The sequence below is a fragment of the Drosophila obscura genome, unplaced genomic scaffold, assembly GCF_018151105.1.
Source record: "Drosophila obscura isolate BZ-5 IFL unplaced genomic scaffold, ASM1815110v1 contig_186, whole genome shotgun sequence".
In the NCBI taxonomy this organism is placed as follows: Eukaryota; Metazoa; Arthropoda; class Insecta; order Diptera; family Drosophilidae; genus Drosophila; species Drosophila obscura.
In genome coordinates, this window is record NW_024542774.1 from 191,145 (window position 1) to 395,573 (window position 204,429).

General features: G+C 45.5%; 15 protein-coding genes and 1 long non-coding RNA gene across 35 annotated transcripts; 8 read left to right on the forward strand and 8 right to left on the reverse strand.

The window, feature by feature from the left end:
* Window positions 1-63,896: 63,896 nt before the first annotated feature.
* LOC111077537 lies at window positions 63,897-66,599 on the reverse strand. The gene is made up of 4 exons (XM_022371848.2): window positions 64,790-66,599; window positions 64,631-64,727; window positions 64,209-64,565; window positions 63,897-64,146 (listed from the first exon to the last, which is right to left on the reverse strand). Exons 1-4 carry the CDS (start codon window positions 66,494-66,496, stop codon window positions 64,109-64,111), a joined length of 2,199 nt encoding a protein of 732 aa, XP_022227540.2. The 5' UTR covers window positions 66,497-66,599; the 3' UTR covers window positions 63,897-64,108.
* A 15,659-nt stretch (window positions 66,600-82,258) lies between these two features.
* On the reverse strand, window positions 82,259-134,309 carry LOC111077533 (potassium voltage-gated channel subfamily H member 8). Of its 4 annotated transcripts, XM_041592864.1 has the most exons (17): window positions 134,283-134,309; window positions 133,238-133,368; window positions 110,785-110,913; window positions 107,250-107,360; window positions 106,955-107,074; window positions 105,079-105,216; window positions 101,324-101,583; window positions 100,750-100,978; window positions 100,283-100,446; window positions 95,555-95,756; window positions 94,561-94,752; window positions 94,376-94,494; window positions 93,623-93,703; window positions 90,083-90,178; window positions 88,666-88,819; window positions 87,773-87,897; window positions 82,259-86,071 (listed from the first exon to the last, which is right to left on the reverse strand). In XM_041592864.1, the coding sequence occupies exons 3-17, from the start codon at window positions 110,858-110,860 to the stop codon at window positions 84,206-84,208; spliced, it is 3,933 nt and encodes a 1,310-aa protein (XP_041448798.1). In that variant the 5' UTR covers window positions 110,861-110,913; window positions 133,238-133,368; window positions 134,283-134,309; the 3' UTR covers window positions 82,259-84,205. The 4 variants fall into 4 exon arrangements, with proteins under 4 accessions (XP_041448798.1, XP_022227537.2, XP_041448799.1 ...); XM_022371845.2 differs by lacking the exons at window positions 133,238-133,368; window positions 134,283-134,309 and adding an exon at window positions 111,007-111,217 and having other exon boundaries at window positions 94,561-94,740; XM_041592865.1 differs by lacking the exons at window positions 93,623-93,703; window positions 94,376-94,494; window positions 94,561-94,752; ... (8 more) ...; window positions 133,238-133,368; window positions 134,283-134,309 and having other exon boundaries at window positions 89,876-90,124.
* Window positions 87,218-116,015, forward strand: LOC111077534. 2 transcript variants are annotated; one of them, XR_005967708.1, is made up of 3 exons: window positions 87,218-87,579; window positions 87,734-87,901; window positions 89,402-89,625. XR_005967708.1 is itself a non-coding variant. In XM_041592866.1 (3 exons), exons 2-3 carry the CDS (start codon window positions 115,247-115,249, stop codon window positions 115,912-115,914), a joined length of 612 nt encoding a protein of 203 aa, XP_041448800.1. In that variant the 5' UTR covers window positions 87,218-87,579; window positions 115,137-115,246; the 3' UTR covers window positions 115,915-116,015. The 2 variants fall into 2 exon arrangements, 1 of the variants encoding a protein (XP_041448800.1); XM_041592866.1 differs by lacking the exons at window positions 87,734-87,901; window positions 89,402-89,625 and adding exons at window positions 115,137-115,339; window positions 115,396-116,015.
* Window positions 113,974-114,495, reverse strand: LOC111077535. The gene has a single exon (XM_022371847.1). It carries the CDS (start codon window positions 114,493-114,495, stop codon window positions 113,995-113,997), a length of 501 nt encoding a protein of 166 aa, XP_022227539.1. The 3' UTR covers window positions 113,974-113,994.
* Window positions 119,855-122,428, forward strand: LOC111077532 (phenoloxidase 2). Its single transcript, XM_022371843.2, has 5 exons — window positions 119,855-120,275; window positions 120,338-120,968; window positions 121,029-121,662; window positions 121,724-121,976; window positions 122,041-122,428. Exons 1-5 carry the CDS (start codon window positions 119,920-119,922, stop codon window positions 122,237-122,239), a joined length of 2,073 nt encoding a protein of 690 aa, XP_022227535.2. The 5' UTR covers window positions 119,855-119,919; the 3' UTR covers window positions 122,240-122,428.
* Window positions 134,310-136,071: 1,762 nt separating the features above from the next.
* LOC111077546 (sphingosine-1-phosphate lyase) lies at window positions 136,072-139,473 on the forward strand. Its single transcript, XM_022371871.2, has 6 exons — window positions 136,072-136,207; window positions 136,495-136,658; window positions 137,587-138,248; window positions 138,316-138,764; window positions 138,821-138,967; window positions 139,032-139,473. The coding sequence occupies exons 2-6, from the start codon at window positions 136,505-136,507 to the stop codon at window positions 139,255-139,257; spliced, it is 1,638 nt and encodes a 545-aa protein (XP_022227563.1). The 5' UTR covers window positions 136,072-136,207; window positions 136,495-136,504; the 3' UTR covers window positions 139,258-139,473.
* Window positions 139,474-139,633: 160 nt separating this feature from the next.
* Window positions 139,634-162,277, forward strand: LOC111077543 (formin-J). 5 transcript variants are annotated; one of them, XM_022371868.2, is made up of 8 exons: window positions 152,211-152,984; window positions 155,121-155,512; window positions 155,587-155,954; window positions 156,099-156,230; window positions 156,451-156,884; window positions 157,327-158,176; window positions 159,943-160,692; window positions 160,770-161,645. In XM_022371868.2, exons 1-8 carry the CDS (start codon window positions 152,309-152,311, stop codon window positions 161,377-161,379), a joined length of 4,212 nt encoding a protein of 1,403 aa, XP_022227560.2. In that variant the 5' UTR covers window positions 152,211-152,308; the 3' UTR covers window positions 161,380-161,645. The 5 variants fall into 5 exon arrangements, with proteins under 5 accessions (XP_022227561.2, XP_022227558.2, XP_022227556.2 ...); XM_022371869.2 differs by lacking the exons at window positions 152,211-152,984; window positions 156,451-156,884; window positions 157,327-158,176 and adding exons at window positions 139,634-140,757; window positions 145,932-146,718 and having other exon boundaries at window positions 158,344-160,692; XM_022371866.2 differs by lacking the exons at window positions 156,451-156,884; window positions 157,327-158,176 and adding an exon at window positions 162,188-162,277 and having other exon boundaries at window positions 152,191-152,984; window positions 158,344-160,692; window positions 160,770-161,278.
* LOC111077545 (putative helicase mov-10-B.1) lies at window positions 162,143-165,185 on the reverse strand. The gene is made up of 5 exons (XM_022371870.2): window positions 165,070-165,185; window positions 164,880-165,007; window positions 163,975-164,819; window positions 162,575-163,912; window positions 162,143-162,506 (listed from the first exon to the last, which is right to left on the reverse strand). Exons 1-5 carry the CDS (start codon window positions 165,082-165,084, stop codon window positions 162,451-162,453), a joined length of 2,382 nt encoding a protein of 793 aa, XP_022227562.2. The 5' UTR covers window positions 165,085-165,185; the 3' UTR covers window positions 162,143-162,450.
* Window positions 165,186-165,338: 153 nt separating this feature from the next.
* On the forward strand, window positions 165,339-168,096 carry LOC111077550 (general transcription factor 3C polypeptide 3). Its single transcript, XM_041593307.1, has 2 exons — window positions 165,339-167,140; window positions 167,208-168,096. The coding sequence occupies exons 1-2, from the start codon at window positions 165,380-165,382 to the stop codon at window positions 168,060-168,062; spliced, it is 2,616 nt and encodes an 871-aa protein (XP_041449241.1). The 5' UTR covers window positions 165,339-165,379; the 3' UTR covers window positions 168,063-168,096.
* On the reverse strand, window positions 168,089-174,458 carry LOC111077551 (spondin-1). Its single transcript, XM_022371877.2, has 5 exons — window positions 174,170-174,458; window positions 170,096-170,490; window positions 169,559-170,020; window positions 169,267-169,492; window positions 168,089-169,201 (listed from the first exon to the last, which is right to left on the reverse strand). Exons 1-5 carry the CDS (start codon window positions 174,357-174,359, stop codon window positions 168,102-168,104), a joined length of 2,373 nt encoding a protein of 790 aa, XP_022227569.2. The 5' UTR covers window positions 174,360-174,458; the 3' UTR covers window positions 168,089-168,101.
* Window positions 170,667-174,616, forward strand: LOC111077547 (protein teflon). Its single transcript, XM_022371872.2, has 4 exons — window positions 170,667-171,199; window positions 171,265-172,895; window positions 172,953-173,069; window positions 173,136-174,616. Exons 1-4 carry the CDS (start codon window positions 170,740-170,742, stop codon window positions 173,670-173,672), a joined length of 2,745 nt encoding a protein of 914 aa, XP_022227564.2. The 5' UTR covers window positions 170,667-170,739; the 3' UTR covers window positions 173,673-174,616.
* A 13-nt stretch (window positions 174,617-174,629) lies between these two features.
* LOC111080504 (uncharacterized protein KIAA0930 homolog) lies at window positions 174,630-179,374 on the reverse strand. Of its 2 annotated transcripts, XM_022376148.2 has the most exons (7): window positions 179,055-179,374; window positions 178,552-178,718; window positions 178,064-178,486; window positions 177,554-178,001; window positions 175,364-176,740; window positions 175,100-175,249; window positions 174,630-175,032 (listed from the first exon to the last, which is right to left on the reverse strand). In XM_022376148.2, the coding sequence occupies exons 1-7, from the start codon at window positions 179,170-179,172 to the stop codon at window positions 174,992-174,994; spliced, it is 2,724 nt and encodes a 907-aa protein (XP_022231840.2). In that variant the 5' UTR covers window positions 179,173-179,374; the 3' UTR covers window positions 174,630-174,991. The 2 variants fall into 2 exon arrangements, with proteins under 2 accessions (XP_022231840.2, XP_041449240.1); XM_041593306.1 differs by lacking the exon at window positions 175,364-176,740 and having other exon boundaries at window positions 174,631-175,032; window positions 179,055-179,373.
* Window positions 179,375-180,702: 1,328 nt separating this feature from the next.
* Window positions 180,703-197,002, reverse strand: LOC111077540 (dystrobrevin beta). Of its 11 annotated transcripts, XR_005967713.1 has the most exons (10): window positions 196,531-197,002; window positions 185,731-186,080; window positions 185,573-185,658; window positions 184,684-185,504; window positions 184,003-184,615; window positions 183,586-183,711; window positions 183,130-183,195; window positions 182,373-182,796; window positions 181,954-181,997; window positions 181,597-181,643 (listed from the first exon to the last, which is right to left on the reverse strand). XR_005967713.1 is itself a non-coding variant. In XM_022371855.2 (9 exons), the coding sequence occupies exons 1-9, from the start codon at window positions 186,287-186,289 to the stop codon at window positions 181,630-181,632; spliced, it is 2,400 nt and encodes a 799-aa protein (XP_022227547.2). In that variant the 5' UTR covers window positions 186,290-186,298; the 3' UTR covers window positions 180,703-181,629. The 11 variants fall into 11 exon arrangements, 9 of the variants coding, with proteins under 9 accessions (XP_022227547.2, XP_022227549.2, XP_022227552.2 ...); XM_022371855.2 differs by lacking the exons at window positions 181,954-181,997; window positions 196,531-197,002 and adding an exon at window positions 186,281-186,298 and having other exon boundaries at window positions 180,703-181,643; window positions 182,482-182,796; XM_022371853.2 differs by lacking the exons at window positions 181,954-181,997; window positions 196,531-197,002 and having other exon boundaries at window positions 181,584-181,643.
* LOC111080502 lies at window positions 192,931-193,573 on the forward strand. Its single transcript, XR_002608512.2, has 2 exons — window positions 192,931-193,169; window positions 193,229-193,573. It is a non-coding gene; the product is annotated as an uncharacterized LOC111080502 (long non-coding RNA).
* A 1,596-nt stretch (window positions 197,003-198,598) lies between the features above and the next one.
* LOC111080500 (transmembrane protein 18) lies at window positions 198,599-199,456 on the reverse strand. The gene is made up of 4 exons (XM_022376138.2): window positions 199,290-199,456; window positions 199,091-199,208; window positions 198,858-199,006; window positions 198,599-198,799 (listed from the first exon to the last, which is right to left on the reverse strand). The coding sequence occupies exons 1-4, from the start codon at window positions 199,347-199,349 to the stop codon at window positions 198,650-198,652; spliced, it is 477 nt and encodes a 158-aa protein (XP_022231830.2). The 5' UTR covers window positions 199,350-199,456; the 3' UTR covers window positions 198,599-198,649.
* A 68-nt stretch (window positions 199,457-199,524) lies between these two features.
* On the forward strand, window positions 199,525-204,083 carry LOC111080499 (ubiquitin carboxyl-terminal hydrolase 35). Its single transcript, XM_022376137.2, has 4 exons — window positions 199,525-201,233; window positions 201,299-201,633; window positions 201,693-202,503; window positions 202,569-204,083. Exons 1-4 carry the CDS (start codon window positions 200,394-200,396, stop codon window positions 203,106-203,108), a joined length of 2,526 nt encoding a protein of 841 aa, XP_022231829.2. The 5' UTR covers window positions 199,525-200,393; the 3' UTR covers window positions 203,109-204,083.
* The last annotated feature ends 346 nt before the right edge of the window (window positions 204,084-204,429 follow it).

Genomic DNA, 204,429 nt, shown 5'->3' on the forward strand with positions numbered 1-204,429 from the left:
TCTCCCTGGTGTGTCTGTCGATTCCCAATGGGGACTCAGAAATGGCGTCTGGTGCGAGTCGCAATTCCTCTGCTCTGAAGCCGGCCTTGCGTATCTTGGCATGCTCCGCGGTGGTGCGAAAGTGGTCGGGATGGTCCGCTCTTGGATGCTCTCGAACTCTGTGGCCAACAGTGTGAGCTGTGCTACGTGTGATATGCTGGCAGTTCGTTGTCGTAGATCCTGTTCAGTTCCTTGGCTACGTCGTAACCGGCGTGGTGCATGAGTAGACGTATCTCGATGAGGTAATCTTTGAACAATTCCCCTACCGCTTGCTTGCGGGCGGCAAGAAGAACGTCAAGAATTCTTGGCGGAAATATGCCCATGAGCTGCCTTGCAGTTGGCTGGTGCGGTACCAGCGACTGGCCCGATCGGTGAGAAGTTCTGTCATGGCCCGAGGTAGCTGATTTGTGTCCCCATATGAGAGCGCACGTTCTTCGAGTAGTTCCAGAAATGCAAGTGGGTCGTCCTGTCCGTCGAACCTGATTCCCCATTTCCGAATCTGTTCCACGATGTGGGCGGTGTGGCTGTGGTGTCGTCCATCTATAGAAGTGTCCATGACATAGCACTTTTGTTCGACACTCGTAGGTTCGGCACTGCGGTACTACTTGTTCGCGACCGGATTTTGCATGGGCGCGGGTTTTTGCGCTTGACGTGTATTGTTTCTCGCTAGCCTAGTCTCTTTCGGTGGCCGTAGGTCTTTACTCCACAAAGCTCCGTATTAAGGTGTTCTCAAAGTTTCCTTAAAGTCGCCTTAAAGTTACCAAAAGTCCCTGTATGGGAACTAAATGCTCCGAAAGAGCAGTAGGCAAGGTGGGAAGAATGATGACGCGGTAGCTTTTGTGGTTTTTGGCTGCAGTCTGGAATTGGGTTTAGAAATGAGGTTTTGCTAACTCTGCATCGCAGAAGGGGATAGCTGAATGGTAGGTCGATGATTCGAGGCCGAGTTGTGAAATATCACCAAGAAGTGGGTGACCGAGAATTTCGTGCTGTCTTCGCTGATTGCGAGATAATACAACAGGTGATTTGTTTTAAATTGGTGTGTGGACAAGAAGGGGTAGAGTTGTTGATCGAGAGTTCTTAATTTTAGTAATTGTTTGCGTTGCTTAAGACTATTTATACCCGTACTCAAAAAGACTATTGCCGTTCCAGACTGCGGCCGTATTATCGCTGTAGAGACATTTTAGTATGTTCAAAATTTTTGTTGATACTCCGGCCAAGCTAAGTCGTAAAAATAAGCTATGTCGGTCGATGGTGTCGAAAGCCGCTTTAAAGTCTATGAAGCAGGTGTACATCTTCTGGTTTCGCCTCTTGTACTCTTACTATAGCCGCCAGCACGAAAATGCTGTCCACTGTGCTGTAACCTCTTCTAAACCCAGCTTGGTATTCGCTGAGCACACCATTCTTTTCTACCCAGTCGTTCGACGTTCGTTCTCTTTCGTAGTGACCAGACTTGTTTTTGTTTTGCGCTCCGCATTTGCCTTTTGTTTAACTTAAACAGCCGGTGTTTTTTATCTATAATTTAACTCTCTAACTAATTTACATTAAAATCATACTTTTACCGCGGGTGCATGCCTGATAATTGTGTAAAAACACAACTTATTTAATAAATTTTGTGCGTCGGTTAGTCGTGTGTTTGTGTTGTTGCTTTTCGTAAATACGCCCTCTCATTACATTTAGCCGCTCTTTGTCGTAGTTATTGCCGTCTATCACTCTCTCTATCACCTAACTCTCAATAACTCTTCTTTCGCTCTCGCTCTTTGTAACTTTTTGTGCAGTAACGCTCTCACTTATAAGCTGTTGCTGCAACCACTCTCCTCTCTCATCTTTTACCGATTTCGCTTTAAGCATTGCTCTAAGAATTTGCTCTGCACAGTGGTCTGATTGCTATTTGTTTTGAACTTTTTTTTCCCAAAGTAAAAAAAAATAAAAGACATAAATATGGAATTTTCTGTCGTCTGTGCCAAAAAAAACCTGCAAGAAGCAGATCACCCATGACCAGCTCAATATCCCCTGCTGGCTTTGCGAAAGCGTAGTGCACGCAAAATGTGTAGGGATCTCGGGCCGTGTAGGAGACGCCATTTCCCAAAACAACGGCCCAAATTATAGTTGTGAGGAATGCCGTGCTGTGGAAAACGACATGCGTTCGTTCATGAGGCAGACGCGGAGTGGCTTCAAAGAGCTGATCGTAGGCTTTAAACAGCAATATGATCGGCTCTTGGCCATGAAAACTCAGTTCAGCAGTTTACAGCTGCCGGCATCTGAAAAACTTACTCCGACCACTCCCTTAGTGCAGCGGTTGATTACGTTTGCTACTCCAAGGGCAACGATCGCTGCTGGTGATGCAGATTCGGGAGCCGAATGCGTCACTTCGGAGAGTATGCAGTTCGAAATGTCTGTAGAGTCCGTGTCCAGCGAGTCCGCACCCAACCCCTTAACTATCCCCTCAGTTTCGCTCCCACCAGCTAATAGATGTCCAGGACCACCGGATACTGCCAACACAGGTACTAGGCCTGTGGTGCCAAAACCACTGGTAGGAGTCCCACCAAAGCGACAAGTTTTTGTCTCGCGGCTAGCCCCTGACCTCACATCCAATGATGTGACCGCTTTTATAAAAAGCAAAATAAAAGCCGTTGGCTTAAAGGTGGAAAAATTTAATATTTCTTACGTCAGGGAGATATCTTCCTTCAAGATAAGCGTCTCCCCAACTCAATTTGAAACCATTTGTTCCGCCAAGTTTTGGCCAGAGCATTTGGTGGTTAAAGAGTTTAAGGCTAAGAAAAAGAATAGGCCCCCCATTACTCTTCCTAGCATTCAGACCAGTGCTCCATCTCCATCCTCATCTTCCACCCATCCAAAAAACTAACTTCCTCTCTTGTAGTTACCTACCAGAATGCTAGAGGCTTGCGTAGTAAGCTCAGCACTCTTTTCCTTGAGAGTCTCGCATTCTCATCCCACGTTATTGTGTTTACCGAGACCTGGTTAAAGCCGGACATCCTTAGTTCCGAAGTTTTGGCAGGTCGGTACACAATTTTTAGAAATGACCGTTTGTCTCGACGTGGATGTGGGGTCCTCACAGCTCACTGCTTCATGATCTTCGACTAGCTAAGCCGGTGTTTTCACCAGATCCCGACGGAGTTCCCGGCTGTGTACTTAGATACTGTGCCGACGCTCTGTGTGGATCCTTGCTTAAACTTTTCACCCTATCCATTAACTCTTCATGCTTCCCCCCCATCTGGAAGGAATCTTTTATTATTCCGCTCCATAAGAAAGGTAGCAAGTGTGATGCAAATAATTATAGAGGTATATCTAAGTTATCCGCTATTCCTAAAATGTTTGAAAAAATTTTAACTCCGCATTTGCAACATCTCTGCAAATCACTTATATCTCCGTCCCAGCACGGATTTATAAGGCGACGATCAACAACCAAAAATTGATTAGAGTTTACCTCTTTTATCATTAAAGGCTTTCAAGGTAACTTGCAGACGGATGTCATTTACACTGATTTTAGTAAGGCATTCGATTCTGTAAGCCTTTTAGCACAAAAACTTGACCTTTTAGGGTTTCCGCCTCATCTTTTGAGATGGATTTCTAGCTACCTTCGTTCTCGGTCTCAAAGAGTCCTCTTCAAAAACTCCTTCTCTTCACCTGTTAAGTACCACAGGGCAGCCATCTAGGCCCCCTACTATTCACACTCTTTATTAATGATCTGCCTTCAGTATTAACAAACTTTCGAGTACTCATGTATGCGGACGATGTTAAACTTTGTGTCCAGTATAAGGACATTTCATTTCACTCTCGCTTGCAATCACATCTTAATAACTTTCAGTCATGGTGTTGTGCAAATATGTTACACCTAAATGCCTCGAAATGCAAAGTAATGACATTTCATCGCTTCAGCCACCTTTTGGCTCCCTATAGCCTCTGCGGTGGTTCTCTTGAGAGAATTACCTTGGTTGATGATCTTGGTGTTAAATTAGACCCAAAGTTGAAGTTTTCTGAACACATTTCTACCATGGTAGATAAGGCCATGGGTGTGCTTGGGTTTATAAAGAGGTGGTCAAAGGAATTTGACGACCCCTATATAACGAAGACTCTCTACATCTCGCTGGTTCGTCCGATTTTAGAATACGGCTCTTGTGTATGGTGCCCCCAGTACAAAGTACACCAGGACCGTATAGAATCATTCCAGAAAAACTTTTTACTTTTTGCTCTGCGTAGCCTTAACTGGGATGCAGGTGTGAGACTGCCATCTTACGACTGCCTCGTAGATTGCTTTTAATAAACCTTCCAACCTTAGTTAGTCGTAGAAAAATTCTTGGTGTGATTTTTATGCACAACCTGATCAAGGGTGACGTAGATAGCCCTGACTTGTTGAGCCGCATAAACTTTACGATTCCTATTAGATATACTAGAAACTTCGTTCCTTTGTTCCTTCCGCTTTGTAGATCGAATTATTCCTTGCACGAACCATTTAGGGTCCTTTGCTCGGACTTCAATTCCCCTGTCGTTACACCATAGAATAATAGTCAATAAGTAGAAAGCAATGAAGTTATGTATGAAATGTAATGTAGTTCGTAAGGTTACGGCATGAAGTCCCGCCACTGTAAATCCAAGCAACATGTAACTACACGCCCGCAGCATAGCCGACAAGCGATGCGTGGGAATAAAGCACTCGTAAATTGAACGTCGTTTCGCACGGTTTATTTTTTGATCGCCCTTTATCGCCGCCCACAGCTCTGGTCTGTACTGCTAATTCCCGCGTCTCAAGCCTAAGTAAAGGCATCAAACAAACAAACAAAAATAGTTTCGAATTTTCTACATGGCGCCCGAGCAGGGACCTTGGGATTAGTTTCGTTTATAAATTAATCGTTGTTCGACCAGAACGCTGTTCGCGAGTTAAAGCCGCGAAAAAACCGCCGAGCCAACAATCGACAATCCAGAAGGAAGATCACGGAATCCACGGAAGACCACATTGGAGACCGCCATCCACACCTACAACCGAAGCAGAACATGGACATTGAGTTGCCAACGCCCAGGGAAGTGGATTCATCCGACGACCAGGTAACAATGCCAAAGCAATAGCGGCTAAAATAATAGCGTTTAATACCTATTGGCTTGGCATTGAACAGTATTGTACATACATTCACCTACCGTTTAACTATTCGTGATAGCTGGGTAGTTCAGGAAGAGTATTAGAAGGCGCCAACGACATAGTTTACCGCTCATTTCGCATTTGGTAGCATTATTTCGCATTTCGTTTCGTTCGCTGAGAAAACATTGACCCTTGCAGCGGTAAACTAATTTTCGCGCTCTTTAATGTACAGCATACGGTTCTCTTAAGTTTACGTTCGTGCAGTACCCTCGTCGTAACTTTGCTCCCGCAGCTTCGTGGTTATCCAACTCTCTAACTGGTGTCGCCCAGCTTGTCGTATGCGCCAGAGAGCTGATCATCCGCTCTTATATTGCGCCACTCAATTAAACATGTTAGCCACTTAGTTTTCGGGTCGAACGCTGTTCTAATTTGGGAGTCGAGTGCGTTGCGCGCATTAGAATTGCGTTTGCTTATTGGTTCGAACTTGGTTCGAGCTCAGTGTGTCGAGCCAAACTTGGTGTTGGTTGCGTACGCTTAGCTTAGCGTTGCGCGCATTGGAACTTCAGACGTCCGTTTCGTAGGGGATCGAACGTGGGTCGAGTTTGGTTCGCCGTGACAGAGCTCGGTTGCGTTTGCTCACACAATCCCATCCCTACACAACACCTACCCACATCCCAGCCCCAGCCACACTCACCTCACACCGGGCCGGACTAAGGTGTCACTCGACCCGTGCCAAGAGTCAGCCTGGCTGGGGGCCCGGTATAAAAACTAGCCCAGTCGTGAACGGAGAGCTCAGGGACTTGGCAGCCCCCTGTTCTAAATTATGCCTTACCCGGTAACGCAGAGCTCTGCCGGGGTGGACCGTTCCCCTTCTCTGCAGCTCGTGGGAACTATATGGATAAAAACGAAAACATAAACAACAACAAAAACAAAAACGAGAGAGGCACTCCCCAAATGCCTGCAGGGAGAAATCCCAAGCGGGAGAAGGCAGCGGCCCAAAGGCCTGGCCCGATCCGCTCAGACGCAGGAAAGACCTGCACGGTGAAGGACGCGGGTATGAATCCGGGTGGGTCCCATCCCAAACCTGGGATGGGTGGAAAGACAACACCCAAAACTGATACCATGGTAGGGCAGCTAGCAAGCAATATTGCGGCTGCTCAACCTTCTGGTGAAGCGGCGGGTGATGGCTTGCCATCAACCAGCGTCCAAACCAAAAGATTTAGTTATGCCGAAAAGAGGAGTGCTGGGCACATACTCCGTCGGCAGAACGCAAGCCAAGAAGTCAGTCCAACAGCAGACTGGCTGAAGAAAGTGGAATGGGCCTCGGTGGTGTTGCCCAACTTCAGCATGGAGCCACAGAAGGTGGCCGCCCAACCGAAGAGGCAGCGCTCTCAAGAGACGCCCGGACCTGTCGCGAAGCGATCCAGGGTTGCACCAAATGTATCCTTCGCGCAGATTGCCAAGGAGAGGACGCTGATAGGCGTTCTCGACAAAGGCAGCGCGGAGGGGAAAATACCCAGAAGCCAGTGGAAGTGGGTGGAAGCGGCACTGGCCGACCGCTGCTTCGAGCTTCTTGAAAAGGATCCCGGGCCACCCCCAGTCTGCAAAGGCATGGGATGGTTCCAGGGGAGCATCAAGGTAGTAGCCTGCGAGGATGAGCGCTCCGTAAAGCTATACAAAGCTGCGGTGGCGCAAATCGGTGAGGTCTACGCCGGGGCAAAGCTCGTCACTGTGGACTGGAGCGAGGTGCCCAGTAGGCCAAGGGCCCGTATATGGGTACCGGCCACTTTCAAGGAGCCCGAGCGGATCCTCACGATGTTGCAGAGATGCAACCCCACACTGCCAACCTCAGACTGGAGGGTGGTCAAAGTGGAGGCATCAAAGGGCCCCACAAATCAGGCAGTGGTAGTCCTAAATAAGGGATCGCTAGCCCCGATCGAGGCAGCCAGAGGAGAGCTTAACTTCGGGTTCAGCTCGGTGACCATGAAGGTCTACAAGTCGGACGCAGCGACCGAGGCGCGTTCTGTCAACAACCCAGTTGAGCAGGACGTTGCCTTGGAGATCGAGGCACCCGAAGTAGACCCGGAGCCGGAGCCGGCCCTGGAGAGCTACTCCTCGGAGACGGAGCTGATGCTCGATTTTGAGGCGTTGTGTCGGGACGAGATACTCGACGACTCTGACGCCGACATAACAGTGGTGGAGAACGTTTCTAATGAAGTCTCTGAGGCTTCTGCAGATAAATCTCCACCACTGAAAAGCAGCATCCGCTGCCCTGATACTCCGCTTGGTCGCAAGCGGAGGGGACATAGTCTAATCCAAGAGCCCTGGGTGGTAGGAGGCAGGGTCTGTGGATTAGCGACGAAGGACTACAAGCTGATTGTAGCCCAAACTGAAGGTAAAATTAGAACCTGCATATTAGCAAGGAAGCACCTAAATATCTTTCTGCTCCACAATTTTAGCAATGGCGACAATACGGCAGCTAGCCTAGAGCTACAAGGGACACGCCTAAACCTGGTGTCGTCCTACATGGCTCACGAGGAAAGCGATCCTCCCAGTGACCTCGTTCGCAAGATTGCCAGAGACAGCGAGAGGTCGGATACAAGCCTACTAATAGGCTGCGATGCCAACGCTCATCACACCCAATGGGGGAGCTCGGATACAAATGCAAGGGGTGAGTCACTTTTCAGCTTCATCCTGAACTCCAACCTAATTATCGGTAATCGGGGTAATGACCCCACTTTTATCATAAAAAACCGTCAAGAGGTTATTGACCTCACTCTACTGTCTCACAAACTGTCAGACATAATGAAAAGTTGGAGAGTCCTAGAGGACCACTCCTTCTCCGACCACAGGTACATCGAGACAATCCTATCGCTCGAAAGCACCATACCCACTAGCTATACTAACCCAAGGAAAGCCAACTGGGATATGTATAGTGCAAAAATGGAGGAATTTCTCCCCCCCTAGCCCCAAAATGCCTGACACTCAAGACGATCTCAATCGTCTTGTGGACAATTTCACGGAAGCTTGCAACAAGGCCTTCATGGCAGCTTGCTCCCCAACCAAACCAAGAGGGAAAAAGAAACCCCCCTGGTGGTCTAAACATATAGATACCCTCCGGGAAAGACTGCAGGACTCTCTTTAACAGAGCCAAAAGCAGCAGCGAGGAAGCGCACTGGGAAAATTACAAAAGTAAGCTAACCCTATACAAAAAAGAAACAAGGAGAGCAAAAAGGGCCTCTTGGCACAAATTTTGCTCCGAAATTGAGGACACGTCAGAAGCCTCAAGGCTACGCAAGATCCTGTCAAAAACATCCCCCTCGGTGGGATACCTCAAGAGAACGGATGGTACGTGGACTAACTCTAGTGAGGACTCCCTACACATTCTACTCGATACTCATTTTCCTGGGTGTACGACCATCGAGCCGGCAGACACCCCAAGTGAAGGCCCGGAAACCTCGATGGGGCACATCCTCACAAAACGGAATATTAGCTGGGCAGTAAACAGCTTCAAATCCTACAAATCGCCTGGCCCGGACCAAGTCATTCCGGCTCAGTTGCAAAAAGCCGGGGATATGGCCATCAACTGGCTGCAAAGTATCTTCAGGAAGATACTGACAGTGGGAAAAATCCCCCGAGCTTGGTTAAAGGCTAAAATAGTCTTTATCCCCAAAGCAGGGAAACCCTCACACACAACCCCAAAAGACTTCAGACCAATAAGTCTATCGTCCTTTCTTCTCAAAACCTTTGAGAGACTAGTAGGGCTGCAGCTGAGGACAACTATAAATCCTCAGTGGCTGTCAGGCGCTCAACATGCCTACCGAAAAGGAAAATCCACGGAAACGGCACTCCATGAAGTAATCTCGGCTGTAGAGAAATCTCTACAAGTCAACGAATACTCCTTAATCGCTTTCCTAGACATTGAGGGAGCTTTTAACAACGTCATACCGGGAGCCATCACAGAGGCCCTGACTGACCTGGGAGTGGATCGTCACTTGATGATGCTCATAGATCAATTGCTCACATGCAGGACAGTGACATCATCAATGGGATCGTCCACTCAGTCTAGGTATGTCAACAGAGGCACCCCGCAAGGTGGTGTCCTGTCTCCCCTTCTATGGAACATAGCAGTCAATAAGATACTGTGTGACCTGGAAGGGGGGGGGCTGCAAGGTGGTAGCATACGCGGACGACGTTGCCATTATTTTCTCGGGAAAATTCCCTCAAACACTCTGCGATCTAATGACCGCAAAGCTCGCGCGACTCTCAGAATGGACAAAGTCGCGTGGACTGGAAATCAATCCCTCTAAAACGGAACTTGTATTGTTTACAACCAAATACAAAATCCCGTCCCTCAACCCCCCAATACTAAACGGATGTAGGCTCTCATTCAGCGACAGTGCCAGTTACTTAGGGTTGGTAATTGACAAAAAACTTAGCTGGAACCTGAGCATCAAAGACAGAGTGAAGAAGGCTACGATAGCACTCTACACTTGCAAGAAAGCCATTGGGCTAAGATGGGGCATGAACCCAAGAATAGTCCAATGGATTTACCTGGCAATAGTCAGACCAATACTACTCTACGGAGTCGCAGTGTGGTGGCCAGCCCTATCGAAGGGGAGCATCACTAAACAACTGGGCAAGGTGCAGCGCACTGCAGCCCTATGCATCAGTGGAGCTCTCACCACAACACCAACGGATGCGCTAAATGCTATCCTATGCTTGCAGAGCCTTGACCTTGCAGGTAAGGAGCAGGCAGAAATGGCAGCAATCCGTCTTAGAGACTCTGACCAATGGGTGTCACATCACACCGGTCATGCGTCCATCCTAAATGGAAACAAAATCGTCCCTACAAAAACGGACTACTGCGTTCCGAGGGAGTATACAGATACCCCCTTCGAGACAATCATCCCTCACAGAAACATCTGGCTTGAGGGACCACCTGGTCCAAAGGGAGCCATTCGAATCTTTACTGATGGCTCAAAGCTGGACAACAAGGTCGGAGGAGGAATCTACTCCGAACAGCTGAACATAAGACAGTCCTTCAGGCTCCCGGATCACTGCAGTGTCTTCCAAGCAGAAGTCATAGCGATCAAGGAGGCTTTGAGCTGTCTTCAGGAAATAGCCCCTGCGGCAACTCATATAAACATCTATAGTGATAGCCAAGCTGCGATCAAATCGCTGAATGCGATAACATCAAGCTCGGCCACCGTGGCAAACTGTCGCAAATCTCTTCATGAGATGGCTTATCAGTTCGTCATCAGCCTAATATGGGTCCCGGGTCATCAGGACATTGAAGGCAACTGCATAGCGGACGAGCTGGCCAGAGCTGGCACAACAATCCCCCTTCTCCATGATAAGGAGGATATTCGTATGCCAATGGCCACCTGCAAGCTCAAAATAAAAGAACACTTTAAGCGATTAATAAATGACAGATGGCAAACCGTGTCACTATGTCGCATAACTCGGCAAACATGGCCTAATATCAATAAGAAGCGCACCGATGAGCTTTGCAAACTCAGTAGGAGTAGGTGCAGCTCAGTCATACGCTCTCTCACGGGACACTGGCTAATAGGCACACATGCAAGCAGGCTGGGCGCCCCATATAACGACTTCTGTCGAAGCTGTAGAGATGAGGACGAGGAGGAGACTGTGGAACACCTGTTCTGCTCCTGTCCGGCTCTCAGTAGAAGGAGAACTGCAATACTTGGGCGCTCCTTTTCTAACTGACATTTCGGACATGTCTACAATCAGTCCCAGACGGATCGCAGGCTTCATAAGGGCATCAGGATGGGATAATGGATAACATAGGGTCTCACGAGGGAGAAGGGAACGTAATATGCGGTATCACAACGGGCCGAAACCGGCCTAGGTGTGTCGGGTCTCTGACAATCCCGACAGCCGCTTCAACCTAACCTAACCTAACTGTTGCAGTCGTTGTCGCATCGAACCTAATACGTTTATACGTGGGTACTTGAATACTTTTGCGGTACTGTCAAACATTGTTCTCATTGAACGCAGTGCATTTCCTCAGGTTATCGTCGCCTTCGCTTAGCAAGATTGAAGTTTAGAAGTTAGGAACAGCCAACGTTGGTAATTTAATCAACATGTCTAAAGATCATGATGAAGAGAAGGCAACTGGGAGCGGAATGTGTGGAAGCACGAAGCTCACAAAATTGTATGTGAGGTTGGAGAAGATAAGCGAAGATATAAATCGAATGAGGATAGCATTTGAGGAGGGTTCAATTTCGCTGGATCCATTACAAATCCAATGTCGTTTGGAAATATTGAACTCCTATATTGAAAAAGCAATGGCCCTGCAGTCCGAGATCGATGTACTAGACCCAGATAATTCAGATATGGAGGCGTTGGAAGAAACGTGTGTGATCACAAAGGCTCTGTACATGTCGGCAGCGACCAACAGATCCCCTCAACCATACATGAATCTAGCACCCACACACCACCACTCCAATTTGCCAAAATTGAAGTTGCCGAAGTTCAGCGGCAAGCATGCGGATTACAAACAGTTTATTAGTCTGTTTGAAAGTTTGGTAGATTCCGACCCGTCGTTGTCCAATATAGAGAAGTTCAACCATCTCATATCGTGCTTGTCCGATGAAGCCTTGGGAACCGTTAAGGCGTTCCAAATGTCAGATGCCAACTATCCAAAGGCGTTAGAAAGTTTGAAGAGGGTGTACGACAACAAGTGCTTAATATTCTTTGAGACACTTGCCCAGTTGTTTGACATTCCTGCCGTAACCAAGCCGTCAGCGTCTGCATTGCGATCAACTATAGATACAGTGTCAGCCATTCTGGAGTCGCTTTTATCGTTAGGAGACGAGCGAGAGGTTGCTATCGCCATGATAATACATCTGGTGTTATCCAAGGTGGACCCATACACAAAAACAAGTATGAGGAGCAGCTGAACTACGATGAGCTCCCTTGCTGGTCGGATTGTTGAAAAAAATGTTGAACCGCCGGTACCAACACCTTTCAGCAGAGGAGTCATCCAAAGCGAGAGGCAAACCAAAGTTTGACATGCCGTCGACCAGCAAGAAAACCAGCAGATCGTCATTTTCTTGCGCGGGGGCCGAAAGGTCGATCGACCCCAAGTGTGTATATAGCGGCGCCAACCATTCGATCGGAAACTGCCAGGGATTTGGGGCAATACCCGTCTTGGAGCGTTTCGAGTTCGCAAAAGGCAAGCAATTATGCATTAATTGCCTCCAATCTGGACATAGGGTATCTCAGTGCACATCCTCTAAGTGCAGAGTTTGTTCACAGAGGCATCACACCCTCTTGCATAGATACGCAGCTCAGAGCGCAGATTCAGAAAGTCAGGCAATCGGAGTACAAGCATCGTCCCATCCTGCGCAGGTGAAGCAGGCATCCAGTGAGCCCGAGCATGTCATCCTTGCCACAGCAGTGGTAAGAGTTCGGGACAGATTTGGCCAAGTTCACTTAGCAAGAGTGTTGTTGGATTCGGGTTCACAGGTCAATTTCATGACAGAAAATCTAGCGCAATCGCTAAGGTTGGCAAGGGTCAACCGTTGCCTGACAGTGACATCTGTAGGCAAGTCAAGCTCGGTGTCGAGGAGTGAAGTCTCGACGACAATATACTCCAGGTTAAATAACCATAGTTTCGTATACAGATACCCCCTTCGAGACAATCATCCCTCACAGAAACATCTGGCTTGAGGGACCACCTGGTCCAAAGGGAGCCATTCGAATCTTTACTGATGGCTCAAAGCTGGACAACAAGGTCGGAGGAGGAATCTACTCCGAACAGCTGAACATAAGACAGTCCTTCAGGCTCCCGGATCACTGCAGTGTCTTCCAAGCAGAAGTCATAGCGATCAAGGAGGCTTTGAGCTGTCTTCAGGAAATAGCCCCTGCGGCAACTCATATAAACATCTATAGTGATAGCCAAGCTGCGATCAAATCGCTGAATGCGATAACATCAAGCTCGGCCACCGTGGCAAACTGTCGCAAATCTCTTCATGAGATGGCTTATCAGTTCGTCATCAGCCTAATATGGGTCCCGGGTCATCAGGACATTGAAGGCAACTGCATAGCGGACGAGCTGGCCAGAGCTGGCACAACAATCCCCCTTCTCCATGATAAGGAGGATATTCGTATGCCAATGGCCACCTGCAAGCTCGAAATAAAAGAACACTTTAAGCGATTAATAAATGACAGATGGCAAACCGTGTCACTATGTCGCATAACTCGGCAAACATGGCCTAATATCAATAAGAAGCGCACCGATGAGCTTTGCAAACTCAGTAGGAGTAGGTGCAGCTCAGTCATACGCTCTCTCACGGGACACTGGCTAATAGGCACACATGCAAGCAGGCTGGGCGCCCCATATAACGACTTCTGTCGAAGCTGTAGAGATGAGGACGAGGAGGAGACTGTGGAACACCTGTTCTGCTCCTGTCCGGCTCTCAGTAGAAGGAGACTGCAATACTTGGGCGCTCCTTTTCTAACTGACATTTCGGACATGTCTACAATCAGTCCCAGACGGATCGCAGGCTTCATAAGGGCATCAGGATGGGATAATGGATAACATAGGGTCTCACGAGGGAGAAGGGAACGTAATATGCGGTATCACAACGGGCCGAAACCGGCCTAGGTGTGTCGGGTCTCTGACAATCCCGACAGCCGCTTCAACCTAACCTAACCTAACTGTTGCAGTCGTTGTCGCATCGAACCTAATACGTTTATACGTGGGTACTTGAATACTTTTGCAGTACTGTCAAACATTGTTCTCATTGAACGCAGTGCATTTCCTCAGGTTATCGTCGCCTTCGCTTAGCAAGATTGAAGTTTAGAAGTTAGGAACAGCCAACGTTGGTAATTTAATCAACATGTCTAAAGATCATGATGAAGAGAAGGCAACTGGGAGCGGAATGTGTGGAAGCACGAAGCTCACAAAATTGTATGTGAGGTTGGAGAAGATAAGCGAAGATATAAATCGAATGAGGATAGCATTTGAGGAGGGTTCAATTTCGCTGGATCCATTACAAATCCAATGTCGTTTGGAAATATTGAACTCCTATATTGAAAAAGCAATGGCCCTGCAGTCTGTAATGACCAGACTCTCGTTTGCCTGATACAGAACGATTGGAATTCTATTTCCCTCCGTAGAGACCTTAGGCAAATGTATTGCTGGTTCGCGTGATCTTCGTTTCTCAAAAAAGATCACCCCCAATTGCACTTCTCATGTAAAAGGGTCCCTCTGACTCGACACAACGCGGTTTGTTTATCCCCGGATACCTGGTGACTTGGCAACACAATTGACAAAACGGAGTTGCACCCGATCAGCGGAGCGAATGTAGGCGGCTTGATTGCTGGGTGGAGTGGTCGGGGGGACTCTCTGGCATCAGCTAGCGTATCAGCCTGGGGGGGTTCTTGACACCTCCACTCAACACACCTACAGCACATATTATCAAGAGTCCCGTAAAGCCCATCTGACTTTACAAGCAGCACGACAATAAATAAAAGGGGCGAAGGAAGAATTACACAGTGACTCGGACCATACCGCTTGCAATTACCTAGGTGTTATGGTAACGCTCTTGCCTCTATACCCACCCTACCTATGATCTTCCGCTGGCAACGATTATAGAAAGATCCCAAAGCGGTTACAACACTTTAATTACCCTCTTATACCCATCTAGGAAAACCGATCACACGTTTCACTCCATTCTTAATTGTTCTTTACTTCAATATAATTATTTCCAAGCTTTTCCATTGAACGTTAATACTAAGTGCTATTTATATGCACGACATTGTAAACTACATTACAGTTACTGATAGAAGAGCAAAAAGCAAAACAAAACGAATTTCTTAGCTCTTGCGCATATATGTATGTAGGTATGTACTAACTAATTGGTCTCGCGCCGAATATGCGAAGAGAGAGGGAATTGCTTAAATGATAGTCGCATGACTGATAAGCATTATGATAGAATATGCTTAATCTCGATGTCTTTCATGTTTTCGTTTCTTTTCTCTTTTTCACGCTTTACTTTTCTTTCTAATCTTTTGGTGGCACTACATATAAATAAACATGGTAAATATAGGGCATATGTAACTTACATTCAATGCTGAATTGCATATTATTAACTCCCAGTTCATGTCCGCCGAAGGCCTTCGTCGTTGCGAGGAGGAGGTTTGGTATTTCTTCCGTTTTTGCACTAATTCAAATAAAATATGGGTTATTTATATGAGGCACCAATCAATTTCAGAAATGTTTAACCAACTTGCGCGTTTGAAACCTTTTCCATTTAATTTTTTCCCTTCTCTCGCTTCCTTCTGTTTTTATGTTTTTACGTTACGTTAATTCGGTCTGTTTAAACAGACAAACCAAAAGAGAAAACAAAAGTCAACTAAATCTGCTGCCCTTGTCCAACCGACTTTGGAATACCCTACTTTTTCTCATCTACGAAAACAACAGAACTCTCTAAGTTTGCCCAATATTCCAATCGCGTAGGTGGGGCTCTTTCAACTTCTGGGGATAGTGGAGACCTCGCCGTTTTTGCCTTAGACTTCTGCCGCACCCTCTGCCGGCTGTTAGTATGGTTTTGCAAATCCTCCGTCCTTCCAGTAGTATGGTTGCCTCGATCTTTGGCTTGGTGCAGGAAAGCTCGGAGTGAGACCTGTTGCCCAGCGTTATTGCCAATGCTACGAAAATATGTTTGGCCGCTGTCGCCTCGGTTTATTGACCTGTCGTTTTGCCGGTGTATTTGTTTCCTCTCTGCTATTCCTTTGCACGCCAAGATCGGAGACACTCGCGTCGAAGATTATGGTTCGCTTTTCTCTGGGCCTAATACAACCTCGAGAAAGCGATTGCCTATGTTAGGAAAATTTGCACATGGGTTTAAGCTGCCTAGTTTTTGCACTAAATGGACACTCACCATCAAAATATGTATGGGCACTGATTTTAATTTAATGCACTTGGGTTCTTTTGCCGTTTAATCGGAAAAATGACTACTGATGGTTCGAAATTATTTGGATTATACGTTCTTTGAACAAAACGTTGCGGAAACAATTCCTGGAGGCTGCACGATTGTACGTTTGCACCTTTGAGTGGTTTGAACAGAAAAGAATGAGGGTCAGCCTTCTGCAGCGATATCAGAGCGGGAGAGAGAGAGAGACGTAAAAAAAATTTTTTGACATTCCTCTTTCTCTTCTAGTCTTACGTTGCTTTGCGTACTTGCAAGCTCTACTCTTCACGACATTTCCCACAACTCCCAACATTCTTATGTAAATTCATAACTACATTTTACATTCTACATCCCTGCAAAACTGTTCACTACACCATCAGGCGAATTCTAGAGCCTTGATCTATGGGATTAGCCTGAAAAAGGACAGTTACTGCCGGATGTCTTTCGCATGGTAAGTTCCTTGTAGGTTTCCCTGTAGGTCTTCTAAAATATAGTGACTGCTGCCAACTTTTTCTCTCACTCTAGATTTTAGCCATTGCCGATTTAGTTTTGCATTAATATTTCGTGGAAAATTGCTTTGGCTGAAATTTCTTCGAAATACTTCCTGCCCTACCCGAAAATTTACGATTCTTGCTCTCAAGTTATACTGCTGCGCATTCTTTTCATACGCTTCCGATATGTTTTGTTTGATTGACTTCCGTAGTAGCTTTAATTGATCGTCTCTACCTAACACATTCTCTGATTCCCCTAGAAGATTCAATTTCCTCAGTAAATCAAACTGTGTACCGTGTGTCGTCATATCAAACCCATACAGAGCATGATAGGGTGAACAACCTATTGCTTGATGATGAGCGTTGCGTAGGGCACAACTTATAGGGTGGATAAACTCATCCCATTCTCGGTGATCTTCTCGTAGGTATGCACGAATAGCCGCTATCAACGATCGATTAACTCGTTCAGAAGCATTGGATTGCGGTGAGTATAAGGCGGTGTATGTATGTTTGACTCCTAAGGAAGTCAACCATGAATTAAATTCTCCTGCTTTAAACTGAGATCCGTTATCGCTTACCAAAACTTCTGGAACGCCATACATGCAAAATATATGGTTCTCCAAATATTCTTTAATCACCCCAGATGTGAACTTTTTCAACGGACAGAGCCAATGAAATTTAGACAAGTGATCTAGGACAATCAACAATCCAATGTGACCACGTTTACTTCTAGGATAGGGACCCAGTATATCTACGTATAGTCTTTGAAAAGGACGTTCTGATCTGGCTTGCTTACCCATTGGAGGTTTTAGCGTGACATTGGGCGCTTTTGTAGTTTTACAAACGTCGCATTGCCTAATATATTCTCGAACTTGAGCTACCATTCCTGGCCAATAGAAATTTCTCCGAATTAACTCAAGCGTTTTACCCATACCGCCGTGAGCAGTAACAATGGAATCATGAAATCTTTTAATAACATCTTGAGTCAATCCCACTGGAAGCCATAGTTTCCAGATATGCTGGTTACTAGATTCCACACCATCGTCATGTTCCGTCCTGATATATACAAATTTATCCATGACCTTTACGTCAGGATAACTTTCTTGGTTTCCTTCAACTTTTAGACGTAGCTTCTCATAATCTTTGTCCTTGAAGCACGACGAATTTAAATCGACCTCGGGACCGAGTTGTTCAAGGGAAGCTATATCGGCATAAATGCGCGATAATGCGTCTGGCACGACATTGTCTTGACCTCGTCTATGACTCACGCTGAATTTATAGCCTTGCAATCGCATAGCCCATCGAGCTAATCTTCCTTTCAGATTCGGCTGTCGCATTAGCCATACTAAGCTGGCGTGGTCAGTAACTACTTCAAACTCCTGCAACTCTAAGTAGCATCGGAATCGTTCGATTGCCTCAAGAGCAGCAAGACACTCACGTTCTGTAACGCTATAGTTGCGTTGCGCACTATTGAGTTTTTTGGACATAAATGCCACAGGATTCTCTACTCCCTCGTCTGATAACTGCACGAGTACCGCTCCAATGCCATAGTCACTAGCATCACAGTGGACAAAAAATTTCTTTTGAAAATCTGGATTAATTAAAATTGGCGCTGTGGTCAATAACTGTTTTAGCTTATCAAACGCGCTTTGCGCAGCTGCCGTCCATTCAAATTTTTTCTTCGTAGAAAAAAGTTCTGTAATGGGGAAAGTTACGTCAGAGAAGTTTTTTATGAATCTCCTGTACCAACCTACTAATCCTAAAAACCCTCTGGCTTGCTTTCTTGTCTTTGGAGCGGGCCAGTTCCGAATAGACGAAATTTTCCGGGGATCGGTTGCGATACCACCATGTCCTATTACAAATCCAAGATATGGGACTTCGGTAACACAAAACTTGGTCTTAGCTATATTTAGCGTCAAATTTGCTTTCCTAAACCGATCAGCTAGTTGGATTAACACGGATAAATGAGAATCAAAATCTTCTGACACAACACACAAATCATCGAGGTAACCAAACACGCAATATTTCAGCTCTGGAGGAATCAATTCATCCATCAGGCGACACATAGTCTGAGGAGCGTTACAAAGTCCAAACGGCATTACAGTAAACTGATAGAGGGGTCGTCCTGGTATTGTAAAAGCTGTAATGGCCTTAGACTCTTCCGAAAGTGCTATCTGCCAATAGGCATCCTTGAGATCAATTTTGGTGATTATGTTTGATTTCGGTAATCTTGCAAAAATTCCCTCAATACTGGCCAATGGATAGGCATCCTTTTTAGTTACTTCATTTATTTTCCTGGCATCTAGGCATAAACGTACCTTACCCGGTTTTATCACTAATCGCATCGGTGAGCTCCAAGCACTGGTTGACGTCTCTATTACTCCTAAATCCAACATTCTATCAATTTCTTTAAACATAAGCTTTTCCACGGCTGGCGAAACTGGATAAAAACGTTGTTTCACAGCCCTTGCGATTCCAATATCTATCTCATGTTTGATCCAAGGCGTCCTTCCTAATCCTTGACGTGCAAAATTCGGAAACAAATCCATCACTACTTCTAACCGTTTCTTCTGTTCTCCCGTCAACGGATACTTTTTCTCATCTGGTTCTTCACTGATTTCTCTGTCCGGGGTACCGTCGAGACTGTTTATTAATCCTGGTGCTAAATGAAATACCTTCCAAAAATCTATGCCAAGGATAACTCGCTTGTCTAACGAAGGAATAATGAAAAAGAGAATTTGATGGTTTTCTCCATTGTACTCCACCTTCATTCGCACGGAACCTATGACCTCATGACTTTTGCCATCTGCTGTCTTAACTCCGGAAGATACTTTTTTGAATTTCTTATGTTCAGTCCAATTCTGATTAGCTAAACTTGCTCCTAAACAACTAATATTTGCTCCGGTGTCTAGTAACCCCATTTCGGAGAATTGTTCAAACTTAATTGAGGCATAAAATCTACCATCTACCTGATCATTCACCACGGAAGCTACTAGCAGTTTTCTCGTATTACGTATATTTTTCCAAAAATTCCGCATTCGTAAAGTCGATCTTTTCGCCTTGCACTGTAACGACGCTACTGTATTATTAAAAATAGTATCTCGTACTCTTAGATAGTTTTCATACCGCTCGTGGTACGGTCGAAATGGACTTAAAACCGGTGTGGTCTTATTAATTTTGAGATTTTCGTAAATCTGGGTATTTTCCGACTTATTGTTCTGTAACAATTGTCGCTCTGGCTGCGTTGCCAGAGAACTTGTCTGGGTAACATTTACTTTGGGGCCACCCGACTGTTGTCGGCGGGTGGTCCCTTTCGGAAGTTTTCCGACCTTTTCAAGCAGACCGAACATTGTGGTTTATAGACGTTTTTAGCTCCACAACCATAGCAAAAAATGCTTCGGGGCTGCAAGCACAAGTCCCACCCATGACCTTCTTGATCGCAATTCCAACAGGTGAACTTCTTTGACGAAAAATTAATGGCATGGACTTCGTCTTCCGTTGCGTCATCTCCCGTTTCCGATGCAGCTTCCTCTACGCCTGCTATCGTTCGCTTATATGGTTTCTGAACGTGGTTTCCTCGAAAACCCTGCTCTTTCGAAAGATTCTCTCTCATGTGCACTAATTGCCTCAGATGCGCTACCGATGATACAGTTACATACAATAGTGCCTGTCGCAAATCTGGCACTAAATTTCTCTTAACTTGCTGTATTAATCTATACTCATCCAGAGGAATAGTCAGTCGAGACACAAGAGTCACTAAGTCGTCGTAAAAGGCATCAAAAGTTTCGCCTTCCTTTTGTTTTCTCGCCCGCACTTCTTCCATAATTATGTCATCATCCTTGTGATCATGATATTGACTCTTGAGTGCTTCACAAAACTCTTCCCATTCTACACTACCTACATCTTTCCGATAGCGCCAATACCAATCTCTGACTTTACCACATAATACAATGTGCAAATTCTTACATAAACAATTGAAGTCATTGCTCAAGCTATCTGCGGTCAGTGCTCGGAGTCGGTATAGAAATTCTTGAACTGTGGGACCTTTTTCTGACCCATCAAACTTCACATTCCAGCTTTGGACAATTCGAGCCGATTTCTCGGGTAGCAGACCTCCTCCTGTATTCGATTGGGATCGTGTAGAAGACTGGACTCTACCTAATGGAGATTGTGAACTTCCTATTGAACTTTGATTCCTCTCATCCGCTAATTGTCCGTTTCCGGATACATTGGGTTGCACCTGTAAGGTAGCGAACTTCCTATCTATTAAATTTTCCATCATACCTAGTATCTGCTCATAATCCAAATTGCTCTGGGTCGGAGTTCTATTGGAACTCATAGAAGAGTTTACCAAGCCTGGTCTTGCCTGTGTCTGCTTCCTTGCACCCCGACCTTTTCGTGAAGAATTTACATTACTTGTTCTAGCTGGGCTATGAGTAACTGTGGTATTCAAGACTGGAGCATTGCTGGCGGTTGGTAGCCCTACCACTTCTTTTCCCTTTGTATGTTGACTACGAGTATAATGAGCTTTCGGAGTAGCCCCCTTGGTAGCTACAACACCTGCTGGTTGTGGACGTTGACCTCCAATATCACCAGTCATCGTAATGAAATCTCTCGGATGGCACAATTGTTTACATACGGGACATTCCTTATTCGTTTCTATGAGTACGCGCAGACATTTCTCATGAAATTGATGATTACACTGGGTTTTCGTTAGGTTTTCGTTAGCGAGCATCTCAAAGAAACAAATTCTGCATTGTTCTGGAGCATTAACTCCTGCGTTTTCGCGCAAATCTTCTTTGCTACGTGCGACAAACATTTTCTTAAATCAGTACTTAAAGTTGCGTTATTAGCAATTTTTTTAAAATTTTTGTATTTTTTTAATTTTAGATGGTTTCCTTCGGGTTCATAGGGGTAACCTAGTGAGGGGTCTGAGCTCCACTTGTACTATAAAAAGAAAAAAGGGATCAATGGCTTCAACTACTTCGCTGATGAAAGGGCTTAGCGTATTTACCGTGGCTAGGTATTGTACTAAGCGACAACTTCAGTCACACAGCGCCAATTAAACCAATTGAACATAAAAAGAAATTGAAAGGGAGTCTATTTATCCTTGCCTAACAGTCGCCGGTCATGTAGGATTCCAAATGTAGGATTCTTCCTAAGGAATAATTCCACCATAGGCCTCGTCATCAGCAATGTGGACATTGGACTCTTAACTACACAAAAATTTTATTTTGAATTAAGCTGCCAAGAAAAATTGACGGGTTGGTATTTGATAGACTTTTTTACTCCACAACAACATCACAGCGGTCGATATCGTGGCTAAACGCCTCGATTCGAAATTCCTTCCATGCTGTTGTTATTTTGTATCAATCGCTCTCGTACCGTAAGAAAGACTCTTCAAGTTAAACTTAACCAACGTCGTAGTCCCCGGTAGTGATTTCGGACTTCTACCAAAAGTCACTAATTCCAAAGGATAGCGAAAGATTCAGCTATTACTTTGAAGATTAGAGCAAGAATAGAATTTCTAAGAAAGAAATATAGTTATAGAATTGATAGTAGGACCTTGTTAAAGAAATGAAACTGATCTGTTCTCACAAAATCAGCCCCACGTTGGGCGCCAAAATATGTAATGACCAGACTCTCGTTTGCCTGATACAGAACGATTGGAATTCTATTTCCCTCCGTAGAGACCTTAGGCAAATGTATTGCTGGTTCGCGTGATCTTCGTTTCTCAAAAAAGATCACCCCCAATTGCACTTCTCATGTAAAAGGGTCCCTCTGACTCGACACAACGCGGTTTGTTTATCCCCGGATACCTGGTGACTTGGCAACACAATTGACAAAACGGAGTTGCACCCGATCAGCGGAGCGAATGTAGGCGGCTTGATTGCTGGGTGGAGTGGTCGGGGGGGACTCTCTGGCATCAGCTAGCGTATCAGCCTGGGGGGGTTCTTGACACCTCCACTCAACACACCTACAGCACATATTATCAAGAGTCCCGTAAAGCCCATCTGACTTTACAAGCAGCACGACAATAAATAAAAGGGGCGAAGAAAGAATTACACAGTGACTCGGACCATACCGCTTGCAATTACCTAGGTGTTATGGTAACGCTCTTGCCTCTATACCCACCCTACCTATGATCTTCCGCTGGCAACGATTATAGAAAGATCCCAAAGCGGTTACAACACTTTAATTACCCTCTTATACCCATCTAGGAAAACCGATCACACGTTTCACTCCATTCTTAATTGTTCTTTACTTCAACATAATTATTTCCAAGCTTTTCCATTGAACGTTAATACTAAGTGCTATTTATATGCACGACATTGTAAACTACATTACAGTTACTGATAGAAGAGCAAAAAGCAAAACAAAACGAATTTCTTAGCTCTTGCGCATATATGTATGTAGGTATGTACTAACTAATTGGTCTCGCGCCGAATATGCGAAGAGAAAGGGAATTGCTTAAATGATAGTCGCATGACTGATAAGCATTATGATAGAATATGCTTAATCTCGATGTCTTTCATGTTTTCGTTTCTTTTCTCTTTTTCACGCTTTACTTTTCTTTCTAATCTTTTGGTGGCACTACATATAAATAAACATGGTAAATATAGGGCATATGTAACTTACATTCAATGCTGAATTGCATATTATTAACTCCCAGTTCATGTCCGCCGAAGGCCTTCGTCGTTGCGAGGAGGAGGTTTGGTATTTCTTCCGTTTTTGCACTAATTCAAATAAAATATGGGTTATTTATATGAGGCACCAATCAATTTCAGAAATGTTTAACCAACTTGCGCGTTTGAAACCTTTTCCATTTAATTTTTTTCCCTTCTCTCGCTTCCTTCTGTTTTTATGTTTTTACGTTACGTTAATTCGGTCTGTTTAAACAGACAAACCAAAAGAGAAAACAAAAGTCAACTAAATCTGCTGCCCTTGTCCAACCGACTTTGGAATACCCTACTTTTCTCATCTACGAAAACAACAGAACTCTCTAAGTTTGCCCAATATTCCAATCGCGTAGGTGGGGCTCATTCAACTTCTGGGGATAGTGGAGACCTCGCCGTTTTCGCCTTAGACTTCTGCCGCACCCTCTGCCGGCTGTTAGTATGGTTTTGCAAATCCTCCGTCCTTCCAGTAATATGGTTGCCTCGATCTTTGGCTTGGTGCAGGAAAGCTCGGAGTGAGACCTGTTGCCCAGCGTTATTGCCAATCCTACGAAAATCTGTTTGGCCGCTGTCGCCTCGGTTTATTGACCTGTCGTTTTGCCGGTGTATTTGTTTCCTCTCTGCTATTCCTTTGCACGCCAAGATCGGAGACACTCGCGTCGAAGATTATGGTTCGCTTTTCTCTGGGCCTAATACAACCTCGAGAAAGCGATTGCCTATGTTAGGAAAATTTGCACATGGGTTTAAGCTGCCTAGTTTTTGCACTAAATGGACACTCACCATCAAAATATGTATGGGCACTGATTTTAATTTAATGCACTTGGGTTCTTTTGCCGTTTAATCGGAAAAATGACTACTGATGGTTCGAAATTATTCGGATTATACGTTCTTTGAACAAAACGTTGCGGAAACAATTCCTGGAGGCTGCACGATTGTACGTTTGCACCTTTGAGTGGTTTGAACAGAAAAGAATGAGGGTCAGCCTTCTGCAGCGATATCAGAGCGGGAGAGAGAGAGACGTAAATTTTTTTTTTGACATTCCTCTTTCTCTTCTAGTCTTACGTTGCTTTGCGTACTTGCAAGCTCTACTCTTCACGACATTTCCCACAACTCCCAACATTCTTATGTAAATTCATAACTACATTTTACATTCTACATCCCTGCAAAACTGTTCACTACAAGTCCGAGATCGATGTACTAGACCCAGATAATTCAGATATGGAGGCGTTGGAAGAAACGTGTGTGATCACAAAGGCTCTGTACATGTCGGCAGCGACCAACAGATCCCCTCAACCATACATGAATCCAGCACCCACACACCACCACTCCAATTTGCCAAAATTGAAGTTGCCGAAGTTCAGCGGCAAGCATGCGGATTACAAACAGTTTATTAGTCTGTTTGAAAGTTTGGTAGATTCCGACCCGTCGTTGTCCAATATAGAGAAGTTCAACCATCTCATATCGTGCTTGTCCGATGAAGCCTTGGGAACCGTTAAGGCGTTCCAAATGTCAGATGCCAACTATCCAAAGGCGTTAGAAAGTTTGAAGAGGGTGTACGACAACAAGTGCTTAATATTCTTTGAGACACTTGCCCAGTTGCTTGACATTCCTGCCGTAACCAAGCCGTCAGCGTCTGCATTGCGATCAACTATAGATACAGTGTCAGCCATTCTGGAGTCGCTTTTATCGTTAGGAGACGAGCGAGAGGTTGCTAACGCCATGATAATACATCTGGTGTTATCCAAGGTGGACCCATACACAAAAACAAGTATGAGGAGCAGCTGAACTACGATGAGCTCCCTTGCTGGTCGGATTGTTGAAAAAAATGTTGAACCGCCGGTACCAACACCTTTCAGCAGAGGAGTCATCAAAAGCGAGAGGCAAACCAAAGTTTGACATGCCGTCGACCAGCAAGAAAACCAGCAGCTCGTCATTTTCTTGCGCGGGGGCCGAAAGGTCGATCGACCCCAAGTGTGTATATTGCGGCGCCAACCATTCGATCGGAAACTGCCAGGGATTTGGGGCAATACCCGTCTTGGAGCGTTTCGAGTTCGCAAAAGGCAAGCAATTATGCATTAATTGCCTCCAATCTGGACATAGGGTATCTCAGTGCACATCCTCTAAGTGCAGAGTTTGTTCACAGAGGCATCACACCCTCTTGCATAGATACGCAGCTCAGAGCGCAGATTCAGAAAGTCAGGCAATCGGAGTACAAGCATCGTCCCATCCTGCGCAGGTGAAGCAGGCATCCAGTGAGCCCGAGCATGTCATCCTTGCCACAGCAGTGGTAAGAGTTCGGGACAGATTTGGCCAAGTTCACTTAGCAAGAGTGTTGTTGGATTCGGGTTCACAGGTCAATTTCATGACAGAAATTCTAGCGCAATCGCTAAGGTTGGCAAGGGTCAACCGTTGCCTGACAGTGACATCTGTAGGCAAGTCAAGCTCGGTGTCGAGGAGTGAAGTCTCGACGACAATATACTCCAGGTTAAATAACCATAGTTTCGTAGCAGATTTCTGGGTTCTTAGCAGCATTACCAATCAGCAGCCTGACAGAAGTCTGCCCATTAAGCAGTGGAAAATTCCTGCGAATGTGGAGTTGGCAGATCCAGCATTCCATCGACCTCAAAGGGTAGATATGCTGATTGGAGCAGACTCGTTCTTCGATCTGTTGTGCACAGGCCAAATAAAACTGGGTGAAGGGGCACCATTGTTGCAAAAGACCCTTTTAGGTTGGGTAGCTTCAGGTCGGTGTAGCAAGCTTCTGACTGGAGAAGCCGCTTGCTGCGTCGCAACCTACTCACCGGAAGAAGACTCTCTGTCTCAAATGGTCGAAAGACTGTGGGAGATAGATGCAACGCCAGAAGAAAAAAATGCTCAAACAAATTCGGCAGAGCAGCTGGCATGCGAAGAGTTTTTCAAAGCCAATGTCTGCAATTTACCGACCGGAAGGTTTCAAATACCGTTGCCTTTTAAGACAGACCCAGTATCGTTGGGGTCGTCCTTCGAGGTCGCAAAACGTCGTTTCTTATCGTTAGAGCGACGAACGTTAAGAGAGAGTGAGCTGAGAGATATGTATCTCAGTTTCATGAAAGAATATATCGAGCTCGGCCATATGTCTCCGACAGACAACGCGATTCCGCCAGGACCACATTATTTTATACCACACCAGTGCGTCCTGAGGCCTGATAGCAGTTCCACCAAGCTTCGAGTCGTTTTTTACGCGTCGAGCAAGACCACAACTGGGTGGTCATTAAACGATTTACTTATGGTGGGACCTACTATTCAGAGGGAATTATTTTTATCACTCGTTCGATTTCGGGTGAATCGGTATGCTTTAACGGCAGACGTTTCGAAAATGTATAGGCAAGTGGATGTGGCCGTAAAAGACCGGAATTTCCAACTCATCGTGTGGCGAGAACATCCCACCGATCAATTGCAAATTTTTCGGTTGAACACAGTTACCTATGGTACTTCCGCAGCACCTTTCCTTGCCATTCGTTGTTTGCACGAGCTCGGTGTACGCCACAGAGACACCCACAAGAAGGGTTCTGAGGTGATCTGCAGTGATTTTTATGTAGACGACATGCTGACAGGAGCCGATGACGTAGACACGCTGAAGTCGATTTGCGATCAGGTGTCTGAGATTCTTGGCTCCGGAGGGTTTCAGCTTTCGAAATGGTTTTCGAACCATCCAGAACTAATGGATGGAAACAATGAGGAGAAATCCCTATCATTCAATGATGCCGATTCGACCAAAACATTGGGGATGAGGTGGAGTCCAAGAACAGATACGTTCCGGTATCACTTGGAAGAAAGCTTCACAAACTTGAATCCGACTAAGCGCACCATTCTGTCAATTAGTGCTCGACTGTTTGATCCGCTTGGGCTACTTAGTCCAATCAGCATAACAGCGAAAATTTTCCTCCAGAAGCTGTGGCAGCTTCAGCTGGATTCGGATGAAGTCATCCCAATGTCACTGCATACAAGCTGGGAGAGGCTAAAGCTAAACTTGTGTGGTCTTGACAAAATAGCCGTGCCTCGGTACGTTATGGCTAGTGGGTGCTCGTCGATTCAAGTGCATGGCTTCGCGGACGCGTCTAGTCAAGCGTATGGGTGCTGCATTTATGTGCGAGCGCTTTTCGAAGGTCAAACGTACGTTCGATTGATCGCTGGGAAAGCAAGAGTAGCTCCCCTAAAAACAAAGACCATCCCGAGGTTCGAATTGTGCGCCGCAGCGTTATTGGCGCAATTTTGGGCCTAGGTAAAGCAAGTTTTGGAAAAGTGTCGAATCGAGAGCGTATATTTCTGGACGGATTCAGAAATAACGCTACATTGGATTAAAACCCAACCGTCGTCACTTGCAGTATTTGTCTCAAATAGAGTAGCCATGATTCAGGAGCTATGTCAGGGCATTACGTGGCGTCATGTCCCATCGCTGTCGAATCCAGCGGACTTGGCGTCTCGCGAATGCGAAGTGCCTGAGCTCCTGGAGTCCATATGGCTAGAAGGTCCGAAATTTTTATGTGAGCCTGAGCATTGCTGGCCAGAGAACCCGCATTTTAACATTCCAGATGATGTGAAGAACTCCGAGGCGAAACGGTCCGCCCAGGTTCTAATTGGCGTTGCGAACTCGTTTTCAAATGAAATATTTTCTCGTTTTTCGTCGTACCCCAAATTAGTTCGAGTTTTTGCGTATGTATACCGATTTGCTAATATCGGCAAGAACAAGGAACGTTACAGGAGCTAACTGCAAAGGAGTTGCAGCAATCGTCTCTAAAATTGATGGAGCTGGTTCAGCGAAGCGTCTTCTCTGAAGAGTTTAAGAAGCTGAAGAAAGGGCATACGCTGCAACCGAGCCTGCAGATGATGGCCCCTTTTATCCAAAAAAGATCAGAGGAGGGGCGATCGTTTACACTTATCAGGGTCGGAGGAAGGCTGTTGCATGCTCCAGTGCCAATAGAGGCTAAGTTTCCGGTTCTACTTCCCGCCAAGAGTCAATTCGTCGAACTTTATTTAAGGAACCTGCATTTTAGAATTGTCACGCCAATGCAAAGACATTAGTAAGTTTGCTGAGACAAGAGATTTGGCTAGTAAATGCACGTCGAGAATGCACTCGCATAGTGAGGAGATGCATCCACTGTTTTCGATACAAACCTAAATTGATGGGTCAGATTATGGGGAATCTTCCAGCAGACAGGTTTAGGGAAGGTCGTCCGTTCCTGGTTTGCGGGGTAGACTTTTGTGGTCCCATCAACGTCTCGCTTCGGATTCGAGGTCGTCAGCCGCTCAAAATGTACATCGCGGTATTTGTGTGTTTCGCTTCGAAGGCCGTCCATTTAGAGCTTGTCCCAGACCTGTCGACTAATTGTTTTCTTTTATCTCAAAAAAGCTTCATCGCAAGACGTGGCGTTCCGCTGAGGATGCATTCCGACAACGGGACAAATTTCGTCGGAGCCCGGAACGAGCTGCAGAGGCTTCAGGAAGCGTTCGAGGAGCAGCAGTCCAGCCTGAGGACGTTCGCGGCGGAGCAAGGGATGGAGTGGAAGTTCATCCCCCCGCGAGCACCGCAGTTCGGCGGTTTATGGGAGGCGGCCGTCAAGTCGGCAAAGCTCCTGATCGTGCGGCAGGTCGCGGACGCCGCGCTAACCGAGAGCGAGGTGAGGACCGTGTTGGCCGAGGCCGAGGCCATCATGAACTCAAGGCCGCTCACTCCAGCCAGTACGGATCCAAACGACAGAGAGGGTGCTTATGCCAGGCCACTTTCTGATCGGCCAGCCCCTTCGTTCGAGCCCCAAGGGTGCGAGCCAAACGGGGCGGGCAGCGGTTCCCCTTTTTACAAGGGGGGGAACTACTCTCCGAAGCTCAAACGACGGTTCTGGCAGGCTTGGTCAAAGGGACACTGTCCGCGACAAATGGCAACCCCAGAGGCCAACAGACCCAGTATCGTTGGGGTCGTCCTTTCGAGGTCGCAAAACGTCGTTTCTTATCGATAGAGCGACGAACGTTAAGAGAGATATGTATCTCAGTTTCATGAAAGAATATATCGAGCTCGGCCATATGTCTCCGACAGACAACGCGATTCCGCCAGGACCACATTATTTTATACCACACCAGTGCGTCCTGAGGCCTGATAGCAGTTCCACCAAGCTTCGAGTCGTTTTTTACGCGTCGAGCAAGACCACAACTGGGTGGTCATTAAACGATTTACTTATGGTGGGACCTACTATTCAGAGGGAATTATTTTTATCACTCGTTCGATTTCGGGTGAATCGGTATGCTTTAACGGCAGACGTTTCGAAAATGTATAGGCAAGTGGATGTGGCCGTAAAAGACCGGAATTTCCAACTCATCGTGTGGCGAGAACATCCCACCGATCAATTGCAAATTTTTCGGTTGAACACAGTTACCTATGGTACTTCCGCAGCACCTTTCCTTGCCATTCGTTGTTTGCACGAGCTCGGTGTACGCCACAGAGACACCCACAAGAAGGGTTCTGAGGTGATCTGCAGTGATTTTTATGTAGACGACATGCTGACAGGAGCCGATGACGTAGACACGCTGAAGTCGATTTGCGATCAGGTGTCTGAGATTCTTGGCTCCGGAGGGTTTCAGCTTTCGAAATGGTTTTCGAACCATCCAGAACTAATGGATGGAAACAATGAGGAGAAATCCCTATCATTCAATGATGCCGATTCGACCAAAACATTGGGGATGAGGTGGAGTCCAAGAACAGATACGTTCCGGTATCACTTGGAAGAAAGCTTCACAAACTTGAATCCGACTAAGCGCACCATTCTGTCAATTAGTGCTCGACTGTTTGATCCGCTTGGGCTACTTAGTCCAATCAGCATAACAGCGAAAATTTTCCTCCAGAAGCTGTGGCAGCTTCAGCTGGATTCGGATGAAGTCATCCCAATGTCACTGCATACAAGCTGGGAGAGGCTAAAGCTAAACTTGTGTGGTCTTGACAAAATAGCCGTGCCTCGGTACGTTATGGCTAGTGGGTGCTCGTCGATTCAAGTGCATGGCTTCGCGGACGCGTCTAGTCAAGCGTATGGGTGCTGCATTTATGTGCGAGCGCTTTTCGAAGGTCAAACGTACGTTCGATTGATCGCTGGGAAAGCAAGAGTAGCTCCCCTAAAAACAAAGACCATCCCGAGGTTCGAATTGTGCGCCGCAGCGTTATTGGCGCAATTTTGGGCCTAGGTAAAGCAAGTTTTGGAAAAGTGTCGAATCGAGAGCGTATATTTCTGGACGGATTCAGAAATAACGCTACATTGGATTAAAACCCAACCGTCGTCACTTGCAGTATTTGTCTCAAATAGAGTAGCCATGATTCAGGAGCTATGTCAGGGCATTACGTGGCGTCATGTCCCATCGCTGTCGAATCCAGCGGACTTGGCGTCTCGCGAATGCGAAGTGCCTGAGCTCCTGGAGTCCATATGGCTAGAAGGTCCGAAATTTTTATGTGAGCCTGAGCATTGCTGGCCAGAGAACCCGCATTTTAACATCCCAGATGATGTGAAGAACTCCGAGGCGAAACGGTCCGCCCAGGTTCTAATTGGCGTTGCGAACTCGTTTTCAAATGAAATATTTTCTCGTTTTTCGTCGTACCCCAAATTAGTTCGAGTTTTTGCGTATGTATACCGATTTGCTAATATCGGCAAGAACAAGGAACGTTACAGGGAGCTAACTGCAAAGGAGTTGCAGCAATCGTCTCTAAAATTGATGGAGCTGGTTCAGCGAAGCGTCTTCTCTGAAGAGTTTAAGAAGCTGAAGAAAGGGCATACGCTGCAACCGAGCCTGCAGATGATGGCCCCTTTTATCCAAAAAAGATCAGAGGAGGGGCGATCGTTTACACTTTTCAGGGTCGGAGGAAGGCTGTTGCATGCTCCAGTGCCAATAGAGGCTAAGTTTCCGGTTCTACTTCCCGCCAAGAGTCAATTCGTCGAACTTTATTTAAGGAACCTGCATTTTAGAATTGTCACGCCAATGCAAAGACATTAGTAAGGTTGCTGAGACAAGAGATTTGGCTAGTAAATGCACGTCGAGAATGCACTCGCATAGTGAGGAGATGCATCCACTGTTTTCGATACAAACCTAAATTGATGGGTCAGATTATGGGGAATCTTCCAGCAGACAGGTTTAGGGAAGGTCGTCCGTTCCTGGTTTGCGGGGTAGACTTTTGTGGTCCCATCAACGTCTCGCTTCGGATTCGAGGTCGTCAGCCGCTCAAAATGTACATCGCGGTATTTGTGTGTTTCGCTTCGAAGGCCGTCCATTTAGAGCTTGTCCCAGACCTGTCGACTAATTGTTTTCTTTTATCTCAAAAAAGCTTCATCGCAAGACGTGGCGTTCCGCTGAGGATGCATTCCGACAACGGGACAAATTTCGTCGGAGCCCGGAACGAGCTGCAGAGGCTTCAGGAAGCGTTCGAGGAGCAGCAGTCCAGCCTGAGGACGTTCGCGGCGGAGCAAGGGATGGAGTGGAAGTTCATCCCCCCGCGAGCACCGCAGTTCGGCGGTTTATGGGAGGCGGCCGTCAAGTCGGCAAAGCTCCTGATCGTGCGGCAGGTCGCGGACGCCGCGCTAACCGAGAGCGAGGTGAGGACCGTGTTGGCCGAGGCCGAGGCCATCATGAACTCAAGGCCGCTCACTCCAGCCAGTACGGATCCAAACGACAGAGAGGTGCTTACGCCAGGCCACTTTCTGATCGGCCAGCCCCTTCGTTCGCTGCCGCAAGGGTGCGAGCCAGACGGACGGAGCAGCGGTACCACCTTTACCAAGAGGTGGCAACTACTCTCCGAGCTCAAACGACGGTTCTGGCAGGCTTGGTCAAAGGACTACGTCCACAACCTGCAGGGACGCAGCAAATGGCAAACCCCAGAGGCCAACATCGAGGTCGGCGCCATGGTGGTGGTCCACAACGACCATACGCCGCCGCAGCAGTGGATCACCGGCAGGGTCACCAGCGTCGTCGTGGGAGCAGACGGCAAGGTCAGGGTGGCAGAGGTGCGAACAGGAGGGGGCGTGATTAGACGCCCAATCCATAAGCTGGCACTTTTGCCGATACTGTAACGAATCGCATTCCAACTCATTATTCTCAGGCGCGGTGTTGGGCATGGGAGAGAGAGGAGCACGCTCTATATTCCGGCTCAGGCTCGTCGGCTAGGGGGGTGGTGATCTTGCTCCCCTTCCACGATTGGCCTTTCTTCACTATAATATCCTAAATAAGTTGCGTGCTAGGGACAAGCGAAAACCGGGATAGAGAATTCCACTTACTTCCGACCAACAAACAACACTAAAGGGAATGGAACTACTCCGCTGCACCTGCTGGTTCTCCTACTACGACCTCAGGTGTTGATGAGGCGTAACATGCCCACCCTACCGATGGCCATTCTGCCCCCTGGCTCACATCAGAATGGCCCCTTCTTTAGGGCAACTCTTCTAGGGCATGGGATTAGCCGATATCAAATACAAATTTACTTCTAGCACATTATAAAATTTATTTACGAACTAATGATTATTGATTCCCAACGACATATCAGAAAAAAAAAGAATATAAATACAGGTAAATATAAATAAACGTAAATAAAACAATGAACATAAAAGTGCAAATAAATATAAATGATTAAATATAAATAAAAAAGATCAATACAAAAAAAATTGCGCTCCGCTTGAGCTTTATCCCTATTGCCAGCAAACAAAAAGAGACCCACAAAGCAGACGAGGAAAAAGCACTCAACTCCGAGTGAAACGTCCGTCTCTATTGCTGTTCTTTTTCTTCGCGCCGATCGATGCTAAACCTTCGACTCAATTAACGGACCTATGCATTGTTTGCCGCTTTTAATCGGACCTGAGTAATAATGAAACAAATTTCCACTCATACCTTTTATGCAGCTCGTTGCTCCATCGACGAAAGCGCTTTCCTCGACGAACACCTAGAATGCTGTGGGTGGAGAAAAATTGCAAAGTATTGGGCCGGGAAACATATTAGCATGGATCGGTGGTGAAGACGAGGGCCAGCACTAACGGAATTGCACAAAACTCACTAACCCTAACTTAACTCAATTATTAAACTATATATATTTTTTTTCTCCCTTTCAGCACTTCACTTAATCCTACTGTCTTCTCATTTCTCCGCTCCTGCCTTCCTCCTCTTCCTTCTTTAGGGTGAAAAGAAGACTAGAAAAAACTGTTCCTTCTTCCGCTTTCTTAAACTTTTGTCCAGAAACGATTTAAACTTGGCTCCCGCGGTTATATTCTGGCCTCTTCTTCTACCGATGGTGGGAGGTGTTGGGGACGTTAAGGGAACGGGAATCATACACTACAGCCACGTATTTATGCACTCCTCGATGCACCCGCCGGTATATATGCCGACGCCTGGCTGTTCGACACTAAATCCAGCTCGACTTGATATCTCTGCGCTCGCCTCTCCGCTCTGCCGAGCGCGTTTTGGTTGCAGCCAATAACAACCAATAAATGCGCTTTTAATTCTGTTTTCTGCTGCTGCTGCTTGCTTGCCGGCTTCGACTGGTTGCATCCGCAACTCAACACAGTTTTTAGTGGAGTTTTTTTTTGTTAAGCGCCAAGACTAAGGAAAAAAAAGATTTCTTGACTGCTTTTCTCCCCGTTGCTTTCCCCTGTCTTCTCGGTAACTTACCCCAAACGGACTCAGCGCTATCTGGGTTTTCCGGTGGTCGACACAACCTTCACCCTCTTCAAACTCGGCACAATCACAGTAACAAATAGAAACTTAATAATCAGTACCGGGGAGCAAATTTTCACAAATTTATTGCGGCCACTACACAACCGGCTCGATCGACTTTATAGAGGGAATTGACGAGATGGACGCTAGCGTTCTGGCGCCAAGTCCTCTAACAGGTCCACGGCATAAGAGAGAGTTGACATTTGAACCTGTTAGCGCATTTACTTTCCGCCTTGACCCTATATTCGCTAACCCACTTGAGCACTAGATGGCGCCACCACAACCCACCTATTTTTCCCTACTACAAGCGCTACAATATTGCCTCGCAGTCGACTGGCAGGCAGCGCTCCCATGAGCTGTGTTGCACAGACCGGTCGACGACGAAATCATGGTATGCAGCCACGGATCACTTTGCGGGCAAGTTTCCTGCAATTGATTATCCAATATCTCTGCCGCAAAAAGGCGCATAATGATTGTGCCCCGGCATGTAAATTCCTTCGATGTGTGAATTCAACGAGCGCATTCACCGCCATATGGTTACTAGGCATTAAGATGGGATGCCTTGTGTCAAATGGCAATTCGGCTTTGGTCAACCTTGCCCCGACTCGAATAATACTTATTCCTTCCTCGTCTCTTAAGAAAGGACTTAAACTTTGAATTCTTGCTGATTTTATCACCTTTTCCTCTTTTAGCTTAGTGAATTCTTCGTGCAAACTCAACTGTTGCACATTGTAAACAGCAGTTCGATTTCAACAATATTCTACGCCAGCGAAAAATGTAGCTAAAGACTCGCTGCAATTTGAGGAAATCATTTGCAAATTTGCATCTCCCCACAAGATCGACCTTTTCACTGCTCTCTACCTTTCTAATTGTCAGCGAAAACTTACATTTCTTCTCCTCAGGCATGGCTTCTATTTCTTCACTCCAATTGAACTTAGCCAGATCATCTGCTGAATCTATTAAAAAGTCCGGACCGTTCCACCACATCGTTGACTTGCTTAATTCTGTCACCAATAATCCCCCTAGATACAATATCTGCAGGGCTCGACTTTGTGTCGACCTTGAACCAATCCTGTACCCGTGTAAGCTCTTGTATTTGAGCCACTCTGTTGGCAACGAAGGTGGTCCAATGACTGGCATGTGACGATAGCAAATTCAACACAATTGTGGAATCCGTGAAATAACCCTTTCTACCTGTAAATGCAGACAGAAGCAAACCTTTGCCATTAGCTTGGCAACTAACAGTGCTTCTTGTAACTATAGCCGTGGCAATGATGTTACCCTAACAGGGGCGACCTTGGACTTGGCCGTTACTAGTCGCACCGAACTTCCTCCACTTTTATCCCTTACACGAGCATAAATGACGCCGCCGTAAGCTCTGTTGGATGCGTCAGAAAACACAAAATGCTCTAACTTGCATAGGTCTGCCGTAATTGGATCGTGGGATTGAACATTTATCAAATAGTTTCAGTTCTTCCATATATCGACGTCCAATAATGCAGTCACTTGCCCTTTCAAAGTTGTCAATTCTTCCATATCATCCATGTGGGTTGTGTTTTGCAAATCCCTAGACAAAACGAGCGTGAGCGAATTCGCTCCCAAGCGAATTCCCAAAGCACAACAGCAAGCACGACCGATGGCGAATTAAGACATCTGCACAAAGCAGATCGAGAAGAGAGAGGCCGAGGGAGTTTCGATCCAGCTGCCGACGTGAGAGGGTTGTGGAAAGAGACCAGACGACGAACGACGCTTAAATTCTATTTCTTGTACCAAATACTATACTTTATCATTTATTAAACTTAATATTAAACCAAAACCCCCACATTTTGGAGGCTCGTCCCGGATTTGAGCGGAAAATTTTTAAGGAACGCGTGGTGGAATTAAGCAAAAATTTATAAGTTACGGTACGACGACGGCGGTACAAGTTACGGAGCTTGAGAACAAAAACGACGTGGAAATTTAAAAAAGCGGAGAAAATAAAATAGACAATTTTTTTTTTTATTTCTTCAAAATGACGTGCTTAAACGATTTAATTCCAAAAAGCCTTCGACGGGCAACGAAGTCAAGCATTGGTGCATTGCACAAATTCGTGTATGAACAAGAAGGAGACCGAAAAAACCGAAGTCGGTTGCGCGATTTTAGTGGTTTCGAATACGACGAAGACGACGCCAGATTTGCAGCAAAGCGCGTATATATACAAGCAAAGCTAACGGACCGTGATCTTGTTTCAATATGTGTTACATTGAACATAAATCACAATGCGGAAAATATGGCACTCCATATCTTTAGGAATCTGATGGAAGGAGAGCTGCTGCAAAACAACAACGACGATGAGGACAACGATGATGAAGACGACACTGATAAAGAGGACGACGAGGAGGGAATAGACGAAAACGAAGATCAAGAGAACGATGCAGAAGCTGTGCTTGAGAGACGCGGGAGTGAGCGAGAAAGCTATAACAACATGCACACAAGAGAGATCCCAACAACAAGTCGACAAAGGAATAGAGAACGAAGCAACGAGCAAAGGCAGAACTACGATGAGCAGGCCGCACCCCGTTTTGCCATAAGTTTTCGCGATATAGAAGAGTCTATCCGAGTGTTCGATGGCTCTGATGATATGGCTGTCGAAGAATGGATACAAGATTTCGAGGAACAGGCAGAGTTTATGCGTTGGACAGATTTGCAAAAACTTATTTTCGCAAAGAAGTCGCTAAACGGCATTGCCCGACTATTTGTTTTGAGTGAAAAACATTTGAACTCATGGACAACGTTGAAGAACGCGCTTTTGAACGAATTCAAGTCGAAAATCAGTAGCAAACAAATACACATGCAGCTCAACGAGAGTAAACGACGACCCAAAGAGAGTGTTTTGGAATATTTTTATCGCATGAGAGATATTGCTTCGAGAGGCAATGTGGAAGACGACGCACTTATGCAATACGTGATTGACGGTGTTGACGAGATGGCATTAAATAAAACAATTTTATATGGTGCAAAAATGATGAGTGACTTTAAAAACAAATTAAATGATTATGAGAAAATTACCGAGAAAATGAAAAAGAGTGATAAAATTGGAAGAGATAAAAAGTTGCAGTTTGGACAAAATAATACACAGGTTGGCAAAAAAGACGTAGTTTGTTTTAACTGTGGAGAGAAGGGACATTTGTCTAACAGTTGCGCCAACAAAGAAAAAGGAAGAAAGTGCTTCAAATGTAATCAGTTTGGGCACATATCTAAAAATTGCAAGGAAAATAGTGAGAAACAAAACTGAATTAACGTCTAAAGAAGTTTCGATTAAAAATGCAAAGTGTATGGCATTATTTGACACTGGCAGCAAATTTAACATTATACGTGAAGATTTATACGACGAACTGCGTATGCCAAAATTAAAAGACTGCAGAGTGTGTTTGGTCGGTTTCGGAAGTGAGAGCAAAGCTGACAATATCAAGCCGATTGGTCAGGTGAACCATAGCATACATATTGACAATGAAGAATATATGTTAAACTTTTATGTTGTTGCTGCAAGGTTCATGGACATAAAACTGATAATAGGGGAAGAGCTTTGTTTGCACGCAGAAATATCGTTTAATCGCAATGGAGTGAAAGTGTGTAAAATGCCAAATGAAAATAAAGAAGATCCTTATGATGAATCGTGCATAATGAGAATCGACGTAGCGGTAGACAATTCTCAGCTGAACATAAGCAACGCGGTAAACGAGTTTACACAAAGCAAAGTACGCGAAATTATATCGACGTATAAACCGGAAAAATCAAAAACAACGAATATTGAAATGAAAATAATTCTAAAAGACGAAACGCCAATATTTTCGCGGCCACGACGATTTGCGATAAATGAAACACGCATCATAGAAGACCAGATCGACGAGTGGCTGCAGAAAAAGGTAATTGAAGAGTCAGAGTCAGAGTTCACGAGTCCGGTTGTATTGGTGAAGAAGAGCGACGGCACGCCACGTCTATGCATTGACTTTAGACGTATCAATAAAGTCATCGTAAAAGATCATTTCCCGTTGCCGTTAATAGATGACCAGCTAGATCGTTTGCAAGACGCTGTAATATTCAGTACAATTGACTTGAAGAATGGGTTCTTCCATGTTCCTGTAGCCGAAGAGAGTAGGAAGTACACCTCATTTGTGACGCAAAGCGGCCAGTACCAGTTCCGCAAGGTGCCGTTTGGTATGTCGAATTCGCCCGGAGTATTCCAAAGGCACATTGGTGCAATTTTTCGACAGCTGACTAGAAAAGGAATAGCACTTCCATATGTTGACGACGTAATCATTCCAGCCAAAGACGAGCAAGAAGCATTGACAAATCTGAAAGAAGTTCTCAAAACGTGTGAAGAGTATGGGCTTGAGCTGAATTTTAAAAAGTGTCATTTCTTGCAAACACGAATCCAGTTTCTTGGCCATATCATCGAAAATAAAAAGCTTTATCCGACCCCGTTGAAGATTGAAGCCGTTTCTAAGTTCAAGACGCCGCAGACACTGAAACAGCTTCAGAGTTTTTTGGGTCTTACAGGCTATTTTAGAAAGTTTATCTACAATTACGCGGTTATAGCGAGACCGTTGACTGACCTTACAAAAAACAATGCAAAGTTTGTAATTGGCCCAGACGAAGAGAACGCTATTGGCGTATTGAAGAAATATTTGACATCAAACCCAGTACTAGCCATGTACAATCAGAAGTACGAGACAGAACTCCATACGGATGCATCCATAGACGGTTTTGGAGCCGTGTTGATGCAAAAATCACCAGACGACGACCAATTGCATCCAGTATACTACATGAGCAAGAAAACGACGGATGCGCAGCGCAAATACACTAGCTATGAGTTGGAAATACTTGCGGTCATTGAGGCATTGACGAAATTTCGGGTGTATCTTTTGGGCATACCATTCAAGATTATAACGGACTGCAACGCGTTCACCAAAACACTAGAAAAACAGAATCTTTGTACAAGGGTGGCCAGGTGGATAATGCTTTTGCAGGAGTACAACTATAAAGTTGAGCATCGTGCAGGATCCCGTATGCGTCACGTGGACGCACTCTCACGATATCCCGTTATGCACATAAGTGACGGAAGCATTTTAGCTGGCATAGAACAGGCGCAAAAACAAGACGAACATTTGAAGACGATCATGAAGCTCATCAGCGATGACAATCAACAATACGACGACTACTTTATAAAGTCCGGAATTCTTTACAAATTAGTCAAAGATGCTGAATTGATGGTGGTTCCAAGGGATATGCAGAAAACTATCATCGGCAAGGCTCACGATAGAGGCCACTTTGCTATCAAGAAGACGAAGGAGTTAATCTGCAAGGAGTACTACATACCAAATTTAGACGACAAAATCAAGAAGTACATCGACTGCTGTATACCTTGCATATTAATCAACCGCAAGCAAGGTAAACAAGAAGGTCTTTTGCACCCCCTGCAAAAAGATGACGTGCCGCTGCAGACGTACCACATTGACTTTTTGGGTCCACTAGAGTCAACCAGCAAGAGCTATAAACATATACTAGCTGTTATCGACGCTTTCACGAAGTTTTGCTGGTTATACCCTACAAAGTCAACTACATCTAACGAGGTCATATTAAAGCTACGCAGCCAAAGCGTGACGTTTGGCAACCCTGCTTGTATCATTTCAGATAGAGGCTCAGCATTTACCGCCCAAGACTTCCTGCAGTACTGCGAAGACGAAAACATCAAACTGGTGAAGACGACTACAGGACTTCCACGGGTAAACGGACAGGTGGAAAGGCTCAACGCAGTGATCATCTCCGTGCTTGCCAAGCTCAGTATAGACGACCCTTCGAAATGGTTTAAGCACGTAGATCGAGTCCAGCGAGCAATAAACTCAACATACACCAGAAGCATCGATACCACACCTTTCGAACTTTTGATGGGTGTCAAGATGCGTACCAAAGATGACCAGCAGCTTCAGAGTTTGATCCAGAAAGAGTCCATCATTGCATTTGAAGACGACCGCAATGAGCTACGGGCAAAAGCAAAGACTCAAATTCTGAATCTGCAAGACGAGAACAAGAAGACATATAACCTGCGACGTAAAGCAGCCAGGCAGTATGACATTGGCGACCTAGTTGCCATAAATAGGACTCAGTTTGGTAGCGGACTCAAACGAAAACCGAAGTTTTTGGGTCCGTACCAGATCATTAAGGTGAAACATAACAATGCTTACGACGTCAAAAAAGTTGGCAATTCCGATGGGCCTAAGCACTCTTCTTCGTGTGCGGAGTATCTGAAGCCATGGTCCACGAGCAACGACGAAGAAAGCGACGATGCATTCGAGGCGAGTGCATAGTCAGGACGGCCGGATGTGGGTTGTGTTTGCAAATCCCTAGACAAAACGAGCGTGAGCGAATTCGCTCCCAAGCGAATTCCCAAAGCACAACAGCAAGCACGACCGATGGCGAATTAAGACATCTGCACAAAGCAGATCGAGAAGAGAGAGGCCGAGGGAGTTTCGATCCAGCTGCCGACGTGAGAGGGTTGTGGAAAGAGACCAGACGACGAACGACGCTTAAATTCTATTTCTTGTACCAAATACTATACTTTATCATTTATTAAACTTAATATTGTGCACCTAAAATATTAGGCCGAGTGTGTGTCAGTACTTATACATGTAGAACACAATTTCCCTCACCTGCACGCTACATAGCTTTACAACCCCTTTCTGGGTTTCCCCCTTCGGCCCCCCCCCCCCGCGCCAGCTGAAAGTAGTCGCCACATTATGTAAAATTCAGATATGTCCCGCTGCTTACTTACCGCTTTTGTGTGGGGGGCCGTGATTGTTTTACATACTGCAACATGGCCGTCTTGCCTCGCTGCCTCGCTACCACTCTCCTTTTCCCTTCGGTGAGAATGGGCCTCTAATAAGGTAACGTGCTGCTCGCATTAAATATGCTAATTTTTACAGTGAATACATTGCCAGCCGGAACTGGAGACGAGCAGGCGAAAGTGTCACCTCACCTGCCCGCGTGCTGTGTCAGTTATAGTTGTGCCCTGCCTCTTCACGACCATCCGCTCATCATCCCCGTCATCATCATCATCATCATCAGGCGTATTATTTACCACACCAGACCAAGCAGCCGTACGCATATTAAATACGAGTTGATGCTGCTGCCATGTTGCACAGTACAGCGCCCTGCCCCACGATGACATTTAGCGCCACAACAACACCAACAAAAGCCACAACAAATGGCACAGTGTGGGCTGCGCAGGGGGGATGCGAAATTAAGAGAAATTACGCTGCAAATTCCACGGGAAAAATTATGAAAAATATTTATGTTTTGTGACAAGATTTCTGCTTACGCTCATTTGTTTGGCCTTGTCGTCAGTTGCCCGATATCTTTCCTCAAAGGCATCCCAGCTTTGTAATGGCGTTCGCTAAAGAATGCTGAAGGAATTATTTCAACTCTAAAGTATGGGAAGTCTGAGTTTTAATTCGTGAATAAACAGTTACAACTTGACAGGTTCCAATGTCGTTCTGTTTTGATGCAAAATACGTTTTAAATTGGCTGGTACTACATCGTGCATATTGATGAAACTGCACACAATTCTCTGGCAATCAGATCAATTTTTCATTGTGCATTTTCCTACCATGAAAGTACACAATAATTTGAGTAGAATCAGATCTTCGAAGTCCCTTTCTTTTTGGAATTGCACCCAATTATCTAGAACTAAAACTACTTGGCATACACTTGCAGGGTATTTCAAATCTTTTCTCAAAACTTTCCTCGTTGCCATCAACGGGCCTTGGAATTGTTGTCGTCGCTCGTTCCATACCATTGTTGTTGCTCATTTCGTACCGTCATTCCATCGCTGTCCCCACTGCTCCTCCTGCTCCACCCACTGCTGATGTTGTTTTGTTGATTTTGTTTTTGGCGTGCTTGTTTTTATGCAAGAAATATTCAAATTGTGAAAAGGTCGCTCCACCTGGCGTGGAACCACCCTGGCAGAAGCACCCTTCTCGCCCTTCTCCTGGCTGGCTGGCATCATTGTCAGTGAATTAAAAACGTCATAGGGGCTTATTTAAATAAATTATAAGCCCACGAGAGGGCTTGCAGTCGGGTTGAGTGGCCTGGCTGCTTGGGGCTTTTCAATAAAGGTAAATAATTTATCACATAAGTGAGGCTTATTAGCCAAACTCGCTCTTAAGACATTAGGCCATCGTGGGGGAAGCTGCAGCCAGTGCTACCGTACTGGAATGGCCTTGGAATTCCTAAAGGAAATTAAGAGAGCGTTTCTCAGCGTTTCCCTGCCACCCAATGGAACCACATGGATAGCAGTCTAAGTTGTGAAAAACAAACAAAAGTGAAGGGCAGCTGAGGCGCCTCAAGGAGCGCCTCCTCCAATGGAGCTTGGAGAAGATGGGAATAAGAAATGAACTCGGCTCCAATTCAATTGAGGTTGTGGGCTGTGGGCGGTGGGTGGTGGGGCATGCTCCAAGGAGTTAACACTTAAAGTGCCAATAATCGGAGCCGAAAATGCAAACGAAATGCAGAACGTGCCCCGTGCTGCACGGCAGGTGCAGAGCAGTGACTGTTACCCCCCGACCCTGCCGCCTGTTGAGTCACTCATTGTATGCGGACCAATGCAAGGATGCTTCCCGCCTCCATGGGCGAGTGGGAAAGGACCAGAAAAGGCGAAAGAGCGAAGTAAATATATGCAATGCAGCTGGTGCCAAACAAAGGGGAAAGTGAAAGTAACGCTTCATTGTTATCCACCGCTGGGTCTCCGTATCTTCCAGATCCTCCTGCTGCCAGCAGTTTGGCTTAAAGATAAACTTCTCGGCATGCAAAAGGCGTGGGGGGGGGGGGGAAAGACATAATAAGAGACCAAAAGAGATGGATACAGAAAGTGGGATAGAGACAGAAACAGGAAACAGGAAGGCGGAGCTGCTGCTGCTGTTGCTGCTTTTTGAAGAGCAAATCTCACAACAATTTGGGTCAAACAAGCAAATTGCATTCTCTTTAGTGGCTCTCTTTATTGTTGTTCGTGCTGTTCGTGCTGTTCGTGCTGTTCTTGTTGGTATTCTCTTTGTTGTTAATGTTGTTGCTCTCTTTGGTGCTGTTCTTGTTGTTGTTGTTGCTGCTGCTGGTTGCTGCAATTGCTTTGCCTCCTTTGGGGTTAAGCGCCATTGAGATTTGCATTTGACGAAAGCCAAGAGGGGGCAGCGGAACAGCCACAAATATTTGCTCAAGTTTTTTGTCCCGCAGCAGCGGGAAGAATTAGAGGTGAGATAGACTGGGAAGAAGCATTTGCGGACAGTGGGATGCAGGATGCGGGAATGGATGGGACTATTACTAAGCCTCCGTTTAACTACCGCTTAAGATATACGAGTATGTATGTATGTATGCATATCTGATTTTCTCATCTCGGTCGCGAACAGGAAGGGCGCTGTCAAGGCAACTCGCTTTGGCATCGGCATCGGCATCTGGAAACTTATGCAAATTTTCATGCAATCGAGACGGCACTGCATCTGTGCCATGCCATGCCATGTCCCTGTGGGGGGTGGGTGTTGCATGAGTGTGTAATGTGGTGGTAATGGAGTCGCCAAAGAACCCTAAAACGGTGGTAGAAAACGATGCAAGGCAGCTGATCATATGCAAAGTGCTTTTAAATCTGAAGGAGCAGCACTAAATGCGAATGTATTTAAATATCGATCTTTAGGTAAAGTATGTACATAAGAGCAGAAAGGTTAAGAAGGTCACAAAGAAGGTGAGATATCATTTACAATGACATCGAGTGTGTATTCCCCATAGATAAATTCGTTTATGTGGGTATTAAATGTTAATGGACGCCCAAAAGCCCATGGCCAAAAGATTTCTTATTTATGCGAAACTTGAAAGAAATGCAAAAAGAATCAAAGAAGACAAATATGTGGAGCTTATTTGCTCACCGCCAAAGCACTCGAGATACACACATATACACATATACAGATGTGTGGTAAGATGAGAGACAACCGCTGCGCCGCAAAAAATACAGTAATCATTTGAAATTGCTTGCCACACACTTTTCTGCAGACGCAATGCTGCTCCTTGCACACAAAATCAAACTACTTACAACACCTTGTCAAAGCGCTGCTCAGTCGGGCATTTAATCTTTTCAAAATATACGATGCCGTGTAACTGGATACCCACACACACACACACACTCATCCTAACATTCACTCTGCCACACAGACAGTTTAACGAAAATTTAATCAACGCACTTGGCGACAAGCAGCACAGCACAAACAAAGGACAGAACAATGAAAAGCCACCAACCCAACTACTCGCATGTGGCTCAGCTCCGAAATACACGAACACTGGCAGATACTCTCGGATCGGAACCATTTAAAAATGCTTAGCAAAGCCCCTAATCGAGTGGGACTAATAAATACCTCCGACTCATATTTTTAATTGCTAGTGGCAAAATATTGGGAGATTCGGTCTCGCGGGAACGTACTTCACGAATAACGCAAATCGCTGCTACAGTTTGCATGGTATATTCACATATATCCCTTTTCTTCTCTGCCAGTACAGGGTATCAAAAGCAACACTCATACACACATCCTGGGACGAGTAAATGTCATTTGATATTTTTCAGCATTAAGGTTGTTTTCTCTCTCGGCTTCAGCTCGTTTTTCACATAACATAAAAGAGTCCTGCGTTTGCCCTGTTTGAGGGAAAATTGTAACGACACCACCCACACTCCGTTTGCCACCACACCAATCAGCCCACCCTCTGAGATGGCGAAACAAGCAACACAACAATCATTTTCTGGTTAGCTCTGTGTGCAGGCTATTCTTTTCGGGGCCAACACCTGGTTTTCCGTTGACGCGGTAAGCACTGTACTCTTGGTACTTCCATCGACCGCAGAATCAGCAATGACATCAAACGTATGGACAGAGAAATGGGAAATGACATGGTGCTGGGTGGGGGGCGAACCTCTAGAGATGCGAACCTCTAGAGATGCGAATTTTATGTGCCTCAGCAATCGGGAATTGAATTGGAGTCGAATGCGTGTCTTTTGCTGGGGCAGACCTACATTGACTGCCGGGGGGAAAACAATCTATTGGAAATTCAGACAAATCTGCCAAAGAGCTTAATGATGTCAATGACATGCTCTAAACCTGAAGACGTGGCTCACTCTCCCGCGTTCGGCATGCACACCATGTGAGTCACGTACATAATTAGCGGCGCGAGGCACGTGGAGAGATTAGAAACTACCTGTGGCAACAGAACTACTACTTGCCGCAGCAGCCATGAGCAGCAACCGCCAGCATCCTGTTGCATCCGAGCCTTCCTGTGGCATGCCTCCGCTTTGGCCGATACTCAAAATGGCATAAAGTTCGTCGTTCGATTTGAACAAGCTGACACTGCAAGGGGTTGTCCAGAATGCGGTTCCCTCTACAGAGGATGATTGGCCCTGCCATGGCATGGCATGCATCATGGGGCACGCTACTGTACATGGCACCCGTGGCTGTGGCTGTCACAGACACGAATAGGGGCTCTTCCTCGCTGTCTCTCTCTTTCTCCCCCTCTGTCATGGGCATTTGGAGTCGCGTTCAACATGCTAATTACTTAAGACGAGCCTCGTCTGGTGCCGGAATGGGGGAATCCCCGCAGAATGCAAAGCGGCGCAATGCAGCAGCGCAGACAAAATGGCTATGGGGATAAGCCTGGCGGGGGACTCGGTTGCACAGCATGACTTGGCAAAGGCTGGGAACGACTTGGAAGGGGCTGGGTGAGCGGAAGGGGCACACAATAACGTTGACTTGAGACTCGCAGATTATCCTATGTAGGCACTTAACATGAAGCAGGAGGGGAACGCAGGAAAAGTCCCCCAGTCAGAGTCCCAGCGCCAGTCAAGTGAGAGGGCATTAGGGCAGCCAGGGCAGACAACAAAACGACTGCCGCATGTGCCGCATGTGGCAGCCTAAGTTGTTGGCATAATACCGCCAAGAGCAACGCTGATTCGTCTGAGTCTCTTCCATTCTTCAATTCTGCCTCTCTCTCTCTCTGGGTCTCACTCTGCCCCATGTGGTGGCGGAAGCAGGATAAATAAACAAGTGTGCAGGCGAAAATATTAAGCAGCGGGTGGGGGAGCTGCAGCCTGCCACAACTGCTGTGCCAAAACGGACAGGACGAAACTCATTTCGTGTGTCAAAAGATGCCTCGACATTTATGCACTGAATGCACGCGCCGATCCCCAGATGCTGTTGCATGCCTTTGTGAGTGCTTCAGATGATTGCAAAACAGGAGCCAAGGGCATGGGGCAGACCCCAGAGAGAGAGAGAGAGAAGCGGAAGTTCTTATTGTTGTTCGTTCTGCCAATTTTCCAAGTCTAAGCCAGGGAAAACCACTCATAATTCACAGCTCGCATGACGCAATGTCAACATTTTCCTTCCGCTCTCTCTCTCTCTCTCTCTCACACACATTTTGGAAAAAAAAGCCTGGCAGCAGGGCAGCAACAAGGTGAAACCGAAATACTCTTTTGTTAGATGAAATTGGATGTGTGTTCCGCCTCAGGATAGAAGGGGGAGTGGAAGTGGAAGCGGGAGCGATGGCAGTTGCATTGTCAGTGCCAGGGGCTGTGGCTGGTTACCCTTCCCAAAGGAGGAGCTCAGAAACAGCTGAAAAATTGACTAGGATAGTGCTATAAGCCCCAATACCGCTGCGTGGGTTAGAGCATCCCTATTCTCGCATTGAAAAAAATGCTCTGCCATTTGTTGCTTGTACTTTATGCTCCAATTAGTAGCTTCCGGACACGGACACTGACACGGGTACGGAGGTTCTTTTGTGGAATTCTGCAGAAACGGAAATCAAATAATATTTTCATACTGATTTATGAATCTATTTGCACAGTCAAAAGCGGCCACCGCCCTCTCCTTGCCTTGCCTCGACCCGTCCCGCCACAACTAGCATGTGATTCATGCTCTAAAAACCATGAATGATTATATTTGTTTGCCTCAACTGCGAAATTCAAAACTCCTGGAGCACAAATATAAATGACTTTGGTTGCGTCCAGGTTCAGGTCCAGCCCGCTGGAGTTTATAACTAGGATCAGATTATGAGACCGACACTGGTTTCCCTGCCTCCCAAGTACCCACGACCAGTCCTCCCCATTTTTCTCAAGCACTGCGCCTGCCCCAGCCCCAGCCCCTAGGTCCTAGTTTTATCTTACCACGAAATCCTTTTCGGTTTCAATATTTATTTGTGGCCCCAGCTGGCATTTCTCAGCCCATGCAAATTGTTTTCTAGCTCTCGACATTAAGTTGTCAAGCTTGGCCGCTGGCAGAGATTGAGGGAGCTCTTGGACCGCTCACGTTCCAGGAAATACGAGTCTCTTGATTCCCTCCACCATCGTAGAATTTGAAGCAAGAACCCTGTGAATTACTACTATTTTCGTTTAATTTACATCACAGTCGATGGGGTATAATAAGTATCCATGAGAGGGAAATCTCCCTCAAATTAAATCTGTATTCAAAGCGAATTGAATTCCCGCATTAAGTGTTTAAAGCTGCTCAAAAATATCGTGTAGCGGAGACTTAAAACATACAAAATATGGTTAGTGCAATGGTCCTGCCAATAGCTCCCCCTTACTAGTTCTCTCTCCCACAAGTCCAACTTTCAATAGAAAAATAATACTATTTTATTGTAACAAATGGAAGCAGCTCAAAGTTATACACTTTACTTTCAGAAATATTCTTATGAATGCACGCTCAGGGAAATGTCGCTGACACGTGTAGAGATGAATATACTCCAAATCGGATTCCACATTCGGAGCGATAAAAAGTGCCAAAGTGGAGCAGAGTGAAAGGCGGAGCCAGGCGAAGAGAGAGTGCAAGTGAAAAGTGAAATGTTAAACCAAGACAGAGAGAGAGAGAGAGAGAGAGAGGGAGGGATGGAGCTAGCAAAATGGGTGAAATACAACTGCATTCTGCACACTAACTGTCGCCATTTGTTATTGCTTTTTAGGTGTCCTTCGGAAGGGAACAGGGACAGAGGGACAGACTTGGAAGACGTGGCAAGTTTACTCGACGCATCGTATGCTCCACGCACATTGAACAGGCACGGCACCCACCAGCAGGACGAGTAGAACCAGAGCAACCAGAGCTCCAACACGTGGTGGGACTTAGGAGCAAGCCTGTTCCACCCCGCCGGACCCCTGTTCACATTTCTCTCTCTGGGGCAGCACACAATTCACAATTGTTGTCCGGCTCATGTTTGCTTGAATGGTGGCCCCAGCTTTTATTAAATCCCTGCTCATGCTCCATGTGCCGCCTCCGACCACGATTGTATTTATACTATGAACTTTCTTTTGATTTTCTGAGCAGCACACACAGAAAGCAAAAGGGCTAATAGAATTTTTAAAGAATCCTCATAAAAGCTCATGTAAATAAGGATGTAAAGGGATCTTAAATGCCCGCAGAGAAAACCAAAACTAAAATTTGAGAAATATTTTTGAATTACGCAAACCTTACTCTACAACCAGAAATGCCATAAACAGAGGCTTAGAATCTGACATCATTGGGGTTTTAGCCGTTAGGCCTTGTTTTGCTGTTCTGACACTATTGATAGTCTGGTGATAAAGATACACACGTATGCGGGGCATATACCCGTACTTAATCATTTCGAATTTGATTTTGGCTAGCGTCGGACAGGACAATAAATACTAATAGCCAAAGGAGAAAGAGCCGGCGACACATAAACCATAGCCGGGGAAGGTTGTCGCTCTGGCAGGGGTGGGGGTACGAGTAATAATCATCATCAAATTGCCTCGTTTCGAGTTTCAGCTCCTTTCAGTTTCCGCTGCAGCTGGTCTGGAAAACGGGATGGCCAGGCAATGGGTAAGTAAAACCGAGAAGCAGGGACTCGCTCAAGTTCATTTATTTTTATTGTTTTCGGAGCTTTTGGCGGCAATTTATGGGCCAGCGGAATACAGCGATATATACGAGTTTTTATATATATATATATATAGAACAAAAACTTCTGTACGAGTGTATGGCGTATGGCCAGCAGGAATTTTATTTTATTTTATTTTGAATGGAAACAATGTCCGCTGGTACTGCTACTGCCACTGCCAGGAGTGAAAGTGCACAATGAGCAATGGAAAAGCACACAGCGAAAGCAGAGCACAGAAAAAATGTGTATGTATACCCTTATATAGTATGTACACAGCATTGAATGAAAATGAAGAAGGAATAATTTACTTTTCTTTTGCCTGGACCTGGACCAAAGAGCAGCGTTCGGGGTACGGCCTCCAACATTCTATCTTATTTTGCACTAAATTTTAACAGGATTTAGCCCCGTCGCTCTTTGCTGTCATTGCTAACAAGCGGAGACGACTGGCCGTGTCCAACGGAGCGGAGCCTGGCCAAAAGAGAGATCCCAACACAGCCTCCAATCCGGGGACAGCTGTCCGACTGTCCACTGGCAGACCGGAGCTGGGCCAGGGAGCAGGGGCGTAGCGAATGAGTTTTGTCGCAAATCCGCTTACGTCCACACCGCCGCAACGAAAATTGGGATGGCGCATCTGATGAGGAGGACACCACCGACGACGACGACGACGAGAACAATGATGATGATGATGATGATGGGCCCGAAGATAGCCCCTCGTCCACTGCTGTTGTCTTTTTAACTGGCACATAAATAAATTCCATAAATCTTTTGCACTTTAACGCTTCTGCTTTAAGCCAAGTCAATGGCTCTGGCCAGAGTCGGGGAAGGAGCCCGGGGCTCATGTCTGAGTAGCCTTGATCCGATGTATGTATGTGTGTGTGTGTGTGTGTGTGTTCCCGGGGCTACACTGCGAAAAATGTCAAGGATTATGTGCTCATACCCTGTCATATTGGCACAGCTTTGTCAAGCCCGACCATACTTTGCATTTCCATGGAAATGCTAGTTTTGGGGATCACCAAGAGATTGCAGACAAAGTGGCAATTAGATGGGATCAAATTGGACAATTGGATCGTAGCGATAAGGTAGCCGACTGCTCTACTGCTTTCAGGTAGCCGGACCGAGTCTTCTGACCTCCCTTTCATGTGAGCAACATAATGCTTAAAGGCTGTGTATTGAGTCCCGCCCTCTATCCATATAAACGTCTCTCTCTCTCTCTGCTCTTTAGCCCAGAATGTGTCTCGTTTGAGGGGCCGATAAAAGGTCAATGGGGGGGACCAGACACATCGAACACTTCCATTTCCCCGTCAAGGCTCTACATTTGGGCCTCGCTCTCCCTCTCTATCTCTGCGTCTTTGTTTCGTGTCTGACAGAATCAGCTACGCGGGCAGGTGGCAAATTCGCAGTTGGCGTTCCACAAACACTTATACTCTCGCCAGACACCCTTTCCCATTCGCTTGCGCCGGTAGGCAGGGAGAATTTTCACCAACAAATCTTATTGCGGGCACTCTGACATCAACCGGAAACTCTCTCTGTTGAGTCTTCTAGGCAACTGAAAGAGAACAATAATCCCAACGGATATTTTAGAGAGCATAAAAAATCACATAGCTGCCACGAAACAGATCGACTTCTGACCTTCGTGACATTTCTTTTGCAACTCGTGGGGCACGTTGCCTGCTGCTCAGTCAAATGAATTTTACATGGCGCCTAACTCGTGCCGACTGGATGGTGATGCTGATGCCGATGCCGATGCTGATGCTGATTTGTTGCAAATGAGGCACTGATGAGGAGGCTATTGCATAACCTTGCAGGAGCGCTGTACAAACATTTATTTGATCTGGCATTCATTTGGCAAGCTGAGTAAGAGTCGCCTGACAAGTCACATGCCTGTCTGTGTGGCATGTACAAGTCTTTCGACTCGGATTGTCTGCTTAGTGTTGCATGCAACAGTATCCCTAACTCTGTCTGCCTGCACGCTCGAATAATTTAATGCCTTCCCCTTCTGATGCGCCTCTTCCGTCCACCTCTCCCGCTCTTGGCCATCTTTCATTGGCCAAAATGCTCTCCACATGCGAGCGAACCCGTGCCCGGTATTTGGGATGCACACAGCGTGCCATTTGACTGCAATTTAATGCAGCAGTAGGAACTGTGCTGCCAGTGCTACGAGAATTTTATGTTTTGCAAAATGACAAATCACATTTATTTATTCTATGCTCTGCCATGTCTCTGGGTAAGCCAGCAGGGCTTTAACGTCCTGCCAGGACTCAAGCTGTCTCTGGACAGACCTCTGCATCTGGATCTCGAACTGTCGCAGACTCAGCTTGTGCCTTGTGACACATTGATTCCACCGATTACTGATAGCTGCAGCCGCATTAAAGAGAACGCTCTGTAGTAGTACCAGCTGCTGAGTTAATGCCCAACTTTCGAACAACTTTCTGTAATCGGAAATCTTTGAAAACTATTCTAACCTCTTTAAAAGAGGGGGCTAGCACCCCATTGAATTATCGCTTTAACCCCAATTCCTATGTAAGCTAACTTTTTGCAGCTAAAAAAAAATATAAAAATAAATGGTCTTAAGCCGCGTACAAGAGATACCCAGTGATTAAAATCGTAATTAAGTGATGTATCAATAATAATTATGTTGCTATGCCACTCCCAACTAATACATTGAGATCCCTACCATAATCAGTTGTTATTATATCCGTTATACAGCGAGAAAGAAGTGTTTCCAATTCGATGTCTGGATATTTGCAATTAAGTGTTGAATCTTTAATCCCCGTAATCCACGGTGTATCCACGGAATGAGTGAAGGAAACTGTGGACTTCAATCGATGGCCAATCTCAAGTCTTATCAAGAGCCGCCATCAAAGTCAACTGGGACCACCAAGCGGATGTATTGGTGGAGGACTGCCCCATTCTACACCTAAACCGGAAGTAGGTCAACCCTCGAAGGGTTGCTATGGGACGTTTATTGTGAAGCATTGTGGGAGGACCAGAGTCTTGGCATTGGCTTTGAGGCTCGGCGGTTAATTAGCAAACAACCGTTGTATTGCAGCCGCCGTGGGCCAGATGACAAATGGCCGTGCAGATAGCGATGATGAAGGCGGCGTGGCAGAAAGTGGGAAGGAAGGAGGGAAGTGTCGGCCGGATGCGACACCCTTTAATGACTGATTGGCGGCAGTTTCAGCACAAAGTTTAATTAGGAAAACGCTCACTAATGACAACTAATGGCCGTGACTTGCGCTCGTGCTGCTACTCTGTTACTCCAGCGATCGGATCACCTTAGAAATCCTCGGAAATATTAGTTGTAAACATGGAAGCGACAGCAGGGCATGATCAATTTTCATTTGTTCCGGGCAAAAAGAAAAGAGAAACAAAACCAAAAAAAAAAAGCAAACACTTTGTGGAGCTCGCACGGCTCGACTCAATCAAGTTAATGGCAGCCAAATGGGTTTTTGATGCGCTTCCCGCGCTGCGCCACGCGGAATGCCTCCATAAAAAATGATTGCCCTGACTGCTCCTCTGGTCCTGCTCCTCTGCCTGCTCCTGTGGTCCTGCTTCGCCAAAACTTTGGCTTAATGAAAACGCGTGGACATTGGCGTCGACGTTTAATGTCTGGGCGTGTGGCAGTGTTTGCGTGATATTGGAGTAGACCGCTGTTGAGGTATACAATGTTCGCAAGTCGGCTTAGCCAGACAGATAGCTTCTGCTGCTCCTTCTCCTGCTCCTCCTGGATGGGCGTGCCAACTTTCTTATTGACAATTTGAGCATTTGAGCGTTAAATTCTTATGAGGCATAAGTTGCCTCCCAGGCCCAGTCCCTTGCCCAAACCCCATAGTTAATAAAGGCACTTCATAAGGCCGCAACACGACACGAGGTGTGTCCACGTGGACGGTTATGGCCGCTTTTCGTTTTCCCTCTTCATATTGTTCGTTTATTTTTCCCGCTCCTTTTGTTTTTGTATCTGTTCCCATACCCTTCCGCAAAAGACATTCTGATGAAAAACTTGCCACGCACATCAGGAAAATGTGAAACATAGTAGACTTCCCTTCGTCAGAAAAATGAGTGAACTACCATGAACAGATTAAAAGCTTAATAGTCCCTCATTTCTGTTCGTGTACTTCAACGATACTTCAGTTTCAAGGGAGATAAGAATCAAGGAGAGACTGAAAAGGCTTAAGCTTGTAATTTTTCCGAGGTAAGGCCCTATCAGATGTGGATTTTAATCCTTATTTAATTTAGACTTCATTTTTTTGGCTTCAGTTCGGAGCATGAAGCATGAAGAGCCAATTACTCTTTCGATTTTTTGCTGTCCACATGGTCTATAAATACGAAGAGCTTCCCAAATGTTAGCCCAAAATATCAGACAGAAATCTTGTTGAAATCTAAAATATTTCCAACTATCAAGGGTATTTCATGCATCGGCTAGTTGAAGCGGACGTAGACCTTCTTTCTCTCTTGCCGCTTTCTTTGTTGCCTTTCAGCGTTTTTGATACGCATGCCGTCACCCTCAGATCCTCCTGCCAGTCTAATCAAATTAATGGAATAACTCAACGCTGGTTTCGGCTCCTCTCCCCGCCACGCACTTTTTTGCTGTTTTTTTTTATGTTTTGGACTCTCTTTTTTGCGCTGTCGTTGCGCTGGCAGAGCGGGTTTAATAAATTGACTTCCGACTGGGAAGTTATTCAGTCAGGTTCCCTCTACCCACCATTCCCGTCCGCCGGACGCCATAAGATTAGACCCCTTTCCATAGGGTTTCATATTCAAGACACATCCCGACTTGTATCCAGCGTCTTAATCGCGATTCGATTATAAAATTAAGTAAGTAATTACTCTCGCCTTGAATGGGGGGTGGAGACGGGGGCTGAGACTTTTTGGGTTAACGTTTACCGCAAGCAAAGAGATATTTTAATTAATTGCATAATTACTCAAAGAAAACTGACGCGGTTCCCGCTGCTCCCAGGGCGCGAAACTTGTAAGTGAAACGCAAAGAAACAATCAAAATTCGAAAAGTCAGCCAAGCTCACCCTGCCGCCTGGTACGCGGTCCGCGCTCATTGTCGCCATTGTACAAGTGTTTTTAATATTTAATTGCTTTTTAAATGAGTCCAAGTATTTTATTGTATTTCATTTGACGATGTAAACGTTGCTCAACAGCACGGCCAAGGTCCCGAGAGTCGCCTTCGCGCCGTTCGCAACTTTGCAAATTATTCAAAGCGAAAATTGTGGGGAGAATCCCCTCAAGCACTGTGTTACGGAAAAGCGACAGTGGCAGTGGCAGTGCCTAAAGCAACGACAAGAGTCGGGAGATGGCAGCCAGAGCACGAGCACCGACAAGTAATGGCCCAAGTGGCAATTTATCAATTAAAATTGTGCTTAACTGCAGGGAGGCCAACACTGGCGCTGTGTCAAGTGTGGGGGGGAACTGAAAACCCACATCCAAAATAAAAGGAAGAGAACAGATTCCGACTAAAGAATACCCACTATTCGGGAACAATTCAACCAACGACAGACAATACCCGCGATCTAGCCACGAGTAAAGTATACCCTGGTGCTGCGGTGTATAAAAAAAAATGTTACAAGTACTGCGATTCTTCCAGCGAGGACATTGACAGTTGTCTTGCTATTTGGCTCCTTGCCACTGGCATGCCTATGCACACCCCATGGGGAGCTGCCACCTTTCAACTGCAACGCAGAGAACCAGCAGAGACCAACCACTTCCAGTGTCACTTAATGCCTCTTTATTTCCTTGGCAACGAACCGTTCCATCTGCCATCAAATGGACCTGGCCTCCCAATTAAAGCTCCTTCCGACGGAGCTAAAGTAAATAAATCTTGCAGCAGAACTAGATATAAATTGCGATGGGAGAATAGAGATGGAATAAATGGAGAGTACAACTGCTCCTCTGAGAGCGTAATTAAATCAGGGCGAACGATGGAATGGACGATGAGGTTTACGCATCTTCTAATTTAATTTCTTCCCATTAGGTTCTATCAAAAACATTTAACCTGCAAACAGACGGGAACATTGAGAGAGCTGTCACATTTATTGCATTCTGTACGAGGATAACCGATTGCGACTGGTCCAGTGAAGCTCACAAACTGTCCGTTACCATAGACTGGATTTTCAATTCCATTTTCCGGTCCTGCCATCTGCTTTCAAACTTTATCAATCAATTGAAAGCTACTTTATGCACCAATACTTACGGTCTTACAATCTGGGTCACTTCACTGAGCAATCCTCGATAGCTGTGTCCATCTAAGGCGTCCTGGAAAGTTTCCATAAATAACTAAAAATAAAACCGCTGCTCATCTTTTTATCGTTAGAGGCATTACCGCATCAGGTGCGTACAGCTGTCAGAGATGCCTCACAATATACACATACATACATATCTGGATAATCCACCCTTTGTGCGCCCTGCCCGAAATGGACCGATCACGACACCGAAACAAAGCCAAAGCCACACAAAGACTCCCCAGGAATCTGCGAATCGGGTGATTATCATGGGGCAATATTTAAGTTTTGCACTTTAAGCCCTGCGCCGGTAATTAACACTTTGCATAAAGTTTGGTCTGTTTCAATATTTGTGTTCTCCATGGGTAGTTTTGTCACATTTTGCAGACTCTCCTTTTGATTTTATTGGACAGATTGTTGGGTCGTGAGGGGGGGTGGGTAGCTCGCTTGAGAATATGGAAATTTTATTGCTCGCTTATGTTTGAGTTAATTTGGCAACAATTTTGTTGAATTTTAATGAGTGTGCGAGGAACATAAGTCCCACGTCCAACCACTCCTCCCATCGGAGGAGTAGATGGCAGAGCTGGGCCGGCAGGCAGTCAGAGTTAAGCCGTTGACAGAGAAACTGACAGAGAGAGAGACAGGCGGGGGCCTTTAGATGTGGATGACGATGACAAGGACTCGAAAGACAGCGTATATTGCCCCAAGCCAACCCAGTGGCTGATGCAGTTGCCAGGGCTGTGGAGCTCCAAGACGAGTTTCTAATTAAGCCACAGCCCTGACAGACGCTGTCAATCCAAATCCGCAAAATTATGCGAAATCTCCATTTATTTACAAAATATATTAACGATGGAAATTACCAAAATCAACAGCAGACATGGGCGAAAACTCTGGCACAATTCTGAATGGAAATGAAAAATTTAAAATGTAAAATGTAAAATCTTGAATGAAGTTGGGGCCCCGTTGATTGTTGATTCTGTGCTAATTGTTGTGTGGCAAATTCAATTAAAGTAAATTCCCCAGCAAAACATCACAATATGCGCTGGCCGCCGCATGGTGTCTGGTTTCTGATGCCTAATGTCTGATGAATTAATTAAAAACGCCTCATTTGCCAGAGCAATCAAGCATGGCAAGCATTCAGGGGGCCAGAGTGCCAATGCCAGAGAGTCTATGGTCCGGGAGGCTGCCCATTCTTCGGGTTCTTCGGTCCAGGGCAGGGCGGCGGGCCCAAGCTGAAATTATGCGCCACTTTTGGCATTTTCATAATGTTGCTTATGAAACGTGACTTTCGCAATGCGACGACAAAGGGGGCCCCATCGCATCTCATTCTGGGCCGTGTCAGCTTTTGTTTCGGTCTCATCTCCCACTGCTCCCGAATTAGGGCCGAATTTTAATTTTGAACTGATTTTTTTTTCGGTTGGGGCCATGCCACGCATTGTTTGTCAACTTTTCAGCCATGGCTTACCCTTATCCAAGGCGGGTTTCCCTTTTGCATCGTCCCGCCCTCGCCCCACCCTTCCCCACCCACCGTTCTTTTCGGTTCTTTTTGGTTATGTTCGGATCTGTTGTGGGTGGAGATTTGGGGTGGCTTGGAGCGTGGAAAGCGCGTGCTATAAATTTTGTGTAAATATTTGTTAGTTCCGGACGGCAGAGGGCCGCCGCTTCATTACGACTCTCCCGGAGTTTAAGCTTGTTGGAACACACACACACCACGCCGTTTTTTATGACTTTGATTGTTCGTACACAAATTGTAATTTTGGCAAAAAGGTAATTAAGCCGCCGAAAATCCAATTAAGTGCAACGAAATCTCAAATTGAAATCAGTTCCTCCATCGGTTCTATCAGTGTGTGTGTGTGTGTTTTTGTGTCTGTGTCTGTGCGTAGCGCCCCCATTTACACATCATTGTGTGTAAATCATTATAAAATCGAGCATAAAATTTTAATGGTCCTGCAAGGCCTAGGCACAGCCCAAGGACAACTGTTCATGGATGGCTGGCCATAAATGTTTTAGTTTAGCTGCTCGACAAACGGAATATCAAGTATTTAAACGCGCAGATATGTGTATTCTCGACTGTATAATTGCATCACTTTAACGTTAAACGTTCCACCAGCCCCATCCCAGCTTCAGCGCCTTCCCAGCCCCCCCACTTTGCGTGTGTCTGAGGGCAGAGGAAAATTGAAAATTTGATGGACACATATATTTTCATATGTGTGTGTATGTAGTGAAGTGCGGGGGTCTCGAATTTCCAATTTGAATGCAATGGAATGGACCCGACCGAAAAGGAATGCACATGGAAACATCATTAATGACCTGTGCAGTGTAATGGGGATATAAGGCTGGGTTGGAGCACTGCTGTGAGGCTTCTTGTTCTGGGCACAAGGCAAGAGAGCAAAGATTGATTACAACAAATGGGAAATATGACCATTTAATTTCAGTCCGACAAATTATACCTACCAATTGGTAATAGGTGCTTTGCTTTCGGAAGGAATTTTTTCATTTTCTTTTCATTTATGGCAATTTTCGGTGATATTATTTTTTTTGCTCGTACTATGACGTGCATTCAATGTTGTGTACCTTTTTCCGAGTCAAAAATTGAATGCAGAGCCATGCCCCAACGTGGAATAAAGCAACGAACACAAAAAGGGGAAAACAACGAGAAAACAAAATCAAACAATTTCTGCAAACTCTGCACTTTCCATAATGGTGAAAATGTTCGAGTGGTTGGTTAGGTTGGGGGCTAAAACTGTTGCCATCCGGAGCGGATGAAGCGCATAAATTGTTAACGCATGATTAGATTTTGATTTCACTAATTAGATTTATTCCGCATTAAGCTAAGAGCCAGCCATCGCGCGCACTTTGGCTCTGCCCCTCCGCTCGTTCCATTTGTTGTTGAATGGAAATTAAAAATTTCAGCTTGACTGCATTCTCCGAGAGAGAGAGGGAGAAAGAGTGAGAGAGAGGGGGGCAGAGTTCAGGACTCGGACTCGGACACACGTAAGTATCTTAGATTGGCTCCGTTTCCACACAGATTTGCCAACATTTGTTGAATGGTTACAGAAGACCAATGGCAGGCCAAACCGAGACTGAATCAGTCATTGGGTCGTGTGATGAACTGGCAATGTGTCGGATTCCGTATACATTTGCTTGTCCATAGAAGTCAGAGACGCAGCCAGAGATGGAGCACGGAGCACGGAGCACAGAGCATGGGCCTGGCAGGCTAATGGCACTCAAACGACTAGCCATCTGTTGTCCATCTTGCCATGTGAGCCTGCAACGGGGATGAGGCATGCATCAAAGTGACGCTCAAACTGAAATTGAAGCAGTTGCTCTCGCCTCTTCACAGCTCCAGCTCCAGGAGATACGAGCTTTCGCATCTGGGCCAACTCGATGGAGTGGGGTGGGAGCTGCTGGCCAAGTGGGCGAGAAAGCCATTTATTATTGCATAAAGAATGACTTTCAATTACTTGCAAGTGAACAAACTTGCTTCCATTCCAGCACATTGACACTGCCAATAAACTTGCGCTTAGTTTTCTGTTGATCCAGGGGTGCGTCTGAGGCAGAGGGGTGTGATACAAGGGCGGAGCATCTGGAATCCGCATTAATTGTACAACTTTAAGTTTGGCTTGCCAGCGGGAAGAGCATAGGGGACTTGGTGCATTTCCAGCTCGAAGATGGTCCGCATTCAAATTGAATTTCGTTTGGCGCGACAGAGACAAATGAAGTGTTAACTGGCATTTGTCTCATGGAATTGCATCCACGTCCACACCCACCGCATCGGCAACACTGCCGCTGCACCAACGCTGCAGCACCCATAGCCCATAAATCACGCCATTCGCTAGTGCTAAGCGTGCAAGTCGCGCTTGTGAGATAAAAGTGCAAATTGTTCGATTTGCATCGTAAAAAATGCCAGGCGGCAACCCTATCAAAAGTTGCCACAGCCTCTGCCACATCGGCCACCATTGCAAGCATTGCCACTCCTGCAACGGCAGCTGCAATCATTGGGAACTGCAAAAGGGTGTGGCTGGCTCTGCGGTTTTAGGGAATTTTATCTGAGCAAAGTTTTTTTTTCGACAGATCTCGATTCATGTTGGTGGCGAGGGCAAAACCCTCATGGAATTGAGATTCAGTGGAGCTTTAATATAGACATTTCTCTGCATCTGCGAGGCGATTCACTTGATATCAATGCTTAATGTTTATGTTTAATTATCAATCCGATTCAGTTGCATATTTTATTCCGGCTATGTTATGGCAGAAAATACGCAAGCTTAAGCTCCTTAAATAATCTTTGCCAACAGTTTAAGGGCAGATTACTGATGTTTCAGATTTTGTTTCATAATGTGGAATCGATTGATAAACGATGGAATATGCTGGTTGGGTGGCGGCACATCAATTTACATAGCTAATGCGCTCTTTTTACACGCGTTAAAATATTTAACAGATTAATGCACGTTTCATATTGCATAAATAATCCACAATTTAATTACGACTCCGGCAGTTCCCTGGTATACCTGCAGACTCAACTGCCACGCAATCAGAGATATTTTTACATAAATATCCCCCCAAGCATATATGTATGTATGTATATTCCCCTGATCGCATTGCTCTTGCATAAGCATTTATTACGGCTCAGTAAGTCCGGACCAATGCAGCTGGCAGCCCGAGGCCGTCGGAGTCCCAGTTAATTGACATCACGCCCAGCGGCCCAGAGTGGGTTTTTGGCATTTTAATTTCGTTGTAATATCGAATGTTGGTAATAAGCCATGCATTCCGGCACGGCCCTGCCGGCAAGCCCCTGCCTGTTGGCCCGATAAGACTGCGATTTGTGTGTGTGGACTGGAGCGTGGATACCATTCCAAAATTAAGCGCCATAAAATTGCATTTTTTCCCCCTGCTGCCCAACGCTCGCCATCAGCGATCAGCAAAAGCTATAAAAAATATGTATGTATGTATGTATAGGTAATGTATAAGCTATGCGGCATGGGGATGAGTGGGAAGGAAGTAAAAAGTAAGCCAAATCAAAAATCATAAATAAAACATGGAAGAAATGCTCCGCGTAGCATAGACCAGAAATTTACCCTGTAGTCCGGATCATCTCAATCACACAATGACAATTAGTCAGGCATGGCATACGCACAACCTAGAGTATATACTCTGCTCTGTAATGAATGCGCTGTCTCTCTCTCTCTCTCTCTCTTTTAAAGATTTGTATGTATGTATTTCTCCCGCTCTCGGAAGCTTCTGCCAGCATGCATCGAATCGAGATCAATCTGTTGATAAGATGTTGGAAGCAACCGAATAAAGAGGACAGGAAGTTTTTCAGCTAGTCTCGACCACACAATGACCCAATCCTTTCGTCTCATTACTGCTTTTATTTCACCACCAAGCCGCTTTCGTTTCATAATTTATATTCGGAGAAGACTTTGACCTTTTCATGGCCGTCCAGACAGTATCGTACACACAAAACAATCAGACCTCGTGGTGTACCCTAGGAATAGCAAAAAAAAAACCTGTGCGCCAGTTTAAACACCCGCTTGACGCTGCTTATCAGCGGCGACCATTTGGACACGGATACAGACCCAGAGGTGGACGATGGAATGGGCTTAAAAAAAAAAGTGTAACAAATTTCGGTTGAAACCGGAGCGCGCAAGTTTATTATTTATTTTGGCGCGAAGTTTACGAGCTCACGGCTCAGTACCGGGTCGGTTCGAACGGGGGGAGGGTTGACAATGGGGAGGGGGCTAGCAACCAATATATTTTATGACAGGGCCCAGGTCCCCGCTCCACTTCGGCTTAGGGGTAGATGGCAATGGCCAGCCAAAACAAAAAGAAACAAAAAAAAATTAAATTTATTTTTTCACGCACCAATAATCACAAAGCGCCGCGTAATCAAATTTATTGAAAAATGAAAGCCATAAAAAGTGGCGCAAATACGTGGCAGCCAAAAATTTGCTGGAAAACGGGAAATCGAGAGAGTCTAGCCAGAGGCTACATTGCACAGAGTTTGTCTATAGCTCGAATATGATATTCGTACACCCCACTAATCACAGTCTCGTTATCCATATATGTGTAGTACATATGTACATACATATGTGTGTATATATATACACTTGTATGCGTGGGGGCTCTCTGCACATTTCAGAACTATATATTCATAGTTTTAAGCAATCCAATTTCGTGTCATGCACTCCACAGCTGCTCTCAAAATATTATTCCACTGAAAGAGAAGAGAGCAAGAACACATCCATAAATAGTTTGGGGCAGTGGCATTGGGCATTGATACGATACGCATTGGCAGGATATAATGTGCATGGATGTGGCATGGCATTGGTATGTGCTTTGATATGGCCATCTGCATTAATGAATTTGATTTTGAATTTGAATTGCCAGCCAATAATCGTATTGATTCAGGCTAATTAATTTGATTACTTTCAACGTTTAATTAGCCAAATTGGCATTTACAAAATGCCTCATTTAACCATAAATTATATAATTTTAATGTGACGCTAGCGGGAAAGGGAAGCGCGAAGGACGACATAACATTATGAAAAGAATGAAGACTGGTGTCTGTAGAGAGCCGGAAAGTTTCAAAATATCACTATTATCCCTTTTTTCTTTGTTCAGGAGTTATTACATGCAAGACTCGTAATACTTTCACGTCAATATTTCATTTTTGAGTGTCAGTCCCCCTATACAGGAAATTAAAGAATCTATGCATCAAAGCTTATTTTAAACAAAAACTTGCTGCCAGTTTGAGCGTAATTCTACACAGAGAACTATGTACCTTCATACTAAGCTTGTTTTAAAGAGAAAAGCATAAAAATATTTACCCTTAGAGCCAGCTCCTTTGCTCTATATTTTCCAGGACAGGACGACCAAACTTTCTGCTAACAACACTATAAAACGTAGAACTTTTCACACATAACTTTAAAGCATTTCGTTGTTGCTTATGTTTTTGTTTTCGAGTTATTTTGGTGTTGCTGATTTTGTTGCTGGTTGGGTTGGTTGTGCTGTCGGCTGTTTGCTTTCCAGCATTTTGTATAATTGCTGACGCTTTGCTTTCAGCATTCACCTTACTGAAATGACCCATGCCCAGCTCTGCCCTTTCGCGGTGTGTGTGTGTGTGGCACGAGGCTCACGTATAATGGCGTATAGTGGTATTCTTTTGTGGCTCTTAATATTCGCTGGAAACGCTGCCATCGCTGACCCGTACCCCTTGCCGGTCTCTCCTCCGGCTGGCCCTCAAAGTGAATATAAGCAAAGATTTAGCACTTTTATTATTACGCTCGAGTTAAGTAGCAAACTATGTTGAAAGTTTCCGACGCCCCACATTATCAGCAGCAGCGTACCGCGAAACGTGGCGTGGGGTGGTCGGGGTGGTCGGGTGCCGCTGTTGTGCTTGGCTGCTTCAGTGGTTTGTGAAACTCGCCAAAGGAATACAGAACAAACACTCTTCTCCCCTGTCTCACTCTCGCACTGGCTGTTTCTTTTTTTTCTACTCTTCAAAGAGGCTATCATCACTTTGTTAAGCAGTATATTTGTATATATGTATGTATTGAGTCAAAATGTGACATAAAATGGGACTTCTACTTAAGGTGCAGGAAGGGTATGAGACGCTTCGCATAATTGTGGCTGCTCTTTCATTCTTGCCTCATGTTTGTTGTTGCTCTTTTTTCTGCTGCTGGTGCTGCTGCTGCTGCTGCTGTCGGCATCGTTGTCGTCATCATAGTTGTCGTCCGTGTTGCCGTGTTCGTTACGCTCTCCCTCCGCTATCTTTGCGGCCCACCCATTCTCATTCCCGTTGTTGCAGCAGTTTGTTTAGTTTTGTGCAAAAGTTTTCAGCTGCGCTTGGGTGGCTTCATAAATTTTTAAATAATCAGCCAGTGGATACCACGTGCGTCGCGTGGAGTGTGGACAGAAGGAGCACCCCAGCAATGCGCTTTAAGAGAGAAAGAAAGAGAGAAGAGAAAGAGCTTGAAAAGTCAACAGGAGAGTCAGCCTTTCTATGGCAGAAATACCAAATAGTGGCTTCTTGCGGCTAAGAATTCAATATTGCTTTTCATTTGCTCTCCCGGCAGGAACAACGATTGGTACGAGTACTCGGGTATGTTTGTTGCCGAAGTAATTTAGTGGAACAATGTTGTAGTCAGAGGTATTTCGGTTTCATCCCCAATAAACAATATCCAAGCAAAGTCTGACGCCAAGATAATCACACATCACGTATACGCCATGTATACCACAGACAGACACACACACACACACACACACACAATGGGATGTGGATGGTACTCCTCTGTCATTGTTTGCCGTCAGGCAATAAAATCACACGTAACAAAACGATAATAAAATTGTACGGCTGCGAGTAAAGACAACGACAACCCCAAGCCAAACTGTAATTTTCAGGCAACGGCGCCATTTTCTTGTAAGCGACCCCAGCAGCATCGCCAGAAGTGGAGTCAAATGTAGAGCCCCGAGCAGAGTGTCGGCCATATGTTGTTTGTGTCTGCCGGCTAGGTGACGCATCGCATCGCTGGACCGAATAATGGCAACGCTAACGGTAAGTGTAGCTCTAACTATAACTGTAACTATAACTGTATGTAGGTGTCCATCTCTCTCTCTCTCTCGATGCCTTGGTGCCTGCCTGCACTTTGTTTTGTTGTAATATCTGGCTTGTTGGCCGGCATATCACGACTGCGGCCAATAACAAATCAAGCATAATTGATATTCAGAAATGAGTGCACATGTTCACGCTAGGTCAAAGGCTATCTCTGGATCACTGTTACTGTTTATGCAAGGATAAGTTTAATGTCCAAAAGCGAATGTTAAACCTTAGCTGAAGCTCAAGCATTAAATTGAATCTGTTGAGCTTATCCTTTAAGAAAGAATATATGCACGAATACAACAGGTATTAGGCCATTAATCTGGATACTGCACTGAAAACAATCGTGCATGAGTACAGGAATTGTAGATTCTCTTCCCAAAAGGTTCCTTAACATCATACTGATGCCACGGTCAGCGCTGTTTTCTCACGTTCTGTAATAAGATGAAGAAATTAAATCATAAATAAAACATTAGGCCTAAACCGACGTTCTTACCCAGCATACTAAGGCGATGCATCAATTCCGCGTAGGTCTTTCGCAGCTTGCCGACAATCAGACGCCTGCCCTCGACTTCCTCCAAGCACTTGTCGTACTCGTACATTAGGGCTGGCTGGAACAGTAGGCCGCCCTTGGCCTGGAGTCGGGCGTGGGTGGTCTTGATCTTCAGGCGCTTTGCTTGGATAACGCTCAAATGGTGACGCAACTCGTTCAGCCTCTCGCCCTTCTCATCCAGTACCTCCTTCGCCAAATCCAGGGATTCTGCGATCATGGTGCGCTTCTCGCGGATGCATGTCTTTTCGATCAGGAACTTCTTGTAGTTCGCCTGCATGGCCAGCACTTCTTTGGTGCGATCTACGGGTGACACAATATATGACGATATATGGCAGTTATCTGGCCCTTTTCCATGTAATACCTACCCTCAAGTCGTTTGTCCAAATGTATTATATTGTCAGTGGCATTTTGCACTTGAGATGTCGTTAAATCGTCTGTAATTCTTTCCACCAGTCGCATTTTCTGCCCGAAAAGAAACAAACAATAAAAAAAAAATGGACAGAAGAGAGGTTTCTCGCACTTACCTCCGCCATGACGGCCAGGGAGCGTAGATTCAGATTGAGTTCGTAGCGCTTCTCGCTGATCTCGTTGCGCAGGTTTTCCATGCGCCGCAGTTCGGCATCCAAGAGACGCCGCATCCGCTCAGAGTCCTGGCGAAGCAAGTTCTTCCGCATGCAGGTCTCCAGATTCTCCGTCACAAACTTCGACAAGGTGTAGCAGGCATGCAGCTCCAGCTGGGCGCGTGAAATGACATAACTACCATTCCTCTTTATGATCGACGAACGCTCCATCAGGTTATCGACCAGGTTTAGAGCCGCTATATATCGGCGGCCTTCGATGGCCTCCACATGTGGTGGCAGGGCGGCGTACTTGTCCGGCTTTCTGTTGCGCTTGTAGTGCTCCCCCATCTTGTTGTTGAGAAGGCTATTGGTGGACCTCTCCACGATGAACAGGTGCACCAGACGCTCAATCTCCACCAGCATTTTACCCTTGTCGAACAGCTTCGCTCTGGCCCCAATTTCGGATATTTGCACCGCCCGATTGATCAGACTATCGAGGAAATCGCTTGTCATCTTTTTAACAAGGATCATTGCGGCTAGCTTGGGATCAACCACTTCTTTGCCATCATCGTCGCTTTCCGATTCGATGTAGATCTGGGCCATGATATCGATGTCGTCTTGTATAGCCAGCTCCTTGTGGACTGGTTCAGGTTCCTCAATCAGGCTGCCCAGGAACGATGTCTGTGACAGTTCTTCTGGCTCTTCCTCCTCTTCGCCCATCAATTGGACCGCAGAGCGCACCGACGAATCACTGAGAGTCCTCGCTGAGGAAGATGAGCCCGAATAGCGGTCAACGGAGTGCACAAATCTACCGGGATCCACGGAAACCCGCTCAGGTGCGGCGGATGGACGAATCTCAATCTCAACCGTGGAGCTGTTCTCGGATATGTCGCTTAGTGAGGGCAAACTCTCGAATTCCCTGAGAAATGCGCCCATGAAGGAAGCTTCGGCCGGACCCCGTGGATCCTCCAGGTCCGAGAGAGACTCGCCCAGAGAGGATTTGATGCTGATTTTTTCGTCTAGAAACTCCATTCGCTCCGCCCATTCTTCATCATTGGAAACGCGCCCATGCATGTCCACTGAATCGTCAGAGTGGTGCTCCTGCTCATCATCCTCCTTCTCGTCTGGTTCCTTCTCCTCACCCTCCATCCCAGCCTCCTCGGGCCACTCGGAGCCTTCTTCGGGGGCTGCCTCTGCGGGCTCCCCTTTAATTCTCTTAAGCATCATTTTGGCCTTCTCACGCTTCTGTCTCTTGTGCTCGTCGGCGACCCTCTGAAGCTCCGTCATTCGGACGCTTGCGGGTGGTTGAGGATCGGTCTCTTCGCCTTCGGTTTGCTTTGTATCCGTCTCATCACCTTCGGGTGGATTCACATCCGTTTTCTCGCTTTCGGACGGATGCATTTCCATGTTCTCTCCTTCTTGCGGGCTGATGTCCGTCTTCTGTTCTACGGCTGGGTGTGGGACCTCTCCTGCTTTGGCGGTCTCGGGGGGCCCACCAGCCGCTGGCTGCTCCCCTTCCACCTCCTTTAATAAGGGTGGAGCATCATCAGGCTTTGACTGAATACCTCCTGTTTCTCCGGATTCCTTCACATCGGTTTCTTCCTTGGTCGGAATAGGTATGGGATCCTCTTGCGGCATGGAAGCAGCTTCGTTGGCTGCAGTCTCTTCCATTACTGTGTCTGTCGGTTGGATATATTCTAGAAAAATATATTTACCTACGTATGTTATGATGTTTCAGTAGGTACTAATATTTTAGTTATGTTATTTGCTCAATGACTTGTGTCGGATGACTTATGAGCCTACTGGAATGTGCAGTAATTGAATACCTACCTGCACCTATTTATGTCAGTTGAGATATTTCTTATTCTATTTTTTTTATTGGTCAGACCTTAAACATACTGCTTAGGCAGCAGTCTGTAGCCGCTCCGGCTTACATTTCTGTTAGCGTTCTCTGACAAGACTCGCGCTCCCGCTCTACTGAACCCTGGCTTGAATAATTCGCATTACTAGCTTCTTGTAAACGGACGGCATTTTCGCATCGTGAATAAAGCAACACACACATATGGAGAATAACCCTGGAAGTTGGATTATTCTTTTCTTCGTGCTTATCCTCTGTAGGACCATCATCAGATACGCCCTCCTACACAAACACAAACTAATGACTCCGATGATGACTCCAAATAAAAAAATTTTTTTATTGTCTGAATTAAAACCAATTTCTCTCTTCAAACATATCGGATTTATCTCTCTTTTAAATTTAAATAAAAGGCTTAAATAAATGCATAGCTAACGAACGGACGGGCAATTATTAAAACAAGCTTTTTCATTCCACAATTGCAGACAGAATTCATTATTTTTTTTCGCAACAATCCATGGACAAGTGAGACAACACTCGTACTCCTACCGGTTAAATAAACAACTAAGAAAAAATAACACACTGAATGCAAGCCAAACAATCTTCAGGGCATTAACCTTTTGACATGGAGTCCCGAGCATGGACATGGACATGGACAGGTGAGTGGCATTCTTTAATTAAAGTGCAATGGCCCTGCCGCTGCAAATGAAAATCTGCATGTGAGACAGCATCAGCATAAATAGTGAGAGAGAGAGAGCTTTCCCTCAAGAGATTTACAAGCGAGGGAAATTCCCCTGAAGTTAGTCGACTGCTCCAAAAGTGTTCTTGTGTGGCTCATTAGGGCATCTTTAACTGGCAAGGAAACACCTCAAGGATGCACCTGAGTGCGGAGCAGTTTCGTTTCTGTCTGAGTGAAGAAAAGAAGCTTAAATATCTGCAGGCGCATTATGAGCACGCACCCCACTTGCTCCAGTACGGGTACCGATACCTAATTAGCATGAAACCAACATCGGTGATGGCTTCAACGGGGAGCAGGAGCAGCAGCAGCAGCAGACGCTAATTGAATTGACCATGACCTCAGAGGGGTCAAGACCTCAAACAACTTGATATGCTTTGATATTACAATTGAGCAATTTCTCACCTGTTTGGGCCGCACACCGCCACACCGCCCAACCACAGAGCCGGAACAATGCCTAATGACTTAATGAACAGCCAGACGGGGAAGAGCGACATAGTCGACAGTCAGCCAAGTGTTTGGACAAATAGGGTTTTGCGGGCAGAGAGTGGACAGCGGACTGTCAGGGATGTCAAGGATGTCTTTGCCTAAGACCTGTACCCGCCTGTACACGCCTGTACCGGGCCACAGCATTAACTTAATGCCTAGCCAAAGACATGACAAGCCAACGGAGTGGAGCCACCCGTGCTATCTGCTCTGCTTCTACTCCTGTTGCCTGCTGTCTCCTCTATTCTCGGCGATCTTGCGGTGGACAAGGCCAAACTACTAAAAGCACTTTGTGGAAAGTCCACCCACCCACCGACCCACCAGGCCAACGACGGACAACCGGTAACCCAACCACGGCAAACTACAGCATGCTGAAACAATGGAAACAATGGCCTTTTAGTGGCAACTACAGGACATAAAGGTGGGGGGCTTGGCCATAAACCTGAAAAAAAAAAAAACATAAGCAAATACAAATACCCGTAAAACCAAAGCAACAAACAATCCGCAGCCAAAGACGGGCACGGGGAATGCTAATGCCTCTTGAAGTTGTGCAATTTTCAAATAAATTAAATCCATCTTTAATTGAGCAGAGTAAACCAAGTGAAAGTTGAACACTGCACGCGCATCGAGAATATAAATATTCTCCATTTTTTGCTATATTTTTTCATGTGTGTATTCACCAGGTTATTTGCCCTTTGGACTGCCATGAGCCGCCTCTACCAGCAGCAAAGTTCGCGTTACGAGTAATGAGCATGTCCTTGAAACACAATATATCTGAATAATTTATCTCTATGCGGTTGGGCTCCGCATTAGTCCTGGAGACCTTGAACCCACACACACACGGGGGTAAAGTCATGGCGACACCTTCAAGAGCTCTCCTCCAAATATGTACAATATTCTGTAATGGAGAGGCTTGAAATTTATGCTGAAATTGGACTGAACAGATTGATGGATGTGTAGATTGGTATGTTGAAAATCTAAACATAAAATAAATGACTAAAGAGTCCCAGGAGAAAGTCATGCAACACGATGCTAAAAATAAAGTAAGTACTCGTATGATTGACTTCTTTTATGGCTCAGGATATCAACTTTAGGGATGTTTAGATATCTAATACCAGATAACAGAAACAGAATCCACACGAATACTTCAAGCTAACAATATATTTCTATTGCTGAATTAATCTCCCACTTACATTCATCTAAGCAAATACAACATACCCTTGCTCTCTATGGGTACCCTGTATGAGAGTTCAGCTCGTAAATCATTCAAGCGGCAAAACTTGTGCTTTATGTTGACTGCGGGAGCGGTGGGAATTACGTGTATGGGAAAAGATTTCAGACTTTGTCAAAGTAAAAGGTCACGACGAGTTTAAGAGAGTCCAAAATAAAAAAAAAATTTTATGAAGAAGACCACAGACTGAACAGATTTAAGACTTAATTTGCCGATTCCTTTCTAAGAAAAACCTCTTAAAATATGCAAACTTAAGCGGAGAAACCTTTCCCAAGAGTTGACAGGTAACACTTTATTTCCAGCTTCTTTTCATGTCAATTATCAGCTGAAATGCTCAACAATCGATTGCTACACCCAATACGCCAAATGGAAAATGAAATATTGCTTGGCGGTTCGGTTTTGTGTGTTTGTGAAATATTGACAAGCGTTGAGAAGCCTTATAAAAATTGATTTCTTTCTTTTGGCTGGTTCTTTTTTGTTTCTTGGCACTTTTTCAAGTTTTCCCCTTTGGGCGCTCTTCCAGCAGGAGCAGAAACAGCCGCAGCCAGTGCGGCTCATTGAAATGGGTGATAATTCACCATTGATTGCACTTTGTCGCCAAAGTTTTGTGTGTGTTGCTGACAACTTTGGCCAATTGCAGTTTGGCCTCTCATTCACCTCTGCCTCCGGCTCTCCTACTGCTGCCCAAAGCACTTCTTTTTGCCCCCACAGCAATTTGATTACTTTCATATTATATCCATCCCTTGTTTTCCTTTTCATGATCTCTTTTGTTAGCCCTGGGCTCTGCCCTATCAAAGCTGCTGGCTAGAAAAAGCAATTAGTTGAGATTTACCCTTTTTCAGGCTTACATTCGACAAGCCGAACAACAGATTGTGGGTAAATGAGAGAGTGAGAGTAGAAGATAGGGACACAAGAATGGAGAGAGAAAGATTGAAGCTGGATTTTCCTCGCTGGGCCACTAAATCATCTTAAAGATCCTGAATTCAGCGTGGTGGCGGAGTAGCTGAGAGTGAAGCGTTGTCACTTGCACTTGGCAACTTCATCAATTTCCCCTTAAGCCCCTGCCAAACTTAACGATACCGACGCATCCTTCTCGACGACTGGCAGCGGCAACGGGGCGGATACGTAACTTTGCGATGTGGCAAAGTTTTCTGTGTTGTTCGCTGATGCCATTATTTGACCTGCTTGCATACAATTTCAAACCGCACTCACATACACTACTGCTGGCACTACTATACCCTCTCTGGGGCGGCCTCAAGGCGGCCAGGCATTCGTGCATGGGGAGCACTTGAATTGCAATGCACCAATTACGAGGAGAATGCTGCTGCTGCTGCCGTTGCAGCTTCTGGGCCGCTTCTTGGCACCGAAGCATAACTAATCTTTTGAGATTTCCAATTAAAAGTAAAACAAGCAGCCCAACAACGACCTCTCCTACAACGCCAGACCGACTTGCAAAGATGTTGCAGCCGCCCCAAAGACGATGCCTCCGGAGCATCCAGTGGGGGGTAAAAAAAAAGTGTTTTTCATACATTTTACGTGCAAAGTGTCTGAATTAACAAGGACGACAAAGTAGGGGCTGGAAGGAGGCACGGTAGAAGCGGAGAAAGGCAACTTTATAATTATGTTAAGCATGTTTCGCTCAGTGTTGCAGCAATCTTACAATGTTGCAGCTTATTTTCGCTGTTCTGCCCTGTGCCTGTGCACCAGGAGGCACGTCAAAGATGCAGCGTAGTCCATTTAATAGGCAGGCGTCTCGGATGCCTTGGGACTTTGGGACAGGCCTAATACACACCCACATACCCAACGTACTTGTGCATTATATTACACGCAGGAGGGATGTGGGCCTAAAGCCGACTTTGCACTTTGCACTTTGGCTTTTGGGCTTTAAGTTTTTTAGGATCTAGCCACTCTCTCTCTCTCTCTCTGCTTGATATATGAAAATTACTTTTACGTCAGTCATATGCAATCGGGCGCCCGGTGCGTATGAGTTACTTAATTAGAAAACTTTCCCATAGCTGACATGTACACATGTACACATACAGACATGCAGACACCCACACATAAAACCACACCGGATACGCTCGTGCACAAAGGCTGAGCAGGGAGTGGCCACATCAAAGACAAGGCACTGCATCAGGCAGCCATTTGTGCCCTTTGGGCTCTTGGAAGTGGCCATGAATTGGCCGTCTGCTCCGCTTGGCCTGAGCTACAGCAAGAGCTCATTCCCTTTGAGGATAATTGAGTTTTTTTAACTTTTGCACCGATGGCCATCGCTGAAAAAGACCTGGTGGGCCGCTGTGCAATATATATGTATATTCTTTTGACATTTAATACTCCATCTCAGTTCTGTGAGTTCTGAATGAACAACTAATATGAATTAATATTAAAGTGAAATTAATTTCACCTTAATCCCCAATTTAACGTTTAACTTTAATTTTTTTTTGGAAATTCAGCTTTCAAATAGACGGAATTATTGAAGCGAATTATCTAAAACCATTTAGAATTGAAACCTATGGAGAACCCATTTGTTGATGTGACATCGCACGCCTCCCTCCGCCCGCATTATCGGGTTTCCTCTGGTGAAAAGTGTCTCAAATTTGCCAGCCCCTTCATATCCATGGACAACAACCTAACAAATCCCAAGCAATCACTCAGACAGAACATATGGATGCCCACACAAGCAGGCAGGCGGCTCTTTGATATGTGGGTGTTTGTGCGTACTCGTACAGGGTAGAATCAGTCATGCCAGAAGGGAGATCGCTTCGCGCCATGCCCCATGAACTGCCAAAGCAAATAAATAAACAAACCCAAGAACAATCACAAATAACAAATAACACACGAGGCACACACACACCCGAACACACACACACACACACCAGCAAGAGCAGCAACAACTGTAAGGAGGGAGTCTGATGCTCGAGAAACGTTTAACTCAAATCGATTTCAGAGCTTTAAATAACAAAAAGAAAAAAAAAAGAGAAGAGAAAAGGTCCAAAAACTGAAAATCGAAAAGCAGCCAGAAATAAAATGAGAATAAGAAAAACCCAAATCCAATGAACAAACAAATGTGGAATCAAGCAAAACATTGGCATTGGTCACACTCGCACACAGATGCAGATATACGGATACAACACACATAGATACAGATACAAATACAAACGCAGACTGACATTCATACATATGTGGCTGGGGGACAGTGGAAAAGCTTTTACAGTTACAGCTGTACGCAGGCTGCGTTGCGTCCATTTTTTATTAGAAACAAACATCGGTTGACGCTATTGGAAAATGGTGAACATATTTGTCCCTGGACGGCAATTATTGTTATCGTTATTGGCATCGCCCCGACAAGGGATCGGGGGGCGTGCTGGACATGCAGGACAGCAGGATGGCCAGCAGGATGGCAGACCGATTGGGATGAAATTTATTTCGTGCTGTAGCTGGAACTAGAGATGGAGTGCAGAAACAACAAAGGAAAATGGGAAAAAGGCAAAATGGCAACCAAATGGTTGCCTGGTTAGCCAGCAAAAAACACATTTTCGGCTTTTCCCGGCAACGCGTTGCAACGGGCTGCAATTTAAGATGTCCAAAGCAGTGCAAGGGAAGGTGGCATAGTGGGACGGACCTAAAGAGAGCCGGCTACATCTTCATAGGCTGAAAGCCAACAAGTAAGCTGCAGTCCACATGCGGGTTTCAGGTTACCCTACAGTTGAAAACAATCCGTACGAATGTCTCATAGATAAACGGAATGAGATGTCAATGCAATTTCATATGGAATAGAAATGATATCTTTAATCTGAGAGATCCTGAGCTGCTATCGGAATTGCTTCTGATTATCTATATTATATACACACCACTTCTCGGATGCAACGTACCATTCAACTCCACAATTATTGGGTATAGGTAGTGTCTCTTGGTTAGCAAAAAGGTATGCAAACACTAAGGCCTGCCGCAAAATGTTACGCAGTTTCCTCTTTCGCCCTTTTTTTACCCACCTCATGCGAGAAGGGCTTGTGGAAGGTGTCGCCGGTTAACTCGTTTAGATCCACCTTCCCTTTAAGGACCACACAGGAAAACCCCGCCACATTAGAGACCGTGTTTCGGTTTCTATTTCGATTTTCAAACCCAAGATTACGGATTCCCGGCACTGCCCTGCCCTACCCGCCCACTGCTTTACTCTGTCATTCACTTTGTATCGCTTTTTTTGTTGTTTGCATCTTTAGTCTTTTCTCGTAGTTTCTGGTCTCTCTTTTGACTTTTGTTGTTTTTTTTGTGTGGGCGTCTGGTGCCCATGCTCCGGCCATGCTCTGGGCTCTATCTTCCGTCTGCCGTCCCCCTGTTGTTTCTGCAAATTGTGCGGTCTGTTGTTTTTGTTACCATACAAAGATAGCATCCAGGACGAGACCTGCTGCAGACCAGTCACCAGACCATCCCCTTGGTTTGGGACAGTCCAAATCCAGATGAGGGCCTAGACAAAACAATGGCGTGTGTTTGTTCTTTGGTGGCCAGATTTTCTAATCAGTTTTGTAATTGTTTCAGCTTGTTTTTTCGGCTTTGGTTTTGGTTCCTCCTCTTGTTCTCTATTGTATGGTTAAAGTTGTTGGCTCAGCTGAGGGCACGCCCGCTTAACCCTAAGCTGCCATTCGCACTCCAGCCCTGGATCTCCTTTGTTGCGATTCTGGTTCGGCTATGTTCGGTTTGAGGCTCATCATTTTTCTTGGCCTTGTGGCTGGGAATGCTCATCAATCCCAATAGTTTTCCACAGGAGTGGCTATATATGTTGCTGATAAGCCAGCTTTAATAAAAACACCTTAGTTTATGCATTTTCAAAACTCATTCCACACTGTTCTGATGAGATTTAATTAGCTGCATCTGTATAAATTATGCTTCAATGGACATAAAAACATATTTATAATGATAATAAACGTCGACTGCCGATACAATTTAGCTATAGCAATGGTTTGTTTACTGTCAAATGCTCGTACATTAATTAGTAACCGAGCTATGATCTGGAATCATAGGAATACCAAATCATAAATATACTGCATACAGATGCAGGATAAATATACAAAAAAAGCAATGCTACGCCTAACCCTAACCCCTATATAAAGGTTTAAAGTCCATTCGAATTTAGTGGCCCTGGACTTGTGGGGGTCACGATGTAATTCCTAGGAATTCGTAATTAGGCGGCTTCTGGTGCAGGCAGCCTATGCAAATATTTATTTTTGTATATACATGCATATCATTCAGTGTTAGTCTGGGGAGGGGAGCCCAAACGCAGTTCATTTTTTGTATCTGTAAATTGGGTTGAAAAAAATGCGGAGGGGGAAAACAGAAATAAATAGGATTCAAGCGGGCAATATGCGTCTTTAATTAAGTTTAGACCTTGTCTCCCTTTCACTCAGTATTTCCCTCGGTCTCTCTTTCTGACAACCGCTTGTTTTTGAGATAAATTGGTAAAGTGCTGTAAGGCCCGACTTGATAAATAAGTGAGCGCTGATGCCGCCGCTGTGTTGCTTCTGTTCCAGCACTTGCTGCAGGCGAAATCCCAGTTGTTTTGCATTTTGGCTTGTGTCTCGCTCTCACTCTCACTCTCGCTCTGCCTCTACCGCAACGGCTCTGCCTCTGACTGCCTCCCGCACCCCGTCACCCTTCACAGTTCATGTGATTCTGTTTGTTTTTCGCGTTGAGTTGTTGCCCTTTTGCCGGTTCTCGTTAATTGCTGAAGGACGATCGTATAATTGCGCCAATCCTGTCAGAGGTCCCACGACCACGCTCCTTCCCGCGGCTTACACTGGATGGGTGGCAAAGAAATACTACAAACGGAAAATAAATAAATTAAACTTTTGTAAATGTATGCTGGCAAAGGTCATTTGGTTGAACTGAATGCGCCGCATTTCCTTTCAATTTCGAAGGACGATCTCATATCTATTTCATGATGATGGACTGAGACCTGGAGCCGGGAATCAGTCGGAAGCCGAGAGCTGGTGCCGATTAAGCAGGCTCTACATTTGCCCTGCAATGAATTTTTACGTATTTGGCGTGCCTGCCACACCTCCTCCGGTGACCAGAGTAACCCTTTTGGCCCGAATCGACTCACTTTTGTGGCACATTAAAAATTACATCGCATTACGAAAATTAACCTCAGACTTTGCAACGCCTTTTTATGGCCAGACAGCACGTAAATGGTGCTTTGGACTTTTTAATTTCTTGCTTCCCCATAACATTTTTGATGTGGCCGGAACGGGTGTCGTGCCACGTTTTCGCGGCACCCTGAATGCTAATGCGACAACATTGCCGCGATTTTTAATTCCAGCGATTCCATGTTCACAACTGACGTGGCTTTTATTTCTCATAATTTATTCAGCCATGGACTTGATTTAAAAATGATTTATTTCCCAAGCCACTTATAATTACATTAACAGCTCCCACCTGCCACAGGGCACAGAAATACGCAAGGATTCTGCCCCTGGCCATCATCAGTATTGAAATTCTGACATTTTAATACTCGGGCCACTGGGCATCGATTTACTAAAGCTGTAGATATATATTTAAATTGATAGGTGTCGTGTCCACAGCAATCTTTGCCCAAATCCATATGGAAAAATCATTAAATGTAATTTGAGATGAGTGGGGATTGTGATAATCTGATAACTCAATTTCTAGTTGATTTTCAGTTGCTGATCCCAAAAGCCGTTCATTTGAAAATTTGATCAAATATATGTATATACTCGCATGTTGGCGGCTTGCAAATATATTACAAATGCTAAGGAAACATTTGAACGGCAGAGAATGCTCTTGGAGAAGGCGAATGTGAATGAATTCTGTAAGCTGTAAGAACTCGTATTATTTACAAGGATATGTATCACTTTGTAAACAAATTCTAATCTCTAATAAACATACCAAATGTGAAGCTAACGATGGATAGATACTCGGCGTATTTAATGTATTCTTTTGGAATCACTCAGCTGCTAAGTTATTGCTTCCACTGGAGTAGAATAATTGCAAGTGAAAGGCAGTGAAATGAATTTGAAGCTGTCCTGTGCCGTGATCCCGGAGGCCGCACATCGTTAAATCGCGTTCAGTGGCCACCGCAGCAAAGTTGGGCGCCCCACCACAGTTTGTCACTTTGCCGCAAGTGCCTCGCGGGCCAGAGCCAGAGCCACCGGAGAGACCAAAGAGCGGGACCGACCTAAGCTGCCAAAGAGTTATGCTATCACATTTCTCAGCGTGTTTTTCCAAACGTTTTTTTTTTTTTTTTTGTTAGCCCTTTCCCCTTCGCCATTGGGTTTCCCTGTGCCCAAGCAGCTGCCACTTCAATTACATAAAATTCACATTATTGGATGGCAGCGTATTTGAGGCGAGACGGCGTAAAAGAGTTTTTAAATTAAAGGCCAGAGGCTTCTAGTGCGGCTACTCCTTCCGTATCTTCGACCATTGCGGAACATTGCGGTGCCAGAGGTCAGATTGATGGCCATGTCCGCTCTGACACAGAGGCAGACAGAGGCCGCAAACATTCCGGGTCTGCTACTGCTGCCCCCAATGCGAGGCACTGATACGGGGAGAGGCATGCAGATGCAGAGATACATCTGCCAAGCGTTTGCCAAATGAATGCCACAGGCCAAAGCAATCGACATGAGCGAAGGAAAAACAAAAAAAAACACTCACAAAGAAGTCAAACATTCAACAGCAGGGAAAACCAACTGACAAAAAAATGCTTTGGGAAAAACAAAGCCGCTTCTAATTTGCATGACTGGATAGGATATTCAGGGGAACGAACAGGGATGAAATTTGGGACCAGGTCCAGGCACAGGTCCAGGGTTGCCTAAAGTTGCCATGCTTTTCGCGCATTTACCGTTAAAATTTAATGCCCCGCCACTTGGCCAGGGGTTAGAACTCCACCATTTGGTAACTAAGGCAGAAAACAACACAAAAAAAACAAAATCTGGACCGAAAACTGGACGGGAGCAAAGCTCATTGCGGGTACAATGCAGTTAAAAACCAACACAAAAAAAAAAGGGTACGTACTTTTTGTGTGTATTTTTTGGGGGAAAAACAATTAAATCAGAATGTCTGCTAAGCTGCGTTGAAAATTGTTTCCCGAAATTTGTGATTATACATTCTATTTTGTTTTGTTGTTGTTGTTGTTGTTGTTGTTTTATTACAGCTTTCGGCGAGGGGCCACAAGAAAAGTTTGGTTCGAGAAAATATGCTTGGCCTGGCTTGGTGACGGCTCTCGGAGTTTAAGGCAGGCCCCATTCCACACAATTAGGCGCAATTTGCATGATAAACGTGCCATCAAACCAAGCCACAAAGAGCATGTTTGAGTGCCGCATATGTGTGGCAGAGCTGGCGAGTGTGTGACATACCCGTATGTGAGGTGGGGTGGTGGGGCAGGCACAACAAAAGTTTTACAAGTCCTGGCTAAGGAAATCTTTTTGTGTGTGCTTCCACTTAAACGCTTTCGAATGAAGTTTCACGCGTAAAAGCCATAAATAAAAAGACACACCCTCACCACCAACATGCGGGTGGGGCGGAGGGATACTCTCTCTAGAGGGAGAGAGAGAGCACTGAGCGAATTTGTGTGTGTGTGTGTCTAACAAATCTGTAGAACAACGCCCAATGCCATAACGAAGACTGTCAGCCACGCGCTCCCATATGAAAAACTCATTTAACTCATAAATTATGCACTAAAAAACAAATAACTCATCATTTTTATGCGTTCGTCCAAGTTGGAGAACAATGTGAGAGTCTGTGTGCGTGCTTGCCTGCGTGTGAGAGTGTGAGCGCGAGTGTGGCCTGCATTGTGGGTGACACTTGGTCCATAAATACACTCGTGCAAAAATGTTGCTAGACAGAGTCGTAAAACAGAGAGGAGCGAAAACTTTGAGACAAGCAATAAAATCCTTTCCGCCCCGCCCCGACCTAGCTCAGCGCAGCAGGAACTTTAAGTGCTGTAGTGGGCGGGTGGACAAGGTCACAGGGAGAACTAAACGTTTGGTAATTGAAAAGGGTAATTTCAAGTGCTTAAAGTTGAGACAGGCACGAGAAGTGCCCGTTCGCCGGAAGGGGCAAGTAATATGCGCTGATATCGAAACTATCACCATTACCCAAAAGCTGCTCTCTCTGTGTGATGCAAACATTTCGAGGGTCTGATGTACATATGAAGCTTTCGCTACGAATATTTTGGCTTGTGCGTGTGAACACGCTGATCGGGCTGCGAATGATGTATTGCTGTAGTCGGATGTTTGGGAGCTTTGCTTTACATATCGGGGCATAAATATAAGCACACTCGAACAAACATCTTGGTGGGGGGCGGGGCGGCCATTTAGCAGTATTTAAAATTTATGACTCGACCATTAAGTGCGTATTAACTGAATGCTTTGTGGATGCTATAAACTTGACAAACACTCGCCCAGATGATGGGCCAGGCCAGGGAGGGAAATCAGAAGGAAGTTATAGGGCATATCGTATGACAAAGAGCTCAAACTCGCAACTTTTGCCGCTTTTGTAAAAATTGTTGCCACTCTCGTATAGTCACTCACTCACTCACTCGTTCAACACACCGCCCCGCCTTGCCATACCCATTGCCATTGCCCACGATCGTGCAGGATATAAAGTTGCGGCAACATGGCTGCCGCAAAAGTTTGTGGCAAAACTTTGGGAAAAAGTGCAAGTTGCCTTCTTCTCTGTTACCTGCACGATGCGATTGAGAGATTTTTTTTTCACGACAGAATTCGTTGGGCTGTGCGGTGGGGAATGTGAAGCAAAAGCAGGTGCAATTGGAGCAGAATTGCATTAGCTAATCAAACGCCGGCGATGACTGTCCACTTGTCAACGTGGGGAAGGGATTAACGCATGAATGAACGCGTGCATGCCGCTTTGCTAATTACTCCCTAGAATCCTTTTAATGCGATTCCGACGGCTCCTTTTTCGCTTCCACCCACACATTTCCGTACTCCGAGTGGGAGTGCGGTCAACTTTGTCTAATGAACCGCACATTAGAGGCAGTGACAGTGGCAGTGTCGACAGCGATCCGCATCAGGAAAGGAAAGGAAGGGATGGGAAAGGAAAGTAAATGCATGGCCTTTGCCTGTCCTCGCACCCTGACTTATTGGCATTTCCTTCAAACGCATTTAAAGCGCGCTGCCTGACTGCACTCACTGCTTGCCATGCCATGCCAAGCCATGCCTTTCCCTGCAACCCGTCTGTGTACGAGTCGGATGGGGGTATCGATACTCTCTGGCTGACGACGATGATGCCACCCTGCCGCGCTATGCTGCCTGCCTGGCTGCAGTTCAATTGAATTTCAGTGTAAAACTTCTGCAGCCTGCTATCACACTCAGACCAGCTCAGACCAGCATCAGCACCAGCATCAGCACCGGCACCCGCCGTGGCAGCTCCGTCGTGTACTCGCATTTCATTTCTTTTATTTGGTGAAAAAGTTTTCATCTCTCACCCCCAATCACAACCCGGCAGCGAGCGGACGGGCCCCCGGCTTATTGTGCCGCTTCATCGAGTACGTTTGGTAATTTGCTTTATGTTCGTTTGCTTTGCCTCTGCTACTTAAAATAAATTAGAAATTATTGGAGCATTTTGATGCTCCAGCTCGGGGCGGCGGCGGCGGTGGCTGCCCGACGATTGGTTTTGAGTTTGGTCATAAATTCTTAATCAGCGTAGATCCCATATTCGTCCCACTCAAACTTTTACCATATATAGTAAATAGTGCTACATGTATGGGACTTTTGGCAGATGGAATAGCACACAAGATTGAGATTCTGAGACACCTGGGAAGGTCTGCCAGAGGCATGCTGAACATCCTGATTATAGACATTTACTATAGAAGTGAATGGTAAATTTTGCACAGATGATTGCACTGTAGTGTGAGGTGCAGTCTGACGCAGTCAGACTATTCCTATTACTTAATCTAGCTCTAAACTATTTGCACATGAAGCATGAAGCATTGGTCAAATATTTTTGAAGGTTTCATCCGTTGGAAATTTTTGAGCTATAATTAATAATAATTATCGTGGTAGCCGAGTTTAAAATTGAGTTCTCAAATTGAAGCAAGAGAGTTGCTTTTGCCGCTGGCAAAAGTTTGGCAGCATAATTACCACCCAAAGTCCAGGCTATCGTTTCGCTGCAGTGGAATTGGAGCAGAAATTACGCTTATGCCGGCCCTTGGCTCTTGTTATTATGCGGCTGGCATCTGTATGTGTATGTGTGTGGGTGTGTGTGTGTGTGTGTGGGTGTAAGTGTGAGAGTGGGTTTTAGTGTGGGTAGTTGAACGCAATCAATAGCAATTGTTATGTTTGTGTTGTTGCTGGTAACTGGCATCATGAATGTCATGCCCTTCGTCCACCCACTCACCATCGGGAAATGGCGAGCACAAAATCAGGCTGCATGCCATAGACCAATTTGTATTTGCGTAATTAAGAGGATAGCCACTGGTCTCCCGATGCTGCCCTAATGGACGTCGATGTCTGCGATTCTAATTAAAACAATATACACTTTTGCCACGTCCAAAAATGGATGCGGATTGTTCGCTGCGAGTCCTGCGCGTAGTTCCCTTTAAACGCGTCCTGGCTAAACGACAATTCTAACGGCGCGCCGTCTAAGCATCCTTCGAAACTTAAGGAACAGCCCCCACCTCCCACTTCGTGTATGGCCACTGAAGCATTCGCCCATTGCGGCCGCAATAACAGTGAAAAAATAGGAGTAGTTAGCGTAATTTCTTTGCTCCAGTAGTTTTTCTTGTCCTCTCTCCAGCTGAAACAGAAACAGAAACTGGGACTGCAAGTGCAACTTCTGCCACAACTGGCACCCACCCACTCTTCCTTTCCAGTGAAAGCACACCGCAATGAGTTTGATAATAGTTTCAAGTTATTAACATTAATTTTTTTCCTCGCACCCCTCCGGTCTTCCACATTGCTGTTTCAGTTTCGCCGCAACGCGAGAGGAGGACTTAAGTTGGGTTTATCATTGAAAATGTTGGCAAAAGTTTTTGCATAAATTATTTTCACGATAATGCCTGCATTAATGAGGCTTTAGAGCTAATTAGCCCCACCGCAAACATTAAAATTGGTTTCTTTTGTGAACTTTTGGCATATGATAATTCTATTGCAAATCTAATCAACTGCGTTTGCTGTTCAAAATGTTTAACGGAAGCTTTAAAGGATGCTAGTTAATGCAAGGACCCAAAGCTTTATTTTGTCAAGTGTGGTTGGACATCAAGCTGTGTGGACTCCAATTTCCAAGCCAATTGGGAAAAGCTTCTGGTCCACTTGAGCGAAGCTTTCAAAAGGTGGTTTGGATATGGAATGAAATTTTTTTTTTCAAAAGAATGGAATTCGTTTTACTGTAAGCTTTTGGCTGTACATGCTATGTACAAATAAATTAAATTACTGCGGACTTACAAGCTTTAAATAAGCTTTCTCTACCGTTGGTGTAAATTACATGCATCAAAACAAACTGTAAAGTTTAAGCTGTGCCAATACTTCGTCGCTGCACAGACATATGTACATATAAAATATTTTAACTAAATATAATAACAACAAATAACTATTTGTCCTGCCATGCAGCATTTATGGTTCCGTTGAGATGGCACCGGGGACAGGTCGCATACTCATTCATAGTCCTAACAGGCTAGAGTCTTGCTGAACAGGAGATCTCTCGTGAAAATTCTTGTGCTCATGTGTTTTATTATTAACCTTTAATTTGTGGCGTTAAGGCTTCTATTTTAAACATACATTTATATTCACCGCACTTCAGGCTAAATATATGGCCCAGAAAGTAATGCTCTTACCTTCAACAAGCGACAAGAGACAACAGACAACAGATTGTGAAAAGTGGCCACCGAGCTGGATTTAATACCTCGATTGACATACGAGCCTGGGCAATCAGGTAACTGGATTATGTTAGAGAAACGTTGCCAAACGACGGACTATCAGAGCAATTGAATTAATCGCATTAAATATGGGTGAATCATACGGGCAAAGCCCCCGCAAACTCCAATAAAAGTTGATCAATTAGCAAACGCTTTTCAGGGATTATCAGTTCCAACCCGCATCCCTGCCTCCTGTGGCACAGACACAGTCAAAAGTACAAAGGGGTTTTAAAGTTGTCACATCAAGTTTATTGTTTATTGAAATATCGGATATTCGTGTATGATTTAGGTGTATAACTACATTTATTAACTTGTATATAGTCTTGATAACATTAGGTTAAAACATTTAAAAACGTTCAATAGATGCTCTCTCTGGTTTAAACTGGCTTTAATGCTCGTAGATATCAATTGAAATGTTCTGCTTAGGTTGTAGTTGTAGGCCAGTATGATTGGCTTGGCTAAAACATATGTGTAGATGTGTTTGTACACTTAACCCACATATAAAACTAACACACTTATTATCATAGAATGCTTACATCAAAGATAGAATGAAGCTCAAGTCTTTATAGTTCTTTCGAGCAAATTACAAATATACACAGATATTCAGATATTCAGATATAGTTACATATACTAAAATATACATACATAAATATACATATACCAGGATATACATATATGAGATGACGGAAATGTACACTTCAGTTTTCAGTTGAATATTTAACGATTGAACAAACACCAAATTAAACACTTTGTCGATTAATTAATGTTGCCTATCCACGCTGCGAATCACAAAATTCATTATCTTATCCAAACGATCTAAAGTTCACTTTTAAAGCAGAACTCTGTCCATTCAATAAATTTTTAGCACTCGTTACGTGCACTCGATTGTCGATTATCTTAGCATAATCTATGGTATCCCCTCCGCCACCCATCCCATCCCATCGCTGACTAGAGAAATGTGGTGGATGGGTATGGGAAAGGGTTTCGTTACAAATATTCTTTCCCATGTTTACCATATTTTCTTTTATTTTGCCATATCCATGTATACTCAATCAGGTAGCTGCAATTCCTCAAATATCCCTCTATACAGGCATGATAACATCTCCGTTTAGGAGTCGTTGATTCAATATACAGTATATGGTTAATATTTCACCCATTGTTTAAGTGATTTCAGTTGCTAAGCAAGCTCGACACACATATACATATGCATATACATATGGATACATATGCACACATATATGTAGGTACATATAATTAACATTAATCGGAGGTCTATAGATTTGTACCTTCTCTGTTCTGCCTCGTTCCGCATTCCATAGCCCGAGCCTGAGCCTGAGCCTGAGCCTGAGTCTTAGCCTAAACATTCAGATATTTGTGGTTGGCTGAGAAATATAACTTTTACTGTCTCCATCCAGCAGACTAATCTGGGTATCGGTATCTAAATATAACATTCATGTGAGCATATACATACATACATGTATGTATATTATCTAACATCTATAACTTTTTGATTAGGAAAATATATATGTATCTGTTCTTTGCACTGCACTTTCCCTGTAGACAGCCACACAGTCGCTGATGGAGTGATGGACTGCCTTTCCTGATCAACCATTCCGGACGCGGCCTTTACAAAAATAGACTAGCCTAGACAAATATACATATTTGGATCTCTCTCCATCTCTCCATCTCTCTTTCTCTTTGTGATATGCTGTACAATAAATATGTATCTGGTTCACCCACCGATGATGGACGCCTGCCTGGCTTAAATTAAAACCTTGGGAATGCGAATATAGAGTTGGAAATATAGACTTAACCTATTAAATTAAATTAAATATAACTAAGGGAAAACAACCGAATTTCGTTAATGTTTCTTACACGCTTAAATTAACCATTATTCTATCGTTTTTAGATCACTTTTAAAGACAAATGGCTGCACATACAGCTGAATAATACAACTAACTAACTAAGGGAGAAATCAATGAACAACTCAGCTCTTTTCTGTATCTTAGAGATACGATATTAAATGTAAAAGCGTCTTCGTATTTTAGTATTAATTAGGCCATAAATCACGCACGACGGTTGCATGTAAATGAGTCCACACATGCCACCCAAGCACCCTCAAACCACTCACGCATCCACGCATCCACCTATCCATTCATCCAGTCATCCATAAACAATGCCTCTTACTCTTACTTGCCACTCGAATCGCGTAGGGAGCGAGTGGATGGCAGGCCACGCAGTCCCTTCTCCAATTTGTCAGCATCGCCGGCAGAGAAGCGGAAATTCACGGCCTGGCCCTGGCCCTGGCCTTGGCTCACGCCCAGCAGGATTGGCCTTGAGCCACGTCGGGGTCCTAGTAGCTCCACACTCTCCTCTTCGTCCCTGAAATAGCCGGCTGCTGTTGCTACCACCTGTATCGGAATCGGGTTGGGGGTCTTGGCCGGTGGCGAGTACTCTGCGGTGGCCTCCGAAAGCCGTCGGTATTCTCCGCTGCGTGAGTTTTGCAACTTCCAGGAGGCGCGTCTTGTGGTGGCCACACTGGCGACGCTCTGGCTGCTGCTGCTGCTGCAGTGCACCGAGGCGCTGGTGGTAAGATTGCCAGTGCTCTGCGAGACCACGCAGCTGTTGGAGCTGGAGGTGCTGCTGGAGATGCTCGAATTGCTGCCACTTACGCTGCGTCGAATTCGCTTGGATCGCTCCTGGGGCAGAGGCGGCGCCTCGACCGATGGCGGCGGTGGAGCCATCTGCTCCTCCGATGTGAGCAGGCTGTCCGTGCTCTTGCAGCAGCTATGCTGGCTGGCCGAGTGCTTCATGGTCCAGCGAAAATCATTCGAGTTCTCATCGTCCAACGGCGGATAGATGCGTCCGGCACTGGACCCGCCAGTCGGGCCAAGCAAACGCTCCTTGGAGCCTCCCAGAGTGGGATCTGCCGGGGAGATGCATTCGTCGATGGTGTTAAGCGGCGATATCTGGAGGGTCTGTTTCTGCTGCAGGAGTTCCATTTCGTTCTTGATGGCCGGCTCGATGCCCAACAGGCCCAGGACCAGGCGCGGATTGGCCAACACGAAGCGCTCGAATGTGGGGAAGTCGATGCGGTAGAAGTCTGTCTGGGTGCTGCGATTGGCCGTCGTCCGGATCGGTTCACCGTTGGTCGCCGCTGTCTCCGGGGATGCCTGCGCCGATTTCGAGCTGACCGCATTGCTGCCCGGCAGCTGCACATCGCGGCCCCACACCTCGGGCGGATGCGAAGAGCTCCTGTGCATAGGCGCCACCTCTGGGCCACCACCATTGGGCAGGTGTCCGCCCATCAAGTCCAAGCCAGCAGCATCAGCCAGGCCCAATCCGGAGCGAGAGGCGACACCTCCGCTGATGTTCGGAATGGAGCGGGCCGGCTGGAATTTTAGGGAACTGTGCGACGTCATGGCCGTGGAGGTGAAGGCCATCTCCTGCAGGGCGGTTATCGCGTTGCGCACCTCCACGCTCAGCTGGGCGACGTCCTGGTGCAGGGTGGAGACCTGCGAATCCAACCGCTCCAGCGATGGCCGCTTGCCAACCGCCGGCTCCTCCCCTTCGGTGTCTGGCTCCTCGAACGAGCCTCTGTCCAGGCTGCAGGCCGCATTGAGATTCCGGTGCCGCTTGTTCGTCTCTCGTAGCGTGATCAAAGAGCGTCCGCGCTGGTTCAGCCGCTGGTTGCGTGGGCTGCCCATTCCGAGTAGTGGGGATCGTGCCGCATGAAGCGGAGAAGCGGTGTTTACGCTGTGCAGCGGCGAGGGTGTAGCCCCACCGGCCGCAGCCCCGCCGGCCGGAACGGCACCATTCTCCTTATCTGCACGCCCCTCCTCGCCCTCCTCGCGGTTCTCGTCGTCCTCGCTGATGCTGGGCAGCGGGAAGGAGGGACCGATGTCCGAGTCCTGGTTCTCGTAGCCCTCGCGCAGGTTGTAGGTCAGGTCGTGCTGGATGTCATTGGCGAACTGTTGCTGGTATTCGGGGTACAGCCGAAGCACCTCCACAAGTCCGCCCATGTGGACGCACTTCAGGTCGCAGTAGGTGAGCGCCTGTGGGGGGAGCAAAGGAAAAGAACAGACAGAAAGTGAGTCAAAAGCCGTTTGGCGCTAAGCGATTATACACTTGGTTCTGAGGGGCTGAGGGAGGAGGGATCCGAATCTGTATCTGCAGCGGGGTCCGTGTCTGGGTGTGAGCCGGAGGCCTGGAAGCTGTTTGTACCCATAAACAAGATACAAAAGCTGAAACAGCGTGGGATACAGGATAGCAAAGGGTGTATTGGTTCAGTTTGAAAGCTCATGACAAGGCAGAAACATTGCCATGGAGAGACCTTATACGAGTAGCTATATACCTTTCATTACTCAACCTTCAAGGGGTATTCATCAGTCAGTCAACTACTCCCGCCTTCCACTAGCCGCACATTTTAATGTTGACGCCTTGCGTCTTGTATTCATTACAAAGTGAAGAGCGCCATCTTGGCGTTTACACACTCTCTCGCACACACACACTTAAAGCGAACGAGGGGGCACGCTTAAGTAACACTCATACGACCCATGCCCCCAACACGACGTGGCGCATACAAGGGGCGCTGAGCGGTGCTGCCAGCTGGCTTCTGCGAAAACACACTCAGAAAGTCTGCACTTTATTTTCTCGAGGCAGACATGCAAATAAACACGAGATAAAAGCAAAGGTAGGGATAAGCAAGAACAAAAAGGTATGTAAGAAGACCGAAAATCGGGATACTCTATGGGGCTCGGCTCAGCTATCCAGGATCCAAGAAGCTCCACATGCCAATAAACAACCAATGCACATCTCACAGGATCTTCCTTATAGCCATTTCCAACAGCTTGACAGTAGCATAAAACCCTCTGAATGAGGGCATGCCAAAGAAGGAGACAAGAGAAAAGGTGTACGAGGTGTCTCTCTGTCTGCTCAAACTATGTTTAAATTAAACATTTCTCAACTAATTAAGCTACAAACAAATTGGAAATTCTTTGTTTTAGCCATTGTGCACAGACGTCCCACCCACCAGGCGAGAGTGGATGGCAATTAATTAGGCGTGAAGCTTTAGTAACCGAAACCGCCCCAAGATTATTGCCATAATTTAGAATGGAGGGAAGGCCGACGGGGGTGGACAGGCATTTAAGCCCCATTGACTCTGTGCTGGCACAGAAGGAGAGTATTCTCAGTAAAACGTGAACTGTGCTGTGCAACCAGGTTGAAACGAAACCCTGAAGCCTCTTGCCCCGTACCATACTACAGGCAGTGGGAGAGCATTGCATTCTGTCTCTGGACGCGACGTGATAAAGTTTACGACAAGCGAGATGAAATTGAACTCGATTCAAGTTAGAACTTCATCTAAAAACAGCCTCGAGAACGATAAAAAATATAATTAAAGGGCAGACAGAAATAGTCGGGGAAGCAGACAGAGAGAAAGCGTAGTAGACAATTATTCTGCTTTTTTTTTCATTGGAAAATAAGTTAAAGAGTGTTCGATGGAGCTATTTCTTCTATATCTTTGTGTGTAATATTTTAACAAAAGAAAAGCCAATTGTCCACGGTAAATATCTCTTCATCAGTGCTTTTTACTTTTGCCCTCTCCCTAGTTTGAGGAACGAGCGTAAAATGAATTACCAATGAAAGGAAAATAAATTCTATTTAATTACTGCATTGCCAACCTGCTTTTAAATACTTTCACTGCCACACGGACACAGATCACCCTCCGCTATAAGCAGTTACTCACTGTTACTTACCTTTATATCGCTGCTGCTGCGGACGACAACATCCTGGCCAGCGCTGTTAGTGGTGGCCGTCATCTGGCCATTGCTTGTGGCCACCAGGTGCACGTTGATGTCGGAGCCGACCAGGTCACCCTTACCTATGTGAGTGGGGGAGAGAATGGCAGCGAGAGAGAGAGAGAGAGAGTGTTAAAGGTCAATCTCGTTAATCGGGGGCACAGCCCCAGCTCAGTGTCTCAGAATCAATGAGCATAAAAATAGAGCCTAGCATTTGTCTAGGGGGCCCAAAGTCGATTTCAATGTCAATGTAGCAGTGGATGATGACAAGGACGATGCCTGCCTTGAATGAATAAACAACCAGATGACTCCCCCGGCCACCATAGTGTCAATGCAGGCAGTGGAAATGGGCAAACAGCCAGAAGCGAATGAACTGACGAAAGTTCAATAAACGCTCAAAGTCGAAACATAAACAGAATCAAAATTTGTCATTTCAAACAATCGATAAATGAATAAAATAAACTAAAATCAAACAAATAAAAAACGCAAATAGAAATGATAAAATAAGGAATGTCGGAATTTTGGATATTTAATTAAATAAAAATGACTTGAAACAAGAGTAAATATTTCTAGAGAGTGGAAAAATTCCATACATATAGTTATTCTCATAAGAATGAAAACAAATTAAATTAGTTTATGCAGAAATGACAAGTAAGGAACATAGCTTCGATAACCGACACATTAGATACCCTGTACGCTTGGAGTTTCTACGACAGATATATGTATATAAATGGCTATACTCGTATCTAAAATGTTCGTAAAAACTGAGAGAATCGGCGACTGTCGATGGTAAATCATGTTGCGATCGACAGGATAATTTTCAAATTATATATGTTATATTATACACTCACCCAAAATGGCCACAACCATATCGTCCTTGATCACCTCCATGGAGCCGTTGCACAGATAGTAGATGTAGTTGAGGGCATCGCCTTTGTGGATTAGATATTCGCCGGGTGCGCAGAAGTTCGTCTTTATGTGCAGCGACAACAGCTTCAGGCAGCCCTGCAACGAGACCACCCCGCAAACAAAATTACAAATACAAAATGGATCCGATTCTGGTCAGCTCGAACAATTGTTGGTTGGGGTCGACTGCTGGATGCCGACTCCTCCTCGATGGCGGTTGCAGGCATTAAGCTCAGCGGTTGCCGCGCTTTATTTGCGCAATGAAACAAAACGACAACAGCTGTGTCCTTGCCCTGAAATGTCCTGCGGTCGCCCACCAACAGCCACCGCGTACCCCTCCCTCTGCTCGCATTTGGCCACGATAAGTGGCTTAGAGCGCGCTTATAACTGTTGAGTGGTTTTTATTTGCACAAACTCTGCCTTACTGAATGGGCTTTATGAATGTTCGCACTCCCCTTTGCGCGCTCACTCTTCCGCTCACTCGACCGCTTTTTGTTTAGATTCGTTTTTGTTTGCGCTCTATTTTATTCAAGTTGCATTTGATTAGGAAGGAGCAGAGTCACGCTCTCCCTCTCTCTCTGAATATATTTGTTATCAACACAATTCTGAATTCACTTTTCTACTTTCACTCTTTAAGAAATTCCCATTTAACCTAGACATCAATTTTGTTCCTTCTTTCAGCAGTCCTGTTCTGAACTGAACTGAACCGTAAATAAGAAATCAATTACTCCGTGAAGGGCAGACCGAAGTAAGGCACACAAAGCGGAGCTTAACTGCACAAGCACCTTCTGCGAAAATCGTGTCCATCAGCAGCCAGCAAAAACACTCACACAAAAAGTCGTAAGGGTCCCATTGCTAGGTAAGCTTTCAGAGGCTGACAAGGGTATTGACATTGGGCATCGTAAACTACTCAACTTTGGCGAACTTCTGTTGCTGCACTCGGATTTTTGCGTACAAATTTTTGCCTAAAACCTTTTTCATGCTCCGCTTCAGACTCTGGCTGGGAAACAGGGCCAAGCTACGCGCATAAATTCGATGTGCCAGAAAGTTTACCTGTGACCAGAAGTCGGTCTATGCGTAGATGTGTACGAGTATGTATGTATGTAACTCGCACGACTATGTACATATGTATGTATGTACGAAGGCAAGCCGCACCTCAATATTTCTGTTAAGCCCGCAGTTGACTTTTGACTGCTCCAGAATCCTCCCCCCCCCAAAGCGACGGCCGTTCGCTCCGCTTTTCTGATTAGTTTGCCATCGTTGCCATTTCGTTCCATTTGTCTGGCCCGAATCGCTTTCAAAGCGTCCTCCTCGTCGACCCCTGAAAGAGAGCATTCACATACCCAGATGTCCCCCACTCACCTGTGAGGCAGCCTCGAATATCGGTAGCTGTAATATTTCACGGTGGAGATGCATGGAGACGTCGCCACGCAGCTCTTCGGGAAATTCGCGTAGCGTCTGAAAGAGGGGGCAAAACCCAAAAAGAAGAAAAGTAAGATGTAGATGTAGATATAAATATATGTATTGAAAGAGTAAGAAGCAGATATAAGCCCACATCTATGCATGTATGTATGTATGTGAGAGCGACAAGCAGTACACGTGAAAATTGAATTGCAAGAAAATTGTAATAGAAATGTTTGGCATCATTTTACTCGGTCACCAGGGAAATGTTGGGCTTTCGCTTTCCCCATATTGCTAGTCATCTGGAATACATATAGCGTACAACCATAAGGGAAAATTAATTTTTAAAAATAATTTTAGCCTCGCTATCGCTCTCAGGGCACGCTCCCAGCAACTACGGAACACTCGAGTGAAGCATAGCAAATAACCAACGGGTCTTAACATGGCAACGAACATTCGTTGTCTTTGTTTTCATTTACTTATATATGTATATACATATGGGCATATATATATATATATTTACATATATGTGTATGTATAGTAATATTTGATAATTGAATCGACAACTTTCTACACTATCTACAATACAGAAGAGCCTATTTTTCCTTTATCCTCTCCTTATCAATCGTTTTCAGGTGTGTGTCGTGTCGTTTCGATTCTTTACATTTTTATTATGCTTCATCTATTTTTAGGCTTGACGCCAGTGATTGTCGGGTGGAAGGAAGTCGTATTGCAAGGAGTTTTAATGGGAAAAATTGCACCCCCTTACATCTCTCTGCTATTACCGCTCCTGTTCACTTCTGTGAATTCCTGTGCTACTTAGTGGGAAATGCGCCCATTGAACTATTTTCCAACTAATTCGAAATATTCATCAAATGACATTTCCAAAGTAATTTTATATGGAATTGTTTAGTCGTAATACAAGATATTCTCCAAATTAAATTTCCACAGAATTGCGGTTTTGGAATTGGTTAGATTATGAGCATGAATCAAATTTAAATCTTTAAATAATTTCTCAGCTCGTGTATCTACATATGAATTTCAATTAACCCCAAATAAGCCTTTATCTATCTCCGCATTTGTGGCCTTTGTAACCGTACCTACCTGTGGAGGGTGCACAGATGAGTATGAATGCATTTTCTACTAATTAATTAATATTGTAAACATTCCTCAAATGACATTTTCAAAGAAATACGGTTGGGGCAGTTCTTTGGCAGTGCCCTGCACCCGAATTTCAATTAAATTGATAAATAGTTTCGGAACTGTTTTATGTTTTCAATTCAATTAATACAAAATGCACCAATGTAAATCAAATTACCGAAGCCACAGGGTCGGTCAGATATTAATTAAAAATTTACTTTTTGCTTGCAAATATTTCGTGAAACTTTCCCACACACATTTATGGTAAAATGTAACGAATATTCAGACAATGGAGGGAACATTCGGGGTAACCACGCATAACAAGGCAGGAAAAATGTTTGAAAGTTTTGTATTCGCTGTGCTTAGGCTTCATTCTTTGAATACCCTTTCATGAGGCATCTTTCCATCTTTTGGTGCACAAATTTAACGCCATACAAGAATATTTAACATAGTTTACGATGCATCTGCAAAGGGCATCTTCATCTTCGGATTCCAAAGTTGGTGTTTAGTTCTTTACTGTTTTTGGGTGTTTCTGCTTGCCCCCGAAAGACCCATTCGCATGGAATTGTTATTTATTCGCTGCCCTCTGCTTCATTGTGCAGAGAAGTGTAAAATATTCTACATTAATTGCGAACACACACACACGCATCGGCCAATAGGCCGAAGCCGAAGCCGTAGCCGTAGCCGAAGCAGATGCTGGTGTTTGGATTGCTGTTTGAAATTGTAGCATGCCAAAGAGCAACGGGGGGCCAGGGAATCCTCTGACGTTTTGCCAGTTAATTTTCATGCGCAATAAATTAACAATTTAATTTACTGCCACAGCCTGCCACTGTGGCACCGCTACTGCTTCTGCCCCATTTTGTTAGCTATAATTTGTGGACTTCATTGGTGCATGTGTGTTTGTATGTTTTCCATGTAATTAAATTTAATTCAATTTGATTCAGACTTTTGAAAATAAGTTTACGAGTGTTGTTGCGTTCACTCCTGGCTAAGTCTATGAAAATGCATGCACAAATTTCTTTAACTAATTCGGTTCCGTAAACGGCCCTTGATTTTTAATCAGCCCAGAGAGTCCATGTGCAATGCCATCGTCCAGCTAACTGGAATACCTTTTGCGGAAAGCTGACAGGAACCGTCAAGTGCTCGGGTGTGCAAACTTCAAAGGCTGTCCGCGCTAATTAATTAGCTGCCCTGAAGCCCCCAAATATGCACTGCACGTGCTCGCTCGCTCCCTGGGTAAACAGACTGAGCCACTGACTTGCAGATATAGCGGAGAAGTTACTTGAAGAGTTTTTAATTAAAGCCATTACAATGAAGCAGGCAGAATGTTGTTTGCCATTGTCCACTGAATTGTGATAACAATTAGCGAGGGGCTGCAGCTTCCGAGTACGTCATTTAATGGTGCCACAAGTTGGGGCAACAAAGTTGTACATCAGCTGCAGCTGTCTAGCACTCTATGAAGTCAGCAAAATGTCAGCCAACAGTTGACCAAAGTTTCACTAAGTTCAAGTTCAAAATAAGTTCAAAAGTTCAAGTTATGAAAAAGTAGCAGCTAACTTCAATATTGACTTCTGATGACCGGCAATCAAAAGATTCCATATAAATATATAAGAAATCGCCTGTCTTTTGTGAATGGAGACTGTTAGATACATCCAGTTCACTCTGCTGCAGTCATTTGCGAAAAAAGTAACTCTTATTCATGCTACGATCCACCTGGTGGAAGCAAACGAGAAAGCCCAGATTGCTGGCCACCGTCCTGGCCGCCTTCTGTTATTCTTTTTGAATTATTGTAATTTCAGAGTTTTAATTAAAATATAGATTCAGTGGCTGAGATATATGTATGTTGCCCAATCATACAATTCGATATTTAATTTTGGTTTTTGTCATGAGTGACAGCAATGGACAGCACTGAAATTCATGTTAAAATACCTGCAAGCTGGCAGCTGAACATGAATGACGTGGATGACCAATCAAAGGATGACCAGGCATTTGCCGTTTAACCCAGTGGCAATCAATAAGTCAGAAATATCCACAGCACAAACCCGAATATATGTGGTAAATGTATTGTGGGTGTGAACCCTATGGGAATTTGCTTAATTAAAAGCCCAGACGTACATATGTATGTATGTACACATATTGGAAATGCCTGGGGCAAGCCACAAGTCCAGCCAGACTGAAGGGCCTGTCCAAAGATTTTCCGCTGCGTCGACAACTCTGCCAATCATTTTTTTTTTTGGGGCGAAAGTATAAATGATTTACGAGACACGCACACAAATGTATGTACATATACTTGTATAGAGAGAGTGAAAGAGAGAGAGAGAGAGAGATGTGTGTGGTATCCCCATGGGACGCAAGGCTTACCTCGTATATGTCAATGCCGTGGCTTAGAGACCAGGATGTCTGGAAGTAATCCTCAATGCGTTGCTTCAGCTCCTTGGGCATCTGAAAAAAGAAATCACAAATTTTAATTGGGTTTGCTTAGTTTGCCCCCTTTACGATCATGGCGGTTAATGAGGTGCACTATCTTCTATCTGCCATCTCTATCTCTATTCATCTCTCCATTCTCCCACCCAGCACTTTTCACTTCATTTGCATGCATTGCGCGGCTTAGGGCTGCACAAATGCGCTTAATTGTGCAGAGCATTGCGTATACGTATGCCTAATGGAGCAACGTGCAAGTTTGTCCTATCATCCACAGGTTGCAGTAGCAGTCCACAGTCTGCCCCAGACTCATACTCACACAAGGGCAGTAGAGGTTGAGTGCAGATATGCTGGAATCAGCAATTCATGGCCTCTCCATGCTCCCTCCCTCAATTGCTGTGCCCAACGTTGCGTGGCATATGGAAAGTGTGCACTGCATTTTAATAAAACCCATCGAGGGCACTTGGGCAAGTTCTAGTGGGGTGACGTCCTGGGGTTTAGTCATTTCCTGTGCGCGTGCGGTTTCAGCTTGAGTGTCTTTCGATGTTCTCAAAAACTCATTCTCGGAATTTAGATGTGGCCCCTATTCCTATTGTTCTTCGATTTACACCAAAGATGGCGGAAACTATCGATTTCTACGTACCCTTTCGCTCTATTTATGCAATAGTTTGCTATATTTCCAATCACACTTACATTATGCAATGCCACAAAATCTTTTAGATCGCGCCACTTGCTCTCGTAGAGGGATCGCCGGGAGTACATGCGCTGAATGATGGCCGTCACATTACCAAAGACCACGGCATGCATCAGAGCTGAATAAAGAAAAATATCCACATAAATATGGAGGAACAATTTGTGCAACAAGGCGGTGTACATACCTCCAATTAGCATCATAATAATGGTGAAGACCTTCTCGCACGTGGTATTGGCGGATACATTGCCGAAGCCCACCGATGTGAGACTGGTAAAGGTGAAGTACAGGGCCGTCGAGTAGGTTTCCGCCGTCGTCAGGATGGCCACAGTGGCATTCTTTCGTTCGGCCAGCAGCTGCAGCCACCCTGTAAAAAATACTGGAGGCATTAAGTACGGAGGGGCGGGGATGGAAGGAAAGCGAAAAGAAAACTGGTTTAGTATTGGAAATTCGGCCAAACAAATTGTGCTAATCAAATTGACAATGACTGGAATTAACTTTCCAACTCCTGGCAGGTCCCCCAGTCACCCCCCCAGTCACAACATTCCATACGCCTCTCCCCTGTGGTAGTCTGTCAGTCATTCAGTTGGGAGTTCGTGCCCAAATCCGGAAAAAGTTCCAAGCACGGACCGGAAACGTCAAACAGAACTTTTTGTGTCTATCCGGCTGGCACTTCGTGCCAAGTAACTGCCAATTTGTGAGAGGATTTTCGCAGGCACAGCTTTCCCCCACGTTGTTGAGCCACCTCCCACAGGCACTTTCAATATGAATTTATTTATGTGTATTTATGTGACTGATAAAGTGCTAGAAATATCATAATAAAAAGTTTCTTTACGCTCTCTGCCTTTGCAGCAAATGTTTTCAATTACAAAGCATTTTGATGATTTGATTTGATGTTCTTTAAACTTTGTGCCAACAAAATATGTACATTAGCCATAGGTTGAAATGATGTACATACATATGGGGGGGAGAGCAGATGTCGAAGGTGATGTGTGGCGCGTGTGTGTCGCCCGAGGGTAGCACCCAGCACCCGGCGAAAGAGACACAAATTCAGTTAGCACCCAGTGAGGCATCCCTTTTCGACTGACCACCCAACCTAACCAAATTACTGGCCATCGTCCACACATGCACACAGGGACCAGTACCAGTACCAGGACCAGGAACGGGACCTTGACACTTACCAATGTTGCTCTCGGGGAACCATTCGTACTCCTTGACCGCTATCACGTACCAGATGCAGGCTAGCCAGTGGGCGGCCAGCGTGAAGGAGAACATCAGCAATGTCAGTATCATGGCCGTGTGCTGCGAGTATCGATCAATTTTTTGCAACAACCTAGCCAAACGCAACAGTCGCGTCAATTTCACAAGATGGATGTGCGACTCCTGTGCACGGTGAGCGGATATGCAAAAAAAAAAAAATCAGGAGTGTTATAGTCGATAGTTACAAACATAAGATACCCTATAATAAGTACTTATACTAGTACTAGCTTATAACTAATCATTCACTCAATGCCCAATGCAATGGGTGGAATAATTATTTGTGTTTTCATTGGTAACATACAAACGTTTCATTGGAAAAGTACTTTACGAATGTGATAAGCAAACGAAAAGTTTCCCATCTCTGAGAGCGAAATATATGCCCTAAGACTCGAGGGTATTGGATAGTGGGCATAAAAAGCGTTGTATTTTGCCGGTAAGGCGGTTCCCTCGAAGGTTATTAAAACGTAAAAGTACAGTGACAAAATACAAACATGTTTCGGGCCAGACTCCGCCTATTCCGCGTTTGGCCATTCATTTTTCTCCGGTTCGGTTGCCGTTTCGGTTTCGCCCACACTTTCGGGCTTCTTATTCAACTTTTCACTTTAATCCTGAACTTTGGTCGCATTTTTAGGGCATCACATTTTCCGTTATGAGTGTATGCACTTGACCTGCGAAGGGTCCACTAAAAAACCAAATTGACAACTTCCGCCGAAGGGACGAAATCAGGCAAAAGGCAAAAAGGATGCCATCAAAAAAGATGAAAATGAAGCTAAAGAGGGGTGTTGAGTGGGAGTGGGAAAGTCTTATGTAAACATAAACAAGCTTATCGGTGGGACGTTGGCTCCCAGAGAGAGAACTTGACCAAATTGAAGGCTAATGCCGTCGTTTAGTTCTACAGCGCCATAAGCGGACATTTTTATTTCTTTTTGTTGATTGCCGCTGACGAAGCGGCATCTTTAAAATGGCATCTAAGTAATGGGGCACGGATTATGTGGTCTGTCCTTCATTCTCCCTCTTTCTCACTCTTTCTCACTCTCTCCCACTCTCTTTCTATCTCTCGTATTTTCTGACTTGCAGCAACAAGTTCCTTAGGTGCGAAAAGGAGAAAATGATTTTAAAAACTTCTTGGCGGAGGCTTTGTGCTGTACTTCCATAGACAGATACCGACTGCGTCGGTTTTCTCTCTTTTATTTATGCAGTCTATACATCTAAATGCACAGACCGTGCGTTTCGGGTTAGTTCAGTCAATAGTTCAGACTCTTATCTATAGTAGTACCTACCCAAGATGTTTTCTATGCCTCAATCTGTTGGAAAATTCGATTATAAACCCAACACTTTTTTATCTTCCGCGAAAATTCCCATAAACTTTCCTTACATTTCTGATACGCACTGTACTGGTGTTCGGCGTGTGTTTTTTGACAAAACATCAAGGGCTGCCACTGGCATTACCACTGCCGCCGCTGGCTGGCAAATTGTGCGGCGCTTTCACTTTCTTTCTTTGCCCTCCACTCACCCAACTCTGCTATCTCGCTACCTCTCTCTCTGCCTCTGCCACCATTCTTCGACTTCCTCTTTCAATGTCCATTTCGTTGCTCAAGTTTTTGCGCTGCCTTGCCCTACGCTCTTTTTGTTTACTCATTACATTGTCTTGGACAGAGACAGCAGCGGCAGAGGCACTGGCACCCACTTTATCAGCAACGGTATTCCTGAATGTAGCATTGAATCTCACAAACACTAAATGTACTTCCACAGCCGATTTCGTGTAGTTTCGTGTTCCTCACGCAATCATACGATCACATTTGGTGTCCATTTCCACTTTCTTACTATTTAATTTATTTCTGAAAGAATATATATTGAAGCACTCTTGAAGCGTGGACAAACCAAAATTCCAAACTATGTATGTCTGTTCAGCAAATTCAAAAAAGTTTCGGAAATACCATTATTGGCATCGTATACACTGTACAGCCTGGCATCCAAAAGGAACAAACAAAAGCGACAGCCTGACGCGTGACTCAACGAAAGTCTCCACGGTTTCAACTTGGTTTCTCTCTTTTCGCTTCTCTTCTCTTTTACTGACTGACTGCCTTTTTGGGGTCCCAAAGATAATTAAAACTTTGAAATAAACTAAATATGAAAAAGTTTCAAGTGCATTAGCTCAAATTGTATGCAAAGCGATGAAGTGCTAGTACAAAAAAACGAATATGAAAGTATAAATGTATAGATGTATAAAAATCTAAAAGTTTCGAGTCCACAATACATTCACAAATTACTTTTGCTATTCTGGTTGTTCTGTTCCGAAGAAGCGGGATGCGAGCGTTCTAGCGAGGGTTCTGTTCTGTCAATTAGAGTATATTAAAGTTCTATTGAAACTTTCTGTATCAGTTTTGGCCAGAAGACAGCGGGCCAAGTGTCAGCTTTAACCTTTTGGTTGCCCTTGGAGCCGACTATGGAAAGGGCAAGGAGGCTTTCATTTGCTCAGAGCAACGAAAGCGGAAGCTGGCAACGAAACCGCTAAGTAAACCGCAGCAAATGTCATAATGTGTTTCCTATGACGCAGCAGAAAATATAAATCAATAAAAAACAGAATTTTACTTTTTAAACAGAATTTAACAGAAATGATAATCCAGTATTGTTGGTTGTCCCGGTCCCACCTCGCAGGATATCCTTGAAATGTCAATGAAGGCTGCGACAGCATTTCCTGCTCGCACAATCACAAGCGCTGTCCACTTCACAGGGAACTCAAAAGATACAACACAGAAAGAAAGACAAAGAAAAGAAATACAGAACAAGGAGCCATTTCTACTGAGCTTTAGAACCGAGACTTTCGATACCCTAGCAGACTAATTGTGAAGAAACACATTTAACAATCACATGATATGGTAATCTGATGTTGCCTTTTCCCTCTTTTATGTATCTCAATGTCTACAGCAATGGTATACATAAATACCCATTTTTCATGAGTTTCATATGCATTCATAAAAATAACTTTAAAAGCCATGAAAGACGATGCAAGCTATATCCGCTTTATATGGGGCCCGGAAATACTCTTTTCCCTCTTTTTGCTAAATCTGGCCAGAGTCGTAATACCCTGTGACTGGGTATATAAAGCGAAAAGTAAAAGCAAAATAACGTAAGCCGTTGCGTTGCCTCACGAGCGGCGGCTTTGTCCGTGTCTGTCGCACCACAACTGCTCGAGGGTCGAGTGCTGTTCCCAGTGTTTCCTGGCATGGTATGGTCTCCTCTGCTCTGCTCTGCTGGACAGTGGCGATGTCGTACTACCATTAACTGCACTTTAAGCTTTAGGGCATCAAGGTCCTGGCACTACTATTCAAGGGCAGACTGTTTTGGGCTTGGAATAGGCATTACTTTTAGTGCACATTTGGGTCACGGCCTTGTCTACTACTTGCCTACTTAACCTGTGCGAGTAATTACAGCAAAAGCCAGCTCTGTCCGGGAACAGTTTGGCCAATTTAATCGGCTTAATGAGTGCCAGCTGCAAAACTTAAATGATCAAGTGCCATCCGAAATGGGGTTGTGAAATGGTAATTGACTATTAAATCCTTTTGCAAGAATTCACTAAATTTAAAATATAACATCAAATGAGATAATAACACGAGCAGAGCAGGAAGGTCGATCATACGCATAGCTTGAATGCAGCTATGGAATACTAAAAGGAATATGCAACAACGCCAAGTGCAATAAAGGTCTCGTGGTCGTTGTCGCGCTTTTCAGAATGACATTATTGCATTTGGCATTATTGCATGCATTGAATTTAATATGTAAAAGGTGAGACATACCTCTCGCTTATTGCCGTTCAATACGTGGCAGACACGCAGAACAAGACGCACTGAATGGCCGGAAAGCCTCATGTTTATATCACACAAACATACATACATATATCATAGATATGCATATCACTTCTTAATTGTGTTGATTTCACTCTCTCCGTTTCTCTTTTTACTGAAATCAGTAGCTGCACAAATCTTTTACGCATATAAATGTACATATGTATGAGCATGCCACATACTGCTCTTTAATTTAATCCTTTTTTCCCACTGTTTGTAGAAGCCTAAGCTGTGCGAGGTAGAGTAATGTAAAGCTTTTTGTTCATGTTCAAACTGAATGTTAATCACCACCACACAGTGCCATGCTAATAAGATAACTCTATTATTCCGCACCACACCATTCACTTTTCAACATAATCGGATTTGGGAGCCAGTTCTTAAAATGGTGAACTTCCGAATATGCATTATGCATGTGGCCGAAACAGTTTTATGCAAATCTTTTAAGTCCATTTACCACTGGAAACTCTGGCCATAAATGATTAATGTCATGGGTCTGTGGGGCCAGAAAAGTCAAGAATGGCACGCCGCAATAGCATTTCAGAATTTCATCCAACAATTTGTTCAAACTTCGAGCAAAAATACTTGTGGTATGTACATACATATGTAGTTATATATTTAAGTGGGAGGGTATTGGTTGGTACTAAATAATCGCAGTCAAGGGCAAAAGTAGTCCATCATCTTATCAGTGGCACAACTTCTTAAATAAAACACCTAAATATATAATGCAAAACTGGCATTTATATTCAAAGCCCACTGGCGGCAGCATTCATGCAACTGCTGCTTTCAGGCGTAAGGATTACTCACCTCGCCGTCATACAAATCGGAGGCATACAGATGATCAAAGGGCAAAGCGGCGAGCAGGTCCAGGGCAAACCAGCCTCGGAAGTAATTGATGGCAATCTGCTTGGAATTGGACACGACCTCACCTTTGCGCGAGACGAAGGTCGTGCGGAAGTTCAGCAGAATATCTGCAATAAAACGCCAATAAAGGTAAACGGTGAAACAATGGTCGACAGATAAATGTTTATAAGCCTCGCAGCAGCAGCGAGACAAATTCAATTTCTCTTTCCTTCCCCAATGGATGCAGGCAGCAGGTCCAATCATCATAATGATGATGATGATTGTTGCTCCTGGTTTGTGTCCTCTTGTCTGGCGTCCGAACAACAGGTTGCCCATAAAAAAGGGCAACAATGTCCAAGTTGAGTGGGACTCTCTCTATATATATATGCTTGTGTGTGTGTGTGTGTCTGTCAATGGGGGGAAAAACTCACCTACTATGAAAAGCGCCTCCACAATGACATCCGAGACCATCGTCTGGCGATCCGCTTTGGCAAATGCTGCATTGTAGGGCACCATTAGGGCCACATAGAAGGTGGCCAGAAGTATGACCCAGTCCCAGAAGCCTTTGAATACACCGTAATGGGGCAGAATCAAGCGTGACTTTTTTATCGATTGTGTTTTGTATTCGGGAAACGGAGCCTCGGTTGAATGCATAAAGTTCTGCAAAAGAGAAACGTAGAAAACCAAATCCCAAAATGACATGAAAAGTGAATTAAATAAATACGGCAGGGCACAGCGATTATTTGGCAACGAATTTTAATTACGTTAAATGAAAAGTCCCCCACCTCTGAAACTTTATCAAAGAATAGCAACAGCAGCAGCAGCAGAAACAACAACAACAAAAACCCCGTGCACCAACAACAACAAAGATCGACATCAAAAGGTTTGATTTCATTTAACGTGCAAAGCAACGGTGTTGGCTTTGTGGCTGCTGCTGCTGATGCTGCTGCTGCTTCTGGTGCTGGTTGGCTATACGGTTAATCATCCTCCGGGTATCATACTCACATTGCCCAGCTTCAATTTGGTTTTGACACCACCCTTTTCGGGCTTGTAGTGCCCCGAGAGTTGGTACAATACCGCACGACTGCGTCTACGTCCCATGTTGCAGCCTGCAGGCACATCCAAATTGTTGCCCTCTCCGGCCTCCACATCGCCATCGCTATCCGTGGGACCGCCCAGTCCAGGCAGGCCGCCCAGGCCCAGCATTCCGGCATTGGACCCGGCCCGGAACCGAGCGCCCAACAGTGCAGCTGTAAGGGCAAAAACTTACAGAGTCGCAACAAAAAACCCAAACAAAATAATGAGGAAAAATGAGCGAGCGTAACGTTAGCGTGACAGGAGAGAGGGAAGGAAAAGGATTGGGTGTCGTTGGGGTATACGAGTTGGTTTTTCGGGGTTTTTATAATTACAATGATTTACCGGATCGGTGTTAAGAGAAGAAAGAGCACAAAGAAAGAGAACACATAGAATTGTACACATAAGACACGGTGAATTCAATTTAATTTCAAGTTTATGGTTTTCTTATTTAATTCATATGGTTTTGTTTTTTATTTGCACCTGTACATCAGGGTGTAGGGGGGGGACAAATGGTGTTTAGTTTACTTTTCATTTTTAAGGCCTGTGCGAGATGCGTGTGTGAAGTGAGAGAAGTGAAGTGAAGAGTGCCGCTAGTGTGTGTTTGTGTATCACTCAGTGTGTCTCCCTTTTGCTCGGCTATGCTGCTATATGTAGCATGTACATATATGGCAATTGGATGCATATTATGTACCCCTATTCAATTGCAGATCCTTTCAATTGAAAGCTCTGATTTCAGACCTTAACAATTTAATTATTGCCTGTTTTTGTGTTGGTCAAATATTTAAACAGCCTCGGACATTCCGGGAAATGTAGCGAGTAAACAGCACATTGTATAGCCCAAGCCCACCCTGAATACAATACGATAAGAATGTACTCCCATGCACATCCAATATCCCCCCACGATAGTCCATAATTTGTTTTGTAAACAATTCAAACTCGTAGGAGGAATGGAGCCGCCGAAACCACAAAGCAAGCTCATTAAATTGAACTTAATTCTATTTGGGGCGAACCGCAAATACAGGCTCTAGCTGTGAGGCATGCGACATGCAATAAATTACAATTAGGTTGATTGTGAAAAATAGCCCCAAAATGAATTTCATGCGTTTCCCATCGCAGAGTATACTAATTATTACATAAAAAGGATAACAAAATTATGCAAATAAAAAAACAGAACCCAGCCGAACTAAACCCAACTGAGCAGAAACGTTTCCTCATCTGCATTTTTGTTTTCCAGAGGTGACTATAAATTTGATTTCAATTTTGAGTCCCGCCCACAGTCCAGTCCAAGTCCGGTTGGGACCTTTTCAGACTTCTGCCGTCATATCAAAATGCCAATTAAGCTCCGTCCGGCACCTCCGTGAACCGTTACCAAGGCAGCAACAAATACAGTACCAGACAAAAAAAAAAAGGTCAACAAAAAGGAACTTAGAAACAAAAACAAAATGGGAACTTCCAACGATGCTTACGCTCAATGCATACCAAAATATGTACCTACACATACATGCATACATACATATATACATACATACAAATTTATGTAATTTTTATGAGAGCAAAAAAACGTCTCGTAAAGACGTGGAATACTTTAACGTAAGACTCTAAAAGCAAAGTATTCGAGTGTCAAAACAGTGATGGCAGTCAGAGTGGCAGTCAGAGTGAGGCCTAATGATGTGTGAAACGACGGTCATCGTCATCATTATCACTGTCACTGTCAAGGCGATAACGATGATAACGATAATTATGACTTGAAATCTACCTCATCAAAATCAGCTTTACCATTAGTCGTCCATATTCTCCGCCTAATTACCTTTCCACCACCAGTCCATCCATCCCATTGTGGGGCCTTTGTCACAACATTAATTCCCAATTGATGTGGATCAGTACTCAACATTTTCCAGCCTGCCTAGCTCTGCCGGAAATCGAGTTTATCAAGGCTTGTTGGCTGTGATTTAATTTCATTTGCATAAATTAACCAAAATTTAATAAGTCCCAGCAAACAGCTGAGGTCTCCTCAGCCACAGTCTCGACTTAAATCTCAGTCTGGGAACAAGATGATTAGCAAATAAATTTGTAGTCAATTGCATTTCGGCCGTTTCTGGCCGTTTGCTTGTGGCATTCAGTAGACAATCTAATGCAATTCATTACAGAACGTTCTCTGTCATGGAAATGTGTGTTTGTGTTTGCCGTCGGCACTAAATATTTAAAGCTTCACCTTCAGGGCCCTAGTGAGAGGAGCTCTATGCTCTGGATGTTAAAAGTCGAGAGGGCATTTGTGCTGACCACTAAATCCTCTTAGAATGCATCTAACCGGGCTTCAAGTGGCTGTAGCACTTCTGCATGAACTGTGCCACTGACGAGTCACTGATAGACAGCCAGCACATGCATATGTGGAAGCCCAGAAGCACATAAATAACGATGGCTATCAAGCTACCAGGGAAAGCAGAGGAGAGGTCAGGAGCCAGACACACTTTTTTTACCTTCAAATAACCCTGAATCCCCCAAAGAGTTCGCAGAAAGTGATACGCGTACCCAAAACCCTCGACGTCCAAAGTAAGTTGCGATTCTGTCAGAATGGTTGGAGCTGTGCATCAATATTTTAGGCACCTTTGTGCGCCCCGGGCCCGACACACGTGTGTGTCCAACTTTTTTGTCTGACTAATTCCCTGAATTAAGCAGCTGGCATATTTGATGTCGCTCAACCGGAAAACAACTCGGAAAAGCGCTACAAAGACATTTCCAGATAAAAGCATCCGAACTGTGTGCCAAATCATTTTAATTAAGGTAAAAGCGTGGATTGGACGCCTGTATGAAAGTTTGATGCCCCTGAGGAATACTGCGAATAGACTAAATTTCTATTGATATTACCAAGCAGAAATTGCGAATACTCAAACTGCAGTATTTATCAGAAGTAAACAACAAATCAATAAAGTGCCAACCAAAATTTTACTCCAGAATTTAAATTTGTGATACATAGAGATAATTAGCATTACGAATTCATTCAGATTAAAAGTAATCTGCAACATCCGGTTTTACTTCAACTGGCAGCCACGAAAACCCTCTGCATGGCCACAAATCAGGGTGTAGCCAGCCTTAAAGCTCACATAAAAAATCAAGGCAAAGCCGCATTTAAATTAATGTTGAAATATAGTGCGCATACATTCAGCTGTCAGAGACACGCGCCGACAAAGTCAAAAGGTACGCCACAAGCCAACCCACGAACATTCCCAGCCAGCAAAAACTAACCGAAAACTCGCTTTCCACCACGCTAAAGGCGGGAGTTTTCTGCAGGAGTTAACAGAAAACCGAGCGCAAAGGATGGACACGCAGCTCGTAAATAAACCATGAACCATAGTCTGACAGAAATGTAGATGCGCTTATGTTTGTGAAACATATTTTCTTCCAGACAGTAGACCGTATCGGTGACTTCCATGTATCTTCTATTGCCCGCCCTGTTTACTATCAAAGTGTTGAGTAGCTATCTGTATGTGCTTCTCGTGTGCCCCCTGGTTTAAGTGTTAATCTGTGGCAATGTGCTCGCACGAGGCAGAGGTGGAGTTAGTTTGGGGAGGGTGTTTAGTAAGTGCATTATGAACATACATACATACATACTTGTACATGTATGTCCGACAAACTGAATTTAACCTCGTTTACCAATCGAATATACCTGTTGGGAGAGTACTTACCGCTATCACATTCCTCGTTCACGTTCATCTCGAGCATCTTGGTGTGGGTGATATCCTTGTGGGAGGCCAGAAAGAGGACCACATCGCGCTTTTCGTTCTTAATGGGCACAAGGTCGAAGAGGCACCAGAACGGAGCACCTGCAAAGCGAGTGAGAATACAGAAAGAGTACCCGTTAATTATTCATCAATCACTGGACTATTTTTAGCATATATTTATAGCAATTTCCCCTGCCGGATGCTGCGGTGGACGTGGCTGCTATTGATTATAGCTTGCAACCTCAATGCAAATGAGATTGGCTTTGAATGCGACCTACATTCCGCCGAAGGCTTGACCTAATTTCTAATTAGCTGGTAAATGCTTTTAAAGTGCGCTGAAATTAATAAATAAATAAATTACATGTCAACTCGATTAGACCACAGTTATTGTGTGGGCTGCATTTAAATTAGCTTTCTTAATGATACACTATACAGACCACAGCCGCCCTGATCATGACTCCCCCGTGTCTGCTACCAAGCTGATGCATAATTAATAATATTCCACAGGACTGGGAATGGGCTAAGGCGTGGTCTCCCCGTAGTCTGTTAAAAGTTTTAAACGTTCCGCTAATTAGAAAACTTATACTCCCAAGCACCCAATGATGGATATATGTATGTATCCTTCTCAGAGGATACTCTGTCCTTTGATTAATCGTGACCTCATTAGGGGACAAAATGCCGCGCAAGGGACGTGAGAAAATGTTTGAGTGCAAAATGTATTGTATACACAGCATGTCAGCGGGGGAATGGATTTGAGTGGAGTCCTGCGAGGCGAACCCCCATCTGAGAGCGCAGGGGGAGCAACTAGTTCAAGTCTGTCTCTTGCTTAACTCAATCAGGAACAGGGTTCCCCCCACTTCGTCTTTCTGACTGCCTCGGTGAGTGACTCTCTTAAATTACAAGTCAAAGACAAAACTGAGAAAAGCTCTACTCGGTAAGGGGTCAGGGATGGGGAATAAGACTGTTGCTGTGGCTGTGGCTCTGTCTCTGCGGTAGCTGGGGCTGTGGCTGTGGTTCTCTTGTCAGACAGTTAAACTCTGCAGGTGATACTACCACATAAATACAATTGGTTGTCGACTTTTCACTCTTGTGCAGTAATAATCCTTTGTGCGCCTCAAGAAAAGCTTAAATATATTTCTTTTGTCTGTATATGGACCAAACGGTGATAGCGTTACGGTGTGATTAATTGAAGAGAGAAAGACAGTTTAGTTGTCTGCTAAGGCAATGCCATACCCTGCATAAATCACAAATCCTTGCTCACCAGCTTAACGTGCTTGTTTGTTTTGCATTCCTCTTGGCCTTTTTTTTTCTTCAAAAAATCAATGGATGTACGATCTTGTTTTTGCACAGACAAGCTTCTGCAATGTGCAAATGTATGTATTTGCAGTACAGCAGCCGATGGTGAAACAAAAATGGTATTAATGTTCGAACGAATAAGCTGCACGGAGTCGAGACTACGAGACGCAGAGACTAAGCTGCTGGAGGGTACATAAGTTTCCAGAGGGTGAACAGTGAGTTGTTTTGCTTTAATTTTTCTTTTTTCAATTCATTTGTCGTTAAGTTCTGTAGCTTTTCAGTGATTATTTGCCAGACCATCGGACAACCGCAAGCCAAAAACATAATTTCCTTTTTGTTAGTCACGAATTATGACACTCTCCCGGCAGGAAAGCGTCCCGGCACCTACATAGCTCTCATTTTCATGAAATTTTTAATTAAAATACAAAAGAACAAAACACAAAGCAAAACAAAATTAGAGAAACAAAACAATTTTCAAAACATTCGCGCATATTGTAATTTTCCCATCCCCAACAAACCCCCCTCTGGACTGGCGCTGACTTACCTTCTTTCTTGTAGAAAATCACCTCGAGCTTCAGTTCCATTTTGGCGGAGAGGCTTTTCTCAATTTGCTGTTTGTGCTCATCCTTCGTATCCGGTCCATAGAGGAAATGACATGAGCAGCCTGTTTCGTGTTGTGCAAACACAATTGAATACAATTGTACAATACATTCCAATGAGTATTCAAGTGTTAAATAAGTTGGGGCTGTCCTCGTACTGGTCCTGTTCAGTTCTGTTCGGTACGGTTCGGTTCTGTTCTGTTCTGTTCTGTATACAGTCCTACAGTGTTTTGTCCTTACCCTTTTGCATAATTTGAGCGCGTGAATATCCTGTCAAATCCACGAACCCATCCGAGCAATAAACAATTGGATTGCCATTTGCCTGCGCATTGCCGAGCACAAAGTTCGAGTCTGTAAAGGGAAACCGACAGGAAGAATGGGGTTTAACAAGTAGAAGAACAATTGAGCCAGGAAAGCAGATGGAAATGGAAATGAAGTTGGAAATGTTGTGGGTATGGGTCTGGGTGATATTCAGCCGCATTTCATTTGTCAAGAAATATTGTCCGAACAAATAAGCAGCAATGAGACCAGTCCTGCTGGGCCCTAATAAACACCAATGCCCCCTCACTCTAGAAGGAGCTTTGGTTTATAGGGAAAATTATACTGTACCGCTGCCTCGTTCAAATATATGTATAAATAGAAATTCCCATCTCCATTATGGTTTCTTGACTATTCTCACTTGTTTTAGTATTTTTGCAAGCACAGGAATACTACCTCAAACTCTGAACCAACAAAATTTAATTAAATTTCACCACCACATCCGACACATGCAAGCTGCACAAAATGAAATTCTTTTAGACAATTCTGTTCGTTGTCCTTTACAGATAAATAGAGAAAGAAAGAGAGATGGGTAGGAATAAATCCACCTGAAGGTTGCCAAAGATTTTTATTCGAACTTGACAAAGTGCAGGGATTCTTCAATCCTTGCATTTATTTTTAGATTACAAAAGAATACAATAAGCCTCCCTTCTTTTCAGAGTCTCAAATCACATTTGGAAAGCCATACATACATGCATACATACATGCATACATACATGCATACATACATGCATACATACATGCATACATAAATGCATACATACATATAACTGAGAGTCTATGAATAGAGCATTTCAGGATTATAATTGCCAGCACAATGGACAGACAAAGCCCGGAGACATCTGTGTCTGAAAGAAATATAATTGAACAGGAAAAAGCAAGCCCAATGAATGGCAGCCCAGATTGAGGACTCAAAAGTCGTAAAATGAAGTCAATTTACATAGATGTGTAAAGTAATTGCATTTAGAGTGTATGTAATCAAATTTCTTGGATATCTAAACCAATTACTGTTCTTTATTGGGTGCACAATAGTTGGCGTGACCTTCTAATTGCCGTTTCCGTTTCGTTACCTGAAAGTGCATCCATTTCAATGGACAATTGAGTGGACAACAGGGAACTATGCGAGTAATTGCTTGAAATCCAAACCACTTTGTCAAGTCTAGTGTTACACCAAAGCTTTTAATGCTTGTCGAATGAAACCTATAAATTTTATCACGCATTAGCACGCATCTCTTTCACACAGTGAGAAATACACACAAACAAATTAACGTTTTTTCTGCCATTATTTGCTAATTGCCGTTTGCTGTTTTTACGGGACCATTTACTGAATGTCAGGAGAAGCCGACAGGAAACTATAAATTGATTTTAAAATACCTTTTTTTTTGCGCCCACTGGCCACGGCCAAACAAATTGGCCCTATGTGTTGCATTGATCCAAGATTCTCCTATGAGTGAATATTGAATAGTAGATACTCGCCATTGCTAAGTAAGTTAACAGTTCTTCAGGCATTTCCACAGCACTGACATTGCGTATATTGAACTGAAACATTCCACAGATCCTTCTGTTTATATGCATCACGGAATATATTCATCGGATCCGGCAATTTCACATAAGTAACACCTACATATGTAAATATGTACCTTGAGAGTTTATCAAAAGTTATTCAAATTCATATAATTATATCAAAGAGCTTTGATATTAACGATGAATCTGCCAGGGTATCAAGAACTTCGTATCCAAGCACTAAATAAGTTTACTTTTGTATTTTTGTTTGAGTTACGAGTAAGTGTTTTGAGGCTGCCGTTGGCGGCATAAACAGAGACGGAGCGAGGGAGAAATAGCAGCACACAGCCAGAGCCAGGGGCTTAGTTGACTCGACTCCTGCTCATTTAATATGCTCATTTTATTATTTATGCCTCGTAAAACCTTTTTAATCCCCCCCGTTGGCTAAGTGTGGGGGGCAAAAGTTCATTTCATGTTCAGAATTTGTGACAACTCGTAAAGACAATTATCGCCATCCAACTGTTGGTGTATGTGCGTGAAAGAGGATTGAAAAAAAAAAAACAAAACAAAAAACAATTAACTTATTTGACGGGAGGCCGACATCCTGCTTGTACCTACACGTGTGTGTCCCGTCATCGCTTGACACGGAGGAAAGGTATGTAATTTCATTTGGCTGTCATCGGCAGAGAGAAAACCAAGCCACAGATACTTTTTGCCATTCGTACTACTTAATCGATGCTCCCACAAAGATTCAATCACTTTTTGTTGTCAGAGAGGAAGCAAGGGAAAAAGTGTTCTCTGTGTAAACATTTTCTTATTTTCTGTTTTCTGATTAATACGGCTTTGCTTCATTACCCCACGAAAGTAAATGAAGATGGAGAAGAAAAGTTGGAGGACGATTGAACGCTAAAAGATGAAGAACTAAATGATGATGGGAGGGAGACGGGGGCTTAAAATAATAGCCACATGCCAAAGGCAGCCAAACAATTGCACAGTTTAATTTACTGTAAAGCATTTTTTCTCAATGGAAAAGGCTCTTTTGAGGATTCTTCTCCGTTGCCCGTTGCGTTGCCAAAGCGACGCGGACCGTTCGAGAGGCTGTCATGGAGAAAGATAGGCAGTGAAATTACACTGAAAAAACTAATTAGCTCAAAAGTGTGGTACTTTTTTAATTCATTCAATAGTTGTGCTTTTACTCTTCTTGGCATATAGCGCCTCACACAAAGTCTTCAAGGCGATGTTTCTCTTCTTGGAAATCTACTTTTAAAATTTCCAAATAATTAAACTTTTTAAAAAATTTTTTTTATTTAATTTTTTGCGAAGCTCGAATAAAATTTCAAATGTAGATAAAATTCCTGTGAATTTTATAGACAGAACAAATATTTTTGTATGTGTACTCTGCCGCCCATATACACATAGTTTTAATTTCCCACTCGGGAGGGGAATTTCGCCAGCTTTATGTGCTGATTTCAATATGGATAAATTCCCCTCTTCTGCCATCCATCCACCCACACACGTAAACACACAGACGCAGAGACGCAACAATTTGTGCTTTAACGGCAGTTTTCCCAATACGCAAGCACTTAACAGACAGTGGTCCCTGTCCCCCGATGCCCAGCAGGAGATCAAGGGAAAACGGCAGGACCCGGTTCCGCACACGGTCAGGGACTAGAATACGGACTGGCTGAAAATCTCTTATGTGGATTTTTTTACGAGATGCCCGAAATGCCAGCATTTGACTTAAGCACACTTTCTCTTGCTCTCCGTACATATGTACCTAAATCTGTCTATGGTAGCTCCATTTTGCATGTACATATCTCCCCCTGCCTATGGGTGGATCTCAATAAAAAAGTGTCATAAATATAAAATATACATATGTATCGTATATAAAGTGGATCCCGAGATCGAAGACATGGGATCCCAGACCGAGGGAATCGCTTAGTATTTCACTTACGCGTGCCATCGAAACGGGTGGCGATGGTGTCCAGAAATGTGTTTTGGGGCGCTAACAGCCCCTTGCGCGCTGGCATGGGAATGGTGAGGCCGGTGCGCTTATAGAAGCGCTGCTTCGGTCGTGGCAATGCTGCAAAGATACACAAAAGATAGAGAACATGTGTTTTATTATATGTGTACATTTTTATATATTTATTTTATAATTGGCTTTTTCCTTTCATACCCATCGCATTGTTGTTGCCGCTGCGATGTGTTCTCATTTATGTAAATTTATGTGCATGCAAATATTATTGTTCCACACTTTTTTACACGACAGACAGACACTGAACTAATATGGGAAACATTTCGATTCCGTTTAATGCGATGGGAAACTCCAACAACAAGTCCCGACCACAAACAAATTGGAAATATGTACATCAATAGCGGTTTTTCCGTATTGGTAGTTTATATCATCAGTCCGCAGGCCAACTAAGGTGCGTGGTCGTGTTCGTGTATGTAGGTGTTAATGTTAATTGGTAAGAACAACAAGCAACAAAGCTAAGGCAACGACGGCAGTTATACCCTTTCGGATCCATCGTTTACTATGGCAACTAAATCTCATTATTTGCCTCGAACGATGATCAGGAATTTATGTACAAACCAATACCAATACCAATGAATGCATAAGTAAATAATAATACTCTCTGTAAGGGTATTCAAATACCAGGAATAGAGACAGCCAAGCCACTATTAACTGCCGTCGCAGCAGCAATAGCAAATAACAGCAACAGCAACAGCTGCTGATGTATTTTCGTGGAACGAATGTGGGGAAAATGACAAAAAGTCAAAGTGCGATAAGAGCACGTTGAATGTGAATCGCTGTCGTCACAGGGGGGGCATGCATTAGGGCGATGCAGGAAGCAGGAAGCAGAACAAATTGAATTTCTAAGCAAAATAAATGGGAGAACAGGACGTTTCCCTTGTTCACTTATTCTGTAAAGGTCGCTCCGGAACTGCAAAGTGCGGAACTCTTTCATCTTTCATCATTGCATAGATTGAATAAGAGCGAAAACACAAGGCTCCCCCCCACCTTCACATTGTAACTGACGCAAAAGAAGACTGCAACCCGAAGTCGGTGTAAAATATTTGTTACACTATGGGTCAAGAATATCCTGCATACTTACAATGGCACAATGAAGCAGATGTGGGTTACTTTGGTGCATCGAAGTTTCTATTTCCAGTAGTTAGACATCCACTAAAAAGGGAAAGACACTTTTCTTTTAGCTTGTGTGCTTGGCTCACCCTACCACCACCCTCATTCATGTTAGGTTTGCCTGATAACGCATTCGAGGCACCGATAAAGAATTTCGCAATTGACTGTCGACTATCCCCAATGGCAGATGCAGCCCTTAACCGGTGCGCAAATTTCGTTAGACCGAAAATGCAATCTCGATTAATATGCCATTACATAGAAGAGAACCGATCAGTCCTTGCTTTGCCCACACACAGAGGCACATTGCATGGGCGGCAGGTCATATGTGAAGGATATGCGCAATATGGATGTTGGGTTAGACCGCAAAATTTTCATTTCCAACATTTCCGCAACAGCCTGCCGAGTGGTTGTGTCAAGGGGGCTGGGCCCAGCGGGCGGCAGTCACATATGATTTCTGGTAAGTTTGGTAAGCCTCAGGACACACACAAACGGCTATGTGTGTGTGCCATTTCCGTTTCCGACTTATTCCACGTGATTAAGCTGATGCTACTCGGCAGCTGCTCTTTCACGCTCTTTTCCTCGACGAGGATGCACAGCACTCAAGTTTCTTTGGCAAACATGGGTTTTGCATAAAATAATCAATGCGAGTATACGGCAAACAACAAACAAACCACAAAGTGAATTTCCAATTCCATAAATGAAATTCCACTAAAATTGCATTCAACACTGCGTATATCTCGGAAATAAATAGCTTTTCAAACATCCAAATAGTCTGCAAAAAACCAATTTCCAATACAAAATGCTTCATATTGATTGGTGTTTTTTTGTTCGATTATATGCAGACTTTGAACAATTTCAATAAAACAATTTTTTTCTAGTTTTGTGTAGCTGTGTTTGTTGTTGTTGTTTTTTTTTTATGCATGCACTTTATGTAGATTAAAATTCTGTGGTTATTTGTACACAATTGATATGCAGTGCATGGTACCACAGATTTTCAAAGGAAAGCCATTGAATATCCAGAGCTAAGCTAGAAACGAAGCCACCAGGAGAACAATATGAGTTTAAAAAAGAGGTATGTAGACAAGTCTAAAGTTTATAAGCTACGTTTTTCATACCTCCTTTTAAAGAGCTCGAGTTCTATTGAAACTAAAGCCTGCCGAACACTGGACAAACAAGTGTCACGTGCTTTGTGTACAGTAGGGTTAAGCTGAGCCATGTATTAGGTTTAAAATGAGTTTAAATATGAAACTTGGGCAGATCTGCCAGACAACCCAACAGTTGAGTTGCATGACTGCTTAACCATCTTGTAGCATCGTTACTGGAGTCTTTAACCCAACGTTAAATCAAACTTAAGCGGAGGTTTTTCGTACTCTTCTGCCGAATCAATAATTGCACACTGATAGGACTAGGATTTTATAATCCTAATGGTCCACCTTAGAACAAAATCGTTTCCAGTAACAAAAAAAAAATGTCCAAGTAAAAGTATTTCCCAGAATTGCTTGAAGAACAGAACAGCAACAGCATGAAAACCGTATCCGTAATACGATGTGGGCCCAGGGGTCTGAAAATGAAATAATCTTTAAAGCAGATTAAAAAGCCAACTAAATTCTGACTCGTGTGGCATCTACCCTTGTCGCCTACCACCTGCCCCCTGTCCAGCGTTCATTTAAGCAAATTTGGCCAGGAGCTCGGAGGAGGAGACACCTAATAACCAGCGTTAAGACGAAATCGCCTTGTAAGAGGACGAAACGAGTTTGGAATTTTTAATTCCGTCTTCCGCATGTGGCAGCTGAGAACGGCACGTGCCCCATAAAACAGAATATGGGTGTGCAAAGGCCAGTAAGGGGGAAATGTGGAAATACGATAATATGCTTTTGGCATTTCCATGGGCAAACGCACACTTAGCTGACCAATAGCCAGGGAATTGAATGCTGTAGAATGGAAGCCAAAACGTAACTAAATTGGCCTCCCCAATTTTATTCCATCTTCTTGCCACATGCCACTCGGATCAGGGATTCATCAGTCGTCTGCGGTATCCTTTTTGGAACTGCGTCGCCGCTGCACCCGACTCTGGATGAACCCTCGGATCAGTTTGTTCCCATTTGACAGGAACTCGAACCACAGGTTCATGTCAGCCTCAAAGTTGAAGGCGGGCAGGGCCTGCATATCGGATCGGAATCCCCGCACATAATACATCACATCCTTTGGCCAGGGACACCGCTTCGGGACATTGCTAAACCGATCCATGCGCTCACGTCCCAGCTGAATGAAGACGATCTGATTCTTGTTCGAGAGCAGGCTGCAGCCATCGATGCCAGTGAGATTGAACAGGGTGAAGTCTTCGCCCTTGTTGCGCGGCAAGACGATCCGCATGTTCACCTGAAACCGGACCACCGGCTGGCGGAACATTAGCTCAATGTTAAAGGAGGGACGACGGACGCTCTTGCTTAGGCCGCACTTCAGGTGCGACAGCATCCCCTCGGGATCCTCGCTGGCGCACGTGCAGTTCGTGAAAATCATATCAAAGTTGGCCTGCGGGGGAATCCATATTCATTTGAATTTCAATTTATGGAATATTCCTCAGGCTATACATCACCTTGCTCCTGGCTCCCTGCTGGAGACCCGCAAAGATGAGCAAAAATATTGCGCCGAATTTGAGAGACATTAAATCGCAACCGAAAACAAATTCCAAATGGAAATATACGAACAATTTTTGTCCAAAAAATAATTACAAATTCCTTCTAATCCCCTTGACTAATTACTCTCATTTGTTATAACTGATTTTTAACAACTTATTTTAATGGGCAACGCGTTAATTGACAAAGTGATTACAAGTGATTAAGCAGCCCATCCATGATCCGATTAAAATAACAATTATGGAGAGCAAGAGAGCGCGTGTTAAGCCCCTGGTCGATGAGAGAATTTGTTGGAATAAATCTTTAAAGTTTAAAATAAATTATTTTTGTTAAATTTAATGCGAAAATTCGAGATAATAGATTTTTAAACGCACAGTGTACATATCTTCCTGTTGAATGCACAAATTTGCACAATTTTTTAGTATTTTTGAATGTGCTCTCATAATTTAGATACTGATATATTTTCGTACATAAATTTGTGCCCCACTATCATAACAATGATTATTATTATTATTCAAACATTAGTTACGGCTCGGCGGACAGAATCATTGGAAATTCTACTCTGATGCTGGTCTTGCATTTCGGTCATCAATTACTACAGTCTGATTGCATAATCGACCGGATTTTGTTCTGAAATGCGGATTGAAATGTTGACAGAGAGCTTCGGAGTACTGCTGGGCATAATATTTGTGTGGTTATCTGTCTTGGAACAGAAAGTGGAGGCCAAGGTGCGTATGAGTGATGCGAAAAGAGGGAAATGATGATCCTTTTTGTATTCAAACAGAACAACTTTGAGCTGCAAGTCGACAACTTCACCTGCAGCAGCCAGGACACGGATAACCAAATTCTGAAGGAGTTCCGATGCGGCATGAATAAGAACGCCAAGCGTCGGAGCTGGCACATGGAGTTTAAGCTCCACCAACCGATGGGCGAGCACGAGGTCTTCATGACGATCGTCCTGCCCCGCCGCAAGCCCCTACCGGAATTTGTTCTGCTCAATCTCACCACCGATGGCTGCCAGCTGCTGTCCAACCGCAACCAGGTGCCGCTCATGCGCCTCGGCCGCAACATCATGGAGCGCTTTAGCAACTTTCCCAGGCAGTGCCCATTCCAGGGCGATATCATCTACTATATACGAGGCTTTCGCTTGGATCTCAGCCTCCTGCCTGCCGTAGAGATGGAAACCCCGGTGCACATAGAATTCGGTTACCAGGCCAAGTCGCAGGGTCTACGTTGGCTCCAGGGCAACCTGGCGGCGCGTGTGCAACGGCTTAGCGAAAAGAAGCGCCCCAAGACATCATAAATGGTAACCGCCACACAAAACAAATGAGGGGAAAATATATTAAACAAACATGAAGCTTCGGGACCGAAATTAATCATACCCTTGAAATCTATATATTTATATTCGATTAAAGCCAAATAAAGCGCGACTAATGTGACGAGTTTCAGAATCAAAATATAATGAGAGTTAATGGGAATACATTTGCTGAGATTATTGATAGAAAGTAAATATTTTAGACCGCTATTATTATAGCCCTAATACACGGGTATGTAATGCTTTAATAATGCCTCAGCTCCCAGCTGGTGTACAAAAACAAATTATGCTCGTATGCTATGACAAATCAGCAGAAAAACAGCTCATGGCCGTGGATGGAGTTAATATTGCAGAAAATCATCATCTTCCACCTGTCCGTGTCAGAAAAATCATCATGCTCTACCTGCCCGTGGCTGACAGCTGCCGCCATCAGAATCAGCTGTTGTTTTGCTCCAGCCATCGCCATCGCCATCGCCAGTGCATTCCATTCGTAGTTCCTTCATCTGATGTCGCGCATTCGGTGTTATTCCTTCTATGTCACTCCACAGAATGTTGTTCAATTACCCCCACAAGGAAGGCGACAGACAGGGACAGACACAGACACAGGCACAGAGACAGAGACAGATAGAGGGACACAATGCGACAGAGACGGAACAGAGGCATATAGAAAAACACATTGTAACGGTATTTTGGCGAGTGTTTGTACGACTGACAGATGGCGCGCGGGACGTACATACAAGACAGAATCCAGAGCAACAGCTGCCACAATTTGCCGTTTGACAGATGTCGCGGCAACGGGGCAAATACGGGTAGAAGAGACAACTAATAACGTTGGTCCGAAGTTTGGCAGGGTGAAAAGGGCACGGGCTGAAGAGGGGAAACGGAAAATGAAATGAAATGAGATGAAATGAGAAATGGGACGACAATGTCGTCTGTTTGATGATTTGTTACAGTAACAGCAACAGTTAGAGCTACAGTTATCGTTACAGGCACCGTTACAGGCACTGTTCGTAGTGAATCAACTTACGACGATGAGCCATGTGTTGCATACTCTCTTGATTAAGATCTCCCTTCAAGATTTACCTTTATTTGGGATTTTTCATACTGATATGTCACTTGCCTACATTCTCATACTTTGTTTCGCTGTAGCTCTGGTATTCCAGTCTCCCTTTCTCTGTCTCTGTCTTATTTTACTTTAATCCTCCCTCTACAGCACCCCCACTAATTAACTTCCAACTCTGTAGTCTGTGTATGTTAATTAGATGTCAGAGATTCACATAGACATAGCCATGCGTGTCTCTCCTCTCTCTCTTTGTTTGTGTGCCTATCTGTTTGTGTCGTCCCGTTACAATGAATTTGTAATCACCTTCCCCCATAGCACTGAAAACCGATCTGATGGCCCAAACCAAAGCCAACATTGATTTCGCTTTGGAACCCTTTCAGCGGCAGGCTCACAGCGAATCTCATTAGCTGTCTGCCACATACAAACAAGGAGACACAAGGTGCTGCTCAAATTATTGAACACATATGCAAACAAATATATTTTAGCCATCTTTTAGAGTTCCAAATAATGTAGCACACGGTTGAGGCCAAAGCGAATGCTCTTGCCGGTTTCCAGGAACAGAACTCGAAAGAAGAGAACACCGATGTGGATGCTAACCACCCAAATTGCCAAATGGAGATGCTCGTATAAGTATACTCGTACATAGAGTCAAGTCAAGCACAAAGAAACTAATGAAAGATGGGTAGTCAAAATTGTTCAACAAATGTTAAAATTGGAAAGTGAAAAGACACTCAGTTTTTAATGACGAATTTTTATAAATGTTTAGAAGAAGGGAAACAAGAAAGATGAGTAGACAATTCTCGTTGTAAATGTTGGGAAACCTTAAAACATAACGAGTAATGTGACAACAAAAGGGCAAAGGAAAGCAGCTGAAACAAGAAGTTACTTTTCATCTGCCTGTCAAGGAAATCATCCTTCGTCATTGTCCAAATAGGAGTTATATTGCTGTTTAGCCTTTAATTTAACACCCTGATAAGTTGCCAAACAGATTAGAGTCTTGAATTTTTAATCAGTTTCGTTGCCAACGCAGTTTCCAAACAATTGAAAGCGAAGCCAAGCCAAAATTTTGATAAGCCGAGGCCCCACACATTTCTGTGGTTAGACCGCAGCTAATGAATAGTTTGAGAACCTGTATGTACGAGTATGTTTTCGTTGCTTGCCACAGAGCATTTAAGTTGAAATCTAAAGAGAGTGGTCGGCGGGTTTCGGTTAAGCCTTCCCAGCGGATAATTAACACGGCCCCCACAATCCGTTTCATGACCCCTCCACCCCTCCAGACCTGGCACCGACTTTGAACCCAACTTTGGCCATAATGCATACAGAAAAGTACTTTACTTTCCGCCTTTTACCACCATCAAGCCACAAAACAAAGTTGTGAGGTTTTTAAGAGTTCTTGTGCCAAAGTTTACTTTTTGGTGGAGTTCCCAAAACTTTTTCACGTGTCCCGCTGAAAGCTTTTCCTGCCTGTCTTTAATTCGATTCTCCCTCACAAAACAGAACAAAGAAAATCTTCACTGTCTGTCTACACGAATACACACTTTATAATTAATTAAAGCAAGTTTGTCTTTCTGCTTGATATCTGCAGCACATTTGCCATGGCTGGGAGCTGAATTTTCTATGAAAAATTACATTGCTGGTAGAAATATTTGTGTAGAGTGAACTTAAGAGTCACAACAGTCGACATTTATTTGCTCTTTACTTTATTATCACTAATCCAATAAACAGTTTAGCAACTTTTCCTCAAATTCAATCATGTGTAGAGCGTTAAAATAGTGTTGGTAATGTTAAAGCAGTGTTGGAAACTTCCGCCCACTCCATATACCACCACAGTCTAGGACGAGATGTACGCACTGTGACATGAAAAGTCATTTTCCAATTGTTGTAAAGTGCAGAAATTTTGAAAATTGTGAAAATTCATCTTTTCATCTTTTCCTCCCCAGCTATGCAAAATGTGTAAGCTCTTGTTGTTTGTGTTTCTGTTTCTGCTGTCAATTTCACAGATTAATGCGCACACAGTTTCACAAGAGAGAAAAGCCAGGAACCATGGACCATGGCTGGGATTCGGTGCTGATGCAGCCACATTTATTATTGACAATGGCAAAAGTTTTGGTTTTCGACGGATGATGCCTTGGCTGGCCCCTGACCAGACGACGGGCCCAAAATTGATTTAAAGTATAGATATAGACAGATTTTAATCATCAAAGCCCCTGGCCACACCAATGGGCGTTAGTTCTTGGTTGCGCCTCTTCCCAGGCGAATTTATGACCAAAAGGGAAGTGGGTGAAGTGTGGAGTGGTGAGTGGGGGTGACAGTGAGAATGCTAGCTCAAAATACAATTTATGGCCTTGTTGGCAAGGGACGGATGGGGGGATGTTGTAGGCAAAGTTTCAATGTTATTTCTATACAAGTAAGAAGCTTTTCTAGGTCTTTCGGACTGTTTGCTTTCGGGAGTTTTATTTCCCTTGTGAAATTTGGACACCACTTGAAAACTGAATGTTGAATTTTTGTGAAGTGAAATCTTAAAGAACACTTTGCACAGCAATTATCAAAGAATGAATCCAACCAAAGAGACAACCAAACCCACCCCAAGCGAATGTATTCCGAGCATACGTTTAGCGATACAAATCTTTTGAAAACTGCTTATCATTTTGCGGTAAAGAGAGCCCATAGTTAGTTTCATTTAAAATAAACAGCTCCAGGCAGTCGTACGGTTCTCTTATCACCTCTTCCACGCTACCAGGCCATCTGCTTGGGGTTTGTCCATGTGGATATCGCAAAGTCGGATTTTGCGGTTACAATTTTTTGAATTTTTCGAGCTATGCGTGGACTATAAAAAGCCAGGCATTGCTGGGAGATGTCACAGTGCGCTGCTCATAGCCCCTCATCGAGTCACATTCCCCCATTCAAATCGTCTCTGGTCATAGCTAAAAATGACAAATACGGATCTGAAAGCCTTGGAGTTGCTGTTCCAGCGTCCCTTGGAGCCGGTGTTCACCAGTCGGGACCAGGGCAAGGTGGTGTTCGAGCTGCCCGACAGCTTCTACACGGATCGCTATCGCAATGACAGTGTCGCAGTGTCCAATCGTTTCTCGCAGGATGTGGACCTGAAGATACCCGTGCAGGAGTTGGTCAACAAGCCGAATCTGGCCTTTGCCAAGAAGCTGGGCCGAAAGAACCAGTTCTCGCTGTTCAACGATCGCCACAGGGAGATCGCCAGTCAGCTGATCACCTTGTACATGGGTGCACCCAATCTGAAGCAATTCGTGGCCCTGGCAGCCTACACCAAGTAAGTCCCAGGTTGTGGATCCTGTCTTGAGGACCGCTGATAGCTGTTCTTTTTTGCTGCAGGGATCGCCTGAATCCGGTGCTCTTTCAGTACGCTTATGCCGTCGCCATTGCGCATCGCCCGGATACGCGTGAAGTGCCCATCACCAACATTTCGCAGGTGTTCCCCGGCAACTTTGTGGAGCCCTCCGTCTTCCGGGATGCACGTCAAGAGGCGGCGGTGATCGGTGACAGTGGGGAGCGTATTCACGTGGACATACCGCGCAACTATACGGCCTCGGACCGCGAGGATGAGCAGCGACTGGCCTACTTCCGCGAGGACATCGGCGTCAACAGCCACCACTGGCACTGGCACTTGGTCTACCCCACCACCGGGCCCACGGAGGTGGTCCGCAAGGATCGTCGTGGCGAGCTCTTCTACTACATGCACCACCAGATCCTGGCCCGCTACAACGTTGAGCGGTTCTGCAACAATCTGAAGAGCGTCAGGCCGCTGAACAATCTGCGGGTCGAGGTGCCCGAGGGCTACTTCCCCAAGATCCTCTCCAGCGTGAACAATCGCACGTATCCGGCGCGAGTGTCCAATCAGCTGCTCAAGGATGTGGATCGCGAGGATGCCAACATTGAGATTGCCGAGGTGGAGCGCTGGCGCGACCGTGTCTTGGCTGCTATCGATCAGGGCTATGTCGAAGATGTGAGCTTCCCCCGAACAGGGTTTCCATTCCATATACGCTAATCCGTAACCCTATTGTAGGCTTCTGGCACTCGCACTCCCTTGGACGATGTCCGGGGCATTGATATCCTGGGCAACATGATCGAGGCATCGCCGGTGCTGTCCGTCAACAGCCAGTTCTACGGCAATCTGCACAACCAGGGCCACACCATTATCTCGTTCGCCCACGATCCCGACGCACGGCACCTGGAGGAGTTCGGCGTGATGGGGGATGTGACCACGGCCATGCGCGACCCCATCTTCTACAGGTGGCACGGATTCATCGACTCCATTTTCAATAAGTTCAAGACACGCCTGGATCCCTACAACGCCGCCCAGCTGGGCTTCGACGGCATCAGCGTGGACTACGTGGAGGCGAAGATCGGCAAGGGCAATGCCAGGCCGAACACCCTGCTAACCTACTGGCAGAAGTCCAGTGCGGATCTGGCCGCTGGCCTGGACTTTGGCCCAGCCGCTGACGGCAACATCTTTGCCTCGTTCACCCACTTGCAGAACGCTCCCTTCACCTACACCTTCAACGTGACCAACAGTGGGCCGCGCCGCACGGGCACCTGTCGCATCTTCATCTGCCCCAAGGTGGACGAGCGCAACCAGCCGCTGCGCCTGGAGGATCAGCGACTCCTGGCAATCGAGATGGACAAGTTTACCGTTGAGCGTGTGTACTCCACCTAATACTCTACCCCCTTATGTGCTAATTCCATGAAATCTATCCTCAGTTGTGCCTGGAGTGAACACCGTTCGCCGCCAGTCCACTGAGTCCTCGGTGGCCATTCCCTTCGAGCGCTCCTTCCGGCCCATTGGCGCCGCCTACCAGCCCAAGGCCGCCGATGAGCTGGCCCGCTTCCGCTTCTGCGGCTGCGGCTGGCCCGAGCATCTGCTGCTGCCCAAGGGCAATGCCCAGGGCATGCTCTTCGATCTGTTCGTCATGATTTCCGACTACTCGCAGGACTCTGTGGAGCAGCCCAATACGTAAGTGGTTACCTTGGGCGGGGCTTTTTCGCAATTTTACTTCAATTTCCACCCCACCCGATAGACCCAACGATGCCTGCAGCACCGCCTACTCCTTCTGCGGCCTCAAGGACAAGCTGTACCCGGACAGACGCACCATGGGCTTCCCCTTCGACAGGCGCCTGCCCAATGCCAATCTGACTGAGCTGGTCGGCGCCTTCGGGAACATGGCCAAGACCGATCTGAGGATCGTCTTCAACGATCGTGTGGTGGACAAGCCCTAAGACATTGATGACGATGACCCATTAAACCAATCTGGACCGCACGGAAATGACTTTAAATATTTTAAACCTTCTACATACATATTACTACGTTTATTTGTGCACCATTTGCTGTTGTTTTGTAGGTACTTAGTTTTATACATATATATTCCAAAATATCACAAGAAATACACGTACATATGCAATCATAAATTACTTAAAGACTTTCCACCACTAATCAGAAGCAAGACCAATCCACACTTTGATCCAAAAGACAAGAGACAAAAGCGCTAGAAGTCATGGTAGAACTCATATGTTAGAACCTACATACGTACAATGGACATAGTAGTTTTAGCATGACTGAAGAAGTATGTACCAAGTACAAACATATGTATGTCTGTATATGAGACGATTGTGAAAGCAATTAGGTACTCGAAAAGAGACCGCTCCCTGGGAATACATTTGCCTTCCAAAAATCACCCACGCCCGAAATGGAGAGCCAAACTGATTGAGTGAGAATATGCATCCAGAGAGGAGTTTCATGTAAGGCCAGAGAGCAAGTACGAAATAATGATACGAGCCACTAGACACCAGGCAAACAAAAACAATGTCTAACGGTGCAGGTAGCGGGGGGAAAACAAAAGCAAGCAAACAAAAGAATGAGCGAGCGAGCCAGTGCACATTCTCGTACATTCAGAACGTACATATGAAAATAAATACATACATATGTGGAAGACGGGCAACAAGGAAAGAAGACTGACTTCGAGCACATCTTATACAAATCATATGATACCCTGTAAGGGTATTGCAATCACCACCGATCGCTACTTGCTGCATTTGTGCATAGAAAATGAGTAATCAAGCAGAGAAGAAGCCCCCACCCAATGCTTTTTCTCGCTTTGCTCTCCTCTGGTCTACACACACACACACACAGACACTCGGAAACAGCAACATATTCACTCGCAGATGATAAATATTTGCTGTTATAAGAAATCCCCAGCTAGAAATATTTGCTAGCTAAATATTTGCTTTACATTATTGAATATGGCCTGTGCAAAGGCGATTCCTGGGCCAACAGAAACAGATACGATATAAGGACACACCCACCCACGCAGGCTGGCCGTCGTTTATTTATCCAACACAGACACGCCCACAAAGTGGGTGAGGCTAATCCTATTAGACTTCAAAGCCGTTTACCCAAACAAAACTTTGCCAGTGCCCATGCTCGGAGACGTGCGCCTTGGCACCAAACTCGGACTCGAAGTCGAAGTCGAAGTCGGACTCCAGTCCAAACACCATGAGCTGTGCCCTGATGTGGCAGTGGGCCTCTGGTAACAGCAATCTGTAAACCGCTGCACGTGTGGCGCTTATTAATTTTCGACATTTACCGCGTCGAGCACTTTAATTAGAACTGCGACGACCCACTCATGGTGCTCAACGGCATAAGAATATATAAGGATAAACTTCTGTACCGAGACTTTGTTTTGCTTGGCATTGGAATTGGGATAGCTACTGGGAGACAACAGCTGCTGAAAACAAATTGATTTTTAATAGATTTTTATGGGGGCTTTGGAAAGAACAAATCATACATATATATATATATATATACTCTGGTGGTCCAAAGTTGAAGGAAGCTTACAGTTAGCCTGACTATACGCCGCAATAATGACAATCCGTTTTTCTCCTTCCTGGTTTAATTTTTCCACTAATTGTTTTAATTTGTACGGAAATGTGATATTTATCATAGAATTTCCACTGCCCATTTATTCATCAATTTAAATTCCTGCTGAAAATTTCAAAATAAAGTCTTCGCTTCAAATGTATAATAAATAGGCTTAAGCTTTAGTCATGAAACATCTGCATCATTGTGTGTTTCCCTTTTCTTTTTAGAAAAATAAATAACGAAGCTTCATTTTATATTATCTCCCGCGCTGTTTCATTCATTTTAAACCGAGTTCAATGAGCCCATGGAAAAGTTGTCCGTAGTGTTGACAGGCCCCCCACCCCCAATAAGCGAACGGCGCGCCGGCCAGGCCACAATTTAATCTCCTTTGTTCCGTCGGCTGGGCTTTTTATTTCTTTTCAAAGTTGCATATTTTATGGGTACACACTGCAATTGATGTAAACTTTCTCTGAGCTCAAATTAAATTATAGCCAAAACAGTAAATTGTGGGATGCGCTGATCAGTGGTGAAGTATTTGCGGATAGTTCTCTTGCAAGAGAAAACCCTAGGTGCTAGAATTTCTTGTCCGCACTGTAAGACGTCCGTGGGGACTGACCACAAAAGGACTCCGACAAAGTGAAATCATTGCCTAAGGCAGCTGTCCGCTTGGAGCGTTTCCACTGTAGTTGTCAGCTTAAAGAGTGGCCAAGTCAGTCTTTCGTTTTTCCCTTCCTCTCAATTATTGGACCTGGCCAGAGGAGATTCCCCCTCACGTTCTGCATTTATTTATGCGGCCAAATTGTAGAAAATTAAAAAGTAGACAAGAAATAGAACGGAGGAAAAAGTTGCCAAGCTGTGTGCAAAGCAAGAGAGAATACTTTAATTTATTTTGGTAGCTGCAGGGCAATACAATTCGTGTGTTTTATTTTGGTAAGGGTAGCCAGAGAGGGAAGAGTGAGAGAGAGAGAGGGAAGGGAGGGCGGCAGTTACCACTTCGGCATAACTTTGACTTTGGCTTTGGGTCGTTTGCCCCATATGTTGTTGTTATTGCTGGCATTAATGTTGCTTACTTTGGGCCAAGGCGAGGGCTTACTCTGGGTCTGGTCTGGGAGAAATGTGTGCAAAGGATCTCGGGGCATATTAGCATACTTTTTGCAGTTCTCATGTGTGTGTACGAGTGTTTTACTGTGTGCTGTGGGAGCAAACAATTGTACAAACATACATACATATTGTGGATAATGTGTTTGAGAGACACTGACAGCAATTAGGGAAGCAAATACAGCAGAAACCCATCGAAAATCGGCCAAGTGCAAAATATCAGAAGTCCGCAGTCACTGTAGCGGACTCGCACCATTGATTACTTAATTTCTGTGAAATTTCCAGCCAGTCAATGCTCACCCAGAAGCCCATTAAACGGTCAATCAGACGTGAACGCAAGGCACTCAAACAGATAAGAAATCCATAAACCGGCCTTGCACCGAGGCATTGCATTCGACATGCTGAAAGTGAGATCTGCCAAATGTAAACTAAATTTTCTATGGCGAAAAACTGGAACATCGCGGGCGCATTATCGCACGCCTTGAATGAGATCTGATGGGAGGAAGGTATTCCAGTGCCCTTCAAGACTCCCCAGCAAATGAAAACATATTGTTTTGAGCTATTTTTGTCGCCTGCGCATGTAAACAATCTCTATGTATACCCGCCCCGTCATAATTATGCTCCCGCCAGTTCTACGGAAATAATCCAACTGTGCTCCTCCTCTCCCTGCGCTGTCAGTGCAACTCCCAAGCCCAAGCGTATCATAAACGAGCCAGTGAATGGCTGAAAGTTATCTATAGCATTACACAGCTTTCATTAAAGCTTTACATCTACACACAACTGCATACAGTCTGTGGAAAAAGTCTCTTTGCACAAGGAATGAATATTTATTAATTTTTTTCAGATCTTTTGGCGTTTTTTTCTTTTTCTGGCTAATGATGCCCAAGGTTCAACGACTAAATATGTATTTCAACAATATTTTATGTGTTTTCTCAGTGTCAAAGAACTTTTCAGACCTACTGTATGGAATCGGTGCATGCTCAAATGTGTGTTCGCATTCACATGTATGAAATCCGATATTTATACCAACATTATTTCCCAATAATGGCTCCGGGACGCACTCTACCCACAAGGGGAATGACAGGCAACTTCAAGTGGTACGGCAAGTACTTCTAGCAATCATCTTGGGGTCATATTCTGCTTCCGATCCGATGCTGCGTCTTGGAGCATGCTAATTGTTTGCAATTATGCTTTGCGCGCGCTTCACTTTGTAATGAAAACGAAACGGCATAAAAATGTGAGAGGGAGCACGTTCCGAGGAAGGAGGAAGGGAGGGCACGGGCACGGGCACGTCAATTGCATTAAAATTATGAAAATTCTCCCAGTGAAGTGCTGCCACTTGAAACGGAATTAGGTGAGCCGCAAAGAGTTTGTATTTGATTTAAATGCCACACAATTATCTGATGTACCATATTTGAGTAATTTGTATGTTCATTTCAGAACAAATAAATGTAAATCAAAGTGTGGTAATTGACAAAAACCACAATTTAAATGCCACTATGCGGACAATAGTTTTTGCCGTAATTATTTACGGTTCGTGCTGCGACTTATCGGTATCAATCGACAATTAAATTGAATTCCCATGGCCCGTGGGGTGGGTGGTGACATTTTTTTTTTTAATTTATTGATCAATAAAGCTCAAATAAATGTGCGTATATTTGTTATTAAATCCTTTTGAAATTTTTATTTCAAATGAGCAAGTTTATGTTTATTTTCCCTTCTTCCGCGTACATTTTCGGTGAATGTTTATTTGCCACACGCTCTGACGACAGACATTTACCTTTCGACTGTTAATGCTAATATTTAAATTAATTGCTAATAAACCGGCATCGAATGTTTATGCCCCACAGTTCATCCGACAGTCCGTCATGGCAACTGTGTTAATTTTATAATTTTACCCCCTTGTTTATAGCCCATTGCCGATGACTTGAAACAAATGCGAAGCTGAAATCACTTTTATCTTCGGTTGCCAGTCCCCTGTCCGTTCGATGTGTCTGCCCCGGATAGGTGCTATTGCTATTATTTTGTGCATGGGGAAAAGAGAGTGGAACAGAGACCTGAAATACCTCCTATGTAAACATTTCCAGAGAGCTGTCTCACGATATTTAAGCACAACTTGAAAGAGAGCGGGAATTTTTCGCCTTACCTTTTTGGAGGGTAACCTTGTTAATTTCTCTCCTAGCTTTCTCTCTCTCTCTCCGCACAGGTATTAACGGGATCGACAGCAGCTGTGTTATTTTACCGTCCGCTGCTGAAGCGTGGAGAATTTAATGTTTTATTCACACTCACACAGCGCGCAGAGTAAATAAATAAACGCCAGAATTTACTGTGCGAAACAACAACAAAAACACATACTCGAAATAATTTAAGCGAAAAAGTGCTGCCTTAAATCTATTAACTGTGATGTCAGAGAGCCAAGTGTGCAGAGGACACCCTGGGACAAGAGGTAAATATACATATTTACTGCCACCAGCCCCGTCACATCATTTGGCGATCATTTGTACCTTATATTTAGAGAATTAGCACTGTTTCTTTTTGTATCTTTTCTGTTTACAGTAGTAGTAGTAGGCAAATGTTTCGGAAAACAAAAGAAAAAATTGCATTGCAGATGTAAAGATCAATAAACCTCATTTTCGGTTTAAGCTTCAAATAAAACCCCAGAAAGAGGTTTAGGAATGTTTAGAAGGATCAAACCGAAGAGTAACTCCTTACCACCCGATACAGAGGTTGTATCGCAATGCATGTTATTATTATTTTGCCTACAAGCCTTCCCAAATTTATGGCATATGCAAATGACTTGAAACTTAAATTAATATTTTGTGGGTACAATTTAAGTTTGTTTAAGCAACGTTTTGGCTTTTCATAACAATATACAGTATGGAAATTCCACACCTGGTTTTGCTGGTTTGAATGCTGGCCAAAGGACTGTGGCTAGAAATGCGGTCTGTGTCTGTGTCTGTGCCGGAGGCACTTTGAGGCATTGTTGCAGACATCACAATGTGCATAGAATTACCTCACTTCAAGGCAGCGAGAGACAACAATTATATTTTTTATTTTTGTTTTTATTTCAAATGTTTTCCCACACACCCAGTGCTCTTGGGAAATGGAAAAAACAAAAAGAGAGACAGCCCCTGCAACGGCAGCATCTGGCCATTAGAAAGTTTTGCACTGAAAAACGGAAGGCAATACTCGCATACACATATATATTTTTTAATTTTTATAGAGTGCAGCTTCCCATGCAGCATGCACACAAAATTGAAAGATCACGCTCGAAAGAATAAATTAATTAAATCTAAATGTGTTTACTAGACTTTAACTGTAGCTATAATAATTTTCTCGACTCAGTCACCTTTTTAAACCTTGTAAGACACAATTTCGAAACACTTTCAACTGTTTAGATGGTTGCCCAATCTTTATGTTTTTAAATTTTAAGTTTTTAATTTTATTCCTTATTTTTTGCAACGAAGATGAACCCTCCAGATGGCTTTACATCGGCGGTCAAGCTGCATATAAGGATCCAACAGCTTAGGCAGCGGGTAAAGAAACGACGAAAGGTCACACCGCCTCGTGAAATCACTCCACCAGCCGCTATTGATCCGCTAGAGAAGTCCACTATGATGGATCTATTGAGCAGCTTCGATCGATCCTTTGCCAAGGAGGCGAATGCGACCAAGGCGGCCAGTTTTTGGCGTAAGGTCGATCCTTCGAAGGTGCGGGCTATGAGCGATTGTCACTTTCCACAGTGCCAGTGCCTGAAGATCTGCGGCGAGAGCCCGGACAGCCAACCTCCACCACCCCGACATATCTTGCATCCGGACCATAATCCCTACGAGAAGGTATATGAGGACACGTCGCTGCCGGCATCAGGAGCTAAGGAATCGAATCTACTGGGAGCCTATCGTCAAAGCATTGAAGCTACCAGCTCAAGCCGCACTTAAATTACAAGTCTAAGAAAAATTTTCAACGTGTATCGTCTTGTCTCATCACATCACATCACATCACGCCAATCAACCATGTGGAATCTCAAAGGCAGCATAGCCGGTACAGTATGTCGAAGCCAGTATATCCAGCCCATCGCTCTGCCATCGCCGCGAAAGGAATGCCTCCTCTGTCGATGGCCCAACTACGTGAAGAGTCTTGCTAGAACCAAAGGACTTGAGCCCTTTCGACAGCTGCAGGTGGATCCGAATGAAATAGATCTGTCCACTATCTATGGAAATGTGTGCAAAAAATATGCAATGGAGTCCTTTATGCAGAAGGAATGCCCTTGCTCGAGTACACGAAGGCCTGCTACGAGCCGATCGTTTCCGAAATCAACCAAACCAATATGTAACCAAAGAAAGGTTGAGTCCAGCTGCGCTTCAACACACGCATTCGTACAATTTACCGAGGCAAAGAATAGAGAGGACTTCTCCTGAGACGAATATCTCAAAGTCAACAAGACCAAGACGATCTTTTACTAAGGACAAGTCCTACAAAATTGCCCAAGAACCACAATTGAAATCCGTCAAATCGATTCAGGAAAAACACCCCAAGGCAGCCAGAATCAAGTCAAACTCGACCATTAGAAGCGGCCACTCCAACACACGATTCAAACGGAAACAATCTGTTGGTAGTATGTCGTTAAAAAGTGTTGATCTGGTTAAGATCGTACGGGAAATGTCTGTGAAGCGTCCGAATGAAAAGGAGTATATGAGAAATGACTTTGACTCGGAAGCGGAGCCGGTGGATCCATTCAGTACGTTAGGCACTGAGAGGGAGGACGATCCTACGAATTCAGTTGTCAGCATGGTGTCATCCGCTGGTGTTGCACATGATTTAAACCGGCTCTCTTCGATATTTTACCTAACTTCCAGAAGCACATACAATCTGCCCGACTTTTTGCCGATCAATATAATGAAACACAAAGATGAGTTCCTGTCCGTGCATTCACTGGAGCGGAACTTTAAGGACACCATGCCGAAGATATGGCCCAGGACTGAACCAGATATCAGCAGACAACGAAGGAAGGAGGAGTCCATGCCAGCCAAGACTCGCTCCGAAGGTGATGATCGGCTGGCCCGGCTGATCCACAGGCTGAAGATGACGAAAGCTGTAGGCTGCCAGACGTCCTCAGCCGACTCTAGCTACAAATGTGTCGTATGCCACAGGGGCGAAGGGCACTCACATCCATGTTACCAACCAGCGACAAATTTTCAACAGCATCGAAAGAATAAGCGCAGTCATGAGGTTGCCTGCCAAACAGAGCCCACCATTTGTATTCTATGCCAGATAGGGAGACAGCCCGAACCCGATGAGCCTTACATGATCGCGATGAAGCAGCGCAGACAGCGCGAGGACCTCCTGGTGTACTACCGGCAGATGGAGCGGCCGAAGCAGCCCCCGGCACCCACCAAGTCACAACCTAAAAGGACGCTGCGGCAAATGCGCAAACAGCTGGAGCTGTACCTGGAGATCCTCGCCCACTGCGATCGGGTGGTCGATGACAAGCTTTACGCTAGAACCGCTAGAATTTTGGCCCAGCAGTGCTGAAGGCTTTGACCCAACTGGATGGCGGACTTAGGTTCAAGTTTTCCAACTGGTTGGACCAAGGCCCAAGCAAGTTTAAACATCGATTTTTTGTACTATAATTCGAATAAAGTGTGCTTCAATGGTTTTATTTACAACCGAGGTCCTGCTTTAAGCCGTGAAATCCCAGGCAATGCCCCACTTCCCTCCCTTTCCTTGGCATTTTCCATAAACTATAATAACATTGTTGAGAAAATAAATTGCCGACGATTACACAATGCAAAGAGTTCATTCTATTCACTTAATAGGACCCTTGAACTACTCGTACCCACTCATGGCATATAAAGTTTATTCAAATGCACATTGGCTCGGGAAAACTATTTTCCTGCATGCTTTTCCACCAAATTTATTCCATTCCAACCAACTGCAGAGCACTATAATGTGCCATAAAAGTCAAGTTTTTTTTTATATGAATCCCGATCCCCAGTCCATCCGCATAAATGTTAATTCCGCAGCAACTAAAATTCATTCTGCCTCCCCCTACGTGGCCACACCATCTCTATAAAAGTCAGACAGTGCCCCCTCTTTCGCGCACACTCTCCACACCCAACAACTCAAGTGCAACAGCAACAACAATATTTCTGAAAAAAAGAAACATAAAACAACGAAAAAGTAACGCTAGAAATTGTGACTATAGGGTTACCGCTGACACATTTCTGACACTTTTTAGCAACAGGATGCCAAATGATAATACAGTAAAATTCCCTTTTTAAAATATGTTCATAGAGTGGTGCCTGTTAAAAGGATATATGTTACACATGGGTATAATATACCCCCGACTCACAAGCAATACCGGGTATTAAAAAAAAAGCGAAAAAATTATCAAAGCAACAAAAACTCGGTCGAGGACTTCGCATACTCGTGACGGGAACTAGAAACTTTTTATATATACGAGTGTACATAGTACATACGGATTTTCTAAAGCAATTACGTGCGGGTGGTAGTGGTTTCTTCTGGTTTATTAATTTTTATGAAACTCACTTTAATGCTAATTTTATAGGGCCACCACAAACTCACACACACACACTAGCCGATGGTAGGTAGAATGCTGAAAAGTATGCAACGCGGGAATGCAAGCACATCAACAGGGTGAGCTGTGGCAGTGAAAATGGCAGACCTGCTACGAGCAGGTGTCAAGGTGCGAAATGCGTTGAGTCAGGTGCGTCACCTACACCCGGGGGCGCCAAAACACACACCGTTAAACGGCAGCCGAGCAGCGAAGAGGAAATAAAGGAGGAAATTTAAAAAACGTAAATTAAAATGAAAAAGCGCATAACAAGCGAAGTCCGAAGTTTCTGTGCCCTTACCAATCAATGAGCAGTAAAATGTATTTAACAGATCGGATTTTCTGAAGAAAATGCAGAACCAGAAAATGTTGAAGAAATTACTCTTGCTTATTAACATTTCTTTTGGATAATACTCCCTTATGTGGATTACAGGGTATACAAATGGAAGTTAGAGCCCAACAGAGATATGCGATGCCCGTCCGTTATGTTTTGCGATTTACCGGTGGCATCATAATTGCCTTAAAGTGGTTTATATTATTAAATCCATTAGTTAAAACTTGTGGAAAATGAAATTTACTCCATCTGCGTTCATCATTCGCGTTTAATTGCATCGCCGAGTGCAACCGAAATTTGATTAAGCAAAAATAATAACAATCCAGGGGAAATTGGAAAATCGTTTAATTGGCCAAGGCCAGTGGGGCAGCAGCTGGCTAGTTAACAAGATTTACAATCAACGACTTAAACTTTTTAGATTAAACACACAAACTTCAGCTGAATCTCGATGAAAGCCGGAGTTTCGCTTGGTTCAAAAGTTCACAAGTTTCGAATGCACGAGGAATAAAGCGCCTGAGAGCATCACTGAGGCCATAAAATCTCGGCATCTGATGAAAACTAATGGAAATTGCTGCTTGAGTGACTGCAAGGGATTGCAGGAAGGTTGGAAATCAAAAGCTTACACAAGTAAATCCAATATATATTGAATTTCGCTGATAACAAAAATATAGCATATCAAAAGAAGCAGAGACTGAAATAGAAATTTAGCGAACTTTGGCAATGAAATGTTGTTTAATTATGGGAGAGAAAAACAATTTCGATCTTTTCTTTTCCAAATTTTTGTGAATATATTTACTTTTAATCTACGAAGTGCCACTGTGGTATGGCCGTCTCTCCACTACCCCATGGAGAATAACACCACCCCCTCCCACCCCTTTTAATAACATGTTCACAGAAAAGCAGCAAACTTTGTGGAATTAAAAATGAATGCAGCAATCAAACTGCCTGCTGCAATACCGTCAGACATGACGAAAATTATCATTTGCGTGATAAAATTAATGCATTCCCAGAAACTTGAAAATTCAACTGAATTTTCATTGCAGAATATCGATGTGGAACACACACACACACACACACACACACCTGTTCTCGAGAACAAACATTAAAGCATACAAAGTGATGTCTCCATCAATCATACGCAGCGTGAGCCGCCTCTGTGGATGCTTGAAAGCCCAGACATGATAATCATACGCACCGCAGCCACCGACACCACCGCTGTCAAATATATTCCAAAACCTTTGAAATGCAAATCAGGCTAAATTTCCCAACATAAATCCAAATCAAAATGCAAAGGCACACCAGCCCACATACACACACAGCAACAAACACACACACACTCGCACTCGCACTCACCTTTTGTTCTGGGAGGCTGACAGGCTTGTGCCTGTTGTTCTTGATGTGGCGCCTGTCGGTTCCCGTTGGTTCCTGTCGATTCTTGCCGCTTGTTGCTTGTTCTATGTCAAAAGAGCTGCTACAACCTCTTGCTGTGATTGTGGTTGTGGTTGTTGTCGTCCAATTGAATCAATTCAATAGCAATTTGCGGAAAATCCAAATAAAGTAAAAGAAGGAAACAACACAAAAAAAACAGTGAGAAATGCGTGAGATTTCCTTTGGATAAACTTGAATTGCGAGTCTTTTCCTATGGCCATATTCTCACCCCGCCAGGGTGAACGCGAGCGTGTACGTGTGTTGGGGTTACATATGGTAATTTGGGTGGGATTTACAGGGCTTGTTGCACACTGCTACTGCTTAAGCGAAAGGACAGCGACAGGGTCAGGGTCGTGTATGGAAATGACCAAGCCCATTCGGTATTCTCTGTTTCGGTGGATTGGCAATGGACAGTTTATAATCGTATTTTTCAATCTGCAGTCGCGCTCGATTAAATTAGCGGAGATTTTTCATTTCGTTTTTCATTTCTCTCGTTTGATGTACTCTATGTTTTTTTTTTTTGTTTGTTGCTGTCTGAATTTTGGATTTAACACAAAGTTTTTTAAGTTTTATTGGCACAGATGTGCCCCACACGAAACATTGTTTGTATGTTATATTAAACATGTGCCAAAAAAATGTGATAAAATATATGTACATATTTATGTATGTATGTATGTATATAGTGTTGCATGTATGTATATGTACTTTAATAATTTATGTTTTCGTGATTTCGGTTTTTCCACCATTGATAACGTGCACTTTGAATCCTTTAAGTTCGTTGTGGCAACATTGTTGCTGCAACTTATGTTTTCTCTTGCACTTGAACTAGTTTTTCCATACAGCAATTTTCTGCCCTTGCCAACCAACCCCCACCCCGCCCGCACACACCAACACGCACTGATAACGGTATCGCTTGGATGGTTTTTTTTTCTCGAATGGGGATGCTCGGCTCGGCTCCGCTCCACTCTACCTAATGCCACGTCCGCCTTTGTGTGCCACTCAACAGCAACTGTTGCAACGGTCGCAAAGGCAACTTGTGGCTGCCTCGCCATCGGATGCTTCTCACAGCATCTTTGGTGGAGCTTTTGGGGAAAGCTTTCTGCCGCCATACAGCAAACTTCTCCCACCGTACAGCAAACTGTTGATTTTTCCATGTGTGAGTGTGCTCGGGGCGTGTGTGTGTGTGTGCGTCCCAGGAAGAGAGCACAGAAGAGAGACATCTTCCCTAGCGGTTAATTAAGCTCCATTGATATTTGGAATAAACAGTAATTAACTGTTGTTATTGAAATATTTTAAAAACATGGAAAAAAAGTTTTACAAAATTTCATTGAATTTTGTGGCAAAATAGGGTAAAAATCAAAATGTATGCATTACTTTTATTAATGCATTGGAATATGAATACTTTTTCCGGCTCTGATATATTAACGTCCATCATCTACGTGAATTGCGGCCCAATTGATTGATGTCCCTCGAAGAAGCTTACCAATGCAACAGCTACCAATAATAACGTCCAGCCCCCACAAGCCCACAGTGGGGAAAACTAGCCTACTTTTAGAAAAGGCCAGGAATAGATGAAGAGCATTTCGAGAATAACGAAGCTCTTAGTAAATTAGACTTCATAGCATTGCAGGTGCCATCGATGGTGCAACCGCTGGTGCTGCTCAAGGCCCCCAAACCCCCTTTCCCACGCGGTCAACAGCCCCAAACGGAGCGAGGCCACACGCTTTTGCGAATCCATTGAGAGTCCGCACTGCTGGACTAATTGCTACTCTTCAGCAAGGGATCTTGTTACTGAATGACCTACATGCAGAAAATTTCACGGAAACAAACATTATGGGGATGTGGGGGCAGCTTACATTACAATTGTCTTAACAAAGGTACGAAACAACGAAATCAAATTGAGCCGTTTACTTCGTTTAAAGGTGCCCCAAGCTAAGGGACAGCAGGACAATGGGGCGCCAATGAGCGTATGTTTGTGTGTGTAAGCGAAATCTAACGGAACATCTCAACACAAAGTTAGGTGTAGATTCTTTTAGCATACGCCGCCGCTTTTGTTGACTTAATAGTTGAATGAAAGTTAAAGTCTCTCCTGAAATGGCCAGCTGCAGTTGTGGCCTTGTCTATACCTGATTATACCTGTACATTTTCCATGGCCAATAGAGTGAGTGGACTAATCCTGTGCAGCGGTAATCCTATCACAGCTGACCCTGAGGCTGAGCTTCGTTTTGCCAGCGTCCTCTGCACATGCCCCTTATTATAGGTAGGTGCTCTATTTACGCACTGGCCATTCTGAAGCTGCTGCTAATAACTAGCGTCCTTCAAATTCTGGTAATATAAACCTAACGCAGCAACAGGCAGCGCTCAGAGTTTCCATTTTCCACATTCAAATTGTTGTCGGGCCACGGCTCAAAGCTACGAAAGTCAATTGATGTAGCCAACAGAAAACTGGTTGGTACGAACCTTTGATTTGAATTTTCAAATAACGCGCGTTATGACAACCATGGTCATACTGAATCGATATTGGTTAGTGTGACCGCACAGAATTAGGTGATGTTAGGCTGGCAATTTATTTTTTTAATTCGGTTAGAACTTATGCTTTTAATCTCTTGGCCAAGATTAATGACGACCCTGCTCTTCGCTAGTATAGGATATATAGGATTATAGGAGATGATTCAGTGTTGGAAAGTTCTCTGTCCAAACAGCTGACCACTATCGATAGGATGCAGTCGATAGTGGGAGCAACAGTTGGGAATGCACGGTCACATTAAACCTGCCGAAATGTGTTTACACAGTTTAATTGCTGTTTTCTTTATTTGAAACGTTCTTTGTTAAAAAAAAAACAGAACCATAAAGTTAATTGCATCTAATTGCACTATAGCCAGCCTGATTACAGAGGTGAGTAACCGACAGCGCACCAGCCGTCGTCTCATCAAGCGTTTAGCCGAGCCTTTGTTTTCATTGCGCGCAGGCATCAGCTGGGGGCAATAATACTATAGCGTAGTGGCGTATCAGCTAAATATGCGCTATACTACGTGCCCAGACCTTTATCAGCGTTTAGTCGACCACTTTGTAGCCCACATTCACGCTTCGAATCAGTTATTTGCTTGAGGCGCGCGCGTGTGGCGGTGTTTGACACTTGACACTCCCTGGAACGAATCCGTAACCGACTCTCATTTCAGCAGCAGCGGAAAGATGCGTCCGTTCTCCGGCAACGATTGCTTGAAGCCCGTCACCGAGGGCATTAATCGCGCCTTCGGTGCCCGGGAGCCCTGGCAGGTGGCGACCATCACGGCCACCACAGTGCTCGGCGGCGTCTGGCTCTGGACGTTTGTGTGTCAGGATGAAAGTGAGTTTCCCCCTGACAGGTTTGCTCAACATACATCACTATCTACAAGTATAAGCTCGTAGGCAAAAGTCAGGCCACTTAGTGACTCTGTGGATTCCTTTTTTTACGCCGTTGTCGGCGTCGTCATAAATTTTAATCCATCAAACAATCTTATCTGTGACGGCGTGCACTTTCGTTCGCAACCCAAGTAAATGCCAAGCCTATATGGCCCATTTTTGTAGTTCGACTGAAGAAATCGAAATTGAAATCGTTAATTTCATATATGTACATTTGTATGTATGTACTTTGTGCCTTATATAAGTTCATTCGAGTGCCATGCATCCGTTGAATGCCCTCCGTGAACTTTTGCTTTTAATCTGTGTACAGATTACAAGAGATTAAAGCCAACATATTAATTTAGCCATTTGGCTACTTGAAATCGAAGCAAACATATACATACATATATAGCCAAACGGCATAGCTACTGGCTTCGATAAGGATAAACGCTAATACTTCTAAACTCGCCATTATAATGTTTCCAATGGCTTCCGTTATCAGCCTGGTGGCATAATCAAGGAGATTTCTAATTACTAATCCCCTAAATGGAAAACATTTCAAGACCGTTTCTCATCCGTTGACCAAAGCCACCCTTAAACTTGGTCAAAGTTCCTTTCCGTTCGGCACCTTTGCACCAGATACTCGTATGTATGTATATATGTATATATATTTAAACCAGACATGTCCGGCTTCCACGATATGCTATCGTGTTTCAGCGACTACCGATCGCCACATTCTCATTATAAAATGATTCATCATTTTATTTTACGGTTCGATACGCCTTCAGATAAGCATGCATTAGGTTATTCGATAGGGGACTATTGAAATTAGTCGGTCAGGCGATCATTTCGGAACCGCACTAACGAATCCTCCATCCCCTTGCTTGTTGCAGGTCTCTACATCCGTGGCAAGCGGCAGTTCTTTAGGTTTGCCAAGAAGATACCCGCAGTACGGCGACAGGTGGAGGCGGAGCTGACCAAGGCCAACAATGACTTTGAGTCGGCGATCAAGACGAGCAACGCGCACCTCACCTACACGGTGACACTGCCCGAGAAGGGTCTGAGCAATGAGGTGATCCTGAAGCTGGTGGACGACCATCTAAAGACTGGCCACTACGAGTGGCGCGAAGGTCGCGTCTCCGGTGCCGTCTACGGCTACAACCCGGAGCTGGTGCAGCTTGTTACGGAGGTGTATGGCAAGGCGTCGTACACGAATCCCCTCCATGCGGACCTCTTTCCGGGCGTCTGCAAAATGGAGGCTGAGGTGGTGCGCATGGCCTGCAATCTGTTCCATGGAAAGAACGACAGCTGCGGCACCATGACCACCGGCGGCACCGAGTCCATTGTGATGGCCATGAAGGCATACCGGGACTACGCCCGCGAATACAAGGGAATCACCAGGCCGAACATCGTTGTGCCGCGCACTGCGCACGCGGCCTTCGACAAGGGTGGCCAATACTTCAACATTCATGTGAGGTCCGTGGACGTCGATCCGAACACTTTTGAGGTCGACATGAAGAAGTTCAAGCGTGCCATCAATGGGAACACCATTCTGGTGAGGATTTACACACGATTCCCCCATGTATCTCCACTAATTGTAACCTTATTCCACTTCCTTTCAGCTGGTTGGCTCTGCTCCCAATTTCCCCTACGGCACCATCGACGACATTGAAGCCATCGCTGATCTGGGCATAAAGTACGACATTCCCGTCCATGTAGATGCCTGCCTGGGCAGCTTTGTGGTGGCCCTGGTCCGCAATGCCGGCTACAAGCTGCGTCCCTTTGACTTTGACGTCAAGGGCGTGACCAGCATCTCTGCCGACACCCACAAATACGGATTTGCTCCAAAGGGATCGTCGGTGATCCTCTACTCTGAGAAGAAGTTCAAGGATCATCAGTTCACAGTGACCACCGACTGGCCTGGCGGCGTCTACGGCTCGCCCACCGTGAATGGATCTCGTGCCGGCGGCATCATCGCCGCCTGCTGGGCTACCATGATGAGCTTCGGCTACGATGGCTATTTGGAGGCTACCAAGCGCATTGTGGATACGGCTCGCTACATTGAGAGGGGGTATGCATGGCTATGAATCCACTTGGACTACTGCTAACTGCATCGTTCCTCCACAGAGTTCGCGACATCGATGGCCTGTTTGTGTTTGGCAAGCCAGCCACTTCGGTCATTGCCCTCGGGTCGAATGTGTTTGATATTTTCCGGCTCTCGGACTCGCTCTGCAAGCTCGGCTGGAACCTGAATGCCCTGCAGTTCCCCTCTGGGTATGATAGATCTACGAAAACTTTATTAAAACATGCGTAACCTTTGGCATTCTGCCGCCCACAGGATCCACATCTGCGTCACGGACATGCACACCCAGGCCGGAGTGGCGGACAAATTCATTGCCGACGTGCGCAGCTGTACGGCGGAGATCATGAAGGATCCCGGCCAGCCCGTGGTCGGAAAGATGGCCCTGTACGGCATGGCCCAGAGCATACCCGACCGGTCGGTAATCGGCGAAGTGACGCGCCTCTTCCTGCACTCCATGTACTACACGCCCAGCCAGAAGTAGGCATCTGCCTTCGGCTACTCCTCCTACTGCTCCCACCCATGCAATCATTGCATCTGCAGTGCTGTTTTTAGCGAACCTCCTTGAACACCGTCTTATCCAAGCAATATTTACATAATTACGAGCATAAACCTACATTTAGTGCTGTAATCGAGGGTACAAAAAGTGTTGATTCTGTCTACGATATAATCCCACCAACTGGCGGGAATTCTATCCTCAAAGAGCTATTTTATTAAAGTGTTTGTTCTGTGTGAAGTGTTAGCGAAATATAAGTATGTCCGAGTATAGTACATTTTGTATACTCATCAGTCTATTAAGAATTTATCTCAACTCGCTCGACTCTTGATCAATTTGTGCCTTTTTCTGCGATTGTCGTGTACATTTTGTTCCCCAAACAATTAACTATACTCGTAATTGCTCCTACGTGGGCCCCAACCATTCCGGTCTGATCGGATCTGACCCGATCTGGTGCGATCTGTCAGACGCTTTGCCACGCGTCGGCGTTTTAATTTAGCTGTTCTCTCCATTCCGTTGCATGTGCCCACCTGACACGCCCATTTCCTTTGTGTAATTTATGCCCGGGATATGCTCGGGCCTTTTCAAATTGTTTCAAATAAATTTCAGTAGCGGAAACATTTATTTAAACGACTGCCAGCCAGAATCGCGGGGACACGCGTCAAATGTCATTTGACAAAGGAAATTTTGAAAAAAATTAAAAATAGCAAAAGCGAGCAACAAGTGTCATTGGGCGGAGGTGAAGATCAATTGGAGGCATCCATTTGGGGCTGCAACAAAGACAAAACCTGTCACATTAACAAGATGCCCACGCTAACCCCCCTGCGACCCCACCAATCCTCTATCTTCCCTGCAACTTGGGCACGCATTATGGGCCCCTACAGATTCGGCTCAAACCGGGTTGCCAAAAAACTTCGCTTGGCAGAGTGACGCAGCCACTAGACGGGCGACGGGCGACGCCGACGCACAGCTGAGCGAAGGCGGAGCAGAGAGCCGGGCAGAGAGAACCCAAAGGCCGCAGAGACGGGGCGGCTCATTCGTTGCGCGCTCGTTGAATCGCCGAGACGTCGTTGAAGTTGTCGTCGCGTGTGTGGAACAAACAAAATGAAATAATAAATATTTTTTTGAGAAAAAAAACCTGATTTTTTCTAAACAAAAAAATTGCATAAATAACAAAAATTTTAAAATTTAAACGCGCTAAAACTTGTTGAAGTAAAACTTTCCTCATTGTTGGGGTCCCAGCAGTTTATAGGAGGGGGAAGAGCCAAGTGGCGCCCAAAGGTTTATCCCACTTTTCCGTTCTACCTGTGTGAGTGCGAGTATCGTGCCGTGTCTGTGTGGGTGATTGTGATATGTTATATGATACTGTGAGAGTGTTTTAATCCATCTCCCTGAGGAGCTGCATTGACCGACAAAACATTGAGTAAAATTCAATTACTTAGAACGCCAGACCCTCTCTCAAAGGAATACTCGGAATACTACCCCAAGGTACGTTTCAAATTCAATTCCGATTGGAATTTGTTGATAAGTTAAATAGCTATATTAATAGCCAATTATTTAGTCACCATCATAGCCATGAATGGTTCATTAGCAGGCTTTTCTGTATCGATAAGGTAAACATACGTTACGCACACAGACAGACCTACCCAATGGAGAAGCAAACAAATACTCGTAGATCTACTAGAGGAAAGTAAACAGAATTTCAAACCACCAACCAAGTTTTAGTGCTACAAACTACTACTAGAAAGGTTTCGTAGGTGATGTATATTCTTATTTTAATGGAATATTAAATGGGATCTAAAAATACGAACCAGATATCTCTGTGGCTTCTGTTTATTATTTCTATTTATTTTTCTCACTTTCCATTCTCTATATTCCCATATATGTATGTAGTTATCATTGGTTGTTCTTTCTCTAGACTTATCTGAGTCTTGAATTTAAGTTATCATCCCAGAGAAGAATAAATATAGCGCAGATACTGGAAACGAAATATCAAATTAATGCGCAAAATATATATTTATCCAGCACTCATATAGAATATTCCCATTCCCAGACGCCCCTATCCCACGTTCGTATTATGTTTGCATCTTGATAGTCTCGGACAGGGCCCAGTGGAGAGATAAGGTTATCCGGTTGCTCAGTCGCCTCTCTTTTGATTTTTGCCTACAACTATGTATTTTATCTATCCGATAAGATATGGCCCAGGGACACACATATACATACATGTGCATATGTATGTATATATGTACATCATCTATATATCTGTGGAGTATATGGACTGGTTGATTCCCGTTTGGTCAAAGTTTGCATGCAAGGGTGCAATCCAATGGGTCCTTCCCCGCCGGATTATATGTGTTTGGTCAGATAAAAGGAGTAGGGAGCACACATGGCAACCCAATTGGATCCACATATGGGTGAGTTCGCTCCATGGCAACCTCTGCCCCAGCCGTGCACAACATGTCCACTCAAAGTTGTTTGCCGCACAAAAACAACGACCCACAGCAACAACAACAGCCCGGGGCAACCCCCCAGTGCCACAGGCCCACAGGATATTACATCCACCGCCGACTGGCCAGCTGGGTGCGGCTTTAATGTCTGGTCTGGCGTCATTATACCATTTATAGTCATGTTTTCCGAGAACTTTCGCTCCTCCCTTCAGGGTGTTTAATCGATAAACCCATTGAGCGGCGAGGAAACTCCTTTCGACCCGGAATTTCGCCATTTCATTGCCGGCTCTTCGTTCGCCATTTGTGTGCTAATTGCAGATCGAGGCTAAGTAACTGATTTGCTTATGGGAGCAAGAGATTGGGAGTCGATGTGGGGTGCGGGTGTTCACTGTACCCAAGCCAAATGGCTTGGACTCGTTAAGTTTGACGTTAATTAGCTTTTGGAATTTCGCGAAGCGACGCAGTTAAAAATGTGGGCAGCATGAGTTGGCATGGAATGTGGTTAGCCCTGCTAGAGACGACAAATTGAGAGTTTTTCCAAATTGTAATTTGTTTCAAATTAAAGGATGATCAAAATGCTAAAATACAAAGAGGAAATCGATCCTTAAATATCTTCAACGCCTAAATAAGTTATTCAAAATCGCATTTTTATTTAATTTTTCAGTTTCAATCTCTGGCAGTGCCAGCAATAAATACCAATCAAGCAATCATCAGTTTTTCTTTTACTTTAGTTTCCTCAGATTTTGGATAGCAAAAACTAAGCAAAAAAAAAACGCAACATATTTCACAGTTGGTAAATATTTTCCATGCATATTTGCAACGCTCCAAAAAGCCCAATAAGCGGCAATCACAAGAGGCAGCCGGCAAATGCTTTTCTATTGCTTTCAGCAAGCGATTTGCATAAGGCTACAGATATTTAACTACTAAGTAGGGGATATATGTACATATGTATAGGTAGAGCTGCAATTAACATCGAACACGGGCCCGTGTACAGACAAATACTTATTGACAGAGTCGCGTCGTCCGTTCTCTCATTTGAAATGGAGATCCGGCGAACGGAACAGAACACGCCTCTGAAAGTGTTTTTCGTTTCGTTTCAAGATTCTGTGTAACCTTCGCACGAATCGACTCGACTCTCGAGTCTCCAGTCTGATGAGAGTGACGTGCTGACGAGTTCTAAGCAAACCCCATGCGACTGTACGGGACGGGGCTTAGATGATTACCCAATGACATCAGCACGGGGAACAAAGCAGAGTCTCCAAAGTGTGACTTCAACCTGTTCGAGTAGGGGTACGGGTTCTGGTTCGGGTTCGGCTAAGGGTCTAGATATGCTAGCAGCTAGCTAGCTGCTCTTTATGGCTTTCTTCTTGAACGGATCCAGCGAAAGCCTGTTGCCTCAATTATAATACATATATGTATACCCATAATGATACCTCCCCCCCATGATGTTGATGATGATGTAACAGGTGGGAATTGTGGTTAATCGGTTTCTGTGGCACTGTGAGTGGATCATGTTCGCGTTAATTGTGCGGTTGGTAATATGCTGACAAATTGCTCGACAATGCAATGAAAAACAACTTTAATTGATTCGATTGAAAGTCAATGTTCACATTGATTGGTTAACACAATTAGGAATATCTACCATTCCAGCAGTATGTTAAGTAAACTCATTCTTAGCACCACTCAGGCAATGTAAATGTTTGCCCTCGAATACCCTTTATTTGTGGACACAGTCGATCCTATTTCTAATCAGTAAAAGCAGATAAACAAAAACAGACATGAACATGTGCTCGTACATGATATTTTGGATACCTTATCGCATGGGCTACTTATCTGCTTATCCATGAAATTAGATCTTGTAAGCCGACACCTCGTACAGTGGGACTCCCACGTGACCGACCTTCGCCAGTAACAAGCGACAAGACAATGTCCACTCCACTGCACTTATGTATTTTCCCCCTCTCTCTGGCTCTGGCTCTGGCATCTGTTACTGGGCCAAACCGAAAGTGATGCGGAATGCCCATGTGTGGCATGTGCAACGCAGCCGTTGCATTTGAAGGTGAGCTTGTCCAATTGGAACGACGACGACGACAGCGACAACAGTCGGCACTTGTTGGGCCCGAGACTTGAAGGCAGACAGCTGTCACAAGCTCTTTGGGGGTACCCAGCTCCAAGTGGGCTTTTGTTTACATCGGCTCTGGTTCAATGCTCTGTGGCAAAAAGTGGGCTCAGCATTTGTGCCACATTTCAGTTCCATGTTCTGTTCTCCCATCTCCATCTCCCTGTGACATCCATTAGTCGTGAGCTTGCAACGCTTGAAGCCAAGCTTAAAGCTTGAGCATTGGACGTGGGAGTCGCATATTTGATTTGAATTTCGAAATGAAGAAATATCAAGATACGGTTCGTCAGCGTCTCGGTATGCCTCGAGTGGGTGGTATGCCCCATGATGATGTTGCTCCAAGAAAACGATGAGATGAGATATTCATAAACAAAATAAATTAGCTAAATAAGGAAACCCGTTTGAAGTGGAAGATTTGGTGGGCATGACTTTTAGTATTGTAATAAAGTTATTTTCCCCTCCCCCCGCCAAGCCACACTCATATTATGCACAATCAGGAAACTCAATTGTATTTATCATGACTGGTACGGGGAGATTCAGAGCACGTCCTCAAACAGCAGCCCTATCCCAATATGGGCCGCACATTTATGACTGTTCCGAAAACCACTTCATATGCATACAACAGAATATTTGGACTGGACTTGTGAGGGTGCGGCGGGGAGCCTAGGAAAACCTTTCAGCTCGAATTATGCACAATAATCTTACATAAATTTAGGTATTATCTGTGCGTAGACCCCAAAGGAAACCAGTAAATTGTTGGAGTGGCATAAATTAACTCTGAGCCGGCAACATGTGAAAATTGAAACGGGTTTATCGCTTCAAGTGAACACAAAACACAATTTACATTACCCAACAGCAGCAGCAGCAACAATAAAAACTTGTTCTATATAACATATGGCGTCTGGTTTATCTACGACTTTCTGAACACAACTAAAGATTTATCGATTGCGTTGTAGCCCAACATAGATATTGTCAGGCGTGTTATTAGATTAGCCTATCCTATAGATACTCGTATGTACATATGTACATGGTGACATCTTCATGGCTTAGAACATTTTCTACTTGGTCAAGTGTGGGTAGATCATTACAGATGAATGCTTGGCCTTCAGTTCGATCTAATAATGGGCTTGGCCCTGACCTTTCCCATACAGATTTTCATTGCAGCAATTAATTCCAATTCATTGAATACTTCCATGGCTCAGAGGCTGACCAAAAAAAAAAAATATATAATTAGAACCACCCGCTCACCCAGAAAAAAAGATTACATCTCTCAAAAACTGAGCGAAGCGAAGCTGGGGATTGTGACAGAGATACAGATACAAATACTATGCAGAGGGTAATACTCACTCACACACATAAAAGATCTTCAATTGCTTTTAATGCTGATGTTGAGTTCACTTTCATTTCGCAATTAAGAGAAAATTCTCCGGCTCGTTCAACGGAGAGGAGCTCAGTCTCGTTTCGACTGCGCCACAAACGGGAGGAATCAAGGCGAAGTTTAGCGTCTGAAACGAATAGAAAACGGTAATTAATTGGCTTATTAGGGAAATGTGTCTACAAAAAAGAACGCAACAAATTTAATCATCCTCGCCAGCAACCCTACAGGCTTGTCGTTCTCATTGTCCGTTTTGGGGGATTGCGTGAGGCGAGCCCCAAACGCTGTAAGACTCATGAAATCGGTATCTAAGTTTAGACGATTTCATCATATTCTGCTTTTGCGTATTCACTGGATACAGATACAGATACACGCTTCTGCAGCGGTTGTCTGACGCTTGCTGTAGCCTGTTGTTGGCTTTTGCAAATTAGCTAATATGCGCTTAGCCCCATTGGTGAGTGTTTATTTGGTATTTGGTGTTTGGCTTGGCGCAGCGCAATCCATCTCTCTGGCTGTTGGATGGCTCTTCAGGTTTAGTGACTGCTGAAATGTTTCGCTACTATAAAAAAACGGGAGAAGAGAAGAAAGATGTAGCTTTGGGCGCTGAAGCCTTGGATATGATATCATACATCACATACCCTCTGAGAGGGTATACAAAAATATCTCGCTCTGCACTGACAGCTCGATTAAAATTCATATCTCACGCTCTGACCTTTTACAGATCCATACGACAACGAACTCAGCGCGGACAAAGGAGGAGGAGGAGGAAAAGGTGTAGCCGACAGTGGAGGTGGGCAGCAGGAGGAGTAGGCGGCGCAGTGGAGGGAACGGGACACAACTCGACTCCAATTGCAAGTCGCGGCAATCGCAGACCTCAAATTATATGCCAGCCGCAGCATTTCCATAAGATTTTGGTGGAAACTGGCTGTGAACAAAGCGAATTTCAAATGTGAACCAATCACAAAAAAATACAGCAAAAATCACCAAAAAAAAAATAGCGTGCAAGAAAACAAAAATAAATTGTGAAAAGAAACAAGGCAAAAAAGTATTTCCAAATTTTTTGAAAGTGCAGTGAAAACGAAAGATGATTAATTGGCAATGAAGCAAAATCGTTAATGAATATAAATTAAAACACCGAAAAAATATATTCAACAAAAACGCGATAAAACATCTTGCATGTTGGAAGAAAGAGAGTTTGGCGCGCTTTTAAACGCCGGCGAATAAAGACGCGCTCGCGTTTTACTTACAAAAAAAAGCGGAAGAGAGGTAACAAACAATTAAAAGCGAGTTCATTGCATAAATTTAGCAAGTGTGCGTCGTGTGTGTGTGTGTGTTTGTGTCCAGGTGTCTAGTCTATGTGAAAATGGCAGCTTCGGAGCAGAGCAGCAGGCGGCAGCTGGAGGCGATTTTTATCGCCACACCCCCATCAACCCCCCTGATGCAACACAACTCGGTGACGCGGACAACTACACCTCGCGAACTCCCCACAATGTATCACTTTGATTTCGGTAAGCGACAACAACAAAAAAAACCCGAAACAAAAGCTAGCTTATAACTGTACTTGTGTGGGTACTCTCAGATCGTGTGAATACTCGTATAAGGTGAGGCATTACCAGAGAGCGCTCTCTTCGTAGCATTTTCGTTCAGGTGTATAAGATCCAGGGAGAGAGAGAGAGAGAGAGAAAGAAGGAGTAATGAGAATGCCTCACCGTATATTAACACACCTCTTGTACCCTTTAGCCTTAAGTGCTTGTCGAACTCTGCAATTTTCGAATTTCGAGTTTCGAACCCAAAGCCATAGCGGCAAAAATTCAAATTGACTATTCAACTTCCGCGCAGGCGCATTAAGCGCTGCCGCAGGGGCAGCTCTTCGGTGTTGAAGGAAGTGCTTGGGAAGCCACTTAAGGGGAAATGAAGTGGGAGCAGAGTGTGCGGGAGAAGTGAAAAACAATGAATTTGTTTTATGGCACTTTAACAACTAAAAACGAAATTTTAACAGAATGGGAAATAGGAATTTCAAAAATAAATTCAAATTTTATGGCTGTTTTTTAATTGAAAACCACTTGAATGAAGAGGATAAAGGAAACATGAAAATGTCAAACCAAAATGAGGTTTAGATGTAGGTACATATGTACATATGTATTCATAATTGTTCACGCTTTCCGCTATTATAAAATATATTTTTAAGCAAACTTTCTATCGTTTAAAATCTGCAGATGACATCAGTTATTATTGCAAATTATTTGCTGATTGCAAAAAAAAAAAAGAAGCAACAAAGGCAAGACATACAAAAAAGCTCAAAACCAAATTAAACACAAAAACGTGGAAGGCATTTCAACAAACTGAAAATGAATACAAACACAACTCAAACAAAAAAAAAAATAAAAAAAAGAAGCCAAGCAACGGACAAGAGGCACGACACTGACATATCTATGTCAATTTCCATTTTCGGTCAGCTGCAGCAAAGTCAACTAAATTAAATCAATTTTAATTAAATTAAAGAAAAGCCCAAAGCAAGAACTTCAGCTAAAATTTTGGGCAAAAATTCAGCAATTCAAGAAGTCAGCAATGCGACTGAACAAAGACAAAGCAGAATTAAATGGAATTCAAGCTGCAATTGAAACAAAAAATTAAAAAAGTAATAAAACTGGGCTCGACTTAGATCCCATCCCATACATATTTATATGACAGATAAAAAAATATATATATGTGCTCGCAGCTTGACAGAAATCGGGCGTTCCGTCTTAGCCATGTTAGTCACGTCGGACTGGGAGATATGCGTGCCAGTTTTTACAAGTTTCCGATAATGCTAATAAATAATAAATACTCGTTCTCGTACTCGTACGAGCAAAAACTGCGAGCATTCCGTTGCCAGTCTCTGAGCTGCCTGGTTGGTTGACTGACTGATTTAGATTGTAATGGCCCATCTGCATATATGGCCTAAATGGTGTCCAGTTGAGGGCGCATATGACCCACATTCCTCGGCTTAATGTGCGAGGCAGCCCACACTTGAGTTTCCTATCTTTCTGCCTCTCTGTCTGCCATGGAATTTCCTTGACATTGAACCACATTTAGAGGCAAATCAAAGCTCGAATAAAATGCTTATTTAATAGAATGAATTCCAAAGTCAAATACCCAACCAGTTTTGTGCAAAACGCAATTTATATATACTCGTATATATATAGAGGTATGACATTGTCCGGCACGAAACCAGTTTTCAAAACATTTAATGTGTTCCATCCTAAATTGCAAAGTCACTCTCCTGTTTGGGATGAGTTCTTCGATCAGGAAATTTGTCATTGATGGTTGATGGCTGTTTCCCAATTGTATGTTGAATTAAAGTACGAATTTACAAGTAAAATTCGCGAATTTATTTGCCTTTCAGCGAGCTAACGGCTAAAAAGCTAACAGACATAAAGCTTTGGCTTGAGCTTTGCAACTTGAGCTTTTTTGGGTTGAAAAAACTACTAATACGTTGTAAGTTGTTAGATATCTGTATGTACATTGATTTTAAACGATTTATTTAAATAAACAAAAAATGAAAACTTAAAATTTGCCGCACTTCAGGTCTACCAATCCTCAATTTCCTTATTTTATTTGGAAAGAAATAAAGTAAGTTTGTAGTTTTTCAATAAATGCACTCAAGAAATGTGTTTTAATTGGTTTCAAGCTCCAATAAATGATCTAATTCAATTTCGTTCAACATTCAATTGGTTGTGGGCCAACTCACAAATCGATTCGCTAATCGTTTGGCTTCACTTCTGACCCCAAATCGAGCCTCGAACCTACTCCGAATCCAATTGGAAATTACCTACCTCAATTAACGACACCATTCTCCTCGCACTGTGGCCACCCCGAGAAAATGCCAAATGAAAGACACTGAGGAACGGAAGGCACCCGCAAAATGGAATCGGAGCCAAATACAAAAAGTGTTTCACACTTTCTAAAAAAAAACAATCAACAGAAGAAACAGCAGCAACAGCAGCAACACTAGCAACAGCAAACAACAAACAAATCAACTTCAATTTGTTGCAACAACAGCAGCAACAACATCGATCTGATTGAGTTCCAAACAGAACCGAAGACAGAAATGAAAAACGAATACAGAACCACTGAAATTGTGCAATCTGCAAAATGCGTTCGAAGGAAACAAACAACAAAATCAACAAAACACAGAATTTGTTACAGGGGAGCGCCAATGAACTGAAATGATTTCATTACAGCAAAGGAGGGAGCGATGAATGGCAGTGGAGTGGTGTGGAGACGACTGACGACTAGAAGAAATAGAACTTAATTAGTAGAAAATACGACGCACCGATGTTTGTTGATACGTGAAGATAGAGAGAGAGAGAGAGGGAGGGAGGGAGAGAGAGATGATGGGGAGAAGCTTTAGCGAGGGGCCATCTAAATGTCATTCTGAACTCTGATTCGATACTGATACACTAGCGCAATATATTTAGAAGCAATATATTCCATCATTAGGAAGGAAGTTCTCTCGATGGAATAAGAGAAATGGAAACTTTTAGAGTTCACCTGAGTTCGGGATAGATTAGGTAATGGTATCTGTAAATAAAATAAACTACAGAGTTCAAGGAACAAAGGGAATCTTTAATTATTATGCTTTTCAGTGCACTATCATAAATAATAATGAATGTTTCTCTTCATTTAACCCAATAATTTCTTTCAGTGCATAGGAAATATTAAATTTTAAGTTCACTTTTTGTTGTTGTTGGATTTTTGCCTTGTTTTTGTGCTTGTGTCATGTCGCCGCCTTGCCCCCAAAACGCCATCCATACAACACATCATCTAGCCGCCCCCCAATAGCACGGGCCCCTTTTTTTTTCTCCGAGGGCCGCTGCCCTGAAACGCCCATAAAAATCATCTAGATTCGAGAACTTGACATTATAGGTACGCGCCCCTTTCTCCGGCGTGCCGTAAAGCGTGAAAATCGGTGGATAGGCATATGTATATATGTATGTATCTTCATATATGCAACTGCAACATATCTTCTATTTTCGGCTGTGCTCTCAGAGCGTGACAATTATAAGAGATTATCAGGATGTTGAGGGCAAGTCAGAGTCGAGACGCGTGGGCGACCACAAACGATGCCGCCCACAACCCCGGGGCGCCTCCTCCCCACTCACCTTATACCCCGCGTCCCCTGCCCCGCCAGAGCAGGATAAGTTGTTGGTTCGATAAAATAGATATAAATAAACGAGTATGTCCCGGCCCCAAGTTCATTACTCCCTCCCCCATGACTCTCGCTTTTGGCACGTGCAATATTGCTTGTTTTTCAGTCTTTTTCTGTGGAATCCCTGCATTCGGGGGCATCTTGCATAAGAGAGATCGATGGATGGATGGATGGATGGGTGACGTCATCTGTATTCGGAGTCTGAACGGATGCTGCTCGCTATTGTGATTTATAGCAGCGACAAATGGGGATCGTATGGTCCGACCAGAAAAGATCGCTCCTCAAAAGTGCATTCGCATTTCAATTAAAGACAGAAGCACAGCCACACAGCAAGAGACGTAAAACAAGCAGACAAAAGATACTCAGAAAAGCAGAGAAGAATCAATGGAGAAAAACGAATATCGAATACACTGAAAAATAGAGAGAGAGAGAGGTCAAAAAGTTCAGTAAATCCAAAGTTTACTTCTGGTCAAAGGAATTTCCAGCGACTGATAGTGACTACATCTTCCATATCTATCTGTGGCAAACTTAATGCGTTATCTAATAGACTCTCTAAAGAGTTCTCCCCTCATTAATTCAGCCAAATGTGTCTCCACCAACTCCCCCTGCCAGCTGTTTATTTATGTGAACCGCCTGCAACACCAAATGTTGCTGAGGTCGCCAAATGTTGCTGCTGCCGTTGTCGCATGCAACTCCGATGGCGGCTACCTTTTTTGGCGCACTTATGCAACAGGCTAGTAAGTTGATGTTTCTTTTGGAGTGCCATAAGTGGACATAATTACATACTGTACATACATATGTGTGGGCTACACCCAGTACCAGTCGTGGACCCAATTCCCACTGGCCAGGAAACGATCCACTTTGAAGTCTCTTTAGGCTGATTGACTGATGGCCCAAAAGGAAGTCGCACCAAAGACTGCATCAATTTAGAAATTTGAATACATTGAAATGGGGGGGAGGGAGAATGGGTAGTCATTCTGCCCGACTTCAGAGTGCAATGAATGACGGTCTAAGCAGCCCAGGGTTCAGCCACATTTGACGAGGGAACGGACGGGACGGCAGTGTCGGCGGCTTTAAATAAATCAGCCGTAAAGACAAGACAAACAAGAAAGGAAGTCTACAGTCGAATGATGAAGCTGTTGATACTCTTACCGATACTCTTCAATGTCAGCTAGAGGATATATTTATCCCAATCCTTGTGGCTCCGATTGTAGCAAATTAAAAGAGTAACGATTGCAATGCGCATCTGATTGATCAAGATATATGTACTATCGTTTACGATTCCGTTCCTTTGTGGCAAATATCTGCTTAAAATCATAATACCCTCTGCAACCGAATACCAAGAGAAGGGGAAACAGACAACCCAGAGCAGAAATGGAGGGAATAAGTTGGAAAAGAATGGTGGCCTTTGTTGCTGGTGGCAGCTACACCCACACCAACACCCACCCACCCACACCGTAGCCAAAGCCAAAACTGGAGTGCAACTATTTTTAATTCCATGCAAAATGTGCACCGGCAACATGTTGCCGCTACGTCTCACAGTGGAGCCTTAGCTGAAATCATGTGAAATATTTATGATAAATAATTTTTCAAAGATTTCAAAAATTAAGTTTAGTTAAAAACTTGATTAACTGGACAACAATTTACCAAGTTAACTATGTAATGTATGGTTATCTTTGCCCCACTGTGCGTGCTGCTTGTTGCTGGCGAGAGCTTAATGTTGCTGGCGGGCTGGCGGCGATGTTGCTGCCGCTCAAAATTGAACCAGACGCCGGCGCAAGAAGAAGTCCCATTGGAAAGAGCGGAACGGTGCGCAGCGCGGAATATGTGAAATGTGTTTAAAAATAACGAAATATCGGGATAGTGAATAATCATCAGGGAAGCGCGTACCCCCAATTTTGAGCAAGATGAGCAAGAAAATGTGGAACAAGATATTCAAATCAAAGTCACAGAAGCCTCAGCCACTGGCCAAAATCAATAAGCGGCACAGTAGGGGCATCTACGAGGAGTACCAGCAACTCAACGATTTGCTGGCCAGCGAAAAAACTCAGCTAAATTTCTGCAATCAAAGGGAAAACGAAAATGGAAATGGAAATGGCTGTGGAAATGGAAATGGATATGGCAGCAGCATTAACGTATTTGAACAGCAGCCGCAGCAGAGTTCTTTCAACTCGTTGCAGCTTAGTGAGGCGCAACAATCATTGCCGCAACAGCATCAGCAGCGGCAGCAGCAACAGCAGCAACAGCAGCAGCCGCAGCAACAGCTGTCCACATTTTCGCGCGTTCGCAACACATTTTCCCTCAAACGCAACAGCAACAACAGCAGCAGCAGCAATAAAGGCCAGAAAAATCTGCCCAATGCCAAGTCAAGTGAGTCGGACCCACCTCCAGGTGTGGGCGCAGAACCTGCAACAACAACAGCAGCAGCAGCAGCAACATCAACTAACAATAACAATCAACTGCAACGCATTCTGATTGTTGTCAATAAGATCGATGTGTTGTCCACTAACCAACCAACTAACAATCATTTGCATGCCAAACCATCAGAAACAGCATCAGCAACAGCCCCAGCAATTAAACCAAGTAATTTTCAATGCAAATTAACAACTAATATCTGCTAAATGAACCGTTTTAGTTTCTACAAAATTGGCCAAGTGAAAGCGTTAAATGTAGGGGGGGAGAAATGTACATAAATGCTAACACAGCTGCTTAATCTGCTTTGAAAAATCCAATGCCAAGTCGACCTTTTCATTGACTCCTCTTCATGTATTCTTATCAATTCCGAATGATGTCACCTCTCGTTTGTTCGAATACTGTTCGAATAATGAAAGCGAAATTGAAAATCTTAGAACAAAGAGAGAACGGGAAGGGGTTCCCAGCTTAGCCATTCTTTTGGTTCCCACTGTTTTGGTTCATGGGAAGCATCCCCAAGTGTCAAACAGTTGCAAGTTCAAAGTGTGGCCAAGAACTGGAATGGGAAAAACCGTTTGTATTATGCTTTACCATATTGCACATCAGACAACAACACATTTATGGGCCCACTGAAGTCTTAAGTGGCTTATGGAGCTTGCCCAATAGCGGACCGGCCGACAACAGAAGCAACAAAAACACCATTCAGACTATGGAAAATGCTTGGGACCGACTAGACATGGAACTAGTGGATGGAATGGAATGGGGATGGGGAATGGAATCGTTTGATTGTGAAAGAAGGGAAATGGATATATGTATGTAGTCGATTGAAAATTGCATTCATCACTCAGTTGTAGGGCTTTCAACTTTTGATCTAGTAAACTCTTGACCATCTGAAAATCACTTGGCCACTCTGCATGCAGCCAGATCTGCTCAGGCTCCCATTGGACAGGGATGCTGTTATTACTTATTATAGATCTCAAGTGGGAAGCGTATGTACATATCTGTCTATGCATATGCATATATGCATAATGCAGCAGTGCATTTGATTCTGTTGCATTCTGTGAGCATCATCAGCACCGACACGGGCCAGATCAGTCGTGTGCAACGGCTCTTGCTGGTGCCCAACCATTCACCCACTTCTCATTGACTTGGCTTGGTTAGGGAAAAGAATGCGTAACATACAACTTTGCATTGATTTGAATTGAAATGAGAGATGCGAAGCTGTCCCAGCGAAGGGGCGAGGGTCCCAAGATGTTGCGGAAATTACTGGCTCTTCTTGTCTCATGCGTGCCGTTGATTGATGTAATCTTTGCTGGCAGCCAGTCTCGGTCGTGGGTGCTCCGCTGGCCTCGCATTGTAATTGGATTGCCGCTGTCTACCAGTGGCTGCCATCATTGATGGTCTTTTTTGCTTACCCCCATAATATGATGTTGGCATACTGTTTCTAATTATTATTCTTTAATGCCCACACACGAACACTTGTACTTATTTCACAATTACAACTTAATTATGGCGGAATTAGCGGGAAGGACTGCAAGCCGTTTCCCAACACTCAGCAGTTATCGATCACGATAACTCCACGCACAACCGCAAAAATAAAAACAAAAACAAATAGCAGCTTCCTAAAGAAAATGGACAAAAGAACAAAGTGCCAAAGTGCGCATTCGTGGGCAGACGGACCACATCGAAGCCACCTGCCATCCGATGGATGCTCGCAGTTGGCTTCATCGAGCTCCGATCCACGCCCACAGCACCGCACACGGAATGTAATCAAATAAGCGCACTCTTTGTTGGGGACCAGTTGCCAAATTTGGCCAGGGCAACTTCTCATCAGAAGATAAATAACAATTTATAGGCTGATCACACACGCCAAAAGCGAACCAAATAATAACTATAAATTATTTTGGCGATTGCTATTGTCTTCTCTTTGGGAGACAGACAGACAGACAGACAACGCTGACAAATGGCCCGGGAAAGGCAATTTGTCGCCCAAAAACAAAAACAACAATCCACAATGACGCTGATTTTCACCCACTTGGCGGCGAGCCATTTCCACTGTGGAAAGTTAGTTGGGTTGGCATTTCCCTAGTGAACTTTCCCTTCTTTGGGCACGGGACCAAACAGTTCAGAATTTTAAATGAAGCGATTTTAAGTATGTTGTTTTGTTGTTGCTGAAATACATTTACTTTTATTTTGTAGGCTGTAAAACAGCAACTACAAAACATTGTCAAAGTGCTCGCAGAAACATAACCCAAAACGAATTTCCATACTGATCCCCAACATTATCTACTTGCATATTAATCGCAGCCGCATTCAACACGGAGAACGAGTTGGAAGCGCCTGGAGGCGGGCAGGAGGAGGAGCCCTCTTCGCCACCACCGCCCCCGCTCACCAGTGGACTGCTGTTGCCCGTGCCCGAGATAGTGGCCATCAGCGCCAGCGATCTGACGCCCTGTCCGTGCTGCAGTCGCACCTTCAACTTGAACGCTCTGCGGAAGCACGTCGTCATCTGCGAGAAGACCTCAAAGAAGCGCAACATCTTTGACTCATCGCGACAGCGTCGCGAGGGCACAGTGCTCTCCACGTACGTCCTACCCAAAAACTTTGGCCTGCCCAATGCCGACAAGGTGTCCGGAGTTCACACCCCGCTCGCTGGGAGTCGTGATGCCGTAGGCACGGGCCCCACAATGCCAACAGACGTAAGACGTCCATCTGCCAATCAATCAAGCTATCGCTTAACTGTCTCTCTTTCCCTCCTGCTGCATTTCTCCAGAGTGTGGGCTCTCCTCTGCCCACTCGTCGCAAGTCCCAAACCGAGCTGGTTCGCTCTACGGCCCGAGCTTCCGTCCGTAGAGCGGGCGGCACAGCAACAGGAACAACAGCTGCTGAAACATCACCAGCAGGCGAGCCAAGCAGTGTACCAGTCCGCGATCGCTCGCTGGCCAAGCGCATAAAGAGTGTGGCCTCCGAGCACTGTCCCCACTGCGAGCGCAACTTCAACGTGAAGGCCTTCGACCGGCATGTGGAGTGGTGCAAGGAGAAGGCCATCCAAGCCACCATAAAGCTGACCAACCCCCAGGAGACGTCCAAGGCGAAGGAACGGCTCGACGCCAGGAAGCAGTACAGGCCGCCTAATCTCAAGTAAGCCTGGAGTTCTTGGGAGTTCTCAGACAGTCAGTTCAGTCACACACTTGCCACACACCCAGACACAATTTATTACATTCCAATTATTTTGCTCATTTTTTCTGTTTGCCGTTTCCATTTAATCGCAATGAATAATTGTAGGACCAAGCGCTCGATCAACCGCAGCAAGTACTCCGGCAACCACGAGGATCTGCTGGACGCCGGTGACATGACGGCACCCAAGCAGAACCTGATGTCGCTCTCCTCCATGACCTCGTCCGTGCACAGTGATAAGTGAGTACCAAGGGATAGATATATATAGATACTACAGACTAGAGACTAGAGTTACACCCTAACCCAATCGCTCCTCTGGCGTTGCTTTGGTTGTCGTTGACTAATCCCCCGTATCCCCACCAGTATCCGTAATCATTCACACACATCGTATTGTAGTGCGCCTCACCGTAGCTAGAGCATATATCCATCAGCCATATCCACTCATCCTCATCCCACTCAGCCCAACGCAAGTAAAGAAGCTGGCACGCCCCCAGCCACGGTACGTCGCGCCCGCAGGCCGCAGCAAACCCGCGGCAACCAGCACAAAGGTCACGCAGAACACGGTAAACTTGCACGTGACCCACGACGTGGATCCAACAGTAGCAGCAGCAGCACCACCAGCGCCAGGACCAGCTCCGCCAAAGGAGCGCGCCCTGCGATCAAAGCGCAAGCCTATCGAGACTTGTGACCGCATCAACGAAACCATGGATCGCTTGCGACATAATGCTAGCGGCGCCACCCTCCAGCTGGACTGTGTGGAGGCGACACCACTGCAGCCAGCCGCCAAGCAACGCAAAGGGATAACCAATCGCGAAAGGGTCGATGCTGCCGAGAAGGAAATGTCGTTGCCACCGCTGAAATTCGAGGATCTCAATAGGTTGATCAAGCAAAAAGGTATGGGTTGGTTTCTATCACCAGATGTAGGGATACACCAGTAATATCTAGCATAGGGTTCCATTGACCGTAGCGTGCAGTTGCCCAATTAACTTGGGATACTTGTCAGATCTAAGAGGCCGGAACCTACCTGTTCATGGTCCGTAATTAATGCGCGCCGCCGCCGCCTCAAAAGCATTCCAAAATGATCAGCGATGCATTAAGCTCCATAAGTGGCTGTCCAGGTGCAGCTATGGTATCCAATGGATAGGTTCTTACAGGCAGAAGTGAAGGGTAACGCGCGAGTCTCGAGATAGAAATAGAACAAAACAGAACAGAACAGACTCAGAGCACGAAGTACAGTTGTTGAGTTAGACTGGAGAGCATAGAATCTTTGATCGAACCATAAGCTAATCGAAGCTAATCAACCTCCCATCCGCCACCCCCACGCTGCCCAACCCAGGCGGCCGTAAGCCCATCGTAAAATCAACAAAATTGGAGGAACCCCCACCGGAGGTACCGGCAGTACCGGAAGAACCGGAGATGGTGAAAGTGACGTCCAAGGTGCGTTCCTCCACATCGCTGGTGCGGCAGGCGCGTCGTCGCATCCGCACACGTGAGCATCCCAGCCTGGAGCTGCGCAACTTGGAGCAGGAACTGGTCCCATCCCCGTTCCCGTCACCAACATCGCAGCAGAAGACCGTTGATGAAATGGACCGCGCTCTGGTGCCCCTGACTCGGAGGCCGCATGTACTCTATTCCGATTACGAAGATGAGGACGATTCGCCGCGAGCCGAGATCCAAATCAAAATGGAAACGACCACCACGCGAACTGTTTGTCGGCCCAAGAAGCGCAGTGAGCAGGCCAGCAGCTCGATGCCCCTGCGGGCCCTGCCCATGCCCCAGCTGAAGCAGAGCCTGGAGGCCCTCGGCCACACCATGGGGCACACCACGCTGCCCCGACTGCAGCTGAGCAGCGATCGGCTGCAGTTTGAACGCGATATCATTAACATGGACAACGAGTCGAGCGAGCTGGAATGGAGCGAGGAAAACATGATGAGGGGCTCCGCGCAGATGCTCGAACGCGTGTCCAGTCCGCATGTCGAGGACAGCGACGTAGAAGCGGAAATGGAAATGGAGCAGCGGCCAATCACGAAGCTGCCGCTCCTGGCCAAGCAGGGCGGCACTGTCAGTCGCCGCCTGGTGATGCTCGAGCAGGACGAGAATGGCACCATGTACATCAAGGAGCCGCCCACCAGCCACAACAGCCACTCGCATCCCAGTTCCCACTTCGGCGGCGGTACCTTCAGGAGGTTTGTAGCCCAACTAATCTCATATCATCCTCCTACTCCTGCCCCCGCTCCTAACCCCAGACGACAGCCAGACGATGCACAGACGGGCGGGTTACCATTAGAACTTTACCAAAGAATTTTTCTACCATTTTGCGCTCTTTCTCTCACTTTCTCTCACTCCTGCATAGCGGCCTCAGTGGAGTTAGCGTCAGCAGCGATAAGTACGATCCCTTCCTCTCGGCCAGGCGTCAGCTGGAGGAGCTGTGCACCCCCGGCACGCCGCCGGAGGAGGTTCCCCCAACAGCCCCACCCAGCATCTCCATGACCAGTTCGTTGACCATGCCGAGCAGCAGGGCAGCGCCGACCACACCGAAACCCACACCTGCCTCCAACTTTCGGCGCACCTCATCCCTGCGAGGCCCCCGGCGGACACCGCTGCTGCCCAGTCGTCCCCTGTTTGCGACCAACTATCGCCCCACCATCCAGCGGGGACTCTCTGACGAGGGCCCCATCTCCACGAACTTCCTCAAGCCGGAGGAGTACGACGAGATGCCGGTACGCGCCGCCTGCGGCAACGACTTCCACAGTCCGCGAGTGGTGCGCCGCGATACGAGTACGTCGAACCGCAAGCAGTTGCTGAAGCTACCGCTGGGCGTTGGCGCTGCCAGCGAGAAAACAGCTCAGGCACAGCCAGGCCGCAACGTGGCCAAGACCGACTCCCTGGCGGTGTTCCTCAATTACGAGCACGAGCTGGAGCAGCTGAATGCCAAGGCAGCGGAGGTGGCAGCCGCCAATCAGCTGACCAGCAAGGAGCTGAAGGACAAGAGCAACAATCTGAGCAAGCAGAACTCCGCCAAGAGTCTGACCGCCACGTCCACCAATCCCGGCCAGCTGCCGCCCCTGACCCCGTCAACGCTGACACCATCGTCTGCACCAGCCACAGCCCCAACGCCAGCGCCAGCTGCCGTCTCGGCCAAGGAGAACAACGAGAAGCGGATGCACAACAACTACCAGCCCATTGCCACACCCTTGCGGCTGGAGCCCATCAGCAGACCAGCGACGGCGATGCCAGCAGTCCAGCAGCCAGTCAGCGTGGGGGTGACCAGCCTTACACCCATCAAGCTGGAGAGTATCTTCGGCTTTGGCCGTCCGGCCGCAGTGGGCGGGGGAGAGTTCATCGACCCCAAGCTGATCAATGCATGCGACAATCTGCACGTGTCCAGCGGGGTACCGTCGGATGCCAGCTCCACGCCACAGCAGCTGTCGCAGAGCCGCAGTCGGAGCAGCTCCCAGTCCACCATCACGTACGAGCGGCGACAGTCGGGCGAGGCGAGGAATCTGCTGAAGCGCAAGATGCGTTTGGGGCGCAATCAGTTTCTGTACGATGCCTCGCCGGAGGATGCGGATGCCTCGTCGGGGTGCTCCGCCGACGATGAGGCCAATCGATCATCGATGGAGTACGACGAACAGTGCTGGCAGCAGCAGCAGAAGCAGCTGCTGGCCAATCCCCTGCCGCTGGTCATGCCGATGGGCAACATGCCCACCTTCGACGACTTTGACTTTGAGGAGTTTCTCTCCTCATTCGAGAACGAGAATGACGATGAGCAGTTCCCGCTGTTCAAAGATTGTCGCGAGTTCCTTCTGAATCGCACGACGAGCAGGCAACGCTCGTTCCAGAAAGCGACTTCGACCCCACAACAGACAGCGACAGCCACACTGAGACCGGCCACCACCAGTAGCATATTTCAGCCCAAATCACAGCCCACTAAAGACAGTCACGCCCACAGATCCAACTCGAATAGTTTGAATGGCAAGGGAGACGAGAAGCTCCAGCTGCAGATGCAGATGCAGCGCCAGCAGTCGAATGCTTCCAGTGTTGGCAGCCACGACGAAAAGATGCCGCAGAAGATGCAGCAGATGCCAGTGCAGATGGTGGGCAAGAGGCCAGCCGAGGAGCAGCAGAAGCGGGAGATCTTCATCAGCATCGAGACGGAGACAAATGATCACGGGCGTTCCCCCATCTCACCGGACTCCCTGCGCCACATGGTGGGCAATTCCCAGACGCCCATAGACGTCCTGCACATAGAGAATGGCAACGAGCCGGAGCACGCACGGTTCAGAAAGATCAGCGACACTGAGGACCCCTATGTCGACGCCCAGGGAGAGCCTGATGATCGCGCCAGCCAGTTGACTGGCAATGCCAACAGACTGACTCTATCATCGAGCGACTCCGTCCAGGTGAACAACGCCAAGAATCTGATCCAGCAAATGCAGAGCGAGTTTCGGCAGATGGGCGAGGATGCCGGCGCCTCGATTCGCACCCTGTTCATAAGAAGGCCTGAACAGCAGACGGATCCGGAGCCAGTGCAACAGCTTCAGCAGCTACAGCAGCAGGTGAAGGCTGGTTCCCCCATGACACCCTCAGCATCGGCGGATTCCGACGAGCTGAGCAGCCTCGATGGCTATCCCATGTCCTCGTCCCACTCGTCGCGTCGTGGCGCCAGCTCCAAGCTAAGCTCCGACTCTGCCTATGGCAGGTGAGTAATCTGCACTTATGTGGGGCTGGGGATTGTCTTCGTTGAATAATTTGTCCGTTTCATCATTTCCATTGCAGCACCAATTCCCCCTACAGTCTGTCGCGCCAGCGATCCGGCGACCTGCAACCGGGCACACCACGCAACCAGAGTCTGCTGCGTCCGCACACGGCCAGTGCCAAGCTGCCCAGCGCCGCCATGACTGATGCCTCCACTCAGGCGCACAATGCCTATGCCACGCTCAAGGCACGTCAGAGGCTGTATGGTGGCGGGGGCACCGGCAATAACATTGGCAATGGCAATACCGATGGAGCCGAGTCCTCCAGCAGTGGATCGGAGCACTCCCTGATAATGGCCACGCAGCAGCCGCAGGAACAACAGCAGCATCAGCAGCAGCAGCACAACAGACCAGACAGCAACTATAACTACCAGCAGCAACAGCAGCAGCAGCAGCACCAGGTGCAATCCCAGCCAGCATACAACAGCAACAACAACAATAACAATAACAACAATGGGCAGATGCCACTGACTCCAACCACATCGCAGCATTCCCTGCTGAGCAGTGCCTCCGCGTCCAGCCTAAGTTCGAGTACGAAAATGTCCAAGTTCTGCCACGAATGTGGCGGCAGGTTCATCATCGAGCACGCCAAGTTCTGCATGGAGTGCGGCGTGCGGCGGATGATACTCTAATCTCGGGGCCAAAACCCCACGTAGATATTGTTGGACCCCATCTACAACCCACTCACACCCACCCACCCACTCAAAAAATTGCACCGCATCACACTCACACACTGATGATGGCTGCTGGTGGCTGATGGGATGCCTCCTGGGGTCCGGGGGTCTTTTATAAGTGTATACCAAATGAAGTAACTCACACGCGAACGAAGCAGCCAAGGAGAATGCTGATATGTCCTACACACAGATAACTAATAATAATATATTTAATATATATACCCATACATACATATATTTTAATATATAAACCAAAAAGCGGAACACAAATTTGTATATCGAACGAACAAAAATCAGACTAGGCATGGCAGAAGAACTTCGCTGAGGTTTCTCTTTGCATTTGCCGTCCAGTGCATGGACATTACTTCGTCACAAATCAAACGTAAACCATTAATCACTTTAACCAAGTAAAGTTGATGATTAACAAAGACTGAACGAATTTAAACGATAGGCGTTGGATAACAAAATTGACAGGCTCCTCCTCCTCCGCATTCAAGATCGTAGCTACGTATTTTTAAACATTTTTCGAAACCTAACGCAGCAGCAGCTCCACTCCATTGTATTGTATTCTTTTTAATCTGATTACTAATTATATAGAGACACTGCTTAAATATATACTCTAAATGATAATGCTTGCACAATTGCATCTGACTATCAATCCGGTAAGAGTTCGTAAGGGTTCCATTCAATTCATCCGGTCAGAGGAATTTCTCAGCTCAGTTATCAAATAATATTATTTTTCTTATTCTCTTTCTCTCATTTACAGTTAAAGAACTGGAGCACTTTTATTAACGTCACAAACCGCAAGAACCGAACATTGTTACAGAACATAATAAACATAATATAAAATGGTCACAAAAAAAAATACGTGCTTTAGGAGTGTTCTAGGCAGACTCTAGGCCTTGAACTTTTACTAATCTAGGGTACTGCAGCCGTTCATCCCTTTTGGGTAGAGGCTGAGCTTAGCTTAGAACCGAACTTATATCTTTAGAAGATTATTTTTGATTGAGGTCAGCGAAGAGCGCAGCTCTAGGATATCTTTAAATCATTCATCATGGCACTGATGGCGGTGGGGGAGATTTTATCTGGAAGAAAGTGATGGCATATGGGGATAAGTCCAAATGAAATGACTGTATGTACTTTAGGCACTTACCCATTTCTGGCATCACTTTCTTGGCTTTAAGCAAGTGCATATTCCGATTTGAAGTGCCCAGATGTGTGCTGTATTCCGTTAGGGAATTCAATGAATTCTTCTTCTTGTAGAGATACGTTTGATGTTTTATGCACTCATCAATGATGAACTTGAAGTCGGGATTATGGCGTAGAGTGACGGGATTGCCGATGAGTATGAGCAGCGCCTTGGGCCGCGAAATGAGCACATTGATTCGACGCGGGTTACTCATGAAGCCCATGTAGCTGAAGGAACGCACCAGAGTGGCAATGATGATGAGCTTCTCTCTGCCCTGATAGTTCTCCACGCTGCCAACTTCCACACATCCGAGGCCCTGCCGCTCAAGCTCCCGACAGATAAGGTTACCCTGAGACGTGTATGGAGCCACCACGCCAATGTCCTCCTGCTTCACTTCGATATTAGGGCCCAGGCCATTTTCCAGCAAGCGCCTGATGTACCAACAGAGAACCTGTGCCTCCAGCGAGTTGAAAGAGCTGGTAGTGTGTTGCTCCCTTTCGGTGACGCCATGTGTGGCCTGAAATATGATGGGGAACTGGCCATTGGGCAGCACATCCCACTCGGCGGCCTGGTTGACCTCTGCGGCCGGAGCCTGTGCGATCAGCTCTCCACCGTAGTATAGCTCGTTAAAGAGACGCACTATCTGTGGATGAGATCGATAGTTACGGCGCAGACGCGCCTGAAGGGTGCGATCGTAATTCCCGTTCTCGTCCAGCTTGTAGCAATCTGAGGCCAGTAGGCGCTCCATTAGAGAGTGAGTCAAGCCAAGGGACGCAGCCCGGCTGCTTTTGATCACTGCTCCCAGCTGCTTGTGATCTCCGGACAGAATCACATGGCAGTCGCTGTTCTGCTTAACACCAACAATGCCCATAAGAGTCTCCGGCTCGGTGGTGGAACCGGCCTCGTCGATGAATATGTGGGTGAAAAAGTCACCAAAGCCAGAATGAGCCAGTCGGCCCACAGTAACCAATGTGGCCACAGTGATGGTATACTGAATCACATTACGCCCTCGTAGATGCTTGAACACATTGCCTGCGCAATTGGAGTTATTCAGCAGCAATGGGTCCACCGATTTCAGCCCCTTCCTGAATATGCTGCGTGAATAGATGCGAATCAGCGACTTATTCTTCTCGAGCTGATAGTGGTATATGAGCCGAGGGTTTGCACTGATGGACTCGCACAGTTTCATGGCAATCGTGTCGCAGGCCGAGTTCGAGCCGGCTGTTACAAGGATGCGGCTTTGCGATTGTTTCAGGCGTACCTGTAGAATAGCCTCCACAATGGTAGTGGTCTTGCCTGTGCCTGAAAGTGAACAGAAAAAGGTGATGATCTGTGTGACTGTAGACTGGGACCACTCCACTTACCTGGTGGTCCGAACACGATAAATGGGGCTCTGAAACTGGGTCCAGCCACAATTCTCTGCACCGCCTCAAACTGTTCTTTATTGTCGCATATGGTCTTGTTCAGCAGACTAATCTCATCTGGTGGGGCCGTCGGGGGCGGTGGTCGAATCTGCATCCATGTCGGATGCTGGCAGTCATGCAATTCAATTTTTTTGGTTAGCCAACCCGGAAAGGGAAACAGATAGCGACGAAGGCCTGGCATCTCCGTGAGCATATTCAGAGCGCGGTACATGAACCGAATCGGGATACGCGAGGAGCGGAGGATAATATGGAAGCGTTGCGACTGCCACACAGTGTTGGATGGGGTTTGTCCACGACCGAACTTGAAGTGAACACTGGTGCGGGAGACCTGCTCCACCCTGGCCACAAAGCGGCGGTTCGGATCTTTTCGAGGCAGATGCTCATGCGGGTGGGGAATCAGTGCCAAGATGAGATCTTTTGGCAACGGCGAGGCCATCAAACTACACTTGGGTATCAAAACAACCTCATCGATTCCCGGGGACACCACATCCTCGGCATTAACAGAAGCTATAGAAGTGAGAGCAGCTTTAAATACATTTCTCTTCGCCTTTTGAATCGCCACATTCGGCTCGATGAGCTGCGAGTACAGCTTCATGGTGGTCACATCCTCGATGGTAAGCAGAGTCAGCATCACCGAGGACGCATTGTGAAACTCCAACTTTTCGGTATTCAAATAATGCTCAAAGATGGCGTCCTTGTCTTTCAACTCTTCGTCGGTAAAATTGTTCGTCAGCGCCCGCAACATTTTCTCACTGGGCTCGTAGTACTGCAGGTCCCGTCCTGTCCTGCACAAATGGAATGGAAGTCAGATCAGTAAAATGCAATCACTCATATTGTTCACCTACCCCTCATTCTTGGGCCGTTGGTTATTTGCTGCGGCATCCGTTCCGCTTGCATTCGCTAGCTTCAATTGTACCGATTCCTTAAACCAAAAATCCACCGCGCTGCCTATCTCCGACAGCTGCCGATCCAACTGCAATTTAAGAAGGAAGACATTATCAAGCTGTTTCCACTGGTTGCTGCATTTCCACCTACAAGTTGCAAATTCATTCCGCCTGCGTTGATTCAATTTAAAAAAAAATATAAACAAGCACAAACAAATTCTGGCGTGGCGAACCGCGAGATAAACATTGAAAAAAGTTCCGTTAACGCGAAGCTAAGCGTCCCTTAGCTCAGTCTGGCAACTCTATGGCGGCATTTTGAACTTTGCCATATACGGTCACACACCTTGCACCCTGCTTAGAGATGCTGCTTTTATATCGGTAAACAGATACAAATATTGTTATGTTCGATGGCTGTGATTCTACCACCTCTAGTTGTGTTTGTTTACAAATTGTAAATTACGATGGACCAAGCCGACGATTCCGACTCGAATGAGGTTTTGATTGAAGAAATTGAGAGCAACGATGTGCCGGATGATGAGCTGGAGCAGTTCCAGGAGACGGAGCCCCTCAGGGTTGTGGACATCATAGACATGGCCGAAGACAATGACCAGAACTACGATTACGAGGAAGAAGGTGCCCTAATCAAGCGCTATGTGCAGGGCGTCCAGTGCCTAGAATTTCCAGACTTTTGCACAAAGCTCGAGCCCAGCGACGAAGATGATGAAAACAATGGGGTGGAGGAAGCCGATGGCGACGCGGGCTTGGAACGGCCTACAGTGTCTGCGCAGAAACCGCTGGTGGGACAGCAGCAGGAAGGTGCCCGCTCCGGCGGTGGCGGAAATCTGGGTCGCAAGAGCCAGCTGAGCCCCGCCCTGCAAGGATTGATGGGAGAGGCGAACCTGAGCTTCGCCTACGGCCGCTATGAGACAGCCGAACGGATTTGCATGGAGATCATCCGCCAGAACCCGCTGGCCAGTGAGCCCTTCTACACGCTGGCCGAGATCTATGAGAATCGCGACGAGGTGAAGTTCTTGCACTTCTCCACCCTGGCGGCCCACTTGAACCCGCAGGATCGCGACATGTGGATAAGAGTCTCCGACTTGCTGGTGCAGCAGGGCAACATGGCCCGCGCCCGTCTTATTTATACAAAGGCCATAAAAGTCCTGCCAAAGGGTTACCTGCTGAGGCTGCGCAAGGCGCAGCTGCTGGAGAAAATGGGCGAGACGAATGCGGCCATGTTCACGTACCTAAAGATGCTGCCCCTGATGCCGCCAGAGGAGTGGAGCACATGCCTCAGCACGGCGAAGAATGTGGCTCGCTTCTTTCACGTTCTCGAGAAGCATGCGATAGCTCTGGAGGCCATGGAAGGGGCGTACAGTGTGTGCGGAGCCCGCTTCAGCCTGGAGGATCTCAACATGTACCTGGAGCTGCTGATCCTTAACAAGCGGTACTCCAAGGTGCTCAGCTGCCTCAGAGAGCGAACAAACTTCGAGCTAGAAGACGATCAGGAGGAGAGCCTGGAGATGATATACTTTTGCGTAATACCCGATGACTATGCGCCAGAACTGAGAGCCAAGCTCTGTGTGAGTCTGATCCACCTGCGGGCCCACCACCTCTTGGGCTACCTCATCCAGAATATACAGGAGCACATCACGCTGACCGTAGACCGCGTGGAGCTGTACATGGACATCACGGAAGCCCTGATGCAAGAGCACAAGTATGCCGAGGCCATAGCCCTTATGAGCCCCATCACCGATGGCGACACCTTCGACTGTCCGGCCTTCGTTTGGCTGCGGCAGGCGGAGTGTTTGCGCCAGCTCAATCGCACCAATGAGGCCATCCAATGCTACCAGAGAGTGGTCCAGCTGGCACCCGTTTGCTACGATGCCAAATTCACCCTGTCGGCACTGCTGAAGCAGCAGGGCCGGCATGAGGAGGCTGTCGAGGCCCTAGAGCAGTCTGGCGAGGTCGAGGGTCAGCCGCTGATTGCTCGTCTACTCTACGAAAGGTGCGTAATGCTGAAGCAGATCGGACGCATCGAAGAGTTTCTGGATGTGGGATATGTTCTGCTCAGCAGGCATTCCATCAAGCTGAAGAATCGCGAGGAAATGATAGCGGCGGCCAACGGAGGAAGCACCTACAATGCCGAGAGCCTGAAGGCCATCATGCAGATGCGAAGTCTGGCAGCTGGGGCGACGGGATCAACAGAGCCCGAGCTGCAGGTAAAATACACACAGAGCTGCGATTGCTTCTAAACGAATCCAATTAAATAAAACTTTTTTTTTTAAGGATCCCGGCAAGAGTGCCGCATCTGAGGCCTCCGATCTGACTATCAAGGATGAGTACGATCTGTTTCTGGATCTCATGCGCACGGCCCACTCACACGGCATGAGCTGTGCCGCCGAGAAGCTCTGCTTTGCCATGGTCACCACAAAGAGGTTCACGTATTACCATTACGATATTGAAAGGATTATGATTCTGGCCTGCTATTTCAATGACGACTGCGCAATCGCATTCTCGTATCTGCGGGAGCTCATCGCCAAGCAGCCGAACCAGATAAACCTGTGGAATCTGCTCTCCCTGCTCGTCCAGAAGGGTGAGGATATGCGGTACTGCCGCTACATACGGCGCCTGCTGCATCGCCAGCCCCTGGTCGACCAGCAGATGCGTCTCTTCCTGGGCCACTACCATCTCAACTGCAGTTCATTCAAGTACGCCCTCAACGTGTACGTGCCCATGCTGCGAGAGAATCCTGACCCCCTGGTAGCCCTCTCCATCGCCGTCGTCTTCAATCAGTTGGCCCTGCAGAAGAAGGTGCTCCGCAAGTCGGCCGCTGTCGCCCAGGCGGTGGCCTTTGCCGAGCGCTACAAGGAACTCCGTTTTGTTGGCGACGATTTCTCCAAATGCGCTGCGCAGCAGGAAATCTTCTACAACATCGGACGCATCTACCATCAGGCGAATATTCTCCACCTCGCAGTCGAGTACTACGAAAAGGCTTTGGCCGTGGAGCATCCGCTGATTGTCGAGCATCAGGCCACGCTGGGACTTCAGCACGAGACGGCCTTCAACCTGCATCTCATATACCGCGCCAATGGCAACCACTGGAAGGCCCGTCAGTACCTCATGCGTTACTGTGTGGTCTGACATTAAAGCAGATACAAAAAATATGAAAATAATCATTTATTATTGCTTCAAATCGTCCATGGAGACAACGCACATTGAGTGGGGATTGGTTGGGACTTTGAAGATGGCTAGCAGCCCGGGCATAGTGCAGCGACGATGCTTGACCAAACGCTTGGGACAGGACTGGCCGCCATGCTTCGGCTCGCTTATGACGAAGCGATGGCCCTCGGAGAAGCCGACACCGCAGCTGACGCTACAGGCAGACCAATTAGCCCACTCGGACATGATGCAACCCTTGGGGAGATTGCCATCCTGGTCAGCCGTGCTCGAGGAGGAGCCCATCATGCTGCAGGTCTGCAGACAGTCGTTCTCCGTGAGGAAGTTGTTCCGGTTGCCCCGGCAGCCGCCGTAGCTAAATGCATCGCAGCGATGGGTGAGCGGATTGAAGGCGTAGCGCTGATAGCTGCCGCGACATGGACCAGAGTCCGGCTGTTGGACGCAAATGTCCTTGGCCAGCTCCATATTGATGTGGCAGTCCTGCGGATTGACGCACTCCTTCTGTTGGTGCAGCTCCATTCGTTGCGTGCAGTTCTCCTTCTCTGGTCCGTTCTCCAGCAACAGGAGACGGGTGCGAATGGTCACGCCGCGGCCACAGGTGGCGGAGCACGGGCTCCAATCACTCCACTGTGTGGTGGGACAGGTCGGATCGGGCAGCTCCACCTGCTCGTACGTGCAGTCTGGCCTCATGCACTTGTTCTTCTCCACGATGGTTATGTGCGGACAGCGCTTGCGACCCAGATGGTTGACAAAGGCGCGCGTTCGCATGGTGATTCCGATTCCGCAGCTGGCAGAACACTCTGACCACACGCTCCAGGGCGAGGTCTTGCAGAGGCCGGCTCCCTCGCCGTTTTCGTTGACCAGTGACTGCGAGTTGGCCAGGTTTTCGCCCTCATCCTCGTCGCGGTCGCGGCTGGGCGCTGAGCCGTCGGCGCACTCGGCCACCGCAGCCACACACATCTCCTTGGACACCAATTGGCGACTGCACTTGGCCTGCTCCGCCTGCTGTGGGTGGGTATACTGCCGGCCGCGCATCCGAATGCCCTTGCCACAGGTCACCGAGCACGGGCTCCACGTGGAATAGTCGCTAACCCGGCACTCAGCTGCAGGCCAGATGATGGGAGCTCACATTAAAATGAAATGGCTGGAACTTGGTTGCGCATCTTACCGCGAGTGTCCTGCTCCTCGGCATCGTCCGACACCTCCAGTTGCAGTGCCTGCAGGAACTCATCGTCGCAGTTTCGCGACACGATCTTCTCTCGGCGCAGGCTCAGCTTGGCCAGGGGCGTCATCTCGCGGCTCTGTGGACTGTAGAACGGAGCACGCGGATCCTCTGGGTACATTGTCGTGATGCGGTACATCCGTTCCGGCGGCTGTGTCTCTGAATTGGGCGACTACAGCGAAAACGACATTAGGCATTTAATTTGGAGGCATGGCATCCGAGCATGCTGGGACCTCACCATGTAGGAGATTCCGCTGTCGGTGCCAGCATCCCAGGGATACAAATCAAAGTCCAGAGACTCCTTCCAGCTGCAGTCGTCAGTGCAAAGATCGACGCCACTGATGCCCACGACCCAGTCCGGGGAGGGGCCAAACATGGACACCATGGACACCTTGGGATGCTTCCGATCCACGCGGAACTTGGAGGAGGTGTTCTCGTTCACATTGGGATACCAGAGTCCAGCGGCTTTGATCAAAGTACGCAGCTTGGGGCCGTTGGCACGCAGCTCCGTCTCCAGAGCTGCCGGCGATCCCCATTCGGCCAACGAGCGAAAACCGGCGGTCGCAATGTGGTTCTCACCCCAAAACGAGAAGTTGGACTCGTGCGAGGCCCCAATCACGTCCGAGAAGTGCGTCAACCAGATGGCAAACGGATAATCCTTGGGATGCGTCTCATTCGACCAGATGCCCTCAAAGACAAACTGCAGGGGCAATGCAATGGATTATGGTTACCTTTTGGACCGATAGATAGGTTGACCTTACGATATTCCACTTACGCTGTACTTGGCCTCGTCGCAGGCGCAGCATTCCTTCTGAGCCGTGGCAGCGTCGGGCTTGCGCTCACAGATCACCGCCGACAGGTGGCCGTCATCCGCATACCACGCACGCGGCCCCTCGTACACCATGGCGGAGAGTGAGACGCAGCCAGATCCGGACTCTGGAGCTACCCACATCACCTGGACTTCCGTCTTGGGCAAATCATCCGCCTCCGAGACAGTGTTCACACATCGATCATTGAATTGGGTTAGCGAATCACTAAATAGCTGGAACCGGCCCACGCGTCGAGGGCTGGCCACTTGGGGGCGCCTGGCGCCAGTTTGAGCCTCTGCAGTAATGGTGAAGTGGGTGAAATGTTGCACCTTAGTGTGCGTGCGAGAGCCGAGCAGGAGTACTGTGAAAGATTTAAAATACGCGGGTAAAATATGACTTTATTCGATAGTGTCATCAACAGAGCGGGTAAAAATGTGCTTGAAGCGATGCTTCGCAACACTGACTGCCTCACATTCGCAGCTGTTCATCGATAGTCGCCATAGAACATCGATGGGTCCAAAAATGTTTAAAACATCGATGCATCGATGTTTCTCCATCTCTAATTACGCGGCGCGTCTTTTGTTCTTCTTGTCATTGTTTTGTTTTAAAAATGTCTTCGTTTCTCGATTTATTGGGCGACGGGGGACATGTACACTTTGAAAAATGTGGAGACGTTGTTGTTTCGCCCAAGGACAACATGGTGGCCATGTTCTGCCATTTCTGCAGGGACATTTTCACACATCTGCCGGAGTTCATGAGACACCTACAGTGGTCTCACAGCGATGTATTGACATTCACAAAGGAGCAGAATGTATACAGAGTCGAGGAGCTGATGTCCTTGGAGAGCTCAGAGGAAGATACGCAGTCGCAGGCAAACAGCTGCAGCAGCGGCGACTCTGGATTGGCAGGCGAAATGGAAGATGCAGATGCTGGACCAGGATCATCCGAGTGCCTGGCAAATAACGTGGACATAATGAACGCCTTGGCAGCCTTCGATGTAGAGGTCGATGGGCTCAATGCCAACCACGAATGGTTTGAATCGAAAACCCTTGCGGATTGTCAAACAAAAGGTAAGTCGTGGAGCAACCAGACCAATAGCTCAGACTAGAAATGTGGAATCCTTTTGTATCCGCAGAAATTGGGAAAATATGTGCCGCAAGAAATATTCTGGCAGAAGTGGAAGCCATTTTGCTTGAGAATGAGAAAGACATTTCTCCCAGCGTGATAAACAAGCCCGGATATCAAACAGTCAAGGCAGCGGAAAGCAATATCCCAGCAGTACCAATCATAGCAGAAACACCCATCAAGAAAACGTACTGCAAAGTAAACTACACCGAAAATGAGATAGAGGCCCACATCTCGAAAGGTTTCCGTCGTGTCCGCAAGCCGGAAAGTGTGGATAAACCGCCGAGCATCTGTGACCTGAAGAGCTACAACATAATCCGACACCGCAAACGGGAGGCGATCAAACAGCGCTTGGGCAGCGTAAAAAAGCGTATCATGCTTTCCCTAGAAAACGATGTGCCAAGAAAGACTGTCCTCATGAACCAAAAGGCCAGGTGTCCGCCTGTTAAGGGCTCCAGCGTTAAGCAGGAGTTGCCATCATTCAAAAAGGAGTCCAAAGACTCGGTTGTGGCTGAAGCTACAAAATTGTCGCTTGACAAATTAGAGTCCAAAGAAAACCGCTCTGTGTTAACTCATGTGATCCAGTCCAGTGAGATAAAGTCAGCGTCTATGAACCATTTGATAAAGCCAAAAACTTCATCTATTACCAGTTTATTAAGGACAGCATTAACCTTTCCCAAACCCAACTCTTCTCCTTCAAACAAGGCAAAACAAGTCCTGTCCAATTTGACAAATCCAAATAGTACGGCAAATGGTAGTACCCCCTTGATAAAACCATCAATTCCTGCAAGTCAGCGTGAGCCATTAGCTAAAAACGAGCCAAAGACTTACATGAGAAGCCCTAAACTCAACAAGCCGCAATCGAAAGTCAATGAACTCTGCTCGAACTCTCTTAGCCCTATCATTTCTAGCTCACCAAAACAATCAAAAATGTCTGCTCTATTGAAGGGCAGTTCAGTTAATGAACCACCAGCTTGCCTGGAAGCTCCAAAGCCTTTAACGTTTGATTCGGCTACTCCAAAAAAAAAGCTTTACGTGCCGTCGATAAAATCGATCAATAAGCCAATTCTTCCACGCCCCAGCACGCCAACAGTTAAGACAGATCCAAACATCTGCAAGGCGCCCGTATGTAGAAGATCGCCAAACGTAAGGATAGAGCGCGTGAAGATTCTGCCAAAGATTAATGTAAATCAGATTGTGGAAATGTCACAGTTGAAGACCACAAATAACGATGCAGTGGATCAGCCCAAGCGTCCAGTGCGCAGATCTTCGCTAACGGTCGTATCCAGTAGCCCCATTCAGGCTCAGAAACCTACGCGAAGATCTTCTACGACAACAGTTAAGCCCACTGTAAACACACAGCTTCTACGTTCGGCACCAGTTGAAAGTCTTGCAAAAGCCAAGAAACGTTCAAATGACAGCTTTGGCGTTTCTACTTGCTCCACTGAGAATAACGGCGATGTAAAACGGACCAAAATAGAACAAGAAATATGCTCCATGAACTTCAGCTTGTCGGCGAGCGTTATAGACTATCTTCAGAGTGATTTGAATACCTCAAAATTGGATGCCGACAGCCTCCTTCAGTTGGCTGAGCCCCGTGAAAGCGATGCCTTTGAGAACATACTCGTGAAAGACCAAGTTGTAAGTGCCTGATCGATGATAGATGTATTTAAATTATAATTTTTAACCCCTTTACAGAAAAGGGCGACAAAGGAGGGAAGCCCCCAAAAGATGGAGTCACCTGCACCACAAACTGGTGCCAAGCCTGAAATTGAGGCTCTGAGAGAGGACCTCAAGCTGTTGGAGACTGTTGGGGTAAGAAATACATCGTAAAAATCGCAAAAAAATAAAAACTCAATTAACAGCTTATATGCTTTTCAGTTGCTTATAATAAAAGTGCCCTGCTTTGAGGATAAACTGCCCTTGGAGCAGTCGGAAGAGTTTCGTAAAAAAGCCGCCAATTTTAGCAAAATCTATCATACGTACGATACAATCTGGAGCTACAGGAAAACAAAGACCATTGGAGCACCCCAACGCCTAATCCAGATGTTAAACTCATTCACCGAAGAGGTAAACAAGGAGATTGGCTGTCACTTGACCACTAACGAGATGAAACGCATTCTCAACCTTATCAACTCGTGGTATGGAGAGCAGATCAATCAGAGATTCTTCAGGAAGGCAATCCTTTCATACAGCGTGGAACACTACATGTTGCTGTTTCAGTTTCTGCCAAAGATTATTCCATCTGTGTACTTCTGCGAGCACTGTGAGGAGACCTTCCCCAACGAACCACGCTACAAGAAACATGTGCAGAGTCTACATGCTGTCCACGCGTTCACTTGCTCCGAGTGTGGTAAATTCTTCAAGAGGCTCTACTTCTACGAGAAACACCTCAAAACAGTACATCCTAAGCCATAAATTAGTTCGTTTTTGTTGTTTGCAATTGTTGAACCCTTTTTGTAGCACACTCTATACAATCAAGTGAAATTGTAGAGCGAGTGTGAGGCAAATTGTACCTATATGATTCTGTTCAAAAAGGCTTTCATGAGACTGCTTCCACTCTCAATTTGCGGGGAGAGTGGTCAGAGCAGGTCAAGTTCATGAACCTTTATCAATTCACCTTCTATTAATCATGTTAAACCCTAACTTAGATCCACTCTATTCATTTTCTAGCAGTAATTCTAAGTATCAGGCCATTTAATTTCATATTTCCATGATAAAAATATAGTAAACACTTCCACTATATTTCGTACTCGTAGCACCATTATCAAGTGGAACAATGAATCGAATTGAAAAGATGGAAAACATCTGCTCTGGATGCTGGGATGCTAGGCTCTTATCGCTACGCTCTTCTTGTTTTCAGGCCTTAAGTGACCCGACCGACCAGAGATGATTATGAAACCTTCTCTACTTACAATTATATGTTTTCCCGGGTACATATCCATTGGGTCCATCAGCCACAATTAGTTTGTATCCATTGTCGCCGCGTGTGCGTCGACCATGAAGCAAGTGGGTGGGCGCACGCGGACAGGCGGAGGCTGCATTAATTGTCTGCCAGACAAAAACGAGGCAGGCAAGCAACAGCAGCAGCGATTGCCCCATCATCTCAGATTTTTCTTTGTTTCACGCGTTATCGTTTGACGGCTGGACTACTGCAAAGGCAAACAAGCGGACCGCTTCAGGCAAGGCACAACAACAGACTAACAAAGCCGGAGAACCGAGCGATCTTCAAGTCGGACGGCAACCCAAAGCCGGATGTCACCGCAGCGATCTCGCGCTCGCATTCTGATTAATAGTGTAGGGTGAGGGTTTCAGCAAATTTGCTCCTTCACTGGAAGAGTAGAATGATCCCTACGTTCGTTCATGTCCGTTTTCTAATAGTATATATGTATATTTTGTGGTATAAATGTTGCCGTACAATTTACAAATAATATTACAATTACATATATCTATATTCGGGTAACATTGTTCAATATTCGCACTCGTACTCCTATTCGTACTGGTACTGGTATATGTAGTTTATAAATTTGTTGGTTGGCTCTGCATCGACTATAATGCGTTTGGGAAACTCAACGTTCGTAGTGAGCGAAGCGAATTAACTGATTACGCGATTGGGACTGGTGGACTGATAAACAAGTGATCACACGACTGGGGGCACTCGATCGAACAAAGCATATGTACGGGATAGGAAAACTATAAAGCATAAGGGCAAATCACAATCGCAAATTAATTTAATACTAAAAGGTCAGAATGGGCGTCTCCCGATGGTCCAGTAGATCTGCAATAGATGTTCAAATTTTGCAATGAGGGATATGCAACTGATGAGCTTGTGCTCCCGTCCTTACCCTTTGCAATGCTCCACCAGGGCAGTGTCACATAGGTGAGGAATGCATTGAGCGGCGTCGACTGCTGTCTTCGATTCTCCTTCCAGAAATGAAAGGACTGCGTAAAGCCGCGGCTGGTCCACAGCGGATTATAGGCGCCATCGTCGAGCTCTAAAAGTAGAGGAACACACATACAAAATCAGTTGCTGTCTGAACCGGAGGCAAATAAGGCTACTGGCATGCATCAGAGGTAGGGGAATATAAAAAGAAATCCTTGGCAATGACCTTTTAGGGCCTTCTTGGGCACATCGCACCAATAGTAAATGTTTGTGCCGTCCGGAGTGCGACGCTTGGGCACCAGATGTAACATCTTGCTGCTGTGAGACTGCTTGGAAGTGCGTGGCAAAGTGGCACTAGACTCCTGGTTGCCATTGGCCACGTCCAGCATCGGTGTGAGCTCCGTGGGCAAGACGACCGTGGCGACCAGCTCATCGTTATCGTTCTCATTCTCGTTACCGGACGGACTAGCCGGCTGCAGTGGATGGTCTTCCGGTTCGACAGGTACAAGGACACACTTCTCGAAGCGTTGCGAGGGTGTCTTGGGTGACTCTGACTCTACCACAGGCAGCTCTTCGCGCCCTCGCACGCTGATCATCAGCTTGCTTTCGCTCTCGCTCATGATGGCCATCTTCGGTGCACCAGCACCCAGCTCAGACTTGCTGCCGTTCAAGGAGGTGGCATCGTCGGCTAGTTCATACTCCTCCGTTTTTGCAGGCGGTGTTGAATTGGGCGTTTTTGAATTATTATTGTTGCCAGCCTTCGCCTTGGATGGTGCGTTCGACTTGATCTTGCCCATGTCAATTTCCTTGTCCTTGTCTTTGTCCTTATCCTTATCTTTGGCTTGTCTAAGCCGCTTGGGCGACATCTTGGACAGAAAATTACTCGTCGATCCGTTGGATTTCTGGTTCGAAGACTTCTTGTCGTTTTCCTTGTTCTTATCTTTCTCCTTTTCTTTGTCTTTGCACTTGTCCTGATCCTTAGCCTTGGCTGGGCGGAGTCGTGGGGTAAATATCTTCCTGGTGGCCACAGGCAGACTCGTTCTGCGATCGGCGGCACTGAGGGAGGCGCTTCTTGTGATGCTTCCGCCCAACGGCTTGCGTTTGCTGTCCACGGGCATTCGCAGGCTGCTTCTTTTGGCCACCAGCAGCTCGCTGTCCACACTCAAAATGCTGGACTTTGGCTTAAGGCGTGACTGTCGCTTGTCCGGCATCTTGCTGAGACAGGCAGGCGTCTCGTTGGACGGATCCTCGCATCTTGGGCAGTACATCTCGGACATCTCCGGGGTGTCTGAGCTGTTGGCCGATGCCCAGCGCTTCTTACACTTTTTGCCGCCAAAGCAATTGCAGCCTGTGGTCGCGCTCGTGCCAGCTTGTTCGCTGGCCACAGTCACCTCTACGGCAGCGCTTAGGGGCGGTGGAGTAACAGCCGGAACAGCTGCCGCTGCAGCTGCAGCTGCACTGTCACCGTCACCGTCACCACCACCTGGAGATTCGTGTGGCGGCACCGTGTCTAGATCACCCGTTGCGGGTACGAGCGTTTCGGAGCACTTCGGATTCGAGTGCAGTTTTGCCGCGGAGGCCGAGAAAGCAGGACGTTGCTGATCTACAAGTAGATATAGATCGGTTTTTGCGTTTATAAGCATTGATACATCGACACACATGATATGTACAACCGAGGATCGGCCCAAGCAACTTACAAATAATTGGCAACAGAAAGCAGTGAAATAATAAACCAGAAAGGTGGCGACACAGATATGCTATAGGATCGAGTGTTGCAGGTGTGGAGCAGGATGACACAGGAATGGAATTGTTAATGTTCAAGCCACCACAGGAAGAATTGGGGGGATGGGGTCAATGAAGTGATGCGCTAGTTCTAGGAACATTCTCTCAACGGGGGAGGGGGAAGGGAAAGTTCTCGAGTGTGGAGTTTATCCATTTCCATTTCCATATCCATTCTCATCGATTCACAATCAACTTTTTACTCTGGTGTGGTGTGCATTGAAACAAATGAAACGGAAAAGGGAAACAGGGTAACAGGGGGGAAGGGGTATAATAAAATAATTGTGGTTGTCCTTGTGTATTATTTGTCCTGCTTTCTCGGCAATGTCAGGGTGTTCTTTTATATATATACTCTGAAATCTGGAGTCGCTTGGAGGTAGATTAAAGTATATATATAAATTTGATAATTGGAAGTAGGTAAAGGAAAATCATCGACGGAACCACAACACATTACGAGGAAAAACTCAAGAACAAACAGAATGGAACGGAAAGGAGCAGGCAGAAGAAGCGGCAAAAACTACAGCAATGAGTGCCAGGCACACGTACAAATACGGATGTGAATGTGAAAAGCATGCAACTAAGAAACGATCAAATTAAGATTAAACAATAAGAAAATAATTTAAATTGTGAGACTGACCGTCGCGCAGGTCGCCGGCCTCGATTTCCGACACCTCGCTGGCCAGTGAGTCAAGGCCCTCGTTTTCGGAGCGTGCCTTGGCGCCGACATTGGGGCTGGTGCCGCTGCCCACCATATCCTGGGCGTTGGTATTCTTGGTACGCCAGCCGTATCGCGAGAAGTTGTTCAGATTGGCGCTGGGGTCGCTGAGCCGGCGTTGGTGACGATAGGTGCAGTAGTCATCGTTCTCCTCCTCCCACTCGTCCCACATGTCGGTGGCACAGAAGCCCGGCTCGCTTGTGGGGGTCTCCACGCCGGATCCCTTTGGCTTGGTCACGGCCATCTCGGCATGGCCCTTTCCCTGAGGTCCCTTCATGCGGACAAATTCGCAGCGTGTCTGCACTCCGGCACCGCTGCTGAACAGCCCAAAGGACATGCGCTGCGCCACCTTGGAGCTGAGACTCGATTGCTGCGCAATCAAATGAACAGAAAATAACACGAGATTCTCGTTTGTGTGGCAATCGAACGTACCCTGGCATCGTAGACCTTCTTTAGGGCATCGTAGCGTATGGATCCCAGGAATATTACGCCCTGTACTGCCCCGTCCTTGTCGTTGGCCACCAGTTCGACGCACACCATCTCGCCATCGCGCACCAGAATGTCGCTGAAGACCTCGTCAAAGTTGTCCACCATGAAACAGATGTGTGGGTACGTTATCTCCTCGCCCTCCCCCTTGGTGTCCATCTTCCTTCGGCTGGGACTGGCGTAGACGCGCTGGGAGTGCCTGCGCAGTACCTGCAGCTCCTTGGGCGATGTTCTGGTGCAAATGGCCAGCGTCAGGGTGTAATCAAACTGATGAATGACCATGTTGAGATAGACCGTCTCCTCCCAGTCCACATCGGGATCGCCGATGGGCAGTTTGCGCGAGTCCTTGCGGAATACCTCCACCTCAGTCTGAAGAGGATACGAAGTAGTATTTAGAGGCAGGGGGTCAGAGAATAGCCCACTGGTGGACTCACCTCATATTTTGGCATGTGGCGTGAAGAGCTCTTCACGTGCTTCTTGCGCACGAAGAAGAGCAAGTCATCCGAATCGATGCTGTGCTCGGGTTCTGTCTGGAAGAGGAAGTGGCGCACGAAGAGATCCGTCCAGTAGGTTGTGCCCTGGAGCACCACAAAGCCGCCATCTGCAAGAGTATTGAAAATCGAGTTATCTTCCTGCGTTTTTAAATTGGGGGCGGCTGCCCGACAGGTGAACAGCTGTTGGTAGTGACACCCACCCTCCCACAATCACACAAGGAAAAGCTGCTTACATAAAGGAAAACAAACTGTGGACCAAACAACTGGAGCGCAACACACACAGACACACACCCAGTTGTGGGTACAGACAAAAGGCAGACACAGAGACACACTCCCTTAGGGGTTGCGCGCTGACAAATCGATAATGTGCAAATGTAGACAAATTTTCTCAATGATAATGGGAAATGAAAAGTGGTTATGGACACAGCAACCAGGACACCCACCATCTTTGAGCAGCTGCCGCATCTCCTTGGTGCGCTGAAAGTTGATGTCCTCCAGCAGCTGCTGCAGCGGCGTCTGGGAACTCTTGAGCAGAGCAGCTGCGGCGCTGGCTAAAGCCATTCTGGATGGGGATTTCCACTACGATGACGATGGATGGCGATGACGAATAGCTTGAATTTCGCAATGTGCAACGCTACCAATCCATTGCCGGCGGGCGGGGAAGAGGCCGCTGGTTATATCAATATCTCAACTCCCACAGATACATAGGTTCTTGTTTCGTCGAGATTTGTATTTGTTTTCTTCGTTGCGCCACCAGTGTGACCGTGACGATAACGATAAAAAATACCATCCGGGGGCAATCGGCAATCAAACGAGACTTAACCCATTTAACACCCCTATATTAAAAAAGTTGAGCACCCTTTGTTAAGCCGCGGAAATTAATACTGTTTGTAAAGGCTCCCCGTAGCTCCATCCGCCTCTTTACTAAAAAAACAAGCCACCCCCCCGTAATTGTTAACTACTAACGTGGAATAACCCCGGCGACAATGGGTTAACGTTCTATTTTATTGATTGAAGTCGTATTCCATGATTTTGATATTCAGTTTATTATTACTAGATAGTTAGCTCTCTCAGCCCTGAACAAATAATTTTATCCGATAGATACATCAATTTTCTACAAGATGGGTTAGTTTTCAGAAGTCCTTTTTATTGCATTGTTTACATAAAAAGGTTCAAACAAAAACGGCCAAAGCATAAAACGTAAATGTTGGCTAAATGTGACGTCATTGTTGCTGGGCAACCAAGTTTCTTCTTCTTCCAAGCTGCTTTAAAACATTAATATTGCATTTTTCTCAGACTGAGATGTTTTTTACCTATTAATTCAAAAGTTTTGTGTTTTATAAATGCATTTATCCCGGTTCTAATACCTATTATTGGTACTGAAAAATGTTTGTTATCTTTAAAACAGAGACTGATTTATGCATTGATTGGAGCTGATATTACAAACATTACCTCAGTTCGATAGTAGCCATTTTCCCAAGATATGCAGATTGTTGTTCATTCCGTTCCAAAGTTGCAGAACAATGCTTCCGATTCATTTCCCCATGTTGCTGAAATTTTTCACATAGAAATCAAATGTTACTAACGGAATGAAGTAACATGTGGATCACACAACGAAAACCGTGCGCTAAACGGAATTTGGCGGTCATTTTGAAAAGTTGAGCCAAATAAATATTAAAACGTCAATTTGTTAAAATTTAAATGTATTTAAAATGCCCGCCAGCAATTGGCACTTTACCACACTAATAGTGTCACATTTGACAAGTTAGCGATAGGTGGAGAAATCGATATATCGATAGAATGCAATGGCGCGCACTTAAACTCTTTTCAATTTCGCGTGGCGAAATGTGAAAAAGGCCCGAGTACCGCACCCCAATTGGAGCTACTATGTTATCAGCACCTTTTGGTTGGTCAGCGAAGATGCGCCATTAATAAAAAAACAGTGGGGAATTTCTTGGCGGGGTGACATACAAATATGTTTGGTTTGATTGTTTAAAATGTGGTTTTTATTTAGTTTTCTCATTTTGAAATATTATTCAGTATTTATATATATACTTTCTATTAATTTCTGTGTTTTTCTTTCGTTTTCTATCTCGTGATCTATGCCTTTATGATTATATTGTATAACATTTGTATGAGTGAATATTATGTGATAATAATATAAATTAAATCGAATTGGATCGATGTTGTTCATGCGCCTCCTAGTTTCGTTTTAGTGCTCAACATTGGATTGGTATTTAATTTCTTTTAGTTAGTTATTGGCTTTACCGTATATCAAAGTGTATTGTATATATTATAATCATTAGATTGGATTGCCGATCTGGACCTACCACGAATCAGGCGCTTAGAATTTGATTTTGATTTCTCAACAAGTATCTAGTATTAAGTACATTTTTAAATGTCTATATCGTATTTGTATTTGCATTACGTGTTTGATTTTCATTTTTTCTTTTGTAATAAATATCCGCTTATGCAGGCGCTTAAATATCTAAAAGCCAAATACGAAATCGTAAAAACCTAAGTTTAAAAAAAACTCTCGGTCTATTTATGCTCCTACGATCATCGAAAGTTTCCACGAGATTCAAGAGATTTGCGAATTCAGAGTGCAGTGCAACTGCGAGTCTTATTCATTGCTTCTTTACTGTGTGTGTGTGTGTTTGCATAAAATCTAAGCATAAAAATATGTGTGTATGTGTGTGTGTATATACTCGTTTGGTACTGTATTATACCACTTCGCAAAAGTATAAATTTTAAGGATTAAGTAAGGTAGTGTAGGCTACGACTACTCCATAAAATAATCAATAAATAAATTGCTCTAAGTCAACATATGAGTTAAGGTAAAAAGCTAAGCGAGAGTCGCCTTCTGCCGCGTACGAAATATTCCACTCCACTCCAGTGTGTTCCAGTCCAATCCTGCAGCTTCACCTCCACTGTTCCAGCTACTGGCGTTTATCCACTGAGACGAATTAGTTATTTTGTGAATTAAGACTCCATTGTGCAAACTGCTCCTGCCATTGGCTATTCGCATTTGCCTGTGGGAAATGGAATGTAAATCGGGTTTAATTTCGAGCCATTCAAATGTCAAATATACGATATAGCCATACTCAAGTAAACAGTAAACTCTGGCATGCAAAGGCAATCGAAAAAGTGGGAAATCAACTACACTAGCTACAGGAAGATACATACATACATAGAGATATAGATAAAAAATATATGTTTGTTTGATCGAGTGCATTTCTATGTAGGAATAGTAGTAGTAATAGGATCATAAAATGATAAATACAACAACAAGAACAACGTCAAGAATCAATTTGAGGAGGATTTCAGTGCGAAATCCTTTACCTTTTCGGTCCACTCTTGGTTATATGATTGAGATTCGTCGAAATCTGAAATTGTATCAAGTTTGCGGTAAACATAAGTGTCATTTATAAGACCAGAAAGAACCAACAAAAACAAAATCAAGATCCAACCAAAAAAAGATAATTTATTCTTTCTTTTTTTTTGCAGATTTCATACAAGCAGCCAACACATGAAACATACGAGTGTATCTAAACTAACTAGGATGGGCTGACGGAGAGATACGATTGAGAGTGCATCCGTAATGAGATCTAGATAGAATAGAATATAATAGAGTTGATTGTAGAGTGGATTGGAGTGGATTAGAGTGGAACCTAGACAGCTACCTGCGAGTGGATGGAGCGATTCAAGATAACTCTAGATCAAAGGCAAAAGGCTAGGAATATTTTGTGGCTATATTTTACCTGAACGAGGAGTATATCTTTGTAACCTAACGACGAACGGATTATATATTCAAACTATACTTCATGATATAAGCGTGCATTATCAACTGCAGTTCATCGATTGTCTCACCGATCTCGTGCAGGGCCGGGAACCCCGCCTGGTCATCGTCGATGAAGAGTTCGGGATAATTACGATAGCCCAGAATGCGATTCACCTGCGACTGCTCGTCGCCGAGGCCAAAGGTATAATCGAAATGTACCGGCGACAAACGGGAATCGTCCATATCTGAATCGGTGTCGTCGGGCTGCGCCCCGACGGCGGAAGCGCCTTGGCACTCGTACTCCTCGTCGGTGCGGAAGATCTCCTCATACACCTGACAGTCGCACTCGTTGCACTCGCACTGACTCGAGCCCGAGGACTCGCCGCCCTCGATGTGTCGATATTCTTTGTGGATTTATATTTATATTTTTCATATACAGTTATGTCGATTTTTTGTGGAATATATGTATGTATTCCCGTTGACAGTTGACATACAAGAAATGATGGAAAATGATAAAAGAAAAGAAACCAAGGAACAGAGAAAGAGAAGTAGAAGTAGAAGCGGAAGATTCAACTCAATATTTGCAGCATTTTTTCTTATGCCGTCTATTTGGGTAATAATCTAAAATCAAAAGCAAACAAAAAGTAAGAAAAACACAATTGAAATTCAGGCTCAAAGGCAGGGAGGACAAGAGGGCATCGACGTTGGCAGCGACGACAGCGACCAGGGCAACTTACCCAATGGCATTATGAAACGAGCCTGGGGCAGGGAACTTCCAGTCTGTCCATGTCCCGTTGCCCGTCCTGTAAAATCGATATAGAGAGAGAGAGAGAGAGACCCCAAAAAACATACGCACACAGAAACAGAGATAAGCATGGACAGAGTGGATAAGTACATTCCATTCAAGGCGGTGATTGGGTAGTGATTCGGGTGGAGGTGGGGTGAGAGGACGCAGGTGGTGGCTCTAAAAGCGGTGCTACTACATAACATTCCATGTGCTTCTAATTGCGGTGCATGAGCAGTCCAAGCAACTGGCGGGATCAGCAAAACTTCATCGGCAATAGCAACGGAATATCTGCATATCGATAAGCTTTAGCGGGGGCTCTTATCACAGACACAGACACAGAGAGAGAGAGAGCGAGAGAGAGTGAGGAGCAGAGTGAGGCGGAGAGGCGGGGAATCCAACGATTTACCTGCATTCAGGTCGCTGACCATGTGGGTTATGGCCGAGGTTATATTATCGGCGGCTTCATTGAGCTCGGCATCGGCTGGACTGGGACTGGCATTGGTGGGACTGGTGGTGCGCATTGGCGGTGGCGCTGCGAATGCGAAGCGTTCAAGAAATTTGTGTTCATGGTGTATGGTGTGTGTGTACGTGTGTGGGTGTGCCACAGTGGGGTGTTTGCCCCTCCCCAATTGAGGAGGAGGGGCCATTGAGTGGAGAATTCATATTAATATCTAATCCAACTGTTTGACCTTCCCAAAATCTCACGCGTTTACCAATTCTCAATTTCAGATTTCAATCAATTTTGGACAATACGCAAAACCCGCAATTAAATGGGGGTATTCCCTCCCACCATACCCATACCCATACCCCCTGCCCTACTCACTTGCACTGCCATTGGCCGCAAAGGCGCTGCGCATATCGGTGCTGATCAGATTGAGCTGCTCCAGCTGGCTCTGGCTGAAGGGTCCATGTCCCTGCTGCTGTTGCTGCTGCATCTGCTGTTGCTGCTGCTGCTGGGCCTGCATCATTTGCTGCTGGGTGACCCTCACTCCGGGCCCACCCATGGGATGTTGCATTTGCTGGGCATGCAGGGCACTCATCGGCGAAGTGCCAAGGATGCCAGCTCCGCCACCGCCCGGCATGGGAGGTGACTTGCCCGACCGTGGACTCGAGTTGGGCGTGGACCGGGGCGAGGCAGTCTGTTGATTCTTCAGCATTCGCATCAGTCCCTCCAGCTGCTCCATCAGCTGGCGGCGCGAGTCCTGCAATGCACCCAAGTGGCCCTCCAGCTCCCCCTTGCGCTGGCGCAGGGCACGCAGCTCGTTGATCAGGGCCGGATTCTCGGGGGCCATCTGCTCGGTCTCCTGCTGGCGACGCAGGCGTGCTATCTCCCGCATGATCTCCTTGTTCTTCGACTCCAGCTGGGCGATCAACTCGCGCTGGGCACGCGAATTGTCCGTGCCAATGGGCGTGGCACTCTCGGACATATTCGAGGGCTGTGGGAATACAGATGAGGGATGAGGGATGAGTGGGTGTCCGGTGTTGAGGATCTGTTACTACTCACTGCTCGATTCTCCTGGGCCAGACGTGCCGCATAGCGGGCAATCAGACGATGCTCCTCATCGTTGGCTGAGGCGGCGGCCAGCCGAGAGATGGTGGTGCCGCCGCCACCTGTGCAGGTGGTGCTGTCTATGCTGCGGCCAGTGGCCCGCGAGTCGAGGGTGCTGGATCTGTCGAAGATGCCGGGCGGAAGGTGGCCGTGGTGGGCGCCGGCGAGGGCCAGCGTGGGATCGTTGAAACCGTTGTGCGAGGGCAAGGGCGAGGGCGGCACAATGTGCGACAGATTGAGGGTCTTTTCGGGCTGGTCCGGGAACCGTGGCAACACTTGCGTCGTCTTCTCGGGCACACAGCGGAAGCTCTTGCGCAGCGAGTGACCAATCTGTTTGCTGGGCGACTTGTAGCTCGAGTACTCCTTGACCTCGTGATCGTTTTGGTGATTCAGCGATGTCTTGCCGTGCCAAAAGCACTCCTGGCACAATTGGTAGGCGTGGCACCGCTGACAACGGTAACGAAATCCGGTGAAGTTTTCCTTGTGGCAAACAGAGCAGATCGTCGGATGCACAATCGTCTCCACGGTGGCCAGCCTATGCAGCAGCGGCAGCCACACGAGGCACGAGGGTCCCGGTTCGGACATAAGTGTTGCCATAAAATCGTTCACCGTCACCTTATTCTCCGCCGGAAAGATCTCCTCCTCGAGCCCCTCCTTGTAGTGGAATGTGGGCGACTCATAGACAGCCGCCGGCAAGGCCAGCACCTCACGCAGGAATTCCCCCAGCTTCCAGGCCACCAGCTGTCCGGCTCCATCCGAAATCTGTGAAAAGATATCTGCAAATAGAACGCAACGTGGATTAGTTTGACGGTTATGCTCTCTCTCTAGGCTGAACGCTACTCACATCTAAGCTTGTCCACCAGCTTGCCGGAGCACATGGTGGCCAGGGCCACCTTGATGGAGAACACACGAATCTTTCCCGAGTTATCACTGCCGACAAAGAGAATCAAAGACAAATTTAAAAAGGGAATTTATTGATGAAGATCAATGCCCTACACCCACCTTGTATATGCAGCCAGCAGCCAGTTGAGCAAGAGACCCGCCTTGGAGTCCACCGGCACCTGCTGGGCGGTGGGCAGACGTTTGTTCAGATTGTGATACAGCGACGAGACGAGCGTCTCCAGCCGTGCCACACTGACCTCGCTCTGGGGCTCCAGGGTGTTCAGTCCATTCTCGCGGAATGCCTCGATCACGTTCCATATGTCCACCAAGTGCAGATTTGTAGACTTTTGTATGTAGCGCAGCTTCGAGGCCGTCCTGTACGAGGCGAATCGTATGGAATCGAAGGTCTGTAGACGCAGATCCTGCAGTATGGCCACCCGCGGCTCCAGCTCCATTCTGATGTGTGGTGGCTGCAATTTAATTAAAAATATTATCGCATACATTATTATAATACATATACGAGTAGAACATAATAATAGTTTTCACAACAAACTGGGTCACCGCTGCGGGAAGGGAGCAACAGGACACGTACAGCAGCCCACCACAGCGATTGCCATTACCACTCCCAACCACCATCCTATTATGTTCTCTCCTTTTTTTTTTTTATTACATGTTCCATTGTGTTAGCGGCATCCTCCGACGGCGTTGTCGTTGTTGTCGTTATCGTCTGGCTGGCGGCAGCCACAGCAACGGAGGCCAATGTGGCACGCGTTGGCTCCCTCGTGGCATTCGCCGGAAGTGGAAGTGAGCAATCCACAGAGACAGGACCCCCCCCCTTTCTTTTTCCAGCCACTGATTGGAACAATGCAAATTTAATAATCCGCCACCCACGCTAAAAGTTCTTACTTTCATAAACCGCTTTGCCAGTCCAATTAATCGACAAGGGGATTCTGCTGTATCCCAACTCCCAACCACTGCTCCCCTCCCCTCACGCTCTCTCCCCGCATGGCCATGCGTAGCATCCTCATAATTTCCTTGTTGAGACAATGGGAAGCATAATTCATGGAACGACAAACTTCAGACTTCAGACTTGAGAAGTTGCTATCGCATCACACTTCTCGTTCCAAGACTAGCAATTGATTTTTCATCTTTCAGAGCAGAAATCATTTCGAATTGGACAATACCCGGTAATCAGATTACGAGCAATCTTAGAGAAGAAAACCCACGAGTCTGACTCTAGTCTGGATTGGTAGATTGAAACCTAAGCGATGGTTGTGTCAAAGTATAGGCTTTGCAGCTAAAGAATTTGGCATGTTCCCTCAGATATTGTTCGATTCTCTGGGATTCCAAGTCACGTACATACGGTACATACCCTTTGCACTCAAAAAGTACCGGCTACAATAACTTGAAATGTCCTTGGCAAAAAGGAGAAAGACGACGCCTCTGAGTCATCATGCGAACAGAAAAGGAAACGAGTAATAGGAGAACTTTTCTATGGAGATCTGATTTCAATTTCTGTCTCATAGCGCGCACACATACATACATATGTACATATGTCTATGTCTATGTATGTCTATGTGTCCCATGCTGTCCTTTGCTGTCATGTCCTGTTCTGGCCAATTTGAAGAAGTCCTGCCATTTAAATACAGCTTCCTTTTCCTGCCCGCCTTCGGGCCGTTCTCGTGTCAACAAAATGATAGTTGTTACAGACCACACCAAACCACCACCCAGGGAGGGGGCGTGGATGGGGGGGCGAACAAAAATGGAATTCAATTTCCAAAACTGCAAACTTTTTGTGAGTGTGAAAGATGAGCAGCTGATGACAGGGCATCAAGCCGAGGAAGGAGAAGAAGGGGGCGCAGAATGCTGCTGCTGCTGGTGCTGCTTTTGGTACTGCCGCTGGTGATGACTATGATGATGATGAAGATGACTCATAAGGCGCTCTTCTTTTCCACCACTTGGGCATACGAAATAGAGCAACAACAGCCGTTGGAACACATAAATACATATGTACATAGTACATATGTATGCACACATGCACAGAACGAAATATAAAGTTTTTAAAAATTGAATTGGAATATTTTAAGCAGAATCAAGACATACATATGTATATGTCATATATATACCAATGTACATTTATGTATATTTCAGATGGAAATGATCCTTTTGGCAAATACAACTTTCCATGAATCTTCGAGCGCTCTTTTAAGTAGTATACCGGTATTTTTCTCTCGGTGTATACACACATGCACCCACACGTATAGACACACACACGCGCGCACTCACATATTCTTGGGACATGAAGCGAATGCTAGGGAGCTTTGCAAACATTTGCGCACGAAAGTATGCAACAAGACCTGGCTGAATAATTTGAGTTTTGGTCAGGAAGGAAAGAAGAGAGAGAGAGTGAGCAAGAGGAGCGATGCGGTGCGGTGCGGCGAGGTGAGGTGAGGGAATTCCGCATTGCCAGGGGCTGCAGTTGCTGCAGCTGAGGCTCCTGCTGCCGCTCACGCCGCTGCTCAGAGCCCAGAGCGATGACATCCTCTGCTGCTCCTCTCGCACGAGTTTGTGCCAAGTGGCCACCCTCCGATTACACCCATACACCAGGCCAGGACAGGGTATGCCAGGGGAAGGGGCAGGGGAAGACCCCTATTTGTGTCATTCAGAGAACTCTGCAATAAAAAATTCTCTTTTCTGTCGTTGTCAGCATTTATATATGTATGTTTGTATATAAATTCCATTGCAAAATGCTCTCACAACACCTCACCACCAAGCCCTCACGTTTTCCCCCCTTTAAATGGGATTTCCCCAATTGCCACTTTTGTGCTCCTTCCAACCGCAATTGTTTCCAGGCCTTTGCTGTCGTTCTGTTGCTGTTTTGCGGGCTTTGGGGAATTTGGTCAAGCAGCCACAATTCATGCAGATGTCCTGCTTGTTTTATTTAGTCGCCATTTAAATGTGTTTAATCTGCCCGACAAGCCGCAAAACTTTCCTAATCGAAACTGCTCTGCGTGCGACACTTTGACAAGAACTTTCGATGCAACTTTCAGTCATCGCAAACGTTGGGTCCATGTCAACAGATTCGATTTTCATTACCGGAGGAAATTGCAATTGGTTTCAGGTTGCGGAACAGCATCGCGATTGCTGGCTGGCTGGCTGGCTGTCAGGCTCCGTGGAAATGGGTCGACCGGAATGAGGTGATAGCGGTGGGTGGCGGTATGCATGGAAACTTAATAATGTATATAAATAAAAAATGGAACTGATGGCGGCTCTTTATGACATGAAATATCAAAGAGAACTCTTGAAACCCATCAAACTGTCAGAGCCATAGTGCACAGAGCTAAAAAAAAAGGGATAAAATATAAATGGAAAGAAAACATACAGGACCTGAGGCCAGCGTAAAAGTTTCTTCTAGTTATCTAGAGGATTATCGATTCAATCATACTTTAAGTCCTTTCAGGACTTTCAATCAAGATTTCGAAAAGTTATAATTAAGTTTTACTGTCCTTCTGCCTGAGTAGCAGAAACATTGAATCATTCGTCATCCATGCACTGCATGGGTGACCCCAACTGAACCCTACTGCCAGGGGCGATGGGGGGGCCAGGTAGCAGCAGGAGCTCACGTAGATGCTCAATTTACTAACGGAGCAGAAAAAAGGAGCTGGGAAAAAAATGGAGCAAAATGAAGTAAAAAGGCAGCGTAACCGCATAGATGAACTATGAATGGTGAAGGGGGGAACTACACGGACGATGGCGTGTCCAGGGACCTGCATCAAAAGATTTCAAAGTTCTTCCCTCTGCATTGCTTTGCTTTTTGCGCTTTTCCCGCAACAGAAATTAAACAAGTTTCGGTTGAAAGTTGTCCCATGTCGGTGTCCGTGTCCGTGTGCTGGGTGTCCTGTTCGTCCTGGGCTGTACGTTGTACGCCTGCTGTGCTGTGTTTCATTTGCGTGCCAGAGAAATCAAAGTGGGAAATAACCAACCGAACCCCAGCGATGATAACCTGGCACATAATTTTGCAATTTCAGTCGCACACAGAAAGTCAAGGAGGGTGGAAGGATGGCAGGTTGGCAGGATGGCAGGATGGCCGGATGGCAGGGGGGAAATCGTTTCGTTTCGTTTTATTCCATGAAAATTCCTGCTTTTCCGTTTCGGGAACGAGGCGGCAACAGGCAGACAGAGCCAGAGGTCGAGGTGGGATTGCATGTCTGGCAAAAATGATGTTCGACTGAAATCGCAGGCCGTGCAATAACCTTTTTTCTGTTCAGCAAAGGAATCCAAAGGCTGGGCCCAGACACTAACTGGAACTTGCAACGGAGTTAATTGAAAAATTTAGCCAAACAATCTGCCGCCGCCTGCAACTTCGATATATAGCACACAAGCACAGTATACGCTCGGATAGATGAAACACAGGGGCCCAGTGTTATAGGGAATGATTTTTCAGCGTCAGTCCTTCATTCATTATTGGGTGGTGTGCACTGTACGTGCAGACACGTAATTTCGTACACAGGAATGCAGCAGATATGTGTACAGTGTACACCTACATATGCTCCAATAGTCATAATTGATTGCTCCAAATGGGCATCCATTCATCTACAGCCCCACTCCCACATTCGATCATATGGTACGACAGGGAAATCCAACTGAAATTAGTTCGTGAACACAGCAATAAGCTCGCCCAACAAACCGAAACAGAGACAAAGGAGCTGTGACGAAGCTGAAAAAGAAGACCAACAGAAGACAGCAGAAGCACAAGCTGGAAGGAAGTTGTGTCCCAGTTAGAGGCGGGCAACTGTCATCATCCTCGTCAGACTGCACACCGAGTAATTATGGGAAATGGGAGCACAAATGGGAGCATTCACTGTAGGGAGCCTCAAAGCAGCGGGAGCGGGGTTGGGGGTTAGGTATGCTGCAAGCATTGCCTGTGCCACTTACATACAACAACTCAAATGGTAAATGCGAATTGCAAAATGCAAAATGCACATTCCACAGCACCACAAAGTCCCATTAGTCGTCGGATGCCGCTGTGGCTGCCTCTCAAGGATTACCAAAGGGATTGAGCCAGCACTGTGGGCACTATGGGAATGGGATGAGGGCGCGGGGGCCCCAGAGAAGCTTTAGGACTTGAGCCCCCAGTTGGGGAGTTGGGGAGCCAGTCACAGTCCATGGCATGAAGAGTTTACTTTTGCCATAATCTGGGGATCTCTAATAGATGCGGCTGAACAGTGAAATGAGCCCGCTTTTCAGGTGCTTTTGTTGTCTGCACTCGTCACTTGAAAGATAGCAAAGAGCTGACAGCCAAAGAAGATGACGAAAGCCGAAGTCGATCAACGGCCAGTCAAGGTCATGGGCGAGTGAGTGAACCGAAAGCGAGAAAGGTATGTATGCACAATGCGATAAGCTCCGTCTTGCGCACACTGTGTGACAAAAGAAAGTGCAAAGCGTGATCTGTTGGCATCGCCTTGCCGTCTGGCAGATCGGTGCTGGGTTACTTTATTTGCGCAGTGTGCAGCTCTCTGCACAGCTCTCAATGCAGTCATCACACTCCCTCGCTCGCTCGCTCTCTCTCTCTTTGTGTTTGGGCTCTCTTTGTTTTACAGCTACTCCTCCTATTGGAATAGCGCATTTAGATGTGGACGTAGACGTCTGCTCCATGGATAGATAACATTCAAAGTTCAACTGTAAATGAATACATTTGCCAAGTTACAAATTGGGTAAGCAAATTAGCACGTACATTGGTTCAAGGCCCGCACCTGCACTTAATTCTCAGCCGCCCACACCGTAAATCAACCCGTTGCACATTCCTCTCGAAATATGCTAATTCCTGTCTAAGCAATATTCGCAATTGATTGAGCGAAAGAGGAGGAGATTAACTTGAGTTTGGACAGATATAGATCTCTCGGGTGGGGGGTGTGACAATGTTCCCCACAGACAATGAGTGGATCCATCGATGACAATCCCTTGTATAATTAGCATAGATGAGTGAACGGGTCTACGTATGTAAATATTTTTCATTCTATAAATTTGTGACCTAGTCGGCGGAGTCACGCCTTATTTTTGGCATAAACAAACCTTAGATTTGTGCGCGGGGCAGGGAGGGAAACCCATAGAAAATCAAAATGAAAACTCAAGCTGCCACAATTGTAAATGGTCAGCTAATTGCCCAAACGAGTCCAACAACGGACGCGGTGGAATGAGACGGACAGAAGTATGCCAAAGTATTTTACACAGATACACGAAAAGAAAACAAGAGATGGCGTGATGGGGGAGGGGATGGGAAATGGGTGGGTGGCGAAACCGAGCAGGGGGAAATTGTGTCTGCATGGGCTTTTCCCACACGGAACTTTGCCCACGCGCGCGCCACACACACACACAAAATTTGTTACGAAATGGAACATCCAAATAAACAGCATTCCGTGTGGGCAGTTTTTCTCATTTCACGATCCATTTGGAGGCCCGCTATCAGAGGCAGGCAGGCAGCCAGCTAGCCAGCCAGTGATAACGATCTGCAAAGCAAATAGACCGCAAACGATAAGATATATGTATGTATGTATGTACACTTTTCTTAGCTCGAGGCTGAACAGAATCGCTTGTCTGTCTGTCAGTGTCTTTGGGTGCAGAGAAAATTGTGCAATTTCTGTGCAATCTTTTGGCATGGGGCAGCTCAGCGGCCAGGCCACAGTCAAGTCAATCAACTGTAATCGGAATGTGAATGGAAATGGAATTTGAAACCGAATTCGAAGAGGTTGCGGCAAAGAAAACGGAGAAGCACAAGCCGCAGAACATCCGTACAACAAATCAATGCGGGCCAGGGCTAAAGTGGACTCAAGTCATAGACCAAGAGCCACCTCCACCAATTGGGCAAAGCACTCGTCTGGCATTCCATTTCCTCTTTGGCGTTTGTTCTTATATTTTTTTTGTTCTTTCTTTTTTTTTTGCATAAATCTATAATGCGATTTAAAATGCAACTGTCGCAGATAATGGCATTGTCCACGGTTCTCAACAATCAATGCAGCTTAATGGGCATGGGCAGGAGAGTATGATACAACATTTCAAAAAAGCAACTAACGAACTTAGTTTAAGTTTCCACTTAAGTTTCTCCTCTGGTAAAAATATTTATGATTAAAAATATATATTAAGTTCCTTTTTTTCATTTGGGTCTCCACCATATGCTAATAATGATTAGGTTTCTGCCCCAAATATACTCCCCACCATTCAGTTTAAGCTATTTCCCTTAATATGTATTTTGAATACAACAAATAACGAATAAACAATAATAAATATCATTCTATAAACAATTCATTTAATTATTGCCACGTTTTTCTGAAACGGAAGTAATTTTCTAAATATTTTTGGTTTTTCCACATAAATGTTTACAAACAGAAGCGAAAGATGAAACGATTTCCTTAGATATTTGCCTGTTTCCACTCTGGTTTGTGTATGGCATAATCAAGTAGACATTGAAATCAAGGCCAATTACAACGAACAATCATTTGAAGCTATAATCGAAGTCTGTTCGAACAGAAGCCCCAATTTCCACCCACAGTAGAGCCCAGAATGTGAGTTTTTAGATGCTATTCTCTCTCGGATTGATTGACATTATCCTTCTTCTGATTAGCCAAAGATTATGCCCGGCTGCAGACGTTTCTGTCGAATCTCTCGTCGCTGGTACTGCAGCAATAGCCCGACTAGCAGTTGTGGGCCCTATCGTGGTCCCTGCTCTGGACCATGTGGTGGTCCTTGTTATGGTTCCAGCTGTGGAACCTGCTGTGGTAACTGCTCCTGCCAATGTGTGATGTGCTCTAGTGGCCTCGCAACATGTGGTCAGCCCTGTGGCAGATCCTGCTTGCCCCGAAGGTGCTGCATTTGATAGATTTATTGGCAATTTTTGTGGCGATTGGACTTTACTGTGTGTGGTAGTTGGGATTCTTAAAAACTTTATGTATGTGAAATAAGTGAAAAATTGTGAATTATCTTTTTGGGTTGGGGGCGGATTTAATGGAAGTTTGACTGGCTTTTGGCTAAAAATAAACATCCTACTCATCCATGCGGGTACAGAGGGGGGGGAGGCTTTACGCTCGACTTGCCATTGCCTGCAATTTCGTTTAGCTACCGCCTGTAATGGAAATCCCTCTCGCCATACATGAATGGGTCTTGGTACAGTGTAAACGTAGAAGGAGAGGAGAGTAAATTCGATTACGGGCATAAACGATTAATTTTATTACATTTAGCTCGGTCTCTTGTTTTATAAACTAATTAAAGCACACAGAGTGGACAGCTCCAGCTCACTTTGACCCTGTTGCCCCATTTGGCCCCCCCAGCCATTGCCCGGCTTGAACGGCTTGAACGACTTCAAAGCTAGACAAAACAACAGACAAAAAAGGGTTAATTGTCTATTCCATCCTCTCTCTCTTTGTCTCCCTCTCTCTCTTTATAGTCCCTGGCATAAATCCTTCTGCACGCCCACTCTTTCTTTCTTTACGCTCTCGTGGTCGCACTGGAGGTTGCAGTTAGTTGTTCCAATTTCTATACTCTTGCAGTGGGGTACTCTGATTTGTATCAGATGTTTGCAGCAGCAGAAACTAGTCCCTCATGTTCGATGCGATATGGCTCTAAGGATAGTTGGACATTGAATTTTCCAGGGTATTTACAACACAATAATCGACCTCACGAGCATGGACTTTCTTTCTGTTTTCTCTCTGTTTTCCATTTGCTTCCTTGGTTTTGGGGACAAGTGAGCAATGTTTTGTAGGCCGAAATTACTCCGTGGCCCTTATTTCGGTTCCCTTTGTTCTCTTTCTCTTTGCCTTTATTGTTGTCATGTTGTGGGTGGTTTGCTTCTTTTTATGCTCTCTTTCTATGTTGTGCGTGTAACTGTGTGTGTGTGTGAGTGCTTTGCTCTTGTTTTACTTTATTTTTTCATGTCACGCCTCATTTAGCTTTTCACAACATTTCCACCAACCGAGCACAAGCAACCGCCAACGTGTGTCGCACTCACTCAGAAATAGTATCTGAGAATCTGGAGCACTGCTTCCTAATACTCTTCACACGCCTCACTCAAAATTAACCAAATGAAACTAGGGTATGTGTCCGTGTGTTTGGGAGCGTATCAAAGAGCTAGATCAAACTGGAGGAATGTTCCATTTGGGCCTCCAAATATGTTCAGCTAATTGAATTTAATGGAAGGTCAAAGGAAGTTATCAAGAAAACAATATGTAATAAGTAGAAATGTGTCGGCAGTCGATAGACCATCTTTCAGAGCAGAGCTGGGCACCCTTTTGCTCTTCAGCTCCCAACCAATTAATAAATACGAGCATGCACATAGACACATTTTGTTTACCTGTTTAATTCTATACTAATTCCACTTTTGATTTATTCTAACTGATATAAATAATGTCAAACGTTTAATTTGATGCGAATTCCGATAGAGAAAATAATCTATGCAATTATTTGAAAGTGAAATTTTCTATTATCAAGTGACACGCACACTCTCAAACGATCTATTTATTGCTTGTTTATAGATGTACCTACATTTCTATACTGGGTGTAGGTGTTGGAATTCCAACGCTCGACTTGTGGCGGCTTGGCTTGATTCTACATTGCGATGGCGCCTTCGGCTTAGCACCTGCTCTTCGTGTGAGCCGAGGGCCCCACTCTCGTTGCCTCTCACCTCTCCACCCGCTAAGACTGTCTCTTTCTGGCCCGTGGGGATGGCTGCTGAGCAGCAGCCGCCGTTTTTCAAATGCTAAAATTGGCGATTAGTCAAAATGATGTCACCGAGTTATTTTGATTGTTTTTTTTTTTTTTACTATTTGTATATATTTATTTTGCTTGACTTTTGCATTTTGGCGACATCTTGCCCATAAATTCCATATGATTGTTTTCCTTTTCGATAGTGACAAATAGATATTGTCGCTCAAGGTGAGGAAATGCGCTTTGCTGCCGATAAGGGGCTGGAATGTGTCGATGGGTTTCCCATCGGACGGCTGGTCCCCATTACAAATGACATTTCATCCGCAACTGTCTGACGAAATCGAATTATTTATCATACTCTCTCTTTCAGGGGGTTCCACGTTTCTGTTCAGAAGTTTGAAACGGCAGAGAAGGTACGAGAACACACAAATCGGACAGCATCAGAATTTTTAGTGATTAAACTGCTGTGGAATGCTTATGGTGCGGAAAAAATTCTGGATACCCCGAAATATGAATAAAGTTCCTAGTAGCGATACTGCATAACCTATACTTTGCCAGATAAACATGATTATGCATTCGTACCATACCTAAAAATAATCTGGTTCAGCTATTAACAGAAAAATTTCCCAATTTCCCGCCACTGTAATCATAGGAAGGATATGTGTAGAAAGATACGATATTCTGCAAGGGTATTTCCAGGTTCGACAAACCGAATCGGTCCTATCTTTCTAGCCTAATTAATCACCAGACTGACAGTCTGCCATATGGCAACGGGGGCTGATCTAATCTGATCTAATCGCCTTTGAAAATCATTCGTTCCTAATGAAAATTTCGCAGAATTAAGTTAAAATTCAATTGAACTCACCGCCCCTACCCTCACTGGAGAAACCCCATTGAATAATGGACACGATGGAGAGGCAGGGGCAGGCTCCACGGGGCGTGGCATGACAATTTATCTGGTCAAAATTTTTCTGAACGATTTCCAGAGAAAAGCAACTGCACAGATAGTATGGTGGGAGGGGAGGGTGGACGCGTGTGGGGACTGTTTTTTTTATGAATGAACATTTTCGCTGCGACGCGTCGCACACAATAACGGGAAAACTCTACTACGCAGGCGACGTCAAAATAGAATCGAAAATTGAGCAATTTTAGCTGCATGAAGCCCGCGGGGGGTTTTTGACCATATTGCTATTACTGTTATTGTATTTTCTGTTATTTGTTGTTTACCTTTTGTAATTAGCAACGTTTCCTATGCGTCACTTTTTGCCCTGCGCCTCGTCGATGGAGTTGCGGCAGAACTGCTTCTTCTTCTTCACTTCTTGTAACTAACTGTTCTTTCTCTCGCTCTCTTATTTTTTTACGATTTAATTTTCACCTGCTGTTCGGTCTGCAAAAATTTCACTTGTCAGAGAGGCTGCGCCCTTTGGCCCTTTGTACAAATATGTTAAGCCAATAAACTTCTTTTAACACGCACACACACACGCGCGCGGTGGCAGCAGAGCCGAGTTTTAATCCGCGCTGGAACAAATATACACTCTCGGATGAGAGAAGAAAGGGAGAGAGGGGGCAGATAAACGTTCGCACGAAAATTGACGTTGACGTGTTGGAGCCAGCGAATATCTTATCAACGAATTTTGTTTACCAAGTCTTGGTAAAAAACATCGCGCCCGCTCGCTCTCTTGGTTGTGCCACTAGTGTGACTGCGTACTTATCGACAAAATATACCGTCTGACCCTCATAAATATACGCAAATGTAACTTTTCTTTTTCAGAATATACAGTAAATATACCGAGGAAAATCATATTCCCCGATTTTGATATTCCTTATAATATTACTAGCTAGTTGGCCCTCTCAGCCCTAAACAAATAATTTTATCCGATAGATACATACATTTTCTACAAGATTGGCAAGTTTTCAGGAGTTCTTTTTATTGCATTGTTTACATAAAAAGGTTCAATCAAAAACGCCCAAAGCATAAAACGTAAATGTTGACTAAATGTGACGTCAGTGTTGCTGGTCAACCAAGTTTCGTCTATGCGTATGTACTTTTGTATACCTTATTTCTTTTAATTGATGTTAAATGTTTTGTTCCAAGCTCCATTTAGCTCCATTATTTATGATTTTATCCTAGATTGACATGTTTTTTACCTATTAATGCACATGTTTGTGTTTTATATATACATTTATCCCGGTTCTGATACCTATTATTGGAACCCGTGAGCTGCAAAATTTCGTTAATATCTTTAAAACAGAGATTGAGTAGTTTCTGCATCAATTATAGCATGAAATTACAAACAATATCTCTATTCTATAATTTCCAGTTTCCCAAGGTACTCAGACTTGTTGATCATTTCGTGCCAAAGTTGCACAACAATGCTGCCTCTTCATTTCCCCATGTTGCTGAATTTTTTCACATACAAATCGAATGTATATACGTTCCCGTAATATATATACATGTGGCTCACACCACGAAAAGGAGGGCAAAGTCACCACGAAAACGCTCTCTTCACCACGGAAAAGAGAGAACATTTTGAAAAACCACCACGAATTAAGAGCGAAAAAATGTCAGTATTTTTTGTGCTCTAAATGAGTTTGGCGATCATTTTCAAAAGTATATACATATATGGAAAAATAAATATTTCACTTGATTTGTTTTGTCGAGTGTGACTGGAACCATATGCCGTAAATATACCGAGGAAAAACATATTCCCCGATTTTGATATTCGATTTATAATTACCAGCTAGTTAGGACTCTTACCACTGAACATATCATTTTATTAGGTAGATGAATTAGTTTTCTATAATCTAGCTTATTTTAAGGACTCTCATGTGAGCTTTTTAGGCTTTGTTTTTGTCCATACCTTGCCATTTAACGCTAACCCAACTCATTTTTGCGTTTAAAAATTTTGACAGTTTGAACCATTTGGCGGTACCAACCTCTTATTTTGATACAAGCCTATGTTCTTTACTATACCTTAAAAAACTATATTTAAATTGATTATACATATATAACGTTATATACCGTTAGCATTTTGTTTTGCTACTGACCGCGGATCTATGAAATCAATAAAGGATATCGCTTAACCCTCAGATATATACGGAATGTTGCTGAAATTTGTTCCATACAAAGATAATTTCAAAACATAGAGACTAGTTAATAGATGATGTGACATATATCAACGGGATCTTGTATGCCAAGCTTCACCCTGGTTGCACCACATTTATGATCGATTAGTAATCGACATTCACAGAAATGAGCGGGAAAAATTAATTTGAAATGTGTACAAGCAAATGGTTCTCACAGCTCCTTAAAAAGATTTTATTGTGGCCTAGCTCTGTTTAAATACTACTCGGCCTTGAGACGTGGGTTGGACCCCGACCCCGTGCCCACCGGTGCCACATCAGTCGGGTTTCGGCGCTGCTGGCGCACCCGCTCCCTGATCTGGGCCGTCTTCACTACGATCATCAGTTGTGTGGAATTATAAAGCCATGTGCCCTAAAAATATTCTCTATATTAGACATTGCGTGTTTTGCCAGTACGCCACTGCACTCACAATCAGCAGCATGCAGTTCAGCAATATGGGAATGGAGAACACCGTCGAAATGAACAGGCCGTTGCTGTCAAAGTACTGCTGTCTGGAGAAGGAACTCCAGTTCTGGGCCGCATACTCATTGATGCTTTCGCTGAAATAGACCGCCGATACTGGAAAAGAAGGCAGAGTGTAAACATTAATCAGATTGCGTGGGCGACGTGTACATCACAACGCACAGGGAAATTTCTACGTACACAGTACCAGGAAGAGGACAACTTGCATATTTGTATGGTTCCTGCTGAGTAGGGCCGTCGTGGTCGTGAGCAGGTGCAGCACAATTAGTCCAAGCAGCCACGGATCTTTCCAGTCGATCTGAAACAGCAAATATATATTCAACCCAAAGTGTAGGCAAGTTCTGGGCGGCAGGAAAGCCAACCACAGAATCGTACTCACGCTCAATAAGAATTCCCAGTAGCCTGTGATTTCGCTAACTTCGATTTGTCCTGGGTGCATTTTGGCGTTTGGACTGCGTTAATTTTTCGTGTTATGTGTCCAAAAAAAGGTTTATTTTATTCTGGAGGAGGCAGGCAGAGTCAAAACAAATACAAAGTGACATTCTCACGGAAGCGCCTCTGACACTACACTTTCAGGCCGACCAAGTAGTCGTTTATCGATGGTTGCAATAAAAGTACACCAAATGCGCTACGTTTTCTAGAATAGCGGCAACAATTAATTTTAAAAGGACGATATACGTGTTTCCGCCCCAATTCCGTTGCAGCAACCAACAATTGATGGAGAAAAATAATTAATTTATTGTAATTCTTTTGAGAAGGACAATCGATAGTTACCGCAGCCCTGGCGAGCTGTGTCATGCAGTCTGACCGTCGCGTACAACGCTTTCACTGACTCAGTAGACACAACATTAATAAATCGGAAAATATCACAAAGAATTCGTTGAAAAATAATCAAAATTGTCGTGAAAATCGGGCGAAGTATCGCTGTAAGCTAATGTGCCGTTCAGACAACGAGTGAGAATCCAGTTCAGAGAAAAAAAAGATACGGGAACAACGACAGGCAGCAAACAAAAGCAGCGAGGCGAGTGCGAGTGCGTTCAGCCACTTCACTCGGATGTGGCACAGTCTACAAAATTTCTTGTGCATCACGTTCTGTGGCAGCCGCCGTCGGGCAGCAGCAGTGACAGTGGTAATTTGTGCGACGTTGATTTTGTAAGCTCCTAAAGCGCAGACGACATTTTTTGTCCGTCTAAAGAGTTGCTCCATTGATTGCATTTGCGGACTGGGCTATTGGCACCTCGATGTGTGCTTGTTGCGGTTGAAAGGTCACTCAGTAACAACGACACGTAACGCCGAGAGGTTCAAGGACACGCGGCGCAGCTTTCGCGCAGAGTGTCGACGGCCTCGAAACAGCCGCAGCGCCCGCGAAAAGCGGAAGCCGAAGCCCCACGCCCGTTGGAGGCTGAGAAGTTGCTTCAGGCATTCGAATCGGGTATCCATCTGGACAAAGGCACATACGAGGTTCCAGTTCACAGCCGCGGCCATGGCTGTCAAGCAGAACAACAGCGAGTCCAACGACGCCACCGATGGGGTCAACTCTGCCTCCGGCGGTGCCTCAAACGGCGCCATGCCACCCAATGGTAAGCAACCAACAGCCAACAACATAAAGATCTCCGACGATGATGGCGGCGCCGAGAGCATGGACACGAATGGCACCAACCCCGACGAAGCTAGTGATGTTGGCGGCCAAACACTGAACACGCTCACAAAGCGGGACATACAGGCGGTGCTGAACACTCTGCAGAGTCTCAATCAGGCGGATCAGGCGCACAGTGTGCTGACATTCTACGAGCGGATGATCTTTGAGCTGGCTCGCATGAAGCCGGGCACCACGAGCGAGGATCTAGTGCGCTTCAAAGAGGAGGCGGTGAAATTTGGCAATATCCTTGCCAGAGCAAGTGAGAAGAACTACCTCATGTTCTTCCTTCGCGTCGTCTACGAACTGATCACAAAGTCCGGCGAGGCGGGCCCCTCCTATGCCGTGGCCGTTGTCTTTCAGTTGTTCAAGCCTCCCCTCATCAGCGAGGCCGTGCAATCGCTGCTGGACACGAATGTCGAGGACGCGAGCATACGCAAGACGGTGGTCCTGCTTTGCGAATGGATCTGTGTGTGCAACTTCTGTCCGAACCTCAATCTCTGGGTGATGGCCCTGCTGACAGGCTTGCGCGATCAGGACAAGCGTGTGCTCCTCGACGACATTGCATTGGACTCCATCGAAAAGCTATTCAAAGTGCTAATACTACCCGCCATGCGGCCAAAGGCAGCTCCGATAGTGTTTCACATGCTGTCAACCATCAATCAGACACCAGAAATATTCCGCAAGGTAATGTTCTCATGGATCAAAGATAGACACATCCTTTCACCCGCTGGTCTTACCCTCTCCTGTAGATATTGCCACGCGTACCCAAGGTGCTGAACTGTCTGAAGCAGCAGCAATTAAACAACACGGACGAGTTCAACGTGGAGACGCGCCAGTGCATGCAGCAGTTGGTGGACCTAACCAGTGCCCTGATGCTGCGATTCAACGAAAACAGCGATCTCTATGCAAACGTCAGGGTGGCCATGCAAATGTATGAGCCGTCGCCAAATTGCGGAGCTATGGCCCGGGCCATGCACGAGAACGCCCTGCCCCCGGGACGGCGCAATGCCAGGGTGGGACTGGTGAATCTAGGCAACACCTGCTACATGAACAGCGTACTCCAGGCCCTGGCCATGACCAGCGAGTAAGTGCATCTAGAAATGTATGTTCCCAGCGCTTCTGTTGACCGTTTCTTCCACTCAGTTTCAGCCGCCAGATACTGCTGGTGCAGAGCGATTCGCTGCTGCTGCTGAAGGTGCAGCAACAGATTGCCCTAATGCATCACTCGATGCGGTATGAGCTGACGCCGACGCGAGTTCTGAATGCGACCAGACCGCCTGGCTTCACTCCGGGCCTGCAGCAGGACAGCTCCGAGTTCCTAGGCTATCTGCTCGACCTGCTGCACGAGCAAGAGATCAACAAAGATGGAGGCCACAGTCAGCATGGCAAGAACGTCGATGTCCCTGGCGAGCTGAGCGATGAGATTCTGTCCAGCGGGGTCATACCCTACAACAGCAATGACCGCGAGATCGCTGGCAGCAGCAGCAGTAGCAGCAGCACCAGTGCCAGTCACAAGCCCACTTCGACACCCACCAAAGGCACAAATAGTACACAGCCACAGCAACAACAGCAGCCAAAGAAGCCAACATCAACCATTGACAAGACGTTCACCGGCAAACTGTCGACGACGTACAATTGTTTGGACTGCAGCTGGGAGAGCCACATCGAGGACAGCTTCCGTGAGCTGCAGCTCTCGTTTCCGGATGACAAGGACGACTGCAGTGTCAGCAACTATTCGGTTCAAGACCTGATCGAGTACTACTGCTCGCCGGAAAAGCTGGACGGTGAAAACCAATATTTTTGTCCCCGCTGCAAGAAGCTCTGCGATGCCGATCGCCGCATCGGGGTGACAGAGGCGCCGCGCAATCTCGTCCTAACCCTCAAGCAGTTCAAGTACGATCAGAAGTACCATTTTCGCACCAAGCTAATGCACAAGGTGTTCCACGATGAGAGTGTGAGTATACGCAGGTGGATGTGGGGATGTCACGAGTGTATATTAATTTTCGTTGGCCTCCACAGCTCGTGGTTAAGATATGCTCATCCGATTCGCTGCAGGAGCAGTCGGCCGTGTACTATGAGATGTACGCAGGCGTCGTGCACTCGGGCTATCACATGGACTCTGGCCATTACTTCACATTTGCTGCTGACCAGTCGAGGAACTGGTATAAGTTCAACGACAGCTTTGTGACCCATTCGCAGTCCGAGGAAATGCACAACCTCACCTCGCCCAACACCCCCTACATACTCTTCTACAAAATGTGCGGACGCTCGCATGAGTCCGGCCTGGCTGGCACCGAAACGGTGTCAGTGCCCCAAGTCCCACCGCTCACCCTCCAGGAGCTGCCGAGCTCACTGCGCGACTATGTGAATAAGGAAAACCGGGCGTATAGCGAGGAGTTGCGCTCACAGCGATTTCAGGGCAGCAACGGTGCCAACGGCCATGGATTTGTGACGCGCAACGGCTATGATGGCGACGACGAGGATGATCGGGCCCCACCGCCCTCTGGCGGTTGTGGAGGCAACGATCTGGGCATGAATGTGAATCGCTTTGTCTACTGAGGAGGTGCCAACGGCAGCGCGGCAGCTGGAGTCGGGGAGGTGCAGGCAGGCAACTAGAGCGGAAACATATATATGTCTAATTTATAATCACGCGCATGCTAAACTTAATGTTATATATATATATATATATTCCCAGTACATATTTTGATATATACCGATGTATATATCTTGCCACAGATTCGCTATAACAGTTAGGTGTGTGTGTGTGTGTGTGTGTTTGTATGTGTATTTATGTGTATGTGTGTGCGTGGAAAGCGGTATAAGCTTTCTTACTCCCCCCTCGGTCGCTCTGGCAGCCTGCGATCCCATTGTTGTCCATGTTCCTTAACCCGCAGATGCGGACGCCCTCAAACGAACCCTCCATCCCCGACGACACACACAAAACTACTGAGAATGTACGAGAAGTATTTCCATTTACAAAATTGTTATGATTTTTTTGTTTTTGTTAACACAAACCTAGCTTTAGGACGAGCATATACATATGCGTACGCGAAGAACCGAACATATAAAAAATACACAGATAACTATGAAATCCATCTGAATTAGCCAGAGATGAATTATAACCAAAACCCAATATCAAAGTTCCATCTCTGGCCTGCAAATCTGTAAACGAAACCAATCTGTATGACCATTTCCTTAGTTTTGATGTATCTCGAGTTGGAATTGAGTGGTTGGAAATGATCCGAATGGAGGGGCTGCGGCTGACTATCAGCTACAGCCTGAAGGACTTGTATAAATAGTTACGCGAGAGTGCATTCAAAACCTATCCAAATTCTATTACCATTTGTTCTTTGAATTTGAAACGAATTTTTCATAGATACATGCATACATACATATATCTCCTTAAGATCTGGTGAGCAGAGAAATGCGATTTTAGTTTCTTTGAATATTATTGCAATTAAATTGGGATAATTTCAATGACGATAACCTAAATCTCTACTATACTATATGTTATAAGTGTATTAATAAAAAACAAAAAAGAAAACCAAAAAAAAGTAAACGAAAACAATTATTTCATCTTAAAAAAGATAAAACTATTTAACGCTTTGGTAGGTGGAAAGCTACTTGCTTACCTACAATGAATACTTACCATTAGAGCTGTCAAACGATTGATAGTTGAGCCATCGATAGTTTTGAAAAAAACAATCGATACTATCGTGATAGTATCGGGCTCAAATATGCTATTAAACGCTATTTTTTAAGCGAAATAATACAAAGATTGTTCAAAATTAAACGGTTTATTCATACTCTCAAAATATCAGTCTCAAAACAATATAAAATAATTCATAGTTTTTTTGTTATCCTTATTTACGAAGTTACT

Coding starts and splice junctions, on each gene's coding strand:
- LOC111077537 (XM_022371848.2), bottom strand. CDS start 66,496: ATGGAAGAGACTGCAGCCAACGAAGCTGCTTCCATGCCGCAAGAGGAT. Junction 64,566..64,630: donor TTTGGACAAACGACTTGAGG/GTAGGTATTACA, acceptor TGTCACCCGTAG/ATCGCACCAAAGAAGTGCTG. Junction 64,147..64,208: donor GCATCGCCTTAGTATGCTGG/GTAAGAACGTCG, acceptor ATCTTATTACAG/AACGTGAGAAAACAGCGCTG.
- LOC111077533 (XM_022371845.2), bottom strand. CDS start 111,043: ATGAGAACACATCGCAGCGGCAACAACAATGCGATGG. Junction 107,075..107,249: donor CGCTCAAATTATGCAAAAGG/GTAAGGACAAAA, acceptor AACACGAAACAG/GCTGCTCATGTCATTTCCTC. Junction 105,217..106,954: donor GATTTTCTACAAGAAAGAAG/GTAAGTCAGCGC, acceptor CTCGCTTTGCAG/GTGCTCCGTTCTGGTGCCTC.
- LOC111077535 (XM_022371847.1), bottom strand. CDS start 114,495: ATGATTTTCACGAACTGCACGTGCGCCAGCGAGGATCCCGAGGGGATG.
- LOC111077534 (XM_041592866.1), top strand. CDS start 115,247: ATGCGGATTGAAATGTTGACAGAGAGCTTCGGAGTACTGCTGGGCATA. Junction 115,340..115,395: donor AACAGAAAGTGGAGGCCAAG/GTGCGTATGAGT, acceptor GTATTCAAACAG/AACAACTTTGAGCTGCAAGT.
- LOC111077532 (XM_022371843.2), top strand. CDS start 119,920: ATGACAAATACGGATCTGAAAGCCTTGGAGTTGCTGTTCCAGCGTCCC. Junction 121,663..121,723: donor GGACAAGTTTACCGTTGAGC/GTGTGTACTCCA, acceptor ATCTATCCTCAG/TTGTGCCTGGAGTGAACACC. Junction 121,977..122,040: donor TCTGTGGAGCAGCCCAATAC/GTAAGTGGTTAC, acceptor CCCACCCGATAG/ACCCAACGATGCCTGCAGCA.
- LOC111077546 (XM_022371871.2), top strand. CDS start 136,505: ATGCGTCCGTTCTCCGGCAACGATTGCTTGAAGCCCGTCACCGAGGGC. Junction 136,659..137,586: donor GTTTGTGTGTCAGGATGAAA/GTGAGTTTCCCC, acceptor TGCTTGTTGCAG/GTCTCTACATCCGTGGCAAG. Junction 138,765..138,820: donor GCTCGCTACATTGAGAGGGG/GTATGCATGGCT, acceptor GTTCCTCCACAG/AGTTCGCGACATCGATGGCC.
- LOC111077543 (XM_022371864.2), top strand. CDS start 152,309: ATGAGCAAGAAAATGTGGAACAAGATATTCAAATCAAAGTCACAGAAG. Junction 155,513..155,586: donor GCCCCACAATGCCAACAGAC/GTAAGACGTCCA, acceptor GCATTTCTCCAG/AGTGTGGGCTCTCCTCTGCC. Junction 155,955..156,098: donor TACAGGCCGCCTAATCTCAA/GTAAGCCTGGAG, acceptor GAATAATTGTAG/GACCAAGCGCTCGATCAACC.
- LOC111077545 (XM_022371870.2), bottom strand. Junction 164,820..164,879: donor CAACGGCCCAAGAATGAGGG/GTAGGTGAACAA, acceptor CCATTTGTGCAG/GACAGGACGGGACCTGCAGT. Junction 162,507..162,574: donor GAAAGTGATGCCAGAAATGG/GTAAGTGCCTAA, acceptor ACTTTCTTCCAG/ATAAAATCTCCCCCACCGCC.
- LOC111077550 (XM_041593307.1), top strand. CDS start 165,380: ATGGACCAAGCCGACGATTCCGACTCGAATGAGGTTTTGATTGAAGAA. Junction 167,141..167,207: donor CAACAGAGCCCGAGCTGCAG/GTAAAATACACA, acceptor TTTTTTTTTAAG/GATCCCGGCAAGAGTGCCGC.
- LOC111077547 (XM_022371872.2), top strand. CDS start 170,740: ATGTCTTCGTTTCTCGATTTATTGGGCGACGGGGGACATGTACACTTT. Junction 171,200..171,264: donor TGCGGATTGTCAAACAAAAG/GTAAGTCGTGGA, acceptor TTGTATCCGCAG/AAATTGGGAAAATATGTGCC. Junction 173,070..173,135: donor AGCTGTTGGAGACTGTTGGG/GTAAGAAATACA, acceptor TATGCTTTTCAG/TTGCTTATAATAAAAGTGCC.
- LOC111077551 (XM_022371877.2), bottom strand. CDS start 174,359: ATGATGGGGCAATCGCTGCTGCTGTTGCTTGCCTGCCTCGTTTTTGTC. Junction 170,491..174,169: donor ACCCGGGAAAACATATAATT/GTAAGTAGAGAA, acceptor AATCTTTCACAG/TACTCCTGCTCGGCTCTCGC. Junction 169,493..169,558: donor ACAGCGGAATCTCCTACATG/GTGAGGTCCCAG, acceptor TTTTCGCTGTAG/TCGCCCAATTCAGAGACACA.
- LOC111080504 (XM_022376148.2), bottom strand. CDS start 179,172: ATGGCTTTAGCCAGCGCCGCAGCTGCTCTGCTCAAGAGTTCCCAGACG. Junction 178,719..179,054: donor GCGGCAGCTGCTCAAAGATG/GTGGGTGTCCTG, acceptor ATACTCTTGCAG/ATGGCGGCTTTGTGGTGCTC. Junction 176,741..177,553: donor GGCCGGCGACCTGCGCGACG/GTCAGTCTCACA, acceptor ATCTACTTGTAG/ATCAGCAACGTCCTGCTTTC.
- LOC111077540 (XM_022371853.2), bottom strand. CDS start 186,065: ATGGAGCTGGAGCCGCGGGTGGCCATACTGCAGGATCTGCGTCTACAG. Junction 185,505..185,572: donor GCTGGTGGACAAGCTTAGAT/GTGAGTAGCGTT, acceptor TTCTATTTGCAG/ATATCTTTTCACAGATTTCG. Junction 184,616..184,683: donor TGGCCCAGGAGAATCGAGCA/GTGAGTAGTAAC, acceptor GTATTCCCACAG/CCCTCGAATATGTCCGAGAG.
- LOC111080500 (XM_022376138.2), bottom strand. CDS start 199,349: ATGCACCCAGGACAAATCGAAGTTAGCGAAATCACAGGCTACTGGGAA. Junction 199,209..199,289: donor ACTGGGAATTCTTATTGAGC/GTGAGTACGATT, acceptor TTGCTGTTTCAG/ATCGACTGGAAAGATCCGTG. Junction 198,800..198,857: donor TGAACTGCATGCTGCTGATT/GTGAGTGCAGTG, acceptor GAATATTTTTAG/GGCACATGGCTTTATAATTC.
- LOC111080499 (XM_022376137.2), top strand. CDS start 200,394: ATGGCTGTCAAGCAGAACAACAGCGAGTCCAACGACGCCACCGATGGG. Junction 201,234..201,298: donor CACCAGAAATATTCCGCAAG/GTAATGTTCTCA, acceptor CCTCTCCTGTAG/ATATTGCCACGCGTACCCAA. Junction 202,504..202,568: donor AGGTGTTCCACGATGAGAGT/GTGAGTATACGC, acceptor TGGCCTCCACAG/CTCGTGGTTAAGATATGCTC.